Below are 288,358 nucleotides of genomic sequence, written 5' to 3'. Positions count from 1 at the left end.
GGCGCCGGGGGCTCCCTCGTGCGGCGGCCTCAGGCGGAAAACTCGCCCGACGCCATCCTTGCCGCACGAGGCCGGGCTTGCCTGTGCTCCTGCGGGACCGCAGACCCGAGAGGCCCGAGTTCTGTGCTCGGGAAACGCTTTCTCTCCCGACATGCAGCAGGAGTTTAAACCAAACGTCCGCACAGTGGTAATACTTGCTCCTGGCGGGGGACGTTTCGGTGAGTTTTGGTAAATGCTTGGCGGTGACCCACCACGAGGTGCAACTCTGAAACTTTGGACCCATACCCTTAAGTCACAGACGTGTTCTAGGCGCTGTGGATTGGCAGTGTAATCTTTCGTATTCTCCATTTTTAGAAGTCAACGGAGGACATTTATATACAGTGTATATTACTACCTATAAAGGTTAAAATAAACGTCTGCAATTATATGTATTATCCTGTATATAAAAATCTGCAATTATACGTATTATTATTTGTTATGTCGTTATCTAATCACTGAGTTACTCTTCAAAAAGTACAGTATTTTTTTCCTCTCCATTTTTAGAGAAAAGGGGGAATGCTAATAGCGTTTTTCCCCCTGATTATAACAGTAGCATATTAACTCATTTGAAAGTAATCAGTGTAAGAAAACCGGTCTGTCCCAAACCCTTTAACAAAGTTTTGCTATATGTATGCCCTTCCAGATTGTTTTATGCATGTATTGCACGTAGATAGGTTAAGTTTTATTTTATAGAAGTTGTACCATGCTACATAATACTTTTTTATATCTTGCATCCTTCACTTAATATAATGGATATTATTTTTCAGAGATAAATTTAAAGGGATTTCAAGTGGGGTGCCTGGGTGGCTCTGTCGGTTAAGCGTCCGACTTCGGCTCAGGTCATGATCTCGTGGTTTCTGAGTTCGAGCCCCGCTTCAGGCTCTCTGCTGAAACTCAGAGCCTGGAGCCTGCTTCGGATTCTGTGTCTCTCCCTCTCTCTCTGCCCCTCCCCCGCTCATGCTCTGTCTCTCTCTATCAAAAATAAATGTAAAAAAATTTTTTTTAATGATTTCAAGTATGTAATGTTAAGATGTAAGATTATACCATTACTTGTTTTACCAAATTTAAATAATGAATAATAATGAATAATGAATTATAATGAATAATTTTTCTGTATTAAAACAGTACTATAGTAAGTATTTTTGTGCGAACGGTTTGGAATACTTATTTTATTAATTCCTTGAAATTAATTGCCAGGAATGGAAACAACTGAGTGAAAGGGTTATGCCCATTTTATAACAATTTTAAATTACAGTACATCTTTCTGAGTTATTCTTGATGGAGCATGTACCAGTACGTGTTCTGTGTGCAGAATGATCTCCACACTCTTTCCAGTGAGAGGTATTAACACTTTTTAAAGTTGCCAATAATAGGTGGAAAATACATTCTGATGTGCTTTTTTTTTTACTCATTAATGAAGTTGAAGTTTGTCATTAGCTTTCAAAATTTCTTTTTTATAAATTCTTAATCCATCTTTCTATTTGGATGTTTATCTTTTTTAAGGATTTATAAGAACTCCATTAAAATTCTTTGTCATTTATAGTGGTAAGGAGTTGCCTTTATTTTCTAATTTCAGTGGAAATTGCTGTTTCTTTTTAAGCCTGATGTTAGCTTAGAGCTACATCAACAGAGAGTAAGATTTCTGTTTTACTTGGGTTTTAAAAAATTCAGTGATGGATGTATTTTATAAAATGCTTTCCTTTGGTGAATGACAGTAACAGATTTCCTAAGAATGAACCATCTTTGAGTTTTCAATATAAATTGTTCTTAATTGTATGTTTTTTATATACTGCTGGAATTTTGCATCTTTGTGTTGGGGCAGAGGTGGACCATTTTGATTAGGTTTTGTTATTTAGGTGTTAGTTTTGTAAAATGAATTGAGAAATACCCTTTTTTCTTCTTTTTTCTCTGGAATGTTTTTCAATTAAAGTATCTGAATCTTTCTCATACACACTGTCTTCTGTGTACAATTGTTTCTGTCTTGGTGCCCTCTACACACCCACCTACACACACACAAATTATCTGTTTCTTCACAATTTGAAAAAAACTCACAGTGAAACCGAGCTAGGAATCAAGTATTTTTTCTTAAGATTGACATTTTTCTAGAAAGTTGGCCATTTCATCAAGATTCTGTTATAATCTGTGGTTATACCACCTTTTTTCAACACAAATGTATATTTTTGCTTTCTTGCCTTTTTCTCTCTTGGTTTTCTCAGGATTGTTTGTCTATTATTTGGATTGTTTCTTTCTAAGAGTCCAGTCTTGGATTTACTTACAAGGTTTTATTCTGATTTTCATTTCCTATTTCCTATTATGCTTTTTTTTTTTTTATTAGTGTCTTCTGTGGATATAACTCTAGTGACTACAAATTATAGATTGTTTTTGTGGTCAATTACAGATTGCAGTTGCCTTGCATGTAGCTATAAAAGTTGAATGAAATAATGTTAACGAGCTGATATCCCAGGAGCTTTAGTAATGATAAGGTTTTTTTCAGCTTTTAGGTATTTTTGTCATTTCATTATCCAAGTACACCAGGGAATGTATTACTGTAAATACCAGTGATGAGAATTCTGTATATGAAGGCCTCCCAAGTTTCCTGCTACTTAATATCCTAGCATTACTTTTCTCAAAACCCGCCAACTCACCTGAAGATATAATTAAGAAAAATAATTACTCCCTATATTTAATTTATATGAAATTTATTTCTGTATGCTATTGATGGTTAATATTAATACTTTAATAATACCAAACTTTTTGCTTTAGCCTAAGCATTTATTTGTGGAGTATTTTTAGCAGTAGTTTAAAAGTATTAAAGGTTGTTTATTGGTTTTGGATGTTGTGTATATAAATTACAATGGTATACAAGTACACACACAGAAGTTTAAAAAAAATCCCTGCTGATGTCTTATTAAAATGGAGTACTTTGCTTACTTTGTTAGCTTTGAGCACCACCTGCTGGTTAAAGATTAAGACATGGTAGTGTCTTAATTTAAGATGTAAAGAAAATGATTTGCTGAATATAATGTTTAATATCTCAACTAACGAGACCGTGAATTTGAATAACTCAATCCCAAACCAAATTTCCTATAACATACAATGGCCTTTTTTCCCAAATTGTTGCCTAATGTCTCAAGTATCCATTTTACTTTTGTTAAATAGAATATGAGAATTAGAAATTTCACCTTCAGTTCTGGAGATGCTATCATCGGTTTCTCAACTGCGACCCTGTTCACATTTTGGAACAGATAGTTTTTTGTTGTAGGAAGCTGTTTTTTGCATTATAGGATATGTACTGTATCCTTGGCCTCTGCTACCAGATACAAGGAGTACCCTTCAGTTGTGACAACCAGAAATGCCCCTGCATCACAAAATCTCCCCTGGTTGAGAATCAGTACATTCTCATAACCCCTTATAATGTGGTACAGTTTTCTGGCCTGACCTTACACCTTCAAATTAAAACATAAATCCGTGGTCATTCACAGCAGATAATACTAGTTTGTCAAATAGAAAGGTATCCAAAGTTCATCCACAAATGAAGGGGAAATTGAGAAGGAGAAAAGAAAGTCTGTTAGAATTTCAGAGCCACTTTTGGATTTGTCTTGAACTTATGAAATAACTAACTGAAAGGGATTGGTAAGTTATTTATAGTGAAGAGAAATCTAGTCAAGTTTTAATAGTTAAAGATACGTGGAGTATGTAGTATAGTCAGTCCCATGTAGGAAAAAAAACTAACATTAGAAAACAAAAAAATGGGAAAACTTCAGAAGGTTTTTACTCTATTTCATTATTATGAAATATTAGTATACTATAGTTAAGAGGAAAGAATTAGGAAGCACCCAAATAGAAACACGAAATAGCAAGTACAGTTGACTCTTGAACAATGCAGGAGTTAGGGACACCAACCCACCGTTCCTCCACGTATTTACAGTACTATACTGTATTTCTTTGAAAAATATTTGTGAATGAGTGGACCTGGACAGTTCAAATCCATGTTCAAGAATCAGTTGTATATGTACAAATTAATAGAAACTAAAACACGTTTGGTGATTTGAGTTTTGATTTCATCTCTAATCAGTATAGAAGTTTATAGAATCTTAAATTTACTAGTAACTTCTAGCATCTAAAAAAATAGGAATTATACCTACTTTATTATTGTCACTGATTTCTATAGAAATTACTGTGCTTGCTTTTTAAAAATATATGTATCAGTTGGTTTATTTTGTCCCTGTTTTTCTCCATAAGCAGAGATGTAATGGGTTTATTTCTCTTGCAGCCTTTTGTACTTCCCTCTTAATCAATAGCTACTTCTTTTTTTTTTAATTTTTTTAATGTTTATTCATTTTGGGGAGGGGGAAGGGCAGAGAGAGAGGGAGACATAGAATTCAAGCAGGCTCCAGGCTCCACGCTGTCAGCACAGAGCCTGAAGTGGGGCTCAGGCTCATGAACTTTGAGATCATGACCTGAGCCAGAGTCAGACACTTAACGAACAGAGCCACCCAGACACCCCTCAATAGGTACTTCATAAATGCATTTCAAATATATGGATGTGCCAATAATTGGTTCTTTGAAGTTCCAATTAAAATTGGTTGTTAATTAATAAAGTATGTACAAAATAAATAAGTAAATGGTAAAACCAAGAAAGAAGCTTTTTAAACTATTGAAAATAACTGCAGATAATAGAACACTAACTTATATTGGTGTACCACATTATACTTTACAAAATGAATTTGCAGATGTTATCTCACTTTATTCTCAAAGCAATTTTCCAGATATAAATAGCTACCAAATAAGGGGTTATAACCTAGTAAAGGACATGAACCCAGATCTCCTGACTAAATCACTTTTGTTTCACTATGTTAGACTGCTTTTCCGACATATATATTACCAGTAAATTTTGCTTCAGAAAAATTTACATTAATCTTATGTGGAAAAACTAAAGATAGAGTTCTGACCAGAATCCAGAAAAATGAGTTTCATGTGTGGGTCTCTTAATTTGAAAATAAAGATAGTATCATTTATATCTATCAGCCCACTGTGAAAATTAGAATTATCAGTGGGGACTGATTTGGTGTTAGTGAAGAGGAAAAATGTTATTTCAAAAGATGCTTTGAACACCCTAACACTAAGGGAAAGGATTGTAAGCCCTTTTTTTAGCAGGAGGTATTATGATATGTGAACAAATAATCTTTTCATGATCCATTTCCAAAGTAAATGCATACTAACACAAAGAGTATTTAATTACAAAATGCATGTTAATTTTGGTGACTAGAAAGAGGAGGCAAAAGAAATTTGTTTACAGCTTTGTGGTAGGGGTGTCTGGGTGGCTCAGTGGGTTGAGTGTCTGGCTCTTGATCTTGGCTCAGGTCATGATCTCAGGGTTGTGGGATCAAGCCCCATGTCAGGTTCTGTGCTGAGCATGGAACCAACTTAAGGTTCTCTCTCCCTCCCTCTACCCCTGTCCTCTGCTTGTGCCATGGGTATGTGCTCATTGTCTCTTGCACTCTCTTTAAAATAAAAAATAAGTGAAAACAAAGCTTTGATGTATGTTTTTGATGCAGATTTTTAAAAATTACCTTTTTTTAAAGATTTACCATGCTTTTTAATAAGGTACTCAGTAAAGTGAAAATTTGCTTACCTGGCATACAATAGAATGAGTTTAATAACTGTTTTTACAAATCTCAACTTTCCAGTTCACAAACTCAGTATAAAGTCAGTATTCTACTTTAGTGTAAAAGATGATGATAAGCAACACTGGGTTTAAGAATGTACTGTACCCTTTTGTTAAAATTTCATACTGATCTACTCTGATTACCTTAAATCTTAAACCTGAACTAAGCTGTATTACTGGTCAATTTACTATGAAAGTAATTCATATGAAAATACTCTGTATTTTAAATACAAAGATTGTGTTTCACATCCTGGTTTAGTGATGATATCTGCTTTCCAAATTACAGTCTGCTGCAAATCCTGAGACTCCAAACTCTACCATCTCCAGAGAGGCCAGCACTCAGTCCTCATCAGCTACAACCAGCCAAGGCTATGTTTTACCAGAAGGCAAAATCATGCCAAACACCGTTTTTGTTGGTGGAATTGATGTTAGGGTATTGTATTCCTATTTCATTTATTTAAGAAAATATTTAGTGAATACTGGGGTTTGGGTCGTGATGCAAACATAAGGTTTTTTTGTACTTCATGCAGGTTTGGAATTGGGTTCATGTTTAACCTATAGAGACTAAAAGTATCTTTGACAAAGAGCTACAGGTGGTTTGGGGATCCTTAGGAGAGATACCTCCACATTTTCAAATCTTTTTTATAGTATAATTGAAATTTTTGAATGCTGAATTTTTACTCTTGAAGTCAAATTCTTCTCCATAGATGGATGAAACCGAAATTAGAAGTTTCTTTGCTAGATACGGTTCAGTAAAAGAAGTGAAGATAATCACGGATCGAACTGGTGTGTCCAAAGGGTGAGTAAAACATAATGTTCAGTATAAAGTATAAAAAATATGTGAGCTATAGTCTCTATATAGAGTAGCATAGAAGAATTCAAAACGCGTGTTCTTATACTTGTATAAATTTTTTGCTTTGTTTCTTACATATAAAAGATAAGTTTGCTGCCAACTCTTCTATGTAGTCATTTTGATAGCGTTTGTATGTAAATATTTCCTACCTTCATTTATTTTACGTAAGTGGATTAATCAGTTCTATCAGAGCTGTTTTTTTCATGTATCTTATGGTATCTTAAGTTTTAACCATCTTGCAATAGGTAGTAAGTTAAATTCACGTTCATAGATGTGAATTTTCTGTTAATGAATGATGACCCACACTATGTTAACCTTCACGCATTTCTTCCCCCTAGATCAGGGGAAAAAGACAAAAGGTCGTATTTATAGATGACTGATCATGTACATCTAAAACTTTATTTCAGTATATTCTTTATCCTTCATCAGTATAATTTCAGTCAGTTACTTCATAGACTACTAGAAGTTTTAGACCATATACTGTTCTGGTGGTGATTTTTACACTTCATTTATCTTTCTTTGTAGCTATGGATTTGTTTCATTTTATAATGATGTGGATGTGCAGAAGATAGTAGAAGTAAGTAATCTTATGGAAAAATCTCAGTTTATGGATGCAGTGTTTAGTGTTGAGTCCTGAATATATAGCCTTGTATGAAATATAGAAATAAACTTCCTGTCTGAAATCTAAACCTAGAGTAATCTTACATAACTAGTCAGAACCTGTTCATTTGTAACTGGACATCTAGCTTCATGAGCTAGACACAGGAAAGGTTAGAGACAGAGTATAAAGGTTTTTGATCAAATTCCAAGACTTCTCTCAACACTTGGGTAGTGAGGGTAAGGTCGCTTCGTGCTGATAAATTTTGATTTGGTATGTTCTTACCAGTGATGATCTCTGATGGTAGAAATCTTAGAAGATTTGGGGTATTTACCGAAGCCTTAGAAGTCTTTGAAATTGATTTTAGCTTTATTATGGTTTTATTTTCAGTCACAGATAAATTTCCATGGTAAAAAGCTGAAACTGGGACCTGCAATCAGGAAACAAAATTTATGTGAGTAAGGAGAAGAATTGTTCTTATTAACATATGTAGCTTTTCAGGAAACTAAAAGTAGTCTTTGTTTTCGTGTTATTCTTTAAAAAGGTGCTTATCATGTGCAGCCGCGTCCTTTGGTTTTTAATCCTCCTCCTCCACCGCAGTTTCAGAGTGTCTGGAGTAATCCAAACACTGAAACTTACATGCAGCCTCCAACCATGATGAATCCTATAACTCAGTATGTTCAGGTAAAAATTACTTAACATTCCTTTTTCTTTTTTTTAAATAGTATTGCAGATCTTATAGATGGGGGCACCTTAAAAGTAAGCCAGTCTCACTTTTTACCCTCAAATCAGATGCATATTTTCCATAATAAGTGGTAATACTGTCTCTGAGTGATGAGAAGAAAATCTATTACTTTTGTTAGAAATCTGTTGTTCTTAGTATTGTTTCTAACACCAAGCTAAAATATGCTTTTATATAGTTTGTAAGTCTTTAAGAACTGACCTCTGTAGCCATGAAGAATATATATATCTCATTCATTTCCCCTCCCCCCATAGGATAACTCCTAAAATATTTGAAGGCAGCTTTCCTCATGTGTTTGCCTGATTTATCCTTCTTTAAGTTTGGCAGTTCTATTTATTCATTATTTTCAGTGATTTTCAGATGTCTTCTATAGATTACTGACTTCTGGATGTATTCTGGTTCTAGGATGGATAGGTTTCTGATGAGTTAACTGTATTTGTAAATTCTGTGAGTTTTCTGACATACAATTTGTTTGGATACTTGAATATTTGAAATGGGATTTGAAATATTTACTATCTCCTATTGATGATGAATAACATTGATTTTCTTCATTTTATTTACTTCAGTTTAAAAGACATTTTATTTTCAAGAAAAGAAAAATGGTAGAGAAGTGTTTCTGTAGTGTCTTTCATTTGTTTACATTTTCCATCTACCCTAAACACAGGGTGTACCTTTTGTTATTTTTCTTGCTCTAAACATGGTTAGAAGAAAAGCCCTACTTGTTCCTAACATTTGCTGTGAGCTATTTACTTAACTTGGGTGTATTCATATATGATATTACATAGATGCTTTTAATAAATATTTATTGAAAGATGAAAGGCATTCTACTGTTCATTTCAGTTTTGGGGTTATATACTGCCCTTAACTTGTAGAAATGAAATACAGAAAGAGCCATAAAGTGTGTAGGAGGACTACACATTACTCTATGATATTGTCAAGGAATACACAACTGGTTAAAAATATTTTTACAAAGAAATAACAGATGTATTAATATAAGTTTAATATGGAAATCTATCTTAATTAGAGCCTTATCACCAGTATAAGGAAGAACTTCTCAGTAGGGATAAATACACAAATAAGATGAACGAAAATGGGCAAAATCAGTCTCTTCCCTCATTCATTCCTTCTCCTCTCCCAAAAGACTAACATTTGACAGAGAATTTTTCTTAATGTAGCCAATCACTCCAATAGAATTCTGAATAGAATAGAAATATGATTTATATTCATATTTTTGTTGTATTGGAAGTTTTACTTCATTATTTTCAAGAATTTTCCATGTTAATCCATTCTTTCTGTAAACTTTATTTGCAGGCGTATCCTCCTTATCCTAGTTCACCAGTTCAGGTTATCACTGGATATCAGCTGCCTGTATATAATTATCAGGTAATTTAAAAGGGAACAAAATGATTTACTTTGAAATATTATTCAGGCATTTATATGAATTTCTCCAATAGTTTGTCATTTAAACTAGTGGAACATGCTTAAGATAAGAAAGTTAGAATTTGTCTAGAATTAGGACCTTTAATTATTTAGAAATAAGGGAAAAAGATTTGACAGGAATATACTTAGCATAAAGATTTCTTACACTGTTTTATAAGATTTTGTGTCCTCTTCTGTATTTCAGCATGTTTTCTTCCATTTTTGCTAGCAAATAGCTGAACCATCCAAACTAACTTTTATAAGCTTTTTTAGGGGGATAGATGAAATAAAATAACTCAGGTTTTAGAGCATTGAATTCCAATTATATTTGGTAGTGTTTATTTTAGCTGACTACTACAAAGTAGTAGTTCTCTGAATTTCTGAGCATAGATATGACCATATCTATGGACCATGACCATTAGCTATGGGAATAAATCCAGAGAACTACTATCTTTGAGTTTTTCTGAAAGCTAACACCAGAAAATTGAGAAAAATTAGGGTTTATGTATAAAGTAACAGTAATTCTCTCAGGTATTAGAAACCTAAAGTATTTCATTCTTCCATTCTGTTTCTTTTACTGCAAGTTCAAGGAACCAGCATGACAAATACCTCAACATTGTCTATCTTTCATGTTTGTGAAAATGTGTAAGAATGGTTAACTAATTGTTACTTCCTTTTGTTTTGTTTGTTTTTTTAAGATGCCACCACAGTGGCCTGCTGGGGAACAAAGGAGTTATGTTATACCCCCGGTAAGGAGAATTACTCTCTTTTCTTTATTTAAAACGTATACTCCCTTTTCTTTATTTAAAATATTTTCTTGTTTTAACTTTTAACTATCATATTTTTCTTGACTTTCTGTCATTTCATATATGCCTAAAAATATTTTTAAATTTCCTTTCACATTATGTGCTATGTTTTATTAATGTCAGCCCCAATATATTCTTCCATGGGAGAAACCGCTTTTCATTTCTCATGTGGTTTTTGTGTGCTTTCAGGCAATGGCTGCTCTGCATACAATAGGTGCTAAATTATATATAATCCAAGGAAGGTAGTGTTAATACCTGTGTTAATTCTAATCCAGTGAATTTAGAATTTGTATTGAATCTATCTAGTTTTCTCTCCATAAAAAAAATCTGCTGAAGAGAAGCAAATGTTTTGCTGTTAATACTGTTAGATGTTATATATAAGAACACAGAAGAGGGTGTTAGCTTTAAAACACTTTAGTGTTTGTTACTTTGTATCCTTCATCAAGTTTGGATCTTTGAATGATATGACATTAATTCAAATTCTCAGGCACTGGGAAATTCTCATTCTGTAACTAGATGTTGGAGGTTTTTGTTTTTTGTTTTTTTTTTTTAATTTTTTAACATGTTTGTTTATTTTTGAAAGAGCATGAGAAGGGGAGGGGTAGAGAGAGGGAGACACAGAATCCAAAGCAGGCTATAGGCTCTGAGCTGTCAGCACGGAGCCTGTCGTGGGGCTTGAACCCACAGACCACGAGATCATAACCTGAGCCAAAGTCAACACTTTACCAGCTGAGCCACTCAGGCATCCTTGGAGCTTCTTTTTCTTAGAGCTCTTCTAATCTGATTATGTTGAAGTTTAGAAGACTTTTCAAAATAAAAGACTGCCTTATTGCAATTCAGCTATTCAGTTCAAAATAAAGTTTCTGAAATAACATAATTCAGCTTCAACACAACCCACATTTAAATGCTCAATATCCGCTAATTTTGAAGAATGGATTGTTCAGAAATGTATCTAATGTACATCTCTTTAATTATACTTTTATAATGTAGACTTATACCGCTGTTAACTACCACTGTAATGAAGTTGATCCAGGAGCTGAAGTTTTGCAAAGTGAATGTTCAGTTCATGAAGCTACTCCATCCTCTGGAAATGGCCCACAAAAGGCAAACATCTAATTTTATATTTTGTTTATATTTTCATAATTATTTTTTGAAGTTTTTATAATGGCCCTTAGAGATGCAAGTATCTTTTTTCAAATTTAAATATGGAAGCCAAAAATAACAGCTTAAATAATTGACTAATAATTTGGCATTTTATGTGAAAGTTCATGAAACTTGAGGCACCCCCAAACTTTCAGAGTTTACATATAGTTTCTGATTCAGTAGTCCTTTTCTCTCTTGTATTTTCATTGTTTTTTAAGACATACTTTAACACGTACAAACATACTTTGGTGGAATGTAGTAGACAGCTTCCTCAAGAATCCTCTCTTCAAAAGAGATTAATATGAATTTTACCTCTTTTTTTTAACCAGTGTAAACATTTACTTAGCTGAATAGTAATATACAAATATTTATGGCATTCTTTTCATAACATTATATATGGCAGCAGCTCTCAAGAGTGGTAGAGTCACTAGTAATAATCGAAATGCCAAAATAGGTACAGTTTCTTCTTTTTTTATCGTTGGAACGAATTCATATAACAGTGCTCTCACTCTTGAATTGTCCTGTTTTTGTTGAATGGGTGGGAATGTGGAAGTAGTTGATGTGATGGGAATGTGCATAATAACATTGAAGGATTCCCGTTGGAGTCTGTGTGCACATTCCTATCACATCAGCTACTTTGTCCATGTGTTTCTTAGTGGAAATTAAAAATAATTGAGAACTACTGAACTGCAGAGTAAAAAAATTCCTTGATTTGATTCATGATTAGAATTTGAAAAAATATTAAAATAGTTATAATTATCAGGTTTTATCCTAGATATATTTTCTTCAAATGCTGAAGTTTACTGTTTCTTATCTTAACAGGGAAAATTAAAGAACCTTAAGGAAATATTTGAGGGTTTTACTAAATTGAGCTTTATAACCAGTACTCTTATCACTAAGATTCTAAAATATTTTTAAAATTTGATAGAAAAGTTACATATTAAGTGATATGTAATGAATTACATGAAAATGTAATGTGTAACACATTTAATATGTAGTATGGATTACATAAGAATTCTTTAGAAGTACATGTATTCAACTTTCTTTGAAATACCTGTTAAAGTAAGTAAAAGGAATAGTCCTTAGATTGTTGGAAAAACTTCTTTTTTTATTTCAGAAATCTGTGGACAGAAGCATACAGACTGTGGTATCTTGTCTGTTTAATCCAGAGAACAGACTGAGAAACTCTCTTGTTACTCAAGATGACTACTTCAAGGTATAAAAGGAATAGTATTATACAGGATAAAAAGCATATTTGTCAGATATGAAGTATCTTTGTTTCTGTAGAATATATATTTTGAGATTGCATAGAGCGTTTATTTAATTGAACTCTTGGAATTTGATGTTAGTAACTCAGAAAACCTCTCTGAGTGAATTTTACCTGGCCATTACGCTGCTCAAACCTTGATATAGTGTAGTTTGTCCTTACAGAAGAAATCTTTAGCAGAAGCTTGTAATTGAAAAGGTTTGTGAAAGAAGGGAGTTGAAAGAGAATATTGGCTTGACCAAATGGAAAAAGAGGAAATGTTAGGTACACAAAGCAGAATATAACTCAGATATCATGCGGGTTCAGTTTCATACTGCTGCAATAGGGCGAATATGCAATAAAGTGAGTCAAATTAATGTTTTTTTCTAGTACATATAAAAGTTTTCTTTATACTATACTGTAGTCTATTAAGTGTCCAATAGTATTATATCTAAAAAAAAATGGTATACGTATCTAAATTAAAACATGCTTTATTGCTGGGGCGCCTGGGTGCTCAGTCCATTAAGTGTCTGCCTCCTCACAATACATGAGATCGAGCCCCACATTGGGTGCTGGGCTCAGTGGACCCTGCTTGAGATTCTCTCTCGTCTCTCCCTCTGCCCTTCCCCTGCTCACACTGTCTCTCAAAATAAACATTTTAAAAATACATCTATACTCTATTGCTAAAAAATGTTCATCATCATCTAAGCTTTCAGCAGCTCAGAATCACTGATCACAGATTACCATAACAAATATAATAGTAGTAATTGTGCAGTACTAGAATTATCAAAACGTAACACAGGGACACAAAGCGAGCAATTGCTGTGGGAAAAATGGTGCCAATAGACTCTTTCAATGCAGGGTTGCCACAAACCTTTAATTTGCAAAAAATGACACATGAGATTGGAGTAAAATGAGGTGTGGCTGTGTGTGGATATTAGACAAAAGAGAAGAAAAGTGGGGCATCTGGGTGGCTTAGCTGAGCATCCAACTCTTGATTTTGGCTCAGGTCATGATCTCACATTTCCTGAGTTCAAGCCCCACATCAGGTGGTGTGAGGCTTGCTTAGGATTCTGTCTCCCTCTCTCTGTCCATCTCCATCTTGTATGTTGTATGAGCACGCATGTGTGTGTTCTCTCTCTCTCTCTCTCTCAAAATAAATAAACTTTAAAAAATATTTTTTGAAAGAGAAGAAGTTGATCGTTCAAATTACATACCTGAACAATGTGGGGGGAGAAGAGATAAAGTGAAGCAGTGAAAAGAGCTGAGTAGAAAGAAATGGAAGTTGATTAAGAGTTGATGACATGGAAGAGAATGTGAGTGTTTGAATTTAAGAAAGTTCTGGTTTCTAATCCTGGTTATGTCACATTAGATAGATCACTTGATAATCTTTAACTAAGGTTCCAGATTTTACAAGTTTAAAATGAGAAGACACAGGACTAAAGGTCTTTTAAGATCCCTTAGGTCTGAGTCTGTGAATATGGAAAGGAACCAACTACTCACTCTAATGAGGGAGGAATATTGTGCTTATTAAAAGGGAAGGTTTTTTGTGTTTTTTTTAACAACAGATTTATTGAGATATAATCCACATACTATACAGTAAACCCTTATAAAACACACAATTCCATTTTTTAGTGTATTTGCAGAGTTGTGCCATCATGACCACAATCATTTTTAGGATATTTTAACCAGCCCAAAAATAAACCCTTTCACCATTTGCAGTTACTCTTTATCCCCCCCCAACTCCTCTATCCCTAGGGAACCACTAGCCTACTTTTTTTTTTCAAAGTATTTTCCTGTTCTGGACATTTCATATAAATAGAATAGTACAATATGTGGCCTTTTATGACTGACTTTTTTCACGTAGCATAATGGTTTTAAGGTTCATCAATGTTACAGTGTGTATGAGTGGTTCATTTCTTTTTATTTATGGATATACCACTCTGTTTATTCATCACTTGATAGACATTTGGGTTGTTTCCGCTTTCTGGCTGTGATGAGTAATGCTATGAACATTCATGGACAAGTTACTGTGTGGACATAGACTTTTATCTTTCTTGGGTATACACCTGGGAATATAATTGCTATGTTGTGTAACTATGTTTAACCTTTCAAGGAATTGTGAGAATTTTTCCAAAATGACTACACCATTTTACATTCAAAGGGAAAATTTTAACCATTGCTTTGTGTCTTAAAACAGGGAAAGGAGAATAGCTTTTTTTTTTTTTTTTTTTTTTAATCTATGAATGGATGTAGGATGAAGCTTCCAACCTTTTTAATGGGGATATACTAAGGACTTTGTATAATGCACAAGAGTAGAGCCATAGTAGGATTAAGTTCTTAACATATCTTCTCAACAGGAAGTAAACATGTTCATTTAAAGTTGACATTCGTTTTCTTATTATTTCATTCTACATAGTATAATTTAAAAGGAAAGAACTAGGATTGTTTTAACAGCCTACCTTGCCCAAAGTTCTGAAAGTTAAATAGGTAGTACTTATAAATGATTTGTTTACAAGGCAGAAAGTAGTCTTTAAACTTGGCGTTAACTAAAAACCCTACTTTGAACTTTCCGGTTTTCTGTTCCTCTGGGCTAGGAGTCAGAAGTTGGTAGTCTGAAGTCTGGTATCTAGACCTATTTTGATTAGCTAAATATTGCTGTTTTAGTTGAATTTGAATGCATTGAGGCAGGGTATATACTGTTTCTATCTTGTCTTTATAATCTTTCATGTCCTACCTGACCTCTGAAGATACTTGAATTTATGACCACTTTTCTGGGCTTAAAACTAAACAGGATATTAGCCTGTCATATAAAAGAGTATATTAAAGGTTACATAATTTCCAGAAGTTACTCTTCTTTATATGCCAACTGATTTTTAATCTCTAGGAAAAGGGCACACAGTTAAGCTCTTATAGAAAAGAAAATAGCTCCATTCCTTTTTGTAAGGCTTTACTCCACCCCACCCCCCCCCCCCCCCCCACCAAGAGAGGGCACTGAGTGAGAGGCAGAGAGAGAAATGGGTCTCACCTAAAGTGGGGCTTGAATTCACAAACTGTAAGATCATGACCTGAGCCAAAGTCCAATGCTTAACTAAGCCAACCAAGCACCCCAGCCTCACTTCCTTCTGTCTGCACATCTGCAGGCAACATAAAGTGAGAGGAAAATTTTGCATGTATTTTTCTTTGTCTCTTCATTTCCTAAAGAGTGATATATCTTCATCACAGTTTAAGGATATACCTTTAAATATGCCAAAACTTTTAGCTTTTAACCTAAAAGTATAAAATTTTAGTTTGAATTGTAGTATTCTCAAGCTGTGATTTCTACCAGATGCACTTCTTTTAGTAAAAACAGTACTTCTAAAAATTAAATATGCTTTATGCCAGCTGTCTTTGGGGCATCACTGCCAAATCATTAATTAATAATCTTTGTAAAATGGTATTGACTCCAAGTCTTCTGTTTCTGTTTCCTGAGATTTCTTTTTAAATTAGTGAATAAAACCACTCACTGGTACATTTGTTACACTTGTTACATTTGTTCAGGAATGCTTCCCCAAATGGACTACTTTTCTCTTAACAGTTTTTAAACCCAAAATGAATGCTTAACTATTTTGCAACTATCTTAGGTCATAGCGATAATACGAAAGTTTTCAGTGAAGTAATAAAAAGGACTTACTTCTGTCTTTTCTAGGATAAAAGAGTACATCACTTTAGAAGAAGTCGGGCAGTGCTTAAATCTGTTTGATCCCTTCTGCTAACTTTCTAGTCTCATGGGAAGTTGCTGATTTTGAATATTAAGAAGAGACTGAAAGTTTTTCACTATTCTAGAAATTTAATTCTGAATTTTGATAAATCACACTGAGACTTTCTTATACAAGTTGTGTTAGATTGCCTAGCTTTATTTGACATTCAGATTGTTCTTCATTAGATGTTTAGAAACTGGTTCTGTGTTCAATATATAGTTGAAGTAAAAAATAATTGAGACTGAAAGGAATAACTTTAAGATTTATCTGTAAGGATATTTTTTATTGAAATTGATATTTTAAGAGCTTAAAGCAGTTGCTGATTTTCAGGAAATTGTTTTATAAAACCTATTCTGAAAGGTCAGAATTTTGATAGTTTGAATACAAGCATTTCACTTCTCCAACAACTACCTGCAAACAGTACAACATTTACAATATTGTTCTTTACGCTTATGATTTCTCTCAAAATTTACCACAAAAGCAGAGTGTTTAAAACTGCATTTTTAATCAGTGGAACTCAATATATAGTTAGCTTTATTGAAGTCTTCTTTGTCCAAACCCAGTAAAAAAGATTCTAAACAAACAGTCCAATCAGTGGGTCTTGTGTTTATTAGTTCAAAATATTTTACCTGTATCTAGAATCCACACATAGATACCCTATTTGATTGGGATGGTAATTAGGATAACTAAAATTCTGGGCCAGATTTTTTTAAAGAATCCAAGACAAACTAAACTTTACTAGGTATATAAACTTCTCAGTGAGTTACCATTCTCCTTTTTTCTTTTCTTTTTTTTTTCCCATTGAAATGCTACACTCAGTAGCTGTATTTTAAATTGTGCAAAATACTGATGTTAAAGAATGCTGAAACTTTTTTTTATGTCACTTAAAGGTTAATCAGAGTATCTGAAAGGAATTGTTTTTATAAAAACATTAAAATATTAGTTATTTGTTGAAGAGCAAATACATTTTTATTTTTGCTTGTTAGCCTAGTATATTTCCTTTTTTAAAAGTAAAATATGCTTAGAAGAGTCCAAGTAATTTTGATGTTTAAATACCACTAAAGTTGTAAGCATATCTCGAGAATATACTAGAGTCAGAGTTAACAGTCCATTTCTAGATTAGCTAGTCTCCTTGTTAGATGCTGTGTATTTTGGCCCCTAGAGCCCCTTTCGTGTCCCCACAGTCTTGATTTTCCAGTTTGTAGCACCATTCTTCCAGGAGTTTTGCTCCTAGAACAGGTGGTGTAAAGAAGAGAAGTAGCAACAAGAACAGTTTGAGGGCTAAGCCTTAGAAAGGTGGCAGTGGGATAAAATCTTTCTAAAGGAAACATGTATCCGCATCATTTGACCTGCCATGGAAATGAGTTTAAGGTGGCTTCCTGGACTTTCTTTTGTTGGTCCCTTCACTAAAACATAGAGATTCCATTTATCCCTAACTTAAGGCAGCTGCCATGGGCCCTATTATCAGTCCCACGGTTGCTTTATAATTCCTAATAATTTTCACTCTGTATCAAAGGGAAGAATCTTTTAACTTAAGGATCCCAAAGAGGGCTTTCTTATGCCTCAGAATTTGAAAGTGCCCTGAAATTTGTCCTTTAAAAAATTGTTTTGTTTTGTTTTGTTGGTTGTGCTTTAACATTCTTACATGTATCATTCTGTGAATAAATTTCCAGGTTACTCTAAATGATAGCTAAATTCAAAAGAGCCGATTCTAATTATCCCAATCTGACCTTAAGAAAAGTAAGAGAATAAACTTTTTATTTTTCTGCTTTTTTGTTGGACTGAAGTATTTAAAGGAGTAAGATAGAAAAAAGAGACAAAGTCCTGAACCTTTCAAAATAGAAAATTAATTTTAAAACTTAAAAGTATGTTCCTATTACCTATTGTTAATACTGTCTTTGTGTAAATGAATAAATAGAAATAAAGAAACTTTTTTTTCCCAAGTGCATTTTTGACCTACTTATTCCTGTCATATCATCCAAAGAAATGCTGGAGAGTTGGGTGGGTAGTATGTGACAAGGTGTAGATCCTTGAAATTCAGAAGCATAAATACTGTTTAGTTTATTAATCTGGTAGAGTTAGTTTATACAAACAAATTTTGGTACATTGTATTGTACTGCGTTCTCTTAATGAAATTAAGAGATAGGTTTTCATGAGAAAATAATCCCTCTTAGATTGAATGGGAAATGGTTAACAGTTGGTTCCAATGCCATGCATCAACAGAACAGTGCCTAGTGAGAATGCTTGGTAAGTCCTATGTGATTATAGTTTCAGAGCCAAGGTCCCTATCATTTTGGACTCTGTAAATATTTTACTACGTACTTTGCACTTATCCTCAGTGATCCTTTTATTTGGGGATATCGCAGTTGTCAATGATAGAGCTTAAATTTTCATACTGTATTTATTGCATGAGGATGTGTCCAAAAGGTCATTACTCACCACCTCTTCCAGCTCAAACTCCGGTACTCCTAGTTCTATCAGCTGAGGCCAGAAGAGAGGAAATTCTCCCTTTGGAGGTTCCTATGTTGTATTTCTTAATGGACTCATTACCAGAATACTGGGTATTATCAAGGCTGTGTAAGATAAAACAGTGCCTTCTGAATCACTAGAGATGAAGTTTTGATGTTTAAGGTAATCATTTGCTAAAGATTAGTAATTCTTAAATGTACATGTGTGTGTATGTATGGACACATAAATATATATTGGCCATTTTCCAGAATATTTCATTAGCCTTGACTAAACTAAATAACAGTTTGTAACATTTTTGAGACCCTAAAACTAGATTACATATATCTTAAACAATTGTTTTTAACCTGCGTGATATTTTAGGCATATTTGCAAGTTGAGGGTTACTACAAAATTCTCAACACAAAACCAAGTCTTTGAGTTTAAAGAAGAAATTTCATACACTTTTTTTTGTAACATGTTGCAAGTTATGACAAAATCAGGTGATGCCAAAAGCATTGGACACCCTTGTAAGAAGGGTATTCTGTGTGCTTTTTTCCCCTTAAGAACATGTAACCTTTGTATTGTTGAAAATAAGTAATATCAATTAGCACACTTAGACTTCAAGGAAGTTGTTGACTTCCAAAAATACATATTCCACAGCAGTTCCCTGTAGCTGTAAAGCCTTCTATCCACTTCTCTAAAATTCTCTGGTTGTCTTTAAAGGTAAACTCATAAAAATGAGCTGCCACATTGCTTAATCGTCTTGCCTGCTTTCATTGCTGTGCTTTGAGAGTAATAAGGAGCAGCCGCGATAAGGCAGTGTGCCACTCTGCTTTCGCAAAGATGGCAATAGAGAGTGTGGGGACCATAAGGGGGAGAAAAGTGGCAGTGTTTTCCATTGACCAAGTCTTGCAAATAGGCCCAGCTGTTGAGTATGATCATTTGGAATCCCTGAAACACTTCTTCTAGATGAGGATTGCTCTTGTACATATTTTGATAATTGTATAATCTAGCTCTTCCCAACATTACGTGTAATACGTCTCTCGGTGTGTAACTGAATCTTTTTGAGCAATTCCTCACCACCCATCATCAAAGACTCTGAGTTTTCCATCTGTAGAAAGTACATTTGGTAGTAGAAAACAATAAACATAAGAAGTTCAAACTATAAACATGCGTTTTTGAATGCTCATGCAAAATATTCAATCTGCATAACGAAATGAGAGGTAATTCTGCATTGCATTTAGAGTTAAAAACATCTGTCCAATATGGCTGTAGCTGTGGGCCAATCCCACGAAAATGCAAAAAATTGTCTCTTGATACAGAAATTGAAAGTAGCACTGTACAATTAAGCTCTATGGTAGCTATATTTTATGTTTTTAACTGGTCTGAAACAAAGTTTTCCAGTTGAGTCTCTAGTTCATTTTCCCAAGGCACATGGAGGCTTTGTATCTTATGTGCACCTCCATTAAGGCTGTGTGCCAGGAATATGCCTTTTCCCACATAAAAAATTCCCAGATACCAGTTCAGTAGGTCTTTAACAATAGAACAAATGCTTGCATAACTGGGATATTGAGGTCATGAAAGCTCTTTATAAATTTGAAGCAATAGTAACATTTCAAGCAGTTCAGAAAGTTGGAGGTTTTATAATCCTTTATCAGTTTTTTTTTTACAGAAAACAAGTCTAGCAAAAAAAAAAGTACATTAAGGTTCTAATCGCATCTATTGTCTTTCCCCCAAAATAGAATGAATAGAAACATACTCTGTTCTGGTTCAATCTTGGGCAAAACTATTTACTGTAGAAGAAAGGTAGGGTTGAGAAGTCAACTGATGTGCACTGGTATAGCCAGATCACCTGCTTACAGTGGGCTGGTACCTCTGCCCTCACATACTTGTTAAAAGCCTAGTATTACCAACCCACCACCACCTCCCCAGAATAAATGGCTGGACTAATGATAATGGAGAGAATTTAAAATGCTGAGACCATTTTCTCTTTAGTTTTTGTCTAAGCTGATCCCCTACCTAGTGTTTTGAGTTCTTTACATTGTAGGTAAAATCTGAATGGTGTTTAAATCTGCTAAATGAGAAAAGTTTAACTGCACTTTTTTTCCTGAACGTAGCTTGGTTCTGGTTGGTTGGTTGTCAGTCTTTGACAAAATGAAAACACATACATTCATCTAACAAGGTTATATCCATGATTATTAGATCAGCCCTATATATGATGGGGTAAGTTTTCTCAGTGTCAATCAGGAAAGTCAAAAGAACATCAGAGTCATCATCTGGGGTGCTTTTCAGAGATTGTGACACCTGGACCTTAATCTCAGATGCTCTTATTCTGAAGGCCTGGGCTGGTGGACTCCGTAATCTGTATTTTTAACATGTCCCTTATGGGAATCCAATCTCTGCAGTACTCACTTTGAGGAATGCTACCCCAGAGGAAGATCTCTCAGTATATCATCTCTGGCTACCCCTAGTTTGGGGATAGTTGGATTTGGAGAACAATTCTGTGGTCCATTTATACTTCATAAAGGATTCTGTTGGCATGATTCATCTTTTCCTGCCAAGCTTGTACTCAGGAATGTTAGTTGTCGAAGGCAAGGGAGACTCATGAACAGGCTGAAAAGTGGATTGAACAAGATCTGAAAGCCAAGACGTGGCCAAAAATGAATGGGAAGAAGGAAGAGGGAGTGACTGCAGAAGAAAAGGTGGATTCTGAGGCCAAGTGCAGGCAAGCCAAGGGTAATAATGAACTAGGCTCAGCGGGGAAGGTGCTGAGTGGACATTATGGAGGCAGAGATACCATACTTGCCTCTTGGAGGGAGGAACTCTACCTTTAGCCCTCTTGGAAAAATTTAGTATACTACTCACGTACTTCAGAGAAGTATGGCCTGTCATTGCTTCTTTTCCCACCTTGGAATTAATATGTCTCCTCCTTAACAAGAATGTTAATGGCATATGAATACTATTACTGATACGTTTTAAAAACTCAAGTTCCAGAGACAATCTTGGGCATATTGAGATTCATATTGTGTGTGTATTTAAAATTTTTACATATAACTCATATAAGTATAAAAATAAGTATACCTTTATTTTTTTTAAATTTTTAAGTAAGTATACCTTTAGAGAATGATAATAAATACCCAAATTAGCTTAAGAAAGAGAACATGGCATTAATTTAGACCAGGTCTTCTCTGACCACACCCTCCTTCTCCTCAACAAGAGGTAACCACTAAATTGAATTTTGGTTTAAACCACTAAATAATTTGTTTCTTTTCTTTTCGTATGTGTGTATGGTTTTACTTTTAAAAAAAAAACTTAAAGATTTATTATTTTTTTTAAGAACAGTTGTAGGTTCACAGCAAAACTGAGAGAAAGATGCAGAGGTTTCCCATATACCCTCTGCCCCCATCTACACATAGCCTCTGCCATTATTGATATCCCCCAACAGAGCAGTTTGTTAAAATAGATGCACCTACGTTGCATAATTACCTAAGATCCATAGTTTTCTTTAGGATTCACTTTTGGTGTACATTCAATGGGTTTGGATGAATGTATAATGACATGAATCCATCATTATAATATGCAGAGTATTTTCAATGCTCTATAAATCCTCTGTGTTCTACCTATTTGTGTCTCGAACCCCACCCTCACCTTCAACCCCTGGCAACCACTGATCTTCTGGGTGTTTCCATAGTTATACCTTTTCCAGAATGTCATATGATTGGAATAATCAGTATGTAGCCTTTTCATATTGACTTCTTGCACCAGTAATACACACTTAAGTTTTTTCTGTGTCTTTTTGTGACTTGATAGCTCGTTTCTTTTTTGTGGTGAATGGTATTCCATTGTCTGAATGTACCACAGTTTATCCACTCACCTACTGAAGGATGTTTGGTTGCTTCCAAGTTTTGATAATTATAAATAAAGCTGCTAGAAATATCTATGTGCAGGTTTTGATATGGACAGAAGTTTTTTATTCATTTGCATAAATATCAGAGTACAGTTGCCGGATTGTATAGTAAGTTAGTTACTGTTAGTTTTGTAAAAAAAAAAAAAAAAAACGCCAAACTGTCTTTCAAAGTGGCTGTACTACTTTGCATTCCCAGCAGCAATGAATGAGAGCTCCTGCTGCTCCACATCTTTGTCAGCATTTGGTGTTGTCAGTGTTCCAGATTTTGGCCATTCTAATACATGTGTGGTGATATCTTGTTCTAGTTTGCATTTCTCTGATGACATAGGGTTTGGTGGAACATCTTTTTTATATGCTTATTTGCCATCTGTATATCTTCTTTGGAGAGGTGTCTGTTAGGCCTTTGACCCATTTCTTTCTTTCTTTCTTTTTTTTAAAATTTAAATTCAAGTTAGTTAACATACAGTGTAGTATTGGTTTCAGGAATAGAACCCAGTGATTTCATCATTTCATTTAACACCCAGTGCTCATCCAAACAGGTGTCTTCCTTAATGCCCATCACCCATTTATCCCATTCCTCCACCCACCTCCCCTCCAGCAACCCTGTTTGTTCTTTGTATGTAAGAGTGTCTTATGATCTGCCTCCTCTGTTTTTATCTTATTTTTCTTCCTCTTCCCCTATGTTCATCTGTTGTGTTTCTTAAATTCCACATACGAGTGAAATCATATATTTGTCTTTCTCTGTTTAATTTCACTTAGCATAATATACACTAGTTCCATCCACATTGTTGCAAATGGCAAGATTTTATTCTTTTTCATAGCTGAGTAATAATAGTCCAGTGTGTGTGTGTGTGTGTGTGTGTGTGTGTGTGTGTGTGTGTACACACACCATATCTTCTTTATCCATTCATTAGTCAGTGGACATTTAGGCTCTTTCCATAATTTGGCTATTGTTGATAGTGCTGCTATAAACATTGGGGTGTATGTGCCTCTTTGAATCGGCATTTTTGTATCCTTTGGATAACTTTGGATAAATATCTAGTAGTGTAATTGCTAGGTCATAGGTAGCTCTGTTTTTATTTTTTTTGAGGAACCTCCATACTGTTCTCCAGAGTGGCTACACCAGTTTGCACTCCCACCAACAATGCAAAAGTGTTCCCCTTTCTCCACAACTTCACCGATACCTGTTGTTTCCTGGGTTGTTCATTTTAGCCATTCTGAGGTGTGAGGGTCTCTCATTGTGGTTGTGATTTGTATTTGTCTGATGATGAGTGATGTTGAGCATCTTTCATGTGTCTATTAGCCATCTGGATGTCTTCTCTGGAAAAGTGCTTTGACCATTTCTTAACGGATTTTTTTTCTTGTTGAGTTTTAAGAGTTCTTTATATATTTTGGATAATAGTTTATCAGATGTGTAATGATACTGAGTATCTTTTCATGTGCTTGTTGGCCATTTTCATTTATTTGTAGGACTATCTATTCAGTCCTTTGCCCCATTTTTGAATTCGGCTATTTGTACTTTTACTGTTGAGTTGTTAAAAATTTCTCTTTTGGGGCACTTAGGTGGTTCAGTTGGTTGAGTATCCGACTCTTGATTTTGGCTCAGGTCATGATCCCAGGGTTGTGGGATCAAGCCCACATCGGGCTCTGTGCTGAGCGTGGAGCCTGCTTGGGATTCTCTCTCTATCTGCCACTCTCCCCAGTTCATGCTCTCTCTCAAATAAAAAAGAAATTTTTTTAAATCTCTCTCTGTCTCTCTGTCTCTCAATATATAGATAGATATAGGTATAGATATATTAATACATAAGTACACATAACATGTTTTTCTGGATAGTCTCTTACCAGAGATGATTTGCAAGAGGTGATATTTTTTCCCATTCTGTAGGTTGGATTTTGGATTTTTCACTTTCTTGATAATGTCCTTTGATACACGAAAATTTTAATTTTGATGAAATTAATTTATCAATGTTGTTGCTTTTTGTGCTTATATCTAAGCTTATATCTAAGAATCCATTGCTAATCAAGCTTTCTTGAAGTATGATTGACAAATAAAAATTGTATCTCTTTCGGTTATACAATGTGATTTTTTAAGGTGTACAACTGATGATTTAATTAATATACATATACGTGTAAAAGGACTACCACAATCCAGTTCGTTAATATGTCTATCTCCTCTCATACTTTTATTGTGTGTGGTCAGGACACTTAAGATCTACTGTCTTAGCGAATTTCAAATATACAATCCAGTATTATTAATGATGGTCATCATATTATACATTAGAACTCTAGAATTTACTCCTCCTGTGATAGAAAGTTTGTACCCTTTGACCAGCATTTTCCCATTTCTTCCACCTTATAACCCCTGGCAACCACCAGTCTTTCTGGTTCTGAGTCTGAGTTTGTTAGATTCCATATATAAGTGAGATCATATAGTATTGGTCTTTCTGTGTCTGGCTCATTTCACTTAGCATAACATCCTCCAGGTTTATCCATGTCACAAATGGTAAGATTGCCTTCTTATTTAAGGTCAAATAATATATATATATCATATATATATATATATATATCATATATATATATATGATATATATCGATCATATATATATCATATATATATATGATATATATATATCATATATATATATATCATATATATATATATATGATATATATATATCCCACAGTTTTTCATCTGTTCATTCATTGATGGGACACTTTGACTATTTCTGTAACTTGGCTGTTGAGAATAATGCTGCAGTGAACATGGGAGTGTGGATGATCTCTTTAAGATACTGATTTCATTTTCTTTGGATATATACCCAGAAGTGGGATTGCTGGACATAAGGTAGTTCTATTTTAATTTTTTGAGGAACCTCAAAATTACAAAACAGTGTTTTGTAATTTCCTTTTTTTTCTCTCTCTGTTTTTTACTGGCCTGTAGAATCCTGAAGGTTAAAGGATGGTTTGTTGTTTCCTCTGTTCCTAGCACACTTTTGTGAGAAGGAATAGCTAGCCGAAGGCACTGAGGCTTTTTGACTGAATGAAAAAAGGTAGGTAGAATAAACACCACTCTTGTTTTACAGAAGAGAAAAGTTAAAGCTTATTGGAGTTTTAAATGATGGCCCAGGGTCAAAAGTGGGTCAGCACAAGAACCAAGACCTTTCAATTCCAAGATCAGAGTTCCTTCCACCCTGGAACAAAAGACAGATATTACCTACACGGTAAGTTGGAGGTGCAGGCTTTTATGACAGGCCAAGGCATTTTGACTTCAAGTAGTGAATGATTATAGCTAACATCATATTAAAAAAAAGATGTACACAAACATGTCAGGAGATCTACTACACATTGCTGCTTAGAAGAGCCATACTGAAAAATAGCATTTGTGGAGTATGATTCCCATGTATTGAATGCATGAATGTGTAAGTGGAAGGGTGTTTTACCAGTGTCATTGATGTTTATTTCTTGATGCTAGGATTTTAGGGAGTTTTAAATTTTCTTCTTTTCTGAATTGTTTGAATTTTCTACAATAAGAATGTAAAAACAGAAGAAATAAAGTAAAAAAGTGTTTGACATTAAAAAGATCACATTAAGCTATATAAGCTAGCATTTATATGCACTTTGCAGTTTCACACCACCTGTAGTACTCCTATTTCTTTGTAAATTCTTCTAGGGCAGCAACTGTGTGTTACTCGTGGTTATAAGCCCAGCATGCAAAGCCTGGCACAAGTAGATGTTTGGGAAGGCTTGTGGAATGAATGCAAATTGCCTCTGTGAACTGTAGTTTTTATCATCTTCAATGGACACCTAGGGGGCCCCAGGAATGACATGAACAAAGGTTCGAGCTGAGGGGAGTTTTATCTCCTTCCTGATTGGTGTTGCCATGGCACTCAGGAGACCAGGAGTCCTAGTGCAAAAGTTTTAAAAAGCCTAAAGTGGTAAATTTACAGATTTGTCTCAAGTCCTACCTTAGCACTCTACAAAAATTGGGCTTTTCAATGGAAGAGGCTTAATAAAAATCAGTGGTGGTGCCAACCTTTTTGCTCTGAATAATATTTTAATCTAGCCTTTTGGTTTTAATGGCAGTTGTCATTACTGTTGGGTTTCATCATTCCCAGGAAAGCCTTCCTTTAAAATCAATACCTAGGGATTCATTTGTGGATGCAATCAATTCCCTGATTATCTGAACTCCTCAAAAAGTGTTGGTTTTGCTCCCTAAACCATCTGTTTGGTTTTTAATCATTGTAGAAAGATAATTAGGAATAAACGGCCTTAGGCCATTGATTTAAAATTAATAGCTTTAAAAATACTTCACTCCCGTTTTTTACTAGTTCTATTACTTATTGTTTACATAGATTTAATAAGAAGAAAGTCGTCACCCATAGTCCCATCACCTCAACACAAACTCTTTATTTTTCCATGTATTTTTCCAGTTCTTGACTAAAATGCACACATAGGCAAAGGGTTAGGCACAATTTTCAATCTTCTCAATTTATTTAGGATTAAACAAATGTTTTCACGATGATTTTTTAAATACCTGCATGGTACTTTAACTTGTAGATTCACACTGTACAAAACCATTGCACAAATGGCAATTTCCAGTTTTTCACTGACATTTAATTGGGTTGAACAGCAAATTTTTACCCATTTGGCTCTATTTATTTTCCAACTACAAGCAAAATCTTAATTGATTTTTCCTTCTGTCAGACTCTTAATTATTGAATTAATCTGAGCTTATTTTTTTTTAGCAACATTTGGAGGTATAATTGACATAAAATAAACACGTTTAGGGTACAGTTTGGTAAGTTTTGATATATGCATTTACCTGTGAAGCTATCACCATAATCAACATAGTGAACATATCCATCACCCCGAAGAGTTTCCTTGTGCACTTTGGTAATCTTTCCCTCCCTGTACCCTCCCTCCTCAGGCAGCTGTTGATCTGCTTTCTGTCCTATAGATTAGTTTGCATTTTCTGGAGGTTTATATTAATGGAATAATACAGGACATACTCTTTTATTTCCTGGTTTCTTGCATTCCACATAAATACTTTGACATGCATCCATGTTTTTGATTGTTCCTTTTTATTGTTGAATAAAAGGTATTTTTTAAATACCTTTGTCAATACTTGATGTTGATACCACACTGTTTTGATTACTTTAGCTTTGTGATAAGTCTTGAAATGAGGTAGTATTAACCCTCTAACTTAGTTCTTTTCCCAAATAATTTTGTCTAGTATAGATCTTTTGCATTTCCATATTAATCTTAGAATCAGCTTGTCAATTTCTAGAAAATTTCTGCTGGGGTTTTGATTGAGATTATCTTGAATATATAATTATTTTGGAGATAATTAACATCTTACCAATGTTGAGTCTTTTAATCTATAAATAAGGTATATTTCTCCACTTATTTAGGTCTTTAATGTCTTTCAGCAATATGTACAAATTTTTCACGTATTTTGTCAGATTTAGCCCTAAGTATTTCATATTTTTTATGCTATTTTAAATGCTGTTTTTAAAATTAAAATTTTAATGAATTGTTTACTGATTATTTGCTTACTGAAATACACTTGATATTTATATTGATCTTTTATCCTGCAACCTTAACTAACTTAGCTTAGTTATTCTTCTAACTTTTTTGTGGATTCCATTGGGTTTTCTACATAGGTGATGATGTCTGCTATATATAAAGGTAGTTTTTACTTCTTTGCCACATTGAATACCTTTTTATTTCTTTTTCTTTGTCTGATTGCATGCTCCAGGACCTCCAATGTAATGTTAAATGCAAGTGTCTTTATCTTATTCCTGATCATAGGGGGAAAGCATTCAGTATTGACCATTAAGTATGATGTGTCCAGTATAGGTTTTGTATAGATGTCCTTTATCAATTTGAGGAAATTCCCTCCTATACTTAGTTTTCTAGGAGTTTTTATTAGTAATGGGTATTAGATTTTTGCCAAATGCTTTTTCTATGTCTGTTGGGATGATCATATGGTTTTGCTACACCACCACCCCCTTTTTAATACAAATGCTCTCCCCACCACACTTGGGCTCTGACATCCTGTACCAGGACACTAGGACACCCTTCTGGGAGATAAATTCTTACCTTGCTTGAGCTCTGAATCCACATTCTGGACCACATTCCCTCCAACATAGAGGCCTGCCTTACCCCACTTGGGCTTTAAAACCCATGCCATACTGCTTCTCTGAATGGGCACCTCTTTACCCAGCTCAAAGTCTGTCACTTTGTTGCAGACCACACCCACGCATCAACATCATGCTTACCCTGCTCGGGCACTTCTCTGTGGATATCCTCCTTTCCCTGTTTGGACCCTGTCACCTGCCCTGAGTACCATGCCATCTAGACTTTCCCTCCTTGTACTCTTAGCTGCTGGTGCAGATGCCTGTCTTGCTCTGTTCTAGCTAATCATTTTAGCAGAATTGTTTGTTAAGGGAAAGAAAGAAGAGAGGAAAGAATATTTGTAATTTTAGAAAGTTCCCCAAATGATTTTTATGATTATGTTACAGTTGACCAATAGACTTCACTTTGATAAAAACTGGATGACAGCGGGGCACCTGGGTGGCTCAGTCAGTTAAGTGTCCAACTTCGGCTCAGGTCGTGATCTCACGGTTTGTGAGTTTAAGCCCCGCGTCGGGCTCTGTGCTGACAGCTTGGAGCCTGGAGCCTGCTTCGGATTCTGTGTCTCCTCCTCTCTCTGCCCCTCCCATGCTCATGCTCTGTCTCTGTCTCTTAATAATAAACATTTTAAAAAAATAATAAATTATTAAAAAAAAACTGGATGACAGCAATGGAACCCAAATACTTTGATATTAAAAATAATTTTTAATTAACCAACAGGGTTTTGTCAGTTTAATATCCAACTCTTGATTTCAGCTCAGGTCATGATCTCAGGGTTGTGAGATCGAGCCCTGCATCAGGCTCCACAGTGGGTGAGGAACCTGCTTAAGATTCTCTCTCTCTCTCTCTCTCTCTCTCTCTCTCCTTCTACAGCTCGTGTGCACACACACACACACACACACACTCTCTCTTTCTCAAATAAATAAATAAAAGTTAAAAAACCAATAAATAAATATAAAAATAATTTGGAAATGTGATTTAGAATGTGCATTGACACATAGGTGGGAAATAGCTCATTGTTTTCTTCCAAAAAAATTTTATAATGTTTATTTTTTTGAGAGAGAGAGAGACAGAATGTGAGCAGGGGAGGGGCAGAGAGGGAGTCACAGAATCCAAAACAGACTTCAGGCTCTGAGCTGTCAGCACAGAGCCTGATGCGGCACTCAAACCCATGAACTGAGATTATGACCTGAGCCAAAGTTGGATGCTTAACCAACTGAGCCACCCAGGCTCCCCAGTTTTCTTTAAAAGTTTTACCAGAGAAAGAAAAATAGGCTGTGAGACTAATAGAATATCCCAGATGTCAGTAAAGCAAATGATGATGTAAAAGCACTTTAATTACTGTCAGTCTCCTGAAAACTCCATAGATGAGTTTTGCATGGATAACGATAAGGAAGGATTATGGTGAAATATATTCTGTGCTTTTATTAGGAGTATCTATCTACAAAGTCACATGTCCAAGGTAGTCCATACAGGAAGGGTGGAAAGATAGAATCTACCTTCAGCCCTAAAGAAACTCATCATCTGTCTCCTTCAAGGCTCTCCTCTTTAGTACACCTGCTGTCTTCCAAATCTTTCTCTTTCCCAAGCTGTCTATCAGATAGTTTATTCATACCAGCAGTCTTGTCTTTTTTGGCCCTCTTGCCATACTCCTGACTTGTTCTCTCAGATTTCCCATTCTCACTTTCATCTCTACCACTTCTCTCATTATGCCAGCAGCTCACAGGAGTGATAAATGCAAAGCTCAGGAGGGTAGGGGAGGCAGCTGGTGAATGCTCACATGTTACTGATTTCTCCTTGCTACAGCCCATCTCTGTCTTTCTCCCCCAGCCAATCCATTAACAAATGCTGTGCACCCTGCTCCAGTACCTATCTGAATCCATTCACACTTTGCTGCTCTACCATTGGCCTGATCTGAGCCCCTCCATCGCCGGCCTAGATTACTGCCATGACCTTCAAGGCCGGTCCTGCTGCCACTGTGTCCGGTTACAGTTTATTCTCCACATGGTGGAAGACTGATCTTTGACAAATGTATAGCGAATCATCTTTCTGCTGTGCTCAGAATCCCTCTGTGGCTCCTCACTGTTGAGATCTAGCCCTCTGGTTCAGTGGTTGATGGTAAATGTTTAATAGTCAGCCTTGGAAAGGACCCTGATGTGTAGTCTGTCAATGTTAGTGGTGTAAATAATTTTATCATGGCCTGTTTCAAGCTTCTTTCTTTCTTTTCTTCCTCCTTTTTTTCCTCCTCCCTCATTCCCTTTTTTCCTTTCCCTTCTTCCTTCATCTCTTTTCTTGTTCCCTGCCTCCTCCTCCTTCAGAATGTACATTCTGGGACAGGAAGATCCGTGTTTGTCTTAGTCACTGCTCAGTAAGTATTTGTTGAATGAATGATTAACCAAATAAATGGATGATCCATTCTTAATGCTGTATTTCCAGCATTTAAGAATTGTTCAAGGGTAGATGGCCTAGTTTTCAAATAACCAAATAATGTTCAGCACTTTAAAGTTCAAAAGCACTGCCTCACACATAATCTCATTCGACCCAGACCCAGGCACCATCCTGAGAAGAAGCCAGGGAAGGTGTTTGTCTCCCCACTTTGCAAATGAGGAAGCAAAGACTCAGAGGTGTAGAGGTGTCCGGCCCCAGGTCACACCCCAAGTGACAGTATCTGCAGGGTCTGACTCCCAGTCTGGCACTCTTCCCTTTGGCCAGTGATTGTCTGGCTCTTGGGAGGGGCTCAGCAGGGGGGCCTGGCGCTTCAGGGAGACAGGTCCCAAGAAACAGGAGAGAAAGGGAGGGAGAGCAGGAAGAGGCAACTGATAACAGAGGAGAGGCTTCCTTAGCTGTGTCTTTCACCTCAGGGCCGGCACTGAACGGTGATTTCAGACCAGCTCCCATTCCTGTCACTAGATTCACGCCCCCAGAAATGGAGGGTTGTGCTCCCCTCCCCCAGACCCAGCAGCCCTCAGGGAGCAGGCTCATTTCCAGGGGCCCTGTCTTCTTACACTTCTGTAGAACAGCAGTAGAGCTTGGAGACCTACAGGCTGAATTCATTTCCCACGTATGGCTTATTTAGGTCCTGTAGAGTTTCAAAAATTGAACTGATTTACAAAGCAGGAGATTCTACCTGGGTAAGTGGGGTTGTTTTTGGCAAACAGGAAACCGACCATTATCGACTGGGCTGACGGTGGCCATCCCCTGAAACCAGACGAGTGTTGTCCAGTTGATTACAGTCCCCACACTTTCCTGTCACCTCTCCAACCTTGAGGACTGCTGTACTGCCATTTATTTTCATGCTTGCGCTGTTGTTTTCCTTATTGTTGGGAAACATACTTCTGAACCTGCATCTCTACCAAAAGGAGGAAGACAAAATACGCAGGGCCTCATGATGTTATGACATCATGACCTGCAGTATCTGAGTCCCTGAGCCTTGGATTATATCCCGCTTTCAAATACACCCTCTCTGAGTCCTCTGGGCAATTCCACAAAGAAGGCTTCAAGAACCTCCATTTAGGTGAGGACCCTGGAGCTCAGGGAGATTGAGAGGCTTGCACAGGGTTTCATAATTAATTAGAAGCAGACCTAGAATTTGAAGACAAAATCTCACTGGGCATGGGAATCCGCATAAATTGCATTTACAGCTACACACATTGCCTTTGTGCCCACAGCACGAGTGACTTGAAACAGCCCTTGTGTAATTCGCCACAGGACCCAGTAGGTGGCGCCCTAGGCCAACAAAGCTTTCCAGAACAATGCCTTTGTGGAAATTGGTTTTCTTCCATTATCACAGCATTTTAAGTCCAAATGGTTTATCTTTTCTTTTTCTCTCTCTTTTAAAATAATGGTTTTTCAACACACACTATAGCATGGCTTTCGTGCCAGGCCTAAAATGAAATTTGCTTTAATCCATCACCTAGGGAGAAAGTGTGTGTCACAACTGACATCTGTTAAATTTTAAATGAAGTAAGCAAGCAGTAAGAAGGCCTGAAATACGTTCATTGTTCAAGAAGTCATGCAGACACTGATCAGCTGCTCTGTACAATTAGGAATAAAACAACCACCTTTTCTTCCCCTTGTTGGGGGGAGACTTTTCAGGCACTGCTGAAAGCCTCAGTGAGGAAAAAGGCAGAGGATGGATGGACTTGCACTCCATAAAGTTAACACTTCCCTTTCAAGTTCAGGCAAATTGGCTGGGCACAGCGGGGATGACTACTCTGACAGCTCCATTGTCCCGGCTTCTGCCCAAAGTGCTGAATGGAAAGAAGCCCAGGACTTCCCCTCCTTACCTGCTTTTTTTTTTTTTTTTTTTTTTTTTCAAAGTGTTAAGAAAGTGAGAGAAGCTTCATCCAGATTGGCCCACTCAGTTTTAAATATCCGCATATTATTATGGTGAATCTATACATTTGTTCTTTTGTATTTCACACTATCAAGGAATTTGGAGCCAGTCTCTCCAATGCTAGCGCTTGCCATCTATTCTTCAAGCTTCATTATTAAAAAGAAATGATAGCAGATGTAATTCTGATATGCAGCTTAAGTATGAGTTAATTTGTTCCTTACAAAGATGTACTAAGATTATCAAATGAGAAAGTGAAGACTTGCCTATAAAATAAAATATTGTAATTGTGGGTTGGGGTATTTTGGATGTTCGAATTTTTTGCTAAATGTGAGAAAGGCAGAAAGGCTTTCAACTTCAACCCTTTGTTTCATCTTCCCCCACCCCCCACCCCTGTAATTAGGTTAGTGTCTATGGCAGTAACAAGTAGTGCTTCCCAAATAGCCACACACATTTCCCAACCCCCCCTACAGTCCTGTGGATGAGTTCTGGCCAATGGGAATGTGATTGGAAGGGATGGGTGTGAGGGTGTGAGGCACCTAGGAACCAGTTTCGCTCTTTCATATTCTCTTCCCCGTCTTGAAATCATGGAGGCCGTATGCTCCAAAAGGTGTTCCTCCAAGATGGTAGATAGACTGTGGGAAGTAAAAAACCCTTTGCTGACCTGCACTGGACTTGTAACCCAAATGAGAAATACTATTTTGTTGTGTTAAGCCATTGAGATTTGGCCTTAACTTGTATAGCAGCAGAACCTATCCTATCCAAGAAGGCAGGGCTGCTGCCTTATTTCATTGAAGCCTGACCACCACTCATGCTGACAGTCTTTCCTTTGATTATATAAAATATTTAAGTAAAGTTTCAGTGAAGTTAAGATTTGAACCTAGGAAGTCTCAGTCTGTGGTCTCATCTCTAAATGACTCCATAAATAAGAAAAAAACCTATTTTCTTACATGATAATAAGTCCGTAGGGAGGCAGTATCAGCATTGATTGCTTCAGCAGCAAAACATAGTGCAGGATTCAAGATTTTTCCATCTTCCTAACATGAAAAAGATTCTCATAAGCATGTTGCCTTTGTCTCAGGTTTGTCCCCTCATGGTCATTAGATGGCTACAAGAGCTCTAAGCATCACAATCTTTCCCAGCGATATCCGAATGCCAGAATCAGAAAGTCTGATTTGGTTTCACCTTTTTAAGAGTGAGGAAAACTTTCCTAGAAGTCCTTCTTGCAGACCTCTCATTAGCCAGAATTGTGTCAAATGCCTCATCTTAAAACAATCACTGACAATGGAAACAATTATAATTTTGGACCTAGACTAATCAAGATTTACACCTTGAGACTTCAGTGGGGCCTAGCTTCCAGAACTATCTGCTGCATTTCTGAACAGATTTAGTTTTCCATTAACAAAGAAGGAGGAGATAATCACTACTGAGTTGATGACTAATATTTTCAGCCAAAATTGTCCTTTACTTTGTGAGGCTCAAGGTCAATGACATCCCTCTGGGCTGATGATTCCTCACTCTTGAATCTCTATGATTCCTTTTAGATCACTGATGCAATACATGCGTGTGAACTTGAACCTCTGTGGCACAACTTTTCGCAAAACCCTGTCTGCCAACTTCTGTCCTTACGTTTCCATCTACAGATCACAGGTGCGTGCGTCTCCGTAGGCTGACCTTTGCATGTTCATACTAATTGCAGATTTAAACTATAAGCCCTAACACTCCTAAAATCCTAGCTCCCCTCTGTAAAAATTCCCCAAAGTAGTACTTAATTTCACATGCTTGCCAAATCTTAAATCCAAAAGCAAAACCAGTTTTCCTTTGTGCTGCAACTAAAGCTAAAGAAAGTTCTAGGCTTTGGAAGGCACATACTGGTGTCCTCAATAGCATCTCACAGCAGAGATTTAAGTTAGGAATCTCTCTGATATGTTTGTTTCATTGAACTCTTTGGGCTAAAAAGAAATGGACAAAGCTTTCTTCCCCATTTCTACCAGTCGCAGGAGTCCTCTCTAAATAGCCAAAGTGGGGGTGCCTGGGTGGCTCAGTTGGTTGAGAGTCCAACTTCGGCTCAGATCACGATCTCATGGTTCATGAGTTTGAGACCTCTGTTGGGCTCTGTGCTGACAGGTCAGAGCCTGGAGCCTGCTTCTGATTCTGTGTCTCCCTCTCTCTCTCTCCCCTCCCCCACTCACACTCTGTCTCTCTCTCTCTCTCTCTCTCTCTCTCTCTGTTTCTCTCAAAACTAAATAAATATTTAAAAAAAGATTAAATAGCCAAAGTGAAGTAGTCCTAGGGCCACTTTTTACTCCTTGTTCATACAGCGGATACACTGCCTTGAACATCTGTGAATTTACCTTTCCTTTCATTTTTCTGAACATTGTCCCTAAGCTGGTTTTAATGTGTTTCTGATAATGAAAACAAAACAAACGCACTTAACCTTCAAAAAAGGGAGATGAATATAATCACTTCAGAATTGGAAAAAAATGTCTGTAAACATCTGGTCAACTGAATCTACATGATGATCCTTCTGCAATTACTAGAGGAGTAAAACCCACTCTTCCCGTTTACTCTGGAGCTTATGCGAGGTGGCTGTGATTTAAAAGAAGCAAACTGAAGTCATAAAGTTTTGTGGTAGTTGTAATTTCTCATCAAAGAAGGGTAGCAAGTTTCCCATCATTAGAAAGGATTCAAGCAGAGGGTAGGTGACCTTTTGTCCAGGATTCCTGAATTAGTAGAGGTTGAGGGTAAAGGATTTATTTAAGCTCTCTTCCAAAAGATTCTAAGTCAGGAAAAACTATCTTTATATTCATATGGTGCTTTATAAAACCCTTAGACACATATTTTTTTCTGATTAAGCTTCAAAACAACCCTGTCAGGTAGGTGGGTTTACTACTTTCATTTATATATGAAGAAATTGAGCTTCAGACAGAAGTTAAGCGATTTATCCGGGGTCCTACATTTAGAAAGCGGAAGGTCCTAACAACTTCTGAGTCAAAGATATCTCCACACTCAGGACAAGGGCAGGCGCAAGGCCAGGCCCATCACCGTGTGGCTGAGGTGGTGGCAAGGGCGACCATACTGTTCAGCACAGAAAAATAGGTGCCCTGGACGTTGCCCTTTCTCCTATGCCTGAAAGCTGGTCCTTGGCGAAGCTGTGTGTCTTCAGGGCCCCCCTTTTGTACTTTTGGTTAATGTAGATCCGGGCTGTCCTGTCTCCTCAAAAGTGAAATTTGTGAAGCCTGTGCTTCAAACTTGCCTGGTGTTTCAGCCCATTCCTGGAGTATTTCTTCTTTAAAAGGACCATAGGCAGAGGCACCCCAAACAACGGTGTGCCCTCGGGCCCTTGGCTTCAGCATTGGAGAAAGGGGCATTTCTGTCGTGGGGTCTTTCCAGTCGTGCCACACTGGCTACTCCACCTCGTCTGAATTGTGTGACAGCACAAAAGGCAATACTGCTGCTTGGTGAGGGAAAGAATGCTGATGGAGGGGACAGGATGTCCCATTTCAGTTTCCCCACGGCCCCCAGGCTGGATGGGAGGACGAATCCCCTGGTGGAAGGGCCTGGGAACAGGGCTTTCTTCCACACACTTCTTCCTATCAGATTCTGCCCTATTCTGGTAATTCAATGGGAAATGAATCCACCCAGGAGTCTGGGCTGGCCCCCGAAAGGAAGGTAAATCTAACAAAGAGAAAGTCATTGCCAATTTTAGAGACCATGTGTTAACAGGAATAAACAGGAATACAGCTGAGTGGGAAAATGGGTGTTTCACCATGGGTTGTATCTAAACAGGCAATAGTCAAGCCAGAAATGTGCTTTGTACCTTTTTTCATTTGGGTTGGCCAGTGGGGGTAGATGAGATGGAATAAAGTATACACAGATTGCTTCAAATATACTATCTCTAGGTGTTTTTTGTTTTTTTTAAAGCATTTGGTCTTGCTGCTCCTAATGCAACTGGAGGCAGTTACACTTTGATTGAATCTGGAAGATGTTTTTCTCCCTTGCCTAAATATCTTTGACCGCACAGCATGAGCTTTGCGCCTATTGGTGATACATTTTCTGACTCTGAGGGCCTGAGGAAATTGATGTGCAGAGAGAGGGTAAGTGACTTGTCCATGGTTGTACAGCTTGGAAATGTGAAGTCAGGACTCTTACACAGTCTCCTGACTCCCTGCCCAATGTCTTTCTGGACACCTGGATAAGACATAGGCACGAGGAAGGGTCAGGCACCCCACTACACAGCAGGATGTTATGTTGATACTAATTTTTGTAATCATTTTTACCCCAAAGGCTTTCTCCCTCAAGCTACACCGGAGGCATCTGCTATGTCAGAGGAGGGACATTAAGGCATAAAAGTAAAAGCACATGTTTTTTGTTTCCTGCAACAAGGCTTTAAAGATATGCAGGAGCTTGGGGGCACCTGGGTGGCTCAGTCAGTTAAGCGTTGAACTTCAGTTCAGGTCATGATCTCACCGTTTGTGGGTTCATGCCCCGCATCGGGCTCTGTGCTGACAGCTCAGAGCCCGGGAGCCTGCTTCAGATTCTGTGTCTCCCTCTCGCTCCGCCTCTTTCGCACTAGCACTCTGTCTCTCTCTCTCAAAAATGAATGAACATTAAAAAAAAAAAAAAAATTTTAGAGATGCGGGAGCTTAAAAATCTGAGCCCTAATGAATTAAGGCCCAAAGTTTATGCCAGAAACAATAGATTTGGAAGAATAAATGAGATTGCAAGAGAGTGGGGAAGAGACGTGAGGAGTAGGGAACAGAACTTGGATATTAGTAAATCTTACTGAGAAAGGAGACTATGCCTTGCTCCCACCACACACATCTCACATGCACCCAAAGGGGCTGTGGGAATCACTGAGAGGGATGCAGCCTCATGGAGGCCTTGAAAATGGAGCAAGGACAGAGAAGAGATCTTCATGGACCAGTCCCAGGGGCGTTACAGAGCGGGCAGTGATTGAGGGGGCCCAGTGGCCCCGACCGCATCACCACATAAGCCCCATAGAATGTAGACACAAACCTGGGAGCAATGGAGCTGAATTATACTTTGAATGCTATACATTTGCCATTTTTGTTGTTTAGAAATTATCAAACAGCAGCAATTTCCCATTGTTCAGCGTAATGTCATAGGAAACCCAGAACTGCCTGCAATTTCGTTTCTATCACCAAGCAGAACAGAGGTTTGAAACAGAAATCAAATTCAGTCCAAACAAAGACACTTGAACTTCTTACCCACCCCTGCCCCCCACCCCCACCTCCGCCTGAAGTCTGTGTGTTGTGCTGTCTACATAGAATTGCCTCAACAGCAATCAATTCTTGAGACGCTCAGTGGTTCAGATCAGAGCCGGTGGGCTCCAAGACAGTTGGCTCCCATTACAGTGCATTGTCCTGCACGCCCTGCCCTTTCAGACTCACACAGTTCCCAGTGTTTGGATGGAGCATTCGTGGAAGCAGGGACATCTCATTCTTCACAATTCAACCCAGTGTAGAGTCTGGTCTATGTCAAACAGAGGAATGTAGGAGCCTACAAATCATCACCTTTACTTTTTAAGTGAGTCGAGTTTTGTTTTGGGCTTCTCACTGGGGTAAAGCAAGCAGGGGTGGGGAAGCTTGGTTCCCACCCGGCTGAGGCATGGTAGCAAGGAAATTGCTGGTAAACTCACTAGCTTTCATTCTTCCTGCATAACCCATGGGTACTACGTAATGATAGTAGTCTGGGGAGAGCTTAGGAAGTGATTACCCCAGAGGCCAAAAGGTATAGCTTCCGCAGAAGAAGCCACATCCAACTTTAGCACAATGACTGCACAGCCAGGGAGACAAGGATAACACTATGGTAGAGTGGTTCTCCTAGATGTGTGCGAAGACACCCTGGGGAACCTCAGTGAACACACAGGAATGCTACAAGATAGTTTAGATTTTTGAGGGAAACTCATTAACCTCTGCCAGATACTAAATAAAATGACTAGTTCAAGATAGTTCACAGTTTCAACATTAGATCACGACATCATGTCTCGTAAAGCTGGGGTTCAGGTGGTTGTTATGATAAAAAGCATGCTGTACTCATAAATCAGTGTGGGATAAGAAATGACGATGATGATATCCGATCTGAGTCTAAGGTTTGAGAAGTTGTGCAGTGCCCAAAAGGCACACTCATCCCATTATTAACACATTGTGGTTATTTATATTTATTTGTATTTATATATAAAAACAAAACAAAACACCATCTCTCATTTCAATCTATATGTATTATTTTTTCAAGTAGTTGCTAGGTTCTTCAGGATTAGTGTACATTCTCAAAATCAAGTATAATTAACATACAGTGTTACATTAGTTTCACAAGTATGATATAATGGTTTGACAGTTCTATACATTACCCAGTGTTCATCGAGATAAATGTACTCTTAATCCCCTTCACCTATTTCACCCACCCACCTGCCTACCTCCCCTCTGGTAACCACCAGTATGTTCTCTATAGTTAAGAGTCTGTTTTTTAGTTTGTCTCTCCCTTTCTTTCTTCCTTTCTGTGAGAAGTGAGATGATTCATTTTCAGAAGTGCCAAATAAAAGCTGTGCTGTCTTGTTAACAATAGGTTTACAACCTACTGGAAATATGTAGGATCCCCCTGCCCCACAGTGGAGCCCCAAACCCTTAGACACTTCACTTCCTAGTTCTTCTTTCCCTCTCTATTTTGCAGGCTTATTTTTTGTGGGCTTTGCAGTGAGCATGCACCAAAGAACTGAAGTCTCTGAGTCACCTCAAGGAATGTACATTTATTCCAATCAGACTACTCTTTGGTCTTACATGAGCATAGGCAAAGTCGGGTAAGGCTGTAACCTCTGTAGTATTCAGCCAATGAGGATTCAGGGGAGGGACTTCCTGCTAGGAGATAAATTGCCTGCTGTAACTTCCCTGAGTGTGCCTGTCCATCAGACACCTGCTCTTGCAAGAACGTTGATTAAAGTCTCACTTCCACTGTGCTCTGAGTCTCCACATCCCTCCTTTGATTGGAGTGGTGGTCTTATTTCTCACACTTTATTTTTTTTTTTAATATTTTTTAATGTTTATTTATTTTTGAGAGAGACCAAGCATGAGTGGGGGAGGGCAGAGAGAGAGGGAGACACAGAATCCGAAGCAGGTTCCAGGCTGTGAGCTGTCAACGCAGAGCCTGATGCAGGGCTTGAACCCATGAACTGTTAGATCATGACCCGAGCCGAAGTTGGACGCTTAACTGACTGAGCCACCCAGGTGCTCCTCTCACACTTTATTTCTTCCTTCCTTCTTTCCTTCCTTCCTTCCTTTGTTCCTTCCTTCCTCCCTCCTTCTCTTTCTTTCTTTCTTTCTTTCTTTCTTGATCCATCTATGTTGTTGCAAAGGGGTAGATCTCATATATATATACATATATATATATACATATATATATACACACACACATATATATATACATATATATATACACACACATATATATACATATATATATGTATATCTCACATCTTTATATTTTTATCCATTCATCTGTATACACATGTATATGTATACATGTATATATATGTATATCTCACATCTTTATATTTTTATCCATTCATCTGTAGATGGGTACTTGGGCTGCTTCCATATCTTGGCTATTCATTATAAATAATGCTGCAATAAACATAGGGATGCATGTCTTCTCAAATTACTGTTTTCACTTCCTTTGGGTAAATACCCAATAGTGGAATTACTGGATTGTAGGGTAGTTCTATTTTTAATTTTTTGAGGAAGGCCCACACTGTTTTCCACAGTGGCTGCACCAGTATGCATTCTCACCAGCAGTGCATCAGGTTTCCTTTTTCTCTGCATCCTTGCCTGAGTAATGTATAGAATTGTTGAATCATTATGCTGTACACCTGAAACCAATATAACACTGTATTTGACTATACTTCGATTAAAACATTTTTAATAAAAAATAGTCATAGGTTGTTAAGATACAATTATTAAATTATTTGGACCTGACTAATTAATACACATTTTCTGAGCATTTCTTTTGATCTATGGGTGCTGTGAAAAAACGACTGAGATGCTGAGGGGGCTTTGAACCAAGAAAATTTGGGAACCTCTGCCCTAGAGGATGGGCAGGCTAAAATAAACTTGGGTCCTTGGATGAACCACCCTGAAATGCCACTGCCCTAGAAGGTTGTGTGAGAGAGAAACAAACTTCTATTCTTTTTGAGCTACTGCTCTTGTGTACTTGGGGTCTCTTTGTTACAGCAGCTCGGCCCGTTTGCTTGCCAGTACTAGCCCTCAGTAAACATTTGTTGTTAAATAGGCTTGGCATTGATTTCCTCCATTATTTCATATTTGGAGTTTGCCTTTGGAACAATAATAAAGAGGTGAGTTATGATGAAAAAGTAAAACCATAATAACAAGGGGCCATGTAATAGAAGAGTAATCACTGGACACTTCCTAGTTATTTGACCTGGGATGAGCTATGTGAGTATCATTGAGTGTCAAGTTCCTCATCTGGAAAATGAAAATAATTTATCTACCTCATATACATTATGGTTGTGGAGATGAGATAAGGTAATAATCATGAAAATATTTTGGGAAGTTTTTATAATATATAATATTATATTATATTATATTATTATATATTATATATAGTCTTCATTACTGAAACATTTATTAAAATATTAGTGATGTCAGGAACCATCTTAAAAGGGCCTTGTTGGTAGGAAGGAAAGCCTGAATTAGTGCAGAGTCTGAATAATCAAGTTTCTCCTTTAAAAAAAAAAAAATTCAAACTTTACTTGTTCAAAAGCAGTTCAGAAACACATTTAAGCATTACAATTTAAAGACTAAGTTTTACCAAGTAAAGACTTGCCTTGAAAATAAAATTCCAGCCCCAGGAGCTTACCTACTTTAAGTGGTTTGACTACCAATAAATTCATCAGGGTTCCAAAGCATTTAATTCTCTCTTAAGTAGTTAAACAACCTTCCTTTCATTTATTAGAAACCTTTTTTTTTGGTCTTTGTCAATGCCACTGTTAAACTCTTTTCCACCCCCTGAATGAGTTTTTATCATATCGAATTTGTAGGCTCTGAATTGATAACTGTTTTGTATAAGTTAGCCAAATCCAAGGAACCCAGTGAAAGACAATTGCAGAGGTGGTCCTGGAGTAGAGAGGAGTGCCTGGAGTGGACATTAGTCATTCGAAAGCTGTCTCGCATCCCCACCGCTCTTGGATTTTTCCATCATGTGAGGCTTTGGGAGGAACACAGTCAGGGAAAAAGGCTCTGGCACTTGGGTTCACCTTCCCCTCCAGGCTCTGAAATCTGGAAACCATGGTGAATCTCAGGACAAGGAGGTGTTCGCACCAGGTACTTCCTGGGACATGGTCCTTTTCAGAACCCCCTTGGTTCTGGGACCACAGCCTACCATCAAGTCAGCAAGCCCCAGATATCCTTCCAGTTACTCCCCTCTTTTTCTAAGAGAGCAGGAATCAGTTTTGGTTATTTGTAGGCAGATAGTTTAACTAATACAATGCCTTCTTCTGAACAGTTTTTCATCCACAAATACTTTTCTTGAGCTAATCTATAGTGTTAGTGGTGCAAAATGTTTAACAAGAAGGAGATCAGAGTGCTTTTAGAAGCAAGAAAATTCATTCCTGTCTCCATCTAGAATTCCTGTGTTGAAGATTTAAGATATATTTGGAAAAAAATCTGAGTTATTTTAAAATGTAGCTGTTTCCATAATTGATATATTATGCCTTTTTCATATTTTTCATCTGTGTGTGGCTAGAGAAAATATAAAGAAAAGTGTCTGTTCCCAAAGGAGAACTCCTCTATGGAAATTTTTTTTTTTTTTTAACCCACAGTCATGCTTCTGAGAATGTTTATCTCACTTTACCAAAACATCAGACAGTCCAACCTCCTGGACATTCTTATAGCTCTGAATAAGAATACCATCCATCTTGGGAGGAAAAACATAAAGAGATTGTTTCTTTCCTAAATAAGTATGCTTACTGTTCAATTTAAAGGGTGTCTGTTGTGGAGAAGGGGAAGAATGGGTTTTTCCTGAAACGTTCAAGAGGTTAGTTTTTCAACATGTCTAGTTTTTTAAAGTTAATTTATTTGAGAGAGAGAGAGAGAGAGAGAGAGAGCAGGGGAGGGGCAGAGAGAGAGGGAGAGAGAATCCCAAGTAGGCTCCGTACTGTGAGCGCAGAGACCAACTCAGGGCTCGATTTCATGAACCTTGAGATCATGACCTGAGCCGAAATTAAGAGTTGGATGTTTAACCGACTGAGCTGCCCAGGTGCCCCTCAATATGTATGTTTTAAATGAACTTTATCATTTAAAATCATTAAGAATTTAGGTCTATGGATGTTGACTTTCTTGACTCTGGAAGTAAATCCAAAGGAAATGGATGGAACACCAATGGCTATATCTTAGCTATAATATTTGCTCTGAGGAAGAACTGTAATTCGGAATGCAATTCTGTCTGTGTGTGGAATTATTTAGTTTAGCTCCTTAATTTTTGATTCATCTTTGTCTGTGCTGATCACCGAATTCAGACAGCTCCCTTGAGTTATCTTTTTCCTTCTAACTCTCCTGCCGCCCTGTTGATCCAGGTCACCATCATCTCCTGCCCATATTAACACAAACTTTATCTATTTTGTTGCCTTCATTCTCAATCCTGAGCCCTATCCTCCAATCCATTTTCAATAGCTAGAGAAATTTGCTAAAAACACAAATCTGGTCACTTTATTCTCTGTGAAATATCATTCAATATTCAGTGTCTTTTCATCGTTCTTAGGATGAAAACCAAAATCCTTAACAGGATGAGAAGTCCAGCATTATCACTTTATTTTTAACATAAAAAAAAAAAAAACCTGAAAGGGGAAAGGGTCTAATAGTTCATTATTTCAAACAAATTCACCAGAGCTAGATTTTGAAACTCATAATTTGAAATGGCCTCATCTTTCAATAGCTCATTATCAGTAAATGATCTGTCAAATTTCATACTTTTGACAAAGGAAAAAACACTAAAATAGTGAAGCAACAGAAATGTCTGGCTTAATGGAAAGAAGATGTTGAAACTAAGCAAAAATGTTCAAACTGGCAAAAAATAGAGCCAAAAAGAATGGAGAAAAAACCAAGGCCATCCATCAGGCAGTGCCTGGGACATGCCTACACCCAGATGGGGACAAACAATCCTCAAATTTGAAAAATGTGAGGTTAAAATGTAATGGACCTATGGTCACTTTTATTTTTTTTTTAAGGGAAAGAGATGAGTGTGTGTGTGTGTGTGTGTGTGTGTGTGTGTGTGTGTGTGTCTCAGTGGGGAATAAAAACAAAATGATATGATTTTAGAATAAAATTGTTCAGGCTGTAGTAGCTTCCACAATGGGCAGTTGGCCATGCATCATAAAGAACACCGTATGCCAGAGGGAGATCTTTAATATCAAAAACAAGTAATAGCTCTATTATAGCCTCTGACTTCAGATGAATTGGCCTTTGGGTTGACTGCCTCCAGAGCCCCGGCCTGCCTATAAGAAAGGACTCATGCAAAAATCAGTTTATTTTTTATTCCCCTAGCAGGAAGTGATGGATCAAACATGCAGAGATCTACTGTTTGCCCTAGGGTGAGGTTCAGGAGACCTGTAAAATGGCGTGGCTGGACACGCAGGTTCTTCAGTCTATGTCGAGGATGCATTCTTTACAGAGCCTACAACAGCATTTTCACTCTCTGAAGGAAAGTTTGGAGACTTACATATTAGGCACTTCTCATGTGCCACACTGTGTTCTGTGTTATCTTTTATCACAACGTAGCTTATATGTATTCCCCTTTTACAGAGGGAGAGATGGAGTTCTAGAAAGAGAAGAGACATCTGTTGTTTCCTCCATGCTCAACATCTTTCCCCCTCTCTCTAGTGCCAGCACCCTGGTTTTCTTCGAGGGGCGTGCCTTCTTCACTCTTGGTGGGGGTAGAGAGGAGGCTCACTCGTGGTTTTCTCACTCATGGTCTTCTACCTAATCCTATGCTTTTTTCCAAAGAATCCCAATCTTGGTGAAGTACCACATGGATGGAAAATGGTTGGAGCTCTCCTAAAGCGTCTGTTGCCATCAGCCCTCGTCTGTCCTTCCTAAGGTCTTGTTCTTCAGCTTTAATTCTAGTACGTACTTTCTGGCCCGAGTTGTCCAGAGTCCATTTCTGTTGCTCATAATCAGATAGTCCTGGCTGAAACAAGAGAGCTTGCCTGCAGACGTTACCGCTGCTCGTTCCTTCACTACTTCTGCTTCCTGTCCTTTCTACCCTGGTTATGATTGCCACGTGCCTGCTTCTTGATGCACATGGGACCTGGCCCTCGTTTCCACGTGAGAAGAGGGAAGGGGGCATGCATGCTGTGCTCCCTGGGCACAGCAGCTCCAGTTCAAGGCTCTAGGTTTGTGTTTCTCAGTACAGCCTCACTACACAGCAGGTGAGCTCTAGCTCAGTGTGATTTGAAGGGGACCAAATGGTCTGGAGGCCTCCACATATCCATTCTCTGGACTGTTTCTGTGTCTGAAACTCTACCATAAGAATCACTACCTGTGGGACTGTTTCTCAAAGTTTTTGCTGAGTAGCATTAACCCAAGGTTTAATTCCTGCATGATAGTGGTTATATGTTTCGTATCTATTGATTATCTAATGCTGTGAGAGAGACAGAGCACTAGTAGGGGAGGGGCAGAGAGGGGGAGAGATAGAATCCCAAGCAGGCTCCGCACTGTCAGCGCAGAGCCCAAGCAGGGCTCAAACCCAGAAACCATGAGACCATGGTCTGAGCCAAGATCAAGAGCCAGATGTTTAACCAACTGAGCCACCCAAGTGCCTGCTTATATAATGCTTTTAATGAAATATTATTCATCACAACAGCACATACATACATTTGAAAATCAGTGGTATAACCCTGTGGAAGAGACATAAGAAAGTGAGTCCGTGGACAGTAAGACATTTGAGGATCTCCTTGCAAAAACTGTGTGCCCTCCCTGTACCCAAATGCCTCATAGCCTACAGGTGGGGAACCACTGCCTTAATCCATGTGGTATTCGTTATCAAATTGGAATGTTTCATTCATTCATTCATTCATTCATTCATTCCATGGGGAGTAGCACCCAGAGAAGTTGTGCTGGAATCTCCTCTGCTACACAGAACCATAGAGGATGTGGGTTCTGCAGGAATATCCCCTATTTGACTTAGAGGGTGGCTTTAAAGACAAATTTTGCTTCCTTACAGTTTTCTTGAAGGTTTTTTTTTTTTTTTTTTTTTTTTGAGCCAATTCATTTTAAGAATGAGCGGTGGAAATGTAAGTAAGTCCTGATTTTAGGAATATCAAACTTCTTGTTAAAACATCCTTGTGTTTGAAATTTAGGCCCATGGCTGGGGGTTGACAGCCATATACTGCATGTCTGGTTTTCCCGCTGAGTCCAAGGGGCGATCAGTTGTGTGAGGGGTTATGTGGGCAGAGGTGAGGGGAGGGGAGGGAGCCCAGTCTGCAAGGAGAAAGGGGGTGTTGGTTTAATCTTGTTTGGGGAGGAAGGCTCACAATGTAAGAGGGGATAGGCCTCACAATGGAAGAAAGGAAGATAGGGAAAAAGAGATCATTAGAGCCTGACTCCATCCCAGCTTCAGGAGCTAATAATCAGAACGCCCAGTTATTGATTATTTAGTCAGTGCCAGGCACTGTGCATACTCTTCCTTAATCCTGCTGGCAACTTTGTCATAGATACCATCGCCATCCTCCCATCTTAGAGAAGAAGAAACTGAGGTTTGGAGTGTTAAGGAACTTTCTCAGAGTCAGATACCCAGATCTGTGGCTCTTGGAAACCTGGCCTCACTCCCAGGGATCTGAAGCCTCTCCAGGGCTAGGCTTTAAGGAAGTCATGACATGATGTCCCTTTCTGTGGACACGCAGCGTGGCTCCAGGGAGCAAAACCCGAAGGGGATATTTTTTTTTGGCACTTCACCACTATCAGCTTACGGAGTCGGGGAATCAACCAACTCCAGAGGTGGGGCATAGTTCTCAAGCTGTGCAAACTTGAGGTTCAGTCTCTGCATCTACAAAACAGAGATGACAGTACCTCCTGTACCAGGTTTAGATTCAACTAGAATGACAGAAAGCACAGACTAATGGTAGCTTAAACAAGAAAAGTGTATTTTTCTCTCACATAAACAGACTCTGGCGACATATAGTCCAGAACCTGTTTAGGGGCTCCATGGGTGTCAAATACCCAGGCTTTCTACATTTTCATTCTGCCGTTCACACCACATTTCTTCCACTTCATTGTCCTAAATAGCTGCTCTAGCTCCAGCCGTTGCATCTGCTTCTGTTTGTCTGGAAGGAGTAAGGGGCAAAGAAGGGCACACCTCCCTTTAAGGTCACCCTCTTTCTGGAAGTTGCACATGCCCCTTCTGTTTACATCCCAGTGGCCACAACTCAGTCACATGCCAAACCTAGCTGCAAAGGAAGCTGAGAAATGTCTTTGTTCTGTGAATCCAAATACCCAGTTAAACATTAGCAGCTCCATTACTAAGGAAGAAGGGGATAATACGTATTGCAGTTGCTGGAAGATGAAATGAGTTAAATGCATGTTAAGTGATCCAGCAGGACTTCCTGGCACTTAGTGTAGACTAGATAAACAGTAGTGGTGAATCTGTCCTTCCTTTACAAGTTTCCTGGCAAACATTCCAATTTGGTCAGATCTGTTTTTATATGTGGATGAAAAGCTGGCTGAGCATGTATCTTTTGGAGCTCTTACTCTTTAGTATTTTGTAATAGGAAAGGGTTTTGTTTAAGTTCCTTGCTGTTCCTGAAGATTTCTTAGTAAAGAAATGGCCTTTCTTTCTGATGTTGTCATCCTTGGCTTTTTGCTTTCCCTTATTGTAATTAAGGCCCATCACAGAAGGCAAATAAAAACGATGTCAGCATTATAATAAAGTGTGATCACTGAAAAAACAAAACATCATAGTCATCTTTTCTTGGCTTTGAGATTACTACTGATGTTCACGCCACTTTCCAAAAGGCACAATAGGGTCTGCCACGTGCAAGCTGTAAGAGCTGGGACAAGTCAGTTCCCTGCTCTAAGCCTCGATTTGCTAATCTGGAAAATGGGGCCGTGAAGATGAAATGGAATGATTGATCGGAGGAACACTCTCTGCAGATGGCCTGGCATAATAGAAGTCTACCACAAAGGATAGCTTTTATTTGTTTATTTTTCCATCCAAAGGACTGTCAGGCATAGCTGGAGATTTTTATTGAGGTTTCCAGTTCATGGCATTTTAGTTTTTATTATAATAAAAAGTAAGTATTTAACAAGATTGCTCATAGCAGATTTATTCATAATAGTCCCGAACTGAAAACAGCACAGCCCATCAACAGAAGAGTGAATAAACGAAACAGACTGTGGCCTATTCATACAAAAGCATACTGCTCAGCAATCGAAAGGAATAAGCAACTAATATACACCTGCGACAAGGACAAATCTCAAAACCATTCTGCTGAGTGAAAAGAGGCCAGACACAAAGGAGTACATAATGTATGACTCCACCTATTTGTGGCAAAATTAATCTAAGGTACAAAAGAAAAACAGAATAGCGGTTGTGTCTGGAGGGTCAGGGCAGGGTATGAATGAGAAAAGATTAGAGGAAACTTTCTGGTGTAATGATAATGTTCAGTATCTTGATAGAGACTTGGGATGCATTTGGAAGAACTCATTGAATGGCACATTTAAATTTTGTGCATTTCACTGAATGTAAATCTCACCTCAGACGTGAAAAAGGGATGCAAACAATAATGTGATGGGCTCTAGTTATTAATATGCCTGCTGAAATGTTTGGGGTGAGGTATACTTGTGTCGGCAGCTTGGCAAGGACTGATGGATAGATATGTGATACAGCAAGTATAGTAAAGTGTTAAATATAGAACTTAGGTGGATGGTATATAGGTGATCACTGTCTAATTCTTTCAACTTTTCAGTTGAAATTTTTCAAAATGAAATGTTGGAAAACAAATCAGTACTTAAACAGGACAAGTAACTTCTGACCCTGTGTAATGTTTTCCTTCACTCACTGATTCAAAAAACTTTTACTGCAGGGATGCCTGGGTGGCTCATTCCGTTGAGCGTCCGACTCTTAGTTTTGGCTCAGGTCATGATCTGGTTCCTGAGACCGAGCCCCACATCGGGCTCTGTGCTGACAGCATGGAGCCTGTTTGGGATTCTCTGTCTCTGCTCTCTCTGCCGCTCTCCTACACTCTCTCTCTCTCTCTCTCTCTCTCTCTCTCTCTCTCTCTCTCAAAAATAAATAAACATTAAAAAAAGCCACTTTTACTGCACGCCTATTATATGCTAGACAGTCCACCCTTTGCCGTCATACCTGAGACTGCCTGATCAGTGACCCCCAAACACACTGTGCTGAGCCCCATTGCATTGACCAAGTGCATCTTTCAAGCCTCTGTTCTATTTTGCTGCCTCCAAACAGTCCTCTGAGCCTGCTTCTGCTCAGGAAGCTCCATCTTTCTTCTCAAGGTCTGCTCATGGCTCTTGACCAAGTTGGGAAGGGCCAGGCCAGGGCATGGGATGGAAGTCCAAGACCTGGACAGATGTGGGCCTGAACAGCTGGTTCTGGCATTGGAGGCCCCCTGCCGACTGCTGAGGCCTCAGGAAAGCAGAAACCCCAAGTGACAAGTCGATCTGAATTCACATTATGTGTATTCTAGGTAGCTAGGAAGTCTCACTTTATATACAAGATACAAAATAATTCAAACCTTTTACATTTAAAAGCTGGTCAAGAATCAGGTAGTATTTCTGAGCTGTAAACTGAGCGGGTTAAAAGGTAGGCTTGTGCTGCTGGCAGGTAGCGGAGTCACAGCCACGAAGCAGAATTACCCCTCACGCTTCTGGAAGGATTGCTCTTGGATTATATAAATCTTGAATTACGTGAGGTCTTTGGGGAGGCCTGACTCCTGCAACGTGCAGACTCCCTGTGGGCTGAATCGAGTGCACTGGACTCTGCAGCATAGGGCAGGGGACACCAAGAGAGGGGAGCGGAGATCTCCGGGCTGGCAGAAAGCAAGAGGGAGTGTTGTACAGGGTGCATGGGCAAGAGAGTATGTGGGGCCACCGGGGACAGGGCCGAGCAGTGGCTCTGTTCCACAGCTCACTGCCGACACTGGTTCTTACAGGAGGCTTTGTGCCCATGTGAGCTGGAGACGAGGGAGTCGTTTCTGCCACCTCGGCTCTCTCCACGCAGCCTCGGAAGTCTTCCCCACATTGCCATCTTCTCCCTTTTCCACAGCACCTCCCGTTCAACCCCTCATCACTCTCCTTGGGACACCTGCCTCGTCAACTATCTGGATGACCAGTGCCCTGGCCTCCACACGTTCCCTTGACCCCTCCTTCACACTGCTGGCAGAACAGGCTTCTCAAAATGTGAATCTGATCCTGTCCACCCTACTGAAACCTCCAGGGGATGAAAGGAAACCTTCCTGGGTTCTGTGTGTCCCACCCACTGCTTTACCCTCTCAGCCAGGCTGAATGCTTGTGTGACCCCCACCCTGGTCCATATATTGAAATCCTAACGCCGGAGGTGATTTTAGGAGGTGGAGCCTTTGGGAGGTGCTTAAGTCATGGATGGGGATGGAACCTTCGTGAATAAGATTAATGGTCTCATGAAAGAGGCCTGACAGAGCTTCCTGACCCCTTCCGCTGTGTGAGGACACAGCCAGGAGGTGCCATTTCTGAACTGGGAAGAGGGTCCTAACTAGACATCACATGGAGTCTGCTGGGGCCATGACCTTGGACATCCAGCCTCCAGAACTGTGAGAAATAAATTTCCATTGTTTGTAAGTCACTCAGTCTGTGGTATTGTGTGATTTCAGCCAGAACTAGGTCACCCCCGTGGGCACTCCACCAGCCTGGCTTCCTTTAACCTGCCCTGGCTGCGTTTCAGCCTCGTTCCTGCCATCTCCCACCGGCTGCGTGGCTGTGGCACATTCTATTGTTCCCTCTTCACTCACTTAATGTCTCTTCTTCTTTCAGTTCGCAGATCGACATCACCGGCTCAGGGACACCTTCTCTGGTTAGGTCCCAGCCCCCTTATTTTCAGCTGCCGCTGTTCCAAGGGGCTCTACTTGGGAGCATTTCTTCCAGTAAGTTTTTCTACATCATCTGGTGGAATTGGGTCCAACAGAATTTAAACCCAGTTCTGTTCCTGTGTAGTTTCCACCTATCTTTTCCAGATCAGGAAAGCAGCACCCACAACACCTTACACACAGAGGAAGCAAAGTCCCAGGCACTCAACAAATAGCCATGGGAAGTATGAGAAGCCATGTTTTCCAAACGGTGGTTTGTGATTCATTACTGGATCGATTGAGTGGGTCTCAACCACCACCTTTTTTTTTTAAAGGAAACTGAACCAAACAGACTAGAACAGAACAAGGTGTAGCTATCAGGATATGTCACAGAAAGAAGGGGTCAGTTTTGTGTCCTGAATGTTTTGTTTCAGTTGTTTGTTTGTTTGTTTGTTTTTCATATAAATGAGCTTGTACCAGGCCATGGGATGAAATATATTTCCCCGTATCCCATAGGTCAGGGTCAAAAATGTTTGGAAAACTCTGGTCTGCTGGGATCATCTAGTTAAGTATTTCTCCAGGACACTTTCATCAGCCAAAAATTCCTTTCAAAAGGGATTTCCTAGTCAATTACAGTAGAGTAACTCAGAGCAAACCACTGACTCTCAGGGAGAGAAAAATCTCCATAGATCTCAGCTGGCTGGGAGATGCACAAGAGTCAAAGATGTTAAAGACTGTGTCTGTCTGCATCATCAAATCTGTTGAGTATAGAACTTTCCAAACATGTTTGAGCACTGAATATCTCCCCCCTCTTTTATTTTTCATCACCCTGAAATACCTCTGACTCTCTCCCTAGATCCTACTTCGGAGACACACTGACCCCTGCCTCAAGGACCTCACTGCACAGTCTTTGTTGGTATGATAGTGGGTCTGGGGAGGTGGCTGACCCCTCACCTTGGCATCTGACCTCCCACTCGGGTGATGATTTTGAATGCATCTTCCTCATACACTCAGAGACCCACTCCTTCAGACATAGACATAGGTGCCTTTTTCCATTATCCCCCAATAGGCCTCCCGGTTGCATTTGCCTAATCTTTCCTGGTCCTTCTCTGCCAAGTGCACACATTTGCAAGACAACACCCTGTCCCTGGGGTAACTCCTGGGCCATGAAGAGAAGGAAGTTAAGTGGCCCACATAGGGACTGAGCTTATGAGCTGGCCTCATTCTTTATGCTTGGTCACGTGGAGTAAAATGATCAGGTGCTCTGCAATGAATAAAAGTAACTCCTATCAGCCCAACAGAATGCAGCCATTCTCCTATAACTGACAAGGAGGTTAGTCTGACTTCAAGGACAGTCTGGGAGTTGGGATGTCTCTGTTCTAGACTGTGTCTTCGCAGTAAGACTTGGGCATACTCCTGGGCCTTATGGGTAAAGTCAGGTGTTAGTCCTAATGATCGCATTGACACAGAACAGAAGTGAAAAGGGCCTCAGAGCCTTTAGTTTATGACTTTGAGTGAACAGATGAAACTGAAGCCCAGAGAGGCCAAGTAACTTATACTAGTCCACACAGCACTTCAGTAGCATAAGCACAGATAGGAACTCAGATGTCTAGCTCCTATTGTAGCCCATTCCCATCTGGCCAGGCTGTCATCCTAAGGTCCCTTCTATAGCAGTGTTTTCCAGTACGTAAAGTAATCATTGTAGAGGAGCAGATGGCAAACACTTCTCATCATAGAGGCCTTTAAATGGGCTCTAAAAAAAAGGACAGGAAACAACTATAGAAATTGTAATTGTCTAACAGCAACATTTGCATATTATGGTATTTCTAAGTGCTTTAAAAAATCTTATTAGCTCAGTATAAGTACATGAAGCATTTCCTCATTTCCCCTTGGCAGACCTTTTTCTTAATTCCAAATAAATGGCATCGGCATTAGTGGGTGTTTGTGCAACCTCTTAATTAATCAAGACTCTCAGGTGCAGTGGATAGAAATGCAGCAAAACCAATCTGAACAAAATGGGAACTTTGGCTCATGTGAGTGTTAGGTCATCCACAATTAGATTCAGAGACTTAAACAAGATTGTAAGTAGTTCTTTCTCCTTTGCTCTCACATGCTATCTGGACTCTATATCTCTGTGTGGTTGTGGCCTCATTTTCTCCTCAAGATAGACTTTCTCCACATGGGGAAGATGTTTGTCAGCAGCCCATTTCCAACTCTCCCACCAAACTTAAGGATTCTTTTTTCCTCTAACTCGAAATAAAAAATCCTAGGGAATGACTGACTGGCCCTGCTAGGGACTCATGACCACCCATAGACCAATCTCTGGGAACAGGTGATTGGGTTACTATCAATGGCTTGGCCCAGATCATGTGCCCACACACCTATGTCAGAACTTCCTTCTGGATCAACAGTCTCACTAGGCTCTGATGATTAAGCCTGGGGAGAAGCACTTCCCACACCAAAATAAAGAGCCAAACATGAATGGTTATCTGACTTGGAAAGCTGAGATTGTCCAGGAGAGACAAGAGGTCTGCCTAAATTCCAGAAATGAAGTCATTGCTTGGGACAAATATTTACTGGTTCATATCATGTTTACAGCTATATATTTGCAAAAATAATGCAACGTCGTGGATCTAACTCCATGGCTGATCTAACTCCTGTTCTCAATCCCTTACCCTACCTTTTAACTGGAGGTTCCAAGTTACATAATTCTGACTAATAAGACCTAAGTTCCTGTTGTCTCTGTGGTTCTTGGGAAAGCGTATACTTTCCAGATATAGTTGTTGTCCCTTCCCTCTTCTTTCTGATGGAAGATGGACGTGATACCTGGAGTTGCAGTAGCCATCCTGCAACCACGAGGGAAGGACCAAAAGAAGTCTGTAAGCTGCAAACCAGAGCCAGCAAGCTGTTGCCTTGAGACTTTTTGTTATGTAAGAAAAACAATTACTATTTGTTTAAATCATGAAAGTTAGCTTAGTTGCAGCCAAAATATTCCTGATACAATGGATAAATCAGATTCATATGTAGCCATAAATAAAATCTTAAAAGTTAGAGTCTGGTATAGGTCTCTGTCTTTCAGAGTTTTCAGTTCTCCGTCTTTTCAAACTTTGGGGAACATAAAGAAGACACAGTTTTTTTTTTTTTTTTTTTTTTTTTACCCAGAGGAAGCTTACAATTAAATAGAGCTTAAAATTTAGGCCAGTGTTGAACAAAGAATTCCTTCTTATGTTTAATTCCCCAATGCTGCAATTAAGCCCATTTGCTTTTTATTTCATCCTCAGTAGAGCTCAAGAATGGCTAGTTACCATCTTTTTAAATAAGGAAGATGACTTAATTAAAAATACTCTTCCATCTCTGTGGTGTGTGTGTGTGTGTGTGTGTGTGTGTGTGTGTGTTTCTGTTTATTTTCCCTGGTTAATTAATACCAATTTCTTTGACTTTCTTCATAGATTTTATTTTTCAAACCTCTAATCATGTGATATTCGATCAAACAAAATTTACAGTTAGAGTTTTTAAAAACTTGCATGGTCACTAAGAATCTCTTATCTAACTGGAGGATAAGATTGTAATGACTTTTTGGCCTCCTGTTTTTGAGGCCCCCTCCCCAAAGCTGGAGAATCATAACATCTCCTGGTGGTTAAATCTTCACATGTGGGACTCTGGCCCCAAATTCTGGAATCAAGATTGCCCCTCAGCAGAGGAGTCAGATGCAACTTAGGCTCAGAGGCACCTGACTCTGAATGGGGTCTGCCATGATCATTGTAGGCACGCTATCCTCGTTCACCAGTGACTAGATTCCTCACACATTCTTTAATTTCCTCTGCTAGGGGTATTTTCCCTGTCTTGTCTTAACCTTCTTCTTCTGGTAACTGTTCCCTACTTTTCCCTATGAAATTGTCCCTCCTTTACTTCCAATTTTTGTGGTTCTAGTGGAACTGACTCCTTCAGCCCCAAGGATGAGCATATGACTCAGTCCTGGCCAGAGGATCACATCATCTTGGCCACAGTGATTGGTTGAGAGATGACCATGTGACCAAGTCAGGCTACTCAAAGCTGGTGATGCTCAATGATGGGACTTTCGTAAGAATGTTTGGGAAAGGAAAGCTCTTTCCTCACAGGGCTGCTGAGCCTGGGGAATATGACCCTAGCATTTCTGGCAGCCATCTTTTCCCCAAAAGGTACAAGCTCCTAATAGAGCTCATAAAAAGGGAGGGAGAGGGAGAGAGAGAGAGAGAGAGAGAGAGAGAGAGAGAGAGAGAGAGAGAGAGATGGAAGAGAGAGGTGGAGCGGGAAGAAGAGGAAGCCAAATCTTGAAGATACTGTTTGAGCCCTGGATCCAGCCTGGATTGGCACTTTTTATTGACTTTCTTATTTCATGATCCAATACATTCTCCTTTTGCTTAAGCCAATTTAAATTGATTTCCTGCCCTGAATCTGACAAGTCTTCTGACTGGGTCTCCAAATCCTGTTTAGATTAGATACTTTGGATGTGCCATGAACACACCTCCCACTCAACACTTCAACATCTTCCATCCTGGGGACTAACCTCCTGGGCCTACCTGAGACTCAGGTCCTAACCTGCTATTCCCTATAGACTTTACCCCCTGAATATGTCCTCACATGTCTATTGTAGCACAAACCCTTGTACCCACCCAGGTTCACAGCGGTTCTTTTACTGGGTGCTGCTGAAGGCTCACAAGGCAGTCCTTGCCTGTGCAATACCCTTGGGTGCCTGGAGTTGACTCTCTCTGAGGTACCTGGGAGTTACAGCGCCCTACCCCGGGGCCTCTCTGAGCTAATGGCTGACTGATGTGGGTGTATACGTGCCCTATTTCTTTGCCTCAAGGAAAGACAGACGTTGCAAAACACTGTATGCTCCACAGCTCTTTGCAAGATTGGGCTGAGAGTAGATTTCACTTGAAACTGCATCCTTATTGAGCTTCTTCTCCTTCCCTATTCCTTAATAAATGACTGGCACAAGAATCCCTATTTCAAGTTCCGCTTCTAGAGAACCTGACTTGTGGCAAATTGTAATTTCCAAAGGTGGCAACCACAGGGTCTCTCATCCCACATGCTCTTCTTACAATGTGACTTGTCTCACTGGGTGGGTGTCTGTGTCCATCCCCTTGAATTGGGGAGGATGTGTATGGTGAAAGTGTCATTATGTGGCCATAAGGTTAGCTGCATTTTGGAATGATTTGTTGTTCAACAATGGAATCTGGAACACGACCTAGGACATCAGTCCTTAGCCTTTATCCAAATGGGTTATGTGGCCTGATCCTCACTTGTCCTGTTTGGCAGCCCAAACAAGCCAAGTTCTGGTATCCTCTGTTGTTAGTCTTGATGGCAAACACATTTGGAAAAAGCTTTCCAGGTTTCCATCATCTGGAAATGGGACAGCATTGGCATTTGTCAGTGATCATGGTCATTCCCCCAACACCCAGGGGGCTTATGTATCAGGAATAGATGACACACTACTTGTTGTGTGGTCAGGCAGATGAGTCAGGGGCTATATTTCACCTCCAGAACACATTTTACTTGTAAAATTAAAAACACTTTCTGGGAAATTCCCGAATGTCAGGACTTGAAAATCCCGAAGCGGTTGTTAATTGTATCTTGGTTTTGTTTAAGTAAAAATGTTAATGAAAGTTTCTTTTGAGTATCATAATGGGAACCAAAAATAGGAACTCAAAGGTGAGGTAAGCTGCTGGTTCTCAAAAAGTAACAAGAGTACTTTTTGTCATCATCTCCCTTGTGGGCCAAAGGGTTCTCCCTTCAAATCATCTGAGGATGCATGAGTCTCACTGTGCAAGCCCCACAGAGAGTGCATGTGTATGTGTAGATTTTTAAGAGCTCAGAGGTGTTTCTCTTACATATTTCAGCCCACATTTTTAAAACCTGAACATGAACATCTGAAAAATATAGACCCATTTTTAGAAAGATGTACTCACAAAATGCATGCCTACCTAGACAAAACACCACCTGATATTTTTGGCTTAGTTTTATTTTGTACTAGGGACAAATAGGAAAGGCAGGAGGGAGGCCAGAAGACTGTTTTGGGGGAGTTTTGCTTCAGGTTGTTAACTTTATACTTAAAACAATCTGTATGCCACTGAAATTTCAAGACTTATGTTCATTGCTAATTTTCTTATCTATATCTATAAAACCAGGAACTCAGCAGTGGGAAATCTAAGGGGATGGAGGAAATCTAGCTGGTGAGAAGATCCCATTTGAACAAACTGTTTCTAATCCTTTTCTTACATTCCTTTATTTCTGACTGTTCTGGTTAGCTATTGCTGCATAACAAGTAACTCCAAAACCTAGTGGCTTCAAACAATAAGCCATTTTGTTATTTCTCATGATTTTTATGGATCAGGATTAGGGGGAGGCTAGACAGGGTGGTTCCGGTCGGGTCTCTCATCAGTTTAAGTCAGTGAGAGTGCTGGCCTAGGGCTGGCTGGGCATCTGTTTCTCTCTCCTGTGGTCTCCATGTGGGCTGGCTTGGGCTTCCTCAAAACATGGTAGCCTCAGAGCAGTTGGACCACTTGCTTGGTAGCTGAATGTTTCATGAGTGAACACCAGCTAAGTGGAAAATGCTTTATCTTCTATCTACAGAGGTCACATAGCTTTGCTTATGCTTATACCTCATTCCATTGTTTATGAGTATGCAGCAAACTGCTCAGATTAAGGAGAGGGAAATTATACTCCACTTTTTGATGGGGGATTGGCTCTGGAAGAGCATGCGGGACGGGAGATATCATTGCAGGCCATCTTTGGAAAACACAATTAGCCACACTGCCCAAGCCTCATTCCTCAGTGTTCCTGTTGATTTTATCAACTACCTAAAAGCTTTTTCCTAATTTTCTTTACACCTTAAGGTAACCAGAGCCCATCTCTCTAGAACCCTGATGTGCACACTCTCTATTATTTAAAATAAAGTTTACTTACAGACTCTTCATTAGAGCCTCTTACTGGGATAAAAGAAAAGACAAGAGTGGAGATGGCTTTTGGAATCAGAGTTTCCCTCCTTAAAATATTCAATCAGTATAATGACCCTGAGAGGAAAGGACAGTTAAGAATAAGACCTGCCTTATTATATCTTGACCATCCAGGTCCTGCCCTACATGACTTAACTAGCTGTTTGTTTTTTTTTCCAAAAGTGATTAACAGTTGTAAAATATTGATAATTCCTTAATAATAGCATTAGCAAAGATGCTTGCTACTAACGCCTGCAGAAGAAGGCAGATGTTGGAGTCTGGCCTCTTGCCATCCAGCTGTTGCTTAGCTGAGGCCACATGCCAAAAGCAAGATTTAGGCCTGCTAAAAAGCCTCTCAGGCTCTTTCCCCAGACTGCCAGGCCTGTCAGCCCGACTCTTGATACTTGGGTCTGGAGTCAGTAGGGCTGAGAGAAAAGGCCTCAGTGGTGATTGACAGAGAGCTCTATTCCAAAGCTCCCATTTCAGCCGAGTAGAGAGACGACAGACAACAGGAGGGAGGAAAGTGGGCCTGCAGCCACTGACATTTAAACCCTTGAAATGTGTTTCAAAAGGGATGAGAACAGAGTGAGTTAGGAGGAGGGAAGAACGGTCTTTGCAAGAAACATTATTAATCCAACATATAGGCATTAGCTCCTGGTATGAATGGTGCTATGGTCTGAGTGTTTATGTCCCCTCAAAATTTATCTGTTGAAATCCTAACCCCTAGAGTGATGGTATTAGGAGGTGAGGCCTTTGGGAGCTGATTAAGTCATGCAGACAGAGCCCTCATGAATGGGATTACTGCCCTTATAAAAGAGGCCCCAGAGAGCTCTCTTGTCCTTTCCACCATGTGAGGTTATATTGAAAAGATGTCATCTAGGAAGTGGGCTCTCATCAGACGCTGAATCTGCGTGGGCAGCGGTGGGGGGAGGGGGGGGGGGCGGGGAGGGCGGGGCGGGGTTGCTGATCTTGGACTTATCATCCTCCAGAACTGTAAGAAATAACTGTTTGCTGTTTATAAGCCACCCTGTCTATGGTATTTAGTTATAGCAACCTGAACAGACTAAGACAAATGGTATTCACCTGTTTATTCATTCCTTTGTTTGTGTATGTATTCATTCATATTATTTTATAAGCCAGGGAATCCTAGGAAATGGAGACATGACTAGATCAGAACCCTCATGTATTTGGGAAAATAGGAAAGGAGTAAATGGCTGCATATCAGGCAATACAGTTAAATCTCAGTTAACAAAATCTCTTGGAAGGAAGCCCCTTTATACAAAATCATATTTGGAAGGGAACAAAAACCAGAAACCTTGAGAAGCTATGCTCATACTGTAGAGCATGAACCATATGCTAGCAGCTAGGGGGGAAATGACTCTTAACTGTTCAGAGTTCCTTCTATACAGTACAGGAAGAGTGGGTGGAGGCCCCTATGTTTGTTTGCTAATCGTGATGTCAACCTTCAACTGTCTAATCTCATATCACACACATTATCTCATATTAGCATAGTAGGTACTCAGGTGTGCTAAAAATAAAACATTTCAGAGGGGGTGCAGAGGTGGTAGAAACTTATTCCCAATTTCAGGATTGGCCCCCACTATGCATAAGTTTTGGTGGTGGGGGGGGGGGTGTCACATTGTGCCAAAGCATGAGCAGGATTTAGCAACCTGATCTGTGTCATCAACATCCAGGATGCCATCCACAGAGACATCTTTGCAGTGTCTGGTTTTCTATTGTTGTTTCATACTGCTCTCTGCTGTATTAGCCGTAAGATCTGGTACAAACTCCTGTTGGTCCAGGTCTCTCAGCTAACTCTCCGGCTGCTTTAAATACATGAGAGGGGCGCCTGGGTGGCTCAGTCAGTTAAGCGTCCGACTTCAGCTCAGGTCATGATCTCACAGTTAATGGGTTCGAGCCCTGCGTCAAGATCTGTGCTGACAGCTCGGAGCCTAGAGCCTGCTTCGGATTCTGTGTCTCCCTCTCTCTGCCCCTCCCCTGCTCGTCTGCTGTCTGCTCAAAAATGATTAAACATTAAAAAAAATATTAAACATTAAAAAAATATTAAACACATGAGAGTATTTTGTGGCTCCTGTGCCTTTACTGACTACTGAAAACTTTGAGGGATTTACAGCCCTTTACCACTTTTGTGCTTCCCTCAGGTGCTCAGGAGTTGTTCTGTTTCTTCCATAGTGTGGTACGGTCCAGTGGATCTGGAGGCTTCCTCAGACCCAGCTGCCCAGACAAACCATGCTGAGTACCAGCCGGAGCTCTACCTGGGACAGGAACCATGAGTCCCTTCTGGACTCCCATCAGTATTCCTTCTGGAATTGGGCTCTCCCAAACACATCTCAGGTTTTTATTACACCACCCACCATTATTATTATTCACTTTTATATCAGATATTCAGTTTTAGAATTTCCATTTGGTTCTTTTCTTTCTATAGGTTTTATCTCTGTGCTGAGATTGCCTATTTGTTCACTCATCAGAGATATTTTCTTTATATTCTTGAGAATAGCTATAATAGCTGCTTAAACATCTTAATCTTATTCCAACACCTGGCTCATCTTGAGGGTGGTCTCCGTTGACTAATCTTTGTCTTGGATGTGGGTTACGTTTTCCTTTTTCTTTTGAACATATAGTAATTTTGGATGGTACTGTGGACCTTTGTGAGTGATACATTGTCAAGACTCTGGATTCTGCTATGTTACTCTCAAGAATATTGATTTTTAAAACATCTTAGCAGGAAATTATGCTGAGCTACAACTCCAAACTTGGTCTCCTTTGCGGGAGACCTTTAATACAGACCTTTAATACAGTTTGGTGCTTCCCGTCTATGGCTCTCTCCTTTCTGGGCTTCTGTCCCCTCACTTTCCAGCTGCTGTGATCACTCTGAAATCTGTCGTCTGATTCCTTGGCTGGTGCGACTGTAGATTTCTGGTTCAAGTTTGGGCTGCCCTGCAGGGTGCTAACTGGGGCCTTGATGAAAAGCCATTTAAAAAAAGGGAAACCCACCCACGGATGTTTCCATTTTTCAAATGTCACCTCCCTTCCAGTTTCTACCTATTTTCAGTTGCTTTTCATTGCCTTCAGAGAGTTGTTTCTTAGATATCGTCTAGAGTTTCTCTGCAGAGAATTGGTTCAATACAAGCTACTTTACCGTGCTGAAGTGGGATTTGCTGTGCTTCCTTTTGCATATACTGTAAGGGCAGGATATTGGGTCTCTTTCTGAGGGACTTAAAATGTCCATTCACTCCTGTATCTCCTCACATTTTTCTCCCTCCCTGCAGTATGGGATGATATTATGCCCTCGGGGGAGGTTGGAGAGACCTTTATCTGCCTCTTTAAGAATGGTTTTTTAATGTTGAATCTCCCTGGACAATTGAACTCACAAGCTTTTGAGACCCCCAAGACTTTTCTTTGTCTTTCTGCTGAAATAACCATTCCCTGAGCTATGGATGCCACACAGTTTAGCTGGTTCCCCAATAAAGATAAGGGGTGAGATGACAGGATGTGTTGGGATTGGAAAGAGCATCAGTATTTCAAAAAACCTGTTTGTCCATCTTAGGCATAACACCTGTGTTGAGTGATAACTTAGTTGTGGTCTAGTATGAGCGAAATTCAGTATATCTGATATTTAAGTCAGTAGTTTTAAGTAGTTAAGCCTTCTTATTTCATTCATCCATTCATTCAAGTATGTTTTACTCATTAAAAAAAAAAACCATTTAGGGAATGCCTATTATTTATCAGGCCCTGTGCTAAGTACTAATTATGGAATGAAAAGTGTGCTTATTACAGAAATTTCAGGTGTCAGCAAATATTAGGAGGGAAGCGTAAGGCAAGCCTAGGATTAAATTTTACCTACTCTTTTGAGCAGCCTTGAAGCAATACCGATTTTGTGGTTTTAAAGTGACTTGGGACAGTGAAGAAAGCTCAAGAATTTTGAGGCAAAAAGTTCAAGTTTAAGCCCATTTCACCATTTATTAACTGCATCGCCTTGGGCAAGTCTGTCAATTTCTCTAGGCCCTTATTTCCTTTTCAGTCATTAGATAACTGCCCCATGTTGCTAGACAGAAAGCTTTCTGAGAATAGGAATAGCGCCTGTTCCTTCCCTGCCGATCTCTGTTCCTAGTGTAGTGTTGGCACATAGTATGTTCTCAATAAATAGGTTAACATTAAATGTGTAATAATAGCTCTTATTGTGTTTTGATCATCTTGAGAATTACTAGGATTCCAAGAGGGAAATATTCCTAATTGGATCCCTCCTTTATTCTAACAGCTCCCAGATATGCTTGTGATGCCTTTCAGAACATCTAGTGGCTTCTAATAGGTAATATCAGTCAGCATAGGCTAGCTTATGCTGCAGAAACAACTTACAGTTTCAGTGGCGTAAAGCAAGTCATTTCCTCTTCATGTTACATAATCATTGCAGGTTAGATGGAGGGCTCAGCATGGACCGAATGTTGCCAGCGGCCTTGCTAGAGGGAAGAGAGAAATCTGGAAGGTCTCGTCCTGACAATTAAGTCATTTTCATGAAAGTGGTACACATCACTTCTGCTCACAATTCACCAGCCAGAACTAGTCATATAACCTCTCCCAATCACAAGGAGCTATGAAGACCAGTTCTACCAAAGGACCAGGAAAGGACCAGAAATATTTGGGGAACAGCACTGATGATCACCACAGGATTTTGAGCTGGTCCACTTGGGCCCATCTAAGTACAGGTTTAACAGAAATAGATAGGAACATCTTTTACACTCGGATCTTTTCACTGTCCCTGAGGTTTTGAACGGCCACACTCTCAAGGGCTAAATGGCTTCTTAGGCAGTTTAATGAGGGTTGAACTTGAGGAATAGGAGTTAGTCCTTCTGGATGACCTACAGGTCATGCTCTGGCTGCTCCATATGGGAGATCATTGCCAAATATCAGTGGGAAGGATGAACAGCACTTTTCCTTCCTCTGCTGAAGATTCTAAGAACTGTTGTCTAGTTGTCTACAGGGTTTCCAAGTGTTATGTGGATGATTCTCACTTGAATAGAGGGAAGCGGGCTTCTGGACTCTGACTGTCGTCAGTCCCTGAGTCCTACCAAATGTTCCCTATTGGCATAGCCCTCTGTTTCTCTCAGCTTCCCTTGCTCCTGTTTGGCAACTTTGATCTATTCTTGGAAGGGGTGTGTGTGTGTGTGTGGATGTGTGTGTGTGTGTGTGTGTGTGTGTGTGTGTGTGTGTGTGATAATGGGTGGGTAGGGAAGGAAAGGAGATGTGATAGGGGACAATGCTTCTACTTGATTTCATATTTTTCCATATCTTTTAAATTTTATATTTTAACCTTGACTTTCAAAACCCCAAAGCCAAGAATTTTACTTTTTTTTCCCTTGTATTGCCACGATAAGTCTCTCTTGTGGCACACTGGCTCTTCTCTAGTCTCAACTGAAGAAAAGAGGCTTGGTACAGCATGACAAGAAATACAGTGGGAGAGGGAAAGGAGTGGTGGTAGAAGGAAAAGCGTATCAATTAATGTATCAAAATCTTATTCCACCATTTACTTAATGATTTATTTCCACAACCTTCTTTTCTATTCCTGTAGCATATATAGGCTTCTATATATTCATCAATAAATATATGAATATATACATAATCTCTGATAATAAAGTTTGTCCACAAATGCAAGTCAGTAGAGCATTCCATTTTGTCCCATAAATGGAATAACCAGTGAAAGCCTATGGATGTGGGTAGCTTTTGGTAAAGCCAGAAGGTTCATCAAGCTGCATGAGGGAAACAAGGCTGCAAACAGCCACATGCTTCACACAATATTCCTGAAATTCAGTCTCACGGCTTTTTGCTCTAGAGAGCAAATTCTGTCTCAGCCACAGGAGGGCCCCTGCTCCCCTGAACTGCCTGTTTGACAGCCTGGGAATTCAGAGGAAAAATGAGGAGTAGATTCAGGAGCCAAATAACAATACATCCATGGGTTTTGTGATGGTGTGAATGGAACATTTGGCAATCATACGTTTCCTCAAACTGGCGATGTCTATGGGGGCATTTGCAGAGCGCTACTCTAACTACACTTTGGACAAAAGCCCCTGGCCTTGGCCAATCAGTGCATACATATAAAACATCCTAACAAGCCCCCTGTCCCCACCCCAATTCACACTTTCACACAGCTGAGGGTTACAGGGCATGTCTGGACGCTGGCACGAGTGTGCCCCGCTCCACTGTGACCAGGGGCACCACAGACTGGCAGGGGGTATGTCTGGGAAGGCTGTGCCTCTCACAATAAACAAAGGGCAGCGGGTTCCTCCAAAGCCACTGGCTCTGGGGCACAGAACTCTGGCCTCTGCCACCATGCTTCCTCATAGAAACCAGTGTCACTCTACATGGGGCCGGCTTCCTGCAGCCATTTAGTGTGGAGCAGCTGGCCAAACTGTGATCTCACTGTGACTGCAAACCCACTTAAAATATTAACCGTGCTGATAAAGATGCATAATTCTTGTGCCTCCAGGGCACATAGGAGTTTACTTCTCTTTCCTGTCAGTCCTGAAATGCTGCTGTTCAGCTGCCCTGTACAAGAGCTGGGTTTCATGGCCATGTGAAAAAATAGAATAACAGCACTTCAGGTTCCCAAGTTTTTGATGGGTCTGCTTTCTGCATAAGTTGTTACTGCTCTTTACAGAATAACGGGGGACTGAGTTACTTTGAGCTAAGTTGGGGGTGCTGAGTTTGGTGACACTGTGGGGAGAAGGAGGGCACAATAGAGGATTAGCTGGGATTCTCCTTCCCTCCAAGCTTCAGTGTAGCTGGGGTGCAGCAAAATTGTTCCGGATGCTGGTACCCATGGCCTTCATCTTCTCCGGAGTGGGGTGATGCTGCAGAGGCCAAGAGAGAGAATTGCTCTAGTGGGGGGTTCCTTTAACTGAGCTTTTGCAAGAATTGTACAGTCTGGCCACGGCTGCTGCTTATGCTTGCCTAGGCTGGCTTAACTCCCCTCCTTTCCATGAGGGGTGCTGAGAGAACCAGCTTCCCCATTAACTTGGGGCCTGCATTTTATTGACTGCGAACACTCAGGATCCCAGTTCTGGGGCCATCTGTGACCTGTCGTGCTATAACAGCTCGGTTTTCCCCGTGTTCAGCTCCCTCCCTGAGTACTTAGTGTTAAATCATAGGGGGAGGAAGTGTGAGCAGAGGAAAAACAGCACTATTACATGACCCCCGATGAGACCGCTGTGATAGAATTAAAAGCTGCCGCCCTAGGACATTCTAACAGATGACATTGTGAGGTTGCCAAGGTAACCCACCAGGATATAGATCCAGCATCTTTGGGGTTGACGCTGGGTAGGCGAGGTCAGTCAGAGGTGAGGCCCAGCTGCCCAGGGTCTATCCCCTGGCTGGCCAGTGCATGGCAGCCAATTGGAAAATCGAGGTTGACCTCTACACAGCACAAGTGAACCCAACACTGACTCTTCATTGGGTATTCCAGGTGAAAGAGAATTAGAATATTTCAGATAGCTTTTCAGTGTAGGTTACATGGAGCCTTGAAAGATCTGGATGCTAATGACTCATCCATTCATTCCATAAATGTTTATTGAACACCTACTAGGTACCAGATTGGAAGTATCAGAATATCTAGGGGGGAAAGTTGAGAATTCTAGAAAACCCTAAAAAAAGGCAGATTCAAGCAGGGAAAAAAGACATTTAAGACATTTACAAACAGTACTTAGGAAGATGCTGAGTAGAAGAAAATGGAAACCATCAGAATAACTTATTAACCCCAATGATCTGGTGTTAAAAAAAAAACACACTTATATGCACAAATTTATAGAATGAAAATGATTTGCTTAAAAGAGATCAACTTCTTCCCCCCCCCCAACCACAACCAGGTTATGCTTCATTTCCCCCCTTTACTCTTTATCTTCATTTAAATACTCCATGGTTACTTTTCAACTTCTGGTTAACACCCATAATGTTATTTTTTTTTTCCCTCTGAGGTAAGGATTAGAAAAGATCAGAAAGATTTCAGATGGGCCCTGACTTGCGAAACTCAAGGCCTTGGCAGATAAATGACATAAAGATCCCTCCTTTTGGCCTCATAGATGGGTGTTCAAAACCAGGGTGGTGCCAGTGAACATTTGTCCCCACACACTACTGTTTGAACCTGGACTTGGGCTGACACCTGGTCTTGTTGTATTCTCCCAGTGGGCAAGCCAAGCTGGGGAGAGAGCGGGGAATATTGGAGTTGGTGGTGGTGAGTGATGCCCATAAGTGGTGAGCTAGAAAGAGAAAGGAGCAAAACAGAAAACACAAACAGAAATGGTGGGCAGTGGAGTGGGGGCAGGCAGGAGGGAGGGACACAACTGGGATGGCGATGGAAAGAGAAAACAAGGAAGAAAATATCTAAGAAGCTGTGCTGAACAGGCATTCCTGAAAAGAAAATAGCACTTCTCTACCCCTTGGGGGGGTGTTATCAGTACCAGAAAGACCTCATTAAAACACTGTTGGGGCCTGCAACCTGCCCACCACTCTGTGGGCTCCAATGCCTAAGGCCCCCTCTTTGCCCAATCAGAAAATGTAGATAGTTAATTAGATTATGTCAGCTGTCTTGTTGCAGTCCTCTTCATAGTATTAATAATAACAATGACAATAGCTAAGTTATAGAGTGCTTCCTAAACACTTTACACATAAAACTCATGAGGAAGTGCTATTTAACAAATGAGGAAACAGGCCCAGAGCAGTTAAGTCACTTACCCAAGTCACACAGGGAGTAAGGATGGAGGCTAGGCCAACCCTAACTGGTGCTATGATTCCTGCTTTTAACCCCTACACTGTAATTCTGCTTTGTTTAAAAAGTTCCAAGGGAAAAAAAAATGCTTTTTAATGAGTGTTCTGCCCACATCTTCACTTTACTAAGTCAGCCCTGACCTGGTGCTTTATTTATATAACTGTCTCCTTGGGCAACCTAAAGTTGCAGGCCAAGATGGTCCCCCAGATCTTCTGAAACCTTAAGGACACCTGAAGTAGGCAGAATACAGCGGGCGTGGCAAGGGGTGGGCGGCATTATCCCTCTCATTAATCACTAACTCTCAAATACCTTAGACGCCTGAGATGGCCCACCTGTGGAATGGGGACGAGGAAGAGTCCACTCTCAATGGTCCTGCCACACCCTCAGCCATCAGCACCTTGGTGGCTGTCACCATCCAGCACTCCAGCTCAAATATTTAGGGAACCCAGTCCCCTAGGCGCACTCTAGCCTCTTACAACCTTGGTTAGAAGGGGTCGAGGGAGTGGTCTTGGCGCCTGGACCTCTGCGCGGAGGGGCATTAGGGTCGCCAGTGGGGTACGGGGCGTGTGCCGCGCGCAGGTGGCCCGCCGCGTGGAGGCAGCGGCGCGGGGCGTCAAGGGGGTGCAGGGCGCCGAGGGGCGCGGGGCGGGCCCGCTGCTCCCGCGGCGGCTGTCAGGGGCCGGCGGCTCCCCCGAAGATGCAGCGCAGCATATTTTGCACATGAGTTCAGAGGAAGAGGAAGTGTAGCCGGCGGACGCGCGGCGGCGGCGGCGGCGGCGGCGGCGGGGGCGCGTCGGGGCTGGAGCCGGAGCGCGCCGGGCTCAGGGCGCAGCGAGCGGGAGCGCGGCGGCCGCGGGCTCCGCGGAGGGACGGACGCACAGATCGCGGGAGGGACATATACCGGCGCACGCTGCGCAGCCGCTTCCCGCCCCCACCCACTGGTGCCCACGCCTTCCCCTTGCCGCTTGCTCTGTATGGCACAAACTTTCCTCCCGGGACGGAACACGCTGTCTCAGGGAGCCCGCGCCGGCGCCTTCTCCTCAGCCGGTCCCTAACGGTAGGTGGGCGCGCGGCAAGATTTGGGGTGTAGGCGGGCACAGGCCCTGCCATCTGGCCCCGCGGACCGGGACCTGGGCGGGCAGGAGGAGCTCCGCGTGGCGCCTCCCTGCAGGTTGCCGGGGCTGCCAGAGGGCCACCGCCCCCACCACCACATCCCCTACCGGGGTTGGATGGGTCAGCGGCGATCCACGACTCGCAACGCTCTTGGCCAACTTTTTTTGAAAAAAAATAAAAAAATAAAAAAATCAGCCGTGGCACGCAATGGGGAGAGGCACCCTAGAGCAGTTTGTTAGGGGTCGTGGACTCTGCAGGCTCGGGGGTGCCTAAGAAGGAAGCAGAGGGGAAGCTTCGAGGCTACAGGTGGGTCTGGGACACTGCTGCAGGGGGTCCTTGGCAAAGATCTGGCTGGAGCCGGCTACGCAGTCCAGGTTCAGCAAGGCACGAGGCTGCGGTGGGGTGGGGGTAGGGGGTGGAGGCGCCTCTAGCCGCCCTTTTGCGTGCGCCCTGGGAGGTGGGTTTGTTCCTGGCGCAGGGGTTCTGGATAGATGGGAGCAGACCTGCCGTGTGTCCAGGGGAAGCGCCGCAGCCACTGGAGGCACAGAGACTCGGGGCACGGGAAGTCCCCAGCGCTGAAAACGGCATCTCCCCTTCTGTAAGGGGACTTCTTTCCTCGTCCTAACCCGCTTTCCTAGGCTCAAGGGACTCCCGGGTAGGTCGGGTCTTGGCGGGGTGATAGTGACGTACATTTCAGAAAACCGATTGTCAGGCATGCAACACTCCCCCTTCCCCCTGACCAGAGCCCGTGCCCTTGACCTAGGATATCGCTGTCTTTGGCAGCGAGAACCGCGTGGAGGCCAAAGTGCTAAACCCAGGCACGCTCCCTGTTGCCTCCAGTTGCTTATGCTTAGTTAGCTGCCCTATGTGGTTGTGGGTGGTCCCCAGGGACACTGAGAAGTGGCAGAGAGTTTGTTGGGAGACTTAAACAAAAAGTGTGTGTGTGTGTGTGTGTGTGTGTGTGTGTGTGTATATATATATATTTTTTTTTTTTTTTTTTTTTTTTTAAATCCGACCCAAATCTCTATATTTGAGTGGCTGCCCTGGGTTTCCAGCAACAGTCCCTTCTTGTAATTGGCACAGCTGTTTTCAGATGCTGGGCGCGCAGTCAGACTAGGCGTCTTCAGCCCCTGCCATCGTGTGTCATCTCAGGATAACCGAGGCCATGCCAGGAAGGAAGGCGGGAGTAATGTGGGTGACCTCTGGGCCTGTGGGTAGGGCACGCTGTGCACCCCACGTGTCCCTGGCTGCCGGGATTCCTAATTTGTATCTGAACAGCTGAATTCCCTACCAAGTTCAAGTGACCCCAGATGTCACCAAATCCCACGGAGGGGTTAAGCAACAAGCTGTTTAGGTCTCTTTGGTGCGTGTGTGCTAACCTCAGTTGAAATCACTTGAACCTCAGACTGACTCTGCATCCTCTTTCGCCTTCAGTGGGGTTTCTGGCCCTGAGAGCTGGGGCATTATCCTCTGTATATCATGTGGCTGGGTTGGTTTTTCTTTGTTAGTCTTTGACTTAATGGACTTGGGGCGAATGGAAGTGGAGTGTTGTGCAGTTCGCTAATAGATTGGTGCAGGAATTGAAAGAGAACAAATTGGGAATGAGTTCTTTTTCTCCCTCTTGAGCAGGAATTTTTGGCTTCCATTCAAATAATTGCTTTGTCTGTAGGGAAACAGGCAGAAAATCTTTGGCATGAGTGATGTGAGTTCCTGTAAAGCTACTTGTATTCTTCCAATCTTCACTCTGCAGCAGAATTGAATTGAAACTATGTGGGCCCATGGCTTGGTGGGCATGGGTATCTTGTCAAGTTTCTATCTTGGTGGGCTAAGGAGAGGGCACTGTGAGTTTTTCTTTCCCTGACCTATCTCATTTTTAAAAAATATAAACAACTTGCAAGAACAGTAACTACCCAAATACACATATCTAGGGTGTAATTTTGCAGTATTGGCTTTATTACACATCTGGCGATTTATTCATCCCTCCATCAGTCCCAGCTTATTGTTTTATGCCCTTTAAAGTAAATTACAGACATTGGCATAGGTCACTTCTAAACAGTTCAGTGCACATTTTATTATTCAGAGTTCATTATATGTTCATGATTTTTTTAGGGTAAAATTAAAAATTTTTAATGTTTATTCATTTTTGAGAGACAGAGAGACGGAACGTGAGTGGGTGGGGGTTGAGAGAGAGGGAGTCACAGATTCCCAAGCGGACTCCAGGCCCTGAGCTGTCAGCACAGAGACCGACACAGGGCTTGAACTAACGGATGGCGAGACGGATGGTAGGACGTCCAACTGACTGAGCTACCCAGGCACCCCTAAGGTAAAATTTATATACATATAATGAAATGCACAAATGTTGAGAGTCATGCTTGCATAATGTTTTGATAGATGTGTACACCTGTATAATCCTAGTCTCTGTCAAGATAGAAAATATTACCATCACCTCAGAAAGTTTCCTCATCCCCATTCCCCCTTTCAGTGGCAACCACTGCTGATTGTTTCCCACTGTTAGTTTAGTCTGTTCTTGAATTCCTATAAATGGAATTATGCAGTATTGTGTAAAGCTTCTTCCACTCAGCATATTTCTGAGATTCATCCATGTTGTATATGTCAGTATTTTGGTCTTTTTTTATTGCTTAGTTATATTCCAGGATATGTCCATATCACAGTTTGCTAACATATTCCCCCAGTTGATGGACACGTGAGTCAGTCCCAGGTTATTGGGGTATTGTGAATGAAGCTGCTATGAATATTTGTGGACAAGTCTTCCTAGGGACATATGTTCTCATTTCTCGTGGGTAAATGCCTAAGAGTGGAATCGTTAGGTCATAGAAGAGGTGGATGTGAACCTTGTAAGAAGCTGCGGGATCTTTTTCCAACACGGTTGTACCATTTTACAGTCCTACCAGCAAAGAATACAAGTATGGGAGTCCAGATACGACAACCCTATTTTCCTATCCCAAAGTCAAGAGCATGGTTTGACCAATGTTTGGGGGTTAGAGGGTACAGAAATTGGACGCTCGAGACAGTGCGAAACACGTTGTTTTCATAGGTGGAGCAGCTGTAAGAAATCCCTGACTCTGCCAGTGAATGAGTTTACACTTAAATTATTGCAGATGATCAGACAAATATTTTATTTGTAGAGATCTTCAGAGAAGGGAATTCCACAGGGGAATGTACCCTTGGTTGTGAAAGAAGATTGATTGAGTGCTTTCTATATAAAGAAAAATAACCCCCACACCCCACAGAATTCCAGTACACTTCTGCTTAGAAACTCCTGGGGGATTTCTGACGTATTGGTCTAGTTGATGTGAACTTGGTGGAGGAGATTCCCGTTGGATTTCACCGGCTCGCGCAGCTGGCTGCTGAACGCGGTTGTGTTTGCTTTGTGAGGCAGATCAGATTTGGCTTTTTGAAGGCTCAGAAAACAGCTTTCCTGTTAAAGTGATTTGGACTGTCAGTGAGAAACATGACCTATCGACACCCTCTTGTCGTCCTGGCTGAGAAAATGGGTCGGTTCCCCTCAGGTCCTCTTACCCATTAGTCCCATTCTGTGGACCAGCAGCCGAACCCAGTGTGGACTGATTTAGGAACAGGAATTGAGCCTCCCTGACTGCTTGCCACCCCAGAATGAAATATTTGCATCTGGCCAAGGTGTCTCAATGGGCTCAGATGACAGTATAGAGTCTCAAGACATTGCCCCGTTTGGGGACTGTTCTGATCTGACAGCCTAGGACAGTGCCTGCCACAGAATGGGGGCACAGTAAACATTGGCTAAACGATGACTGGTGACTCATGATGGTACCCGTCTGGGTGATTGCCCATCTGGAGGTTGACAGTGAGTGCCAAAATGTCAGGGCCCCAAGATGTACTTCACTAGAGGTTACTTTACCATAGCCTAGGAAACAGGTTCAAAGTGTTCCCACCTCGGAAGACTTGCCAACCATAAACTTCCATTCTAGTAGCACTGTTCTTATTTCATTATAGATTTTACAGTATTATTAACAAAATAATAATTAACCCCCCGATGCTTACTCTTTGCCAACACTGTTAGGCACTTTACGTGCGTTCTTTGGATTTAATCCACATGGGAGGCAAATACTATTCTTATCTGCACGTTAGCCTTGAGGAAACTGAAGCTTAGTGAGGTTAAGTAACTTGCCCTAAGTTGGCTTTTTCGTGTTTCCTAGATGTAGGGAAGAGACTGGGATGTTCTGGTTTTGCAAAGGAGATTACGTCCACAAGCAAAGATTTCCAAAAACGTGAGGCCATGGTATAGTAGAAACATAAACTGAGTAGGGCACAACAGCATTGCAAGAAATGACACACTGGAATCATTTCTTTTTCTTTTCTGCTTTCTGGGTTTGGGGCAGCCAGGCCTGTATAGAGATACTAATTATTTTGGTGACAATTTACGAGGTTGTCCGTTGAGTACGATTTTAGTTTTATTGGAAGAAAAGAAAGATGTTGCCAGCTGTTGAGTTTGAGGGTCTGTAGCTGAGCTGTCCTGTTCAGTGGCCACCAGCTACATGTGGCTATTTGCATTTAAATGTAAAGTGAATTAAAATGAAATAAAATTGCGGTTCAGCTCCTCAGTCTCACTAGCCACATTTCCAGTACTGAAGAGCCACACGTGGTTATTGGCATTGGAGTTGGATAGTGCACAGGTGGAGTATTTTCACCATGGCTGAAAGTCCTATTTGATAGTGCCGCTCTACAGTAAGCATTTCTCCCTTTTCCTTTAGTTGAAGAGTTGGCAACACCCTTGGCTAAGGCTTAGGCTATTTTTCACTGACAAAGAGATAAATTTAGCCAGACATTTCTTTTATGTTTACCTTTTAAAGGTTTTGCATGTGTGTGATCTTTTTTCCCATTCACATTCAGTTTTCAACATAAATTTGAGTTTCCCTTTTTTCCTGGCCCCCCAAAGGGGCTTTTATTATTATCATTGCATATTTTACTAGGATGCTTTCTGTGAAAAGATCGGTACAGCAAGCAAGTGATGGCCACTGCTTGAGCCTTGTTAATTCCTTGCTCTCCAAATAAGAATTCGGTTGAGCTTTTAAATATGCATTTGTGTGACTTACTCCCCACCTGGGCTGAATTCAGGAAGAAGAATCGGCTCTCAGCGGGGCCAGAACCAAAGAGCTAGAAAATCAGGTCACATTCTACGCAAGATGGCTACCTGCCAAGACTGAGATGGAGGAGACACTATTTGGGGGTATTGAGGGCTTTGCTTTGGAGTTTTCCTGGGTCTGACTGCCTTTGTGGCATAGGGAGTGCTGGAGAGGGCCTGGCAGCTTCCGTGTCCTGGTTGCACCAGACGATGACGATGACGGGGATAGTGCCCTGGCTTGCCCTTCTTCTGTGGTTCAAAGGAGAGGGGACTCTAGCCCTCAGGTGTCATGGGGCACCAAGGCGAGCCAGTGGTGGAAAGTCCACATCAGCTGTGTGTTGCCTCGCTCGTCTGATACTGACCAACTCTTAAGTTACTTTGTGTAACCGTATTGGATGTTTTCACACTTTTTCAACCAGGAAACCATCTGGCTTTTATAACTAAAATGTCCCCTTTTGTTGTTCTGTAGGCAGACCCCCTTGATGGTGAGCATTTATTTTTCGCAGAGGATTTTCAGCTTCCATCCGTGTGTGTGTGTGTGTGTGTGTGTGTGTGTGTGTGTGTGTGTGTTGAAATTTCCTACTTTGTATTTCATCTTGAGGAATTGCGGATTCCTGAGGAATCCTTCAAGTTTTATGGAATGGCTGCCGAATTGCTAAGTTTGAAGAAATTATTATAGTAGACCTTATCCATAAAGATGGATAAGAAAAGAGTTGGTTAGGGGTGCCTGGGTGGCTCTGTCTGTTAAGCGCGTGACTTCAGCTCAGGTCATGATCTCACGGTTAGTGGGTTCGAGCCCCACATCGGGCTCTGTGCTGACAGCTCAGAGCTCGGAGCCTGCTTCGGATTCTGTCTCTCTCTCTCTGCCCCTCCCCTGTTTGCACTCTGTCTCTGTCTCTCAAGAATGAATAAACATTTAAAAAAATTTTAAAAAAGGAAAAGAGTTGGCTAATCACAGAGGGCGGTTAATGGAATGTGACTGAATCATGTATTACCAAATTTCAGAAATACCAAGTACAAGAAATCAGATTGTTCATTTAAACACTTCTGTAATTTAGAGAGGGCTTTTGGAATTTTTCCACTTTGTCGGAACACTGTATAAGCACCCTTTGCAGTGAGGTGTAATTTTGGCCATAGGTAGGTCAAAAGGAATCTTTACAAAGGATAACAACTGATACCAGTAATAATATTAATAATGGTTAACATTTATACTGCCTTTTCTATGTGTCTGAGCTCTTCTAAGTCCTGTTCAACATTAACTTATTTAATTCTCACCCTGCCAGTGGATTGTGTGTATATCCCCATATTATAATTGGGAAACCTGAAGTTGAGTGGCTTCCTCAAGGTTACCCAGTTAGCAAGTAAAGACTGGGATTTGAACCCAGGCGGTCTGGCTCCAGACCGTGTGCACCCAACCCCTGTACTATGTTTTGAAGAAGGTGAACTTGATGGGAGTGCAAGCTGGTGAAACCACTCTGGAAAACAGTATGGAGGTTCCTCAAAAAACCAAAAACAGAACTACCCTTCTGACCCAGCAATTGCACTACTAGGCATTTATCCATGAGATACAGGCGTGCTGTTTCGAAGGGACACATGCACCCCCATGTTTATAGCAGCACTATCAACAATAGCCAAAGTATGGAAAGAGTCCAAATGTCCCTAGATGGATGAATAGATAAAGAAGATGTATATATATATATATATATATATATATATATATATATATACACACACACACAGATGTATATATATATATATACATACACATATATGTATGTATATATATACCTGTATATGTATATGTATATATATATATACATATACATATACAGGTATATATACACACACACACACACACACACACACACACACACACACACAATGGAGTATTACTCAGCAATCAAAAAGAATGAAATCTTGCCATTTGCAACTACGTGGATGGAACTGGAGGGTATTATGCTAAGCAAAATAAGTCAGAGAAAGACAAATATCATATGACTTCACTCATATGAGGACTTTAAGAGAGAAAACAAATGAACATAAGGGAAGGGAAACAAAAATAATATAAAAGCAGGGAGGGGGACAAAGTATAAGAGACTCATAAATATGGAGAACAAACAGAGTTACTGGAGGGGGTGTGGGTGGGGGGGATGGGCTAAATGGGTAAGGGGCATTAAGGAATCTACTTCTGAAATCATTGTTTCACCATACACTAATTTGAATGTAAATTAAAAAAATAAAACTAAAAAAAAAAAAAGGTGAACTTGAGAGAGACATGCAGATATTCCAAATATTCCATCCTTTACCAGATGATAAGTGTCTGTCCTAGTCTTAAAGGATGTTGGCTTAGTAGATATTTATTGTGCATCTGTTGGAGCAGGGCCTTGGGATAGCTGCTGTTGGGGATGAAGAAGAGATGATTGCTCCCTTTGGGAAGTTGGATGTCACAAGGACAGATGAGGCATTACCGAAGGCTCCAGAGCTCTCCCTTGAGCTCGGGACTGGTCCCTGCAGCTGCCTACCCGACACCTCTACCCAGTGGAGTTAACACATCTAAAACAAGCCCGTGTCTTCCTCCTGTAGCCATCCCCAGATCAGAAGGGGCCCCTGCAGCCTTCCAGTTGCTCGGGTCATACATAGGCCCTAGAGGTGGCTTGGATGCCTTCTTTTTCTTATGCCCTATTTCTAAACTACCAATAAGTCCCATTTTCTACATTCAAAATATATCCAGAATTTGATTGTTGCTCATACCCCATCATCATCTGGTCTCTCCATTTCCACCATCAGTCATGGCCAGAGTGATCGTGTCTCCCCTTGGCTTGAAACCCTCAAGGGGATCCCATCTCAGGGAGTCCTTACCCCCACCTGCATAGCCCACACAACCTGCCTTCCCAGGCCTCTCTGATTTCATGTGCCACCAGCAGCCACCCCCTCCCACCTTCCCCAGGCAGGTCCTGGAACCTTGCACTTGCCACCCCCCTTGCCTGGTACACCATCCCCTTTATCCCATGGTCTCTTTAGGACTTCGCTTAACATCACTTTTTGGGTAAGGCCTTCCCTGATCATCCTGTTTTTAAAAATTGCATCTTCGCCGTGCTTGCTATCCCTCCTCCCTGCCTTATTTTTCTTTATTTGATGTAGTTTTTAAAAATTTTTTCTTCCTTTTTTTTAATAATTTTTTTAATATTTATTTATTTTTGAGAGAGAGAGAGAGAGAGAGAGAGAATAGGGGAGGGGCAGAGAGCAAGGGAGACACAGAATCTGAAGCAGGCTCCAGGCTCCGAGCTGTCAGCACAGAGCCTGATGTGAGGCTCAAACTCGGGAACTGTGAGATTGTGACCTGAGCCGAAGTCAGATGCTTAACCAACTGAGCCACCCAGGCACCCCTAAAATTTTTTTCTTAGAGAGAGAGAGACTACATGAGCAGGGGTGGGCAGAGAGAGAGAGGAGGAGAGAGAATCCCAAGCAGGCTTTGTGCCATCAGTACAGAACCTACGTGGGGCTTGATCTCATGAACCGTGAAATCATGACCTGCACCAAAACCATGAGTCAGATTCTTAACCACCCAGGCACACCTAACATACTTTTAAAATTGAATTTCATGTATTATTTTTATTTGTATATTGTCTGTTTCTCTGCTCCTGAAGGTAAGGTTCTTCATGAGGGCAGCGTTGTCCCTTTTTTTTTTTAATGTCTTTTGTATCGCTTTAGTATCCTCAGCATTTGGAATAGTGCTTTGCGTGTAGTCAGTGCTTTAATAAAGGAGGATGTGATGGGTAATTTTATGTGTCATCTTGGCTAGGCTATGGTACCCAGTTTTTGGTCAAACATGTGTAGGTGCTGCTGTGGGCCATTTTTCTTTCTTAATGTGATTAACATTTAAAGAAATAGACTTTGGGTAAAGTAGATTATTCTCCATAATGTGGGTGGGCCTCACCCAGTCAGTTGAAGGACTTAAGAGAAAAGTCTAAAATCTCCGAGAAGGAAGGAATCCTGCTTCTAGACTGCTTGACTCAAGACTGTAACATCAACTGTTCTCTAGGTCTCTGGCCTGCTGGCCTGCCCTGCAGATTTCAGACTTGCCAATTCCCACAATCACTTGAGGGTCAGTTTCTTAAAACATATCTGCCCTGCCTTCTCTCTCTCTCTCTCTCTCTCTCTCTCTCTCTCTCTCTCTCTCTGTCTCTCTCTCCCCCTCCCTCCCTCCACACACACACACACACACACACACACACACACACACACACACACTATCCTGTTGGTTCTGTTTCTATGGAGAGCCCTAAGACAGAGGGTCGAGATGGAAGGGAAAAGAGTGTCAGGGGGAGGTTCCACTGGAGGTAAAGGAATGGTATCTGGAGAATGTTCAGTGTGTACAAAAGGTAGCACTGGCCCCGTATAACCTGACTCCATGGTACTTGAAGAGGAACAACCAGGAACTGGGGGGGAAGGAGGTTAGGGGTGAGGTTGAGGCTAAGGACTCCAGGCTGGGCAGAATATGTTTCTTATGCTCTGTGAGCCACTTGTAGGGCACAGAATGGTTGCTCTAGCATTAGCCCAGGATAGGAATTAGTGGATGAGAGACCAAGGAAGTCCTCCGACCATCCTCAGGGTGGGCGGGTCGGCGCAGAGAATGAGGTGGTGGAGTGAAAGGCTTCCGCCAGCACTCAGCTCCAGGCCGGCTGTGGCAGTGAGGACAGTGGCAGGAGCAGGCTGCTGCCTGGTGTTTTGAGCCTGGATGTTATGAGGACAGGGGAACTCCCCACAGATGCAAGAAACATAGGAGAGAGAACAGGCCTTGATGGGCAAGGCGTCGAGTTCCCTGTGGAGCATATTCATTGAGAGTGTTGGCAAAGTTCTAGGTTAAGGTACCGAAACAGGTCCTTGGGCATGTTCACCTGGAGTTCATCAGGCTGGGAGGGAGACTGGAAGGTTTTTGCCCAGAGCAGGTAAAGCAAGGCCCATGAGAGGGGTGTGCGGGCTAAGGCAGAGACGACAGCATTTATGTGCCTTTTTTGAGCATATACAACACTACCACATATTAGAGGTTCCCAAACTCTGTCCTGAAGCACCCCAAGGCACCACAGCAAACTAGCGAGGGCGGGGCAAAAGGGCTTTTTACTTTTAATGAGGGGAACAGAGTGGCACTCGACATGTTAGATAGCACACTAACTACTGTCTGTGGGTAGTTTACAGTATGAGGTTAGACAGCACCGCATTCCTTTTGATGACGTCCTATCTCTACGAAGCTGCGTGTTGGTGGTTGCTAAGAAACCGCTTTGTGGAACAGGCAAATGAAGATGGTGGTGTCCAGTGTGATTACAGGGTTTGAGAGGTCGTGTGGTGCCCAAGAGATGCACACATCCCATGAGTAAGTCATTGTGATAACTTAGGAATGAAAGAAAAAGGTTTATTCTTACAGTTTTTGTGTGCTGCTTTTTTTTTTTTTCCCAAAAGGCTAATAAGTTGTTTGGACATGAATAATTATTATGTTGTTTGCACCTAACTACCTCGTAAGTGGAACTGTAAGTATTACTTTTAGCTGGGGGGGTGCCGTGGAAAACATACGGAGACGCTAAAGGTGTCTTGAAACGGGAAAGTCTCAGAACCTCTGCCATGTATTGTTGTGGGTGTTACAGGAAAAGCAGAGTTAGAAGAGGGGAGAAAGGAAGGGCATGGGGACCGCATTTCAAAAGTCCCATTTCTGGGGCACTCGGGTGGCTCAGTCAGTTAAGTGTCTGACTTCAGCTCAGGTCATGATCTTACAGTTGGGTTCCTGAGTTCCAGCCCTGCATTGCCCAGAGCCGGCTTTGGATCCTCTGTCCTCCTCTCTCTCTGCCCCTCCCACACTCACGCACGTGCTTTCTCTCTCTCTCTTTCTCAAAAAAGGTCTCATTTCTTTAAAAATAAAAGATGTGAAGTAAATAAAGTAAAATGTAAGCATTTGTCAAATCTTGGTGCTGGGTACAGAGATGTCTCATTTTGTTATCTTCATCTATATGTCCGAAGTGGTTTATACTGAAAATGATTTTAAGAGAGTGAGACAGAATGAGGGCTGGGGATAGAAATTTAGGGGTGTGCCTGTGTTTGGGAGGACAGCAGTGAGGCTGGGAAGAGGGCATCGGAGGTACAAAGAGGTTCAAGAGATGGAGATGTGGAATCAAGGGGGTCAGCAGGGCCATGTTTTCGACTGGGGTTCTCAGCCCTGGCCAAGAGGCTTAAGAAGGATTCTGGGCCTGGCTGAGGCTGGGGTGAAGGAGACTGGAGAGGGTTCAGAGTGAGGAAAACCGGACTTGTTCCTAGCTTGTTGATTCTCACCTCTGGCTGCCGGTTAGAATCCCTTAGAGTTTTCAGCCGGGGAAACCCATTGCCCAGGGCTTCTCAAACTTTACTGCCGCTCAGAAGTTAATGAATCACCTGTCATGGAAATGTAGATTCTGGTTCTGCAGGCCTGGGATTCTGGATTTCTCATAGGTTCCGGGAAATCCTGGTGCTGCTGGCTCAAGTGCTCCACACTTGGAGCAGCAGGTTCTTCTGGGAGGGAGCTGTGCGTAGTGAAGAAGGGTGTTTGTGATGGGGACTGCGGAGGGCAGAAAGGTGGTCTGGATCAGACCCAGACTGAGATGTGTGGGTGGGGGATGGTAAGCAAGTGTTTTCCTTTGACGATGTAAATACTCTTTGTATTCCTTATCTTTTGCCATATAACAAATTACTCCCAGACTTGGCAGCCAAAAACATCAATAAACATTTATTATCTCACAGAGTTTCTGTGGGTTAGAAATCCAGAAGCAGCTGAGCTGGGTGGTTCTGACTTGGGGTGTCTCATGGGGTTATGGTCAAGATGTGGGCTGGGCTGGAGGCCATTCTGGGACTGAAGGATCTGCTTCCACTTGGGTGTTGAGTTAGTGCTGGCTCTTGGGTGGAGGCCTCAGTTCCCTGTCCTGGGACTTCTCCATAGGGTTATTAGAGTGTCTTCATACTGTGGCAGCTGGCTGTCCCCAGAGTGAGGGATCCAAGAAAGGGTAAGGTAGAACCCACAACACTGTAACCCAGCCTTGGAAACCACACTCATCATTTCTGCAGTGCCCTCCTGGCTACACGGGTCAGCCCTAGTCACTGTGGGTGGGGACCACTCGTGAATGCCGGGAGGATTATTCAGGGTCATCTTGGAACCTCCTATTGTTTTCAATGAGGAAAATAATGTGTATGCAGCACAGAAAACTTGAAAAATATACAGAACCATAAAGAATGTCACCCATAGTCCCACGACCCCGAGGACATTTCTGGGAACATTGTGGTCTGTGTCTTACCAGTTAGAAAAAGAAGGTGGAGGGGCGCCTGGGTGGCTCGGTCGGTTAAGCGTCCGACTTCAGCTCAGGTCATAATCTTGCGGTCCATGAGTTTGAGCCCCACATGGAGCTCTGTGCTGACAGCTTGGAAGCCTGGATCCTTCTTCGGATTCTGTGTCTCCCTCTGTCTCTGCCTCTCCCCCCCCCCCCCCCCCACACACACACTCGGTCTCTCTCTCAAAAATAAATAAATATTTAAAAAAATTTTTTTAAGGTGGAGACATATACATGTACATATCTATATATTAATATATATTATAATATAGATAACATATATTTATACACACCCACACCTAGAAAAAGTGGTACCATGGAAATAATACTGTTTCATATAGATTATTCTTTATATTTGGCATCCAATCAGGAACACTTTGAACAGGTACATTTTTCTATTGAAGTATAGTTGGCATACAGTGTTGTATTATTTTCTGGTGTGCAACATACTGATTGTACAACTCCAGACATTACTCAGTGCTCATCACAATACGTGTAGTCCCCATACAGTGTTATCACAGTGTTATTGACTGTATTCTGTACTGTACGTTTCATCCTGCCTTTTTTGCTCTATAACTGGGAGTTCGTACCTCTTAACCTCCTTCACCTATTTCGCCCGTCCCTCAACGAGTAAATTATAGTTATCCTTGGGTTTCTGTCGTAGACTGTGTTTCTAGGGTATCAAGATTTGACACCCTCTGAATTTTCAAGTTTCCATTTACATTTCTGGGGCGAGAGAGATGTTCCTGTCATGTAAAAATGTCTTAATTTGGATCATCAGTTCTTACTCTGGGTGACTGAGTGATGTAATAAACATGCTTGAGGCTTCAAATACGGAATTTGAGTGTGGAAATAAAAAATGAGTTTGCCAGCTGACCCAGCATCATTGCATGTAATTGCCCCATCTCTGGTTGCTTGTCATGAGCTGTTGGCAATTGTAAAAATTAGCTTTACAGTCCTGCCACAGATTAGCAGCAAGTGTGGTAAGTGAGGGCTCACTCTTAATGAAACTAATTTGTATTTGAAAATATAACTACATTTATTGCCCCATTATTTAAATGCATGTACACCAGTTGATAGTAAAAATGAACCTTTAAACTGAGGTTTTAGAAACCCTCACTGAAAAATAATCTTTTAAGGTGGTGATTCTTTTTTTTTTTAATTTTTGTTTTAGAGTTTATTTAAAAAAAATTTTTTTTTTACATTTACTTACTTTTTGAGAGACAGAGACAGAGCACAAGTTGGGGAGGGGCAGAGAGAGAAGGAGACACAGAATCCCAAGCAGGCTCCAGGCTCTAAGCTGTCAACACAGAGCCTGACATGGGGCTTGAACTCACAAACTGTGAGATCATGGCCTGAGCCGAAGTTGGACGCTTAACCAACTGAGCCACCCAGGTGCCCCTTTAGAGTTTATTTTTGAGAGAGAGAGAGAGAGAGAGAGAGAGACAGGGTGTAAATGGGAGAGGGGTGGAGAGAGAGATGGAGACACAGAATCTGAAGCAGGCCCCAGGCTCTGAGCTGTGAGCACAGAGCCTGACGTGGGGCCTGAGCTCAGGAACAGCAAGATCATAACCTAGGCTGAACTCGGACGCTTAACCAACTGAGCCACCCAGGTACCCCAAGGTGGTGATTTTTCTTGAAGTGGTTTTCTAGTTGTCTTCTGGGCATGTTGGGAAGCATTTCAGAAACAAATTAGAAATACTTTAAAATAAAACTCTTAAGATTTTAACATTTAAAATGACACAGGGTATCATGCCCCATTGCTGATCAGCTTTTTCTGGAACCAAGTCTGTGGCGATGTACTCTCTGTTTTAAAATTTTTTTTTTTTAACGTTTATTTATTTTTGAGACAGAGAGAGACAGAGCATGAACAGGGGAGGGGCAGAGAGAGAGGGAGACACAGAATCCGAAACAGGCTCCAGGCTCCGAGCTGTCAGCACAGAGCCCGATGTGGGGCTCAAACGCACGGGCCGTGAGATCATGACCTGAGCCGAAGTCGGACGCTTAACTGACTGAGCCACCCAGGCGCCCCTGTACTCTCTGTTTTATGTCACAGAGATTTTCGGTGAATGTCCCGCACTCTGCCCAGACTTCCAGAACAGCCAGCCTGCTGCACCATGTGCTCTGTTCATTGTCTTTCTACTCATTTTACCTCTGATCTCCTTGAGAGCAGGGCCTGGTCTTCCCATTTTTATATTTCCTAATTGAGGGCCAGATTCAAAGCAGACCTTAATAAACGCGTGATGAATGAATGCATGCACATACTCATGAATTTGGAAAAGTTCCCTCCGTCATGGAGCTGACAGTTTCTGCATGAAGCTGGCCTCCCATGTGTCAAAGGCACACCTTGTGCTGGGTTTGATCCGGAAAGCGTTGGTTTTCCAGAGTGTCACCATTTGAGGGATCTCTGCTTTCTGGTCTAATGTCCTCTCCTTGCAGCCTAGGATCTCAACCTCCCAGTGATTACCTTACTTTCCTCCATAATCAGCAGCCAGTTCTTAATTACTTTTAGTCAATTTCTGCTTGAGAACTGTATGTTTATTTTGGCTCTTTCCCCACTGTCTCACCACAGGAATGGGGAAAGACTTCTCTTTGCTTTACCTTTGAAGAGCTTTTGGAAGGTTTTTCTTGGTACTTTCTTTGATGCTTGAGAGACCCATACTTATAGGTGCAGGGATGTCTCCTGGGAAGACAAAGGTGGAAACAAAAAAAAAAAATCTGTATGACTGTCATATAATCAAAGCTGGTCAGTGATCCACTCACACATGAAATGACTAACTTGATTCACGTGACCGTAGGAATATGGAAGGGTGGAGCTGTGGGGGCTGAATGGACCACAGACAGATAAAGTACCGGGAGAATCTCATCACACATAAGTGATTTTTAGCATGTGTCCTTTACAGAAATAGACAACAACAAAAGGAGAAAGAGCCAGGAATAGCACCGCTCTCACGATTCCACCCAGTGAGCTGATGCTGCAGAGTGAGCAGGAGGTAGAGGGGCTAATCTGTCAGTCTCTCAGAGGGTCTCACTTCCGCTCTCCTGGGGTCAGCATCTGGCCGCCCTGAGTGTGGAAAGAGAAGCATCATTCATTAACAGGACCCCTGCACTTACCGCACAGCCCAGAAATCTCACTCCTAGGTATTACCCTAGAGAGATGAAACCTTTGGTCCTCTTAAAAACCTCTGCATGAATGTTTATAGCCATTTTATTCATAATCACCTGGAAACAACCGAAATGCCCTTCCAAGGGTGAGTAGCTAAAGCAGAACCTCTAAATGCAGGCCATCTCGACTGGTAGTCTACTGAGGAGGCAGCAGGCCATGGTCTTTTTGAACAAACTTGGTGAATGAGTTATATACTGCATGATGAATCATCCCCAGACTTAGAGGCTTGAAACAGAAACAATGGTGTATTTTGCTTAGGGATCTGCAGTTTGGGCAGAGTTTGGTGGAAACAGCTTGTCTCTGCCTCACACAGTGTCGGCGTCTTGACCGAGACAGAGGCTCAACTTCCAAGATGGCTCACCAGCAAGATGGCTGGCAAGTTGGTGCTGGCTGTCGGTTCCTCTCCAAATGGGCCTCCCTGTGGGGCTGCTTGGGCTCCCTCATGGCATGGTGGCTGGGATCCAAGAGTCGGCATCCCAAGAATCAAGAAGTATGTGCTCCTAGTTTCTGAAGGTCCGGGTCCAGAAGCTGGCACAGTGCCGTTCTGCCATATTGTATTGATCAGGCATCTATGGAGCCCAGATTCAGGGGAGGTGACATAGACCCCACCTTTCAATGGCAGGAGTGTCAAAGGATTTGGGGGCCGTATTTCGAAACCATTACACTTACCATTTACCTTCTGCCCTATTACCCTTGAGGCCGATGTGCTTCCACTGAGATGCTCCCTGAACGTTGGAGGGAATGCGCAGCCACACCAAGCACCAGATGCCTGCATCTGGCAGAGCTGTTCCCTCCGCTCTTCCCTCTGCCTCCAACGTCTCCCTGCCCTTAAAGGCCCATACCCATCCCTGCCCCAGGCCCCTTGTGGGATTCTAATACGAGCTTTGAAACCTCACATAGTAAACAGTACCATCAGGCACTGTTCTATCTTATTTTTCCTCCATTGTGTAAGCTAGATTTTTCTGGTTTGAGCCATAGTAGGGACTGTAATAGATAGTTTTATTTTATTTATTTACTTTATTTTAGAGAGAGCACTCAAGCAGGGGAGAGGAGCAGAGGGAGAGGGGGAGAGAAAGAGAGAGAGAGAGAGAGGGAGAATCCCAAGCAGGCTCCACACTCAGGACAGAGCCCGATGTGGGGCTTGTTCTCACGACCCTGGGATCATGACTTGAACTGAAATCAAGAGTTAGATGCTCAACCTACTGAGCCATCCAGGCGCCCCACTGTAATAGAGAGTTTTAGAATGATGTGAAAATCTTTACCATTTTGACAGGGGTTGGGGGTTGGCAGAGCACAGGTGTGCTGGGTGTGAATAAGGTAGGGTCCTCAACACAAGAGAGTAAGAAAAACAAATTGACACTAAGGTTTTATTGGCTCACAACTGCTTCATATGTCTTCCTTCCCAAAGAGAGTCATGCTATAAAAGCAGTTGCTTAACTGGCATTGTGCGTATTCCAAAGAAATTAATCTCTAAAGTTTGAGACATTGAGGATTCACCGATATTATAGTTTTGCTGCTGGCTGGTACTGTTTATCTTTTCTGTGTCAGACCACATAGATGATTTACCCATAGCCTTGTCACATCCTATGAGATAAGCACTGTGCCCTTTGGAGTGAATTGGGGCAGAGACCTCAAGTTGAGACAGTCTTACTGAAACCTTTAAGTTGTAAATTGGGAGAATTTTTCTGATGCTTCTTGGCATGCCATCCCCCACCTCCTTAACTTTTTCTGAGTCTTGTTACTCGTCCTGGTAATTCTCTACTCTTTTTTCTCTATTGTCAGGAAACCTGTCCTTTATTAAAAGATGTTAAATCATACTAAAGTGTTAGGCTACCACAAGCTTAATTTGTTGCCCTTCCCATGGAGGTATTTGTGGTTTCAAAGGAGATCCTGAGGGAGAGTGATTCTAATTTCAAAGGAATGAATCTCTAATGCTAGAATTTACCTTATTAGGATAACAAGAATGGGAGGATTTTTGAGGAAGAGTTTTCTTTCTTTCTTTCTTTCTTTCTTTCTTTCTTTCTTTCTTTTGGAAGAGTTTTTTCTTTCTTTCTTTCTTTCTTTCTTTCTTTCTTTCTTTCTTTCGGCCCCAAACACACATTCTTTCCTAGGGAGGTAGGTGTGTGAGTGACTTACTTGGTGAGTTTCTGGGTTATTTCCATGTCTGTTCTGGTGGTAACAGTGCTCATCTTGCCAGGTTTACCTGTTCCCCAGTACACGGGAGCCTTCCTGTCCACTTCTCTTCTGCTTTGCCTCAGCAGATGCCCCTTGGCTTGCTTTTTAGTAGTTAAATATGCAGCCTCTGTACATATCAGCTATTATATCTGCAGAACTACAGAGTATTTTACAAGTAATCAGTTCATGCAGATTGCACATAAATCATGTCTGCTCTGGCCCTTTGGACACTAATGTTCCCTTATTAAGGCGTAAGTAAGCCTTCCTGTTCTCATCCATCCTTCCAGACTTTTTTTAATTACTAAAAAGTATAGCCTGGTTGTCACGACACCACCCTCTCCCACTCTTCCCTTCCCCCACACACTTACTGCTTTTTTGAGGTTCATTGTGTTTTTCTGGAGCTTGCCAGTTTGCCTTAGGAAGCTGGGTACCTTGTGAATGGATTAAGCTAAAGGACATTCTTATCTCTAAAAGGAAGCAGTCACCACGTTTCTGTTTGTGATATTCTTGGCCAGTTAATATTTTTGTGAAATATGTTCTAATGGCAGCTCCACTACGCCAGAGAAGGGGGAAGAATTATTGGTCATGCTCAGCGCACAAAAGGAAAATATCTTCTGTGAAGTCTGGGCAGTGGATAAAAAGTCATTTCGTGAATGTCATTCTGCCTAAATAAACAGAGAACTTCGTTGTTTTTAAGCCCTCGAAAGGCTGGGAGCTCAGCCCACCCTAATATGCACATTATTCTAGCATTTCTCCATTTTCCCTTCCAACGATAGCCACAGATCTTCACTCTAACACACGTGCATTTCTGCTTGCAGTGTCTCTTGGCCTGCTATTAGTGTTCAGCCAGTCTTCATTTTGGTCTAAAACGACTCTCTAAGAGAGTGGAAGCGTCCTGTTATTTCATGTGGTTTGGTCTAAAAAAGAATGGAAGGGGGACTTTTAGATGAAGCGGATAAAAATACCACCGTCTACTTTAAGAGATGTTTTATGAATATAAATTCCTGTCTAAATAATTGCTGGTGAGGGCAGAAAGGACTTCGGAGTTTAGCAATTGTACCAACAGCTTCTTATTCTCTCTTAGCAACCACAGCGAAAGCGACACGTCTCTTGTTTTGTCTTTTCTTTTCAGATGGGCCGACACCATAATGTACCACATTGCTTTTAAGATCTCATTTTTTAATCCTGTGTACAGATTATAGTGGAACTGAGGCACTCTGAGGTATTATTTAACTCAGATAGGGGAAAAAGATAGAAGACAAGTAGGCTTTTGGTGTCATCACAAAAGTGCGGGATGCCTGGTAATGGTGTCCTCACAGAAAGAGAAGCCAGCCTGGGTACTGAGCACAGTTCCTCAGGTGTTGAGGTCATCCACTGAATTATACTCTAGGCGTCCTAAAGGCTGAGGTCCTTTATGTAGTCTTCAGGGAAGTACGGGGTCTTTTACACTATGGTGCTTGAAAACAAAATCTCAGAAAAAAAAAAATCACCCCCCCCCTTGTCCTTTTTTTGGCTTCTGCTGCAGCTGCTGAAATGGGTTGCGGATTGAACAAGTTAGAGAAACGTGATGACAAACGGCCTGGAAATATCTATTCAACTTTAAAGAGGCCTCAGGTGGAAACCAAGATAGATGTGTCCTACGAATACCGCTTCCTGGAGTTCACTACCCTGAGTGCGGGTGAGTACAGGCGGCCTTGCCACCCCTGGAGGCGGGTGAGCTCAGCTCAGCCCTGCACCCGAGGTGTGTGTCCCCCCCCACCCCCCACACCCAGGGCAGGGCTGGTGGGGCCTGACAGGACACGCCTGGGAGGTGAGCAGGGTGAGGGGCGTGGGCAACTTGTAAAAGTGGGCCTTTGAAAACATACTGCCTTTAGAAGTCCAGATTTGTATGTGCAGCTTTTCACTTTTGAAAAGATAGCAACTAAATTAAATTGTAACACGTTAAAACCACGTGCAAGACAAAAAGCACACACATGCTGGTGGGCCGCGTTTGGCCCCTGGGCCAGCTAGTTTGCAGACTGTTTCGTAGGGAGCCATGTGGAGAAGGGAAATTTTGCCTCATCTCCTATTGTGTCTGTCCTTCCAAAGTTACCTGCCTGCTGTCTGGCATCTTTCAAGAGTGCTTGTCCGTCTGGGCTTGGCTTTGCCTCATCCAAGCTGCAGGGCGTCCAGGTCACCTCACTAACAATGTCCCGGTGGCTCTGGGGTGACAGGCAAGAGGTAGCATTTTCATCCAGAGGAGTTGCTGAGCCCCGACCGTGCAGTGTTGGGCTGGAGCTGTGGGGCAGTTGGGCAGCGTGTCCTGATTTCCTGCAGCTTCTTACCCAGTGGGAGAGAAGACTCATACACATGAAAAACAAAACAAAACAAAACCCTCAACAGGCTATAATTGTAAGCAAGAAAATACGTAAGATATGTTTTCGGAAGAGGAGAGATCATTCTTTTGGTGTGGAGGGCAGTCCCTAGAAGTTGTGACCAAACACAGGCACTAACTAAGGCATCTTGCCGCTTTCTCCCTGGGCTGCTGGGTACATTTTAGGCTTCTGTTAACAGAAAAGAGAATTAGTGGGGAAAGCCCTCATATTTGGGGGCTCATGTCTGGCTCTGCTGTGGAGTTGGCCTGCAGTGTGCTCTTCTGTCTCATGAGCACGTGAATACCCGCCCCTCAGGGCAACTGTGTAGACTGGAAGAGGGAAGATGCGAGAAGCTCTTAGCACAATTCTCAGCACCTAGTAGGGCAGCTGGTGTTGCCTCCACCTCTGTTCCTGCTGAGACCACCTCTGCACCGAGGCTCCCGCTGCTTCTTGAGCCCCGAGAGAGATGGGCAGCTGGGCCTCTCTGCAGGGACGTTCTGTGGGTCCCTTAGGTCCCCCAAACTGAACCCAGCATCTTCCTCATCAGATTGGCTTCCTGCTGGTACCCTTGATGAATAATGTCACCACCATCCTCTTAAACAGTCATATTTGACACCTTAGGCATCTGTGACCATACTTTCTCCTTGCCCACCATTTCCATTGCATCACCCAAGCCTATTAAAGCTATTTCTGAAAATGCTTGTAATATAGCTAATTTAACACGAGCAAATCTGAACACAAAAGTGTTTGGAGTATTTGGTCATCTATTATTTGTTCAGTGAATATTTGAGCGCATACAATGGTTTAGGCATTGTCGAATGATTAAGGAGAAAACCAAAGCATGTATAGGAAAAGAGATTGCAAGGAAATACACCAACATGTTAAAAATTGTTAGGAAGCTGAGAATATGGGGTAATTCTTTTTCTCTTTTATAGACATATATATATATATATATATATATACACACATATATATATATACACATATATATACACGTATATATATATACGTATATATACATATATATATACACGTATATACACATATATATACGTGTATATATATATATATATATATATATATATATACGTATATATATATATTTTGCATCATGGTTGTATTTCTTTTATTATTAAGAAGAGTAATTTTTGCTCACAGAAACTTCCACAGACATGTGCCCTCCTCTGTGTACCTACTGCTCCATGACTTATCATCTAAGTTATCCCCCTAACCTCCTGATTAGTTTCTCTGCTACCTTGTACTCTGCTCAGAGCACCCACACTGCTTGCTGCATTGTGCTTTCTTTGACTGAATGACCTTTCGTTTTGTGATTATGAAATGAACATAACTCCATTATTAAAAAGTTACGAAAACACTGGACAAGTCCCAACTGATCTCCCTACGTCCACCCATGTCCCCTGCAGATCATGCCACTCTTCTGCTCAAAGCCCTGCCATGGCTCCCCCTCACCCTGAGTGGTACCATCTACTTTCCACCCTCATTCTCCAGATGTTTGTCCTGCATGTTATGCCATTTTGGTCTTGCTCTTTCTTGAACTCTCCAGGACTCTTTAGGGCCTTTGCACTACCTGTTTCCTCTGCCTGGAAATCCTCCCAGATATACCCTTGGCACAAACCCTTAACCTCCTTCTCTGTAAAACCTTCCCTGACCACCTATATAATATTTCTACCTAATCCCCGACTCCCCATCCCTTTGCCCTCTTGATTTTCTCCATAACACTTCTTACCATCTAAAGTGCTACATATTGGGGCGCCTGGGTGGCTCAGCCGGTTAAGTGTCTGATTTCGGCTCAGGTCATGATCTCACAGTTCGTGAGTTCAAGCCCCGTGTCGGGCTCTGTGCTGACAGCCTGGAGCCTGCTTTAGATCCTCTGTCTTTCTCTCTCTCTGCCCCTCCCCTACTCATGCTTTGTCTCTCTCTCTCTTTCAAAAATAAATAAACATTAAAAAAATTTTTAATTGCTATGTATTTTGTTTATTGTTATTTGTTTCCTTGTGGTCTGCCTTCTTTCGTTAGAAGATAGAATTCCTCTAATGAGTTCAGGATTGTGTCTGTTTTAGCCTCTGTGGTACCCTCAATACTTAGAGAACAGTGCCTGGCACATAGTAGATAATCAATAAATATTTGTTGAATGAATACTTAATGTATATTTTTGTGTCCTGCTTTTTTTTCAGCTTAACAGTGGATAGTGAGGCAGCGCCCTGTCATTCCATATGTTCTCAGAATATGATTTAAAGGCTATATATGATTTAATCACTCAGCATACCATAATTTATTTAACAGTCTTCTTTTATTGGACATTTAAGTTATTTCGGGCTTTGGGCTATTATAAATAATGCTGGCATAAGCAGTGCTATACATAAATCTTTGTGTGCATTTTTGATTATTTCCTCAGGAATTACTGAGTTGAAAGATATGAATGTCAGGACTCTTGATAAATTGCCAGATTGCCCTCTAGATAGGACCTATTTGTGTAAAACACAAATCTGATTATGCTGAGCCCTTTGGCGGGTTCCCTTGGAAAAATGCAGCGGAGATTCCGCCCGGCGCCCAGGACCTTCCTCAGCTCATCCTTGCCCTTTGTGGACCCTCCCCTACTTGGTGGACACCGGGCCTGGCCCCGCCCCCTCCCACCCCAGCTTCCGCTCCTCCAGCCTCACAGAGCCTGCCCCGCCCCTCAGCCCTTGCCAAAGTCCCACCCACCTGAAACTGTTCCTCCCGACATGCGTCCATCACAATTACTCCTCTCTGCACGCCTGCCGTTCGTCAGTAGCATCCTTATGACACTTTTATTACATCATATATTAAACGTATTTGTGTTTCCTTGAGGGCAGAGATCAAGCCTTGCTTATCTTTCTCTTCGTCTTTCTTGTTCACACTTTTTAGCTGAGAATAGCGTGTCCTACATAACTGGGTTCTAGTAAACCAGAGTACATGTTAACGTATGCCGACTCGTTTCCCTGGCAGCCCTTCAAGTTCTTTTCCAGAAGTTCTAATGGGATCCTTTGTTACTGCTCCAGAATGGAGCCAGCGTTTGCTGAGAGCCTACTATGTGCCAAGTCCTGTGATGGGACATCTTCCCAACTTTTTCAGCTTTATTGAAATATAATTTAAGCACGTCACACTGCATGTATTTAAAGTGTTCAGACCCATGAAACCATTACCTCTTCAAGAGGCAAGACATTTCCATCTCCCACAAAGTTTCTTCCTGCTCCTTTGTAACCCCTCGTTTTTTCCAGCCCTCTGTCCCCAGACGACCAATGGTATGCTTTCTGTCACTGATTTTATTTTCTACTAATGGAGCCATGTGGTATGTACCCTTTTTGGTCTGGCCTTTTCCACTCAGCTTGCTTATTTTGAGAGTCATTTATGTTGTTTTACGTGTAGTAGTTCATTCTTAGTTTATGGCTGAGTAGTATTCTATCATCTGGGTGTGTCTCAGTTTGTTTTTCCATCGTGTGTTGATGGACCTTTGGGTCGCTTCTGGTTTGGGCTGTTACCAATTGGGCTATTACCAATTAGCATTCATCTTTGCGTGGCATCTTATGTCATTTTATTCTCCCAGAAACACAGCGAGGTGTATGGGTACACACATCCCTTTTCTGCAGATGGGTAACCAACACTCAAGAGGTTAAGTAACTTTTCTAAAGATGCAGTGCTAGGGGCGCCTGGGTGGCTCAGTCAGTTAAGCGTCCGACTTTGGCCCAGGTCATGATCTCACCTCCGTGAGTTCAAGCCCCGCGTCGGGCTCTGTGCTGACAGTGCAGAGCCTGGAGCCTGTTTCAGATTCTGTGTCTCCCTCTCTCTCTCTGACCCTCCCGCATTCATGCTCTGTCTCTCTCTGTCTCAAAAGTAGATAAATGTTAAAAAAATTTTTTTTAAAAAAAGATGCAGTGCTAGGAAGTGATTGGGGTGCAATTTGAACTCAGATCTCTTGGGCCTCAGAGCTCTTATGCCTCGAATACTGCAAGGTGCTAGACAAGTAGGCATTAACACCAAATAGAACATTCTTGTTAGAAAACTGGTGTTATCGGGAAGGAGGGTGTAAGGCTATTCCTCTCCCATATTGTTTTGGCCATCGAAGATTTTTAAGTAGCGCTTGATAGGCTTATTTATCATTGAGAAGATGCTCATCTGACTCTAACAAATTGCAAGTTGGAGGGAGGGTGTGGGCCCACTTCCACCTGGTGGCTTAAGCAGGAAGGAGTCGTGCACTTTTACGAAAGTCAGAATCAGAGTGAACGCTGTTTTGTTTGTCCCCTGCTCAGAGCTCAGTGCTACTGTAGATGATATTGGAACATGAAACCCCACTTGTTGGGCTGACAGAGGTGAAAAGCAGCAGGATCCTCAAAGTGAAGCACATAAGCTGCCAAAAATCTCAATTCTGAGTGACTTGATTGGGTCTTAAATTTTCAATTAACTCTGGTCACCAAGGGATGAACCTGCCCTTTGGAGAGTTTCATCACAGATAGAGGCCCATAAAGTGCCACAATTTCTGCAAAATGGTGCCTCATTATCCCTTTTGTACATATGTTTTGCCAGCTTCTCTGTGCCAGGCCACTCTAATACCACTTGAGAGCTACCTATGTCAGCTCCATGAGAATCAGTTGTGTTTTGTACATGTTCGGTGCCAGGGAGGTTGGCACCTGCCTAATGAGGCTAGTGTCCAGGGCTTTATTCTTGCTTCAACCATCTTGTACAGGAGCCACCAGCCAGGTGGCTATTTAAATGTAGTAATTAAAATTAAGTAAAATTAAAACTTCTACTCCTCTGTCACACTAGCCACAATTTCAAGTGCTCACCAGTCACATGTGGACAGTAAAGGTACAAAACACATCCATCGTCATGGTGAGTTCTGTGGGGGCCATGCTGCTCTAGTCTGTTTTCAAGGGAGGATAACTTGGTTCCACGTCTGAATCTGTATCTCTAATTCAAACTAATGTGACATTTTCATTATGAAAGTTTGCCCGTGGGTCTGCTAGGGACCATAAGATGATAATGCATTGATTCCATAGATACTTACTGAATGTTGACCTGGGGCCAGATTTGCGTCCTGAGGACATATGGGTGAACCAGACAGGAGGTTTTCCGAGTTGGTTAGTTAGCTCAGCTGCCGTAACAAAATACTCCAGACCGGGCAACTTAAACCACAGACATTTATTTTCTCACAGTTATGGAGACTGAAAGTCTGAGATCAGAGGGCTGGCATGGTTGGGTCCCGGTAAGAGCCTTCTTCCTGGCTTGCAGAGGACTGCTTTCTTGCTGTGTCCTCACGTGACTGAGAGAGGGACAGTGAGTAAGCTCTGTTATGTCTCTTTTTATAAGGACATTAATCCTATCGGATTAGATCCCCACTCTTATGACCTCATTTAACCTTAATTCCTTACTCCAAATAGTCACACTGGTTGACACACACAGAATGTTGACTGAAAAGTCAACATCTGACTTTTGAAGGGGGACACATTCAGTCCATAGCATCAGTCTAGTCCGCTAGTCTAGATCGGTTCAAAATCTCTTACAGACGAAGAGCCAGGCAATTGTAGGACTTGATGCTAGCATGATGATGATAAAGGGGACGTGGTAGCCCCTAGTCATGTTGAAAGGGTGTGTGTGTTGAGGAAGACTTGAGATCCACAGGTGGATTTAGAGTTATCCAGACAGAAGATTGAGGGTGGAAGGAGATGATCTTTTCAGACAAAGGGGACAACCTACGGGAGGGTCAGAACCTGACGACAACATTGCATAAATGGTAAGCTGTAGGCAGTTCCATTTGGTTGGAGTGTGACCTTTGGGAAAAGTAAGTAGAAGCCAAATGAGTAAAGATCTTGGGTCTTGGACTGAGGAGTCTAAGCTTTCTCAAGAGTGCTGAAAGGTTTTTAAGGTGGGAAAAGGGTGGGTGACATGTCAAATTCACATTCTGGAAAGTCTGGTCTGGGTTTACAATGAAGGAGAATGGAAGGAGTAAAACTGGGGAAGGAGAAACCATTTGGAAGCCATTGCAGTCATCAGGCAAGGGGCGAAAGTGGCCTCTGTTGAGGGAGTGGCAGTGGGGACAAGAGGAGTGGGTGGGGTCAAGAGAGATTAGGAGGTGGTCCCAGGGACTGAATGGCAGGTGAGGAGGAGTGAGGGACTGGCAGAGTGGATGGCATGCTGGGTGCGTGCCCAGCTGGATACTCAGATTCTGCTTTAAAGTATTTTCAAATAACACATTCACTCTATCATCCAAGTAGCCCTGGGAATCTAGGTTTTCTCTCTCTCTCTCCCTCTCTTTTTTCAGTTGAGGAAATGGTCTTGACAGGTAGTAAGTAGTAAGTGGGACCAGAACCCAGTGTTTTAACTCTCTTCACATAGGATTTTTCAACTGCACATGAAAGAGTTCAGCGCCAACCTGTCTGGCCTGCTGAATGGTGTCTGTGTATTTGTTTAAATAGCTCTATTAAAGGTATAACTTATGAGCAATGAAATACACCCATATTAAGCGTGTGGTTTGATGAGTTTTGATAAATGTAAGCACCCATGGAACTGCCACCACACTCAAAATACAGAATTTTCCCATCACCCCAGGAAATCCTCTCATGCCCCGCCCCCCCAAGCCCGTGCTCCAGATTACTGCTGATCTGCATTCTGTCACCATTAGTTTTGCTTCTTATAGAATAATGTAGGGGTGGGATCGTCTTTTGTGTCTGACTTCTTTAACTCAGCGTGCTGCTTTTGTGATTCATCGGTGCCGTTGTATGTATCAAGAGCTCATTCCCTTTTGTTTGTGAATGATACTCCATTGTCTGGTTGTGCCACAATTGGTTTCATCATTCTTCTGTTGAACATTAGGGCTGTTTCCAATTTGGAGCCGTTATCAAAAAAGCTGCTATGAACATTTGTGAACAAGTCTTGTGTGGACATACGTTTTCATCTCAGCTGGGTAAATAAGGAGGAGTGGAATTGCTGGATTATTTGGTAAATGTATGTTTACCTTTATATGGAACTGCCAACTGTTTTCCAAAATAGTTGCACCATTCAACATTTCCAACAACAATGCATGGGAGGTAAGAGTTAGTAGCTTCATTTTTTATATGTGATAATGGGGGCCACTACGTATTCGGTATCTCATGTCGTCTTAGTCCATTTTAAAAGCTAACAACAATCTCAGGAGGTAGGTGGTTAACTTTGTGGTATAGAGGAGTAAATTGAGATCTTGAGTTTCAAGGGGTTGTAAAAGCTACTTGCTCTAGGCCAGCAAGGTGTTGGGTGTTTGTAGCATATCCCGCCATCTTACGGCACAGTGGAGCCATCACTTTGGGCTCTCTTAGTTCCTGAATCTCCTGCACACTGGCTGGGTTAAAGCGAAATTGAAGTGCTTCAACCTGAAAAAGTTGAAAAATATCTCCTGCTCCATTGCATATCTTCTTCAATTCATCTTATTTCTCCTCTTAAATTCTTGCTAATAAAGCATGTCCCATGACATGCATTACAATTTCTAAGATTAGTTCACATTGCCACATTTAAAAAATTCCCATCTTTGTGGTTTTCCTGTCTGACAGGTCTTTAAGAACTGACCTTTGGGATTTTTCTTTGACGTTGTGCTGACTAGGATTTTGGCTGCCAGCATTTTAGCCTTAAGCTCTGTATCTAAATTTTGGGTGGTCATGATAATAACACAGGATGACATTCATTATTCAAAACATGCAGATTGTGCATTGAATCATTTCAGGGTCCAGTTTTTATTTAACTTCCGGTCTGGGTCACCTTAGCCCTCACTGCAACTGCAGAAGCAGCTGATAATCATTGTCTATTTAAGTTGTCCTTTTAATCTGTCTCTACAACCAAGAAAAAAAGCTAATCTAAAAAAGATGGATCATAATTTATATTGAGGCCTAAAAATTACAGATCAAAGTGTTTGGGGGCTATTGGGTGCCTAATAGCTGGTTATATGTCCCAGCACTGTTAGCCTGTCCGATTTCATGGATCATGAAGGGAGGTGATAAGCAGGGTCTAAGATATCAATCAAAATAATGTTAACCTCCAGAGAAAGCTTTTAGAACGTATCCTTTTCTTAAAATAGTAGTTCTCCAACTTGAGGGTGAATCAGAATCACCAGGAGGGCTCGTTAGAAGAAGCCCAGGCCCCGGCCCCAGAGTTTCTGATTCTTTAGGTCTGGGGCAAGGCTGGAGAACCTGCATTTGTAACAAGTTTCCAGCTGATTGTCTTTTATCTGAGTGGAGATGGCAGAAAGGAAAAGGTATTTTTTTTAGAGCAGAAAATAAAGTCAATAAATCCTTACATACCTAACTATCTATTGTCACTTACTCATAATTTATTTCCAAGTAGCTTGTAATATATTTGGAAGGAGAGGCCGTACTCCTAAAACAAAAATTAGTACCAGTGGATACATTGCTTCTCAAACTTTGCTTAAAAAATTCCCATGCCCACCCTACACCCCAGACCACTTCAGTCAGTCTTGGGGAAGGGACCCAGACGTCAGTATGTTTTGCAACTACAGGTGAGGCCAGTATGCAGCTATGGCTGAGAATGAGTGAGCGGGTATAAAGTGCTAGATCGTTGGTGTAAGTGTGGGTACTCCCACTGGTTACCCTCAGGTGGGTCACGTGTGCTGAGATTTTGTTTCCCTTCAGCCTTTGGACTGATGGATTCTTCTGCAGGTTGCCTCCAGTTCCCTGATGACTGGTTTCTTTCCCCAGAGTGCTGAGCGATTGTGTGACATGGTGTAGACTGGGAGGCCCTGGAATAAACAGTTGTCCTCAAACTTTAGCAATGCGAGAATCACAGGATGTAGATTGCTGCACCCCTACCCCTGGAATTTGTCATTCTGAAGTTCTGGGGTGGGGCCCAAGATTTTGCATTTCTAGCAAGTTCCCAGGCGATGCTTCTTCTTGGGTGTTGCTGCTACAGGGACCACATTGAAAACCACTGGGTTAGGCCATGGGCAGTGAATCCCACCCCCCCAGCAGCCAGAAACATCCGTCTTACCTGAGTTCTCCACGTTTCAATTGTAACTGAAAACTAGCTGTCCCCAGTGGACACCCCACCTCCCCAGGGCACCCTAAAACCTTAAATGGTTATCCATCAGAAAAGCCAACGCTTCTCAGACTGGCTTCCTTTTATCTTACCTTCATCTCCTGACAGTCGTTCCATGAACCTACTCGGTGTTCCTGAGATGGAACCACACATTCCTGCCCCTCTGCCCCTGCATGTACCGTTGGCCATGTGGAGTGCTGCCGGCTCTCCACCATACTCCAAGGCTGGGTCCTCTCTCCTGCAAGGTCCAGAGAAAGCTTCCCCTCCTCCAGGCTCTCTTCCCTGAAAGCCCAGCCCTTGGGGTTGACCAACCACTGTGGAGGGGTACAGAGGAGGACACAGGAGGGAAGGATGGATTTGAGGATGGGAAGCTGCATTGATGGGTTATGAGGGTTTACAAGGCAGTTGCTGGGTGCAGGTGAAAGGAAGAGAAGTGAGAGATGGGTTTAGGGGCCAGTTTCTTGCTGCCTAGTGGGTTTGTAGCCAGTGGCCTGGGGTCTGCAGACAGCCCCTCCTTGGCTCAGAGGCCTTGGCCCACTCATTGAGGGCAGGAGATCATAGCCAGGCTCTCGGGACAGTCAGAACTGTGGCTCTGGCCACAGGTGTAATGCTCTGGCCAGGTGTATTGGGGGCCCAGTTACAACCCCAACATCTCGATTGACCTTTATTTTCAGTTGCATGGCTCATCACATTTAGCTCTAACTATGCCACCTTAGAAGATCTGTAGGCTGTGGTTGTGCCCCACCAGTCATGTGTCCCAGCCTCTTCCTTGGCTCTTTTCTGGAAGCCTTTGCCTTAATTAAGTCTCCACCACCTCTGTTCCCTGCGCCCCTTTTCTGTTCCTTTGCTTTGCCCTTCCCAGCCTGACCAGGCCCCATACAAATGAGCTCAAGTTGAAAACCTAGAACAAGTGTGAATGGATGAGCTTGAGTCTGTGATAGATCAGGGAGTTGGCCAGGCGTGACACTTGGCTGCAGGGGCCTGCAGGTGTGGGTCCCCCTTTACAGGGAAGCCCAACATGGTAAAGTATGGAAAGTAAGGAAAAGAACTGGGGGATGGGGTGGTTATTTGCATTACAGGAGGATTCTTGGTTTAAAGTGAGTTTCATCATGGGGTTCCTTTAGATGGAGCCTCAAGTGCTCTGAAGTGTTTGTTTTTCCATCCTTAATGAGGTATTTATTACCTCTCTCTAAATATGATACCTGCAGCTTTAGAACATAACAGATTCATCTATAATATTTGCAGCTCTTCAGCTGAATTGAACATAAAGTCACTGATGTCAGGTTTTTTGTTTTTTTGTTTTTGTTTTTTTCTGGGTAAAACAAATAGACCAACCAACCTTGAAGTAAAATGTCAGAAGCCATGAAGGAGGCGGGGGGTGGGGATAGAAGGCAGGCCCAAAGCAGCCCTTGATGTTACAGCATAAGGCAGGAAGTCCCCTGGTCTGAGTTGGGGGTAATGGCTTTTTACATTCCCTAAACCTTACGCTCATCCCTGAGGGAGGGTCCTCCTGCTGCAGCCCTTAATCTTAATATCAGAAAGACTGTTCTACTCCTGTGCCATCTCTTGACTCTCTGAGGATCCCTGCAGATGATGAGATTGTGACAGGAGCAATGGACCTGACTGATGATGTTATCATTATTGTAACAATAACAACAGTACTAATAGGTAATCAGCCATGTACCATGCTCAGTGCAAATTAATCCTCACAGGATCTTGATTTTGCAGACGAGTAAACAGAGCTCAGAGAGGTTACCCAAGATGCCTGTGGTCACACAGCAAATATGTGATAAGGCTAGAATCAGAACTCAGACTTGCCTTCTTCAAATCCTTTGCTCATAAGTAGCGTTGGCTGTACCATAGGTTTCTCTGGTACAGTTTGAGGCTTGGTAGACTGTGGCCTGTCATTGAAAGACCCCATTGTGACAGCCCTCCCTTCAATTGAGCCCTGTTCTAGGAAGAACTGAATGTTTTGGTGAATGATGTAGTGGGGATGAAAATGGCAACTGATTGTTATGCTGTGTGGGGTAACGTGCAGGTTCATATGCTTGAACTCAAGTAATCCTTACAACTCTATAGGTGATTTTTCAGTCTTGTGGTATATATAGATGTAGAGGCTCATTCACAGGGTTGTTGTGCAGGGGACAGCTTGAACTTCAGTCTTCTGACTCCATGTGACCTGTGATCTTGCTGCTGCCCAGGACTTTCAAAGTCTGGGGCTTGGAAGCCGTGTGAAGATCACACTGTCCATCGCCTATTGAGAACCACTTTCTTCTTTGTCAAAATCACGAATGTGGTTAATAACCCACTAGAGTATAGTGTTGGCTTCCTTTCGCTGCTGGTTTTAAAATAGGGCTGTTTGACCTCTAGCTCAGATTTGGAAGGCCAAGTCTGAACTCGGGTACGTGTGGATGGCTGCCTCTTAGTCCCAGTTTTGTCACTATGCCAAGCTCAGAGGTTATCCTGTGCTGAATATAGACTCCTCCTTTGCTGAAAATAGTATGTGCAATAGGGTAGGGAAACATTTTTCTTTCCTAGAAAATCGCTCCTTGCTGCTCTAGGTAGCATCGACTTCTGTGAAACCATCTGTTCCTTCCAGTATAATTTCCAGACTATTAGATTAAACAGTTTCTCCTGACCCACTTTCGGCTTCTGTTTCCTTTCACTGTTCATTAATAAATTGTGTAGCAGAGTGTTCGTGGAGAGCGTGTGTGTATATTTATTTAATTTCAGTTTGGGCAACAGCAGTTGTTGGGTGCTGTGAATTTATTTAATTTCCTACCTGTGTTTCATTTTTGTTTCAGTTTCTGTAATTGCTCTGAGTCGGTTGCTTTTTTTTTGTTTTGTTTTTAAGACTCATGAAAGGAAGTCAGCAGCATGAGTTATGAGTTGAGGTTCTGGTTGGGAGGTGTGCTAAAAACAGACCCTGTTTTTATACTGAAGACGCAGAGTGGTAAGGAAATCGGTTCCCATAAAACATGTCTTACTGCAGATAAATATGCTTTTACAGAGTTTGTGGGGATTTTTAAAGATAAATGAGATAATATGCATGACATGGCTTTAAGCTTTTCTGAGCAAAGCTACCATGTGCGTCTTCTGTATTATTGCTGCTTTTGATAATGCAAGCAAGTCTATTAGTATTAATGTTATTGTTAAATATTCACTAATGGAGGTAATAAGATTAGATTTAAGAGGAAGGAAGGCATTCTTTGCATTCCTTTCTTAATGTAAAAGTCCTTCCTGCTCTTTTCCCAGCTAGTCTGAAGCCAGACCAAGAAACAACACTCAGTGTTGTGTGAGGAAAAGCTCAGGTTTGTATGTGTGTGTCTGCATGCAAGCAGTAAATTTCAGCGACTTAAGTCTGCCTTCAGTGAAATGAAATTTCTTGGTGATGACTGTTATCTGTCAGAGCAAAACCAAATTATTTTTCTGCAGAATTCATAAAAGCAGCGCTGTAGTAGTGGGAATAATTTTTATCAAATTTGGTTAAAATGAAACAGAAAACAAGTTAATGTTCTATGTGTTCTACTAATGTTACTAGCAATATTGCTTCAAAGGCTTTTTATAAAGAAGCTTTCTCCAGCACTTTGACCAGACTTCACTGATGCTTCAAAGAAAGGAGGCTTGTTGAATGTTGTCTATGAAATATTTTTGAAAACAACTCTGGTGTGAAAAGGTAGAGGATTCTGGCTTCAAGTTGGATGTCACTGTCATCATGTCTAGAAAGTCATTTGCTCAGTTCTGTGTTTTAGACATATTTCAAGCTGTTCTTTATTTACAGGCCAGATCTTTTGATAAATAAAGATTACATAGGTGATGGGTACCTGCTACACTTACCAGCAGCTGAGATGTTTTCCCATTTTATTGCATAAACATACTTTTCAGGTACATACATAGGATTTATTAGGAGGAGGATACATTAGTTTGATAGTCTTCTTCTCCAGAGAGGAAGGGGATTATTTCAGTTGGGTATCCCAGGTGTAAATTCAGAATTGTGTAGTAAGCATGAACACAGTATGGCACAGTTGGGAGTGAATGTTGTTTTTGATCCAAGACTGGTAACATATTCTTACGGGAGCTGGCATACTTAGTGGGGTGGACTTTCCTTAATGGAGAAATCAGTCTTTTCTGATAAGCTTATTCAGTAAAGTTAATTCATTGGATATTTATTGATTACTTGCTCTTTGTCAGGGCGGGGTCCCTCAGTGTAGGAACCAATGTCTAAAACATTCCATCCAGTTCTACATTATTAATGTCCTACCCCAGGGTCTGGTTTCTCTGGAAACCAGTTCATTGCAGGCACAGCCTTTATAAAGTCTGTGTTTTATCTTGGAAAAGCATCTGCTTTGACTTACCATGATCTATCTTTGACTTGGTGGGTGCTGCATGGCTGGAGATTTGTCTACTGTGTGGTGGGCACAGGAAGGCCCTGGAAATCTCAGACCAGGTCTGATCCCTGGGCCCACCAGCTGCAGTGTGGGAAAACCCCTGGGTTAGTGCCTCAACCAAACCGGCTTCCTGGAAGTGAGGGACTTGCCTGGGCTGCTCATGCCCACATCCGAGCTTCTGGGGACTTAGTAGATGCATCCAGGATGCCCTGGGTTTTAGTCTGTCATGCCTTTCTTTGTAAGCAATGGTCTGCTTGGCCAGGCTGAGATAAGCTTATGAAAAAAAAGTTACTGCTGGTTCTTCCAATAGCCTGGGCTGAGTTAATTCCAGGACCAGGACTAGGGACAGGGGGAAGGGCACTGAGGGTTTTGAGGATTGCCTTGTTTTATCCCCCAAATTGATGGCCCATCTGCTCCTTTTCTTACCAGTGTTTCTTATGAATCTGGAAACTGTAAATTAATTCTTATTTCTACTTGGCAGTACTTACTGTGGACTTTACATAAATGGATTAGACCAAAATAACTAAAATCTAAGAAAAAAAAAACAACTGTCTTTTCTCCTAATAGCCTTTACTGTCTTTGCTATAAAGTGAGAATTCAGATGTGGCTTAAGGCAAGCGATGGGGCTAGTGCCCCAGACAGGTGAAGGAACCAAGGTTTTGTTGTTCAAACTGGGAGTAATAGGAGTTGAGAGCAAGGTTAACGGAGGTAAAAACAAAAACAAAAACTTTAAACTCAAATTTTATGCTTACTAGTTGCATGATATTAAACAGCATGGTGCACACCCTCCAAGATGGCCTCCAACAACCCTCCTGATGTTTAAGCCTTTGTGTAATCCCCTTCCCTTGAGTGTGGAAGGACCTAATGACTTATTTCTAGTGAATATGATACCATAAAAGTAATGGGATGTCACTTCCGAGATCAGGTTCCAAAAAGACAGTGGACTCTCTCTTGCTCTCTTCCTCACTTCCTCTGATTGAAGCCAGCTGCCATTTTGTTAGTTAGCCCAGTGGAGAGACCCACATGGCTAAGAACTTAGAGAGGCCAGCTACTAATAGCCAGTGAGAAACTGGGCCCTTGTCCAGCAGCCCCGGAGGACTTGAGCCCTACAGACGCACAAATGCATGAGCTTGGAAGTAGGTTCTCCCTTAGTGGAACCTTGAGATCCCTTCAGCCCTGGATGATGCCCTGAAGCCACCTCATGATAAGCCTTGAGCCAGAGACACCCAGCAAAACTTCACCTGGATTCCTGACTCACAGAAACTGTGAGGTAATAAATGTTTGTGTTTTAAGCCGCTAAATTTAGGGGTAATCTATTATTACATAACTAATATAGGCAGTTCATGTGAAAAGCTTTGTTCTGCTAGGATAGGTAGCATTGTAGAGTGGTGGAGAGCACAGACTCTCTTTCTTTCTTTCTTTCTTCCTTCCTTTCTTTCTTTCTTTCTTTCTTTCTTTCTTTCTTTCTTTCTTTTTTTAACTTTAAGTCCCAAGTTAACATATAGTATAGTAACGCTTTTAAGAATAGAATTTAGTGATTCATCACTTACATATAACACCTAGTGCTCATCCCAACAAGTGCCCTCCTTAATGCCCGTTGCCCATTTAGCCCATCTCCACACCCAATGCCCCTCCAGTAACCCTCAGTTTGTTCTCTGTATTTAAGAGTCTTTTATGGCTTGTCTCCCTCTCTGTTTTTATATTATTTTTGCTTCCCCTATGTTCATCTGTTTTGTATCTTTTTTTAAAAAAACTTCTTTTAATGTTTACTTATTTTTGAAAGAAGGAGAGAGGGTGGCAGAGTATGAGTGGGGGAGAGGCAGAGAGAAAGAGAGAGAGAGAGAGAGACAGACAGACAGACAGACAGAATCCAAAGCAGGCTCCAGGCTCTGAGTTGTCAGCACAGAGCCTGACATGGGTCCCAAATGTACGAGCTGTGAGATCATGACCTGAACCAAAGTTGGACACTTAACCAACTGAGCCACCCAGGCACCCCCATCTGTTTGTATCTTAAATTCCACATAGGAGTAAAATTATATGATACTTGTCTTTCTCTATTATTTCATTTAGTATAATGCACTCTAGTTCCATCCACATTGTTGCAAATGGCAAGATTTCATTCTTTTTCATCGCTGAGTAATACTCCATTGTGTGTGTGTGTGTGTGTGTGTGTGTGTGTGTGTGTGTGTGTGTACACATCACATCTTCTTTATCCGTTCATCAGTTGATGGACAGACATTTGGGTTCTTTCCATACTTTGGCTATTGTTGATAGAGCACAGACTTCAAATTCCGCTTCTGCCACTTACTAAGCTATGTGACTTTGGGAAAGTCACTTAACCTCTCTGTGCCTCAGTTTCCTCATCTGTAAACAGGAAATGTAATAGTTTTGGATTTCAGACCCTATATTCCAGGAAGACTAGCTTGAAAGAGGTGGAAATGGGTATTAATTGACAGAATCCACAGTTTCTGCCCCAGTGAGCAGAAAGAAGGGGCCATATTGGTGGCTTTTGTGATCTTGTACCTCTTAGACTCCCAGATCAGGTGGCTGCCATTTAGCTGAGGCCATTTTTCCAGAGGATGGGGCAGCCAGCACACAGCACCTGAGGGATAGGTGCACGGGTCTGTTAGTGTGGAAGCAAATGATTAGTGTTCATTTTTCTATCCTTGCCCTTTCTTTGATACCATGAGCCATGTCTGTAGCATCTCTCCCATTTCATGCCATAGGCCCTGTTAAGCAGAGAATATCTATTCTCAAAACTAAATTATATGTTTAAGAAAAGCCTTCTGCTTTGACCACAGTTATTCATTAGCTTGGATGTAAATTGCTAAGCCTACCTTCGAATTGTGAAAGTCAAGATTTATGGCATTTAAACATATTGATGAAATGTAAAGGCCCTGTGGATACCCTTCCACAAAGCCCTAGCACTTAGATAAGTAAATGACATAGAAGGAGCTGGAAGAGATGGGCATCCAAAGCCCTCTCTTAAATTTGCAAATTGTTCTTTACAGGATTCTAGTATCTGGTCACCCCCATCAGTAGTAATAATGTTTGACTCCTCCCAAATGTCCCCAGTTCACTGTGGGCTGGTTACTTGTAGATGCAACCAGATTTTTTTTCTCCTTTTTTCTTTTCTCTCTTTCTCTTCCTTTCTTCCTTTTTCTTTTCTCTCTCCCTCCCTCTTCTTCCTTCCTTCCTTCCTTCCTTCCTTCCTTCCTTCCTTCCTTCCACTAGATCCCTGTAATTCAGATACATATTCTAAAAATTAGTATCAAATTTTTTGTCTGAATAAATAAAAAAACACATGTAAATGATACTAGCTGTCCTCAATTCTTGAGAGTTTCTTGTGTCTTCTTGCTGTTTTCATTTTATCTGCTCTCTAGCAGGAAAATAAAATTGCATTCGATTGACATACTCTCCTGCTGGGAACCCAAGATATATTACACCCTTTCTGTGTGTTCCTAGTTGTGATGAAATGGTGGAAAATCCCTGGCAACCTTAAATAAGATAGACACCAGCGATTTATCCAGAATCGGGAAGGAATATAATAATTTACTCATTTTTTCCCCATTAAAGAAACACCATAAAAGTTGAGGCAGCTGATGCCATGTGAACACCAGTGTGCTTTAATAGAGACCCATTAATAATTTACCTTAATAGTGTAATAGTTGCTGTTTTTGTGACCAAAAATTTGTTTCAACCCCTGCTTTATGGATGAAAAGTAGGATCAATTAATATTGAGTGATGATAGCCTCCCTGCGGAGAGAAAATGGGAAATCTTGGTGTCGTCATCCGCCTTGCGACTAAGAAATAGCTTTTCTTAATTGTATGGAACAGAGAAACCCAGGGGGATGTAATTCATTTCTCTCCAGCTTGCAATGTAAATTGAAAGTAAAGAAAAATAACCACATACCAGAGTGGGGATGTGAACTCAACTACTAAGTTATGTCTGACTTATAGGATTTGCTGGAAATGAGTGGACAGTTTTTTTCCTCAAGATGGAGCATCTCCTTCCACAATGGCATTGCTCAAGTATCTCTGATATCTCGTGACCAGAGGGTTTCTCTCTGATGGCAGTATGAAGTCTCTTACTGGAAGTCTCTGCTCCCACATCTTCTCCCGGCTTATCCCTTCTTCTCATCTTGTCTCTGCTTAAATTCCATCTTCTCAGAGAGGTCTTTTCTTAGGACTCTGGCTAAAATAGCCACTTCTCTTGCCCCATTCACTTTTATCCTTCACTCCCTGCTTTACGTTCTTCATGGAACGTGCCATCATCTGAATCTGTTTTAGTGTTTTGATATTTTTTATGGTATCCCCCAACCATAATGGTAATTTTTTATGGTATACCATAATTTCCACCATAATTTTTTATAGTATCCCTTACACCATAGTGTGAGCTCCAGGAGGACCTGACTTCCCTTGTGTATTGCTAAGCCCTCAGAGCCTTGATGCTCAGGGTGCTTGTTAAATGACTGAGTGAGTGAATGAATGATGAGTGTAAAAATTCCATAATGCAAAATAATTTTAAAATTCTTGGACGTGAAAAAAAAAATTCTTGGATATGCACACCAGCCTTCTTTTAAGGTATATTCACTTCAGGTAGATGACACAATCTGAGTTGATCCCCTGAATGTGGATTGGTGCCATTACCCTTATATATTTGTGCCAATAGCCAGAAGTCCCACAATGCAGTCATTCCATGGGTATCATTTTTCTGTAATATGCTCTTATAGAAATGTATATCCTTACAGCAGTGGTCACAATTCCTTATTTGTTCTGTGCCTTTTCCCTTGCTGAATTTTAAATACCTTGAGGATAGAAGCTGTTTCTATCTCATTAACTCTCTATCCTCTGCATCTACCACTGAACTACATGAAGCTGCTTCTGGGAGTAATGAAAGATGCTGGAGGCTGGAACCAGCTGCTGCCACCAGGAGGAAGTGCCACAAAGAGAAGGAGGCCCCTTCTCCCCTCTCCTGCCAGCTAATCTCCATCTGGAGCCCCCACTGGTAGAACCTAATAGGAACCTAAAAGGCAAGAAGGAATGCCATTTTCAGAGTGCTGGCTCTCAACACATCAGGGTCTAGAAGGGTGGATGGACCTGAGTGACAGTGACCGAATGACCAGCACAGTCTACCCCTTCAGATTCTCGGCATCCAGATGTCTTTTCTGCGCATTTTTAACTCGACAGGACAACACAACGACTTCGTTTCTGCCTAACAAGACGTAACTGCTCTTCGTACAGTGCTCTTGCTCTTTCCCCAAGAAGGAGAGACACAGTGTCCTTCTCTGGGTGACATGAGTGAATTTTCTACTTGAGTCTGTAAGATACAGAGTGCTCAGATGGGACTGGAGCAGCTAGAAGAGGCTTCGGTGTTGCTCAGACATGGATGCCTTGACTGTTAGGACTTGGCCTCTGCCCTCAGCCAACACTTCACCTGACTGGGGTTTATCACCTGGTAGAATAATCTAGGAATCTAAATCTTTAGTGGCCTTGAATCCCTGTTGCCTTAGTTTTCCAATATTTATTCTTGGACATGAAGTAACAAGAGGCACTCCAGAGACTGCCTTGGGTTCCATTTTTTGGCAATAATCTAGTTTCCCTTTGGAAATCAGGATCACTTGCCCCAGCCAGTACATTTTGGTTCTGTGGCATTCATAATCCAAAATGGCCAAGGGGCAGAGTCACCTGCCAGTTCATTGAAACCATTGCTAAATTGTCTGGTAGAAGTATTCCTTCCTTGAGAACCAAGACCTTCACACCAGCAGCACCAAGAGTTGTATGGCCAGGAAGCAAAAAAATCTATTAGGAAGAGGAGCCATTCCTTCTTCCACCCCTTGGTTGTTACAATGAAATAGAACTGATTTTGCTTACATTCCTTGTCCTGAGAGAGTGAACTCCCAACTTGTCAGGACGTTGTCTCCCCATCTGGTTCCACAGGGAATGTTGGGCCAATAATTGGTGCTTTTTTTTTTTTTTTTTTTTATTTCAAATCATGTAAAGATTTTTCCAAACACAGTGGTGTCTTAGGCTCTTTCAACTTCAACTGTGCATTTCATGGTGAATCAGTGGTTTAAAAATTGCATTGGATAGAAGCCTATTTTTTTGGCCACGTCTCCTTGAGTGCTTTAAAGAGGCCATCAGATGCCCAAAGATGTCCAGTCCATTGTTCCCAGTATCACTCATCACCATGGGACTGGCTGTCTTTCTGGGGGTGTGCTGGCATCTTTCTCATGGCCCCAGGGCCATGTTTATCTTGGAGGGAGGAGGGAGAATAGCAGCAGCATTAACTAACTAATCAACAGCTATTTATCAGCCCATACCCCCTGCACATCAGGGAATAGTGCTGGTTGGGTGATTAAAAGCAGGGACTTTGGTGGGCACAAATCTGGGGTGAGGCTAGAAGACCTGGTGGGAGACCTGTCTCATTTACTCTTTGACCTTGAGTAAGTTACTCAGCACCTCTGGGTCTCAGTTTCTTATCTGTAAAATGGCAATGTATTTCTCCTAAGTTGTTGGAATTGAATGAAGTCATCAGAAATGGCATTAGGTAGGCCCATAGATAAGACTCAGTAAATGGTATTATACCAGATGCAAGGAAGAGTCAAGGAAGAATCATGTCCCTGAGGCCCTGACAGGATTTACTGCCCAAGACATGAATGATTTAAATGATTCTTTGGACCTTCATTCCCTCATCTGAAAAATGAAGTTGTTTGTCCTAATTGATCCTTCTCCAAGGTCCCATCCACTGCTGGGATGCTGACAGACAGTGGTTCACTGCACTGAGTGAGTAACTATGAGATACAACAGTGTGGAATGCGGCACAGCCCAGGGCGTGAGGATCATAGGCATCAGTTGAGGAGAGGGTGGGGTTCACAAGGGTGAGGGCAGCCCTGAGGCCCAGGGTGATGTCCCCTGAGGCAGGGCAAGATGGAGAAAAGTGGGGTGACTTTGAGGAAAAGCTCCCCCTCAGAGGTTGAAGGCAACTGGGTTGGGGGAAATAGTAGTGCTTCATATTAACAGAGGGATTACAGAAGAATGCAAAGTGCTTTTGTGGCTCTTACCCTATTTAATCATTTGATAATACGGAACTCTGGGTCTTACAAGGTTTATCTGTAGGTGAGATAAGAAGAAAATCAGTTTGTTGAAATTTGGTACCTTGCAGCACCTCCAGTGACCTGGTGTCACGGCATCTGGCCCAACTTTGGAGCCGAGGTAGGTTGCTCTGGCCAACAGTGTTGTAGTGGGTTGTGCTAAAGGAATAGACAAGGTAATTGCATTCTGAAAATCTTATGTGTGTGCACTCACACACAGTAGGAACTAGGTGTTAGCAATGAGGACATTTATCACCAACACTGATTTTCTAACAGCATTTAAAGGGGAAAGGAGGCTCTCAGATCACCCCACCCAAGTGTGACCCTGGGCAGATGAAGGAACTGAGACCAACCTGGTGGCATGCCAGCCCCTGGAAGAATCCAGATTTCTTGGTGACTCCCAGTCTCACCATGGCCCCAGATTGGCCACATACCTCACCTTTTCATCATTTAACATTGTGTTAATCAGTTAGGGTTCAGATGTCCCCTCCTGTGTTGTTAGGGAACCAACTAAAATCCTGTGAAGGTCATTACGGGTTGAGACAAAGTCTGCCTCTTTCAAATAGGAAATCACGTTCTCCTGGATTTGGAAACATAACAGAATGGCTGCCTTGCTGAGGTTCTACGCCTCGGTCAGGCCAGGGGTTCCTTGTAATTCCAGAACATTCGAGCTGTTCTCTCACGGATGCCTTCTGGCCAGTCTTCCCACATACATCTGTCAGAAGCTATAACCGCTGGGCTTCTCCATGTTCTCCCTTCTGTCTCTTGCCTCAGTTGTTTGACTGGGGTCTTGTTCTGAGACATTTTTTAAGATTCTAGTTTCTTCTCCTCACCAGATGAGGCCCAGGACGTTGGCTCATAGCTCAGATTTGTATCTACCTGTGTAGATGATCTTTGTTGCTCTTATATATCCAGTGTTTAATGAATTCCTGTATCTCATTTCTCAAACTCTGTCCTCTGTCACAGGAAGGAGAGCTCTGTGGGGAGAGACACATCATCTCTCTCAGTGGCTCCGCACCCTAACACTTGTTTTTTTAAAGGCAAAATCCCAAATTTCATAAGGTTATAACACTTCTTATGTCATTCAGGCAAAGAAATGTGACTTTCCCTCCTAAACTAGGCAGTTGTTTTTTTTATGGCTTAATGCTTTGTCAGCTGTTGGGGAAGTGAAAAGGGACAGAAAAGAAAAACAGCAAATACAAGAAACATAAGCAAGAGGTGCTTGGTTCTCCCACACCCACGCCATCTTCCACAGCTGCACAGAGACCCTGTATAAAGATGCTGTTGGTGGGTATGTGTCCGGTGAATTCTGAGGCTCTGTGTGGGTGCTGGTGAAAATGGTTGGAAAAAAAAAAAATAATAAGGCACTCGCGTAAATCTCCCAGGGTCACCTTTTAAAAAGAATGGCGCCTTTCTAAACCACATCTTAAGACATTTCAAATTTAAAGGAATAAAAGAAAATTTGAAATTAAAATACTCTAATTTTTAGACAGTGTGAGATGGCAGACTTGTACTTTTTATGTATTTTGCTCATTTTGTAAAACTTTAGGAACTTGGAATAACCAATTTACAGTACATTTGTACCTAACAAAAAAAGACCTTTGATAAAGAAGTGACTTTAAAAAGAGGGACGGCTCTGGGCTCTACTCCCAGGTCTGTAACTGATCAGCTGGGCAGTGCTGGTCCAGCCACCTCCCCTCTCTCACCTCCTGTTTATTCTACACTTGACTGTGTACCATGTCACTGCATAGGCCTTGAATGTGAATTTGACCTGCAAGGCAGGTACTATTGTAATTGACATTTTCCAATAGGAAACTCAGGTGCAAAGCACCTGGGTAAATCATTGAAGGAGACATGGATTTTGTGTCGTGAGGCTGGGATTTGAGCCCAGGCTGTCTGACATCCAAGTAAGTAACCTCTATACATACTGCCCCCTCCGTCTGCATAAAATCAGCTATGACATGTGGCCCAATCTTGCTTTTTAAAATGATTTAAGTTGTTATATGGGCATCATAGGGCTTGATTTATAATAACACATTATTATTTGACTTGTTATATATTTATAAAGAGGGTTTTCACCAGAAATTTAGTTCTTGAATATCACTTGTTCCTAGAGGAAAGTTAAAGCATATTTTAAAAACTTGCTTTATTGTGTGGTTTGAGGGAATAGATGAGAAAAGTGGGAAGTACCTGTATTTTTATTTTGTAGGTGTAGCATATGTGAAGCTTTTCAAAGCACTGTTTGCTCACCTCACCTTATTTTAGCTTTAAATAGCTCTGTGAGGTAGGTTGGACAGATATTGAGTGTAGTTATAAAAGTCGCTTTTAAAATCCTTGTCTGGGGTCGCCTGGGTGGCTCAGTTGGTTGAGCATCTGACTTCGGCTCAGGTCATGATCTCACAGCTCTGTGAGTTCAAGCCCCACGTCGGGCTCTGTGCTGATGTCTCAGAGCCTGGAGCCTGCTTCGGATTCTGTGTCTCCCTCTCTCTCTGCCCCTAACCCACTCACATTCTGTCTCTGTCTCTCTCAAAAATAAACAAACATTAAAAAAGATTTTTTTAATAAAAAAAATAAAAAATAAATAAAATCCTTGTCTGTAAATTCTTACTTCCATGTCAACTTGGGATTGGTATTCACTGATCATCATTTTTCTTGAGAATGAGTCACATTTTAGATCACATTTTGGAATGATTTTTAGATGATATCCTGGACATTATGACTGTCATGTTGTGGAGACTCTGGGTTCTGTTACATTCCTTTGGTGAGAGTTGATTGTTTGTTTGTTGTTTGTTTGCTTGTTTTAGCAGGCCATTTCCTTGATTTGACTCTAATTGCAAACTACCTCCCTTGCGTGGCTCAATCTCAGCCTGGCTAGTTGGAGAGTACTTTATGCATGCATGGTTCAGGGGTCAGCCAGAGATTTGGACAGAGCTTACACACATTATTTGAGGCACCTCACCTCTGGTTTGTCTCTTTTCCCGGACCCACCGCCCCCCTTGCATTTTCCAGCAGCTGAAGTTGCCTGGATTCTGTTGGTTCCTGTCTGAGCTTTAGCCTCCTCTGTGGTGCAGACCAGGACTTGCTCTTAGGCAGAGAGCCATACGTAAACTTACTAACTTTAGTACCTTTCTTCTAAGTGTTGACTCTGCTTCAGTGTGGCTACTTGCCTTGGCACACTCTCCAGTGCCCTCAGATGGTTTTGTTTTGGTTTTTGTGCAGAGCCTATAGTTGTCATCTGCAGGAGAATCAATCTTATAGGAGCTTCCTCAGCCACAGAAGTAGGGCTGGAAGGAAAAATATTAACATTCCTATCTTATAGACGGACAAGTGAAAGTACCAAGGGACCACATCTCTGAGTCTGTTAACAGAGACCGAATATGTCCCTGGGTCTGTAGCCTGGTCCTCTTTTCTCCTGTCTCTTCCCCTCCACCTCTCCGCTCACGTGGATTGGCTTAGTAGTTGAACAAGGGAAGTTTCTTTTCCACTTCAATGCCATTGACGATACACTTGAGGTTCTCCTGCTGACACTGATAAACTGATCACTACTGGAGGGCAGGCACTTTGGGATGCAGTGAAGAGGGCATGTTTTAGAGTCTCTGATAGATCAGGGTTCAAACTTCACCCTGCTTCTTGTTAACCCCGTGCTCTTGAGCAAGTTTCTTAACCTTTCTGTGCCCACAGCAACACGGGGTCATTGTCAGGGTAAAATGTGATAACGTATCTGGAGTGCTTGGGACAGAGCAGACCTTCAGGAAATGTCTTTGTGTCAACAGAAAGAGTCCTTGGGGGGTGTTTTTTCTGTGACTCATTGTCCTATCTTCCTATGGGGCCGGCCTTGGCTCTGTGTCCAGTTACTGTTGATGGGTGAGGAGGGAAAAGAATAAGCTTCATGTTCAAGGTGAGCGAGCATCTGCCAGGCCCAAGGCCATCTTCCCTGGAAGTCTGAGGGGTCTCAGAGCAACTGGTCTTCTCCCTGTTTCCCTCTGGGACCCTGCCCTGCCACTCTCCTGGAACTTCACATCTCTAGTTCCCTTGCTGCCTGTGCCAGGCTTTTGTTGAAGGCTGTGGCTCTGCTGTTGCAATGCCTCTCAGCATTGGCTTGTGCTCTCTATTCCCAAGACTGGTGCCCTGGGGTTGTCCTGCCTGGATAAGTGTAGCAGCCTTGCAGCTGGCTTCCGATGGCAACTCTTGCTCTTGTGGACTGCTTCATAGTGATGATACCACTGTGGAATACTTAATAGTAACAACAACCAGGGCACTACAACCACAGCCAGCTTACATAGCGTTTGCTGGACGCCAGGCACCGTTCAAAACCCTTCACGTATACGAACTCATTTGCTCCTTCCAACGCTCAGTGAGGTTTGTACTAGGATTATCCCTATTTTACAGATAAGCACACTGCTAGGGGGTAGCACAGCTAGGATTTGAACCTAGGTGCCTAGCTCCAGAAGCTCGAACACTTTGATGAACAGCCAGATTTTTTTTTTTTTTTTTAATATGTAACCAGGTGGATACCTGTGGGGTTAGAGACACTGTTGTTCTTCTGTTTATTTGGACCTGGAGTAGGCAGGGGACCCAAAGATTGTTAGTGGCCTGCTGCGAAAGGAAACTCCACCTTACTGGCCTGCTGTCAGATGTGGCTCGGGCAGGCTGAGTGATGGGAGAGTGGACCGGCCTTTTGCCAGTGTGGAGATGGCTGCATGCCTGCCTTCATGGGTCAGTCACAGGAAGGAGAAGCGAACATACCCTTTTCTGGCTGTGTCTAATTATGTGGCATTTTCTGTTTTGGTTATAAAGATTTAATCGCTCCGTTGTACTGGGGCACTGGGGCCTCATATAAGTCATCTTTTATGATTGGTGATAATTGGCCCAGCTTGAATTGGCTTCAGCTAGTTTCAGTTCCTTACCGGTTTTATTCTGAGATCTGGTTTTAGCCTTATCTTTTTTCCTGAGTAAAGTTTGTTTTGTTTTAGTGTTGTTTTTTTTTTTTAAACTCCAAATGCTGGGTTGTCTGTTCAGCCTTTTTCTTTACCCTGTCACTCTACTTGGGCTGACTTATGCATTAAGCATCTAGTCTAAAGATGGTAAAGACACGAAAAAACATCGGGGAGGGTTTTAGTGGCTTGGAAGAGAAAACACCATGAAAGAGGGAACCCTGCCCCTCATTCCATCAGTGCTGTTAGGATCTGAGGCTGGATCTCAGGGTGGGGCACATTCAACGGCCATGAGGTGTAGACAGACAGCATCTAAAGGAGCCCTGCGTATCTACAAGAAACTCTAGACAGAACACACTACATCAAAAATTAACAACAGCGAGGATTTGGAAAATCCTAAAGATAAGTTTCCAAATGAAAAAGATAAAAAGCTTGTCGCCTGAAAGGGAATGAGGTATGAGCCACATAAATTAAGCTGACAGGATTTCTGGAAAGCGAAAAGTGTGCTGAGGCATTGCCAACCGTGGAATATAAATATATCTCACCCTGTTATCGTTCCGGGGTCTGTAGTCTCCGTATTGATGTTTCTGTGCTTTGAGTAAGCACTTCCTGAATGCTCCAGTCTTTGAGTCTAGAGGGCTTGATTTATGAAGAAAAGACGATAATGAATGGAAGAGGTTTCCGAGGAATTCATTTCGGGTTAGTGGGTGTGAGCCAGCTTCTCCCAGCTCCCTGACACGTGGGTGTGGTGGGGTGTGTGCGTGGTGGGGCTTCACGACTGCCTTCCCATGTGGGTTCACTCCCCGCTCAGACTGCCAAGGCTGCTTGCCCTGAACAGCTCTCATCCATTTCTTCCTTCCTTCCTTCCACCGAACTTTGTTTCCTCTCGCTTTCATCTCCTGAAGCTTTTGATGTTATGAACTGCAGTTAAATTTTTGAATCCCTAGGTTCCCTTCCATCTCTTTGGGCAAGTCGACTTTGTGCTTTCCTCTGCCTCACCCTTAGGTCTGGGGTAGGCGTGTGCCTGGCATGTTGAGGAACAGGACGCAGTCTGTGTCGGGGTCCAAGTAGAGAAGGGGGGAGTGGTAGGCAGTGCGATGGCGGGTCGCAGGGCCCGGCCTGGGGGTAGGGCCCGTGGCAGTGTGGCCACGTGGCAGTAGGCTGCGTGGCCGCTGTGTAAGTGAGGTGTTACTGACCTTTTACTGTTTGTCCCCCGCCAAATTCAAAGATCAAGGTGCTGTAATTTCTTCTTGTCTCCCTTCCTGCCATTTCCGATCATATCCACTTGATTCTTCTTTCCAACATCTTGCTATTCATCCCTCAGTCACATTCCTCCCGTGGCCCCCTGGCCCAGGCCTGTATTGCAGGAGTAGACTGCAGTAGTGACTCCCTTCTACTGACATTCTCACCCCCATCTTGTCTTGTGCCTCTTACCAGAAAACTCATTCTTCTCTATACCAACAAGGATTGGCCTTGAGGTCTGCCATTTTGTTTCCCCTCCTTTCTTGCTCTCCCCCCTTTAATCAGAGTGGCCTCCCTTTGTCCTCCCTGCCTTTCTCTGTAGCATAATTACTGTGTCTTGACCTGTGTTAGGTAGCTCACTGTCTAGAAAGAATTAGATACATGTTGTTTCAGTTATCTTTTGCTGTGTCAGACAATCCCCTGAAGTTGGTGGCTTAATGCCTTATTTCTCATGAGTCTGTCAGTTGGCCAGACTCAGCAGAACAGTTCTTCAGTTCATGTGGTATCACCTAAGTCACTCATGTGGCTGCACCAGCTGGGAGCTTGGCTGGAAGACCCAAGATGGCTCCATTCACTTCTCAGGCACATGGAGGTGGTTGTTGGCTGGGGCATCTTGATGCATCTTTCCCTGGTCTTGCTCTCCCCCTCTGTCTCATCTGAGCTGGATCCTAAGAGGGTGAAAGTGGAAGCTGCCATGCTTCCAGGCCCAGGCCTGGAAATGGCACAGCGTCACTTCAGCCACATGCTGTTGATCAAGGCAAGTCACAAGGCCAGCCTAGATTCAGTGGGAGGGGAAGTAGACCCTGCCTCTTGATGGGAAGAGTCGCATGCACATACAGAGATGTGAGGAGCGGGGGCAGGCAGTTTTGTAAACGAATATGCCAGTAAGTGGGCCCACAGTGCCCGTGGTTGTAGGAGGAACAGAGGTATGCTTTCATTCATTCACTGTGGGCTTGCTGAATACTTACTGGATCCTGGGAGGATTTATTTTGCAAAGCTGTCCTCCAGAAGAGAAATGTGCTAGAGATGAATCTACCTGCAGGAGGCCACAAAAATCCTTGTTGCCCTGAACCCTTCCCTCCCCTGGGTGACATTTCTCTGCTGAGTAACTGGGCTGAACTTTTTAAAAATCTGGTGATGAATCATTTGGATTTTTAAAAAGAAGTTTTTTTGTCTTCAGCTTGTTTTCTATTGGGATGCATGTGTTTTCCTTACCAGTTTTTAAAGCTTTTTTTTTATATGTTGAGGATTTTTAACTTTACTCTCATAACCTTTAATATTTAAAATACCATTTAAAATAATATATGTTACAGTGGTTAGATTTCATGTATGTCTGTCTTGTTAATTCTTCAACTATATCATACATTCCTTGGGCTCAGAAACTCATTTTTATATTTGATAGTCTCGTGTTTTATAGGTGCTCACAGTAAGCCCTGAACTGCCTTCCTTGTTTGTAGCTGTAAGAAGGGAGTGTGTGTATACACGTATTTACTTCAGCGTAACCGTTGCTTTGTGGGGCTGCAAACCTTGTGTGGCAATCAGGGGATATGCTTCTGAAATTCTCAGCTAACAAGATGGAAGAGACTCCTGCTGTAAAAAGTGTTGATTTCTGAGGATGCTTGGTGTTTTACTTAAAAATCAAGTATGAGCTTGAGGTCAGGCTCAGAAGGAAATGAGAGAATGACTGGTTTCCTGGAAATGCCCCCTTTGTGGTTTTATCAATGAGCAGAAAGAATCCTCTGAATTCTTTCACGGGCTCCGTGAAATGACCAATTGGAAAATTTGGAGTAGACAATGCAGGAGATCTCTTCAAGCTTTATGATTCAGTAATTTTTGCAATATCCCTATGTGATATCATCAGTAAATGACTATAGAGATTTTATAGATATTACAACTTTAAAGCAAAGTGAAATACTCTGACTTTTTTCATGTGAAATTCTGAAGGAGAAATGTGGTCCTCAAGCAAAAGTTTATTCCCTTGCAGTTGAGGTGGTGGGGTGATGCATTTTGAAGGCGCTCTTTTTATTTTTTAATATGTATTTATTTGGGTGGGGGGAAAGCACAAGCCAGGGAGGGGCAGAGAGAAGGGGACAGAGGATCCGAAGCAGGCCCTGTGCTGACAGTCTGACAGCAACAAGTGCAATGTGGGGCTCAAGTTCTCGAACCATGAGATCATGACCTGAGCTGAAGTCAGATGCTCAACCGACTGAGCCACCCAGATGTCCCTTGAAGGCATTCTTCACTGCAGCAGCAGAACAGAGAAGGCAGAGTGTGGCTGGAAAATGAGTTTGAGGGGAGACCAGAGGTTGTGGGGGCACCTATGCTGTGTCCAGGGCCTTGAGCTCTAAAAGTGGGTGATGGGGACCATTGAAGAATTCAGAGCATCAGTGACATGGAATGATGGACATTTAAATTGTTCACTCATGGAAATGTGAGCTAAATTCTGCTTTTGCCTTTCTGTGTCTGAAAAAATCTTAGCCCTGGGGGAACCAACTGTGGGATCCTCTCAGGGAGGCCAGGGGAGCCTTTCCTTCCTCCTGAGTTTGCTTTCCTCTCCTCAGGGGAATTCGTGTTTCTTTTTTAAAGGCATGATTCCCTTACTTTTATACGTTAGTCTTTCTCCTCTCTCTTACACCTTGCTTTGCCCTCTTCAGCCATAAATCCATTTTCTGTGGAAAAATGGGGCTCCGGAGTTGGCAAGATGGGGATGTGTCCCTGCACAGCCTTCCGCATAAGATGTAATGAAAGGCTGGCTGCCCCAACAGGTCGTGTGTGTGTGTGTGTGTGTGTGTGTGTGTGTGTGTGTGTTGGTGACCTCATGATTGTGAAACTTCTAGCATCCATAATTGACATCGGTGGTAAATTGCAACCCTCATCAGATTGTACAATTTTGTGAAAAAGAAGCAAATTGCCATGCATTGTGTTAAGCAGAAGAGGGGAAAAAGAAAGATGGCATTTCAAGTCATTGTTAAGTTTGGAACTGAATTTCTTTTTTTATTGTCTTGTTTAATATAGAGCATGTATGTGTGTGTCTGTCTGTCTGAGTTGCCATCCTTTGTTGGGGACATTTTCCCTCCAGCTCAGGGACTGCCATGATGAAAATGTCTAGCAATCAAATGGATAAAAGTTGAGCATATTCTCCAGGATTCTTTTCATTATTTGGCCTTACATGTTCATTTTCTGAGCAATGACAGATACCCTCTATGAAATATTATGGCCTCTTACCTCACAGTGGCATCCTTGAATACTTGCCTTCTAGTATTTATTTGTTTCAGCAGATCTCCAAGGTGACTGCTGAAATCCCCCAAATATTCCAGAGATAAAAGGGCCCTTACTTATATATGGTAGGACTCCTCCTTTTGCCATGCTGGGACTGTCTGGTTCAGACTCCTCTCCCTCTGCTTGTTGTGTTCATCTTAAAAAATGATTATAATAAATCTTGTGATGGGGAGCAAATTAGCAGAAGAGTAGCAAGGTGGCTAGGGTAAACATCAGGGAAACTTTGATGCAGTCTTCTGTCTCAAGTTAACTTGCAGGTCACTGAAAGTGTGCAAGCCTCAGCTTCCTCTATATAAAACAGGGGCTGGCAAATTTTTTCTGTAAAGGGAAAGATAGTAGATGTTTTGGGGTTTGGGGGCACTGTGGTCTCACAGCTACTCAACTCTGCCATTGTCATGCAAAAGCAGTTCCAGACAATATGTAAGTGAATGGGTGTGGCTGTGATCCAATAAAAATTCACCAGAACAGGCAAGGGACTGGACTTGGCTCGCAGGCCATAGTTGGCCAACCCTAGTCTAAAAAATTGGAGTAATAAATACTTCCCTGTTTTTCTTCCCCATGGGTTTATAAGGGGGAAATTAAATACTGTAGTGAAAGCACTTTGAAAAATACAAAGGAGAGATTTCTGCTTCTAGGTAAGATTGAGTAGTTTGAAGCATACTGGTGATCCCAAGAAGAACAAGAAAAGCAAAGCCATGTAAAAAATGCGTGCGCGTGTGCACGCACACACACACGACATACACACAACGTTCTGTTTAAAAGCACCTGAGAGGCGTTGAAACAATGAGGACTGGGTGGGGAGTGCTGAGAAGTCAGGAAGGGGAGATGAGGAGGAGATGAGCAGACAGACCTATAGCTACTGTATCCCTGGGGGCATTTCTGGTGCCAAGTGCTGGCAAGGGACTGGAAATCCAGGCTTTGCCTGGCTGGAGCATTGCTGCTCTGGGAAAGGAAAACTGGCAGAGCTTTTGCTGGTCTCCTCGGATGGGACTGGAGAGACAAAATTGGGAAGTCAGCTAAGTTTTCCCCTCAAGATGGTTGCTGAATTCTGAAGCTGCGTGAACTAGGAGGTTGGAAGGCTAATCTGAAAGTCTCTAGGGGCACCTGGATGGCTCAGTCAGTTGAGCCTCTGACTCTTGATTTTGGCTCAAGTCATGATCTCAGGGTCATATGATTGAGCCCTATGTTGGGCTCTGCATTGAGTGTGGAGCCTGCCTGACATTCTTTCTCTCCCTCTCTGCCCCTCCCCTGCTCGTGTGTGTGCTCTCGCTCTCTCTCAAAATAGGGGCATCTGGGTGGTTCAGTCGGTTAAGTGTCCCACTCTTGATTTCCTCTCTCTCTCCTCTCTCCTCCCTGCCCCTCCCCCATGCTCTCTCTCTCTCTCTTTTTCTCAAAATAAAGTTTAAAAAAAGTATTTAAATAACATAAAATAAAATAGTATGAAAAGAAAGCCTCTGAATGGCAGAAGGGACGTTGAGCAGTCATGGTGCTAAGAAGATAAAGAAAAGCATTCAAAACCTCCTTTGGGAAGTTGGGAGAGTGAACATACCAGGCTCTCAGTTGAAAGCCTTGGTGGGCCGCATCCTGGGAACAGGAGCAAACCGGGGAAAGTTTGGTCCCGTACCCGTCCCTCATTGGCTCAGGTGTTCAACCTCATCCTCCACCCCAGTTCCATCTGCCAACAGAAGAGAGAGCCATCTCCTGAGGAGGGCAACTTCACCAGAAGTCTCTTCAGTTGTTTTATAGTTTTAGTGGTGTCTAGTATCATTAAAAAATTATTGGGAATGCCAATTTTTTGGGAATGCCACCCAGAAAAACAAGAGAGAAACAGAAAATGTAAACAGACTCACAGGCGATCCAGAATTTACCAGTTAGATTTAGCAAAAACAATTTTAATAACTGTGATTCATATGTTCAAGAAAATTTTTGAATGGGGAAAATAGGTGAAAAGATGGAAAATTTCAACAGAGAATTGGAATCTACAAAGACTCAAGTGGGCATTCTACTAGTGGGAAAATACCTGAAATAAGAACTCAGTGGAAAGAGCCTACATAGAAGAGGACAAAGAAGAGTGAATGGAAGGAAAGTTAATGGGAATTTTCCAAACTGAAGCACAGAGAAGGAAAAGTGGAACATACAAAATAGAACATAAGGGAAGTAGGATACCATGAAAGGTCTACTATACGTATAATTGGATTCTCAGAAGGCAACAGGGAGAGGATGGGACAGAAGCAATATTTGAAGAGAAGATGGCTAAGAATTTTCCCCAAACTTACCAGAGCTGGCTACCCACAGATTCAAGAAGATGTGAAAATACAAAGAAAAAAACATAAGGTGCTGAATGGCTAAGGATGTCGTTTAAAAACAGATGATTTAGGGATGCCCGGGTGGCTCAGTCGGTTAAGTGTCTGACTCTTGATCTCGGTTCAGGTCATGATCTCACGGTTCAAGAGTTGAGTCGAGCCCCGTGTCGGGCTGTGCTGATGCTGCCGAGCCTGCTTGGGATCCTGTCTCCCTCTCTCTGCTCCTCCCCTGGTCGCTCGCTGTCTCTCTCTCAAAATAAATAAATAAATAAATAAATAAATAAATAAATAAATAAATAAATAAATAATAAATAAATAAGTAAATAAATAAATACCAAAAACTAAGGATTCACTGACATTTTATTTTTTATAAGAAAATTTTCTTTAACGTTTATTTATTTTTGAGAAGAGAGAGAGCATGAGTGGGGGAAGAGAAGGAAAGGGAGACACAGAATCTGAAACAGGCTCCAGGCTCTGAGCTGTCAGCACAGAGCCCGATGTGGGGCTCAAACTCACAGACCACAAGATCATGACCTGAGCCGAAGTCGGACGCTTAACCGACTGAGTCACACAGGCGCCCCTCAATCCACTGACATTTTAGATTACTATTACTGGTGGATGAGACCCATTTACAGGATGAACCTCCAGCCTCAGGCTTAATGCGTTTGTTTTCCTAAACCCTGTCCTCCAACCAAACCTGTTTATTTTTTATCTCCCGCGTTTTCCTGCTTCTCTGTTTTTGTCAAGCACAACCCCTAACACCAGCCCTTGGCCATTTCCCACTTCTGGGCACCCTTACCTAGTCATGGTCATTGTTAACATTATCCAGACACAGTTTTAAGGTCAGACAAGAGCCATATCCGTTTGGGTGGGATATTAGTTACTAGGGCTGCTGTAACAAACGCCCCTGAACATGGTAACTTAAAGCAGCAGAAATGTATTCTCTCACAGTTCCAGAGGCCAGAAGTCTGAAATCAAGGGGACGGGGCCACACTCCCTCTGGAGTCTCCCTCTGGAGATCTGTGTCTTCCCTCTTCAGTTTCTGGCAGTTATCAGCATTTCTTGGTTTGGAACTGCAGCTCCCTGTGCTCTGTCTTCACATTGCTTCTGCTCTGTGTGTCTGTGCTATGTTCTGTGTGTCTGTCTCCAAACTCCCTCTGCGTCTCTCTCGTAAAGACATATATGATTGCATTTAGGGTCCACTTAGATAAACTCCTTTTCTCAGGATCTTAACTTAATCACATCTCACCGTATAAGGTACTATACGCAGGTCCTGGGGATTAGAAGGGGGACATAATCTTTTTGAGCTCATTAAACACAGTGATGTTCTAGCAATAATAGTATTAAGTGTTTAAAAATGATAGTGTATGCCAAGAACTTGCAAAGTACATTTCATGCATTATCTCATTTAGTTTTATACCAAGTATATAAGGTAGGAGCCATCATTACTACCTTTGTACGGATGAAAACTCTCAGGCTCAGAGAAATGAATACTTACCAAGGTCACCTGGCAGCTATGAATTGGGAGAGCCAAAATTTGAACCCAACCATTTGGGCTTTGGAGCTCCTTCACGTAACTGCTCTGAGTCAGTTGCTGGGTTTTCGGTTAGACTGCTTCCAGTAAATGGCTTTTAGACTGGGTACTTTCTAGCTCTAAAATCGTATGGTCCTCTGAGATTTTGTCAGAAAAAAACAAAAACACTTCAAACCTGTGTTATTTAGAGTATAACAAATTTTAATGTGGCAGACAATGGAGAGAATTTGCTTATTATGCTCACAGAAGAAGAAGCCGATGTGAATTTGCTGTTGTGCATTTTGATATTTGCTGATGGTGGAGGTGTTCTGGAAGGAAAAATTATTCTGGACTCCCAGGCCAAGTCTATACCATCAGAGTGAATTGAGGTAATTGCTCAGATTATTTAGAGCCTGCCTGCCAGATAATTGAGGTAAATGGGGTTATTAATTTGAAGTAGCTAGGTAATTGGGTCTGCCTCCCTTCTATAATGTAAACATGGTCACATTGTGTAATTCTATAATTGGTTGAAAGCGTTCTCTCTATTCTTTCTCTTGAAGCACCTGCTATTGTCTGCAGCCTGGCCATTGGGTTACAGTGTATTAGATTATTACAGACAAACCCCAGCACGTAGCTTGGGTTGCCTGGTGAAAAATGCATACATATATGTGTGTGTATTTATTTCTGTGTGTGTATGGTGTATATATTTTTAATTAAAAATGGGAATATAGGGAGTATTTTAAGGTTTATTTGTGATAATTCATGCGGTTTTACAGAAATGTGTGTGTCAAAGGTATCACCTTAGAGTCTATTTGAGGAGATGGTCTCTCCTTATTATAAGAGGTTTTTTTTCATTGAACCTTACTGTAATGTCTATATTGGAATCACCCAAGTAAGTTATCATGGCAGAGCCTAATCCTCATCAAAAATGGTCAAAGGAAAACTTGGTTCAGTTCATCAGCTTCTGCCTAAACGTTGCCTAATGGGATCTATGTTGTGGTTTTGCCATTGGATCAGAGACATTTGACTCGATCCAACGTATTGCTTGCCCTGGCCTGTGTTGTCGCTGTACCGGGCTGCCTGAAAGGCCTCCATGGGCCTTTTCAGTTCCCTTTCCAAATGACTGACTAGTGTGTTCTTAGACTTCTCCAATTTATACTGCGGCCAAGCCTGCTTTGTCTGGCATTTTGTCTGAGAAGTCTGGCTATTCTAGAGTAGGGGCTGCCTTACAAAGGATAAGAAATTCTGGGGTGAGTGGGTGGGAGGGAGTGGACCAGGGTCACAGCTGCAGAGGCCACATGTCTCAGATGTTCTGAAACCTCCTGATTTTAAATATTCTTTCTGGCTTTAGACTGTACCTCCTGCATTTTGGCTTGGAAAAGGAGGCTTAAGAGATGGTCTGCTCATACGTCTTTCACATTTGTTATTTGTGTAACAGGCCTTTGATATGATACTTTCACTGAAGCCAAAAAAGGAGAAAACTGGGAAGAAAATTTCAGTTAAAAAAAATGTAATCCCCACCCAACCTCTGATTGAAATGTGAGGTTTTGATCTTGGCCAGTGGTGTTGGTGGTTGACATCACTGATCCGATTATTCTATTTCCTGCCTCACGTCGCTTGCCCAGATGTGGTCCAGAGAGGATGAGGGCTGTTCAGACAAAAGTGGGCTCAGCAAATTCAGATGAAGTGTCCACCTGTGCCTCCTGAAGTCTTCCCTCTGGGCTGTGAGTTGATTTATAAACTTAATGGGCCTTGGGGGAAGAAAAAATGAAGAGAAGAGGAATTTGTTCCTCAAATGAAAACCAAATATGGTTAAAAAAAAAAAAAGCTGCATGCAACTTATCCTCCCAGCCTCCAGTAAATGTACGGATATCAAAACAACACTCATTAGATAAAAATCACATTGGAAAAAGAGAAATCGAGACAATTTTGGTGTTTTGCAGGGCCAGAAGAATCCACATAATTTACTTTCTCCGCAACGTATGTATTACATACTGCATTATCTGGTTGTGTATAATATTTCATGTGTGATACCCGGATCATCTCTAAAACTAATAAACATTCAGACCAGAGCCATGTCCACATACAGTATTGAAATGAACCAATCATTTGGAAAGTTCACATTCTCAAAAATATCTTGGCTTTGGTTATCTGAGAAGAAAAGAATCACATTGAATTTGTTTCTTTGTTTGACAAACAACTAAAAGTTGCAGTAACAAAAAAAAAAAGTTAAACCTCTTTCAAAACCTATTAGCTATAAATCTTAGAGCTTACTTTTCTCCAGCATTTAAACAAACAATGGCCAACATTCCTATAGTAATGTCCTTTGTCTAACAAAGTCATTATAGACATAATGGATAGCTACTCAGACAAGGGAATTCTGGGCATGGACTAGAGTTTTTAAGAAAATTTTTAGGAGAATTCTGAGTATAGATTTAAGTTTGATTTTTAATTTTCACTCTTTTGACATATGGGAAAATGAAATCAGTCTTTCATAAGAATAAGTCTCTTCCTCTAAGAGTTTAGATGTCTGAAATACTTTGTGGACATTTCTTAGACTTTTCTGGTTCGTGAAGACTTACTTCATTTGGTAGAAGTCCTGGTTGGTAACTTTAGAGATTTTATGAAACTGAGCATTATATTTTCAGTGTTTCATCAGATTTTTGTATTTCCAATGTGCTTTAAAAAAAAGTGAACAAACTCACTATACCTTTGTATAAAATAAGGGTAACTCTGGCCTTAGACACTCTCCAAAGGAAACTAAAGTTTATGGAAATTAGCTGTGGTTTTGAGAATTATTTTGGTGTCTTTGTGCTTTTAGTTTGTTTTGTATGCATCTGAGTTTTTAGTTACTGGAATCTGACATCTAAATAAGAGGCTGTTACTATGATATGTAAATAGAATGTATGGGTCGAAATGCTTGTCATTATGGATGTTGAAAGGACAATTTACGATTTACAAAGATGGAAAAGCTCAATAAAGATCTGTATTGAAGAGCTGGTGCAATAGGAAAGCTGATAGATGGGCTTCCTGTGGATGAACAGAATCAATGACAAGCGAAAGGAAAAATTCACTTCACTGGTAGGGAAAATGATTTCCAAATGTCAGCAAGGACAGTACTTTCTTCCTTCCCTGTGCCCTAGCCTGGGCTAAGGACCTGAGGCCCCGGCACCCTAACATGACTGGACTTTAATAATTCAGCAGGATGCTGTATTAATTAATACAGTAGAATGCATGCTGTATCGATCTATTTCCATGCCTCCTGCCTCCACTAGACCGTGTAAGCCCCTATTAGCCAGGCACCTTGTCAGGCTGCTTTTTTTCCCTTCCTGGCACCTAGTACAAGCCTGGTACATGGTAGGCGCTCAAAAAATGTCCAATGAATTAAGTTTTAATGATAAAAAACTTCTTTTTGTAAGAATTATTTATGTGTTCATCTTATTCTGCACATTTCATCCCACCATGAAATTAGTAGTTTAATTTTTGTTTCAGGCAGCGTTTACCATTTTCAATCAGAAGGACTGAAACAAAAAAGTAAAATCTTATTTTAAATTCACAGAATTAAATAATGGGTGACATTTTTATTTTTCTGGGCTTTTTTTTTTTTTTTGTAAGTTTATGAAGCTTCTACTTCTGAACTTTGAGCTTAAAACTGCCCTGAGACTTCTGAGGCACCTTGTGTATTATAAAAGAAGGTATAATAATAACTGATATTTATTGGGCATTTACTCTGTCTTAGGCATCTAACTCTTTCGGTTTCTATAAAGATTCTACCAGGCAAATACAGTTATTGTCCCCCCCTTTTTTAAAAAAAATTATTTATTTATTTTTAAGTTTATTTTGTTTTGAGAGAGAGAGGGAGGAGGGAGAGAACAGGTGGAGAGGGGCAGAGAGACGGGGGAGACAGAGAATCCAAAGCAGGCTTCAGGCTCTGAGCTGTCAGCACAGAGCCCAGCCTGGGGCTTGAACCCACGAACTCTGAGATCATGACCTGACTGATTGAGCCACCCAGGCGCCCCTATTGTCCTTTTTTGTACTTGGGGAAACAGAGACACGAAGAGATTTAAATGACTCACCCGATGTCTTTCAGCAAGTGGCCAAAGCCAGGGTTTGAGCCCAGGGAGTCTCCCTCCACATCTGCTTTCCTAACCACTAAGCTACACTGCCCCTGGGAGGGAGTGGCTGACCTGCACGCAGTGTTTGTTGAACGGACTGAGTTGAACCAGACAGGCCCGTCCCTTGGTGGAGACATGGCATAACCCTGGGTAGAAGCAGTAAGTCATGTGTACTAGTGGAGACCGTAAAACAAATGTGGTGAACTGTAAAAGATTAAAGAGCTAGTTTTCCTGTCATTCTCCCAGAAAGTTTCACACGTACTTGTCGAAGTTCTTATAGAGCTGGCATCTGCCAATTTGTAAACTTTTTATTGACTCATAATACACATAGAGTGTTTTGTTTTTATGAGGGAAGTGGTGCTTGAAACAGTCGACATCTCTGTGTCAGCCAGACATGACTCTGGCAGTTCTCAGAGTGTGGTCTGCGGACCCCGGGGAGCTCCTAAGGGCAAAACTCTTTTCAAAGTAATATTAAGATTTTTTTTTTTTTTTTGCTTTTTTTCAGTCTTATTCTCTCACAAGCGCGCAATGGAGTTTTCCAAAGGCTACGTGATGTATGATGTATCACTAATTATGTGTGCTTGGATATACTGGCTTTAAAAATGTCTTAGTTTGGGGGCGCCTGGGGTAGCTCATTCGGTTAAGCCTCCAACTTCGGCTCAGGCCATGATCTCGCAGTTCCTGAGTTTGAGCCCCGTGTTGGGCTCTGTGCTGATAGCTCAGAGCCTGGAGCCTGCTTCAGATTCTGTGTTTCCCTCTCTCTCTGCCCCTTCTCTGCTCATTCATTCTCTCTCTCAAAAAATAAATAAACATTAAGAAAATAATAAAATAAAAATGTCTTAGTTTTAAGTTTTCCAATAAAATAAATATCAATAGATATAACCCACGTAAACAAACCTTTTAGGGAGTCCTCAAGAATTTCTTCCGTGAAAAGCCATTCTGAGACCCTTTTTCTGAGTTTGTTCAATAAATGGTGTTTACTGGTTTTTTTTTTTTAAATAATAACTGTATTCCAAATACACCTGAGTTTGTAATCCCTTTCCAATGTGCAAGAAGTTGGGTAAGATGAAATTTGCCTTGGAAAGATAAACCATTCTTCTCTTTGAGCTACCTTGCATCTTTTAGGGTACTCCCAAAGCCCTGAGCAACTTATTTCCTGAAAGAAAAGGTATTATTTCTATCTTGGTTCTCCAAAGATTGGGTCTTCATTCTAACTTGCTGAGCACTATTTGAGAAAGAACAGCCCCAGCTACTGTACTTGTTAATAAGGCAGCCCGCTGAGTGCCAGAATCCATTTTTTCTGTGTGATCAAAACTAAGCTGCATTTCTCCTTCCTGTCATTTCACCCACTCTGCTCCGAGGTTTTAAGAATTAGCTGTTCAAAGATTAAGTGCCCTTAATCAGTTCATCTTCCATTACAATGTAAAGTTTCTCTTGTGTTCAGCAGAGAACTTGATTTTCATTTGATATCTGCGATCACAGAATAGTAAGTGGATTCCCAGGAAATTTCATGAAGAGCAATGATAATGCAGAGATGGGGTGGAGGTAGTGGGGGATGTTGAGCTAATTGATTAGTTTAGAATCTTCTAATTTCCATGAGGAATGGAGGAGCCCAATTTGTATTTCTCCTCCTTGGCATGTTATTCTCACAGATTGTCTGATGTTTCATTATCATCTTGACAGAACAGCTGATGTATAATTCTGTTGAGTAGTATATCCGTTGTGTTTTTGCCATGTGCATTTATTACTTCATGATTAGATTATTTTGTCTCTATTAGTTGATTATCTGAGAGCTGGAGGAGTGAACTCAGAGTGTACATCTCTGGGTCCTGAATTTTCAGTGCCTCTGGCCCTTTGAACACAGCAGATACCTCCTTCCCTGATGATAATATACTGGGCTTTGGGGACCATAAATGACTGGTGTTAATGTCTTCTGCTAATAAAACTTTTGTTGCAGAATGTTCTCTTATTCAGAATTTCCCTAATCCTTACATACGGCCAGCTTCATTGCTTTCTGTCTGTCAACACTGGTTCTTCGTCTGGTTCCACGGTTAATTTGCACGCTTGTCATCCTGGGGTTTTTGTTCCCCTGCTCCCAACCTGTTTATGGAGCCTCTTCTCAGTGGATTTGAGAACTGCAGGCTAGGAGTGTGATGTGAGGATTTTAACATACACACGCAAAGCTCAGGCGGACAAATTGCGTTCATTCGCCAAATAAGCCTCTTTGGTGTCCCCCAGCCCCTAAAAATAACATCCGTCCTCCGAGTGGTAGTTAAAGAGAATCACCACAGAGCAAGCTTTTCTCACAAACGCACACCACCTAAGCAAACTGGGATGGTTCTGTGCGGCTGTTTCTGCAGCTGTTCGCTAATCCCCGGTGCCCAAGTACGTGCGCAGGAAGGCTTGATGGCCTGGAGGCTCCCGTCACGGCGCGCAAAGTCTGGGGCTAGAGTGGGAGGCTTTGCTGGCTGCCAGTCTTCTTCGTCTTCAGAGGAGCCAGGGATCCTGATGGGAACTACAAGCTGTAGAGGAAGAGACGGTTTTGCGGTCTTGTCCTTCCCAGTAACTGTGTAGTTACTCTGTCCTTTTTTTTCTTTAATCATTTATTCATTTGCGAAGTAGTTATTGAATTCTGATAATTAGCCAGGCAAAGAGGAGGCCAGTTGTGAGGAGAACAAAACGAGCAAGACGAAGTCCCTGCCTGCCCAGGAGAGACGCACCAGTAAACTGTTATATTAACGAGAGTGCTAGATGGTGCCTTCAGATATGGAGGGAGGCCTTCGGCAGGCCTCTTCTAGGAAGCGTTGTGGAGGATGGGTAGGGACTTTCTTTTCTTTTCTTTTTTTTTTTTTAATGTTTATTTATTTATTTTTGAGAGAGAGAAAGCGAGAGAGAGACAAAGAATCCCAAGCAGGCTCCACAATGAGCCCAATGTGGGATTCAGTCTCACAACCCTGAGATCATGACCTGAACCAAAATCGAGAGTCAGATGCTTAACTGACTGAGCCACCAGGCTCCCCATGAGTAGAGATTTTCTAAGCAGACAGGGAGGGAGCAGGAGGGGAAGAAGGAGAGGTCAGGACCCAGTATTTCTCCCTTCCTGCCACCATGCAGGCATTACTAATCAGTTGGGAACTATTTCATGGTGAGCTCACCCTCAGCCTAACAGTCTTTTTCAGAACATGGCTCCCAACAGCCTCTCTCACAATCCACCTCAAACTTGAATGAGCAAAAGAAGTAAATGGCCCTGGTTGTTCCCCTGCAGATCTGATTTTGTAGATCTGGGACATAGCCTGGGGATATCCATTTTAAGCAGACCTGCTCTACCCTACCCCCAGGCGGCCCTGATACAGAGGTGCTCAGCAATAGTATTGAGAAATCGTTTTCTGGCATTGATCTCTTGATTACATGAGTACATTCCAGCAATATTATTTTCATTCATATCAGAAGCAAATTGAAATTCTAGGCTCAGATAATTATAGACAGTCTTTCCACCTACAAAGCATGTCATGTTGGATTTTCAAAAATTGTGTAGGAATCAAGACAATTCTTTGCGGGGCTGCTCTGTGCCTTGTAGGTGTCTTGCTTGCCCGGCCTTCACCGGCGGTAGTGACCTCCCAATCACAGTAGTAACTAATAGTGCCCCCTTCGAATTTCCAAAATGTTTCCTGAGGCAATACCATCCCCTGTGAGAACCACGGAGCCAGATGATGGGCCCTGGGTTTTTGGAAGGGGGAAGGTGTGCGAGCCTTGTGTTTTAGCCAGACCACTGGGCTGTTGGTGTAGACAGTGTGTAGCCGGGAGGCAGGCATGGTAATCAGGAAGCCATAGGAGGCTGAGAGGGTGGCCATGGAAAGGAAGGAGGCTTAGAAAGGAGAGTCCCAAGGAAGAGACTTGACAAGATGCAGCAGCCAGTTGGATGTAGAGAAGAATGAGGGAGAGGGAGGTATCTGTTGTTGCCCAAGGTTTGAGTTTGGCCGCTCTTGGATGTGATGCTATGGGCCATGACGAAATGCAGGAGGCAGGGCAAGTGTTGGAAAGATGGCAGGCTTTTGTTCCAAACATGTTGAGTTCCAATTGCCTGTGGGATTTGCAGATGGAGATTTTTCTGAACCAGCTGCAGATGTGGGTCTGGAGCTCAGGAGATAGAGACTTAGGAGAGTTGGGCACATGGAATTATCTGGAAGGAAATGGTGGTGGGGTCATGGAATGGATGAGATGTTGTTCAGGCTTGTAATTCCTCCTGGGCTAGTTAGGAGAGGGGGTCACAGAGGTTACACAGTGCTGGCCCTGCTGATGTTGGAGACTGTGTGCCTCTGTATTGTGATTCTCCCCAGCAGTACCCAAATAGTGTGGGTCCAGCAGGAGAGACGCTTCAGTTCCCCATCTCATAAAATGAGTGTCCCTTCTAGCTCTAAATTCCCAACAGTATGGTTTCTGAATTGTCAAGAAACAATATATTAGGTATGCCTGGGTGGCTCAGTCAGTTGGGCGTCCAACTTCGACTCAGATCATGATCTCACAGTTCATGAATTTGAGCCCCACATCGGGCTCTGTGCTCACAGGTTGGAGCCTGGAGCCTGCTTCGGATTCTGTGTCTCCCTCTCTCTCTCTCAAAAATAAATAAGCATTAAAAAAAAAAAAAAAAGAAGCAATATATTAGGCATGAACATAACCTAAATTTGATCTAAATTTGAATAGAATGGGGGGAAAAGTAAGATATCTCAGTAGCCTCAGAGGAAGGGGGTCCTGGATATTTAGTTCATTCTCTTATGGGGCTCTTGGCCCTGCTCAGACAAATATTGTTTTCCTGGACCTCAGCACACATGTACAACCAGCTCACCAGGACTGTTCTAGAGGCCTGCCATCATAGTTGGAAACCTAGTTCAGAGCATCTGCTTATCTTAGGAGTCACTGATACCATTTTTAATTATCGAAGTTTTCTCTTTTTTTCTTTTAAAAAAATTTTTTTGAAGGGGTTTTCAATGTAAAGACCAATGTAAATGTAAAGTGCACTCCTTTCTAAATATGCCATGGAACCCAAAGGCCTTAAAAATTTGGGAAGTGTTGACATACAGCTTTACAACTTTAATGGACAGTAGTCCTCCTTATCCATGGTTTGCTCAAAGTCACCTGCAATCCAGAAGCAGATGATCCTTCTTCTGATGTATCGTTAGAAGGTCAGTAGCAGCCTAACATTACATCGCAGTGCCTGTGCCATGCATCTCACCCCATCTCATCATGAAGCCACTTTATCATCTCCCATCATCACAGGAAGGAGAAGGGCAGATACAGTATGATAAGATATTTTGAGAGAGAGACCACATGCATATAACTTTTACTATAGTAGATTGTTATAATTGTTCTATTTTATTATTAGGTGTTGTTGTGACTCTCTTATTGTGCTGAATTTATAAACTAAACTTCATCATAGGTATGTATGTACAGGAAAAACAGTATAGCTAGGGTTTGGTACTCTCCATGGTTTCACACATCCACTGGGGGTTTTGGAAAGTATCCCCCGCAGATAAGGGGCCACTACTGCAGTGAAAGAAAAACAAAATCGCAATGCATGTAACAGACTAAGGACTCATACCCATCTAATAGAAAATTGTATACAGATCAGTAAGAAAAAAGATAAGCTGCGTTATGGAAAAATGGGCAAATGGGATCTCGGCTGAAGAGTAAGAAATAAAGAATTACATTTGTATGTATCATGTATAAAAATATTCTCACCTTATTACTAATTATAGAAACTTAGAATAAAGCAACAGTGTCATTTTTCACCAACCAGATTGGTACTGTGGGGAAATAGGCATGGTCTCGCTCCATGGATTGGTAAGACAGTTGTAGGGCAGTCAGGCAATTCCTATCAAATCTTGTGCCTGTGAGATGTGCGAACATGGGATTCTAGAAAAGCATTAAAAATGACTACCATTAGGAGAACAGAGGTGAATGAGGAAGCTTTGTTATGGCGGCACCCCACGCCCCCCCCCCCCCCACCCAACTAGGGGAAATGCACACCAGGTATTGTAGAGGTCTGACACAACACCGTTTTAATCTGGCTTTGACTTTTGTCCTCTGTCCCCACCTCTGCACTGTGGGCAGGAAGTCCAGTGATGTGGAGAAGGTTGATAACAAGTTATTTGCATTTGTCCAACTGAAATACATTGGCCCCCACTTTATCAGTGTCTTTGAATATCACTATTAACATTTAAATTTGAAAATTGGATTTGCTTTTAAACATTTGCTTTGTTTATTTTCTCGTGTCATACCCTGAAATTAAGCGAGTCTGATTTACGATGGTTATTTATAATCACTGCGTAGCTATCTTTATTTCTCTGGTTTTCCCATTATAGACTTCTGTGGCAGTAAACATGCTGTACACACTCATGGCTGTATTTTTTTTTTTTTCCAATCAAGAAAATACACTATGAAATTTATGGAAGAAATAAACATTACATTTTGAAGAAAGGCTTCGTTTACCTACGTGTAATCAGCCTTTCAAGGAAAACACTGATCCAAGGAGTTGACTGATCTTAGGAAGGACTGCCAGGGAGGCACACAGTTGTACAGAAACAGAGAGCGTGTTTTGGTTTTGAGGAGTTATTTTGTTCTGATCCTCCCGCACTCATTATAGTTTTGTGGTATGGTAAAAGAGCACTGGATTGAGAGTCCAGGGGTCTTTTATAGTCCTGATTCTGCTGCTAACTATATGCCTGTAGACAATTGTTTAATTCCTGTGGACATCACTTTACAATCGATGAAAATGAATGGACTAGTTTAGGTCATTAGGAAGACTTCATAGTTAAGGGCATAGGTTCTGAATGATTGGATTTGTGTCTTGGGTTCACCACTTACTGGCTGTGCAACCTCGGGAAAGTACTCAACCTCTCTGATCGAGAGTTTTCCTCATCCTTGAAAAGGAGCTTATAGAGAGGTGGTTCGAGGATTAAATGAGGAAGTGTGTAACACACATAAAACAATGTCTTATGTAGAGCTTATGTTCAGGGGAAGTGAGCTGTCGCTATCATCATTAGTACTTCTGTAATACTTCTCTTATCTCGTCTTTAAGGGCTCTTTCAGTTGTAAAACCCTCTGAAACCATGATTCTCAGAAAAGCAATTCAAAGGCAGTATTTGAAGTCTAGAACACTAAATGGGAAGAGGATGACAGTGGGGGAAGAACAGGCAGAGAAACTGTCAGGTGGCCGCTGACCCCCCACAGCCTGCTTCCAGTTACATTTCTCACTTTCCATTTCCAGCTCTCACCCAACCCTCCCTGAGGCCGCCACCCGCGTGTGATCGGGGGTGGACAGACACTATGTGTGCAGCCTCCCCTTTCTCTGTGGTAGCTGAGGACAACTTCTGGGCTTTAAAATAAAATGTTTTTTTTTTTTTTTTTTTTTTTTTTTTTTTTCACTTTAAATGTTACGCCTGAAATGCTTCCAAGTGGAGCTGCTGGCAGAGCAGGCCTGAAGTGGGAGGAGAATTTAGGGTAGGAGTCCTTGCCGGTGGCGGATAGTAGAGGAATTTAGGACGTGTGGGTGAGGAAGGGAAGTACAGGACTAGAATTACCCCTGGCTTTATGCCTCCTTCAAGAAATATTTTCTCTTTGCACATTTAACTTCACAAATTTGGGATGGATTCAAGACAGACACGGAGAGCGGTCAGGGCAGTGGTGACATATTCCTGTCCCATCTCCTGCTGGATGCCTTCCTCTTGGCCATCCCCTCGTCTGTCATCCGCCTTTTCCTGGTGCGCTGTGTGTTAAAGGCTCTAAATGTGTTCTCACCGTGGCTCCACCTCTTTTCTCGATCCTCTCTTTTATTCTCTTGCTCTTTTTGGAGTGTGGTTTATGTATCTCACTGGGACCTTCTGCTGTCCTTCCTCTGGTTCCTCGTTACTTTTACGGATGGTGCCGTTTTCTAGAACTGGCTCCCTAGACGTTCCAGTCCCATCGCAGCTGTGGGCCCTTCCCCCTTCCTCATTCTGCGATACCACGGAAGTCTGTGGTAGCGTCTGGTGCAAATCACAGAGGTAGGAACCCCTCAACATGCTTTTCGCCTCACTTTCTTTTCTGGGTCCTGATGTTCTAGACCCATCTGGGGTTCACATTAAGAAATCAGTAGAAGTTAAGGGTGCCTGGGTGGCTCAGTTGGTTGAGCATCTGACTTCGGCTCAGGTCATGATCTCACAGCTTGTGGGTTCAAGCCCCGTGTCGGGCTCTGTGCTGACAGCTCAGAGCATGGAGCCTGCTTCGGATTCTGTGTCTCCCTCTCTCTCTCTGCCCCACCCCTGCTTGCATGCTATCTCTCTCTCTCTCTCTCTCTCTCTCTCTCTCTCTCTCTCTCAGGAAATGAATAAACATTAAAAAACAAAAATTAAAAAAAAAAAGAAAGAAATAGAAGTTTAAACCAGCATTTAAAAGAGGGTTGCAGGGGAAAAAAAAATGTGGGTCTGTGGCTTAGGCTGAGAAATTAAAGTCATATGTGAAAACTAAAGAATATTGATGTACAGCTGGAATGGTTTCAGACATAAGGATCCACTTGCGGACATGAAGACCTGTCATGCTCGGTGACAAGTTGGGAGATGATTAGGGTTATTATAATATTGACAATAATGATTTTAGTGGTTCCCATATACAAAAGAGTTAAAGGTTCCAGGTCCAGTTCTACTGCGCTGTCTGCATTATCTCACTTAATCCTCATGCCGGCCGACGTGGTTAACATCACTTTTGTATGATATAGCCCAGACTGAGGCCCATCAGGGCTTAGGGCTCACCTAAAGTCATAAAGCTATTCAGGGGTGGCACTGAGAGTTTCAACTGAGAGTTTAAATAAAGGTGGGGCGATGGGCAAAATGGGTAAAGGGGAGAGGGAGACACAGGCTTCCCGTTATGGAATGAGTAAGTCATGGGGATAAAAGGCACAGCACAGGGAATGCAGTCGATACTATTGTGATAGCAGTATGGTGACGGATGATGGCTGCATTTTGTGGTGAGCACAGCATAATGCATAGAGTTGTCAAATCACTGGGTTGTACACCTGAAACTGATATAACATGGTGTGTCAACTATACTTCAATTTAAAAAATAATAATCGAATAGAAAATAAACCCAAGTAATTTGGCTCCAGAGAGTGAACCTTGGCCCCCACACCATCCATCTTTCTGCCTTAGCCAGATTTGATACATCACCAGCTTTCTACCCTATAATTCAATTCTGGATTTCTGTTTTCTATTTGCCTAATAGGATCTGCATCGTTTAGAAGTAAGACAAACTACACTGCAGTTATAACAAATAATAATACTTCTTGGGATACGTGAGAATTCTGAATATCACGAAGCCGCCCATCCTACCCCCAGTGAAACCAGGCAAGGAAGCACAGGAAGGGAGACAGCTCTGTTAAGTCCAAACACTAAGACCACACAAATGAGTTTATTAGGGGTATGAGGGAGAATTTGCATCTCCGGAATGTAACATAAATCATCCAGAAAGTCCAGTACAAAGCACTGCCAGGGACTCAGCAAAACAGACCGGAGGGTCCACTGTCTATTGAGATTTCTGATCCGAATCATCTTAGCCGGGATGCCGGCTGGCTGGGGGCCTCTGGCACTTATTTCCAGTTTGGCCAGAGCAGTGATTCCCTGCTTGAGAGTTCCTGCATGGGGTAAAAGGTGTGACTCAGGAGGGCGTGCGATCTGCTGACGGAGTAAGAACAGAAAAATGTTGAGAACCCACTTGCTCCAGAGAGGTAAACACTTTGGAAGTGTGACTGTGTTACTAGAGATTCTCGAAGAGCAGGGATTTAAGGGTCTCAGGGACCAAAACATCAAACAGGAAGGCAGTACCAAGTTTTGCTTTCTTCCTCCAACTTGGAATAGTGACAACTAGTGAAAAAAAATTTAGTATACGTGAAGGAAGATTACCCATTTGATCCCACACTATACATACTGTTGCAGTTTTCCCCCCACTCCTTGGTGTTACAGGCTTATTTTGGGAAAAGAAGTGACCTTACTCATAATTGGAGCTAAAGGATGCTTAGTAATGAATTAAACTGACACCTTAATAAAGGTGGAGAAGGGAGCATGCTTTTTGGACTGAAAAAAAATGAGTCTAATGTAAAACAAAAGATTCTAGAACAGACCTGCCCCATAGAAATATAATGTGGGCCCCGGATGTAATTTAAAGTTTTCCAGTAAAAATTTCAAATTAAAAAATTAAAATAGGTAAATTCATTAGTAATTAGTAGGTAAATTAATTTCAGTATGTCTTATTTAACTCAGTATATTCAAAATATTATCATCTCAACATGTAATCAATACCAGATTTGTATCGAGATATTTTATATTCTTTTTTTCATGTGAAGTCTTTGAAATTGTGTGTGTTTTACACTTAAAGCACATCTCTGTTCACACTAACCACATTTCAGGTGCTCAGCAGTGATGTGTGAAGGGAAGAAAGACAGGAGGGAGAGGGGGGTGGGAGAAATGTTAGTGAAAACCTGAAGATGCCTTCTAAGCAAATAGATGCCTATCGCACCCTCTTTGGCAATCCCAAAGGCCACACTTCCTGGTGGTCCATTTCCATAAATTCTCACCGGCAAGTCAGGAAAATCTTTTCTCCTTCCTGGTTAAAATCCATCTTTCCCTTCTTGTGCCAACTGTTGTTGGTAGACATGTTTCTGGATGTAAATAAACCCCCCCGCCTTACATTTCTTTTCTGTTTTATTATTCTGGAGAACCTTCCTTGGCCATTTACTCTCATGTAACTATTCTGCTTGATCTCACCCTCCAGCTTTTCTCTTCCTCCACTGGAATCTGTGAGAAGGCAGCTGGAGGGACTCACATGCGTGCATAGACCTCAGATACTATTTGGGACTCCATTTTTATAGTGGGAACCAAAATGCCTCTTAAAATTGGCCTCCTGAGGCATCATAGACCCCCATCTCTTCCATAGGCAAAAAATAAACCAGAGAGTGCTGATGACAATTTTGCATGCAAATTGGTTAGCGGAGCCCGGGGCTGCTCAACTTGTGTGTACAATTTTCTATTTCCATGCACCAATTTGGGAGTTTGCGCATGAACGCAGTAATTGTTCATGCAAAGCTGAAAATGCAGGTGTGGAAGCCTTTTTTAGAGTAAGAGAACTGTCTGACCCCATTCTCATTTGAGTTTTGTTGAATCTTTCTTGATGTCATATGCATAAGTATTATTTATTAAAATACATTTCCAATATATGGAGCTTTTTGTAAGTCTTACGAATGTTTTTGTGACTGTGCCCCCGAACATATGGTATGTCTCCACTACAGCGAGGACAAGGAGAGTCTACTGAGTTGAATTTGCTGGTGTGTCTGGGGGTAGTGCCTTTGAACCAACAAGTTGATTTCCTTTGTGGGTAGGAGTTGTACAAAGCCCACAGAGGATAGAATTTATTCTTGCCATAAGATCTTGAAACTATTCCTGCACATGGGGCATTTTTGTGCTTTCCAACAGTTTCCATAGTGCATTGTTTTATATATTGTTTATATTACTATATTCGGAAATTTTAAAAAATTCTCCTAAGTAAAGAGTTTATTGATATACCAGTGTGAAACTCTATTACAGAGTTGAGATCCTTGTGATAATAACTCAAGGTAAACAGAAATAGTAGTATTCCCTTGTGCTCTGCATAAATGCCAAACTGAAGTGTGCACGTACCCTCGGGGCACCATACTTTTTGGGAAATTTCTTTTTTTTCCATTTTGTTCTGCCTGGGGTTAAGATTCCCCGTCACTCCTTGTGTATAACCACAGACTTTGTCCTGTCATTATTTGGCCATCTCCGCAAAGTGGAATTTTTATATACTTCCTTTGCTTTCATTGTCATATCAACCCTTGATTTTTCCTCCAGGTCAGAGGTATGGATCCAACTCATTTTTAAAATTGCTACTTAATAGTCTATAGTATTGGATGAGCCATAGTGTATTCGTTCAGCCATTCTGCTGTTGATGGATTTCATCATGTGCACGTAGGGAAGGAATTAAAATGGCCCTCGGCTGTTTCAGACTTGAAAAAAGCACCATGTCCCTTCTTGTTCCGAAAGAGCTGACTGACTGCCTGGCTCTAATGGGACTGCCCCACGAGCTGGATGGGTGAGACCGTGTGTGGGGTGACGAGCCAGAGTCAGAATGTGTTTGCTGGCTCGGTGTGCCACCCATTTAAGGTGCCCCTTTGCTTTAGCCTCTTGGCTTTCAGCACACCTGAATGAGAAAGTACGAGAGCAATCACGCTTCTTAGTTGAAACTGAGATTCCCCACAGCTCCTTGCAAAGATGCATTATTTTTCTGCTGTGCCTACTCTGAGAACTTGGCCACAGTGGCGTTATATTTTCAGTACTGATTACTTTTATACAGAGTCTTCAGACTTTATCATAGAAATCCATATAGGGTCCCATTTACATTCTAAACAGTTTCATTTCCATATTGTTTGTACATATTCATTAGTGGCTGGTCTTGGATGCAATCAGTTTATTGTACTCTCAGAATCAAAGAGAACTACCCGGAGCGTCAGCTCTCAGGATATCGTGCTCAATTAGGAAAATGGCATAAAATATTGACAAGTAGCTTCCCTTCCGCCTCATGCTAAGCTCTCCTTGGATTTGGCATGGACCAGTTTGAATAGAAATTCCGAAGACTCGGTGATCCTTTGCTTCTCCCCTTCACCATAAAAAGTATTTTTAAGCGTGTGATATATTTTATTAATACTCCAACTTCAGTTTCTAGCCGGTTGCTTTTAATATTTGAATACCCCACTGTGAAGTCCAAGCAGCTTGAGGCCTGGTGTTTCTGGAAAAGCTTTCTTGATGAATCTTAGCCTGTGTCTTCTCTGACAAAATGGACCAGTGAGATGAGCGGGAACGCCATCTTTTGGGTTTGATTAATGGGCACGGTCAATGGGAATTATTCAGCACTCTCCTTACAAAGTCCTAGACACTGAATTTTTTACAGTGTGATGTAGCATGTGTGTGATCCAGTGACTGCGTGTGATCCTTTGAAATGACAAGCAAGCCAATAACAACTTGATCTCCCCCTCTCCCTCCACCCTTCCCTTCACACACACCCCCACACATACACACAGACACACATGCACACACCCCTGTGGTCACAGCAGTCTGACAGTCTGATGCTTCACAGTCACTTGTGGTCTGGTGGCATGCACTTAAGAACTCATTTGATGAGGCCTTTGTTGCTTGGCCAACTCCTCCATGATTGGCCTGTAGAACCCTAGGTTTAAATAAGCTTTAAAAAGTGCTTTTAGTCGTACTGAGATTTTCCCCTTGACTTTATCCATGATTCAGATAAGGTGTTAAGAGCTGTGTTTTATGAAAGCTGATTGGTGGTTGCCAGAGAGGGGAATAGGGAACTGCTTACCGGGTATGGGGTTTCCTTTTGGGGTAAGGAGAATGTTTTAGAAACAGAGGTGATGGTTGTACAACATGGCGAACGTACTAAACCTCACTGAATTATTCACTTTAGAATGGTTGATTTTATGTTATGTGAATTTCACCTCAATTAAAAAAAAAAAAAAAGACTACACAGTGTTTTAGTAGTGTGGTCTCCTGAGCCTGGCCATGTTTTATTCTTTTTCTTAAGTTTCAGAAACATGAATTTATGTGATAAGACAATGACAGAAATCTGAATTTGGAAAGCCTGAAAACGATAGTTGTAACTTATTCTTCAGATTTAGAAATGACACAGATAGAAGCCTTCGGGCTGCACACATTATTTTAAAAAACTGAATTCCTATTCTTTACCTATACAATAAAAAAAATACCCCACATTTGAAAAATGATTGATTTTAGTGTTTCGCTAAATTGGATCTACTGCAAAGCCCAGGCAGACTGATGTTATAGAAATAACGGCCTTCAAGAAACTTTAAAAAAAAAAAAAAAAAGAGGGAGAGATTTGGTTGAACAGTGTCATTATCAGCTTTACCTGTGAGGGAAATTACCCGGGGGAGATGGTGTCGGTCCTCTTGTGTTTCGCTCTCTGGTATTGACAGATCCATTAGCAGATGTAATTAGAAAAGCAGAGTTGGACTTTGAATAATTAGGTTAAAGTCACAGATGATTGCTGAGCAAAATAATAGAAGCTGTTGCAATTCAGCGTGCCGTTGCCTGCCGTACAGAGGAGAGAAATGAGTGGCTGCTTGCTGTATGCCAGTGGTTTTGTTCCTGCCTTGGAACCTGGCACTTTCCCAGCAATAAAGTTTGAAGGAGCAAAGCCGTCCCTTTGGCTCTTCTGCAGATGTCTGCAGGGCTTCGTGTCCGGGGAATAAGTGGGGCTGCGGAATGTTTTTGCTAAACAAAACATAGTCATAGCAAAAACAAAATCTCCTTCATCCCAGGAGTGTTAAGAAATGTGTGGTTTTGTGGATTAGGTCCCCCCCTCCCCCGTTTTCATTCCCTTTTTTTTTTTAAGTCCTGGAATAATGGTTTATTTATTTATATGGAGTTATTTTCTGAAAGGAAAACAGAACACTTATTCTAGAAGACCTTGGGACTCTCATGCCACCCAAAATACCTTTCCGGCAGTACTTTCTATATTTTGATTTTTTTTTTAATCAAAAGCCTGTTATTGGTAATTGAGTGAGGAAAAAAATATTTCCAAGGAATTCAAAATGTAATTGTATAGTTCCCAAAAAATTATATAGTTCTAAACATTTTGTTCATCTTTACATCAGTGTAGAGGAGAGGAGAATTGGGAAATAGAGGGCTGTGTCAAATACCTGCAGGTGTATCCTTGAAAACTGATATAAATAGTGATGATGTGGGAATGAACGGAATCACAAGCTCTTCAGTATGTGACCGAGGCTTACAGCGTGCCTTGACAATGCTATGATCAGGGATAGGAAGGAGTAGGGGGCATCTATCCCCCTACATTTATCAAATGCCCCATCCAGTCTGCAACCTACCATGCCTTGGCTTTGGGCCATATGGACTTGGAAATAAAATGAGAATTACTTGCCAAATCTAAAGATTAGGAGAGTTTCTATGAAGACCAAGATTTCTGAGTTCTTGAAGGTAAGAATGAGAAGTTTTGGCACCATTGGGCCCACATTCCCATTGGCAATAAGCAGGCTGAAAGGCATGATACTGCCCTCTGGGTGAGAGGGGGCTTCGGTATCCATTGTTCCTCCCATGGCTGTGTCTCTTGTTTGTTTGCCCATCTGGGCCCTGGCCTTGCGATCTGCCCCAGGCCCTCTACCAGGTCATGAGATAAGAGCCAGCCCCCACCCAGGCTAGTGGGAGAAGCCAGCTGGAGAACTGGGCTTTGTACAGCAGTGGCATCCAAGTCCTTGTGTAGGATGAAGACGCGGCTCCCTGAGTGGGAGCACCGGGGCGTCCAGCCTGGTCCTCAGGTTTGCAGACTGACCACAGTAGATAAAAAAGACTTTGGAACTTGACAGATTGGAAAGTGGAGAGAGAGGAAAGTATGATCTTCAGATGGACATTGGGCTCTAACAGTGGCATTTCCTCAGACTGGAGTAACATTGGCCAAGAAAGCATCATCAGTGCCCCTCATCTTCAGAATATGAAGGATTATAATTAGAAATTTCAATTTATGATGAGGTGGCTTATGGGTTCAGTCCTGGAGTGGCCTCATAAAAGCCCAGGAAGTCAGAGTAACTTCAGGTAATGGATACTGTTTTCTTTATAGCTCTCCACTAGGAAAGAGGGAACCCATTGTCCCCAGATATACTTCTTAGAATACCCCTTTTCTCTCCTATGACTGTGCAGGCATCTCTTCCCTGGAATGCCCCTGAATGTCTCCCAGGGACAGTCAGAACAGGCAGAATCCTTTCTAATCCCTGGGATAGGCAGAAGACTGGGACCCTCAAAGACAGCAGTGATTTTTATTCGGTCATAGTGGCAACATTATTTTCTTGCCTCTCTATCCATCTCTCCACCCACTCGCACGTGTGGGTATTCCGTATTCCCATTTTGGCTCTAGGTTAGGGGAACTCTTTCGGTTTGCACTGCAGACATTTATTATATTATTCAGTATCACCTTTTAATTAGGAACTGGTACGTTACTCTTCAAACTGAAATAATGAAATCATTGCATTTAGTGCTGGAAGTTCCTTTCAGAATTGCCTCTCCAGGGTCTTCATTTTATAAACAACAGACCCAAGAGATGGGGTGGGAGTTAGATGACTCGTCCAAGGTTACATAATTTGTAAACGAAGTCAGGCAAATCTCACAAAACAAAAATAATGGAGAGGTTATCCGGGTGGGTGGGGTGAGAAAGAGACCAAGAGACTACAATTGGTATGTCCATCCACACAGAGAAGTCATTCCTTTCTTTATTTTTCTAGTAATAATAGTGGGGGATTGGTCAGTTTATAAGAACTAGGGTTTTTCTGAAGGTTAAGGTTCAAACAGAAACAAATTAAGGCCTTTAATCATATTTACAATAAGAGCCTGGTTTTATTTTATTGCGATGAGATTGTTGAGATTAATTTTTATTTGTTTTTTAACCATGAAGCTAAACTTACTTTGACAGCTTGCATACCAAAAATTAAAGCCATAAAATTGCTGAGTTTTGACAAGAGATACATCTTTAGATTTTAAGATAAAAATTTTAAAGATACTATGTTTTATTCAGGAAGCATTTAACTATAAAGTGGTTGATCGCCTAACGTTTTGAGTGCACTGATTTGAAAGCCTGGAGGGTAAGGGGTGTGGGTGGAAATGGGAAACAATTTAGTGGCCCAGCACTGTACTGTCATCACCAGCCTCAGTTGACCTATATCCCTGACCAACTCCCCACCCACCACTGCCAGCACCACTGAGAACGATACTTTGGAGCTTTATCCGTTACACACACATCATCCCGTTTGATTCTTACAGCCGCTGTACGATGTCATTATCTCCATTTTTTAAACAAGGAAACCGTGTGTTCACATGCCCAGGATTATCGCCAGGGAGGAATGTAGCTAGAATCCCAAATTTTCCAAACGTACGGACTGCTTTTATTTCTTTTTATTAGAGCGTGATGCGTAAGGGGGAACAAATACATAAATTATCAGAATCTTAGTAAAGGCTTATTTTATTACAGCAGTAAGAGCTTGAAATGCTTGGCGCGTTCACAAAACACCACACTGTGGAGACTGGCTGAGTGGGAGGGTCTCATACTGGTTGACTCACAGATGCTCTTCCTACACATTCTTATCAGAGAGGAGGGGAGCTTAGTGCTGCCTAGCATTTTGGGGTTTGATCGCTGTCGTGAAGTTACCCACCCCAAAAGGCCTGCCCTCCTACCAAAAGTCCATTACGTTTTGCAGACGAAACCACAGGCATCTGTGCCACACACGGTTATGCTCGTTCAGTTCGGTTGCTTTGTAATCTCTTGATAGCAGAAGAAACCTGCCCCTGTTCCCTTGACACCCTGCATAACAGACCTGCTCCTGTCATTTGCAGGGCCCAAGAGAAAAAGTGCAAGACACGTTGGGCCTGAGCCAGCGCTAGGGTGAGGCGAGGGAGGCAACATTTTTATTTAAAAAAATTTGTTTAATGTTTATTTATTTTTGAGGGAGAGAGAGAGACAGAGTGCGAGTGGGGGAGGAGCAGGGAGAGAGGGAGACACAGAATCTGAAGCAGGCGCCAGGCTCTGACCGTCAGCACAGAGCCTGATGTGAGGCTCAAACTCACGAACTGCGAGTTCATGACCTGAGCTGAGGTCAGACGCTTAACGGACTGAGCCACCCAGGTGCCCCGAGAGGCAACATTTTTTAAAAAGACAAGTAACAGTGTGGTGCTAAGCCATATTGGAGCTTGAGGCAAAAGGAAAAATCAATAATACTGATCCTGTATTTATTAAAATTTTGGATATTTTGTTTGTTGTAGACTTCTTGCATGAATTTTCACTTTGTAACATATTGCATTAAATTTTTATTGATCTTTCTTACTGAGTTTTTGGTGCCCCCTAAATTTTGCGGCTGTGGGGGTGTCTCCCTGCCCTCCCTTGGGCTTGCGGATGCACACATTGGGGCACCATCCACCCTTGCTGCAGATTGGAGAAGCCTGTCCAATCCCCCAAAGTGGGCCCTGGGCTCTAAGGGCAGAGAATTCCAGGGTCTTGGCTGTGGGAAGTTGGGCTATGGATGACAGGTGGGTAGGTGTCCCTAGGTCCACTGTTTCCTTGCCCTCAGAGAGGAGAGGAGAGTGGTTGGAGGAGGGCCAAAGGAACCCTCTGGACAGTAGCTCTCGGCCTCAGAGTCTCTTGGAGGGCTTGGGAAGGTACAGATCACTCAGACTCTGATTCAGCAGGTTTGAGGTGGGGCCCCAAGGTCTCCATTTCTAATGTGCTCCTCCGTGCTGCTGCTGGTGGGTCAAGGAGCACACTTTAGAGCAGGGATCCACGGTGGGGGTCTCCTTGCCTGGGTCTAAGAAGTTGCTTGACAGATTTCTGTGTGTGGAATTCAGGTTTCTGTGCGAGGAGTTCGGAGGGGCTCAGTGTTCTTTACCAAACTTGTCTTCAGATCTTTGGTGGAGCAGCATGTCCAGAATGTACCCTTCAAGGGAAAAGATGTCATATTTTTCTGCTTTCCTGGCCAACCTTCGCTTTGTCACTGTTATTAATGAAGGTTTCTCCAGGATGCTGGGCACTGCTTTAGAGTGAATCATTGCTATAGATTTTTTTTTTCCTGTAAATTTCTTGCATGATGTATGGAAATGAGAGCTACAGTGGCTGATGTTAAGTAGTGTTCTTAAGTACCCCTAGATTTGTTTTTAAGATTGTGTTTTAAAATAACACATTATTTTTAAAAATACATAAAGAACTTTCAGATAATGTTTTTACATATAAATCAGAAAATTTTAAATGTCTTATCAACCCTCCACCCAATGACCCTGATGGATGGTAACAGTACCTACTCCAAGTACAAAAGAAAGTAAAAGCCACCTTTCCATCCTTCCCTCTATTCTTCAACCCTTTTCTCCAATATTCATATTTTTGTGATTTCTTTCAGAAAAAAAATTTTATTCTAAAAAAGATTATCTCTCTATTTTTATACAAGACTAGCATAGGATAAACACTTGACACCTTGCCTCTTAATAATTTATCTCGGACACGTTGCCATCAGCACATAACAGATTTACCTTAATCTTGTTAAATAGCCCGTAGGATTCATCACTGGGTGTCCCAGTGTTTATTTAGCCAGCTCTCCAATGAAGAACTACTTGGTTCCACGTTTTTGCTATGTGAACATATCTGTAGTGTCTTTGTCCATAAAGCCTGAAAAACATCTAGGAGTCCAGCCATAGATGCAGTATCCGGTAGTGGGGTTGTTGGACAAAGGGTGTGTGTACTTTTAGGTTGGAAGGCAAGCATCATATTCCCCTTCAAAAAAGTTTACCCGAGGGGCGCCTGGGTGGCTCAGTCGGTTAAACGTCCGACTTCAGCTCAGGTCACGATCTCGCGGTCCGTGAGTTCGAGCCCCGTGTCGGGCTCTGTGCTGACAGCTCGGAGCCTGGAGCCTGCTTCGGATTCTGTGTCTCCCTCTCTCTCTGCCCCTCCCCCATTCATGCTCTGTCTCTCTCTGTCTCAAAAATAAATAAAAACGTTAAAAAAAAAATTAAAAAAAAAAAAGTTTACCCGATCAACCATGATGAGCATGCCTGTTTCCCCAACATTCTTGCCCACAATGGATAGCATAGAAGTAAAAAGAAAAAAATTCTATTATTCCAATAGCAATATTAGTAGAAATAAACTTGTTAAGTGTACAATATCTATGTGAAGAAAACTTTAATAAGTGCCTGAGGGACCCCAAAGAAGTCTTGAATAAACAAAAATTATGCCTTGTTCTTGGATGGGAACTTGTAATATGATGAAAATATCCATTCTCCCTCAGTTAAGCTATAATTTGAACATGATCCAAAAATAATATCACTAGGAGTTGGGTTTTTTTTTTTTTTTTTGGGAGGAAGGTTTGATGAGCTGATTTAAAAGATGATTTAGAAAAAAAAAAAACAGACAAGAAGATTCAGAAACTAAACAGGAGGATAAGAAGTTTCAGGAAATAGCCTGACCAGATATTAAAATGTAACGTTAAAATTGTTAAAATAGACAAGTAGAGGACAATCATAAACTTGAATATATTCAGGAATATAATATATGATAAAGGTAGCATCTCAAACTAATGGGGAAAAATGGATAAACATGGGGGGGGGGGTAGAATATTGAATTCATGTTGAATAAATTCCAAACTGGATCAAAGATTCATATCCAAAAAATGAAATATGTAGTAGCAGGAGAATCGTTTTATAATACCAGATGTCTCTGCTCTGATACAAAACTCAGAAGTCATTGAAGACAAGATTGAGAAATTCCACTTCATAAAAAAAAAATTCCTCATGACAAGACCCACTTTATGCAAAGTCAAAAAACGAACAATAAATTGGGAACAATATTTGCAAGTGATATCACAAATAAGAACTAAATCTCCTAATGTATAAGAGTTTCTACAAACCTATAGAAAAAAGGACCAATAGCCCAACAGAAAACTAGGGCAAAGATTATAGTTAACAGAAAGGTGACACAGACAGTATTTAAAACATGACATGTTCAATAAAAAAAAAAAAAATACAAGTTACATAATGAGAGAAATACAGATTACCACCACAGGGATCATTTTTTCACTATGAGATTTGCCAGGGCATGGAAAAATAAATACCTTTGTACATCACTGGGTGGGGGGAGGTGGTAAATCCATGTTACCCTGTGGAAGAAATGTGGCAATATCTGAGAAAATTACAATGCATTTATCTTTGGTCTAGCAAATTCCTAGGTATGGAATTCCTAGGTATGATGTATTATACATGAGCACATGTGAAATTACGTAGGAGCGTAATTTTCGTCAGCATTACTTATAAAAGCAAAAGTTTGATTAATCTGTGGTACATCATACAAAGGAACACTGTTCATCTGTAAGAGGAATGAAGAATAATTCTGTGTGCTACTACTGAATGCTTTCTAAGCGAAGTATACTGTCAATTGATAAAAATTAATAAAAAATGAAATGTGTAACACTATGCTACCATTTGTATAAAAAGAGAGGGAGACATATAGACTTTACTTGTGTATGAATTCAGCAATTGTTAATGTGTATACAAAAAAAATGGATAATACTGATTGCCTTTAGGGAGAAAGCCTGAAGGGGGACCGGGCTGGGATGTATACTTTTAATTGTGTATATGCTTACAGCTTTTGATTTTTGAATCTTGTCTGTCCTTCTCAAAGAATTGTTTTAAATCCAAATCTTAAAATAATTCCCTAGGTGAAAAATACTTGTTTTGATATTCATAATTCTAATGTTGAGTTAATGTGAGTGTTTTTTCAAATATTGACTAGCTTTTTGTGTCTAATTTTAGGCAATTGCCTATTCGTATTTTTCCTCCTCCCTCCCTCCCTTCCTAACTTCCTTCCTCCCTTCCCCCTTTTCCTCTTTCTTTTTTTCTTTCTTTCTTTCTTTCTTTCTTTCTTTCTTTCTTTCTTTCTTTCTTTCTTCCTGTAGTTTCTTTGCAAATTAAGGAAATTACCTCTTTGTCTTAAGTGTCACAGAAATTTGTTCCAGTTTGTCTTCTGACTTTGTTAATACTGCTTTTTGCCACCTGGAAATTTTATATTTGCGTGCAATTTCATTTTTTCCTCCTCCTCTTTTTCTTTTCTTTTCTTTTCTCTTCTTTTCTTTTCTTTTCTTTTCTTTTCTTTTCTTTTCTTTTCTTTTGTTTTTTAATTTTTGGAGGGGATGGAAATGACTCTTCCAATGTGACCTCCGAGAAGACTGACTTCTAGGTTTAAGACATCCAGTCAGCAATGCCTTGAGAGGAGTTGGGAAATAGCCTGCTGCTTTAAGTTCTCTTTGAAGGCAGTAGTTAAGACAGGAATAAACTCGCTGTTAGCAAGAGGTGACCTGGAGGTCTCTGCAAGGGCAAGGGGAGAGGGACTTGGGTGGGGGAGAGCGGGCAGTTTTGTTGGGTCCCTGATGAGCCTCTCCTCTCTCCATCTACAGCAGAGCTCCCTCGGTCCTCAGCAGTGAGGCTGGCCTCGCTGCACGACCTGCCCGCCCAGCTCCTGGAACTGTATCAGCAAGGCTTCTCACTAGTGGCCCTGCACCCCTTCGTGCAGCCAACCCACGAGCGGGAGAAAACACCCCTAGAGCACATCTTCAGGGCCATCCTGACCAAGAAAACTGATAGGTAAGTCTTCTGAGGGTCAATGGTTAGGCATTACAAGGCTATTGTGTGTTGAATGGAGGAAGGAAAGTGAGAAGACTTGGGGTGGAGAATATACTTGAAATTTGCATGACGTTCTCAGGGCCTCTGCTGTCTAACAGGTAAGGCAAAGTGTTAGACAACCAGAGAGGAGTTTCATAGTGTCCTGTGACTGTCCACGCCTGACTCCGTATCACATCCTGTCCCCCCTTTAATTTATTGGATTACACTCCACTAGAAAAATGTCTCCTCTGAAGAGGTGTACTCCCAGAATGATGTAGCTGGTAAAAGCATCATACTATTAATCTCAAATGCATGGCTGCAAAACACAGTATTTTTTTTTTAAGCTTATTTATTTGTGGGGGCGCCTGGGTGGCTCTGTTGGTTCAGTGTCTGTTGTTTTTGGCTCAGGTAATGATCTTGCAGTTTGTGAATTCCAGCCCTACATCAGGCTCTGTGCTAACAGTGTGGAGCCTGCTTCAGATTCTCTCTCTCCCTCTCTGTCTCTGCTCCTCCCAGGCTTACTCTCTCTGTCTCTCTCTCTCAAAAATAAATAAATTTTTTAAAAGTTTATTTGTTTGTTTATTTACTTATTTATTTATTTTGAGAGAGAGACAGCAAGAGTTGGGGGGGGGGTGCGGAGGGGGCAGAGAGAGAGAGAAAATCTCAAGCAGGACTCAAACCACGAAGCCATGAGATCATGACCTGAGCTGAAACCAAGTGCCAGATGCTTAACCAACTGAGCCACCCAGGCTCCCCAAAATTATTTTTTTAGAGGCTATATACAAACTTAATATCTTCCTCAAAACTGTAGAGATATTGGATATTTTAAACTTACCATAAGTTCTGTCAGTCACTAGGGAGGAGAAACAAAAGCCACTTGAATCAAGTGGTGTGATTGATTTGGTCTTCATTTTGATTTTCAAGACTGAGGATATTTTCCAGTATGGCTTGCCCAGCTGAATGCTTATTCTTATGCTCTTATTGAGTCTCATTAGGCAAAGAGCGGTTGAGGTTGGTTTCTCAAAAGGAGCAGTATTAATTTTAAGTGATTTTTTGTTTTTAACAACAAAGGTGGGATAGTAAACACGTTACGTTTTTGTGCTTCATTGTGAAATAAAGTCTGGCGAGACGAATCAGATCTGTCCTTTGGCCAACTATCATGGGAGGAATGACGACATGAGGTATGGTTTAAAAAGCGAGAGGGCAGAGTGACTGCTTCTCTTTCTCTCTGCCTGGAAGATAGACACCTGGCTAGTGAGCTCACCAAGGCCAGCTGTGAGGCAGAAGGCTGAGTGACTAAGATGGGCTCCTGCTTCCTGGCCAGTAGAGTTCATTTCTTCATGGCTGATCAAGCTCTGGGCTCTTAGTCGGAGTCAACGTGCATTAGAATTTGAAGTGAGAGATGGCAGGCACCTTTGCTAATGTCCAGAATTACCATGGTTTGTGTAGAGTAAAACTTTTCTCAAGTCTGTCTTTTCTGAGTATTGGTTTCTTTATGTCAATTTGCTGTATATCTGGGTCAGTCACAAGAGAGCGTTGTTCTGGGAGCCATAGTGGTTTTAGGTTCCACCGACACATAGGATATGCCTGATTATTTATAGGTCCCTTGTACCAAGTGTTCACTGTGTGCCGGGCTTTATAGGTGTCATTTCATTCCCGTAAGCAGCCTTTGAAACAGGTACTTTTTTTCTTTCCATTTTAAAGGTAAGGAAGCTGAGGCCCAGGCGTTGACTTCTTTGTCAAGGTCACACAAATGGCAGCAAGCAGAGCTCTGACTGGTCCCAGGCAGGCTGACTCCCAGACCTGCATCTGAACCCTGATGTGAGGTACCTGAGGTGTTTCTGCACCCAGGATTCTTGTGGACAACTCCTTCCCAACAAAAGTGGGGAAGATACCTTTGATTTTTAGATGAAGTAATTTCATCATTCCACCTTCCTCCATTTTTACCACTCAATAATCTCAAAGAAGTCAGAATTTCAGAAAGGAAACAAAGTAAAACCAACCTACCATGTACCTCCCAGGTTACACAAGGCATACACTGGGCATCAGTGTTTCTGTTCCTTACCTCATGCCACTGGCCTTGATGTTTAGAGGGAAAAGTCCACTTTGGTCAGGTCACAAGAGCATCCCTCTTGTGTAATTCCACTGTCAGGGATTTGCCATGAAGTCAGCACATCATAAATGAATTTGACTCTAAATGTGAAGATACATTTTTGTTTTTTTTTTCCTGCTGTGGAGTACCGCCTCTCAAACTTTGATGTGCCTCCTGTGAATCTCCAGGGATATTGTTCAAGTGCAGGTCTGGAGGTGGGCCTGGGACTCTGCATTTCTTTCTCTTTTTTTTTAATGTTTATTTATTTTTGAGAGGGAGAGAGAGACAGAGCATGAGCCGGGGAGGGGCAGAGAGACAGGGAGACACAGAATCTGAAGCAGGCTCCAGGCCCTGAGCCGTCAGCACAGAATCTGACGCGGGGCTCAAACTCACAAACCACGAGATCATGACCTGAGCTGAAGTCGGACGCTTAACTGCTTAAGCCGACCGAGCTACCCAGGCGCCCGGAGACTGCATTTCTAACACATTCCTAGATGGTATCGATGCTGCTGGTCCATAGATCACACTTAGAGCAGCAAGGGTTAGAGGACCTGACTAATTCTTGTCCCACTCCGTGCCTGACAGTCACCTGCATTCCTGGGGATTGCCCCTTCACTGCCAGGGAGAGTTTTGAGAACTGGAAAAGATGAGAAGGAACATGCTTGTGGTTGGAGGGCCTGTGCTCTATGCTGACCTGGCTGTCGGTGAATGCTGTAGTGTCAGGGGCACATTTGTAGATTTTTCTGGTACTAAATGATTTGCAAGGCCCGAACTTACTCTCAATTATCTGATCAGATGAAGTGGGTGAGAAAGCTCCTCTTAAGGATGAAGAACCCTCACTTTTGGGAATAGTCCATTATCAGCCAGTGGTGGAGCTGAAGTGTTCAAGAGGGGTTTTTTTACTTCCACTGAGGACAGTCCCTGAGCTAATGAACTTACTTTCCAGAAAAGGAAAATGGGTCAAGCTTTTAAGAAGAATGAGACACGGGTGTGCTTGAGGGTTTTTAAGTAAGAGAAGATGGCATTCTCCTTGGATTCAAGTTCACTCTGGTCTACAGTGCCTGGACCACCTGCCTGGATGACTTTAAGGAACATTCCAGGTTCTTAACAAGCAGAATCAGAGCAAGAAATTCCTTGGATAACTTTGTGCTGCATCTTTGAAGCTGCTCCCACCCCCACCCTGTCGTGTTTGTTTTTTTGAAGGAAATTGCTAAAGCCATGGTAATGACAGTGGTAATTTGCCATTCTCTTGGCAAAAATGACAGAATTTCCCCACATCCATTCCCCATTAGTATTGGGTGGGAGGAGTGGGGGTGAGAAGCAGGATCATTATAGGATATCATTTTAAAGGACAGGCATTTTCTCATAACAAACACAATAACCATGTGTGTTTGCAACTGAGAAAAGACACCACACTATTAAAAACAAACAGGGGCGCCTGGGTAGTTCCATCGGCTAAGTGTCCCCTAGACTCTTGATTTCAGCTCAGGTCACGATCTCAGGGTTCATGAGACTGAACTCTGCTCAGGCTCTGTGCTGGCAGCCCAGAGCCTGCTTAGGATTCCCTCTCTCTCTCTCTCTCTCTCTCTCTCTCTGCCCCTCCCCCACTTGTGCTATAAACAAACAAACAAACCAACAAAAACCAATGGAGCTTTTCCTGTACCAGTAGGGAGTTTATGTAGTAGAAATGAAACAAAGGAAGTACATGATTAATCTTTAATAAAGACAGTTAAAATGATATTTTTCATAAAGTCTGCCAAAGTTCTGACAGCTGTAGATGCTGTTAAATGAAATAATTTAGGTCTCAAAGATGAAGTAAATGCCTGGTTAATATTTTTTCTAAGTGGACCATCTTGATAGAGCTGTAGGTAAACTTTTTAGAGTACCATCAGTCCAAATTAAGTTCATTTGCAAGAATTACCATGGGATGACTACTTGAAACTTGGATATGAATCTTAATACGTTTGAAAGGTGAACATAATGTTTTTAACAAATAACTGGCCTTTGGGATCTGCAGCCAGACTGGGAAAAAGAATAGAGCCATGCAAGCTTGCACTCATTTCACTCCCTCACTCCCTCATTCATTTGCAAACACTCACTGAACACGTATTCTTTGTAAGGTTTTTTCCTAGGAGCTCCACTTGGTGGGGAGGTAGAAGGTGCGAGGTTCAACTGGACACGGAGCTTGCCTTCCAGATACCTGCGATTTAACTGAGAAAATAGGGGGCACCTGGGTGGCTCAGTCAGTTAAGTGTCCCAACTCTTGGTTTCAGTTCAGGTCATGATCTCATAGTCTGTGAGTTCAAGCCCCACATCAGGCTCCAGGCTGACAGCACAGGGCCTGCTTGGGATTCTCTCTCTTCCCCCTTCTTTCTCTCTTTCTCTCTCTCTCTCTCTCTCTCTCTCAAAATAAATAAATACACTTAAAAAGCAACTGAGAAAATAAGGCATGCCATGGGAGTTTGGAAAAAGAAGTCACCTCCTGCTGGAAAGGAAACCAAGGAAGTGTTTCTGGAAGAAAGAGCTTTTAACGTGGTCCTGATTTCTTTGGGGCAAAAATAGGAGTAATGTGCAAGAGGTAGAGGAGTGTATTTAAATCTTATAATGAAATGTTTTCTCGTGGAGTTTGGATAATTTGTGAGCATCATTGACAGTCTAACTGGATCATTAATGAGTTTTTCCAAAGGCTCAGCACAGTAGTATTTCTCTGAGCCCTATACCATTTTGACAAACCTTACTTAAATCCACGAAAGATTGCCTGATCTTTTTTCTTGAAAATTCTGATAACCACCCTTTCATTTTAAGATGTCAGGCCAACCCATACGCCTAAGTACAAATTGTTCTTGATCCTAGGTGTGTTGAATTTACTTTGAAAACTGACTCAAGAATGAATAGCTGAATACAGAATATTTAATGAATAAGTAGAAAGAGAATTTGTACTCTTTCTCAAAGCTCTTTCTTTGGAACACTTAGTGATTTTTAATGGACGGTATAGTTAGTATAGTTTCATTCACTGAATTCTAAATACAGTTAAGTTGTCCTTCAATTTTTGGGGGCAGCTTTCCTTAGAATGAGTTGCCAAAGATCTCAAAACTTGCTGGCTAAGAGAAGTCACTTATTACAATGTCACTTCTGGTATTTCGTGAGTATGGGTTTAATTCTAGGTCATTTTATGGTTGTAGACATGAGTACAAAAACACATTGTGCTGCCCCATTTTTCAGCTGCTGAATTGTCATTGTTCACACGTAGAGCCATGATTGAAGCCATTTGGGTCCAGGTCCCCTGGGATCTTGCCTTATATGGTACAGAGGACCACAAACATTGGTGAATTCTGTCCACATTCATCAGGTGCCCTTTGGTCTAGGGTGAGGGGCTGGGGCACACAGCCAGACGCCGTTAATGCAAAGGGTGGGATTCGGAAACCCTTGTGGAGGGTGGAAAATGCATATAATGAACACTGCCCTTAGGAAAAAAAAGAAAAGGAAACTACCTTTGAGAATCTCTATCAGCCCATGAAGTAATACTGGAGCACTTCTCTACCTGATCTGTGCATGTTTTCCTGCAGGACTAGACTAGATCGGTGTCTCCTACAGTGAACCCCGTGGGGAAGTAAGTTGGTTCCGTGTAGAAGGAGCCTTCGTTAGAATCACACCTGGGGACAGGGGGGTGAGGTGCTTGCACCTGCAGAGGCAGAGGCGTTTGTGGGAACCCGGGTGGAGGGAAAGGTCTCCGCGCCTTGCCTCCCGGCTCACATCCATTCTGGGACACATCTGCCTGTTGAGAACAATTGGGCCGTTTTAAGTGGTAAACAGGCCTGTCCTTCAGTCAGATTTCTCTGAGATAAACGTGTGAGATGATAGCTTCACTATGCAAAGATGGCTCTAAAGAGCTCTCAAAAAACTTCTCTGCTGGGCTGGGAGTTGTCAGATATATATGCAAATTATGTGAATGCCCAGCTAAATCAATAGGTCTTGGTTTTCACCTCTCACCCGGAATTTATTAATGGAGGTGCTTTAGAAAAGGAGGCTCTGTGGTTCCCATTTGCTCTGGGTCTGGAATGATGGGTGGATTTAAATTTTTTTTTTTAATTTATTTTTAAGAGAGAGACAGAGTGTGAGCAGGGGAGGAGCAGAGAAAGAGGGAGACACAGAATCTGAAGCAAGCTCCAGGCTCTGAGCTGTCAGCACAGAGACCGACGCAGGGCTCAAACTCACAAACTGTGAGATCATGACCTGAGCCAAAGTCGGATGCTTAACCACTGAGCCACCCAGGCGCCCTGATGGGTGGATTTGAACAGGGAAACAAGTGGTGAGATGGGTCTCCCAGGCAGGCGGACTGGTTCTGGAAGAGCCAGAACCCAGAAAAGCAAACCAGGGATGGTGTGGGGTGACCAGAGCACGAGGTCAGAGGGAAGCAGGGAGAAGAGGCATGAGAAGCACAAGGGCCTGGATCAGGAGGCTTCCAACAGCCAGGCTAAGAACTTCGAATTTACCCTGAGGTCGGTGGGGAACCGTTGCAATAGTTTTGTTTTATTTTGTTTTGTTTTGTTTTGGAGGAGCAACCCTTAGAGTCGTGCTGAGTTTTCAAAGTGTAAGAGGCGAAGGAAAAGAAAACTAAGAAAAAAGAAAAAAAAAAAAAAAACCTAAGAGGGAGAAAAAATGGAGGCTGTCAGTTATGGAGGGAGCCGGATGGTAACTGAAGTAGGCTGAGATGGATGGGAGATGTGTCTGATGGGAGGAAATAGTGGATTTTAACATTTAGCTGAAAAGGGAGAGCATGAGGGTAGAGGAAGAATCGAGATACGAGTGCAGTTTTGACTCTGAGTGACCCGGAGGGGTAACTGGAGGAGGGGGGGAGTGGGGACGAGGAAGGGCTGTGTCTTCGTGGGGTTTCCCAGAAACAGATCCTGAGAGGATCAAGGAAGTGTTCCCAGGAAGCCTTGGTTAGAAGTGGGGACGCGGGACGGGGAAGGGAAGGAAGCCTGCAAGAGTACGATGTCAACCTTGGCCTGATTGGGCAGGAAGCAGCGAGTGTACCTTGAGGCTGGGGAAGCGGCTTCCGTACTCCTGCACCGAGGAGCCCTTTGCCACGAGCCACCCTAGACACTTCCAGATCCAGGGCACATCCCAGAGAGGCAGTCACGATAGCCGAGGAAGACCTGGAACGTGCAGATCCTGGGGGGATGCACAGAACCAAGAGGGGCTTTGGGGGGTGTCCGGGTGCGTATGGGCAGCGTCCACCGCAGATGGATGCCATGTGAATGGCATCAGTTAGGTCGCGTCGTGCTTGCGGGCAGTTGCCGGTGGCAGGATGTCCACTGGCAGGTGTGTGCCGGGCGGTCAGGAGCCAGGAGAGAAGTCTGAGCTGAGTGAGGTCATGGGAGGCTGTGTGAGGCCGCGGGAAGCCCATGAGGACGGGCCCACTGCTGCGTCGCTGACTGAGCCCAGCCCGTCGTGGTCCCCATTCCCTACACCAGATGCCTCCGGTAATTCTTAGAAAAGACGCAGCGGCTTGCCGAAAGCCGCGCTAAGTGAGCTGCTCTGTTCCAAATTGACCATATGCTTGGAGTCTGAGAAGTTTTTCCTCTCAGACCGCATCAGCAAGCTGTACTCCCAAGTACTTACGAGCAGCCCAGATTGCTGGATGAGTCAGCTCTGGCCGCCCAGTGTCATGTGATGCAGTGAGAGATGATACTTTTGGCTTTTTGCTGTTTTATTTCCAGGAAAGCAAATATCAGAAAGTGCCCAGCCTTTACCCCTTACTCCTTTTTGGGGGCTGGGAATCTGAAATCCTGAAGACTGACTTTTTTTTTTTTTTCCCCCTAAGATAGGGCTAGCAAACTGAGATGCCTCCAGGGGCCAGGATCTTGGGTTGGGGCTCCTGGGTATCAGAGAACCACTGCCTCACTCTGCCCTGTTGTTGCCAGGTGTCACCAGATCTTGTCCGTTTTCTTGAGAAAAGCCAGAAGTCTGGATTTTTACATGAAAACTTCCCTTTTTTCAAGATTGCCTCACTTTTCCAAAATATAGGCATACCTTGCTTTATTGCACTTCTCAGATACTACATGTTTTACAGATTGAAGGTTTGTGGCACTCCTGTGTCACGCAAGTCTGTCGGTGCCATTTTCCCCAACAGCTGCTCGCGTCATGGCTCTGTGTCACAGTTCGGTATTTCTTGCAATATTTCACACTTTTTCATTATCACTATATTTGTTATCATAGACTATGGTCAGTGATCTTCGATGTTACTGTTGTGATTGTTTCGGGACACCACAAAACACATTCATGTAATAAGACAGTGAACTTAATAGATCAAGGTGTGAACTGGCTGCCCCACCAACCAGCCATTCCCCCATCTCTGTCCCTCTCTTGGAGCCCCCCTATTCCTGGAGACACAGCACTATTGAAATCAGGCCAGTTAATAACTCTGCAATGGCCTCTAAGTGTTCATGTGAAAGGAAGGGTCACACATCTCTCACTTTTAATCAAAAACTAGAAATGAGGAAGCCGAGGAAGCCATGTTGAAAGCCAACATAGACTGAAAACTAGACCTAACTAACACACAGTGAGCCAAGCTGTGAATGCGAAGGAAAGTTCTTGAAGGAAATTAGAAGTGCTGCTCCAGGGACCACATGAATGATAAGAAAGAGAAACAGCTTCATTGCTGCTAAGGAGAAAGTTTCAGTGGTTTGGAGAGAAGAGCAAACCACCCACAACATTCCCCCGAGGCAAAGTCTAATCCAGAGCAAGGTCCTAACTCTCTTCCATTCTATGAGGGATGAGAGGTGAGGAAGCTGCAGGGGAAAAGTTTGAAGCCAGCAGAGATTGGTTCATGAGGTTTAAGGAAAGAAGCCTCCTCCTTAGCAGAAGGCGGCAAGATGAAGCAGCAGGTGCTGATGGAGAAACCGCAGCAAATGACCCAGAAGATGTGGCTGAGACAGTGAATGAAGGTGACTACAATAAACAGATTTTCAGTGGAGACAAAGCAACCTTCTATTAGAAGAAGATGCCAACTGGGACTTTCATAGCTGGAAAGAAGTCATTGCCAGGCATCCAAGCTCCAAAGGACAGACTGACTCTCTTGTTAGGAGCTAATATAGCCAGTGACCTTAGGTTGAGGCCAATGCTCATGGAAAATTCTGAATATCCTAGGTCCCTTAAGAACTATGCTAAATCTACTCTGCCTGTGCTCTGTACATGGAACACCAAAGCCTGGATGGTAGCTCATCTGTTTTCAACATGGTTTACCAAATATTTTAAGTCCACTACTGAGACCCATTGCTGAGAATAAAAGATTCCTTTCAAAATATTACTGCTCATTGACAATGCACCTGGTCATTCAAGACCTCCGATGGAGACGTACAATGAGATTAATGTTGTGTCTGTGCCTGCTAACAACATCCATTCTGCAGCCCGTGGATCAAGAAGGAATTTCGACTTTCGTGTCTTATTATGTAACAAATACATTTTGTAAGGCTCTAGCTGCCATAGATAGTGATTCCCCTGATGGATCTGGGCAAAACCAATGGAAAACATTCTGGAAAGGATTCACCATTCTAGATGCCTTTAAGAGCATTCGTGATTCATGGAAACAGATCAGAATATCAATTAACAGGAATTTGGAAGAAGTTGATTCTAGTACTCATGGATGACTTTGAGAGGTTCAAGACTTCAGTGGGGGAAGTCACTGCAGATGTGATGGAAACAGCAAGAGAACTAGAATTAGAAGTGGAGTTTAAAACGGTGACTGAAGGCTGCAATCTCATGATAAAACTAACGGATGGGAACTTGCTTCTTATGGATGAGCAAAGAACGTGGTTTTTTGAGATGGAAACTTCTCCTGGTGTAGATGCTGGGAAGAGTGTTGAAATAACAACAAAGGACTTGGAATACCACATAAACTTAGTTGATAAAGCAGCAGCAGGGTTTGAGGGGATTGACTCTGATTTGAAAGAAGTTCTGTGGGTAAGATACTATCAAACAGCATCAGCACATGCTACAGAGAAATCATTTGTGAAAGAACAAGTCAATGGATGTGATAAATGTCATTGTTATCTTATTTTAAGAAATTGCCACTGTCACCGTAACTTTCAGCAACCCCCCCCCCCCCACCCTGGTCAGTCAGCAACCATCAACATGGAGGCAAGACCTTCCACCAGCAAAAAGATTAGGACTAACTGAAAGATTAGGACCATCAGATGAGGGTCAGCATTGTCTAGCAATAAGTATTTTTAATTAAGGTATTTTGTGTTTTTAGACGTACTGAACTACAGTATAGTGTCAGCATAACTTTGCTATGCAAAAAATTCATTTGACTTGCTTTATTGCACGAGTTACTTTATTGCAGTGGTCTGAAACCAAATCTGCAGTATCTCCAAGGTATGCCTATAACGTTGTGCAGCCCTCACCCACCCCACTGGCTGCCATCTTACAATCTTTCAGATTTCTGTATGATGCTTCTTTCAGTGGAGTTAATCATTCACCCTTTGAGCTGCCTCGTCTCCCTTTCACACCCAGCAATCATCAGACTTCTCAGACCCTCTTGTTACCATTTCTGTATGTCTGCCCACCTCCTCTCCCCCTTGTTAAATCTTCTTTCATCTTTGGATTCCCATTACTTAGAGTGCCAGGTGGTGAGTAGGTGTTGCTCAATAGAATTTTCCTGAATTGAGTAGAATAAAACTATGCCCTGGAATTTTGCTACCATCATTCACTAAAAGACCATAAATTCACTGCAAAATGGATCTGTCTTCGGTTTACATATTTACCATACCAAAAGTGCATCTTGATAATGTAGCCACACAACATGGACCCCAAGTAATGGATCTCTCTCTCTCTCTCTCTCTCTCTCTCTCTCTCTCACACACACACACACACACACACACACACACACACACACACACATCCTTTCATTGCCCAAATAAAAGTGATTTGCCACAAGGGTATATGTATGTTATTTTTTGTTCTTCTTTTTTCTTTTTAAAAATATCCAAAGGATGGCCTTCAAAGGAAAGGAAATCTTTGTGGACCTTAAGTGGAGTACAAATGTATTACATTGCCTTTTTTTTTTATAGCCCACAAGATAACATGAGCATTTTCTTTGGCATTTGCAAAGGGCAAAATTGAGAAAGTACAAAATTATACTGGAACTAAAAAGAAAGTTCTTTTACAAATTATAATCGAAAGTGTCCTCTTTAAGTGGCCTTATGTCTCTTCATGTCTAATTTCTACCAATTACTTTGACTCTTGGGAGAATTATAGGGTTTCTAGAAAGAGGTTTCATAATTAAACGAAATACACAGGGGGTGGTAGCCTACAGGGGTGTGCCCTAGAAAATGCTCCCACACGAGGCTGAGGTTCAGCCCTGAAGCGTGCTGATTGTTAGAATCACACGTGGGGAAGAAAAGTAACGCTGGGCTTAGCAGTGATTGACATGTGTTACTGTGGTGGGGAAACCACAGCAGCTGGTTTATTCCCTGACAGCAGAAATTGAGGAAGGTGAATTCAAAGTTCTTTTCTTAAATCAGAGCAGGGAATACGAAGGTGTTTGTTTAGCATGGAGGTCGTTATTTTAGATTCAGATATAGAAAGGGCCCCCACTCTGTGCTCGCAGCTGCCCCTCATTGTTGGCGTGGTATCAGCCTTCATCAGTTTTCTCAAGCTTCCTGAGGTATTTGGAGGACTTGATTAGCTCTCCTGGGCTGCCACTGTACCCCCCAAGGAGCTGTCCGGCATCACCGAAGACTGCCTTAATTTATTCCTCCTATTTCCCATCTCACTCTGGAGTGACACCCTTCTCTGGTGTGTTGAAATATCAGGATTCACTGTTAATTATTGTGTTTGCACTTTCCAATCTAATATGCTGGTGTAAAGCCACATTCTCTTGGGGAAAGAGAGTTTTCTTCAATCCACACCCCTAATGGCTTGCCTAGTTACTCTTATTCTCCACCTCCAAAGTGTCGGCCTTTGTCCCAGTGGAGAGAACAAGGGAGACAGACATGCACTGTTCAGTGAGAACTCATTCCTCCCGCCCGCTCCCCGTTTTATAGCTGTCCTTGATTGCCTGTGTTATTCCCCGTGTTTTATTTATTTATTTATTTATTTATTTTTGTCTCCTCTGAGAGAGAGAATTAGCATACTAGTGATTTCCAGTTGTTCCCCAGTAGTTTAGAATGGCGGAGAATAGCAAACCGGTACCCAAAGCACAGAAACACAAGCACTAAATTTCTTTAAAATATCCTGTTGATCTTAAAGCTTATGCAAATACTAAAGTACCATGAAATGTCTGTATTTGTTTTAAAATCAAATAAATAAGGCCCCCTTTCCCCACGGAACACACAATCTTTCAACAACAATGGAAGATTTATTCTGTGGCATTACAGGTGGGCTGTACAGATAGTTACACACTATTTTGAAGGCCTTGTGCACACAATGTAGGTAATTGAGTTGCAGATACTTTTACTGAAGTGTTAGATTTTTATATGCCTATTGCATATTAAATTTGGGAACTCAGATTGTCTTACTTTAAATATTCCTGGCAGTCTTTTTTGTCTTTTCTCTTTGTCAATCAGACTTAAATTAGTTTGTGTGTGTTTTTCAAGCTGAGAAAGACATGGGCATTACCAGTGTTGCGTCCTGGAAAAAGGACTTAATTTTACATATTTAGCTATGAATGCAGCAGCAGGTGAGAAGTAACTGTCAGGTCCATATAAATATATTATTAGTGATTTCTGTGTTCTTAGGATTTTGATATAATGACTATCTTTATATCTATATAACTGTCTCATATAATTTTTTAAGTGTTTGAACGATGGAGCCATTTTACAAAGAGATAAAAGCTATAAATATGATTTAGTGGAGTACATCATTTCATTTGCCTTCCATTCATCAACCATGAGTTGGAACTGAAAGTGGCTCCAAAGTCTTTAAAAACCAAATTAGTAACTTGTATTCATACAACACCTGTTTTTGAGAGTCTGAGAGCACTTTTGCTTCACTCCTATATGTGTTAAGTCTTATAATCTATTCTCACTATGTCCTCATGACGGCTGTTTTTGTTGTTAGTATTTGTTGAAAACATTATCGTGTGTTCAGTGGAGGTTTTAGACTTAATTCTGTTTTGTAGCTGAAAGGTACCATTTTCTTCCCTTATTCCCCACCTCCCATTTCATAGCCTAGGAAAATTAGCCTAAAGAAGGTATAAATGACTCCTTGGTATTGAAGTGTGGGGTGGGTGAGTGGGACTGTGGGGTGGGTGTGGGGCTTAATTCTATCTTGAGGCTCATGGCTCAGAAATATACCATCTTTCAGCTCAGGGGTCCTGGAGCTTACAGAAAAGTCCTCAGAGCATTCCCAGAATCCTCTGGGCTTTGCAACATTGTCAGTCCCATAGCTGGGCTCTGGGACCAGAGGCCTGGTTATCCCCAGACTAGTTTCAGGACACAGGGCTGACACTGCAAGCCATTTGGACCACCCTAGATGGCTCCATTCAGCAGACTGGCTGGGTCTTATCAGTTTCTGCACTAAAAAGTTCTGTGCAAATGGTTCTGAGGCCCTTAGTGAATTATTTTTCCTCTGTTTCCGAAAAATATAAAATAAAATAAAATAAAATAAAATAAAATAAAATAAAATAAATGTATTTATTAGGTGTCTTGTATCTTCTAAGGTAGTAGCCTTTGTTAGAATGAGATGAGCACAATCCCTGCTCTGTGTGGGGGGGGGGGTGGCATTTATAACAATACCCAACTTGTTGAAATTTTTATTTTCAAACTTTTATAGTTAAAATCCCCAAAATGGCTCTGTCAAGCAACCTGGATCTTATTAGGAACAAAAAGCCCACTTTCCTTGTGAAGAACATGTATACGTTTACAAGTAATCGTTAATACGATCCATCATTTACGGTACCAGCCATAAGAGCCACCATCTGTTAATTGCTGTGTCTGGTCAGAGCTCTTGTTCATTGATTCAGGATATACATTATCTTTACTCCTGAAAGCCAAGACAAAGAAGCCAAGGCTCAGAGTGGTGACTTGTCCAGAGTCATACTTTTGAGAGAGTCCTGGTAGATAGTCCTGCCAGAGTCCTGGCAGAGGAGCCAGGATTCACATCAGAATCGGTCTACTACTAGCGCTGCTCCTCCTCGGGTTTTTAACCGTTAGGGTTAGGGGTAAGGTAAGATTTCTCAGCCTTCATAGTGTCTCAACTATTGACAGTTTGGGCTGCAACCATCCTGTGCATTCTAGGCTATTTAGCAGTATCCGTGGCCTCTACCCACTAGATGCCAGGAGCAATCACCCAGCACCTCTACCCCCAGCCCTGCAGTTAATGACAGAATGTCTCCAGACATTACCGATGTCCTCAGGCAAAACTACCCCCGGTTGAGAACCACCGGGTTAGTGTTAGAGCGTGAGGCAGGAAGTAGGAAGTCCACCTCTATTGTCTTCCGGACAGCTACCTTTTTCAACAGCATTTATTGCATTTACCTATATTTACATTGGAATGAAGCGGCACCTTTATTGTAGTTTGGACTTCTGTACATACCCTGGTTTGTTCCCGATTCTTTAGTTTCCGTGATCTCTTTATTGGTTTTTGTGCCATGCCATGCCATTTTGATTACAATCTGTCTGTAATGTATATTAATATTTATTAAGCCACTCTTCTTCTTTTCCAGAATCTTAGTAGCTTTTGCATGTTGATTTTTCCATATCAAGTCTAAAGTTATTTTCTCCAGCTCCCAGAGAATCCTTTTGAAATTGTAATTACATTTACATAATAATTTGAGGAGAGTTTCCACCATGTGTTTTGAAGAACGTAGAGTTCACTGTTACTGTTGGAAGTAAATTTTTATTTTAGAGCTTTGTGATAATTCTGAAACTTCTATGCACTATATAAACCAGTATGACCAAAGTGGGGAACGTGCCCATGTTGAAGGAGTACTGAGGCTTCTGTGTATATTTATTTATGTTGAAAAATTAGGAGAGAAATGATGTGTTACTAATATTGAACATTCGGGTTGGAGGTGGTACCCTGACGGGGTACTGATGTCAGAGACCACCTGTCTGCATGAAGCAGGAGGGGTCCTGAGGAAGGCCGGGTTAAGAAGACGACTTCATTTGAAAACTCAGTGAAGTGGTTTTGTGGATTATTTTTTGTGGATTATTTTAACTAATTAGCCCTCATGAAATGTACACATGGCTTAAAAAATTCCTATAACACGATCGCAGATTGAGGAAAATACCAGGAACGTAAATGTAAAATACTTCTCTCTCTCCTTCTCTCTGTCTTTGTCTCTCCTTTGTCCCTATCTGTCTCTCTCTCTTTCTGACATACACACACTCACACCCACACACAGAGAAATGGCCACACTGACCCATCTCTCACTGTTTGTAAGAGCTTTCTTAGTGAGATTAAAAAAAAAAATCAATGCCCACCTATTCAGATCTGAGAGAAGATAGCCAAAGAAATTTGGAATCATCAAGAAGGCATTTTGAAATATAGGTTTACTTCCACTATTGTTAACAGTGAATCTCATTTCAAGTGTATATTAAGTCTTGAAATATCAGCTATTCATAATATGAACTTACTGTGATTATAATTTTAAAATATTGTTCATTTCATTTGCTTCTCATCTCTTAAAACTTGTTTTGTAGGTATTGGTTTATAACATATGTAAGATGCTGGTATGGTAGTAGGCAGGAGTTTTGACTGACCTAGTTACGTGATCCAAAAATTTGGAGACCACTGGCTCATGGAACTTCTGGGCCACTCGGATGGTTCCCAAAGCAGTTAGAGTTTTGCTACTCAAAGTGTAGTCCCAGTACCAGCAGTATTGATATCACCTGGGAGCTCCTTGGAAATGCAGGTTCCCAGGCCCCATCCAGACCTGCTAAATGGGAATCTTCATTTTTTTAAATGTTTTAATTTATTTTTGAGAGAGAGAGAGAGATTGGGGGAGCTGCAGAGAGAGATGGAGACACAGAATCCGAATTGGGCTCCAAGCTCTGAGCTGTCAGCACAGAACCCAACGCGGGGTTCCAACTCACAAGATCGTGACCTGAACCGAAGTCGGACGCTCAACCCATTGAGTCACCCAGGTGCCCCTGGAAGTCTTCATTTTAACAGGATCCCAGGGGGAGCTGTTTTCACATTAAAGTTTGAGAACAGAGTTAAGCTGTGCTTTCCTATTAGGTAGCTACTAGCCACATGTAGTGATGTAAATGTAAATTCATTAAAGTTAAATAAAATTAAAAACTCAGTTCCTTGGGTGCACTAGCCACATTTTAGGGGCTTGGTTGTGATATGTGGCTAGTGGCTACTATATTGGACAGTGCAGATATAGGACATTTCCATCATCTAATTCAGTTTGAGGGTGTAGATGGGAAGAAAAGAAGGAAACAATAAACAGACTTTAACATGGAAAATGTGCATTACATGTAGACAAGAAGAGACTTCTTGTCACTCAACTGGACATGGCCCATGAGAGGGTCATGGAGAGCATTCAGATATTACTGTTAGTTTGATTTGCAGCTAATGTGACTTTTCTGAACTAGTAATATCAGGCAGACTTGTTTTTATTCAGTGTTACATTTGTGATAAAATATTATTTGTGCATTAATACTGATATTAGTCCTTTCCACAACTTTCAGTGTAAATGAGGAGCCTTACTAAGGACCCCAGAGAAAGCAGGACGCTGCCCCAAATCCCATTCCTTGTGGTTCTTTTCTTTTCTGTAGCCCAGCCTGGCGGGGATTGAAATTCTTTCACAGCTACATTATACAGGGACCAATGGGGTAAAGGCTGTTTGTTTTCCTGTTGCTTTCAAGATTAATGGTGAACTCCTTGGGTTGCGCAGTCACCGATGGTTTATCTACCAGAGAGCTGGCTCTGACTGTAAACAGTGAGACGGGATGTGGCAAGATTTCTTAGAATAAACAGCAGTACTGAATAGTGAGATGCCCACAGTGACTTGCACGCACTTGGCAGTGCACAGCTCCCTTGGAGAGCTTGTGGTTAGGGTATCATTTGCACGCCCCCCCCATCATTTCCGGAATGTTCCTGGTGATACCAAACCCTTATCGACAGAAGTGGTGAATGTCTGTTGGTGAAAGAGGAAGATGAAATTAGAAGAAAAAGCAGTGACCCATCTATGAGTTCATTCTTCTCTTTCTTTCTACTTCCTGTTTCAGAACTCCCCTGATAGATTACATAGGTAGGTACTTTATTTAAAGATTTGCTAGGATTTGTTTACTTCCCCCGCCCCAAGCATTTCTTAAGCTTCACTATTAGGGGAAATTTTGACTCCAATAGCTTTGTATTTTATTTTGGTAGATTTGATTTATTTTGCAAGGGGGAGGAGTCATAAAATAATCAGATATCTTTTCCCCCATTGTTCTGTGAGCATCTCTGGGAAGCAGCATCTGTTCCCCTCCTCTTCACCCCAACTACCACCGGTTGCAGAGATCAGGGAATACCTAAAATCTCTCTCCCACCCATCCACTCTCTCTGCAAAATCTTAGCTCAGTTCATTACTGCTCTTCTAAAATATTCTTCCCTTCTTTGTCCATCACACACAATGCCACCTGCTTAATCTTCTTAAAGTCTGTATTTTACTATCTTCTCTTATCTAAGACCATCCATGACTTGCCTTTCCCTCGAAATGAAGTCTAGCCCCCTCCTGCAGCAACACACCCCATCCTTTCTTTCCAACCACGGTTCTCACTTTTCTGCTGCCTACTGCAGACATGGCTCGAGTCCTTCCTAACAGCAGATTCATTCACCTGTTTGCTGGGGTCCTGTTTACTGGGCCCGCTGATTCCAATAGGCAGCCCTCACCTTCAAGCACCTTTTACCAAACTGACCTATTTATTATTTCTAGCATGTAACTCATGCTTTTTTCCATCAATATCGTTACTAATTTCTGTTCTCAGTGCCTGGAATATCCTTTCACCCATTGTTCCACGACTAATTTCATACAGCTTCAGACTCCCCTGACAGAGTTATTATTTACTTATTTATTTAACGTTTATTTATTTATTTTGAGAGAGATAGAGAGCGTAAGCAGGGGAGAGGCAAAGAGAGAGGGGGAGACAGAGTCTGAAGCAGGCTCTGTGCCGTCAGCAAAGAACCTGATGCAGGGCTTGAACTCACTAACTGTGAGATCATGACCTGAGCTGAAATCAAGAGTTGGATGCTCAGCTGGCTGAGGTACCCAGGTATCCCATGACTTCTTGCTTTTTAAAAAATTTCTTATTTCCTGATCCCTGACTCTGAAAGTAACTGAACTCCCATAGCACTTATGTTGTTATGTGGTTTGCATATAGTAAACAGCAGTATTGGGTAGTTAGATGCCCATAGACTGTAGGTTTCTTGAAGCAGGATCTAATTTAGTGCCTTACATGGGGTCTGTGGTCAAGAAGGTGATGAACAGATAAATGAATAATACATAGATCTTTTAATTGTCTTTAGTTTTACATTAGCTAATGAAACTAGAAAAAGCCTTTTTTTTTTCTTTCCTTGACAAATCTTCAGATCTGTAGTTCATTTCCCTCTCTACCACTACTTAAAAAAAAAAAAAAAAAGTCATTCTGATTATTCTACTTGAACTTGGTATTGCCTTGGGGGAAATATCTTAAAAATCCTTCCTGTTTCCCAGACATAGAGAATTTGTTTCTGTCAACTGACATTTAGTAATTTTTTTCTAGTTGGAGAAGTGCCTAGTAGTCTAAATTTGAGTTTATCACCATTTCGTTCTGATTATTCCTAAATGAAGCAAAAATAGTTCTAGTGATGAACTGCACATTCTCTCTCCTTTCTTTCCATAACTCAAGTTCAGTCTGTGCTTAATGTCCTGGGAAAAGGAGATATTGTTTAAACGCATGGTCTTTGAAGTTATCTAAGGGATTTAAGAGTTGAAGTGAGATATGTTACGTGTTTATTATTGAAAAGTAGTGTGTATGGGGGTTCCTGGGTGGCTTGGTAGTTGAGCATCCAACTCTTGATCTTAGCTCAGGTCTTGATCTCAGGGTCATAAGTTCAAGCCCCATGTTGGACTCTGTGCTGGGGTTGAAGCCTACTTAAAAAAACAATAATAAAAAGGTAAAAGTAGTGTGTATGGTAGTTTTTATTCACATGTTTATTTTTATAACAGCTTTTTGACTGTTTCAGATCTGCTCATGAAACCAAATGGGTATTTAATTAACTGCTTGGCACTTTGTCAATATAATTTGAAGACTAGCCCTTTTGCCTACATTAATTTTGAGTATTTAAAGTACTCATAGACATGGTCTTTTTCTTTACTTGCAAACATGTTTATTTAATGGCTTAGCAAAAGGTTATGTCCCAGCCACTGTGGAGCTAACAGGGGCTGTGTGAATACACTGACCAAGATCATGATGGTTTAGCCAGCATGATGGAAGGGAAGAATCTGTTAAGTCATTACAAGGAATGAAGTATCTGAATTGAGTATATGGGTTGGTTATTCTGATTATGATATAGCTAGATAATCTGCTCACTCTTATCTCTTCCGTGGCATCCAGCTTTCTGTGACTCAAATGGGAAGTTTGTCTATGTAACTGAGAGGCCAGAGGCTGGTGGCCAAGAGGTCAAATTCAATCCCAAGATGTTGGCCAGCATAACATTAAAAAATATTGACAGTTATGGCTGATATAAAAACACGATTTAATGACTTCTTTAAAAAAAAACAAAACTAGAAGTTTTGGCAGCCCTGGTCTGGAATCTCTAGTGATGGCTGGGATGTAAACTGCCCAGGTTACCATGGTTTCCACTATTCCCACTGTCTCCCCAATACCGTAGTGACACAGCACTTGCCTATTTAATGTCACTCCAGCACTGTGACTTCTCTCATGGGAGAGACAAGTTTTCTGCAATCACATTGCCCTCAGAAATGGCATTGTGAGAGGCGCCTGGGTTGGCTCAGTCAGTTAAGTGTCTGACTCTTGATTTCGGCTCAGATCAGGATCTCCTGATTTGTGAGTTCAAAGTCCTGCATCGGGCTCTGCACTGACAGTGAGGATCCTGCTTGGAATCCTCTCTCTCCCTCTCTCTCTGCCCCTGCCCCGCCCACTCTCTCTGTCTCTCAAAAATAAATAAATGAACTTAAGAAAAATTTATTTTTAAAGAAGAAAAAGAAAAAAAAAAGAAATGTCATTGTGAGAGGACATCCAGTAGAATTCTGTGTCTGAATGAAAAGCAGAGAGAGCCTTGGTGGACATAAAGACCATTCCTATATCTTTATATGAGAACAAAGTGTCTAGATTATGTGTTTTTGGTCAAAAATATCCTCTTCCACTCATTACCTGTGGGCCTTTAAGTTTGTATCCCTGATTTGACCTTCTGATCCCCTGGCTGCCTGGGGAGTGACTGCACAACCCTGGGCAGATGTGATCATTGTAACAAGCACAGCTCTGATCTGCGCAGTTTTTATTATAGTTGATGTTTGCATGTCATGAGGTCAACACGACTCAGAGTAGGTGGTCTTTTCTTACGGTCCTAAACAACTCTGACATCTGTGGCCAGTTGTGCTGACGTCTGAGGTACTTCAGCAGAGGGGCTCTTTGCTCCCCTGCCCTACAATTAGGAAAGGTTTGCGCACAAGTGCTCAGCATCTAAGTCTGCTTTTATGTGTTTGTTGTGCAAGCGTTTATTTAAAATTTTCTACTCACTTTTGGCCCACATCCCATTTATAAGGTGTCAAACAAGTGAGGGCTGTTTGGGATGATGAGAAAGTTCTGGAAATGGATAGTGGTGATGGTTGCCTGACATTGTGAATGTACTTGATGACACTGAAAGTACACATAGAAATAGTTACAGTGGTAAATGTTATGTATACATTAGCCACAATTAAAAAAAGAAGTGAGGGGGGCAAGAAGCTGGATATACTTTTTGAGTTTTTCTGACCAAAAGAGGCATAGAGAAAAGTCCTCATTCTTATTTTACATTTCCTTAATCTCTGGTCTTTTTTTTTTTTTTTTTGGAAGGTTTGTTTTTCTCCGGAGTCTACATTATTGGTCTCTGCAAGTCATTCATTCTGTGTTTTCTCTTTCCACGGGCTTGTTCAGTTATTGCCCAGGGAAGATCTCTACGAGAGTGGCAGATACAACATACCCAGCCTGGGTGGTGGTTCTTCACTCTGACTATACATTAGAATCACCTGGGAGTTTCCAGAGTCTCCTTGCCCAAGTCATACCCAAAACCAGTTAATCCGAATTTGTGAGAGCTCCCCAAGTGCTTCCAGTGTTGAATGCAGCCAGGGCTGAAGTTGCCTGCGCTGTAGGAAACCCTGTCTGATTAAAAGAGCCCATTCCAGTGCCTGAAGTCAGGGCACGTCAAAGGCCATTTTCCTTTTCTTCTCCATACCCAGTTGTTTCAGACATTGCCTTCATATGATTTGAAGGACCTCCGATATGAGAAGTAGGGTCAGGCAGCGGTGTAGGTTTAGTTTAGAGATGCTGACCCAGAGAATCAATATTAAAGAGTCAAAACAGGAAACACAAATACCCAAAAGTATAGAATGGCTTTTTTTCTCTTTATAAAAATAAATTTTATTTTAGAATCATTTTATATTTAACAGAAAAATTGTAAAGAAATCACAAATAATTCCCTTATACCCTTCATCAAGTTTCCCTAAGTGTTACTATCTTACGTTACCATGGTGCATGTGTCAAAGCTAAGAAATTGACGCTGGTACATTACTGTTAACTAAAATGTGGATTTTATTTGGATTTCATCAGTTTTTCTGTTCATGTTCTCTTTTAGTTATGGGACCCAGCCAGGGTACCACAATACATTTAGTTGTCATGTTATGATGGCTTTTTAAAACTTTGCTGGGCTGTGAAGTCTTAGCTACTTCTCCAGTGTCCTGAGCAGTCAAGGACCACCATGTGTATGTGCCTTGTTACCACTACGTTGCTACACTAAGAATTTGAATGCATTTTTTCTTATGTATTCTTGGCTTTTAGGGCATCACATCTCTGCCCAGTAGTATCCCTTTTATCCCTCTTCCTTTCAGAAAATCCCTTTGGAATGGAAATAACCCCCCCCCCACCAACTCTCCAATGCTGCATACAAGTGGGGGCCTCAAGATGTGACAGGGTTAGAGGTTTTTTCAGTTAATTTTTCCCCAGGAAGTTTTTGAGAAATGACCTAACAGCATGAAGATGTTTTTATTTTTTCAAGGGACCAAACTGTTCAGGACCCAAGTCAATGGATTAATTTGATAATCAATGCATTTTAATCACATATCAAATGTAAACAGATTTCTTTGCACTTTTTCCGTAGGATGGATTAAATCCTATTTCCCTTTGGGGACTTCAAGACTACTGGTAAATTGAAGAGAAGATTGTGAGTTTGTTAATTGAAGCAGATGACAGGGTGGTCCATACCTTGCTCCTTGACATGCTTCCCTGGTTTGACTTTCAGGACAGACAGCATAGTCTCTTGGTTTTCTTCCTTCCTCCCTGGTTTCTCCTTCTTCTCCTTTGGGCTTTCTTCTCTTTTCTCCCAATGTCTTCAACGATGGAGGGTCCCAAGATTTAGTCTTTGACTATTCTTTCTCTATGTTAATTGAAATCTCAGCTGGTCTTATGCTTTAAATACCATCTGAAAGCTGATGACTCTCATATTTATATCTCCAGCCCCTCTCCTGAAATCCAGACTGGAATATGTATTAAACTGTCGACCAGACATCTCTACTTAGATGTCTGCTGCATAAGGCAAATTCAGAACATCTGAAACTGAATTATTGACCTTCCCCCAAACCTGTGCCACCCACAACCTTCCCCATGACAGCTGTAGCAATTTCTCCCGTCTCCCAGTTACTGGGACAAAAATTCTCAGTCATCCTCATCTGCTTTCTTCCCTCTACACTCCACAAGAAAGTCCTGAAAGTTCCACCTTAGAAAATATATTCAGAATCCAGCCTTTGTGACTGTTGCTATACTGCTAACAGCCCACGTTGAGCCACCATCATCTCCCCACTGGGCCACTGAGTTAGTCTCTCTTAGCTGCCTCCTATCAATTGGATCATGTTACTTCTCTGTTCAACACTCTCCAAGGGCTTCCCCTCTTTCTGTGTAAAAACTACTGTCTTCACTGTGGCCTCTACGGTCTACGTTACCTCACTCCCCATTGGCTCTCTGGCTTGTCTTCTTTCTCTTCCTCCTCTGCCCTTCATTCACTGGCCTCCAGCCACAGGGCCTCTGTGTTATCTCACCTCAGGGCCTTTACACTGGCTATTCCCTCTACCTGGAGGCTCTTACCCTAGATATCAGCATGGCCAACTCCCTCACTTCCATAGATCTTTATTCTAAATGTCACTTCTCAGTGAGGTCACCTAGACCACCCTCATTAAAATTGCAGCTTTCCCACATACTCCTGATTCTCTTCATCTTGCTGTTTCTTTTTTCTTCTAAACTACTGCTGAACATACTCTTTTATGTGCTCATGTATGCTTATTGTTTTTGGCCTGTCCCTCTCCACTAGACTGTAAGCTCCACGAGGGCAGAGATTTTTGTCTCTTCTGTCTATTGATATATGCTTAAGAATAATGTCTGGCACATAGTAGTTACAGTCAGTTTTTATTGAATGAATAATTCTTAACTGTGAAGGGTGTTTGGAAAGTTAACGCAATTACAGATGATAGTCACTAAATCAGCAATGGCTAATGTTTGCTGAGCCCAGACCTCCTGCCATGGCCTATAGTAAGGGCTTTATAGGCTTTTGTCTTATTTAATCCTTACAATGATGTTAAGAGACAGTTATTCATAATATTTCCACTTAACAGTGAAAGAAACTGAGACACAGAAAGTTTAAATAAATTGTCCATAATTGTAAATGGCCCATCTCTAGTTTGCTTTAGCACCTGTAGCCTATAACCAGTAAGTCTGGAGGAAATTATGGAATGGATAATGGAGGGAGAGGGGGAAGCATATTTCGTTGTTAACAGTGCTCTTGTCAGAGTGCTCACATTTAATTTCAGAGTATGCGGTGTTAATTTCCAGATGAGGGAGGCTTTACTTTGTAGTTAATCCCACATCTCCAAAAATGCAGTCTGTGTTCTTCCTTTTTCTTATTGTTTAAACCCAGGTCTCTGTCCTTTCCAGAACTGGAAGCCATTTAAGCCTCAGTCCGGGGGAAGTTTGGTTCCAGGTTTCTTGTTTCCTTTTCCAGAATGGCCTTTGGGGAAAGATAAATGGTGTTCCCCCTCCTGTGAGGGCAAATATCTCCTCAGCTGAGAGTTTCATGTTAATGCTTCTTCCTTAGGAACTTTACTGACTGCAGAATACTATTCCCTCCTGATGTGATCCCTTGGAAGGCCACGCCCAGGCCCCTGCAGCCACTTCTGGCAGGTGTCTGCTTCTCTCTCCCAGGGTAGTCCTTGTCCTCAGAGATGTGGAACACTCATCACCTGTCAGTGGCCACTCTCAGGGTGCTGTCAGCTGTCTGACTAGATCTTGTGGGCCTGGGCCTGGACCTGGACCTACTCACCAGTGGGAGGCCTGTTCTGAGCATGAAGTTATAATATCTTCCTACTCAGCATCTGTATTATTTTTCTATGCTCTGTAATGAATTGCCACAAATTTGATGGCTCAGAACAACATGCATTCATTATCTCACAGATTCTGTAGCGTATTTAGGTTCTTTGCATCAGGTCTCATCCAGCTGCAATATAGGTGCTGTCAGGGGCTGTGATCTCAACAGAGGTTCAACTGGGGAAAGATCTGTTTCCACTGCTTCCCTTAGGTTCTTGGCAGAATTCATCTCCTTGCAGTCATAGAACTGACATCCCTGTTTCTTGCCAAATGTTACCCAGGGGCTGCCCACAGTTCCTTGCTATATGGCTCTTTCATAACATGGCAGCTTACTTTTTCAAAGCCAGCAAGAGGAGCATATAGCTCCAGTCTGCTGAAATGGAATCTTATAGCATAGTGTAATCACAGGAGTGATACCCCATCCTCTTTGCCATATTGTGATGGTTAGAAGCAAGGTTCAGTACCTGTCCTCACTCAAAGGGAGGGTTTTACAAAGGCATGAACACCAGCAGGTGGAGGTGATTGGGAGGAAGGGGTCACCTTAGCGTGTGTTCACCAGAGCAACCATATTTGATGTGGTTAAATTGTGGAGGTAATCCCTGAAGCCAGGGAAGACCTATTAGTTGCTCATCTATTCCCTCAGCAGATGTTGGATTCGCTTTGCCAAGACTGTAGGTCAGGATGTGATTTTTCATGTGGCATCTAGAAAATTTGTAATAATGCCTATTTTTGTTGATCTTTTGTGCTCCTTTCAGTTCAGATGTAACTGAGTCAATTATCTGATGAAATGAACCAGAGATGCCTCCCTTCTTATAGCACTTCTTGTTATAGAACCAAAGATGGTAGCTATGAGGTCCTCTATTAAAGGTTATTCCTTATGAACCTGGGCTGTTGAGCTGCTGAGAGACAGACTCATCTTCCCTCTGTTCATCTTATGAGTGTTTTACTGAGTGGATACAGTGTCGACTTATTTTAAATGATTCCTGTTTTTCAGCCTACTCATTTAAAATCTCAGTGTGTGTGTGTGTGTGTGTTTATGTTTTTTTTTTTTTTAATTTTATTTTTGACAGAGAGACAGAGTGTGAGCGGGGAAGGGGCAGAGAGAGAGGGAGACACAGAATCTGAAGCAGGCTCCAGGCTCTGAGCTGTCAGCACAGAGCCCAACACGGGGCTCGAACCCACAAACCATGAGATCATGACCTGAGCCAAAGTCGGCCGCTTAACCAACTGAGTCACCCAGGCGCCCCCTCCAGTGGGTGTTTATAAATAACCTCACACAGTCTGACCTTTGTCTTCATATGACAGAGCAGCTGGGATTTCAAATGTTAGAACACTGTCTTCCCACGCCTGTCTTTGTTGTTGGAGACCCCACGATACGCATGACAGGATGTCATGACCACGTCTTCTCTTTCAAAAGTCTGAAATATTCTGCCTTAGTTCCTCTCAATAGGTCTTTTGTTTGGAGGGGGGGGATAGAGGATGAGAATGTGGGGGGAAAATGAGAACATGATTCCAGTCTCTGATGAAGTTATAAATCAGGAAGACTGGAGCGCAGAATCGGTTTCTTTTTTGGAGTTAGTTTATTCCAGTTTGACCAGTATGGAATCAGTTTATTCTTTCACATTTCAGAAGTATGTGCCTCAGTCCCTATGCCTGAAAGGATATGTTAGAAGGAAAAATAAAATCAAGATATGCTATTGACCTTTGGTTACCCAATGATAATTGCACACCTGGGAAAAACCAAATCCTCTTTAAAAATTTTTCACTTTTGAATTCCATGTAAATCATACCCAGATGGTTAATGGTAGCATAAATTGCTTTTCATGATATATAAGAATCTTAGAAATCATTTTTTAAAATATAGCAAATATGCATTCAGAAACCATTGATTTGGTAGGATATATGTGTATTCAAGAGTTCTGTATGAAAGTGCCCACTTGAAGAATTTTCTGGCCACCCCTGCTCTCACAGAGGCTGGCATGGGCCCCTCTTAGGTAGAGCTCCTCATAAGTGGGCCGGGAGAGCCCTGCTCACCCCTCGGCCAGTGGGGAGTGACTGTGCATGTGCTGTAAGCCCTTGGACAGAGTCCAGCGCCCAGGTCCCTAAGTCCTGATCCCCATGACCAGCCACCCGGAGAGAGCAGACACGCCCTCCTGACACTTAACTGCAGTCCATTTCTTCTTGCCTTATCCCTGGCTGGGTGGGCCAAGGAATCACCTTCAATTTCTGATGATCACGTGGCTTTCAGGAGTTCCTCAGGCCCCCCCATACAAGAGCTCCCTATAAGAGCTCTTCAAAGGCATGGTGTGGAGTGGTAGAATTCTGGCATCACTTGCTGCTGGTTCTCCTGAGTATTGCATGATGTACATGATGTGCACAGTTACATGTGGGAAGGACAGAAGCAGCCACACCACCTGGGTGGGGAAATGACAGGGCCATGCTGGATGCCTCTGCACCGACCAGAAGACCAAAATTGTTTGCCACAAACAACCCTTTATATCCACTCTTTCCCCAGGACTTTAGTTGCCATATATCTCGATAGATAGATAGATAGATAGATAGATAGATATAATTTTTTTAATGTTTATTTTTGAGACAGAGACAGAACGTGAGCGGGGGAGGGGAAGAGAGAGAGGGAGACACAGAATCCGAAGCAGGCTCCAAACTCTGAGCTGTCAGCACAGAGCCCAATGCAGGGCTCGAACCATGATATCATGACCTGAGCCGAAGTTGGGTGTTTAACCGACTGAGCCACCCAGGCGCCCTGCTTTATATTCTTTCTTTAATGCATCTTTAAATTTGGTAGATTTTGCCAGATTGCCTTCTGTAGGGATTGAACCTTTTAAAACTTCTTTTAAATTAATTTTAATTTTCCAAGTGCTATAAGAATATACTATCTTCAGAAAAAGTGGAAAAAATTAAAGATACAGCTAAAGTCAATTTCAGTTACCGCCACCAGCCCTAGACCCAGTTCCCCTACAGACAGATCCTCTCCTTCCCCCAGAATTAAATGCTGTTGTTGGTTTGGTGTGCCTTTTTGTCTATGCCTTGGCAGATATAAACCCATGGGAAATAAATATTATGGGAGCGTGTGTGTGTGTGTGTGTGTGTGTGTGTTGTTTAACACATAAACCATATTGTACTAAAATTCTATAATGTTGTGTTTTACTTAATGCTATGTCTTGGAGGTCTTTCCATGATGTGTATAATTATACATCTATGCATAATTTGAGTTTTTACCATAAATTATTTTTCAGCAGTGCCTTTTTGGTATTTACTTTCAGGAAAGAATTTGGGGTTTTATTAAATACCCAATGATTCATACATAAGTATATTAGAAAATCTTAACCTTTGGTTGTTTTTTCCCCCTCTCTTCAGATCTCAGAAAAATGATCTCCACAACGAACGCTACATCTTGGAATTAGATTGTTGTTCCTCCTTAGACCACCTGACGGGCCAAAAGCTCATCCCGGAGTTCATTAAGAAGGTGAGCCCTGTGGTCAGGAGACAGTTGAACAGTTGTGCAGCGCGAGCCGGCCGGGGGCTGGCCGAGGGCAGTTCAGCCACACCGCACAGGCCAGGGTAGCAGCCAGTGCCTCCTCACACCTGGGCCTTTGGGCGGCCCCACAGGGGTGCAGCACCCCCTACCCCCCCCCCCCCCACACACACACACACATAGCTGGGCTGACGATGACTGTGAAACAAGATGGCTTCCCCCCTTCCCAGGCTCCGAGACCTTGGACCTTGTCTTTTAAGGCTGGAGCGGCATTCACAGCGAACAGGCCTGTGGGCCCACTGCTGAGACTCCTCCCAAACCCTCAGGGTGGTGGGCCACTCCCCACCGCCAGCCTGGATCCCACCTTCCACTTGTCCTGTGGGGCCTCATTGCTACGAGCCGCCTTTCTTTCCTAGTGTGGGAGCAGCCCAGAGCCCCGTGACCACTGGCATATACAGTTACACAAGGGAAAATTGCCTACTTGCAGGGGAGTCCTTCTCTGCCCAGAAATGTGTCTGGTTTTGAATTTCTCATCATGCCATACGAGGTTTCCTGCCTAATTGCAGGGTTCACTTGAGTTTCTGTAGGACATTCACTGCAGAAGGAATGTCCTTGCCCGGACTGGGGCTAAGTTCACTCCTTAGTGCTTACCTTGTTCTCTCTCGCCCAGTCTCCCACAACAACTGACAATTCCCCATCCTGGAGAGGTGATTATGGCTTGTTTGGGACCTCATCTGTCAGCTAATGAATTCATTAATAAATAGTGTTGGCCGTCAACTTTGGGCCAGAAATACCGCCTGCCTGCTTGGTGCTGGGACACAGAGGACAGCCGTGGTCCCCGCTCTCAGGCCCTCAGGTCCTCACACCTGGAAGGCGGACCCCGGAGGAGAGTGATGAGCGTTACCAGCAGGGAAGCAGCAGACACCGTGTGGGGTGGATATCAGTGGGGGGGTATCTCACGCTAAGACAGAGAGGATGAGGAGTTACCTGGTGATGGGGCTACACGGGGAAGGTCGGGGACTCCTCCAAACAGAGCGAGCAGCGTGTGTGAGGGCCCGGTGCAGGAGCAAGTGAGGGGAGTGAAGAGATCAGAGGAGCTTTGGGGAAGAAAAAGAGTGCCAGGGGTGAGAGCAGGGCCAGGACTCTGCTGTAAACGCAATGGAGGCTGCTCAGAGGATTTTTGCAAAAGAGTGAAATAATCAGATTGTCCCTTTAAACACCCAGTGACCCTTTTGCTGTTGTTTCCTTCCTGCCTCCCTCCCTTCAACATTGATTGAGTGTTCAGGCTCAACGAGACCTTAGGAATAACCCCTCATGTGTGGTGGCCAAGACCTGGAGACTGGGAGTCAGATGACCTCGTAGGTCAAAATTTCTGATAATTTTACTAGAACGATGCAGACTCTTCTCTGATGGAATTCAGGTCATTACTTAAGAAATGGAGGGATGAGGTGCCTGGTGACACTGTCGGTTAAGCCACCAACTCTTGATTACAGCTCAGGTCATGATCTTACAGTTTGTGGGATTGAGCCCCACATAGGGCTCAGCACAGAGCACAGAGCCTGCTTGGGATTGTCACTCCCCCTTCTCTCTCTGCCCCTCCCCTGTTTGCACTCTCTCTCTCTCTCTCTCTGTCTCTCTCTCAGGAAAAAAAAAAGAAATAGGGAGAAAGGCAATTTTTGTTTGCATGTGCATAAGCCTGACAACATGAGTTTTTGTATAACTTATGTAGATGTCTGTACACATAGGGCCCTCTTTCCTGGATCGATGCAGACAAAATGTTCTAATAAGCTTGAGTAGGGACATGCTAGAGGTGGAACTTACCCCATGATCTGAGTACTGGGGAAAAACTGTTTTAGAAATAGGCTTGTAATCAAGACTCGGATACTTGGAATGTTTGTAGGTAATTGGGTAAGATGAGGGCGTGAGGCTCTGTCCATACTTTCACATATGCTCTTTTAAAAACATATGATTTGGTGGGGGGGGTGCCTGAGTGGCTCAGTCAGTTAAACATCCGACTTCTGCCAAGGTCATGATCTCATGATCCGTGAGTTCAAGCCCTGCATCGGGCTGTGTGCTGACAGCTCAGAGCCTGGAGCCTGCTTTGGATTCTGTCTCCCTCTCTCTCTGTCCTTCCCCTACTTGCTCTCTCTCTCTCTCTCTCTCTCTCTCTCAAAAATAAACATTAAAAATTTTTAAAAAATAATGAAAAAACATATGATTTGGTACTTTTGTCTTAACCAAACCGGATCTTTGCATGACTGTTACATTGTGCCAATATCAGGTCTTAAGGAGACAGCAGCCTAATTAGTGGGCTCTCAGATACTGGTGTGTGTAGTGTTTGGAGTGTAGGTAGACATCTTTCTACGTGTGTGTGTGTGTGTGTGTGTACATGAATGCATGCATATCAGTATATGATGGTTCGTTTCATAGTAAATCATTGACACCTGCTTATTCTATGTTAATATAAGAATTATGTTTTTAACATTTTGAATATTATATGCTTTAAAAAGCCCACCATGCCATCCTGCTCCTGTCATACCCCTGGTTTTCAAACAAAAAGCATTGGGTCCAGACAGACTAGATAACTTGCACACAAGGGTAGTACTAAGATTCCTCATGTGTATCCCAGAATCTCTCACCTCTGCTCGTCTCTAGAGAGGTGGTTTATGGTCATGGTCAGCAGGTGGAGGTACAGTTTCTGCCAACAACCCAGGGGTGTTGAGATCCTGCCATTTGTCCCTCGCCGTCCAGTGTAGCCGAGAGCTGGACCTGGAAGGATCCAGCATTTCTGGTCATTGGTGCTGGCTGTGGCTGTAGTTTCTAGGCCAATGGCTGTGACACCCGGGAGAAGAGGGACAAAACAATGGGTCTGGGCCTCCTTCCCTCTGTTCCTTTTTTCTGTTGTTGGACAAGATGTCTGGAGAAAACACCACTTCTGTGTGTGAAGAGCAGAGGGGAACTGAGTACCCCTCTGTAGGATCAACAGCTTTTCCAGCTGATGGCAGAATTTTACACATGTGTAAATTTTTCTGTCATCGTGCAGGTAGAAGACCATGGGAGCTTCCTGGGAAGAAATACACTAAAAACCATTTGTGTCTTTTCAGTAAATATTTAATGAATAGCCTGGTCCCTATTTGTATATATAGAGAGTGGTGACACTTGTTAATTGCCATTCACTTAGGCCAAGATGAAGCTGTGTCACTGGCGGCTACAGCTTACAGTCATTACTTTTTATCTGGGTCATTATTTTGTGTGAAATAATGGCTCCTGTTCCTGTGACAAGCAGATCCGTCTTACGATGAGATGGTAATTAACTCATTTTGTCATTGTACCATCATACAGGATAAGCTCATATTCTCTGCCTATTAGAATTAAATTCAAAGTGATTAAATTTTTTTTTCTTAAGAACAATGGCCCAGTATTATTTTTCCACTGAATGTTTTAAATTAGCAGAACTTTTGGATAGAGAACATGGATGGAAGGAGGGAAAGGAGATTTCATTATTTCTCACAAATGGGAAAAATAAAATCATCTGTATCTGTGTCATGTAAAATTAAGCTGAAGGTGCCATAATTCACAGCCCCTCTCCATCATGATTGTCGGCAGAGGGTGAGGGGGAATTCTGTAAAGACGACTCTGTTCCTTTCAGTGTGGTCTAATGATTTCTCTGAGCACTTTGGCTGTTCAAATTAAATCTGGGCTACTGCATTTTGTTTTTCCCCTCTTGTATCCTGCTGTGCTCCATCCAACCGGCCCTTTATGTAAATTATTTATTATGGACCACAGAACATTTAAAAGGCAGATTTATGATCAGACTTGGAGAGACTGTGTGTTCCAAGTCCTAGAACCGAATGCTTCAGGGACAAAGAGTCTCAAGGCTGTCTGAGAACAGAGATGCTGCCTTGAAACAAAGGTCCCGCCGCCAGGTACCTCCAGAGCCTGTCTTGTGTGGCTGGTTTGTGGGGCCCCTTGGAATTTCCTGTTCTTCAGAGTTCCCAGAGGATTGTAAAGGAGACAGAATGATGTCAAACAAAGGGCTTACATGTTCATCTTCACATTCCTTTACATTCTTTGGAGCTTCTTGGGAAAGAGCTCCTACGTTTGGAAAATGCTTTGAAGTTTTCAGAGTCATTCTGGGTTGTGCTTCACGGTTAATTTTGGGCAAGAGGCCACACCGGCAGCGGTGTCTCTCTTCTAGACACGAGGAAACGGCTCCGAGAAGATGAGGACTTTGCCCAGGGGCTGGGACTGTTCACGGATGCAGCCTGGGCAGGTCTTTCTACAGGAGCGGCCCCAGCGGGAGGCAGTGGGATTTGGGTGGAGCAGGAAGTTTCTGCGGCCAAGTGGGGAAGGTTTTGGAGAGGTGTGGTATAGAATGAGGGCCCCAGAAAGTGAGGGCTAGATGGAGGGGTGAGGCGGATGGCGCTGTTTTTGGTAAAGAGAGGAGCATGGAAAGAAAGTTCAAGGCTGAGAGTCAAGTTCTGTTTAGCTGGGATTTGGGATGAACAAAAGAAAGAGGAAGGCTGTTCTGGGCAGGATTCTTTGACTTGTGTGAAAACAGAGCCTTCCTCAAGCCAGCTCAGGTGCGGTTAATCAGGGGGGTTTACTACAAAGATTCAGGAATGGCCTGGAGCCCCTGTGACAGAATACAGAAAAGCCCTCCCCCATCCCCCACCCCCCAAAAAAAGCAGCAGAAGAAGAAGAAGAAGAAGAAGAAGAAGAAGAAGAAGAAGAAAAGGAAAGGAAAAGGTTGGGCTCTCTGGCTATATTATATGCTGCTGGCCCATATTTATGTACCTGTAGGTTTATTTGAATTTTAAATGGGATTTCACTCCACAGAGGGAATCCCTGTGTGTGCCAGGCAGACCCTGTGCTAATAGGCTTTACACACACTATACTCTTAACCCTTATCTCACCCCCTCTGGAGGCTCATCCCTGTTTTATAGGTGGAGAAACTGAGGCACAGAGATGCTGTGCAGTTTGCCCAGAGTTAAAACTGTGAAAGGCGGGACTGAGATTTGAACCCAACCCATCTGACCCAAAGGGTGCATTCCTAACCATTTGGCCATGCTGTCTATTCTGTGTCATCCTCAGGAACGGAGAGGGGGCTGTCCCAGCTGGAGGAGAGATGGCATGGGAGGCAGACAGGTGAAGCTTTGTCTGGTACATAGAGATAGATTTTAGAACCTCTTGAATGCCTCCCGTCTGTGGAGGTTGGGTCTCTAGGCCTCACTGCCCATCTGAGAAAGCCACACTCCCTGCCACTCTCCGGGTAAGAGACTTCAGGGCCTTTGTCCTCAGGTACTCAACTCTGGGCTCTGCCCCATAGTTTCACTCCCTTTTATGATGGAAGGGTGAGCACTAACCTGCACGAGCTACTCAGACCTAGGTTTGTCTTCCACTGGACCACAGAGACCTTAGAATGTAGCAGTGGAGGGGAGGCGAGGCAGACCCCTGCCTTGTCCTGTGGGGAACAGCTCATGGTCAGAAACTCAGTGGCTTAGATTAAGCTAGATGTGTTGCCCTTTCAAAAACCAAATGGTGCGGGGCACCTGGGTAACTCAGTCAGTTAAGCATCTGACTTTGGCTCAGGTCATGACCTCAAGGTTTGTGAGTTTGAGCCCCGCATCAGGCTCTGTACTGACAGCTCAGAGTCTAGAGTCTGCTTCAGATTCTGTCTTCCTTTCTCTCTGCCCCTCCCCTGCTCACGCTCTGTCTCTCTCTCTCTCTCAAAAATAAAATAAACATTAAAAAAAATTAAAAACCAAATGGTGCTTCTTAACATCGTGACCTAAAGAGAAGAATCCAACAGATCTTTAAAATAGAAATGTCTCCTTTTAATGAAACAGAATATCCCAAATTCCCAGGATTATGAAACTTGGCCATAGTATATAAATGACTCATCATTTGCTTTCTGTCTGATTGCTGAGTATTAGGGCCTCATTTCTACAAGTGCGGTGCAGAGAGTTTAATTTTAATTAGTGCAAGATGCTGATTCAGAATGAAAGAAGAAATGTTAAAAGGCTTCCCTTACCTCGCTACACCCCCACCTACCCCCAAGCCAAGTGAATTGTGACATTTCAAAAAGGTGGATCTGGTGGGCGCTGGGGAGGAGTGGAGGCAAAATGGTGTGTGAATGAGCATATGCCCTCAGAGTGGAAGACAGATTGCTGGGGGTGGGCAGGGAAGAGGCTGGTGGTGGAAGCAAGGCCTTGCTGGAGAATGAGGGCATCCCGTTTGCTATTGTCTCCAGAACTTAATAAACATTTGTCACGGGAATGAACAAATTAAAAGACGAATGCAGAGGAAAAATCGTTAAGATTGTGTCGTAGAAGGGGAGAGAGAAGTCTGAAATGACACTCCAGTGACTGAAGTGTGAGGTAGGGTCCCTTGTGAGGACGGAGAACACATGGCATGAGGAACTATTTGGGGCCAGAGAGGTAATGAGATTGGGGATGGGCATGTTGGGACTTGGTGGGACACTCAAGGGAACATTCCAGAAGACAGTTGTGATTTTTGAGCTGGAACGCAGGAGGAAGCTAGGAATGGAGCTGTAGTTATCTGAGGGGTAGACTCAGAGGCCCAGAGGGGCCAGGCAGGTAATGACAGTCAGAAAGAAGTTCAGGTGGTCATCTGGATGGCACATGCCCATCTCAAGGGGGCAGCCACCACTTAGCATCCACTCATTGTTGCCTGGTGGAAATACGAACCCAGTACCACAAGATCTTCTGTTGTATTTTGGTTGGCTAGTTGGTTTTGTTTCATTTAGAGAAGCCGACAATGTTTTTGTTTTCTTATTGTGACGTCTCTTGGTTTTTCAATGTAAGCCAATCGATCAGTTTAAAACTGTAAGATCTAGATCAGTGTTTCTCAAATTTTCTGTGCTGAAGGACCAGTTTTTTGTTGTTTGGTTTTAGTTTTTTTCCAGTCCATTAAGAAGTGATACTTATGTAAAATACAATAAAAACATGGCGGCAATGTCAAATGGCTAGAAAAGTGTCTACATGCCTGCCCTTGTTTTATGTACCTATCTTGTCATGGACTGTTAACAAAAAGTTGGTGGACCAGCAGTGTGCTGAGGACCAACCACACTTTGAGTAGCCACTGTTTGAGGTGGCAACGCCATGGGACAGGATAGAATCATGACCTGAGAACTCACTTGTGCTTGTGGAGGGAAGAGACGAGAATACCATGGCTGGAGCTCTGGAAAGGACCCAGAGAAGGAAAACAAAAGAAAGAAGTTCCATGAAGCAAGAGGAGAAAAGGAAGAACATGATATTACAGAATCTGAGGGAAGAGAATATTATAAGAGCAGAAAAGAGGTTGAGTTAGAACCCACTGAGTGGGTGGCCCACTGGGTTTGGCCACTGGAGGCTACTGGTAAATCCTGTAAGAGCAGTTTTCAAGAGTGGAGCAGGCAGAGGCCTCCTTCCATGGGTTTAAGAGTAAATAAGTTTGGAAGGAGAGCGAGAGTGGTGGCTAAGGTACAGGTGGAGGAAATTTTGGTTGCTCTCAGTAGGAGTTAAAAGCTACCAGTGGAGAGGAGAAAGCTAAAGAAAGTCAGAGGTGAGTTAAAGGTAGAGGCAGGTCCAGGTGGGGTGAGTCCACAGAGTGGACATCGGCTGCATACAGGGGACTGGATGCCCATTCCTCAGGCTTGGAGAGGAGGTAGGAAGCCACTTATAGGCTTTGATGCTCAGAGTGGAGAGAAAAATGTAGGCCCTCCTGCCTGCAGGCCTCTGTTTTCTTATAAAGTTCCTCTCCTACCCCAGCCTCTCTTGATCTTCTGTCCCCCTGCTATTTTCATTGGCCTGCGACCTTCCTGTTCTGTCCAGGGGACACAGTTGAAGTTAATCTTAGCCTGAGGGGAGGGAAGGGATCATATGTTTGTCTTGATCACTCCCCAAGAAACAAGACAGATTGTTGTGGTTCATTGTCTCTCTGCATGAATCCAAGATCTAGTAGTGTGGGCCAAGATCCATTCATGTTTCTTTGAACAGATCTTTGAGGACCCCTATGTGGTAGTGTCCCGGGATACCTTAGTGAGCCAGTACAGGTAATGCCCCTGGTCGTATGAAGCTTACAGTGTAGCTGAGGACACAGACATGGAGCAGATAGTCACATGATGGAAGTATAGTGACAAAATGGGTATGCGTTCCAGAGCAGAACACTGTGAGCGGCCCTGACCCAGGCTGGCAGTGGAAGGAGGGAATGGTCCATTAAGAAGTGAGGTTTACACTTCGATCTAATGGGTAATCAGGTGAGGGAGAGTCGGGGCTAGTGGTTATTGGAATAGCTTGGACACAGGCTATGAGGTGGGAGGGAGCATGTTTGGTGCAAGGAACAAGAAGGAGACCATTGTGATTTGGCGGCAGAGAATGGAGGATGAGTTCTGGGGGTGGCTAGGACTCACACGTAGGCTCAGGATTTGGATCTTATCCCAAATGCAATGGAAAACTATTGGAGGGTTTTAAGGAGGAGCTAAAGAATGATACCAAATGTGCACTTTGGGAAGAGATGTAGAGATTGGAATGGGGGAAGGAGCCAGTGCAGTTAGGACACTGTTGGAATATCTCTTTATAGACAGTTAGAGATTGTAGCTAAGCTTACAGTCAGAGTATCATCATAGTGGAGATGTAGAAAAGTGATTTGAATTAAGAGCTATGGAGCTGGGGGGCCTGGGTGGATCAGGTGGTTAAGCATCCAACTTTTGATTTTGGTTCAGGTCATGATCTCATGGTTCGGTTAGTGAGATTGAGCCTTGTTTCAGGCTCTGTGCTGATAGTGTGCAGCATGCTTGGGATTCTCTCCCTCTCTCTGCCCCTCCCCCCTTGCCTGTGTGTGTGCGCTCGCTCTCTCTCAAAATAAATAAACATTTAAAAGGAAAAAAGAAGAACTATGGAGCCTAAGAGCTCACCAGAGTGAGTAACAGGGTGTGGCAGAGACGGAGAGGATCAAGCTGGTTTGGCTATGCAACTGGATGAATGGGGTCCTTTGCTGAGATAAGGGAGACAGTGGGCCAGGACATTGTTTCCATGGTACAAGAGCTCAAGGCAGCCATCTGGGCTGGAGACACCAGCTGGAAAATGATAATTGAAACTGTGGTCATGGATGAAATCACTGATGAAGAAAGGGAGCTGAGCCCCGGGGAATTCCAGCACTGATTGCCATGCAAAGAAAAGAGGCAGAAAGGAAGTGGCTAAGAGGGCCTGGGAAACTCAAACATTGGGCGATGGAGGTCGAGGGTATCTAAGCAAGGAGGGGTTGTCAACTCTGTCAGCGACCCTAAGACTAAAAATCAGAAATAACCACTGATAATGTCATTGGTGATGTAGTCATGAGGCCATTGGTACCTCTGCGGAAGCTCTTTTGGTGGCCTCACCCCTTCCAGCACATAATTTACGAAGCCTGTTCCAAAATGTCTTTGGCTTATAATTAAAAACCACTGCCATTTATTCCATAGAACTCATGTTGTTCCTGTATTATTCCTAGGATGGTTCTGAGATTTCTGGTCTTGTGGGCTTTTGTTTTTCCACTTTTAAATTTAAGATGTTCTTTCTTTCCTTGGGCTTGCTGAATCATCTTCATTGTTCTCCTTAATGTAATTTTTATTAAGCAACCGGATTTTAATACCTGACTAGGGGATTAGAACTTGCAATTCTATGTCATTTTTAGCTTTTGCAGCACATATCACATGAAATAATAACAATAAGCAAACTTGTAGTTAAATCAGAAACAAAATTAACTTGGGGTTCCTAAAAATGGCATTTAGATGTGCATAGAACAGAGAGTCGTCTGTTGTGGGCTCTGTGGGCAGCCTGTGGCCCTCAGACTTGCATTCCTTTGTGGTCTCTGCAGAGAAATTGCCCAAATCCAAGGAATCGGAAAATATTCTAGGTGCTAGTGGAGCAGACAAGACTGGAGGGAAAACAGAAGTTATACCGAGAGAGGTGGCAGATATATGCCTGGCAGATATACCAGATATCTCCCCGTTTTGTTCTAGGGAGACATTCAGCCTGGGTGTTAACACTTTTCACGATACCTTTCTACCCTCCTGGCTCCCATTTGTCACCTCGGGAGGCTAATATCTCTTCCATCCCCACTTGTTGGTAGGAGGTTGATGATGCCAGGGCACACATAACTTTGCCTGAGGCCAAATGTTTGGTTGGCTGCAGGCAAGCCTGGGAGCTCCTGAAGGTGAGGAAGATGTGCGCCTCTCTAGGACATAGTAGTGGCCATGGAACACCTGAGATGTACTTTGCTCTCACAGTATTGAAGTAGGCCTCACAAGGAGCCTGGTGACGGGTGATCCGAATGATCACCAGGTTCTAGCTCCCATGGCCTGCGAACCATGCTTATAGCAGACAGTAATGTTCCTTTGGGGCTGAAGGTGAAGCCAAAAAGCGCCGAAGATCTGGAGTTTCTTTCTTCTAAGCCAGCGTTTCTTGATATGTGCTCTTCCTGCGATACTCCTCAGCAGAAGAGGTTCTGTAGCCCAATGTGTTTAAGAAACATGCATGTTGTAATCCTGTTGGTGGGTCATTGATGCTCCTTAAAGGAGTCAAGGTTCTGAAAATGTCTGTGGTAAGAAACTTCTTCACTTACTTTACCTCGGCATTTCTCGGCTATAATTTAAGAACTTTCCCCTTGCTTCTTGTCTTTCCCAAATTCCTATTTCTATACCACCGTTGACAATCACAGATTGTTAGCAACAGCGGGGTGAGTCTCCTCTCTTTATACAGTGGGTTCCTAACACTGATTGTCTCCTAACTTTGCACACAATGGCCCTTGCTCGCAGGAGTGAAGGACTTTATTGCACTTTTTTGGTTCTCCTAAAATAAGTGTGTAAGCCCAGACACTTGGTGTAGCAACTGTGTCTCCTAATCCTCACCAGACCTCTAAAGAAGGGGAAATCTGGACCAGGGCAATTTAAAACTCCCTCCTCTCTTTTGTCACTCCAGAAAGATGTGCTCAGCGCCTCTGTCATTCCTCTTACTTTTTTAGTAACAGACATAACAATCTTCTAACACGTAGTCAGCAAAAACTAGGTCATTGGATTTGTTGACAGCTGTGGAATTCATAGATAGTGTTTGCTCTGTCTGGGTCAGTCCCAGCTTATCTGACCACGGTCCTTTAAAAGGACTGGTTTCCTGGGCATGTTTCTCCTTTTCTGCTTTCTTCCCCCACCCCCACCCTGCACTCTGCCATAGTTGTTAATCAGATCTTCAAATATATTGGTTTTTCCAGCTTTGATTTCTCATTCTTTTATCTCTCCCCTTATAGTCACTAATCAAAACTGGCATTTTATCCCTTAGCAGTGCTATGGAAATACAGTGTCAGCCACCCATATAATTTAAAGTTTTCTGGTAGCCATGTTAAAAAAAGTAAAAACAAAGGTGAAATTAATTTTAATAATATGTTTTATTTAGCCTAATATATCCAGAATACTCTGTTTTCAATTTGTAATGAGATATTATATATGTACATATATATATATATTTATATATTATATTTTTTACAAATGAAATATTTGAAATGTGTGTATTTTACACTTGTATCACATGTCAGTTTGGGTGCTACATTTACTAACAGTTAAAGAGAAATGTCCTACAAAATAAAGTTCTGTAGGGGCACCTGGGTGGCTCAGTTAAGTGTCCGACTTCAGCCCAGGTCATGATCTCACAGCTTGTGCGTTCAAGCCCCATGCCGGGCTCTGTACTGACACCTCAGAGCCTGGAGCCTACTTTGGATGCTGTGTTTCCCTCTCTCTCTGCCCTTCCCCCACTCACACTGTGTCTCTCTCTTATAAATAAACGTTAGAAAATTTTTTAACAAAATAAAGTTCTGTGTAACAGAAAAAAATATTTTCTACTGCTTCAATTTTTAAATTTAAATTGAAGCTGGGGTGCCTGGGTAGCTCAGTCGGTTAAGCGTCCGACTTCGGCTCAGGTCATGATCTTGCGGCTTGTGAGTTCGAGCCCCGTGTTGGGCTTTGTGCTGACAGCTCGGAGCCTGGAGCCTGTTTCAGATTCTGTGTCTCCCTCTCTCTCTACCCCTCCCCTGTCCACATTCTATCTCTCTCTCTCTCAAAACTAAGTAAACATTAAAAATAAAATTAATAAAAAAAATTTGAAGTTAATTGGGGCACCTGGGTGGCTCAGTTAGTTAGGTGTCTGACTCTTGATTTTGGCTCAGGTCATGATCTCACTGTTTGGTTGGTGAGTTCGAGCTCTGCATCCAGATCGCCACTGACAGTGCAGAGCCTGCTCTCTCCCTCTCTCTCTGCCCCTCCCCTGCTCGTGCTGTTTCTCTCAAAATAAATAAAAGTTAAAAAAAATAATAAATTGAAGCTCATTAAAATTCAATAAAATTAAAAAATTAGCTACTTAGTTCACTAACCACGTTATAAGTGCTTGATAGTCACAGTGGCTAGTGGCTACTGTCGTGAACAGCATGGTTCTGTAGGGTTCATTTATACTTAAACAGTTTTGGCTCTCCGTGTTTTCTAGTTGATTAATGTGTTTTTAGCATGGATTAATGTGTTTTTAGTTGACCCAAAAAAATGTGGTTATGAGTCTTGTCAGCCACAAGGAGCAAGGAGCAGTATCAGTTGATAGCATATATTGTATAACTGAAGAAAATTTTCCTTGTGGAAAGATCTAGAACATAGTTTGGAGCCAAGTTTACAGCCTTTTAGGAATATATTTGAAAAATGAAATTTCTATTTATAAAATGAAGTATTAATTTAGTTGTACCTGCATTTTTAAAAATAGATAAAATATATAAGCTTGGGAATAAGACTTTTTTCCCCGTGTTTACACTTCATGAAACAATTTTATTCCTACGCTTTTCATGCATCTTTGCCTTCAGTGTCTTTATCATCACCAGAGTGACTTTTTGGGCATCTAAACTAAGGTTTCAGCTCATCGTATGTACTTTCATCCAAATTGTTTGGAATTCAGCACTTTAAAAATTCATGAACGATGCTATCACTAGAAACTCTATCCTAAGTCAAAAATACTCATTCATCTAACACAAGGATAGTTGTGTTTTCTCATCCTGCTCAGATGTGTGGGAGAAATCTTGGTAGCAACCCCTTACTCTGCATTGCCCTTTTTAAAAAGTCTCTTTTTATTAAAGATAGCATAAATACAGGAGAGAACATAAATCATAAGGGTCGGTGAGTATGCACAAAATGAATGCACCTGGGTAACCAGCACCCAAAGTCGAGAAATAGAACAGCCCAAAGCCCTCCTTGTGGCCGTTCCCCTCACCTCCCCCCACTTCCTCCCCAGAGATAGCCTCTAATTTCTAACACCAAAAGTTAGCTTCACCTGGTTTTGAACTTTATACAAGTAGAATCTCTCATAAATGGCATTTTTTGCTCAACACTCAACACCTCATGAGCTCCATCAGTGTCCCGGCAGTTTGTTTATTTTCATTTGTGTATAGAATATTTATATTGCTTTTTTAAATGCACTCTTTAAGAAGCATGCTTACTGCAGCACCCAAAATTTTATTTCACTCCATAGGAATTATTTTACATTTTTGTTAAATGTCTTTCCCTCCTCTTAAAAAATGAAGTCCATCAGATGACTTTAATAAAGGTCCCAAGCCAGCTTAGATTAATGTGTTTTAATTAATAAACCCTAATAAGCACTTTGTTGTTCAAAACAAAGTGGCAGAGAGTCCTTGGATTGTGAGAGACTCTGTAAAATTATGTCAGTGTGTGAAGTAATTCCCTCTTTCCTGAGAAATAACATTTGCGGGCATAAAACCCCGGATATGTCCAGGAGATACGGCATGTGATTATGTGTGGGGCTGTGTATTTCCCCTTCCAGCCTCCTTTGGAGGGGGATCGTCATGTTATTGCATACGGGTTTAACTCTCAGCAGGGGAGATCATTTGTATGGCCCTTCCTCCCCCTAGATATCCGCTTGGCTAACTTCTTCACTTCCTTCAGATCTCTGCTCAAGTTCACCTTCTCAGTGAGCCCAACCACCCTGCCCACCATTTGTAAAAGAGTGATTTTTTACACTCTTTTTAAAAGTGATTCCCCTCACTCTTCTCTATTTCTCTCATTTGTAGCTCTTTTTGCTTCCTAGAGATATTTTACTTATTGTTACTTAGTTATTCTGTTCATTGTTTCTTGTCTCTTGTTTCCATGCCAAGAAGAGTGTAGGTCAGATAGCAGATGCTCAGTGAATATTTACGGAATGAAAAAGCGAAAGCCCATGGATTTCTGAGGCTTGAACGGTATCAGAGTTGTGTAGACAGATACTTTCAGAGGTAACGTGATGAAGATAAAGTAGACAGACGTTCATACATTTTCTTTTTCCTGTAACTTGCAGTAGCTTTTTCCAGAGTTCAGGGTGTTTGAAACCTGTTGAGTAAACTCTTTCTGGAAGTGATTTGTGAAGGTTATATGTCACCCATTTCTACCTCATACTTCTCAGCAGACACGTTTACAAATATGGAAATTGCTGTTATCACCAGGAAAGTTTCCAAAGTGGCATGCATGCATATATATGTGCATATATATATATCTTTCTTTATGAGATGGAACATGTTTTGAGTGCTAATTATGCACTGTCAGTGAACACATGTGGTTAGCTGACAGGTTCACAGCACAGGTTGAACTTCCCCGTCTGTGTTGTTCAGAGGTGCTGAATGTCCCCGCTCAGTGAGACCTCCTGTCTGCCAGATTTGTGTGGGATCCAGCACAGACAATGAACGTGGGAATTTGGACTAACCTCACGGCATGTGGAGGGTGGGATGTCTCATCTGAGAAGTGGGGTTTATCCTGGCAAGCAGTTAAGCTGATTGCTGTATCTTCCCCCGAAACTGGAAGGTTTCGCTTTTATTGCTTGAGATTATGTGGAATCTTTTCTGAGGGTCTTTGAGAGCCAGTACGATAGGGTCACAACCCATGTAAGGTTTTCTCCTTTCTGCCTTTGGGGAGAATTTCCACTCAGAGAGCCAGTCCCATGAGGATTAGTCAGCAGTGGAACATGGTGTGGGGAGGGACGGGTGGTGGTGGTGGTGGGAAGCACTTGGACACAAAAATTCCAGAATTTTCTCCTGATTCCAGTAAAGGAAACCTGCTGCTTAACTGACAGTCATTTAGGCAAGGCACATCACTTTCTTGAATTCTTTGTTCTCTTCTCTGTCAGATGAGGCTTTTGCACATGGATAATCGCTAATATTCTGTGATTCTATGGTAAAGCCATAGAATTATTTGAATTATTTCTCCCTCATCAAAGAGGCTTGTTTGACTAATTCAGGTTTATGATGGTGGCATGCTGGATTTTAGCACCACACATCCTCATTTTGTAAATTCTGCTGGGCTCGTTTTAGTATTCCCTGTGCTCTTCATCCAGTAAATCGATGTTTGTTGAGTGATAACTATTTTCGCCTTGCCCCCTTCACTAATAACTGTGATTGGAATTTAAATCAGGGCTATTATTTTTGTACGTTCTTTTTTCTTTTTATGAGGCTAGAAATAAAAGTTGCCTTCTAAGATTCCAGTGAAGAAAATATGTCGTGAGGAAAATCCAAACTTCAAGTGATTCACTTGTTGGATCACTTCTGACTTAAGTGTTTACAGGACTAAAGAACAAGAGAGATTATCACTCTGTGGGTGGTGCTGTAATCTATAAAAGTAACACAAGATATGTATATTTGGACAAAAGGCCAAAGTACTTTCATAACCAGTTATTACACATCTAGTCTACGCAATAAGTGAAAATAGATAGAACCAAAGTTTCCCATCTAATTAGTTACTTCCCAATCTGTATTTTCATTCTGTTAGCCTTACAGTAGTATTCTTAGGTATTGAAAAAGTAGTTGGTGGGGGGGTCTGGGTGGCTTGGTCGGTTGAGGTCTCACTCTTGATTTCAGCTCAGGTCATGATCTCCCAGATTGTGGGATCCAGCCCCATATCAGGCTCTGCACTGATGGCACGGAGGCTGCTTGGGATTGATTCTCTATCTGTCCTTCTTGCTGACCCTCATGTGTGTGCTTTCTCTCACTCTCTCAAAATAAATAAATAAGCTTAAAAAAAAGAAAAGGCAGCTGGGGATGATGGGTAGGTAATTTGATGGGGTATTAGGGATGTTATTGTTTAGCCCTCTTATTGGTGGGAGTGACAGAGATGGTGTATTGGTGGGGGTGGTGGGGTAGTAGGGATATTATTATTTTTCCAGTTTTATTGAGATATAAGTGACAATACTTTGTTAATTTCAGGTGTACAACATGATGATTTGAAATACCTACATATTGTGAAATGGTTACCACATTAAGATTATTTAACACATCACTTCATGAGATCTGAAACTCTTTTTTGTGATGAGAATATTAACATCTTTTCCCTCAGCAAATTTCAATTATACAATATGTACAGTTTTGTTAACTGTAGTCACCGTGGTGTGATTACATTTCCAGAATGGGTTGAACTTATAACTGTACATTTGTACCCTTTGGCCACCACCTCCCCATTTCCCTTACTCCCCCTGAACCCCTGGTAACCATCATTCTACTGTTGCTGTGTGTTTGACTTTTTTAGATTTCACATGTAAGTTATATCATACAGTATTTGTCTTCTTTTATCTGACTTATTTCACTCAGCGCAATGCCCTCAAGGTCCATCCATGTTATTGCAAAAGGTAGGATTTCCTTCTTTTCAATGGTCGAGTAATGTTTCATTGTATACATATACCACAGTTTCTTTCTTTGTTTAAAGTTTTTATTTATTTTGAGAGAGAGAGAGAGAAAGAGAAGGAGTGTGTGAGCAGGGGAGGGGCAGAGAGGAAGAATCCCAAGCAAGCTCTGAGCTGTCAGCACAGAGCCCAATGCAGGGCTGGAACCCACAAACCATGAGATCATGACCTGAGCAGAAACCAAGAGTCAGACACCCAACCAACTGAGACAGTTTCTTTAAGTAGGGTTATTGGTGGAGGCAGTAAGGATGTTACTGGTGGAGTGATAAGGATATTATTGAGCAGAAGGCAGTCAAAGAAGCTTTTGTAAAGAAAGCTTCTTCACAGAGGAGAAGGTTGGGATATGGAGAATACAAGGAGTAGAAATCACAAGAAAATACCTGAAAACATGGAAGAAACTTTAAAAGAAAATGTTTAAATATATTCCTGGTAGAAGTAAAGTTAGTTTTTGTTGGAACTCTTTATCATTCAGTTGGTGTAGAAACTTTGATTTCAATGACTTCACGTTTTGAATGAGAGATGTAGCTGCTACTCTGACTCCCTTCTGAGACACTCCCCAGAGGGCAATGGAGGATTCTCTTTATGGCGCCTTAAGAATAACACAGATGGATTTTTTTCCTACGCCTCAAGCACAGAGGTCTCTACAACCCCTTCCGACTCTGATGGTGCCCGGGAATGTGGGCATTAGTCTGTGTCGCTCTTGAATGGTAGAACATCATCATTAATTCACATTCTGCACATTTGTAACTTGTGATAAACAAGAACGGAGCTTGTGTCTGTAGGTTTGCTCAGCCGATTAATAATGTAAGGCACGCTGCAGGGGCGATGCTTACCTCAGAGTACCTGCTAGTGGTAGCAGTTCCGAGGCATCATCGTCACAAACTGAGAAGCTAATTACAAACTGTTCTTACCTCTCGACTAAAGCATATCCCTCGAGGCCCACTCCTTGGAAGTGTTCGTGTTATCCTTGTTTACATTTCTGCGTATTGAGAATGCTGCCAACTGCATCCTTCATGAAGGATGGAGATTTTACTTTAAGACATTACTATGGTCTGGTGTCTTCCCATGGGTATGAGTTGGTGAGGATTGCTGTATTTTAAGAGGTTGTAAATTGCTGTGTAATGAACTACCCCCAAGCATAGAGATATAAAACAAGTCTTTTATTTTGCTCATAAATCTACAACTTGGGCAGGATTTGGCAGGGGTGGCTAATCTTTGTTCCATGCGATGTCAACCGGGTGGCTTGGCAGTGGCTGGGGGTCCACTTTCGAGAAAGCCACTCACATGGCTGACCAGTTGTTGCTGGCTACAGGCCTCTCCACAGACTCTTGGACTCTTGGACTTGGACTCCTCAAAACAGGATGGCTGGGTCCTAAGGACCAAACATCCCAAGAGAACAAGGTGGACATTCATGGAATTTTTACGACCGGGCCTCAAAAGTCACATAGCACCCTTTTCACTTCACTCATTGGTCAAAACCATGTGGGTTCAAGTAGAGGGGCATAGACTCTACTTCTTGATGGGGGAGGGGCAAGGTTCCAGCAGATAGTTCGGAATGAGAAATACTGTTGTGGCATAGAACGCACAATCTGCCACATACCTGAATTCAGACATGCTGTTTTCATTCTACTGGGAGAGAACTTTGAGACCATGCTAGGGCAAATATGGAATACATAAAAAATAAAAAGGAAGGCAAGAAGTGGAGTTGAGTATTGAATATAAGGGTCATTGGACATTGAAAATAATCTTGAAGTGTAATTCTCAACTGTTGTAAATGCAAAGCTCCCTTCCTCCCCCTTCAAAATAAATCCTAGTTGTTACTCACAGAGATCACATGTCTTCGTGAGATCTGAAACTCTCTTAAATCATTTCCATCTTCCAGAAGAACCGTCCCAAAGTTCTCCAGGGTATTTACAAAGGAACAATAAAACATTCATTTCTTTAGCACATTGTAATGAAAACCATCCCCAAGTACTTAGTTTAACTGCTCTGTTTACCATGGGGGTTTCAAATGCCATTAGGACCATGTTATATTTTTGTTGGTCTGAAGTCATGGGAATAGAAAAGGATTTTTTTTTTTTTTTAACCAAGAGGTAAAACTAGGATAGCACTTGTCCAACCACACCATCTCAACATTTTGTTAAAGTGCCTTTCATTAATGTTTTGAAGGCCTATGTAAATCAGGGAATGGTTGGGGGAAAAAAAATCACAAATACTGGATGTTAAAGCAGTGTGGTGTGAAAGGAAACATCTGTTCTTGGTTAAAGTTCTTTAAACTTATGTTCTTTTGCCTCAGTCATTTAACTGCGGTGCTGAGATTTGAGTTCCATGAAGACTCTAAAACTGGTTTTCCAGAACATTCTCAGGAGTCTTAATAAGCCTTTGAAGTTCTTTGCCCCTAGCCTAAAATGCCAGGATCACTGGCATTACCGAAGCATAAAACTGGGATTGTCAACCTCAGCGGCTCCAGGATTCTGAATTCTAGCTGTTTTGTTTCATTTTGTTTTTTTAAAGAAATGCACGATCTTGTGTTAGGTAGTTCCTTTAAGAAAGAAGGCTCCAAGGAATGCCCAGTTATGAGGCATTTTTTACCTTGATAAGAAGCACTGATATGAACAAATTGTTTGTTACTATATATTTTCTTTTGCCTGAGGGGAAGATTGACCTGGTTTGTTAAGAGATGGGACTGGAAACCCAAGGGTTGCAAGTAATTTTATTTTAACAGTTGCTTTCTTAAGATGTACTCCTGGACTTGTAACCCCTTAATTTCTCTAGGCTTCAGGTTTTTTTCACTGTTAAAATGAGATGAGTAACAAATGATGTGCAGATTTTCAAAATCTCAAATGAGTGTTATTTGTAAAACAATATTAGTCCCAGATGGATAGTTCCTGAAATTGTAGAGTCAAAGACGCTCCACTTAGAAGTAACCTGAGATGCTGTAAATTTCACCTCTTTCCTATTCTTCCCTTTAATGGCATTTGGTGAGGATTTACAAGGTACCAGAAACTGTTTCAGATGCTGGGGACATAGTAGGGAACAAAATAGAGTTCTCACAGAGAACTCATTCCTGCCCTCACAGAGTTCTCATTCAACTGGGAAAAACACTAAGTTAGTAAGAAAACATATAGAAATAAGGGATATGATAAAAATTAAGGACAGAGATAATGCTGAAATATGTCCAGGTGACCGTTTTTAGACTGGGATTTCAGGGAGGGCCATAAATGGGAAGAGGGGATCCTGGTAGCAAGGAGAATCCTGTCGTGGGGAGAGTGGGTGGAACAGCATTTCAAACAGAAGGTTCTGCTTAGACCGAAAGGGAAGGAACTTTGAATGGTAAAAGAACAAAGGCTAGGGAAAGTAGAGAGGTCTGAACAAGGTGCGGGGGTGGTCACCCAGGGGGAGGACAGGAGCGCTGGCTAGAGGTGGAAGGAGGGATTACAGGTCAGCACAGTGTCCACTTGTGGTCTAGATGGAAGACCTTAAGCCTTCCTTGTTGTGACCCTGCACTGATGGGATGGATTTGACATTGTGGGAGGAGCCAGGCAGAGGAAGCCAAGGATGTAATACCAGGAGTGTGATGGAAGAAGCAGACCACATGTTGGGCAGGGAAGGATGAGAAAGAGGTCATTCGAGTCTTCTTTAAAGCAGCTTTCTGGGTCTTCACTGCTGGTCGTGTTTAGGTGACCATGTGCCTCGTTTCCCTTGGACAGTTCCAACTCATCCCTGTTATCACAGCATTATTATTCATAATTTCACCTTTTGTTTTCAAAGTGTTCTTGTTTGGGTGATTGCCAGTTGTTTAACACATCAGAGTCCTGTGGTACAAGGCCTTTTAGTGACAGACTGCTGTCTCTACTTTCGGTCTCCCATCCACCTTTCACTCACATCCTTTCCCAGGCAAGAGTAGCTCTTAATGACCTTTCCCACAACCTCTGTGGTGACTCCCAGGCCCTCAACCACTCTTTTTGCCTCCTGTCTGCTCATTTCTGTTACCACCAACCCCTGCCTCGATTCGTACTACATCCTGTGGACAGATTAATTTTCCTTGGGAGAAACATGATTATGTCACTGCTGCTCTGACACCGTGATGGTACCTCGTTGCCTACAGAATAAAAAGTCCAGACTCTAAAGATTCAACACTCTTCATGACCTAGCCCTGGTATTTCAAAATGTGGATTCGAGTATAGGATATAGTATAGACAACATAATGCTGAACGGTATAATAGGTAGGAGTCTGGAACCAAACTGCCTGCATTTGAATGCTACCTGCCATTTACTAGCTGTGTGACCGAGGGCAACCTGTGCAACCTCTCTGTGCCTCAGTTTTCTAATCTGTAACATGGGGCTAAAAAGGAAAATCTACTATTATTGTTACTATAAGGATTACATGAGTTAACTCCTGTAAGGCCCTTAAAATAGTCTGTGGCACACCAGTGGTCACTCAATAAATGTAAACTTTTGTAATTATGGATTTTCTGTGCAGGCATAATGAGCATTTACTCTTCTCTACATGATCTATGACACTTTCTTACCTCTTCCTGTTGCTAACCTTTGTTCCAACAATCCAGCTGTATTACTTCCATGGGAGCTACCCTGCCCCTGGCCAGAGCTGATTGGCCCAGAAGTGGATACCTGACCTAAGCTGGACCAATCAGAGCCCTTCTCTGGGATCTTTCGCAGTGTGTAACTAGGAAGTTTGGACATTTCATCTCTAGTTGCTAGACTGTAAGCAGAAAACTCAGAATCTGACAATGATCATATTTCCTGCCACATGGAGAAAATCTGTCCTAAATAAGAAAGAAGAGTGATGCTAACAAATAAAGACAAGTAGGGAGAAAACTTGGAGAAAGTTTCCTGACTGTGCTGAAGACACTGGCTCCAGGTCTTCCTAAGGTCCATCTCTGGCCCTATTTGAGGCCACTTGGCTGCTATTTGAGATACCACCGAGTCATTCCCCGTATATAGGCCTTTCCTTGTGGACCTCCCTTTTGCATCTTTGACTTAGACTTTTGACAAGTTGGAGTCTTCTAGTGGGTTGGTTTTCAGGAGGCACCAATAGCTAATTGAAGATCTTTGAGGAATAGGCATTAAACAGCACATCTCTCTGTTCTACTGATTTCTAACTCCCATGCACTATAATTTTAATGAATTGTGAATTTATAGGCACCCTCTAAATGAAAGGAGTCAATTAACACAGATAATGAAGGCCAATAAAAGTCCTTTTGTCAGAAATGCCTGCCCTGAAAGGAGCCACCAAAGAGGATGGATCCATTCTCTACTACCACCAGCACACTGGGCTCCACCTCTTCCTTTTGTTTTAGGGAGTTTGTAGTTTTCTGGGTTCTTTCAGAATTTTCCAAGCCTCCCACCAACTCACCCCTAATAGCAGAGGAAGAATAAAGACACCTCTTCCCCCCCAACCCCAGCCCTGCCAGGGCAAGGGGTGGTCCCTCAAACTGAGCATAGATAGTCTGAGAAGGATTGAACACATTAACTCTTCCAGAGTCTCTAAGTTACCCTTTGAGTTGGACACATACTAAATTCAAGAGGGCAGGGATATGGGAATGCAAGCTGGTGCGGCCACTCTGGAAAACAGTATGGAGGTTCCTCAAAAAACTAAAAATAGAACTACCCTACGACCCAGTAACTGCACTACTAGGCATTTATCCACGGGATACAGATGTGCTGTTTCGAAGGGACACATGCACCCCCATGTTTATAGCAGCACTATCCACAATAGCCAAAATATGGAAAGAGCCTAAATGTCCATCGATGGATGAATGGATAAAGAAGATGTGTTGTATATATACAATGGAGTATTACTCGGCAATCAAAAAGAAATCTTGCCATTTGCAACTACGTGGTTGGAACTGGAGGGTATTATGCTAAGTGAAATGAGTCAGTCAGAGAAAGACAAATATCATATATGACTTCATTATATGAGGACTTTAATAGACAAAACACATGAACATAAGGGAAGGGAAACAAAAATAATATAAAAGGAGGGAGGGGGACAAAGCATAAGAGACTCATAAATATGGAGAACAAACAGAGGGTTACTGGAGGGGGAGTGTGGGAGGAGGGATGGGCTAAATGGGCAAGGGGCATTAAGGAATCTACTCCCGAAATCATCGTTGCACTATATGCTAACTAATTTGGATTAAATTTTTTTTTTTAATTAAAAAAAAAAAAGAGGGTAGGGATAGTGCCTGTTTGACTCGCTATTGTTTCCCAAGCTCCTAGTGCCTAGCACATACTAAGGTATCACATTATGGCATGAATGAATGGGTATTATTAACCCCATTTTATAAATGAGGAAACTGAGGTCCAGATAGATAAGCTGGGTTGACCAGTAACTAAACTAGTGAGTTGCAGAGTTGGGTCTGAAGCTGTATGTCTCAGACTTCTTGTTCAGGGCTCATTCTAAGACCTCCTGGTCATTAAAGGAGAAAACCACAACACCAGCAGGTTTATAGGATAATGGAGCTAAACTCCCAGCAGTGCTTAGTAAAGGTTTCAATTTCTAAAGCTAAACGTTAACACATCCGAACTCAGGGCATCTTCAGACTTGAACTTAAATCCGTGCTATTTTTGAACCTTTCTTTTCAGAAAGCTGTACAAGAGTTTAGGTGACAAAAGATGAGAAGCGTTGTGTGTGTATGATAAAATATTCACCGTAAAGACTCATGTGTAACTGTGCAACTCAGAACAGCATTTTTGTGCCTGGTCTTGACATAAGTGCATGCCTCTGTAGGTTGCCTTTCTATTTCATAAATCCCCAAAGACTTTAAAATGTCAGCTGTTGCAGAACGGTGGCCCATGAATTATGGGGGAGGGGTCAGAGTGGGCAGTGGTCTGGTCTAGGGTAAATTTGGGGCGTGTGTGTGTGTGTGTGTGTGAGTGTGAGTGTGGATCTTGGTCTTTTCCCTATTGTTACATGCCCCTGAAGTCATTGTTGAAAACTGTTTCTATTATTCAGTATTTTTTTTTTATTTTTTAAATATTTATTTATTTTTGAGAGAGACAGACAGTGTGAGCGGGGGAGGGGCAGAGAGAGGGAAACAGAATCCGTAGCAGGCTCCAGGATCTGAGCTGTCAGCACAAAGCCTGATGCGGGGCTTGAACCCACTAACCATGAGATCGTGACCTGAAAAGTTAGACACTTAACCAACTGAACCACCCCAGCACCCCTCTATTATTCAGCATTTTATATGGTTTATTATGCTCATAATAATACTTCTTATGTGATGATGGAAATGTTCTGTATCTTCATTGTCTTATATATACTATAGTCACTAGCCATGAATGGCTATTGAACACTTGAGATGTGGCCTGAGGAACTGAACTTTTAATTTCATTTTGTTTGAATTAACTTAAATTTAAATAGTCACTCTTGGCTTGCTTTATTTATTTATTTATTTATTTATTTATTACATTTATTTATTTTTGAGAGACAGAGAGAGACAGAGCACGAGCTGGGGAGTGTCAGAGAGAGAGGGAGACACAGAAAGTAGGCTCCAGCCTCTGAGCTGTCAGCTCAGAGCCCAACATGGGGCTCAAACTCATTAACTGAGAGATCATGACCTGAGCTGAAGTCGGACGCTTAACCGACTGAGCCACCCACGTGCCCCTCTACATTTTTAAAAATTCAGTGAGTTTCTGATTTCCAGCATAAATTAGCTAATGAATTATAGCCATTCCATTAAGTTCATCATAAAGTTAGAAACTGCCTATAACTTGTAGAAGTTAAATCTATCAGTTAAGGATTTACTTTCCCTCATTTCAAAATGTGGTGGGGAAATTTCCTTTACCTGATGACAGTGACCACTGGTAACCTTCTTGCCATACCTCACTCTCTCCCCTGGGACCTTGATTCAATGCCAGATTAAGTCCTAGTGGTGGTGTTTCTGTTTGGGGCACATGCTCTCTCACTGCCTTTTGGGAGCTCTTAGCCATCTCTTCATTTCACACCAAGTCAGATTTAGATTTAAAGACCTTTATCAGCCTGTCCTGTGCTGTCTTATACACCTCACTCCCTTTCCCTGTTTTCCTCCTGAATTCGAATTCTCTGGAGAAACAGACCTAATAGGATTATCTGTCTATTGATTGATCTGTCTGTAGAGAGAGATACTGGGATTGAAATTGATTGAGTTTAAGGGTCTTGGGAACTGACAAGTCCGAAACCTGGAGGGCTGTCCTGCCAACTGGAGGCTCAGGTAAGAGTGATGTTGCAGTCTGGAATCTGAAGGTTGAAAACTGAGGCAGATTTTCTATGCTGTTGTCTAAAGGCAGAATTCCTGACAAAAAGTCAGTCTTTGCATTTAAGGCCTTCCACTGATTGAGTGAGGCCCATCCACATTATGGAGGGTAACCTGCTTTAGTTCTAGTCAATTAATTATAGATGTCAGTCAACATGTTTAAAATCTCTCTACAGCAACGTCTAGACTAGTTTGACTAAGCAACTGGTCATCATAGTTTAGCCATTTGACCCATGGCAACTCTTTCACTAGATTCAGACAGAATGGTCTTTGTCTCTCACCCTTCACCCATGCCATCTGGTATGGTCTGTGGGCACTCCAGTTCCTACTGACCTGTCAGCAGAAGCCCATTCTGCTCCTTTCTCCGTGTGACATATAGCTTTCATTTTTACAAAATCCGATCCACGTTCCGCTTCTCTGTAACTGGTTTCACCCTGACCGATCCTTGTTCTCTAAAACACAAACACATGTACTAGATAGAGTGCAGGTATCCCCTGCTTTTCAAGAGTTCATGTTATGCAGCTTCCCTTGTACAAAAACCTACCTTAGTACCCGTTTTCACCAAGTGGAAGAAATCCAATGAGGATTTTTGCTTTTATGAAAAAAGGCAAAAAGCAAAAATAGCATTCAGCGTTTGTTTTGCACCAAGCCATTACAGAGGCAGCACGTACCCCAGGCAGCAACAGTGGCCCCACCAAGCTCCTTCCCTGGGGAACGACGCTCAGCATCTCAGCATCCAGCCTCCATAGCTTTGAACTATGCCTATGAGCATCTGTGCTTTATCTAGATTTATTTTGTGCATCTGTCAGCAAAATGTTTCCTAAGGTATCAGAAAGGCTTAAGAGAGGTTATTTTTTGGATCTGGGAATGCTCAAAATTTTTTCCATAGAAATTAATTATAATTCCTTCTTCACTTTATGCCATTCAGGCTTATAAAAGTTTTTGTACGAACGCTCTACTTTCACATGGTAGGGCTAAGACCTGCATATACTTGAACTTATCTTTAGCAGCATGGTATTCATTTTGAAAGTAGAGTAACAGATTCTGTGTCTCAGTTTTCTGAGATTATTCCAATGTCATGTTGTTATTTTTCATGAAAGCTATTCTTTAAATAGAAGCTCTAATTTTTTACAATGAGTTGAGATTTTTTATAGAAATAAGTCTTTAAAAAGGAAGGAAAGATCTTTTTCACATCATAATCTCTGATTTTAGATTGGGAAAATAGAGTTAACTATCAAATTTGTGCTTACTCATTACAGAGCAGCTGAATGAAGTCTTGGACCAGTTGAAAATGGTGTTACTTAATTTTTGCTGCCTAACCCAGCAAGGGTTACTCCTTTAAGTATCGGGGGGTGTGGTGGTTCTTAAATGCAGCAGAAATAAGAAGGTGGGTGAAGCTGTGTTTCAGTTTAAACTGGTATCTTGGACACAGGCTGGATGACATGAAGTAGAAAGAGTGGTCTCATTAAAGGAGCATCACGTTGGTTTTAGGATACTGAGTTGAATCCAGACTTTGCCAGTGATTATCCCTGGGTGGTTTGACCAGTCACATAACTGTCTCGGAACCAGTTTCCTTTTCTGTAGAGTATTCTTTTGGGGCCTAAGATCATGCACGTTAAAGTTCTTTGTGGAAGAGTTGTACAATGTTAACAATTATTGTTTTAATAATCACAGTTGTTAGAGAAGTTTTATAGGCACACGTGGTAATTTGCAGGGAATTCTCTAACAAGGTGACCCGGGTGGTCGTGATTTGATCTTCCATATTGACTTGACCCCATGCTCATGAAGACTTGGTATAGCTTGGAGGAACAGTGGTGTCCAGCAGCAGATGATGAGTACCTGAAGTAAGTCCATCTTAGATGTGTGGAGAGTGGGAGCGGAAGTTCAGAAACACTGGGAGAGAAATCTGGCAGGATGTGGTGAGCAGATACACAAGGTTAGAGAAAGGCAAGAGCTAAGGAAAATGCCTGTGGCTCCAATTGGAGAGATGAGGGCAGTCGTGGGCCCAGCAGCCATGATCATCGGCCGTGTAGGTTTGAACTCCAGAGGAAAGTCATGGCTGGAGAGTCTGAATTTGGGAATAATTAACACATAACTAGTGGCTAAACCCAAGTGAGTGGAGAAGGTTACTGCAGAGAGTGTAGCGCGAGGAGACCAGGTGGCTGAGGGTGAACCCCGATGAGCAGTAACTAGGGCCTGCCATTAGTATGCTCATGAGATCTGCTCAAGAAAGGCTGTGAATGAACAAATGAATACATGAGTAAATGCGAAACAAACAGGGATCTGTTTGGCAAACACAGTCAAATGACTTTAAGAGAGAAAAAGAGAAAAGAGAGTGCTGTCCTAGAGTTAAGAAGAGTCAAGACCCTCAGGGTCTAGCCAAATATTGATCTTTATAAAATCTAAATGTGGTTCCTCTGGTTAAAAAGGACTACTCCCCCTTTCTGGTAAACAATTTGGCAGCCTGTACCCAGCCTTTGAAAAGTTAATATCCCTTGACTCATTAATTCCTCTTCCAGGAATCCACCTGAAGGAAGGAAGCAGAGCTGCAAAGATTTATGCACAAAGATGTTTCATATGCCTGAGATGCGAACTTCTCTGGAAGGGCTGGGGACAGGGGGAGGGAGGCATTTACCTTTGCCATCTTTTTAGACGTTCTGGTACTCTACAGTACTATGGTGCAGGATATAAAATTTTCATTAATGTTTAAGCTAAAAGATGAGCATTCAAAGAAATCTTGTGCTTTGCCCTCAGACCCCTATTCTCTGCCCTCGGAGTTACTATAGTGTGAAATGTGGGGGATATGCTGGCTTGCAGGGTGCAGTCAGAGCCTTTGTTGGCGTGGTATTCAGTGACATCCACCATATGGCCCTTGTGATTTCCAGTTCACCCTCATTCCTGGCTTCTCCTGTCGTGATCCAGAAATATTTATAGAAGTCACTTCAATACATCAGGCTGTTGCATACTATCAAGTTTTTGCCCATGATGATTCTTCTTTCTCTTTACCTGCATTACCATTCTCCCTTTATTTCACCTGTCTGGTGAACTCCTATTCATCCTTCAAAGCCTCCTGCAGATTTGGTCCCCAAATAGAGTTTGTCTAGCATAGTATTTTGGAGAAAAAAATTGAATTTGAAAGTGTAAAGTGAGAGGTACACACTCTTGATTCTGTCACACTCCTCACCTCTTCCTACTGTATTACATTATTTCATTTGTTATAGCCCTGACCTGTCAGAAACTTTTCTGCTTCCCCTTAAGGCAGAAATAATCACTGTCATTTCTATACCTTTATATCCATTCCTACATTTAACATGCTCTATGAGAAATTTTTCCAGTATTTACTTTACTGCATAAAAGTAATATGCAGGGACACGTGGGTGGCTCAGTCAGTTAAGCCTCCGACTTCACCTCACGACATGATCTCGCGGTTCGTGAGTTTGAGCCCCACTTTGGGCTCTATGCTAACAGCTTGGAGTCTGGAGCCTGCTTCAGATTTTGTGTCTCCCTCTCTGCCCCTCCCCCACTCTCTCTCTCTTTCTCGCATGCTCTCTCTCTCAAAAATAAACATTAAAAAAATTTTTAGAGTAATATGCATACTCATCAGATAAATTTTGAAAAATTACACACTTCAGAAATATGACATAGCTGTCATGATACTGTGTCTATAAAATTTAGAATCTTGTTTTATTTTTTATTTTTGTTATTTGAGAGAGAGAGTCTGTGAGTGGAGGAGAGGAACAGAGGAAAAGAGAGAGAGAGAGAGAGAGAGAGAGAGTCTTAAGCAGGCTCCATGCTCAGTGGCTTAGCTCAGAGCCTGACGCAGGGCTTGATCCCACAACCCTAGGATCATGATCTGAGCCAAAATCAAGAGTCAGAAACTCAACTGACTTGAGCCACCCAGGTACCCCAGAATCTTGATTTTTTAATATAACATTATAAAATAAGCATTTTTGTGCCACATTACTGTAATTGTTTTTCAAAGCTGTTTATAGTAGTTAGCTGAATCTTCTTGAGAGTAAGGATTTCTATTTTTGTTTTTGTTTTTGTTGGGGCAGAGAGAGAGGGAGACACAGAATCCGAAGCAGACACCAGGCTCTGAACCGTCAGCACAGAACCCGACACAAGGCTTGAACTCATGAACCATGAGATTATGACCTGGCCTGAAGTCAGATGCTTAACTGACTAAGCCACCCAGGTGCCCCATTTTGTATCCCCAGCACCTAAGTGCGATGTTGGTCTAGGCCAGTGTTGGGACTTAATACAGTTGAATTCGGGAGCTGAAAAATTAATCAGTCTCCATCTCTACCTTCAAGGAGCTCATTCTGGGAGAGGAGACATACATATTCACTCATTATTTAATGTATTCATTCATTCCACAGATACTTAAAGAGCACCTCCTGTATGTCAGACATCATTCTAGCACCAGGGACAAAGCAGCGCACACAACTCCAGACTTCATGAAATGCGTATTCTAGAATAGTGATTCTCAAACTTTGGGGTGTATTGGAATCACCCGGAAGGCTTTGGGCCCTATCCCCAGGGGCTCTGATTCAGAGTTTCTGAAGTCAGCGAGGCCTTGGAATTTGCATTTCTGACAGGTTCCCTGGTGATGCTGATGCTGTTCTCACTTTGAGAACCCCTGGCGTAGAGGATAAGTTTGAGGTACAGGAGGGCAAAGGAGTATGGTTGTCCAGTTAGTTGGGAGAGAAGGGACATGTCTGATTAATGCAAAGCCTCTCACAATTTCAAGTCCCAGTAAGGAAAGAGAGGATTGGGATAATACCCTGTGTCCAGAGTCTTCACCTCCTTCTTCTGGATGACTGTCAGCAGTCAGCAGGGTCACAGAAGCCTGGGACCGATGAGGAGAGAGGGTAGAGCAATAGTGATGGTCAGGAGTGCCTTCTCTGTGCCTGTCCCTCGGCACACCTGCCGTATGTAACGTCTAACCTTCATAGCAACCGCAAGAGAAGTAGGATCTCCCTCCTTTTGTGGATGAGAAAACTGAGGCATAGAAAGTGATATAACATACTCTGGTTCCAGAGTCGTACATCTGGAGCTCCAAGCCAAGCCTTTCTGCCTCCAAACCCCATGACTCAAGTCGAGACTGGCCTGTGGTTGAGCCCCCGGTGGGACCAGCTTTTAATACTTCTACAGTCATAGCTGTTTTGTGTGTGGTGAGACACCCGCAGCAGGGGCTGTGTGCAAGGGGCGGGCGTGTGCAAGGCGGTGCCAACAGTGCACCTGTTCCTGCAGCACGGTTGCAAATGGAGAGGCTCAGACTCGCGGTTCATGAAAGGGAACGCCACCTGGCTGAAACAGAGGTGTGCAGCTTTGAGGGGAGCTGGCTCACTGTCCTTCCTGTAGGAGCAACCCCTGGAAGTTATTAGTGGTGTTTTCCCACGTATGAAAATTGTGGCAGTTAGGTTTTCGTTTACTTCTACTATAAATTCAGTGCCCTGAGAATGTGCATAACACGTTCAAAACTTTAAAAAGCCACTTTCCCAACCATTGGGAAGAAGCATAGGCAAATGATTTCTGAAATTATTTCACAAACTTTTAAGACGAGAACAAGCCACCTCACTCCAGTACGGTGGGAATTGGGGAAGTTAGTGCTGAAGTGGCCCCGTCCCCGAGCATGACACATCTCAGCGGGCTGCCATCGGCCACAGCTGCCTTCAGTTATCTGGCTTCTATCACGTTAGTGCCACACGGAAGGACTGTCGAAGATCTGTGCTTTAGCACAATGTCCTCACCTTCTATCAAGGGTTAAGAATATGTAAATGATGTAAGAAAAATGTCTCTTCGTTTTCTATAAAACTAAGGAAGACCCATTTGACTCCATAGCTCTGCAAGAGTCATACGACAAATTTCTCTGTTCCTTACCAGCAAATTATGCTTCTCTCTTATTGACCTGGCATGTTTCCTCATTTCATTTAAGGATTATAAAAATCCATGGCTCTCCCTATGTTGCCAGGAGGCTCAGAGCAAGCCTTCATATGCAGTAGCTTCCCTTAACCTAAGGTTCTTTGGTAATAATGATCTCCCACTCTTTTCTCTTAAAACTTTGGTACCTGTGTCTTCCTTTAGAAGCTTTCCAAAACAGTTTCTAAAAGCAGGCAGCTATCACAGATTAATGGGTCAAAAATGAATTTTCAGAATGGGATGGAGTGACTTTAAGTTTTTTTGTTTAACTTTTGAAGAGTGAATTGATGGCACAAAAACAGACACATAGACCAATGGAATAGAATAGAAACCCCAGAACTAGACCCACAAACATATGGCCAACTCATCTTTGACAAAGCAGGAAAGAACATCCAATGGAAAAAAGACAGTCTCTTTAACAATTGGTGCTGGGAGAACTGGACAGCAACATGCAGAAGGTTGAAACTAGACCACTTTCTCACACCATTCACAAAAATAAACTCAAAATGGATAAAGGACCTGAATGTGAGACAGGAAACCATCAAAACCTTAGAGGAGAAAGCAGGAAAAGACCTCTCTGACCTCAGCCGTAGCAATCTCTTACTCGACACATCCCCAAAGGCAAGGGAATTAAAAGCAAAAGTGAATTACTGGGACCTTATGAAGATAAAAAGCTTCTGCACAGCAAAGGAAACAACCAACAAAACTAAAAGCAACCAACGGAATGGGAAAAGATATTTGCAAATGACATATCGGACAAAGGGCTAGTATCCAAAATCTATAGAGCTCACCAAACTCCACACCCGAAAAACAAATAACCCAGTGAAGAAATGGGCAGAAAACATGAATAGACACTTCTCTAAAGAAGACATCCGGATGGCAAACAGGCACATGAAAAGATGTTCAACGTCTCTCCTTATCAGGGAAATACAAATCAAAACCACACTCAGATATCACCTCACGCCAGTCAGAGTGGCCAAAATGAAGAAATCAGGAGACTATAGATGCTGGAGAGGATGTGGAGAAACAGGAACCCTCTTGCACTGTTGGTGGGAATGCAAATTGGTGCAGCCGCTCTGGAAAGCAGTGTGGAGTTTCCTCAGAAAATTAAAAATAGACCTACCCTATGACCCAGCAATAGCACTGCTAGGAATTTACCCAAGGGATACAGGAGTACTGATGCATAGGGGCACTTGTACCCCAATGTTTATAGCAGCACTCTCAACAATAGCCAGATTATGGAAAGAGCCTAAATGTCCATCAACTGATGAATGGATAAAGAAATTGTGGTTTATATACACAATGGAATACTACGTGGCAATGAGAAAGAATGAAATATGGCCTTTTGTAGCAACGTGGATGGAACTGGAGAGTGTGATGCTAAGTGAAATAAGCCATACAGAGAAAGACAGATACCATATGGTTTCACTCTTATGTGGATCCTGAGAAACGTAACAGAAACCCATGGGGGAGGGGAAGGGACAAAAAAAAAAAAAAAGAGGTTAGAGTGGGAGAGAGCCAAAGCATAAGAGACTGTTAAAAACTGAGAACAAACTGAGGGTTGATGGGGGGTGGGAGGGAGGGGAGGGTGGGTGATGGGTATTGAGGAGGGCACCTTTTGGGATGAGCACTGGGGGTTGTATGGAAACCAATTTGACAATAAATTTCATGAAAAAAAAAAAAAGTGAATTGAGCCAGCCACGGGCATATGTGTGGACACATACATGTCCGAGAACACATATGTACTTGATGATGCCTTGAGAGGCATCCACTTGGTCTAGTGATTGAGAATGAACTTGGGTCTGAGTCAGACCTGGCTTTGAACCTCAGCTACTCACTGCTTACTTTATGACTGTAATGTCTCTGGGCCTCAGTATCCTCATCTGAAATGGAGATAATGATACCATGTGGTGTCTTTGAAGGATTAAACAGACGATTTATGTAAAATGCCTAGTACAGTGTCTGGGACTTAGTAGGTCTACAGTAGATGGTAATCCCTACTGTTGTTGTCATTATTTCTAGAAAAAGCTAGACTTTATAGAAAGACTGGATGGTATATTTGTAACTGCTGTAGATTACCTTCTAGAGTGTGCACTGTTGAACTAAAATGACCTTCGGCTTAAAGTTAGGGCGTTTCATCCAAGGAGGGTGGTCACGGCTTACTTCTCCCTTAGAAAGAGTAGCTCCATGCTGGTGTTTCTTACTAATTCTCAAATGACAGTGGATGATCGCTACAGAGGCCTCAAGATTTTCTGAGGTCATCCACTCAGAGGCTGGTGACTAAGACTTACACAACTCTGAGGTCTTCACTTCCTGATTTATCTATAAAATGACCTGAGCATCCTTGCCCAGAATGTCTCTTAAAGCCGATTTTCCAGTTTGGGTCGGCTCTTGCTTGATTTTATTAGGCTGTTACTTTCAATTTTTCTTTCACATACAACTATTACATTCAGTTGCCCAGGGGTATCTGTCAGGGAGGGTAGAGTTAAAGTGCCTTAGTACTTTGTGTGGTCATTAGCCTCCCCAACCCCCCCCCCCCCCCATCTTGCAGGCTCAGGAAGTGAGAAGCAAGTTACCTGTTACCTAGACTGGATGGTGTATCCCGTAGCCTGCAGAGTCACGAGACAGCCGTAGCAACACCTGCGGGCCCAGCATGGCTTTCAGGTGCCTTTGGCTTAGGCGGAGCACCAAGGAACAGGTGTCTGTCCGTCAGATTTCCCTGCTGTGGGGAATGTGCACACCAGCCTCCACGCAGTGATGATTTCCCCCACCTCCGCCCTTCTTTGCCAAAACAATTGTTTAAAAGAGGAAGCTCTTTGGGTCATAAAATGTCATCTGGTAGTTAGTATATGGCTATATAGACATACTGGATTATACAGTAGCCTGACTGGCAGGAAGTAGGCGATTCACCAGAAAAAAAAAAAAAAATAACGAAAAAATAAACTCTTACCAAAATGAACTTCCTCTTTCAAACTCTTTGTTTCAACTCATCCTTTGGAACCTTCTTTCAGCCTCTTAGATAAAAAATAACCAGTAGGGACTAATGCAGTATTGCGAAGAGAGGTAACCCCAGCCCTATTTAGCCACGTGCTTCATAATTTTTTTCATGTTTTATTTTTGAGAAAGAAAGAGAGAGCACAAGCAGGGCAGAGTCAGAGAGAGAGACACACACACAGAATCTAAAGCAGGCTCCAGGTTCTGAGCTGTCAGCACAGAGCCCAATGTGGGGCTCAAACCCACAAAACTGTAAGATCATGACCTGAGCTGAAGTGGGAGGCTTAACCGACTGAGCCACCCAGGCGCCCCCAATATGCTTCATAATTAAAAAGAGCAAGCCCCATGCTGTCTGTCCCCAGGCAGGCCAGGGTTAGGGTGAGGCCACTGCCTAGAGGGACATGGGACACCTGCCACCTTGAGAGACTTCGTGTTCAAACTGAATCATCCTCAGAATCCTCCGGTGAGACGTTTTGGATGTTGCCCATGTCCCCCTTTGATAGAATAAAGTTCCCTTCACTCAGTCCCCTTCATTTTGTTTGCCTTACAGATCCAGGAGGCTGCAAGTCAGGGCCTGCAATTTGTCGGCGTCATACCTCAGTACCATTGCCCTGCGAGGTCGGCAGGCAGCAGCCCCCCAGTGGACGCCAGAGATGCGGAAAAGGAGCCGGGCAGGTGTGAGAATAACGAGAACCCGGGCGCTCCCGTGGGGATGGACGGCAGCCGGGAGCCAGGCCAGGGCCCAGGAGGGGAGACGCCCATCGCTGAGCAACCCAGCTTGCCCTCAGGAGAGGGGGACGGAGCAGAATTTTCTCCACACGGGGTGAGCAAGACTCTGGATGGGCCGGAGGGTGACCTGCTGGAAGTGAGTGAGGAGCCACTCTCGGGAAGTAAGTATGTCAGCAACCACTTAAAAGACAAGCTAACAGCTTTTCAGTAGTCCCCATGGCATTTTAGGAAAAAGAAATGGAATTAGAGTGTAGAGACAGCAGTCCATCGCACAGGCATTCTTCATCGGCCATTTTTCCGGGCCCTCTGACTGATTGCGTACTGAAGTTGTGACTTCCAGGAGAGCAGAACCACACGGAATTGCCTTCTGGTCGCTCCGACATGTCACGTTCAAAGTAGATTCTAGAACTTAAGGGATTTTCGCCCCATGCTCTTGTGCTACCCTTGAATTGCCCTGCTCTTAGCACAAGAAAAGTGTTAAGATGCTGGGCACCAATGCTGAACGTGTGCTCCCTTTTGGTCCCCTCATTTTGAATATCTGCCTAAAGAAAGAAATCAAGAAACCAGTTAAGGACAAATTGTGCAGGAAACTGGTGATTCAACTCACTAGGTACTGTAAACAGCCCGATTTCAGGCAGGGCGTATAGTTGACAAATCAGCAGTGTGGAGAAAACACTGCCAAAGAGAGGCCACCAATATGTGAATCCTCCTAATCACATTGTAACGGCCATTAGAGCAGGCATTTTAGGTTGGCAAATTCAAAGAACAACACTTATTAATAGCAGCCAACATTTCTTAATTGTGGTGATGTGTGTGATGTGGGTGAGCTGTAGTATCATTGCCCATTTTACAGCTGAGTAAACTGAAATTTAGAGAGTAAATCTTCTCCCAGGCTAGGAAATTGGCAGATCTGGTCTGTGAACTTATCTTGTTATACCTCTCTACTCTAATAGACTAATAAGATTTACTGAGGCCCTCACTTTATGGTGAGTGAAGTTTCTCTCCCTTTCCCTGTAATTCCCTTTCCTTTTCTTTCTCCAAGAAATCTAGCATCCAGCCATTTCCCAAGAGCCAGGCACCTGTCTGAGCTGCGTGGCCTCTTCCAGCCTTCAGAAGGTGCACTGGTAACAAGACTTCCAGGAGACCCCCAGGCTTTAGGGGGCCTTCTGGGTCATCTTCCTAGTTCATGTTATTATTCATTTACTGATTCTTGAAATTAGCCTCTTCTTAATGATGAGGAACAGTTTATGCGCTGAGAATCTAGAAGAAGGTGGAACAGTTTCTTTTGTTATATTAGGTCAGTACTTCCTGGAAAGAAAATTGCGGGGTGGGTCGTCATTCTGGACTTAACTTGCAACGTTGATTTAGAGCGAGAGATTGGCACTGCCTCCATTCTGGGATATATTATGGCTGTTGTTTAATATTATGGCTGGATCCTTCTTAAATATGTTCTAAAGTAGGGCTTTTCAGCTATGGAACTTTTCACACTGTTTGAGGTAGACTTCTCCCTCCAGAGTAGCCGAGAGCACATTTAGACCCTGTGTGTGCCTCCTGATGAATGTCCAGGTGTTATTCCAGAAACCTCCCATCTTCCCATTGCTGTTAGGCTGCATGTGTTGTTCTGAATCCCCAGAAGGAAGACCGACCTCCTTGGAGGAGCATGCGAGGGTGAGAGTTCAGGGCAGGCACAGCCAGCACCCCCGAAGAAGGGGCCAGGAGTCATGGAGACAGGCAGCACTGTGGTTAAGAAACCAGACCCCACTCACATTCCATTTGCCACCTTCTACCTAGGCAGTCTTGGACAAGATACCCTCCTGTGCCTCAGTTTCTTACCCTGGAAAATAGAGATGGAACAATAGGTTCATGTTGAAAGGTTAGATGTACATTTTTAAAAACGTTTTATTTATTTTGAGAGAGAGAAGCAGAGGAGAGGCAGAGAGAGAGATAATACCAAGCAGACTCCACACTGTCAGCGCAGAACCTGACCTGCGGCTCCATCTGACGAACCGTGAGATCATGACCTGAGCTGAGATCAAGAGTTGCACGCTTAACTGACTGAGCCACCCAGGCACCCCGAGATGTACATCTGAAGCACTCAGCACTGCGTGACTCTTAAGTGTGAGCTGTTATTATTGGCACACAGGCTCAGTAGCCCTGACCACTGGCCTCCACCTTTGCATGGAGCCCTGGCTTTGAGAAAGGAGGCATTCAATACTGAAATTCCCCTCAGGACTTTTCTGAGATTTCCTGCTCTAGAATCCACCTTTCTCCAAGACTCCTTCCAGACTTCCTGCCCTCTTTGGTTGACTCCAGGGAGACTTAAACTGGGGAGACTTGTCCTAGGACCATTTCCCCCACGTGCCTCCCGCTGGCCTATGGCTGTTTGTCTCCCTCACCCAAAGAGCCCCCTCCATTGCTGAACCCATAAAGACCCCTCAGCACCCAAGGTGTCCTGGCCTGTGCCTCATTTCTTCAAGTCCCTTCTCTTTACTAGCAAACCAGATCCTGCTAAAGAATAATGGGTTAGTATGTGTCTGGAAGTGGTCAGGCCAACAGTGGAGGGGAATTTCAGCCATGGGGGAGGGGCGTGTTACAGTACCCCACTTTAATCTCACTCAGTGGGCAGCTGGCTGGCTGTTGTTTACACACAAAGCTGGGCTCTTATCTCTCTGCTCATGAGGCCATGGGTCTCTCTGAAACTTAGGCAGCTTATTGTTCTCCTTTGTTCTTCGTCGTGTGGAACAAATGAGCCTTTGGATTTTTTTCATCAGTTAATGAACACGCAGGGGTTATTGGCCACATATATGGCCTTGCTGGGGATGGACAGTCATGATGGTGGTAACTCTCTGGGTGAACTGTTCTACGTTCCGATGAGCCATCTTGATGGTGCCTCACAACAACAGTTTTATGATGGCAGATGCTATTATTAGCCCATTTCACAGATGAGGAAAGTCACCTTCCATGCTCTCAAGTAGTGACATTTTATCTCCTAGCTTGAGCATTCAGCCTCCTGAAGGCCGGACATGTAGGGACCCTGCCCACATTGGTCATGGCCTTCACCTGACCCAAGCCTCTCTCCTAAATCTTTTTCCTGAGAAGTCTTACCAGTTCCTTGCACCATCACCCTTCCTCCCAAATCCCCCCAGCTTCCCCTCCCTGCTGCTTGCTTGCTCAGCTTTCAGCTTGCCTTTCTCGCAGGGCCCCCTAAGGAGGGTGAAGTGTTTTTACTCCTCTTTCTGCCAGGTGGGCTTAAATAGGCAATCACAGCAAGACAATTAAAAAAAATCCAGAGGGAGTCACCCTCTTTCCCCCTCCTTCTCCTCGTTTAATTTATTTCCTTTATAGGAGGCCTAGGGGAGCCGGGTCTAGGCTGCGACTGCTCATATGGGGCTTGCCAGTGAATTCACCATCCAGACACGGGGCAGGCTGCCCCTCCCCCTCCCCGTGGACTCTTGAATGGCCTCTCTGATCCAGAGGTTATGCTCCCCTTCGCCCATACAGGTCTCTCTGGGGACCCATCATGTGGTTCTCTTCCTGATCATTGACTTTTATTTCCTGGTCGGGGAGAATTTCCCTGATGGTTTGGTGTCGTTGCTGTGCAGAGACAGCCTGAGCTGGTGCAGGGACAGCCCCATGCCTCACTCCTGGACGCTGCCCTTCCCACTCCTGCCCCTGCCTTATGGTGAACACAGAGCACCCCAGTAGCTCTGCTCCGAATGGCCCCTCGTGATGCATTTCTGCAGATGGGGAGCATGGACGGACAGGCCAGGTGGGGAAGGCCGGTGCTGGGAAAGGTTAGGAAGGTATACCCAGACATCCACCTGTCCCTTGTCTCCTGGCTTCCAATATTCCTTTCTGTCCTTCCCTGGGCGTCTCTGTTGCCAGGAAGGTTCACACAAATTCAAATTGTTCTGCCACTGAATAATACTGAAACATCTTCCAAACGCTGCCCTTCCTATCCTGTGCCTTGTCACTTAAAATGCTCAGAAATGCCAGCCAGAAACCCAAGCCAGTGACCTCAACTGTACTTCTTGGCCGAGGGGGTTTTATTCAGAAGTCCTCCTTGGCAGCCAGCTCCTTGTGTGGGGAGAGAGAGGAGGTGTCCTCCTGAGTCTGGCCTTTCTGATGTGTGGCCCCGCCTTCCCGCGCCCCCAGAATGGCGCTACCCTGTGGCTCTCCTCCTCCCAAATCTGCCACCTGCCGCCATCTTTTGGCCTTTCCCTCAGTCCATTAACAAACAGCTATTGAGCTCCCACCCGTGGTCCACAGCTCCTGCTTTCTGTGTACTGATGAAATTAGCCTCTTGTTAGATTTGGAAACAGCCCAGGGCTGGGGGTTTGAAAGACTCTTGGCTTTGCCACTTTCCAGCTTGTGATGTTTGGGGGATCCACTTAAGGCTTCTGGGCTTAGAACTGAGGCAGCCCTTCGTGTGGGGGTTGGGAGAGTCCCATCAGATGGTGGAGGTGAAAGTGCCCGTAGCTGCTGCTGTCCTGACCAGGGGATTCCCGTGGAAGGCTGTATATGCCTGGTTTCCCCACTTTGCCTCCACAAACAAGCCCCACCCGGGCCCAGAGGTGTCCTGCTGCTAGTACCCGAGCCTGACGGAAGTCTGAAGCAGTTTCTCTCAGATTCAAGAATCCAAACGGGACTGAGGCCCTTCTGGCTTCTCATCCCATCACGGGGTCCACAGCCCTGCTTCCCAGTGCAAACCTTCCATCTTAACCCGCTGCCTGTCACCTCAGCAGAACTTAGCCCCGACTCAGTGCAGCTACCGGGTCAAGTCTGACTCCCACATGTTTCTTCCCCAGCCAACTCACCAGTCTCCTCCTCCTCCCAGTGTAGCCCTGGGAGTCATGCTTTACGCCAGATGCTGCACGCTCCCTTCCCTCCAGGCTGGAGGTCTCTTGGAACATCAGGACCCAACCAGCCTGCCTGCTACCTGCCAGTCACAGACTCTCTGGAGCCTGTCTCTCTGCAGACAGACCACAGACTTCCATCCTGTGCCTGAATCCCAACTGCCTGGCCTGGGCCTCAGAACTGGGCATCTATTTCCTTCTTCCCTGCTCCTGAGGAGCTTAGCAAGGCCTTCGTGGGTCTGGCTATCAGGCTGGCAGCACCCAGTAAGCCCAGCGCCCCCTTCTCCTCCCCTAGCTTACTGCACTTTCTGGCTTAGGTCAATCCAGCAACATACCTGCATCCCCTATCATATTACAGGGACTTTTCTGGACAGAGGGGATCCAAATGGCACAAGGCAAAGCCCCCCGTGTCAGGGAGAAAGAGAAAGACCAGAAGATTAAAAAATACAAGCGAGACAGTCTTGATTCTCCTTGGGTGCTCTGTCAGTCCAATTCTTCGGCTGTTCTCAGAACATTCTCAGAAACAATGCCTTCCCCCTCCTTTGGGACTTTCTGTCCCATGTCTGGAAAAATCTTCCAGCTGGGGTCATGGCAGAGTCACAGAGCAGCTGAAAAAATTTAAACAAACTTGGGACTTCTTTTTGGAACTCTCGGTGCTTGCTCATGTGATGATGTGTGTTGGAGAATCAGAATATTAAAACATCAAAAGGCATCATTTGGGGACAGTTTCTCTTGGCCGGTTTCCATGTAAGTAATGAGAAAGAGGAGCATGGCCAAGGATACAGCAGGACAGGGGAGTTAACTAAAGGGTTACACATCTGAAATCAGGTTTCTCCCAATATTTCACCACTACTAATCTTTTGGAGGCTCTTGATTCCAGCAGCGTTTCCTTCCTGAAAAATTTATTTCTGTCTCTGGCTTCGGCCCTTCTCCCTGGGGAGGATCCTGATGTGAGAGCTGGGGCTCTGTCAGCACCGCACTGTCTACCTCGTCCGTCCGGCAGTCTGTCTTCCCTTCACCTCACGCCCAGCACCCTCCCTTCCCCTTTTGGCCTTCCCCTTTTTCTGTTTCTTTACGCATTTGGGAAAGTTGTGTTTCTGTCTTACCATGCAAGTGGGGAATTCTTCTGGTTGATCAAGTGTTGTCATGTATTTTTGGACTTCGGCCACTGTCAAATTCTCTACTCACCTCTTCCATATAGAGGTTGTGGTTTCTTTTTCTTTTTGATCTATATATATTCATGCTTGACTATAGCAGATTATGGTGACTGGTGCTCTGGTCCACCTTGGGTCACCTGAGGACAGCTTTCTTAGCCTCTGCCTGGAGGCGTTGTCTGGAATGGGAACAGGCCCCGGCAGGCCACTGCCCCAGGGAATTCATACCTCAGGAGTAGCCTCAATCCCTGAAGAGAAATGCCCAGGCTTCCTTGCCCCGTGGCAAGGCAATCGGAGGTATGTTCTGTGCAGTTAAGTGAGCCCCAATGGCCGTAGCAGTAACCTGCTCGGTAATGCACCCTTCCCTGGCTTTCCTCTCTTCCCTATTTCCTACCCCTACTCCCTCTCTGGGAGGGATTTCCAGGGATCACTTCCCAAATAAACTGCTGGCACTCAAAAACTTACAGGGTCTGCTTTGGAAGAAATCCAGGTGAAGTCAGGGATTCACGAAAGCATTGCTTATCCTCTTGTCCTCAGTAGGTGTGGCTTTTATTTGGACACCTAGCACCTTGGACTGGAAAATGCCTGATCGTGTAGTTCACATCCTGTCCCCTCCAGCTCCAGTCCAATGCTTGATTTCCCTCCATGGCAAACCTTTCTTTGCATGACTCCATTCCTCAAGTGTGTATTTCAAAGTCATGAAATAGTCTGATTGCCACCTCTGTACACCAAGCCCTAATTTCTTGTGGGAAAGCATTTATTGGCGGGAGTCAGGCAAATGGACTGAGAAAGGTAACTTGGGGTGGAAATAATAAATAGGCCAGATTTGGTTGTTTAAAATCCAGGTGGCCATCTTTGAAGATGGGCACCTTTCTTTCTTTCTTTCTTTCTTTCTTTCTTTCTTTCTTTCTCTTTCTTTCTTTCTTTCTTTCTCTTTCTTTCTTTCTTTCTTTCTTTCTTTCTTTCTTTCTTTCTTTCTTTCTTTCTTTCTTTCTTTCTTTCTTTCTTTCTTTCTATTTGGTTCTATCCGATGGATAGAAATGGCCCCCCTGGTAGCTTAACTCTTGTTGATGACAAAGTGTCGTGGCCTGGCACTGCTCCCCAGAGATCCCTGCTGGTGTTTGCTCAGATGGAGCTGTAAAAGACTTCCTTTGCCCGGAATACAGTACCTGTGTGGGATAATTTTAGATGTTGTGTGGATGGACATATTTGGTGTTAATGTGCCTCATCATTCCCTTCTGTTTATAGCAAGTGGTAGTTGTTTCCCTTATGGTCATGAAACAAAGTTTCCTTTTTAAATTCATTTATTTAAATAAAGGAAAGCAATTCTGTTTAAAAGAAGAATAATTCAGCAAGTGTTTGGACACTGCAAAATTGTGAAGTACTGAAGTAGGGGATACAGGGTCCCGGAACGTGGGTCTAGGCCAGGTCTCTCCTGAGGGGAGCATGAGCATACTTTGTCCTTGTTGCTAATGTCAGCCATTGTTTACGACCTTTAAAATATTTCTCTGAAAGAAGGGTGGGGATTTTCTTATTATTCCAATAGATATTTTTGGAAACCAAAGCCTATTCCTGACTAGCCTGTGTTAGCAAAGCTTTTTAAGCTGGGTAAACTCTGATTGCTTGACTAAATGAGTAACACAAAAATAGACCTTCAGGACTTAGATTGAAATTCCAGGTATTTGCTCCTCGAGGCTGATACTGTTCACTCATGGCCCAGCAGCACGTACAGCTGGCGCGGGTCAGCTTCTGGGTGCTAGTGAGTATTGATTTTTGAAGAACTGAGCTATAAATGAAGGAAAGGGAAAGCTCAGAGCCCCACTCCCAGTGCCACCTACCTACCACTCCAGGCAGGAACCCTCATTTACGGGAACATATTTATTTTTACATATCAGTGGTGTATTTTCGATGTACTTGATTAAGTATTATGGGTTCGGCCCCAGGAAACACCCCTGCAGTTTATAAATAGTGAGTTCAAGGGTATACAAGGTTCCTGGAATTAGAGTAGTATTTTTATTTTTATGTGCCTCTGTATATTCACCTTTTTTTTTTTATAAAAAAGACCAGCTCTTACCCAAATACGTCCACTTTTTTCTTCCAAAACACCTTTGTATGAATTTCTAGAAATGTCTACCATGTCCTTACAAACACCTGACTATACAAATTGATCCCAGATAACAGCTATTCATTACATGCCAGATTCAAAACCCATGTGCCAACCGCCCGCCATTGGAAGCTCAACCTTTGACGTCCATGTCACTTTCAAGGCTCCCTAACTTACTACCTGAAATCAGGTTTTATTTGGCAATAGTGCCACCCAACAGAAAGTTTACCTTTGTTATCATTTCTTCAGGCTCCTAAGAGATTCACTACACTCGATGAGGCAAGTTTTTATCACTCTTTGACCTCTTCTCTCCCACCTTCTTTACAAATCCCAACAGAAATGGAGATCCTCGCCCTTTTCAACAAGCCGAAGAGCCATCAGAAGTGCCGGCAATACTATCCGGTCACTATTCCTCTCCGGGTCTCCAAGAATGGCCAGACGGTGAGCGGTTTGGATGCCAACTGGTTGGAGCACATGAGTGACCACTTCCGGAAAGGAGGCATGCTGGTGAATGCAGTCTTCTACCTTGGCATGGTCAATGGTATGGAAGTTACAAACCTTGGGCAGCCCTCATGAACTCTGCTTCTCTTTTCATCTTAGACCATCTTTAGAGCCTGCCCCATTCAGAAAGCCCCACAGCTGATGAACATGCTGCGTTTGATTTCTCATTAACACCTTGAGGAATTTTCCACAAAAACCACCACCTGTGCTCCCTAAACCTCTCTAGGAGTCAGTCGGCCAAGTATCTTCTAGCACGACAGAGAAAACAAAGGGATTCTGTTTTTGATGGTGGCCTCAATCTATGTTGCTTTTAAAGACTTTTAAAAAGATTATTCCCCGTTCATTAATTACCCCCTGGGATCCTGCCGCTCCAAAAGTGCAAATTGTTTGTAGACACTATTACCGTTTGAAGTAGCAGTAGCAGCACCTTGGAATTAACCACTGAGAAATGAATTGAACTGCCTAGTTTCTGTAAGCTCTGTAGAGATACACACTGTTTCTGGGTCTCACAGCACCGGTACCCCCCTCCCCAGTAAGGCGTTGTCTCTGAGGGAGATAACATGGGGTACAGCACTGCTGATGGCTGCCCTTCTAAGGCAGAAGGTCTGCCCACAACGGGGAAACTCGTCAAGCGGAGAAAGGGTTTGGGGTTAACACGACGGCAGGTTGAGTGACTAGGGTGCGTCAAAGCCGGGAGGCGGTTTGGGGAGTGGGGCTAACATGCCAGCACGTAAAGATCCTGAAGGCTGCCAGTCAGCAGGATTTCTAAGTGCAACACAACACCAAATTTGCTGATCCCAGCAAAACCTGGCAGGGGGCTTTGACACCGCCGTCTTGGCTGTTGAGCAGTTCTGTCTCCAAGAATTAGCAGAGTCAGGAACGGAGTTTGGATTCAATCCTTGAAATGCCAGCAAACATCTTTAGAACTGGAGACATCAGTATTAGTTCTGAATGTACATACTTTAAATCATCTGGAAGTCATAGAACTTTGTACAGAACAGCCGGGTCTTAATTTGGATGTGAGTCCCTTGTTCCTGTCTAAATATCAATATTTAATGCTAATGTGTTAATACAGTAGCAGCAGGCATTGTATAGTGTAAGGGGTCGCAACCATTCGTAGAATGGATGAATGACCTAAGAAAGGTGGTTGGCTCATTAAGAATACATGTCCCGCAGCACCATCCAGCAGAACTTTCTGTGATGATGGGAATGTTCTCTATCCGTGCTGTCCAGTATGGTAGCCACGACTCACACCTGGCTATTGACCACTTGAAATGTGGCTAGGATGACTGAGGACCTGAATTTAAAAATTTATTTGATTTTTATTTAAATTTAAATCACTATATATGCTTAGGGGCTAGTAGTGTATTATGCAGTTCTAGAGTATACATTTCATGAATACAACCAATGAAGAGTCCATTTAGTTCTCTGGCGGCAAGGTTGGAAACCTCCCTCTACCTGAGGAGGCCCTGCATACTTGCAGAGGTCCCGGAAGCCAGAGAACATCACGGTCTGTTTTGAGATTCAGCATAAAACACGAGTTGCATTTACTTGGGGCAGATGTTTACAGCCCTGATTGATTCATTGGTATTAGAGGAGTCCAGAGAGGAGCCCTTCGCTTCCTGCTTCCTGTAAGGACACCCCATCACCCATCTTGGGTTGTGGCAGCCACACTTTTTATCTTCTCTTAGGGTCTCTGTGGCCATACATCCTTAACCCTGGGAAACCTATAGTTAGTTACACTAACATCTTTTTTTTTTATGTTTATTTATTTTTGAGAGAGAGAGAGCAAGTCGGGGAGGGGCAGAGAGAGAGGGGGACAGAGGATCCAAAGCAGGCTCTATGCTGACAGCAGACAGCCCAATGTTGGGGCTCGAACTCACGAACTGTGAGATCATGAGCTGAGCTGAAATCAACAGTCAGACGATTACCCGACTGAGCCACCCAGGTGCCCCAGTTATACTAACATCTTTAAAATGTTCAGGAAAGCACTGAAGGTAACAGCTACACAGGCGGCCCCACTTTAGAGAATTAGGATATCAAAAGGGAAGTTTTCTCTGGTCCTACTGCCCAGCATGTCTGGGGCAAGCTGAGCCTCAAGAGAGGACACCTTGAAAGTTCACAATGCCATGTGAACTTTTGGGCCATTATGGCTTTGGCAATCAAGATAATTTCCTATTCCTTCTTCCTACACCATTCTCTGACCTTGAGTCCAAAGGCACAGAGAATTCATACAGTTTTTTCTTCAGATTTGACTTGAGTGTTGGAAATGCTGTTATATCCTCCCTTGGCTTTAGCTGCAGTAGATCCTGCCTTCCTGCCTTGAAGACAGAACATGAAATTTCCCCTGGCAAGTGCAACTGTGGAAGCCGAGCCCCAAGCCTATGACATGTCTACGGCTCGGCCACAGCTGCACGTCTCAGTCTCGGGGATGGCTGCAAAATTTCTCAGAACAAAATTTATTTAAACCCACTCAAACTTCAAACGCAATTTCGCCCTGTCTGGTTCGATGTGGGGGGAATGTGACTTGGGAGTAATGCTCAGTGGCCAGGGTGTTTCTGCTCTGGAAAAGCCCAAGGTTTCCGTTGGGCAGGGATGAAATATACATATGCTCTTTTCCCAGAATTAAAAAAAAAAAAAAGGCAAGCTAATCATAATTATAAAAAGGAACCTGTTTCTAATAAGATAATTAGTGTCCTTACAAGTAAACCTGGCAGAGCTAGAAGCACATCTTTAAGCTGTTTGCCACCTGGAAAAACACCAGTCCTGCTTCTTAAATGGATATTTATACTCTGAAATATTTTCCACAGAGTCATAAAACTCGTGAGAACTTTGTCCCATAAACAGGGTGATGTTTTAGCTTGAATCGTTCAGTTAAGACTCCAGCTCCTGTTTTCAAGCCTTTACCCCTCGGGGACATGGAAAGACTTTAACGGTCCTCAAGTTTGGGCTTCTGCTGAGTCTCCAGAGCTCCTCCTCTGGAACCTTTTATTAAGCCTTAGAAGGACCAGGTGTCTTCAGCTGGGGTGGCTGTGCCCTTGGGCCCTGGCAAGCAGCGGCACAGATAAAAGAGAAGCATAATGATGCTGATGGTCTCGTGGCAGTTACTATGGGTTGGTGCTGGTCTGAGCAGTTCAAACACAGCAACTCATCTAATCCCCACAACTCAGTAAGGTAGATACCATCGTTATCCCTGTGATACGGCTGTGGAAACTGAAGCACAGAGTGCTTAAGTCATTGCCAAGGTTGCCAGCTAGTAAGTGGCAAGAAAGCAGTAGGAAGAAAGAAGGGTCAGGCTAGGGAAAATGGATGTGAGGAGGGGGTAAAAGAGGTGGCCGTGTTGGCAAGAGGTTTAGGCTCCCAGTGAGGCCTTGGGTGACCCTTGAGAAGGGAGGGGAGCTTCCGAGTCACCCTTAGGAAAGTAGCAGGGCCTGGACTGCCAGCCACCTGTGTGGCTGCGTCCAGGGGTGGGTCAGACAGCAGGGAAGACAGGCACACAGAAACGCCACCCGATGAGGCAAAAGCTAGAGTCTGTGTTGTCAGCAGATGGGAGAGGCCGGGAGGGGAATCTTTCTGCCGTTGGTGAGGAGTTGGGTAGGTACAGGAGTCCAAGGTAAGGGCAAGGTGGAGCTGGGTGCCCAGCCTCTAAAGACCCAGCAGGAGCCTGATTTCTCACCAAGGGCCTCCAGGCCCGTAGAGTACCTGCTGCTATCACTGGCCATCGATGCTACGGCTGCCACCATCAACTCTCCTTGCCTGCCCTGGTCTTCCCTGTGTCCCCTGGCTGGCCTTGTCGTTTGTTCTGCCCTTGCCCTATCCTTGTTCCCACCTCCCTTTTCCCTCCTTTGGCCCTGTGCTGGCTTTCCTTCTCCTGCTCCCCTGGCCCTCCCCTCACCCTCTCCTAGCCCCACAGTCCTTACACCCCTGGCAGTATCGTCTTTATCCATCCCACTTTCAAATGTTTTCAGTTGGGGGTGCGTGGGTGGCTCGTTCGGTTAAGCGTCTGACTCTTGATTTTGGCTCATCGTTTGTGAGCTCGAGCCCCACGTTGGGCTCCTCACTGACAGCATGGAGCCTCCTTGGGATCCTCTTTCTCCTTCTCTCTCTGCCCCTCCCCTGCGCTCGCTGTCTCTCTCTCTCTCTCTCTCAAAAGAAATTTAAAAAAAACGAAACATGTTTTCATTTGTTTCAAAAATGTCCTTGGCAGCAAGTGGTCTGATGGTCTGAACCAGAATCCAGTCCAGCATTATGCACTGCATATGGTGACCATATCCTCACTTCTCAAGTTTTACCTAAAAGAGTCCTTTTTTATAAGCCTCGCTGTTTGAAATAAACCCAGCCTCATACACTGCTGAATGTCCTGCATTATTTGTCTGTGGTCGGTGCCTTGTGATGTCATTTACCTAATTTCTCTAGCCTCTGTATCCTGTACACTGGAATTTAGTTCTAAGGCCTTGATAAATTAAGCAGTGCGACCACAGTACATTCTAGAAGCTGTTGGGTTTTAAAGTTGCATCTCCTCAGGAGACACATTATACTTACATGTTCCTCCATTCCTATCCTTTTGATAGATTGTCTTCCTTGAGACTGTCCCTGATACCCCAGCCACATGTAAATCCAAATAACATTCAGTATTTATATCATCATTTTTGATGCCCAGCATAACCTAAATTACTTTATATTTGCAAAATACACAAGTTCAAAGTGTACCTGTTTCAAGTAGAATACACATAGAGCTACATTCACGTGAAGACTACAAACCCTCGGGCAGATTCTGCATCTGTACTTCTTAGCACCCCAGTGTTTGTACACCGTGTGCTGTATACAGAAGGTGACTAATGAAGGTTTCTGGACGACGCTTGGTAGTGCCGATGGCAATGAGGGGAAAAGCCGGTATTCGGGCGTGTATCACAGGAACCCGGGGAATTGAAGAGCTAGGTGTAGGCAGAATGGAAAGGAAGAGAGATGAGGCAATCCCAGGTGCTTCCAGCAGCCACTGCCTGGGAATGTTTGGCCTACTGATTACAGATATGGCCTCTGTTTCAGAGGAGCCACTTACTAATGTGGGGGTAGAGTTCCCTTATGCCATAGATGCATTTTCCCTTCTATTCATAGCACATCTTCAAATGACCCTTTTATTGGAGTATAGCACATATTGAGAAAACTATGCACGTTATGAGGATATAGCCCAGAAGATTTTCACAAGGTGAGCACGTCTCTGAAACCAGCACCAGATCAAGAAACAGAATGTACCAGCCCCCTCAAAGCCCCCTCATGCCCCTCATAGTCCCTGGTTCCCAGGGGATGACCATAGTCCCAACTTGAAACACCATAGATTAGTTGTAAACTTCATATGAATGGAGTATGTGAATGAACGCCCTTCTTGTGTTGGGCTTCTTTCACTCGTTGTATTTGTGAGATCCATCCACAGTTTTCCATGTAGTTGCAGATCATTTCTTCTCATTGCTATATACTCTCCTTTAGGTCGATAGATACCACTACTCCGCTTCCAAGTGTGTTTTTTGTCCCATCTAGGAAAGCATGGCGTCTGCATAGATTTGGCCCCAAACTGAAGCCCTAAGGCCAGTCTCACTGTGACATCCCTGGGATGGCACCCAAAACACCAGACATGGAGGATGGTGTAGTGGTCAGGCTGGGAACCTGAGATGTTCATCGCCACCACTAGCTGGAGCCCCAGCGCCCAGCACACAGAGTGCTAGCTCAGTAAATACCTGTTAGTTACTGAAAGGGCACAGGCTTTGGAATCGAACAAATCATACTTTTGATCTCTTTTGCCCCTTGCATTCCCTTTGAACATGGACACGTGATTTAACTTCTGAGACCTCCATTTTCTCACCTACTAAGAGGGATGATTAGCCTTGCAGATGTGGGGGAGGGATTCAGGGAGAAACTATGAACTGTGCCTGGGCGTGTGCCTCACATCCAGCAAACACCCAATCAGAGCGTTTCTTCCCCGTCTGGTTGGTTAAATGGCTCTGAACTTGCGGGTTCACCTTGCTGCAACTGAAGATGGGTTGTACCTCCTCTAGGTCACTCACCACTTCAAAGTTAGAATGCAGGAGTGAAGGCAGGCCAACAGCAGCTGTGAGTGCTCAGGAAGGAGAAGGCAGTAGACCTGCTCACTCTTCTGATAATATCAGTCAATTAGGCACGGTATGGTCGGGGAGCAACATGGCACCATTAGCCAGGATTGGTTAAACGGCGATTACATTTATGGTGGCGTCATAGGTCATCGTGACAGCAGTCACATGTGCAGTTATGGTTATACAATCAGGACGTGCCATTCCTGGCACATACGGGGTGCCGTGAGCACCATGTAGCCTCTGATGGGGAGAAGGGGCTCTCAGAGACTCAAGGAAATCTGTTAGGCCAGCTACCTCAGTGGGGACGGTTTAGTCCAATCTAGCTTGTTAAAAGGAGAATGGTGACTTTTTCTTTTTTCATCTCGCGTAATTAGACCACATACGTTGACCATTTGTCATGGTGTGCACATTTCCAGCTGGACTTTGGGGAACAGCACCGAGGATAAGCCTGAAGCTTAGTTTGCTAGGTCTCAGAGGCTGCAGGGAAAGAACAGTTGCCCTCCCAGAATTTACCTCTTGGAATAATGGGGCAAATCTCCTTTTCACACCTCCTTTTTATAAAATCATAAGCTTGGAATGTTAAGGTGGCCTTTTGCCAAAAGACTGGCATCAAATATTTATACAGTACTGGGGCAAATACCTCTCTGTGCACAGTAGGGAAGCATCTTTACTTTAATAAAAAATGCAGTGATAATGGAGTGTTTTCCATAGATGTAGGGTGATTTAACCTTTTACATTGGGAGCCTTCACTGTAAGAAAGACCTATTTATACCCAGCTCGGTGCGCATCACAGCAAGGCTGAGCCAGGAAGGTAATCAGAAGACGCGGAGTGGACGAGGCCGTCAAAACAAGGGGCTCTTTAAAAGCCCAGCTGTCTGCTCTCCGTGGTTCATTGGCTTTTTTGCTGTTACAGATGATCAAATTTTGACAGCCATTCCGAACTTGCTTTGTAGTTAAGTGGGTGAATCAGCACTCCGGATTCAGAATAGCAGAGCAGTGGGCTGAGGGGCTGGAAGGCAGACGGTGGCTGAGGCAGCTGGTAAATAAGGACCTGGTTTATTCCTATTGCACACCCCAAGTCTGGCCATACGTCTCCCCACTGACCACACAGCCCTCCTCCCAGGCCTGTGACCAGGGAGGAAGCAGAGAAAGCCAGGCAGCGGCTGGGAAAGGAAGTCTGGATGGACTATGGTGTCTCATTCCCTCTTCTGGACCTCAGCTCCACTGCACGGTACTGTCGGCAGGCTAAATACCATCGTAATATTTATGCCAAATTGGGTACTCTATTACTTAAAGCGATGATAGGCACAATTTAAGGTCTTGGAGGTTTTCCATTGAGATTTGTACGTAAAGACTTTGGAGATTGGAGATAACATATTTTGGTAGGAGTCTTGTGGGGATTTGTGCTGTGTTGGTCTAATCCTGAGGGAATCATTGAATGTATTCTGGTCTCAAGCATCCCCAGGTCAGGACTTGGGAAAGCTTTATTCAAAGTGGTTCTATAGGGTATTCCTACTGTGGCAGGAGGTCCAGCTGGATCTTTATTCTTCAGAACTTTAAAAGTGAACTTTACTATGGTTCATCTTGTCCTGAGGCCCCAAATACCTATAATGTGGTTTAAAGAGAAGCCCTGTTCTTCGCTGGTTATCTCTGTAAAACGTTTCTTAGGAGGGCAGCGAACAAACACTTGGGGAAAACTTTTTAGCAGAGCAGATGAGAGAGGCAACCTTAGTACTTTTGCTAAGGCTGTTTGATAACTCACTCTCAGTTTAGGAAATAAATAAGAAACTGGAGCATGGTGCTGATGAACTTAGATTGATCTCACTTAAAATGGAGTATTATCTCATCATATTGGACAAGGCTGCTGTGCTCCAGGAATTAGTCTCATGGCTGTGAGTCGTTGAGCTGGTCAGGCCTCTCTATCATTCTGGAATAATCAAGAATATCCCCAAGCCAACCAAAGTACACCAGTCTCATATTTCTTAGGTTTAGGTTGGGCATTGTATTAGTCAGCTATTGCCACAGTACTGCTGTGTAACAAGCCACCCCAGAGTCATTGGCTAAAAACAGTACTATTCTCACACATTGGTGGGTTGGCTGGAGCAACTCCATGAGGCAGTTCTGCTGATCTCAGCTGGGCTCACTCTCAGGTCTGTGGGTTAGCTGATCTAAGCTGAGCTGCTCTTGGGCAGCTGGGGCATGTCCTCTCAAAGTGGTGGCAGAGATAGAAGAGGTTAAGTTCAACCACAAGGGCTTGCCAAGCCCTTGTTGCATCATACCTGCTAATATCCCATTGGCCAAACAAGTCACATGGATAAGTGCCTAGTTAGCTGGTCGTCCCACCCATCATCTTAGTCTTGACTTTCTTCTCTCCTGATTCCACTGCTCTTGTGGTCCTTGGCTACCCCTCATTAACTGTGCATCCCTACTCCAGCTGTATCCTCTACCTAACTCTTAAACCCTGAAGATCCAAAAGCCTTCCTTGCATGGTTAAGTACATATCTCTACTCAAAATGAGGAGACCCGTTTTGAAAAATACCCAACCACTGCCTCCACCTGCACTCTCTCCCCTTAGCCCATTTGATATTTTTATAGCATTTATCACCTCTAACATTATGTCACTGTCTCCCTCCCCACACTGCAAGGTAAGCTTCATGGGGCAGAGACTTCATATGTCTTGCTGCCTGCAAGATGTCCGGTGACCACAGGAGTACCTGGCACAAAATAGATGCTAGGTAGGCATTGGAATGAATGAGCAGCTAAAAGTGTTTTCAGTATAAGCTTAAATGCTTCCAGGAACACAGTGCTCACTCTTCTGAGGTTTTACCTTCCATTTTTTAGACTACTCTAAGGAAGGTACTTTCTGTTTATATTGTACTCACATTTTCTCCCCATAGTTCCTAAAACTTTTTGATTCTAGTTCTGCCTTCAAGAGCCGTGTAAAGGAGAGAAAAAGAAAATTCATTTTCATCTGTGTTGTCTGTTTGTATGATGCTTGTGTTAACTCTTGCATTAATCTTGTAGAAAAGGATAAGAAGAAATTCAAATTATACCTAATCCCACCAATCATAAGTGCTGCTAGATTTTATGTATTTCCTTAAAGTTTGTCTAACCCTTCTTAACATAAAAAAAAATTCACATACAGCTCATACCGCAGGCTTGTATCCTGTTTTTTTCTTCTTCTTTATAACATTGTCTCTAAGGAATTTTTCTGAATCATTACATTCCCATGATTTTTTTGTAGCCACATAGTATTTAATTATATGGAAGTCTCCTAACTTATTCGACTACTTTTCCATGGTTGAATATTTGAATTGTTGAGCATTTAGATTGTTTATGTTTTTCAGGAATTTATAAGTCATGCTGGTAGATAAATATTTGATGGCTTTAGTGGTTATTTCCTTAGAATAGACTGAACGAGGTAGAATTTCTGGGTCAAAGAAGATGGACTTTTTTGTTTCAGGCTCTTTAGACCTTGTGAAATTGCTCTCCTAAAAGATTGTACAGTTAAAATTCCCTTAACCACCATAAGCTTTTTATACACGTATAAAGAATGTTAAGCTTAGCCATTTATTTATTTATTTTTGTTGTTGCAAACAATTTTCTCATTTAATGGCCTTTCAATTGTCTTTATGAGGTCTAGTGGAAGACAGAAGCTAAATATTTGTTAAGTATTTACATCTGTCTGTCTTTTTCTTTGTGGCTTCTGGAAAATGCTGGCAGTTCCTGAACTCCAATGTAATACAAAGGACTTTCTGAATTTATCTCCCTTTCTTTTAAAAAAAAAATCATATTATTATGTGAATTATCCTTCTAAAATAAAAATAGTATATCACTAAAGATATTTTTAATGTGAATTGCCATAACAAAATACCACAGGCTGGATAGCTTAAATAATAGACATTTATTTTCTCAGAGTTGAGGAGGCTAGATGTCGTCCATGGTTAAGGTGCTGGCAAATTCAGTTTCTGCTTGAGGCCTCTTTTCCTAACCTGCAGACAGCCACCTTCTCTCTTCTTCATCTGGCATTGCCTCTGTGCAGGGAGAGGGGAGGGGGGTCCCTCTGGTGTTTTCCTGGTAAGGACATCAGTCTTACCAGATTAGGACCCACCCTTATGACCTCATTTAACCTTAGTTAATTCCCTAAAGGCCCTACCTCCAAATACTGTCACTTTGGAAGTTAATGCTTCACGTATGAATTGGATGGGGGGAGGACACAATTCAGTACCTAATGGTGTGATTGATTTGTAGATTAGAATCTAGGGACCAGGAGTGATTCTGTGTACACATTCCCATGTCACAGATGAGAGACCCAGTCCCTGAAAGGGGTCACGTCACTTTTCATGATAGAGCATGGATCCAAACCACCTGCTTCTCTGTCTAGTCCTCTTTCCCACAATCTCTTATCTAAATGAATTTAGGGCATTTAAAAGCCATATTAAAAAAAGGAGGAGCGGCAGAAAACACCTCCCTTAATGTCTTCGGCTGTGGCGGGGACTCTGTTGTAATTTTCTTTATACTCTCACTGCCTAAGACAATGAGTCCTTCTTGAATCCTGTTATATGTTTAACCTACATTTATTGAATCATATAGAACTCAGAACCTGGCACACTGACCAGAGCAATGCCCAAGGAAACATTTTCAGTGGTAAATCATTTGGGAAAATTCCCCTTTCCCTCAAATTCTGCCTCTTGACAAGAGCTAAAGCGTCATCTGTACAGCTGTCCACATGATGAGAACTTCCAAAAATCAGCGCATCTAGAGTGCATCCGACAAACTCAGATCTGCTGTGTTATATCTATCCCCCCTTTAAAAAAACCTTCCACCTAAATATAGTTTTCTTCTAAAAACTGTCTCTAAATGACTGTGTTTTACCCTGAATAAGTTCTCCCCAGTGCATCCTGACGTTGGAGCGTGAAAAAGAAGGTAAACGCGTGAAATCAAATGGTGATTGCTAACAATGAAATTTGGGCTCATAAAATCAAGGATATTATTCAGAACTGCGAGGTAAATTAGTCTCATTCATTCTGATGGGGCTAGACTCTATGGCTGTGTGTGCCTTCTTTAATTAACATGCTGAAAAGATGTTCTGATTGGGATTATTAATGAATGCAGTGAAAATTTTTGCTGCTTGTAAGGCTTCTGCCACAGACGGTTTACAGAACTCCCCCCGCCTCTTTTCTTTTTCCACAGATTCCTTGCACAGCCTGACAGATGGAGTATTCATCTTTGAAGCTGTTTCCACAGAAGATAGCAAAACCATGCAGGGCTATGATGCTATTGTTGTCGAACAATGGACAGTCCTGGAAGTAAGTGTGAGATTGGCAGTGGTGCTTCCTTTGTTTGGACAATGATTGTTTTATCCGCTTGCTGGGTCTGACCGTGTCTGCTGTGGCTTTCCTCTGAAAGGCAGTTTGACCTGGGTAGACCTACAAGGCCCCTTTCAAATGCTTCTGTGCCCTCCAGTTGGGGCATGGGCCCCACTTTCCCTTTCTGTAGGAAAAATAGTGTGCGTGCTGGACCATTGGGTGGAAAGAGGTTCTTCTTTCATTCATTTGCATATCACTGGAAACTCCAAGTGACATACGTGAGGCCAACATAGAGTCTGTGTCCACCGGAATGAGAGCAACATGATTGTTGGTGTTAGACCTTATGCCTCCCTCTGCCAAGTGTCCTTGGAAGAAATTGGTACATACACACTCAATCTTTGACAAAAAGCCCATGAGGCAAGTATATGACTGCCCCTATTTCACAGATGAGGAAACTGAGGTTAGGTCCCTGGCCCAAGGTTACACAATAAATGCTGAAGGATGTCCTTGAGAGATGTTGACCCTTGAAGCCACCAAACTGCTGTGGGCAGAGTAATTCCTTGAGCCACGTCCCACTGGGACATTCAAAGACCTGATTTCTTTCTGAGATTCGCCGGTGTGTACTTTGAGGGCGCTGTAGAAGGGTGGGCTTCTCAGACTCATCTCTTGTCCATCCAGCATCTTGGGTGTAAACGGGCAAGCTGTTTAAACATGCGGGACTGATTTCTGAAAGGATTTCTTGAGGAGGCCCTGGAAAAACACAGGGTTAGCATCGCTCGGAGGGGCCTTGCCAAACCGGGCTCTCTGTGCCAGAGTAAGACAGGTGTGGGTTCAGCTCTTTGTGAGGGGCATGGGGTGCCGGGACCCACCAGACAGTGGGTGCTTGCCACATCTTTGTGCCCTCTGGCTGTGCCCTCTGCAGCCTGATGGCAGGCGACACCCTCACCTAGTTGCTGGAGGGCGGTGGGCACCCCAGCGGTCTGTCCCCTGTCCTCTACGCTGGCAGCAGTTCTGAGCAGGCATGCCTGCATCTGGGCAGTGATGTGCAGTAACTGCTTGCCAGGAAGGGGACAGAGTACAATGGAAAACTGTACTAATCAATCAGAAATTGGAATTCCAAAAACACAGCATCCAGGGCCCAGTTAGATGAGGGGCCAGGAGCCCTAAAGGAAAGTAAGGAATCGGGTCATGACCTGGTTTGCCATTAGGCTCTACCAGCTCCCCCTGCCTGACCTTGGTCTCATGTCCCCCCACCCCAACACACACACACATACACACCCCACCTCGGGTCCCTAAACATCCTGAATTTAAGATGGGGCCATGCTGTTCATCCAGCCCACCTCATGTGGTCAGATGAAAGATGAAATAACAAGGGTGCCAATTGAGGATCTTAAGGACCCTATTAAAACAGCCCACAGGCTTTAACACTTAGTAACTCTGTTTGCTCTGTCACACTTAGCCTTCACAGCAAGCCACATGTGGCTGCACCAAAAACAGGTGCATGTGTGGAAGTGATTGACGGGTCACGGGACGTGTGCAACATCTCTTGCCATCAGCACATTAAAATGGCTGTTAAGGGAGGGCACCGCGGTTTCCTCAAGAAAGGTGATTTGATGGCTTTGATCCAAAGTCTCAAAGTGTGGTCCTAGGACCAGCAGCATTGGCGTCACCTGGGAAGTTGCTATAAATGCAGATTGTTGGACCCCACCCCGGATGGACTGAATTAGAAACTCTGGGGATGGGCCTCAGCAATCCTTTTTCACAAGGGAGATCCTGATTCACGGTTTCAAGAGCCAGTGTCTAAAAGAACAGGATAGATGCCACTCTCACCAGATGTCTGTGGTTGTGTGTTAGTTGATGAAAGTTGTGATAGGAAAAGTACCCCAGTGGCTTGTCTTTCTTCAGCCTTTGAAATTAACTGTAACCTTGATGGGTAACTGGAGTGAATGCATCCTATCTAAAATGTTTGTGGGAGGAAGTTAAAGTTACAAACTAAAATAAGGACACGATTGTCTTTTTAATTAGAAGAGGTCAATTTTATGGGTTAAGAGGCTAGGTCAGGAAAGATGAACATTTATTCAGAAAGTTTTCCTGGCTGTGCAGATTGGTTTCCGTTAGGTTGATTTGTTAATTTTATTTCTTTCTCAGATGTTTGAACTTTTTTCCCTTGACCTCCTATTTTTGTGCATTAATCTATTTGGTGTTATTAGTGTTGGGTCATGTCGTCATTGTCCCTCGTCCCCTTCTCTCCCTCACGGACACACGCACACGCGCACACGCACACACACACGCACACACACACACTTCAGGAATGCTGTGGCTTTTCTCCAGAGATCCTGGGAAGTGGCATAGGGTTTTAAGACCCACAATGGGCCCAGTGGTGTGCACCAGCTTGTGAAGCTGGTTCTGTGCCTCTCTTTCCAACTCCGTATTCAGTGACGGATTCAGTCATTAGTAGCTTGAAATTGTGTTTGTGGAAGTACCGCACCATGAAAACTGGCAAAGCCTAGAAATTAGGATTCCACCCTCCCACCCCCACCACGGCTCAGAGAGCCAGTTGTAAGCATTTACCAGCACATCACTAGATAGGCCTTTATTCCATCACATGTTGACATTATGATAGGCAGGTGTGGCTGGCATCCAGTTGGGCAGAAACACATTTTCTTAATTTTCCTGATAGTGACAAGTGAATTAATGGTTTTGATGTAGGTGTTCAGCCAGTTCTCCCCCCGCACAAGTCTTCAGTCTCGCTCTTTTCTCTGGTGCCTTTGGAGCATTCCCAAATTGCCCACAGTGGAAACAGACCCCCGTCCATTTTAGCAGCGTCAGCTTCTGAGTGCCATCTCTTGAGGACTAAAGGAGGGGAGATCTCTTCTGGACAGACTGTACCCCTGGGCATATGGGTTTCTCTTCCTCTTTGCGGCTGTATTGGCAGACTTTAGGTCAGCTCATAGGTGGCCTCCTTCAGGAAGCCCTTCAGACTCCTTCAGAGTGAAAGACTCTTCCTTTGTGTTTCCGTAACTCTCTGTGCATAAGTCTGTCAGCTCCTATTATGATCACTATGATTTCTTTATCCACTTTCCTTCCTTACTGCGAGTTTCTCAGCGTGGGCGCGTTCATCTTTGTTCTCTAAGGCTTCCAGTAAATGCTTCCTGAATTGGGTTGCAGGCCTTTTGGTTCAGCGTTAGGTACACATACACTTCTCAGAATGAAGCGTGAATCCCTCAAGAGCTTTTAAACACACAGGTATCCAGGCCCTCCTCACAGAGGTTCCTTTTCAAGCCCACTTTGGGAATCGCTGCCTTAGCAGAACCACATGGATACACTGTGTCCCAGCATGGCCCAGCGGTGTCCAGTCCAGGGCAGAACCCACAGCTCAGCTCTTTGAAGAGGCTGTGTCAGAAGTCCCCCCTCCCCCCACTGACGGCCCCCCTTCTGCTGGCCCCTCCAGGTGTGTGGGCCTTTGTCCAGCAGCCTCACCTTTCACCCTTGAGACCCACCTGCTTCCTCTCTTCACCCTTTTGGCCTCTGGGAAGGGTCTTTCCTGTTCAAGCCCTGGGCAGATCCCTCTTGGCTTGTGGTTGACCCTGCCTTTCTGGCAACCTCTCTCCTTCCAGGCCAGCCCATAAACTCCTGGGCTCTGGCCACAAAACACTGCTGACCAGCTTGTTCTCTTTGCTCACAGTTGGGACTGCCCTGTTCCTTTTCTGCCTCCTGCGCACATTAGTATCCTCAGCTCGCAGTACACACGTGCCATTCCAGTTGAGCCACATCTTCCCGGCTTCCCTGTCCCCATGTGCACGTGCACACGTGGACGCTTTCATGAGAAAACCTACCTAACTCTTCACAGCTCTGCAAACACCGCAGCGTGTTGGAAAGAGAAGGTAGATTCTGGAGTCTGGTCTGGGAATGCATCCTGGCTGTCTTATTCCCAGCCAAGTGACTGAGTGTACCCCCTCTTTGTTTTTCCATCTTTCAGCTGTATGAGTGGGAACACTGTCAGCTTCTCAAAGTTGAGAATTTAAAAAATGATATATTCAAAAGTTGTGAGTGTAGCTCTTGGCATATCGTAGGGAAATAGTACTTTCTTTTATTGGTCCCCTGGTGTCATCGGCTAGAAAGATCCTCTCCGGGTTGCCTTGCTCTTGCTCTGAAAGCACACCAGAGGTTGGGCAAGGGAAAAGTGTGGAGCCAAATGCATTGCGTGTTTCTCAGTTGGAAACCTGTGGCAGTTTTGAGTAGTATGAAAGCCCGTCCGCACAGCATCTGTAATGGGTATTTTGTTTACTTTCTTTGAGTTTACAATTTAGAGTGTGAGCAGAAAGGGTCCTTCTTGGAAAGAAAGGGGGAAACTACAGAGATGAATAGGTCATATGGATGAGAGACGGAAAGACAGAGAGACAGGGACCCTCTTTTTCATTCTGAGGTTGCATGTCCTTCAGCCTGGGAGCCCATCACTGCTTATGGACACCATCAGGTGCCCTTGAGGCCTTAGAGCCTTCTCTGTCTTCACCCCCCTCCTTGGAATGAGCCTTCCGCTCCCCTTGTGAAATTTGCTGCCAGAACTGACCATGCGATAACAGTAAAAACTCTTTTAGCTGATGCAGTTGGTATGGTGGTTAGAGAGTTAATTGAAAAGCCAATTAAAAAGAACCAAAGAAAATCATATTCATACCCCCACACATTTTATTTTAATGTAAAATATATAAATACGCATCCATTTGCCCATCTTTTAGAGTTTGAGGTCTGCTGATTGGAATTTCACTTCACCTTTCTTGTGTAAACCACACCCAAGGTGTTGCGATCACCAGTGTCCTGGGGCAGTGTCTTGAAAGTCTAGGAAAGGGATCTCACTGCCGAATCCTCGATTTCATGATTTTTTTCGTACTCTTTTCCAGCCCCACCACTTCTAAGTCAGCCACAGTTGTTATTTTTAGGCAACTGCACTTTGTCAAATCTCTTCAAAGCATTCTACTTAGTTTTCCCAGAAACAACTTCTTTTGTCTTTACCATCAGTTTAAATAATGTAAATGAAGACACATAGTGATGACAGTGGGTCTAACTGACCTACGCGGGTCTGGGAGCCTGTGGGACTCAGCCTGATGTGCTCGGTGGCTGGGATCAGGGGGCCGTGAGCAAGCTGGAGAGGAGCCTGCCACCTGTGAGCGCTTGGTCCTCTGACAGCTGGACTTGGGCTTCTGCTCGTCCAGCAGGTGGTTGGATCAACTTTGGGGCAGCCATGACAGATTGCATCATGTAGGGTGGCACATACTCAGCTCTCCCCATCCGCTCCCTGTGTATTCAATCTGTTATTGAACCGACTCCCAGTTCATCTCATCCTATTAATTTCTGCCCATTCTTCCAGCCTATGGAGACATTTTTGATCATGGTTATATCGTCCTGCATTTTTGGAGGATCATCTCAGCTTTGGCTTCTCTGAAGGTTTCATTTGTAGGATGGCTCCTTTCCAGTCCAATGTCAAACACACTAGATGGAGGACATGGTCCTTTGGCATGTTTGGGGGGTTTTTCCTCTAGTCTCTAACCTGACGCCAAACCCTTTTGCCAGAAGTTTCAGATGGCCCTATTGTTCCACCTAACATGTCACCATTTTATCCCTGAAAGAATCATGAGAGGCTCGCTGAGATGCATTTCTGTAACTGACATCCACTCTGGGGCACGCCTCCACCCCTCCAGTCCCCTAACCCTGGGGACACACAGGCCCCACTCGTTCTGCACTAACTTCTGTATTCTGTAGACTTCTGGGGATCCATCTTTTGTTTCTAGGGGCTCCCAGCCATCTCTTGAACAATCCACACAGGATTTGTAAGGGAGTAACATCAATTTCTGTGGTATCTACAATCCACCACCTTCTGCTGTGACAAGGGAGCCAATATTTATTCTTATTAAACCATCTGACATTTCTTTCATTGCCACGGTTTCTCTAGGATAATTATTTTGGTTCTGAGATCATAGCCTTGAGTGCCAAAGATAGTAGTTCTCTGTCTTTTTCCTGTGATTCAAAAGATTTTCCCATAAGTGACCACTGCCTTGAATGACCTTGACTGCAGACACATCCCCTTCCCCTACCAGGCTGTAACTCCACCCCTTTTCCAACCCAGAGCAAATCACGGCACAGAGGAGGCCCACAAGGTGTTCAGAGCAACGCTGAGTCTGTTCTAGCAGCTCTGGGTGCTCTCACTTGGTCAGATTCCTCACGTCCCACTCGGTTTTGATAGTGACACATCAGTGCACTAAGTGGTATGACTGAGCATCTTTTCCCTAAAATGTAATGTATGTATACTTGATGAATTTTAAATTCATCGTTTAATGAGGAAAAATTGAGAGCTTTCCCCCTAAGGTCAGGAACAAGACAGGGATGTCCACTCTCATGCCACTGTTATTCAACATAGTATTGGAAGTCTTAGCCTCTGTAGTCAGACAACACAAAGAAATAAAAGGCATCCAAATCGGCCAGGAGGAGGTCAAACTTCCACTCCTCGCAGATGACATGATACTCTGTATGGAAAACCCTAAAGATTCCACAAAAAAACTGCTAGAACTGATTCGTGAATTCAGCAAAGTTGCAGGATATAAAACCAATGCACAGAAATCAGTTGCATTCCTACACACCAACAATGAAGCAACAGAAAGAGAAATCAAGGAATCAATCCCATTTACACTTGCACCAAAAACCATAAAATACCTAAGAATAAATCTAACCAAAGAGGTGAAAAATCTATACACTGAAAACTATAGAAAGCTTATGAAAGAAATTGAAGAAGACACAAAAAATGGAAAAAGATTCCATGCTCCTGGATAGGAAGAACAAATACTGTTAAAATGTCGATACCACCCAAAGCAATCTACATATTCAGTGCAATCCCTATCAAAATAACACCAGCATTCTTCACAGAGCTAGAACAATAATCCTAAAGTTTGTATGGAACCAGAAAAGACCCCGAATAGCCAAAGCAATCTTGAAAAAGAAAACCAGAGCAGGAGGCATCACAATCCCAGACTTCAAGCTATACTACAAGGCTGTAGTCATCAAGACAGTACGGTACTGGCACAAGAACAGACACTCAGATCAATGGAACAGAATAGAGAACCCAGAAATGGACCCACAAACGTATGGCCAACTAACCTTTGACAAAGCAGGAGAGAACATCCAGTGGAATAAAGACAGTCTCGTCAGCAAGTGGTGCTGGGAAAACTGGACAGCAACATGCAGAAGAAGGAACCTGGACCACTTTCTTACACCATACACAAAAATAAACTCAAAATGCATGAAAGACCTAAATGTAATTCAGGAAGCTATCACAATCCTCGAGGAGAAAGGAGGCAAAAACCTCTTTGATCTTAGCCACAGCAACTTCTTACTCCACACGTCTCCAGAGGCAAGGGAAACAAAAGCAAAAATGAACTGTTGGGACCTCATCAAAATAAATTCATCATTTAAAAACTTGAGGGTTTGCTTTAGAAAGCAGGTTGCTAATCTCTATTTAAAAGGTTAGAGGCTCCTGGGTGCCTCAGTCAGTTGATCGTCCAACTCTTGGTTTGGGCTCAGGTCATGATCCAACCCCAAGTTGGGCTCAGCACTGAGCGTGAAGCCTGCTTAAGATTCTCTCTCTCTCTCTCTCTCTCTCTCTCTCTCTCTCTCTCTCTCTCTCTCCCCTCCCTCTGCCCCTCCCCCGCTCATGCTCGCTCTCTCTCTCTAAAGTAAAAACAGTAATAATAAATAATTTAAAATAATAAATGAATAAATAATAAAAGATGTTAAAAATGGGGGCACCTGGGTGGCTCAATCAGTTGAGCAGCCAACTTTGGTTCAGGTCATGATCTCACAGTTTGTGGGTTCGAGCCTCACATCAGGCTCTGTGCTGACAGCTCAGAGCCTGGAGCTTGCTTCAGATTCTGTGTCTCCCTCTTTCTCTGTCCCTGCCCTGCTCATGCTCTGTCTCTCTCTCTCTCTCTCTCTCTCTCTCTCTCTCTCTCTCAAAAATAAATAAACATTAAAAAAATTTTTTTTAATGTTAAAACTGTTAAATACCCACTCCTACCCATGACTAAGCAAGCCCGTACCTCACATCCACCTCTTGCAGAGAAACACATGCATTTGTTCACAAGAAGGCACACACAAGAACATTATTTCAGCATGATTAGTACTAGAAAAAAGGAAACTGCATACATGCCCATCAGTAGGAGAATGATTAAATAAACGATGGTACATCCTTATTATGGATGCAGTCATTCTGTATAAACTGCCAGGCAGGGAAGGAACTCCAGGAAATGTTAAGTGAAAAAACAAGCTGCAGAATGATGCTGTAATGGGTAATTTTATGTGGCACCCTGGCTAGGCTATGGTGCCCAGTTGTTTGGTCAAGCACCAGTTTGATGTTGTAGTGGAGGGAGTTTTTAGATATGATTAACATTCAAATTTGCAAACTTCAAGTAAAGCAGATTGCTAATCCTTCATAATGTGGGTGGGCCTTGTCCAATCAGTTGAGGGCCTTAAAAATACGCCTTTCCTGCAGACTTCGGAAAAGAAAGTAAAATGGAAAATAGGCAGGAAGTAAAATAGAAATAGGAAGTAAAATGAGGGTTGAATAATTCCACTTTCTTGGAAAGTGTACAACTTCTTGCTTTGAACATAGCTTAAAAAGCTATAGCTTAAAACGGTGTCTGTGTATATGTGTACATAGTCATATACACCCAATCTCATTCTGGGCTTAACTTTCGTTCTTTTTTGGAGTTTGCCTCACTTTAGTCACCATCCCTGGAGGGTCAGGTACCTCCGTTCTGTCCTTGTAAATCCACACTCATCAACCTGTGCAAGACATTAATTTCCTTAGGTGCCTGCAACTTTTTTTCTAGAGCGACACTTCCACCAGGAGTCAACTTCTCTTCGGGTGTTTCTTGCCACGGGGCTGGACTGAACTTTCCCCTGAACTTTTAACATTCCTTTTCTTCTTGTGCCTGGAGAGGGTCTCTAGTGCTCCTTGGCTATTAGGAATTTGGCAGAGGACAGCTTAGTTTGTATGGTCTGTGTTCTGCCAGATAAGTCACTCCTCTTCCCCAAATGATGGAGATCATATTTAAAAACAGTGACCCCAAGAGGCGCCTGGGTGGCTCAGTCTGTTAAGCGTCTTGACTTCGGCTCAGGTCATGATCTCACGGTTTGTGAGTTCAAGCCCCGCGTCAGGCTCTGTGCTGACAGCTCAGAGCCTGGAGCCTGCTTTGGATTCTGTGACTCCCTCTCTTTCTGGTTCTCCCCTGCTGGCTCTCTCTCTCTCTCTCAAAAATAATAAATTAACATTAAAATTTTTTTTTAAAAAAACAGTGACCCCAAAAAGCCTTTATCAGGTCACTGAGTCCTGACTTCTGATCTGAGTCTTTGGCCCTGTGCTCGGTTAGTGGGGCCCTGGGTGGCTGGCTGTCCCTGTTTCGTCTTTTTCGGGCAGAATTTTCCCTCTGTCTCCTTCTGGACAGCAGCTTCTTGACTTGGGGGTCATGAAATGTCACGTGGATTGTGGCATTGCCAAGAAGAGATAGATGATGGGCTTTTGGGTGGAAATCGGCCCTCCAGCTTTCCCATGGGATGGCTGGCAGTTGGTGGAAGAGGATTAGTGGATACGAGACAGAGAACTCCCAGGGAATTGGGAAGCCCCAGAGGATCAGAGAAAGGGACTGGGACAAGAGTGCCACCCTGGGACGAAAACGTAAAGGGGTGTTCGCTGAGGCCCCTACCTGCAAGGAGCATCCAGGAGGGAAGAAGACTTCCTGCAGGATAAGTAGCAAGGCACTCAGTGCTGGATGGCATCCTGCTGACCGGAAGTGCTCTGGGGGAAAGTAGAGACAGACCAAGGCCCACTGGGCACCGTGGGCTCCCAACGGGCTCCGACAGGGTGTGGATGAGCCAAGGGGGTTGGGAAAGGGGCTTCCTGCCGGTGGGAAGTGCCAAGAGCCGAGGCAGGCCAGAAGGGAAAGCACATCTGTACATTTTAGTTTCACAATTAGAACATTAGTGGCTAATGTCAGAGTTTTTCTAGATCCTCGGATCCCCCATTTTTTAAAAAAAATAGTTTTGGGAGAGCGTGAGTGGGGGAGGGGCAGAGAGAGTGGAACAGAGGATCCAAAGCAGGTCTGCTCTGACTGGCTGACGGCAGTGAGCCCGCCGTGGGGCTCAAATTCACGACCCTCTAGATCATGACCTGAGGTGAAGTCGGATGCTCGACCGACTGAGCCACCCAGGTGCCCCTCCTTGGATCCCTTTTGATCAATGTGCTTTCACTTCCAGAGGCCAGCACCTGTGTCTTTGCTGACACCTGCACCTGGGCCTCCGGAGCCTGCTTTGTTGCTCTTGGCAAAAGCTGAGCAGGGAAATACCTGGATGTTTAGGTGCCCCTGGGGTAGCTCTTACCTGTGACTGAGGAGGGTGGGTGTATGAAAGGCAAGAGTGAGGCAAACTCCAAAAATGAACGAAGGTTAAGCCCAGAATGAGATTGGGTGTACGTGACTACACACACACACACACACACACACACACACACCTTTTTAAACTATGTTTAAAGAAGAGGTTGTACATTTTCCAAGAAAGTGGAATTATTCAACCCTCATTTTGCTTCCTTTTCTACAAGGAGAAAACAAGTATATCTAAAGCGGAACAGAAGAAAGGACATGGTGATACATAACTAGTTATCTTTTTTTTTTTAAGTTTATTTATTTATTGTGAGGGAGAGAGCACGTGCATGTGGGTGGGGGAGGGGCAAAGAGAGCAGGAGAGAGCGAGCATGTGCAAGCAGGGGAGGAGCTGAGAGAGAGGGAGAGAGAGAATCCTAAACAGACTCTGTGCTGTCAGTGCAGAGCCCGACATGGGGCTCAATCCCACGAACCACGAGATTATGACCTGAACCGAAACCAAGAGTTGGACACTTAACTGACTGAGCCACCCAAGTGCCCCTAGTTATCTTTTAAATGTAAGTTTTTAATTACCCAAGTAAAATGAAGACTTCTCTCTATTAAAATGGAGACGTTACAGATAAAGCTACCTCCCACTCTTCCATTCCAAGGCACTCGTAACCATTGTCAGAGGTGTGGACCTCTGAGTACAGCTTACCCCCCCAGAGCCTCCCTCGGGCTGAGGCTAAGCCTCAGGGGATGTTGCATAAACCTGTGTCCTCACTCGGGTTCAGCCTGTTGTTCGCCTCCCCCCACCCCCTCACCGCCTTATAATAAGCTACTTGCGCGTAAATCCTCCTCTCAGGGACTGTTTCTGGGGAAACTGGCCTAAGATAGAATATGTCTTTTACAAAAATTTCATGTGATAATGTGAATTATGTTGCAAATTGAGACAAAAAATTGTTGTGGGTTTTATAATAATTTTAAAGAAAACTCTTATGGTCCAAAAGTGTATATATTTAAAAACCGAATCTTCCTCCCACCCACCGGCCCTCCATGATCTCTCCAAGAGGGAGCTCTTCCCAGAGATAAACAGAGTTGGGTGACACACGCAGACACATGTGCGAGTAGGCTGAACAGGTGCTCTCCAAAAGTAAGCCCTGGAACTTGTAAATGTTACCTTATTTGGAGAAAGGATTTTTGCAGATATAATTAAAGATAAGCATCTTGGGGCGCCTGGGTGGCTCAGTCGGTTGAGCGTCCATCTTCGGCTCAGGTCACGATCTCACAGCTGGTGAGTTTGAGCCCCGTGTCGGGCAGCTCAGAGCCTGGAGCCTGCTTCGGATTCTGCATCTCCCTCTCTCTCTGCCCCTTCCCCGCTCATGCTCTGTCTCTCTCTGTCTCTCAAAAATGAATAAACATTTAAAAAAATTTATAAAGATAAGCATCTCGAGATGGGGAGATCATCCTGGATTATATGGATGGGTCCTAAAAACATTCACGTATATCCTTCTGAGAAGGAGGCAGAGGGAGATTTTGCACACAAGGAGAAAGACGTGAAGGCAGAGTTGAGAGAGGTTTGGAAATGCTGACCTTGAAGACTGGAGACATGCAGCTACCAGCCAAGGGACGCTGGCAGCCACAGCTGCTGAAGAAATGGGTTTTCCCCTAGAGCCTCCAGAGGGAGCATGGCCCTGCTTTCACCTTGAGTTTGGCACAGTTGTACTGACTTTGGACTTCTGACCTCCAGAACTGCGAGAGAATGAATAGCTACTATTGTAAGCCACCAAATTTGCAGTCCCTTTTACAGCAGCCCTGGAAACAGGTACAACATACATAGACCTAACTGCAAGGGAGGCCTGTGGCATGTTCTTGACAGCATGTCTGCTTGGGAAGAGCGTCTGCGGAGAACTCTGCCATCCAGGCAAGAGCCCGGGTTTGCAGTAGGTTGAAGGAGGCTACAGTAGGGATCTCATCAGAGAGCCAGGAGTCCAGAGTTGGCCATGAAACAGTGTGTTGTTGGGAGAGATGGACTAGAATGGGGGAAAGGTAGACAGATGTTTGGAGGAGAGGTTCCAACGTGAGAGAATACGGGTGGTGGCCATGGTGTCGGTTAGGATGTTTCCATGTCAACAGCAGGACATATGAATAGAAATGACTTACAGTAGGTATGTTGCTTCTCATGTCACCAAGCAGGAAGTCTGGAGGAAAATCGGGGGTTGCAGAGTCAGCTTTTTCAATGGCTTAAGGACATCACAGAGGACCCAGGTGCTGTCACCTTTATGCATTCTGGTCCTCACCCTGCCTGCCAGGTCTCTCTTTGGAATGCTAGGCCCAAAGTGGCTGCAGCAGCTCCACGCATCTCATGTGAACGTCATAAGAGCTGGGAAGAACTGGGCATTTCCTGCTACATGCCCTTTTTTTTTATTAGAAAGTAAAACTGTTCCCAGAAACTCTCCAGTAGAGTTTTCTTGGGTCCCCTTAGCTGGGACGTGGGTCACAGACCCACATCATTGCCAAGAATCATGGTTAGCTGGAGCTGGAGAGTGTGTTACCTAGGAAAGGGAACCTGGGCTAACAAGTAACTGTTTTGGCACCAACAGTGTCTGCCACTGAGTGGTAATAGAAAGGCAAGGGATGCTCCTAGAAACATTTTAAAGAAAACTAGACTTGGTGACAGCTTGGATAGCAGGAAGGTGAAAAGGAAGAATTTGATGTTTTTCTTCCAAAAACTCAATGGTCTTATTCTCTCAGACACCCATATTTCATTTCTTGTACAAAATTTAGCTCTACAAGTTAAGGTAGACCTTTTAAAACATTTATTCAACAAATAAATATTGAGTTCCTACTGTGTGTCAGCCATTGTGAAAACATGACGAATGGAGGGAATTTGGGCAGGAAGGATTGATGTCTTTAACTAGAAGGAAGGAGCGCAGTCATTAAAAATGAATTCCCACCCCCTGGCCTTTGCATGCCCATAAATAATTTCTCTTCACTGTCACACGTCCTGAGAGTAGTGAAATGTGCTAAATCACCAGGACCCTTTTAGAGCTGGAGACAGGGGAGAGGCAAGCGTGCGTTCTGGCAAAGACCACAGGATGGGGTGAATTTAGAACTTTGCTGCAGAGAAAGAGAAAGGTGAAAGAGGTCAGCACGTTTTCAGAATCTTGTAACAAATGCATTTTTTAAAAAAACAGTATGCTTAAGGGGCGCCTGGGTGGCTCAGTCGGTTAAGCGTCTGACTTTGGCTCAGGTCATGATCTCACGGTATGTGAGTTGGAGCCCTGCGTCGGGCTCTGTGCTGATAGCTCAGAGCCCGGAGCCTGCTTCGGATTCTGTGTCTCCCTCTCTCTGTGACCCTACCCCGCTCATGCTCTGTCTCTCTCCCCCTCTGTCAAAAATACATAAACATTAAAAAAAATTAAAAAAACAAAAACAAAAACAATATGCTTAAAACCTCCAGTGTATGCCACAGAATGACAAGAAAGAGGCAACCCTCAATGTGATAAAATAGGCTTGATCTTTAGGTTTCTTGGATGTTTGAGATTAGAAGGGTGGAAGATAATTCTATGAGAATGTTAAGCACATGCACAGACAATTACCATGGGTCAGACAATTCTGTGGGTCAGAATCCAGGTGGGCTAAACTGCTAGGGTCACAGGAGGCTGAAACCAGATGTTAGCAGGGCCATGTTACTTATTGGGGCCTCTAAGGCAGGAATCTGCCCACCCCCCCCCCCCCCCCCCCAAGCTCATCCAGGTTGTTGGCCAAATTCAGTTCCTTGCAGTTGTAGGACTAAGGTCTTTGCTTCCTTGCTGGCTGCCAGCCAAGGGCTGGTCTTTGCTCCTGGGGACTGTCACATTCCTTCTCATGCTTTCCATGTGGCCCCCCAATAAGAACTTTTTAGATGCATAGACAGTCTGCAGGCTACAGATGAGGACAGGGCAAATGGTTCTCCAAGAAGAATTTAGTATATTAAATCAGTGAGTATAGAGGGCTGGGGGGTGTTCTTGTAGTTAAGTGGTCATTCATTGCCACTTCTTGGAATTTGTCCTTTTGAAATTCACTTGGCCAAGTATTTTAATACAACTAAATAAAAAGGAAGGGTCTATGGGTGGAGTGTGACTGGTTGAGAAGCTATACTCAACAAAGGTGTGCTTTAATTCAAGGAAGATCTTTCCTTGTGTGCCCTGTGACGCCATCCTGTGCTGTGTCCTCTTTTGCAGCTTTTTCAATGGTTTGTGTAGAGATTTACAAGGTGGTGGGCCTATGGAGAGAGACCCAAAGCTGGGAAGTCCCAGGGTATACCAAGTGGCCATGAGTAGCTAAAGAATAAAGAACATGGATGCTCTTGGGTTCTCCAAAAACATTCCGGCTAGGCATGGGAGAAAGAGGATAAAGGGGGTGTCTGAGAGTGGGGCGTGGGGAAGATTCTGGACAACCCACCCACACCAGTGTCAACAAGGGCTGCTTTTTCTGACTGTTTTTACACGTTGAGTGTCTAAATTAGATTACAGTTGGTGTTTGTGGAAAGTGCCCCATTACTTTAAAAAAAAGGAAAAAAAAAAAACAAAAAACAAGAAACCTTGAAAATTACTTACCTAATCCTGCTTCTTTTTGGAGTAGGTCTCCCTGACTCCTTAATTCCCTTCTAATCTCATTATCTCTTAATTTATCACTGTTGGATCAGACCATCCCAATAAAATGTAAAAGAGACACATTTAAGTATAAAAAACATCAGTTGCATTTAAGTTCAAAAAAATAATATAGAAGGGAGAATACCTGATTTGACAGCAATTCTAATGAAAAGGAATTTAATACAGCTCAACAGTATACCTCCTACTCCCCTCCAAATTCTATGACAAATGCTATAAGCTATGACAAAGTGGTATTTACCAGATCATAACTGTGATCTTTGTCCCCTCATTTTGTTCTCTCCTTTCCTCTGCTGAATCCCTTCCCCATCCCAAGTCTTCACCCTGGGGATCCTCACCTTTCCTGACCCAGCTCTTTGTAGAATCATCTTCCCTTCCTTTTGGCACTTAATATGTTCCATCTTACTTTAGAGTTATTTAATTTTTTTAAACTTTATTTATTTATTTTGAGAGAGAGAGAAAGCACGCACATGTGAGCAAGCATGAGCAGGGGAGGGCCAGAAAGAGAGGGAGAAAGAATCCCAATCAAGCTCCATGTCAACAGCATGAGGCTCAAACCCACAAACCATGATACCATGACCTGAGCCAAAATCAAGAGTCAGATGCTTAACCGATTGAGCCACCCAGGTACCCCTAGAGTTATTTAATTTTTAAAATTTTAAAATTTTTAAAATTGCACACACTCCATGACTCAAGGACTAGCTGTTCTTGATATCCATGTTCCCTGGTCCCAAATTAATTTCTCTCGTTTTACAAATTTTCCACAAACATTGGTTGAATGAACACAGAACATCCGGTTGCTGCTATTTAACAAGAGGTGACTGGCCATATTTACGAACATGCCCACAGGAAGTACCTGTCTTTCTGCTCTTCTGATGCTGGCTGATGCTGGCTGACTTAGAGCTCTGTGTCCCACCACACCCACCGTATTTGATGAGAAACACAGACAGACTGTAGGGGGCACAGAAGAAAGGGCTAGGGATGGAGACATATGCATATCTATCTTGAAAGAGGAAAAAAAAAAACGGGCAATCAGGTAGCCGACTCCCTATCTTTGAAAGGCTGACCTGTCATAAAGGAGGTAGACTCTGTTTTCCTTGATTGCAAGGGAGTAACTCCATCCCTTTGAAGAACCCCTGTGGAGCTATTCTGCAGTGGAGGTGGCTGGGCCCTCGGGCTGTCAACAAGCAAGTGCCAGTGTGATTCAGATGTTCAGCCAGTAAGTGAGCCTCCTCCCTTCAGCAGGAAGCACTACAGCAGTGGTTCCAGATCACATTGACCCTCCTGATCACCTGGGGACTTAAAAATACACATTCCCAGGCATCACCCCTGGAGATTCAGTGCCAGTAGGTCTGGAGGTGGAAATGAGGGATCCACATGTGAAACATTCCACCGGCCCAAGAGCCACAGGACTGGGGGACTCCCCTGATCCCTTCCAGATTCAATGAGCTGGGATGCTTGGTTGGCCCATTGCTTTTAAGTTAGTGGCCTCTTTGAGGCAGAATTTTTTTTTTTTTTTCCAATGGGTATTTATTTTTGAGAGAGACAGAGACAGAGCTTGAGTGGGGGAGGGACAGAGAGAGAGGGAGACACAGAATCCAAAGCAGGCTCCAGGCTCTGAGCTGTCAGCACAGAGCCCGACACGGGGCTCGAACCCACGGACCGTGAGATCATGACCTGAGCCGAAGTGGGACGCACAACCGACTGAGCCACCCAGGCGCCCCGAGGCAGAATTCTTAACATCCTCTTCAGCTAAGGTAGAAGGGGATTCTCTTTGCTTACATCACTTGACAAATTAGATTAAGAAGGCTCAGGAGATAGTCTAATGAGGCCAAGAGGCCTGTTCGTTTTACAAAAGTGATGCATGGACAGTTCCTCAAAATGTCAATAGTTAACAGTTGCCATGTGACCTGCAGTACGGCTCCTAGACACGTATCCAAGAGAAATGTAAACACATATCTACATAAAAACCTATACACGGGGCACCTAGGTGGCTCATTGGTTGCACGTCTGACTCCTGTTCTCAGCTAGGGTTTTGATCTCAGGGTCACGAGTTCAAGCCCCACATTGTTCTCCATGCTGGGTGTGAAACCTACTTAAAACAAAATGAAACCTATGTATATGGCTCTTCGCAGCAGCATTATTCATAATATCCAAAAGGTGGAGACAATCCAGATTTCCAGCAAGTGATGAAAAAATAAGCAAAACGTGACATATCCGTATAATGGAATATTGTTTGGCAATAAAAAGGAATGAAGTACTGATCCATGCTGTGGCATGGATGAACCTTGAAAACATTATGCTGAGTGAAAGAAGCCAGACACAGAAGGCCACATGTTTTACGATTCCATTTACGTGAAATGTCCAGATTAGGTAAATCCGTAGAAACAGAAATTAGATCGGAGGCTTCCTTGAGGTGAGAGGAAGGAGAGTGGTTGCTCATGGGTACAAGAATTTTGGGGGAGTGATGAAGATGTTCTAAATTCAGACTGTGGTGGTGGTTGCACATCTCTGAATATGTTAAATACCATTGAGTCAAAGACTTTAAATGGGTGAATATTTAGATATTTCAATTACATCTCAGTAAAGATGTTTTCAAAAAGTGGTGCTTGTAATTGAAGACAGGTTAGAAAATACAAATAAGGAAAAAGCAAAAACCCTCCTCTCCTCATCACTGAGGAAAGAGCCACATCACAACATAACATCTTGGTATATTTTCTTCTCATAGATATTCTGTCTATATTTTCATATTTGGGATCATACTCTTCATACTGTTTCTACTTCATCAATTTAAATGGCTGAAAAGTATTTCAGTATATGAACAATCATATTTTAATGTACTTCATTAGTTATCCATTGGTCGATTTTAGATGGTTTCCATTTTCTCTTGTGCTTGTAAACCAGGAATATTCTTCAGCTTTATCATTATACTTCATATCACTTTTTGATTTAAAGGCCCATACTTTTTAAGCTAGCTAATTTTTATTTTTATCACACTGGAATAAATTTTACCTTTTTCAAAGTTTATTTATTTTGAGAGAGAGAGAGAGAGAGAGAGAGAGAGAGAGAGAGAGAGAACATGTGCATGTGAGCAGGCAAGGGGCAGAGAGAGAGAGAGTGAGAGAGAGAATCCCAAGCAGGCTCTGTGCTGTCAGCACAAAGCCCGATGTGGGGCTCAAACTCCCAAACCATGACATCATGGGCCGAGCTGAAATCAAGAGTTGCTTAACCCACTGAGCCACCCAGGCACCCGGAAACAAATTTTACGTTTGATTTTACCTTGAAAGTTCTTGATAGTGTTCAGAAGGGGGCATTGGGCAAGAAGGTGAAGTTCACGGTTCATCACAGAAGTATTGCTGTACTTAAAACTTAATTTGGGCCATGAGATTCTGTAGAGTCCCCTTCCCATATGAGGACAAAATCACTTTGAAAGAAGCAGGTAGCTTTGTCTCTATTAAATGGTAGTCGGCTGTTTTGTTTTCTAATCTAGATCAGTTTTTGCTGTGTAGCAATTCCAATCTCTGTAGCTTCAGACAGCCATTTGCTTAGCTCATGATTCTTTGGGTCAGCTGAGTTCTACTCTGGAGCAGCTTAGCTGATCTCTCCTGGGCTCTCTCATGCCTCAGCTGATGCCTGGGTGATCCAGGGTAGCCTCATTCACATGGCTGATGGTTGGCTGGCTGTTGGCTGGGGCAGCAGGGTCTTGCGTATTCTAATGCCCGGAAGCTTAGCTGAGCTTCTTCACTGCCAGTCACAGGGCTCCAGGAGTCCCAGTGTGCTACCTTATTTCATGCCTTGGTCTGCATCACATTTGTTAATATCCCCTTGGCCAAAGAAAGTCACAAAACCAGGCTGAGATTCAAAAGGTGGGGAAATAGACACCATCTCCTGATAGGACGATCTGCACTGTAGCGGCACGGATACAGGAAGTGGACAAATTTGTGTGTGGCCAGTTTTAGTAATTTACCAGATAGTGTTTGCTAAAACATCCAGTGACCTTAATGACTCCAGTGGCCAGCATATGACTCTGTGTGTTTCATTTTCATACATGAATATACTTCCAGCTTCCACATACGGAATGCCCAGAAGAAGGGTGTAACACCCTCCTGGCAAATTAACTTGTATTTTTTCATGGTAAACTCAGATCTCATCAATGTTAAATGTTTTGCTAAGACTTTGAGAACATAATAAGACAGCGGCAGCAGGATCTACCCCCAAAAGGCAACGGCGGATGCATTCGTTCATTTACTCAACAACTATTTGTTGAGCACTCGTTTGTGCCAGACATTTGCCTAGATGCTTGGGATTCATCGTAATGAGATAAATAAAATCCTTGCCTTTGTGGAGATTGTGTTCCACTGAAAGGGCAATAAATGGATAAACAAATCTGTGCCAAGTAGTGATAAGTAAGATGAAGTGATGGGGCAGGGGACAGCGGGTGATAAGGGGATTTTTTAGAGGACGCCGAATAGAGTTGGCCAGTTTCTCTGAGATCACTTTAATTTTTTTTTATTTTGGTTTGCTCTTCATCAGCTCATCCTTTGGTGAGTCACAGCCCAGATGCTGGTGGAAACCCAAGAGTGCTGTTACAGCCTCTGGTAGATTTACCTCTAGGCTGTAGTAGAGCAGGGAGCTAGAGAGAATGGAAGGACTCCTGGGATGGGGGTAGTGGACAGTCAAGGGATCTGACGTGTCCTGAAGGTTGTATATTCTTGTTGGAAGCTCTATTAGAAGTCCCCTTAGCAGGAACAGGGTCCTCAGAGGACATGCTGTGGGATTAGTGCAACATAATTTGGCCCGAGGGAGAGGGGAGCATGGGGAGAGATGGCTGAGTTAGAATCATGGTAACCATAGCAACAAGATGGTGACAACTGGGTCACTGTGAAGAGAAAATTGACTGAAGAGAATATTGACCGGATGCTGAAGTGGGAATGTGGCATCTTGAATTTACCAGGTGGAGATAGTCAGGGAGAGAAAATCTGTTGTGTTGTGCGTTCCGCAGCATCGTCTTTTCAGAGTGAGCCCAAGGCCAGCATAGCCCAACACGCCAAGACACGGAGCTTTGTGTAGCTCTGTCTGTTGCTAGTTTGCACAGTGACAGTGGAATAATCCTTTCCTTCCGTTTCCTCCTCTGTTAAGATTTTGAACCAACCTTTGTTCAGGGCCATTTTCTGGGTTAGCATTTAACGATTATTGGTCAGGTGTCGGGACTCTACCGTGGAGGAAGGTGGTAAATGATGTAGTCTTAAAAGTTCTTGAGTTTTTGCTGACAAACTTTGGGGCTCCCAACTCCAAAGTAAATACCTTTAATGATATACTGTGGGAAAGCTCTTTTTAAATCCTCTCTTTTCGAGGTAGTAGATAAGGTGCAAAAACAAGAAAGAAAGAGGATTAGAAAATGACCCTCCATCCACCTCATATTGTCTAAAGAGGGAGGAATAAAGTGGCAAATCCCATTTACCTCCTGAAAGCCTAATTTCCTCACTCATCAACGCAAGTGGGAGGCACTTGGCAAGTCCCTGGATGGAGAAAATGTTTCTCGTTTAATTGTTATCAAACAAAGCTGCTTCCAGGTCTGCCGGAGAGGACATGCTCACCCCTGATGCATTCTGTATGTGTGTGAAATGTCAGCTTCTGGAGGCCGTAAGCCCCGTGCTGCGACAGTATGAGGTCCCGCTGAGCAGCCAACAGGATGTAGATGCTTAACTGTTTGCACTCAGAACTGTGGCAGCGGCTGTCCCCACTAACGGCCAGGGTTTGCCCAGCCGTCACCCCCTTAACCTCAAAACCTCCGGCCTCATCCCCTCCGGCATAATCCCCGAGTCCTACGTTGTAACACGCGTCTTGTTCTCATTCTGCCCAGGCAGGCGCATGTTGGCACACAGCTCTGAGAGTAGGTACGGCGTGCCGTCTCCTGCCACCCCACAACCCCTTCCTGCCTTCTGTGTTTGTGACTTCAGAGAAAACCACACATACCAGGACCAAATCACCCTGCTGGTCTGAGAATCCAGGGGAGTGTTATCTTGTACATGCAGGTTTGGTTTTCCTGCCAGCTTGGCGTGTGTTGTTCTTTAGGAGAAGCCAGAGCAGTGTCTGAAGCTGGGATGTTCTTCCCCAGTGGGGGTTTTTATCTCTCCCTCCCAGGATATGCCGGTGGCAGTGCCGGGCCTCATCGTAGGTTATCATAAGTTAGACTTCAGGGCTCCAGGTGTAATGCAAGGTCACAATGTGTCTGGCATGGAGAAAATGAGGGCTGGGTGTGCCAGCTTTGAGCGTGGCGAAAAATTAAGAGCACTGAATTCCATTCAGTAGCAGCTATTACATTTTATTTCTCTCAAATTAGACCAGGAGACTTTCACCACGGTCTTCCTTCTAGAGATTTGTCTGGGCATTCGGCCCTTCCTAGAATAATACTAGTGGATCAGTTAGCTTCTACTGTGGAATAAAACACCCAAAGCTTAGTGAATTAAGGTAACGATTGTTGCGGGTGAGTCCACAGATCAGCCAGATGATTCCGGTGATCTGGCCGAGGCCTGACTAACCCCACCTGGGCTCACTCGTGCTTCACCAGCTGTTGGCAGGTCCAACATGGCGTCTCTCAAATGTCTGCCAGCTGGTTGGGTCACCTGTCTCACATCATCCAGCAGGCTAGCCCGGGCATGTCCCCATAGCATAGGCAGGGTTCCACAAGAGCACGTGGAAGCAGCAAGGCCTCTCGAGGCGCAGGTTCAGAACTCCCGTAATGTCACGTCTACCGTATTCTGTTGGTCAGAGAAAATCACAAGACCAGCCTGGATTCAAGGGGTGGAGAAATGGACTCTACCTCTTTATGCAGAGTTATGTTGTAAAGAGGCCTGGAGGCAGGGAGGTAATAATTGAGGCCATTTTTGCAAACAGTGCATCTCAAACAACAATAACGACTATTATTATTTTGTCGGGCTCTCCAAGGGCTCCAGAGTTTGTTGCCTTTCTTGCATGGTGGAGAAAATCGGGCAAAGATGTGAATTAAGCAGCAGGCGTGGGTAAAGAGTCTTGGAATGGGAAGACTAGACTCTGCACTGCGTGGATTTCATCTGCCCCCTTTTCTACATCTGAGAACTAAGCTTTTTTTTTTTTTTTTTAACGTATTCTCTTTGAACGTTATGAAAGCCAAAGTTGTCTAAAATGAGACCGACTGCTTTCTTAGACTCTATTATGTTGGCCTAATTACATATCAGGAAAATGTTTTTCTGGGGCATTGTGTGTAAAACAAAGAGGAAAACAACATCTCCAGCCGGCCCTGGCGTCCTTGCCCCTCCCTCTCGCTGGCAGGGGCTGTGGTCCTGCAGGAGGCCCCGGGGGGAGGATGGGGGCCTGGAAGGCAGGGCTGCTGCAGCTGGCCTCAGAGGGATTTACACTTTCTCCAGAGCGAACGGAGGGGCAAGTCATTCCCGCCTCTGTCCTTCCAGCACAGCTCATGGTGGCTTCCATCTGGTGGGGGAACTTGTTACTCTCCCCACGCCCCCTAGCCCAGGATCTCCTGCCACAGGAGAAGAGGCTCACATAGCTTCCCAGGTGCTGAGCACAGAACCAGGTTGACTGAGTGTGGAGATTCGTAAATGAAGAGCGGTATGAGAATAGCCTTGCCCTTGGAAATGCTGAAGAACTCGCTGAGTTTCCTGCAAGACTGCCCCCAATGTTAATAGCGCCCACTTGCCATTGGATAAACAGAGATGACCCGTCCCTTGGCATTTCCCTCTGGCCCTGCCTTCGGGTCGCTGCTTTCCATCACTTGAGGGATGACTCTTCCCCACACGCCCTTGTGGCCGGGGTCCCTGCGGCATCCAGGCACAGTCAAGGTAAACCCACATTTCCTGAGACCATGGTTACACCCTGTCTCATCTTCACTACCAACCACATGCTCGACCTCTCTCCATCTGCCACTTCTCTCCTGAAATGTCCTCGGCTGTGGTCTCCTAGGACCTCGCTGTCCACTCCAGAGATAGTCTCTCAGGCTTTGTGTTGCTTGCCCTCTTAATGACGTTTGATGGTGTGAAGTTTTCTCCTTAAACCCGTCTCCCACCCTGGGTGCTCAAGAGCTGATTTCTCCCCATCTGGTCTGTGTTTTATTTATTTTCTGCTCACCTCCTCACCAGGAGAGCTTGTCCTCAGCCAACCTCAAGGCTCCTTGAGTTTGCAACCATCCGAGCATTAGCTGTGTCCCTTCCTGTTCTTTGTTTTCATCCTACCTCTCCCTGCCTTTAACGATGTATTAGTAGTTTCCTGTGGCTGCTGTAGTGGCTTAAAACAACATAGATGTATTCTCTTACACTTCTGGAGGTCAGAAATCCAAAATGGGTTTTAAGAAATTGCAATCGAGGTGTTGGGAGAGCTGCGTGGTTTCTGGAAACTGTAGGAGGGAATCTGTTCCTTGACTTTTCAACTTAGAGAATCCATCCTGCTCAAGGCCAGTCACTCTGGCCTCTGCTTCCAACTCCCCACCTCCTTCCCTTACCCCCACCTCCTTCCCTTACCCTCACCTGCTTCTCTCTTCATAGGACGCTTTTGATGACATTGAACCCACCTGGATAATCTTCCCATCTCAAGATCCTTAACTTCATCACATCTGCCAGATCTCTTTTATCATGGAAGGTGACATATTCCCAGGCCCCACAGGTTAGGACGTAGACGTATTTGGGGGAGTGAGTAGGCATATTCTTTTCTACCACAGGCCCCATCTCATCTAGCTCCCTCCTGAACCTACCTTTCATTCTCCCTTGAACTCAGCATGTCTAAAGTGGAATTCACTCCTTCTCATTGTCCTCCTTGTCCTGCGTGCCTTAGTTCAACACGTGATCAGCCCGTACCCAGACCCCCAAACCATCATGTGCATCAAACACAATTTAATTTACCAAGTCTAATATTGATGGACACTTGAGTAATCTTCAGGGTTTTGCTATTGCAGACAGTTCTCCAGTGAATAACTTTGTACATTTGTCATGTCTTATACATACAGGATCGATTCCCAGAAGTGAGATTGTTGTGTCAAAGGGTAAACGTATTTGCAGTTTTGAGAGATACTGTCAAATTGTTCTTCATGAGGTTGAATCAATTTGCCTTCCTGCCAGCGATGTATGAGAATGCCTGCTTCCCCACAGTCTTGTCAACGAAGTGGTTGTCAAACTTCTGGGTTTTTATCAATATGATAGGTGAAAATATCTATCTTGGTAGTTTTAGTTTGCATTTCTCTTATTGTGAGATTTGGTGGGTTTTTTGTGTGCTTAATGGCCATGTGAATTTCCTTTTCTGTGACTCTCTTCCTATCTGTATGCATTTTAAAGCTTGGATTACCAGATTTTTTTTTTCTTGTCACATTTAAGGAACTCTTTCTTTTTTGTCTGTAATATGAGCTACAAATGTTTTCCCATCTTGTCTTTTGTCTTTTGACTTTACCTAGTTTGTCTTTTGCCATGCAGAAGAGTTTTTATGTCACCAAATTTATTATTTTTACTTTATGGCTTCCAGATTCTAAGCTACCTAGAAAGACTTCCAGTAGGGCCATTAAAATTAAAATAATAAAATTGTGTTAAATGTGAGGAGTTGGCTACAGGCACCAATTTTGCTTTCTTCTGAAAAATCCCAGTGAAATGACACAAAAGAAATGATCAATGATAGGTAGATAGGTAGGTAGACAGATGATAGAGTCAGTCCTCATTATTCATGGATTCTATATTTGCAAATCCTACTTGCTTAAATTTATTTATAATCCCCAAATCAATACTCCTGGTGCTTTCACTATCATTTGCAGGCATAGAGAGTGCCAAAAAACCTTGCGTTGCCAAAATTCATGTTCCCAGCTAAGGTGATCTCTGCCTTCTTGTTTCAGCTCTCTTACTATAAACAAGTGTCCTTTTTGGAGTCTGCTTAATGCCACATTTTTCACATTTTTGTGCTTTTCGTGGGTACTTTTGCTGTTTAAAGTGGCCCCAAGCCTAATGTTGAAGTGCTATCTGGTGTTCCTAGGCACAAGAAGGCTATGATGTGGCTTACAGAACAAACACATGTGTTAGGTAAGTTTTGTTCAGGCTTGAGTTCTAGCACTGTTGTCCATGAGTTCAAAGGTGATCAACAAGATATAGTAAACAAGGTGTCTTTAAACAGAAATACACATAAAACAAGGTTCTGCACTGATCAGGTGATGAGATATTGTCATCAATATCTCACAGGAACCCAACTCTGTATTTCCCCCAGAGCATTGGTTCAGAGTATTCAGTAATTCTTGTGGCAGCATTTCAGAACAAAGCTCCCATGGATAATGAAAACTGACTGTAGATGATAGATGATAGATAGATAGATAGATAGATAGATAGATAGAGATATCCATAAGAACAAAAAGATTGGAAGAAGAGAAGTAGAAGAGGAATGATTTCAACACATTTTTAGAAAATAGAAGGTGGGTAGAGGGATGCTAATTTGTTTAACAAAGCACAGGAAACCACAACCTGAATGTACAAGGAGCCATTTTCTCTTGCAGAACATGAGAAAGGCTCTGGTTTCCAAAGCATAAATGACCATGGAATGGTGCAGAGTGAACTGCAGAGCTGACAATTTGGGGCATTGGTTTAAAGTCCTTACATGTGGTAGTAAGGTCCCTAGCTCCCATCTCTGCAGCTTTGGGGTCTTAAAAAGTAGGGCTGCAGGAAATTTAAAAAGGTAATAAAAAGGCTGAAAAATAAAGTAAAGGAAATCTTTCAGGAGGTAAAATAAAAAGAGTAAGAAGATGGGGAGGGATAATAAAATGAAAATATCAATCCTCCATTTTGACTTCTAGAAGATCCAAAAAGAAGGGAGAAAATGGAGAAAGGGAAAATTATCAAGGGAAAATAAAAGAACACTTTTCAGAACTGAAGGACAAGAATCCTCAGATGGCAAGGCCATCAAGTGTATACAGCCCTTTGTGTATAAACAACGCACACTAAGGCACATTGTGAAAAGCTGAAACTTCATGGGGAAAAATATCCTAAAATCTTACAAAGCACAACAGGTTACAAAGTATTAGCAATCAAAAGAGATTTCGCAATAGCAGGGCTGATCTCTAGAAGCTAGTAGAGCAGTCCTTGAAAAATCGGAACAGAAAAATAGATTTCAACCCAGACTTCTGTATTTGAACTGTTAGTTAAGGATGATGACAAAGACATGTTTATGAACTCATGGATTCAAATGACTTCCAGGACATTGTTTCCTAGCCACTGGAGGATGAACTCCAACAAAATGTGAAGGAAACCAAGAAGGAGCCTTAGATAGCAGTAGGAGAAGAACCCAGCATGGAAAGCAGCCAGACCAGGATTAGAGCAAAGGTTCAGAAAGCTCCAGGAGTGATGTCTCTGATGGAGAAAAAAATAGAACTAATGTATTTAGTTAGACACATGGGATATTTGTTGATGGGCATAAAATAGAGGCGTTGAGCATATGGAATAAATTTGTGATGGGTTCATGTACAACCAGACACACGAAGAAAAAAAGTGAGGACATGATTAACTCCAGGAAAAATGAAGGCTCGTGTGAAAAAGAAGGCATAGTCACAGCGCATTACCTGACCCGGCATTGAGCAATATTTGCCAAGTTGTAATAACACAAACACTGACTTTTGATTTGATTAAAATTACACTATGACCATTTGGGGCACTAACAGGAAGAGAAGTGTATGGGAATGCTAAGCCTTTATTTCCCATGGTAGGAAATCAAAAGATATCTAAAACTGATAAGAAACAGTAGTATAAACGTACCATGCCAATAAGCGTTGGGCATCAGTGTTTTGGCAGCAATTTTACAAAAGACACACACGTGTTTTTGCAGGGCTCTGCCTTCACGTGCCCTCTCCATGAAAGGTGAGGGCCCAGCCCAAAGGCTTTGGGGAACAAAGGCAAACATTCCTTAGTCACTGTTTTCGGGTACAGACAGCATCCTAGAGCTGGCCCTGCACACTTTTCAGTTATGGGAAATTAAATTCCGCTCTTCATTTTCAGTCATGTAGAAGGGGCCAAGTCTTTTCTTTGCAACTGCGTTTCTCCCAGATTGCTTCCACAGATTGAAACGGGAGAAAAGAGAAGAGCAGGCTGACATTCAGGATACAAACTTTCTCACTGGACCAGTGTGTTACCTCCTGATTACTTGCCTGCACAGAAGGTCTTTAAAAATGATTAAAAGACAGAGGCATTTCTTAGTAAACTCCGCATTCTGTTGTCACGAGTTTTGGAGGGTAAGGGAAGGTTGTGTTCAATGTCTGTTTCCTTAGTTGATTTGCGACCACTGGAGAAATTATAGGGAACAAAGGAAAAAAGAGCCATAAATACAAATGAATTCCTTTTATACACGTTGAAAAACCACAGGACATGCTCCATTTTTTTTTTAGCACTCCAGGTGTGATCAGAGATTACGGATCCACACAGGAGAGTGGAGAGTTAATTAAAATTTGTGCTCCGACTTCCAGAAAGAAATGCCTTTCCATTTGATAAGCAGGCTGTCTTTGGAGTGCTGTTTGTGCTTTTCTGTCCTCACTGGAGTGTCACAGAAAAGCAGATCAAAGGGAGCCTCCATTCGGATAGGTTTTCTACCACCTTTCTGAGCTAATGGACTTGAAAGCCTCTTGCACTGACTGCATGGGGCTCATGTTATATTCTAGAAACGCCGTCTTGGTACAGTATTGATAATATGCAAACAGGCTTTGATAGATGCTTACAGAAAATCACATTTAACATTAATTAAATCAAGACCATCCCCAATAGAGTGGGAGAGTCTGGCAGAGTGGGACACCTCACCCCCTACCATTTGTATTTTACTTTTCAACTCACCACGTGACGCCCAGACATTAACACTTGAGATTGAACCGTCAGCTCTGTCAAGCAGGGTTATGTTTTGTTGTGTTTTCTCTTTTCCTTTCAGTCTTTCTGCTTCTGCACCCTCTGGCTGACATCCCCTACCCTGAGGGGAAAAACTGTTGGGGAGAAATCCTGCTGTCTTTCTCTTTAAGATAGTGACAGAATGAAATAAAACAGAGCAAAATAGAGGCCGCCGTGCGAGGCCTGTCTGAGCAGGTCAGGCAGGCTTCAGCAGGGGTTTTGTCCATTGTCTTGCTGTGCTGGGTGCCCGCTGGAGAGAACCCGGCCGGCCAGGGCACAGTCACTAATAAAAGGACTCCATTCTGCCACTCAGGGCTTTGTGAGGCGCCAAAGCTTGTCCTGGTTGCCATGGCTACTGTCTGATTGTGGCGGGTTTGTCACAGTGCTTGATAAAGTGGGAAGGTTATTCTTGATAGGCCCAAGTAATCATAACCTCGCAAAGCTCGAGAGTGTGGATTTAACACTTTTTCCCTCCCCTCTCGAAATCGGGAATGCAGAGATGGGGGCAGGGTTGTCAGGATAAAGCAGCCACAGCAGGTGGTGAGGGCCATGCCTGGCAGGAGGGATGCAGCTAGCTGTGCCCAGGGGGCTGGGTGGAAAGGGGTGTCACTGGGTCATCTGCCGTCCCTTGGCTGGGTGGGGGCTTCAGAGAAGGGGTCAGAACGGGGTTCTCTCCTGACCGCCTCCCCCCATCAAGTGATTATACCTGTGCTCCTCTCTCCTTTCCTCCCTTCCATCCTTCCCTTCCTGCTCCCCCTCCTTTAAGGCCCTTCCTTTCTTCCCCTTCCTTAGCCTCCCATCCTTCCACTCCCCTTCTCCCCTGCTCTCTCCCCTTCCTCGCCCCAAATCCCTTACAGGTCTGGTCCTTTCAGAACCCTCTACTTACCCTTCTCAAGAGGAGAAGGATGGGGAACGTTAGCTCGGAGGTAACAACTGATGGAATTCAGCCATAGAATTGCAGTCTCTTCACTGTCATCAGAAGAGAACTAATTGATTCTCTGGGCAGTACCTCTCTGACTTGCCACATCAGAACTACTGAGAAGGTTCCTTCAAACAGATTCCAGGGCGCACCCCCAGGTTTCTGATCTGGTGGGTCTCCGGGGAGGGGGCGGTCTGCAAGACTCTAAATTTCTAACAAGTTCCCAGGTGATCCCAATGTTGCTGGCTCAGAGACCGCACTTTGAGAACCACTGTCAGAGGCCAAGACTTATTTTTTACAGTTGAGGAAACAGGCTCCCAAAGGATAAATTCGTTGCCAGGAGTTCAGGTGGCTTGGTAGCCATGGTGGGATGGGTGCCCAGTGACAGGAGTTTTAAAAGACATTTGAGGGGCGCCTGAGTGTCTCAGTCGGTTAAGCGAACCCCAACTTCGGTTCAGGTCATGATCTTGCGGTTTGTGACTTCAAGCCCCACGTCGGGCTCTGTGCTGACAGCTCGGAGCCTGGATCCTGCTTGGGATTCTGCGTCTCCCTCTCTCTCTGCCCCTCCCCCACTTGCACCTGCACGCTCACGCACGCTCTCTCTCTCTCAAAAATAAATCAACATTAAAAAAAAATTAAAAGCCATTTGAAGAGGTAGGGCTCATCTGTCTTCCAGCCCCCTAGCCCAGAGCAGCCAGATGAGTGGTTCTATTTCCAAAAGGCCTCCAGCAGGACAGCCACTCCCACCAATGGTTCCCTTCTGAGCAGTGCCTCCCTCAAGAGAAGCCCACCTTCCTCGGTGCTCTAGGCCCGGTGTGGCCTTCTGTAGTATATGCTGGAGTTTTCTCCCCGCGAATGCCCCTTCCCCCACTCCATCTGTCAACTCTCTGCCCGGCCCTTGGGCCCCAGGAAGCCCACCTTGACCATGGCTGGTATCCTTCCTCTCTGCTGACCTTCGAAGCCTCGTGGCCCTGCCAGTAGGCCATTCTGTATTTCCATTACTTGCATGTGGGTGCTGTTGCCTCTGTGAACTGTGACCTCTAGCAGCGGGACCGTGCCTTCATTTACCTCTGTACCCACCACTCTGAAATACTAGCCGGATGCATCCACACGGCTGCCTCAGTTGGAAAGAGTCTGGACACAGGTTTGAGATGTTCTGAGGCCAACTACAAGAAGCCAGTCTAACAGGGATTGGGAATCCATTTTACACACAGGGCAGGGTGGGGGCTGACCTTCCAGTGTCAGCGAGGAGCCAGGAGTAAGGCATCAGGCCTGCTGCCTTGAGAGAGCATGAGGAACCCAAGGCAGTGGCCTCTAGTTAGGGCACCCCCCACCCTGTGGTGGCAGGACTGAGTTTTTAAATTGAAAGGCAAGTTAGCCCCCTCAGACACACGCAGAAAACACCGGCAGCACTCATTTATCCCTTTATGGCAGGATGTATAACAGGTGAAGCTCCCTGTGTGCAGGTGTGTGCGTGAGCACACGTGTGTGTGTGTGTGTGTGTGTGTGTGTGTGTGTGTGTTGTTGCTGCCATGACTGGATGATGCTAACGACATGATCACTTATGAAATGCCGTCTAATGCCCCATGACACACTCCGAAATCACCAGTGTGTGGTGTCATGAATATGGCTTTGAGGCAAGGTGATTGCACTTCTCCAGTGAAACTCACAGGAGGCTAGTTGTCCAGACAAGAATAAACCCAAATGAATGCATTAATCCTTTGGCTCCAATTCCTTGCCGACTGCACAGACTGAGTTGCGGCCCAGCAAGAAATCCCATGCTGGCAGTTTGGCTCTGAAATCTTTAAGCGTCGTTGGAGCCGGGCCTCCAGGCTGCAGGACGCCCCCCGCCTCTTTACTGAACAGCACCCCCTCAGTCACTCAGGTGTTGACATGGTGCAACCGCAGCCCTCACAGTGGCCTTTCTCCCCCAGGGTGTCGAGGTGCAGACAGACTACGTGCCCCTGCTGAACTCCCTGGCGGCCTATGGCTGGCAGCTCACCTGTGTGCTACCTACTCCCGTTGTCAAGACAACCAGGTAACAATAATAGTCATCGTTGTTCTTCTTCTTATCATTATTCAACACTTCCTCTGTGCTGCACACTGTTCCCAGTAAGTGCTTCATGCACATAACTTATCTAATCCTGTGACAAGTCTGTGAGGCTAGTGGAGTCACTCCGATTCTCTGGCTAGGAAGTGACAGAACCAGGATTTCAGATTCTTAACCACCACCCCCACAGAGCACTCCCCTGCACCCCTCTTCCTACACGGGGAGCCTTGGCCAGTGAATCATTACTGCCAGGCATGTCAAAGATGAGCCCCCAGGTTGAGGGGCCCCAGGGCTTTGAGGTGCAAAAGAAATTGAGCCCCTACTGTGTGCCCTGTGCTGGCCTGGATAGGTGCCTTGCATGTAAAATTTCATTTAGTCCTCAGAAAACTCCTAGAAGGTGGAATCCTTTTATTAAGCTGAGGCAACATGGCCAGGGAAGTTGAAGGGACTCAGCCAAGATCACAGCCCTGGGCCCTGGTCAGTAGTCCCACAAAGAGGAGGTAAAGACCTGCAGTCTTGCCCCTTGCTTGAGGCACTTCTTACAGTTTCACATTTAGGGACACTTGTCCACCTGAGCTCAGCCCACCGTCCCCTCAGCTCACGGGCTGGTCCTGGTGTTACTAACCCTGAAAGGCCTTCCATCTGTATTTTGGGTGTATCTAAACTAATCCTCCTAACTATCCTGTGGGATTATAAGCATAGATAGGATTCCCATTTTGCAGATGAAGAAACTGAGGCTCAGGGAGGCTCTGTCACATACCTGAGGTCACACAGACAGTAAGTGGCAGAACCTGGGACTAACTAGCACCTCAGTCTGCATAGTCAGGCACTTCTCCTAGGCCAGGCAGCCCCTTTGCTGACCTGTAGGGATGCCCCCTCCCGTGACCCTCATTGTCCCACCTTCCCCGAGTCCTGCTACGTGTTCACAGGGTGATGGCCAGCGTGAGGCAAGGCTGGCGATCTGGGGGGACAGCAGGGCGGTGCAGCCGCAGAGCCTAGACTGAGGGTGAGAATGATGGTGATGATCAGTGCCTTCCAGGGTCCCTCCCTGAACGCATCTGGGCTCTCATCATGTCCCCCTCCTGACACTGGGCTACAGTGGGGCACTGCACGCTGCGGGGGGCTAGTCTGCAGCATCTTTGGGCCCTGGGCCTTTGGGAGCCTCCATGCTGCCTCATGGCCAAGACTCCTGTGGGTATGGGGAGATGCAGAGGGGTGGAAAGAACCCTGCATTTGTGGCCTGAAAACTTGAACCCAAGTCCTGAGCCTGCCACTTGGTAACTGTCCGTCTTGGTCAAGTCCCAGAGCTGCTCTGAATCAGTTTCCTTGTCTGTAAGGGGGAAGAATGCCTACCCCACCACCCATTCCAGAGGACAAGAGTCGTGATGAGGATGGACTTGCACGCAAAGCCCCAGCTCTCTAAACCCAGAGGGTGCTGACAGGTGTCTCTGTCTCCATCTCAGATCTCACACCTGCTCAGTCACCACCCCAACCCCAGTCCTCTACTTCCCTGTGCCCTACATGCCACCTCGCGGTGGAGTGGGGGGCACATGGAACCAGGCAAGTTTGAGCTTGAAGCCTCGCTGTGTGATCCCAAGCCCGCTCCTTAAATGAGCTTCTGTGTCCTGACTGTGAAGGCGGTGGGCTTCCACTCCTTGGAGCTCTGTGGTGAGGCTTAAACGAGCTATGGTGTGTGAAACCACCCAGCCCAGCCCCAGCACAAAATACGTTCGTTTCCTCCCACCTTCCCCTCTGACATTCCACGCAGTGACGCTTGCCTCAGCAGAGAAGACACTTGCAAAGAGAGATTTAAGAAAGTGATCAGAAGAAGGAGGCAGGGCTGAGAACAGTGACCTTCACAAACACGTCTGCCATCTTTGAAGGCAGCTCTGTGGGGTCCGAGAGGAAGGCGCACTCACTGCGCCTTAAACAAGAGCAGCCCTCCTGAGCGCCCCTCACCTGCGCCTGCAGGAGCCGGGCTGCCTTGGCGAGGGCTGCCTTGGCGAGGGCTGCCAGCGAGGGTGAATCGGGCGCACGGCCCTCCCCTCTGCTCAGCCAGGCTCTGTGCCTGCTGTTCGGTAAAGGCTGGCCGGCGGGCAGAGCTCACCACCCATCCCGGGCCAATCTGACCTCTCCATGGCTCATTACCAAAGACAGATTTGGAAGAGGCTTCCCACCTCTTGAGATTCACTAAAGACGCCAGTGTATCATCATTTGGCCAAGATGCCAGCTGTTATTCCACATCGAGGGAAGGAAGGGGAGTTTCCAGCAACGAAGCTGGTATGGCAGGGACACCCACAAAGCTTTTGTTGAGCCTCCAGCATAACCCTCTGGAAGCAAGACGGGGATGGCCTGGGAGGGGGCTGCTGCTTGATTCCTGACCTCTCACTGTCTGGTGGCAGCTTTCCTTTCTGCGGGTGGCCAGCCTTGACAAAGTTAGGGACAGAAACATCTGTGAGGCTTGGGGTCCCCCCCCCACCGCCACCAGGTGTAACAACTCATTCTCCACTCTGCATGTGTTACAGGGAGGGGAATGTATCCACCAAGCAGATTGTCTTTCTTCAGAGACCGTGTCTACCTCAGAAAATCAAGAAGAAGGAATCAAAGGTAAGTGACCTTGATTGCCTTCCCCAGTTTTCCTTAGCAGGGCTCCATCCTCAAGTGAATTTTCTATAGCAGTTGAGCAGGCAGTCAGCTCCAACTTCCAGGGGCTCTCAGAGGAACGCCTGAGCCCTGCGGCAAACTGAATCACACCCGAGGCTGCCAAAGCCAGACAGATGGGGACACTGGAGGGTCGTGTCCTGCGGTCGGGCTGGAGAGTGGGGTGGAACAGTTCTGCTGGACACTCATGTAGGCCAGATATTCCCAGTAAACTAAAAATAGGGGCATGAAGTCAGCTGCCATCTGACCAGGGGGCAGGATGGCTTGAGTTCATGCCCAGCTTCTCTGAATCTTAATCTCATTACAAGCTCTGGTCGCAGCCCATTGGATCCGTCAGGACATCAGAAGTTTGGTGATTTTGGCGGAGGGACCCTGCCAGGGCTCCTTCTTGGCGTGCCCCGACCCGAGGGCCTCTTAGTGGCAGCGGCTGGTGTGGACAGAGACCAGCCGCAGTCTGTGGCAGTGGACCCTCGGGCTAGGCTGTCCAGGGGATGGCCAGGGGCCTTTCTCCCTCACTGGATGTCGCGTGAACCGGCCTGGAAACAGCCGTGCTGAGAGCCTGTGGCTGCTCTCAGAAATTCTCCCACATTTCCAGAAGTCAAACCCAAGTCTTTCCCCTGTGTCAGACACTTCTGATGCTTCCCAGCCCCAGCCGGTGGGTGATTCTCCCATGGGCGTTTCACCATTTACTCAGGAAGAGATGAGCGAGTCAGTGTGTCAAAGCCCAAGTCAGGTGTCACCCGAAGCCAGCTTGAGCCACCTTTGCTGGCCAAGGCAGCGCTGCCTGGCAGAGCCTGGTGGACCCGCCCCGCTCCTCATGCTTGGCACCGTCCCGTGCTCCCCTGTTAGTTCCTCGCGTCCTTTGGACACGGAGCCTGGACAGGAGCAACAAGCAACGGACAGATTGTAGCAGCCCCTCACCAGCCAGCAAACCCGGGGGGCGGGAGGGAGGGTCCTGGGAGGAACGCCAAGGAAACGGCGACCTGAAGCCAGATGGTGTAGAATGCAGAGGAAGGTCTCTGTCTCCGCTCCAAGATGCTAATGTGACAGGTGACGGCAGCCGAGGACCAGAAGGCAACCGCTGAAGCCACCATTAACCACCAGGAGCAGTCAGCCGCCGGCTGGAAGATGGATCTTCCCGGGACCACTGTCAGCTGCAGCTTTGCCCCAGGCTCCTGGGGACCGCGTGCATTCACAGTGACATCCAACAAAAGCACAGGCGAGGCCTCCATCAAACACCAAAACACGCCAGCTCTGCCCTTAAGAGAGGGAGGTGGTGCTGCATTTTCTGGATCCCAGAGGAGAGACGTGTGGTTTGATTTTGGTACAAAGGCTGTTGGGCTCACAGAGGGCGACAAGCAGGAGATTTTAGAGGTAGAGTTTTAAAGCTGCTGTAACAAGTGGAGCGGCTTCCGTCAGGAAAGTCCTGAGGATGGAGTCATCTAGTTCGTGATCAGGAGAAACTTGCGCCCCAATCAGCCGCAATCATCTGGGCAGCTGCTCTCTCTTTTGAAGGACTTATTTATCTCCTGCCCATTCATAGGGTTGGGTCACGTCCAGCGCTTGTTTTCTGTGTGACCTGGAGAGGTCGCCTCACGGGCAGAGCCCCAGAGAGGGGACTTTACGGCCTGATGGCTTGTCCCCCTTTCATCGTCCTGGCCAGTCTTCCCGCGGATGACTCAGGTCGGCATGCTACTCCCACTGAGGTCTGGGTGCCCCCACGTTCATGGCAGTAACTCCATCGAGCCCTCGCAGGACTGATGCTGTTGGCTGCCTTCTGCCTCTTGAAGCACCTTTTCTCTTGGCGCTGACCCCACACCATCCTGGTTTTCCACTAGGTGGTTTAAACCCAGCCCCATTTCTCTCTCACTCCCTAATCTCTTCCTTAGAAAATCTCACTCATCCCCAGAGTGAAAAATCTGACTCCCCACCTCCGAGGTGATGACTCCTACACCTGCATTTTCAGGACTCGCTTCTGCCCGAAACCCAGCTCCACGTGCCCCGTCACTACTCAGCATCTCAGAGCGACTTGTGATCTGGCTATCCCCCTCCCCCTGTCTAGAACAAGGGCACCTCCACTGTCCAGAGGCACCCACCCACCCAGGGCTCATCCTTGACTCCTCCTCTCCTTGTTGCCGTGGTCACTCCATCCTCAAGACAGAAACTTGAATCCCTCCCCTTCTCTCTGCCATCACAAACCTCAACAACTCTAATCCTCGGTAACCGGTCTCCCCTTCAACTGTATTCTCCATCAGGAGCCAAAGTGATCCTTAAGAAAGAATATTGCAGGGCGCCTGGGTGGCTCAGTCACTTGAGTGTCTGACTCTTGATTTTGGCTTAGGTCACGTTCTCACAGTCCTGAGCTCAAGCTTCTGCATCAGGCTCCACATTGACAGCACAGAGCCTGCTTGAGATTCTCTCTCTCCCTCTCTCTCTGCCCACCCCCTGCTTGCTCTCGCGCTTAATCAATCAATCAATCAATCAATCAATGAAAAGAAAAAAGCATACTGAATCATGTCACCCCACTGCTTAAAGCTTTGTGTGAGTCTTAACATAAAGGTGGAAATCTACAGTGCGATAGCCACAGGACTGTGTGTGATCTGGCCCTTGTTAGTTCTTGTGCCATCACCCCCATTTTCTGCATTCCACCTACTGTGGCCTTCATGCTCTTCTGTGTCCCTTCCTGCCACAGGGCCTTTGCTTTGACGGTTACCTCTGCTTCAGATGCTCTCTTCCTTTGTAATACGTTGGGAATAACCACATTCCTGTCTTGCAGAACTCTTCTTTTGGTCTAGAATTATTTGTGATCATTAGTTTATCCTCTGCTGATAGAGTCAGACATTAACTCCATGGGAGCAAAGCCCTGTTTTCCTGACTTTTACATGCCCAGTACTTGGCTTTTAGTTGGTACTCTACAGATATCTGTTGAACCAATAAATGAGTAATGAAACGTCTGAGCCCAGGACATTCTTATTACGTATGGGTTGAAATCGAAGAAGAGGGACCATAAGGTTGGCACAGCAAGGACACAGCATATTGAGTCCTCTTTTAATCAGCAAAGTGGAGGAAATTCTCCAATCAGGACTTTTTCGGCATTTGGAAGAAGCCTCTTTGTGTGTGTGTGAGTGTGGCTCTCAAAGCAAACAATTAAACTCCTTCCAAGGTAATAGGTGATTTCCGCCACACCAGAAGTCTTCCTTCCAGCTAACGCTCCTTGAAGTGGAGGCAGATAACGGACAGTTTTTAAAATGTGCGAATTAAATCCATTAGCCCTTGCCGCTCGGAGCTCTGGACACACACTGCTATAAAGTGAGGGATTTTTTTCTCTTCTGCAGTTATCGCTGACACGGACGGCTCATTGGATCCTTCTTGGTATGGGCACCAGCGGGCGGCACGCGAGAGTGCCACAGACACGCTGGCTTGGGAAGCCTGCTTAACTTGTTCAGAGGCTCTCCCACTACTGCTCGAGATAAGGAATCCGTCCTCCCGGCTGGGCCGCCTGCCTTTAAGCATCTGAATGTTACACACCTCCCCTCAGATCCGCAACCCATAAAGCTGTCGCTGTCCCACGGGTGGCCTTTTTGAGCCTTGGGATCTGGAACAACAGTTGTTTGTTAAAGCCCGAGATTATCCTCAGCTTAAAGGAGGAGGAGAAGCCCAGGTTAGGAAGGGAGCCCGGTGAAGATGGGAGGGAGACAAGAAACCCCTCCATGGGGGACAGAGCTGGGGGCTGTGTTTCTCTTTAGCTCAGTGCTTCTCACACTGTGGCCCGTGGACTAGCAGTATCAGCCTTACCTGGGAGTTTGTTAAAAATGCAAAATTTCCTGGGAATGCAAGCTGGTGCGGCCACTCTGGAAAACAGCATGGAGGTTCCTCAAAAAACTAAAAACAGAACTACCCTACGACCCAGCAATTGCACTACTAGGCATCGATCCACGGGATACAGGTGTGCTGTTTCGAAGGGACACATGCACCCCCATGTTTATAGCAGCACAATCAACAATAGCCAAAGTATGGAAAGAGCCTAAATGTCCATCGAGGGATGAATGGATAAAGAAGATGTGGTATATATACACAATGGAGTGTTACTCAGCAATCAAAAAGAATGAAATCTTGCCATTTGCAACAATGCAGATGGAAATGGAGGGTATGATGCTAAGCGAAATTAGTCAAAGACAAATATCATATGACTTCACTCATATGAAGACTTTAAGAGACAAAACAGATGAACATAAGGGAAGGGAAACAAAAATAATATAAAAACAGGGAGGGGGACAAAACAGAAGAGACTCATAAATATGGGAACAAACTGAGGGTTATGGCAGGGATTGTGGGAGGGGGGATGGGCTAAATGGGTAAGGGGCATTAAGGAATCGACTCCTGAAATCATTGCTTCACTATATGCTAACTAATTTGGATGTAAATTTTAAAAAATAAAACAAGTTAGAAAAAAATGCAAAATTTCCCTCCTCTCTCCAGGTTGCACATGCTGGATGGGGTGAGTGATGGGTTTCAGGAGCCCTCCAGATGATTCTGACTTCTGCTCAAGTCTGAGGGCCGATGTCTTAGGGGAGTAGTTTAGGGTCCTTTCTTGGCTCACCTGTGGACTGCCATTCAATTTTTATCATTATTGATTTTTTTAAAAATAGGCCTGTCAGGGAGGCTTCAGTGTAGATCTTTTTTTAAGTAAGTCAAAACAAAGTGTCTTTAATGGCAGTTAAATCTGACTTCCATTAGCTAACCACTCGGCCTAATGAGTCAAGTGCCTGACCCAGCAGGTGCATCTTAACATTGTACTGTCTGAAAGCTGAGGCCCTTACGTGTCGGGCTAACCATTCCAAAGGTGCATATCCTCTCCCTTTGTTTCTTCTCCTCCCTGACCTCTACAGCAAGAGCCTAAAGCCTCTCGTCTGCCAAGAATGAGAAGCTGGAAGGGTAGTGTGGATGGAGCCAGAGACACCTGCGTTTGAATTCCAGCTCTGCTCTTTTCTAGCTGTGTGACTTTGGGCAAGTTGCTCAACCTCTCTGAACCTCTGTGTGCTCATCTATACAACAGTGCTAACAGTGATTAGTGAGAGGAGTGCTTCGGAAATTCAGGGAAATGGGAACCTTGCCACCGCGTGAGATACGCGGTAGGCACCTCGGTGTGTGCTTGTACTTTCCTCCGCAGGTACCCTGCAGCAGTCTGCCTTCACAGCTTGGTACGTTTCGCTTTCAGATGATATAGACCCTGAGTTTTGGCCCCTGCTACTTCCCCGCTTCATGAGAATGCCCCCACAAAGGACAGAAGGACAAGGGAAAAGTTGAGTCAGGACCTCCTCGGGACTTGTCTGCAGCACCCGTGACAGATGTAGAGGGGTGCCCCCCCCAGGAGCTTGGGGAACAAGTGACATCACCACAGCCCATCTGGGGACACAGAAAACAGTGTAGTCCTAGAAGGCATTTGGCTTGACAGATTTCCCTGTGATGACCAAGAAGGACAGAAAACGGCTGGGAGAGTTCTCGCCAGCTCAATGCCAGCAGCCCCAGCTGGTTCCCGGCGAAAGCGGCCGGTGTTCTCCTGGCGGATTATAGCGAATCAACAAAATGTGATCTTCTACAGGAAACTAGATGTGGCTGGACTTCCAGAAGAGGCATGGAAGTTCTGTTTAGTTACCAAGAGCAGCGCTGAGAGAATAGCTGGGTTTGCGTTAGAAGACAAGAGTCGAGGCTAGAATGTGGCACAGGTAGAATCATCCAGGGTTGTGCACTGCTCAGCTGCAGAGGGGGCTCTTGGCATCCACTATAGTGTGGATGGAAGCTTCCTCCGACTTGCCTGATAGCTGGCTTCCTCTCCAAGTACTGTATACAGGCAGGCTTACCTGGCCTGTTTCTAAAAACATGCAAAATGCAGGGGCGCCTGGGTGGCTCAGTCGGTTGAGTGGCCGACTTCGGCTCAGGTCATGATCTCATGGTCCGTGAGTTTGAGCCCCGCGTCGGGCTCTGTGCTGACAGCTCAGAGCCTGGAGCCTGTTTCGGATTCTGTGTCTCCCTCTCTCTGACCCTCCCCCGTTCATGCTCTGTCTCTCTCTGTCTCAAAAAAATAAAGTAAATGTTAAAAAAAAAATTTTAAAAAAACATGCAAAATGCAGATAATAATTTGGGGACATTGATTTTTTAAAAAGGCTCTTCTGTTTTGATTGGAAATAAAACGTAGCAGCAGCAGCCTGTGACAAGGCAGCAGTTATGAACCACGATCGTGCCGTGCCCACGAGCCTCGGAGGTTGCCGTTGGGGGCGGCATCAGTGGTCCTCAGGTCCAGAGTCAGCATCCTGCCCTGGTGGGTATGAGGTTTGAGATGTCTGCGTGGCAGTCTCTGCCCAAGTGGGCACCACTGGGGCAGGGGTCCGAGGCGTCACCCCACGTGCAAAAGGACTCCGTTGTGGGAGCTCATGGCTTGGGTGCAGGAAGCTCAAACCATCCCAGAGGGAAGTCTGTCAGTCTGTCAGGTGTAATATGAGAGAACCCCCAAACAGGAGTGTCCGGGGAAACGCATCCAACACCATAGGTGAACTCATCTGAGGACTTGGGGGGCGGGCAGGGCCGAGGAGGACAGGATGGATGTTAAAGCCTAACCTCAACAGGTACTTCTTTCTGTTGTCTCTACTTTGATGAAATACATTTACCAGTGTTGTCCAAACTCTTAAATCCAAGAACCCCCATGATGTGTTCAATCTCAGAACCCCGCGAGTAGGCGGATATTTTGAGGAAATAGGGCTCCACCACAGAAAACTACACAAAGGTGGCAGATTAAAAACAAAAAAAAAGAAAAAAAATTCCTGTAGCACATGTTTGGTTTCTCCTAGCAAAGCACTAGGTTGTTTACAACGTGGCGAAGCCTTAAGAAATCGTTTTCCACTGATGGTGCAGCTGCATTCCTGGGCTCCCCCTCCAGCCTAGCAAGGAGTCAGCAGTGAAACTCCTTTACTTTTCTCTCAGTCACAGAGTGCCTAACCCTCAACTCCCTATTAGGTGACACTATGTGGTGCCACTGAAATAGAAGGCAGTGACCATCGTGGGAACTTAAACTAAAACTCACCCTATGGTACCGTTGTCACAGAGCTGTGCCTGCTCCAGATTAGTCCCATGATGCCCTTCTTCCTGGCGAGACCACTCTGTCCCTGGGGGTCCTGACTCTGGCCTCACCTGCCCAGCTCTCGCTCCTTTGGGGGCTTCTCTCGCGTCCTTTGTGTCTTTCACAACCGGGCTTGGTACCTGCTCAAGATTTTGTGACTGTCACCCTCCTAAGTGTTTACCACGCACAGGTCTCTGGCATCTGACTCTGTGAGCACTGGGGACCCAGGCCCCACTGAGTGGACTGCCCCTCCCTGAGGTGGGGGCCATGCTGGGCATAGGTACCCCTCAGGATGGCAGAGGTCACAGGGATCTTTACTCAGGAAGACTGAGAGCACCCCGTATGTTTGGGGTGTGGAAGAAGGCCACAGTCTCTGCTGGGCTGTTCGCGCACAGAACACATCCCTCTTTTGTAACCACAGTGACCCAAGTATTCTCTTCCATACCCTTCGTATTTTCCTGTCTGCTCAAGCTCATTTGCCCAGATTTATTCCCAGCACACAGTCTCTCAAACTGGCTTCCTCTGGGGCAGTTCGTGTAGTCAGCAGGCTCAGCGGGACTTTGAAAATTTTCCCTCTTTCCTTCCTTAAATTAGTTTCTCTCTCTGGAAAGCGACCAGAAATAATGTCTAGATGCACCAGTGCCTCCTCACTACACCCAAGCGAGGTTTTGACTCTGGAATTATAGGAGTAGCTCGGCTTGTGGGCTCTGTCGTCCTTCCATCCATTCACCCCACAAGTAGGTTTTGAGTGCCTACTCTATGCTGTATTCCAGGGATACAGGTATAAATAAGACCGCTGGCAGCCTTGACCTGATGGAATTGACTTCTAGCGTCAGTCATGGCAGCAGCGTATCTGGTATATTATATCCCAGGTGTGTGCTAAGATTTACATGGATTGTCGTGGTGCTAAGACGCATCACACAGATTGAATCCACATCAATACCCTTTAAGACAGGGCTTGACAAATGGGGGCTTGTCTCCCGGGCCAAATGTGGCCCACCGCCTGTTTTTGTAGATAAAGTTTTATTGGAATACAGTCGCGCACATTCGTGACATATTAGCTATGACTGCTTTTACGATACAGCAGTGGAGCCAAATGGTTACAACAGAGACCATATGGCCTGCGGAGCCTAGAATATTTATTATCTGACTTTCCCAGAAAAAGTCGCCAACGTTGTTTTTACAGAAAACCCAGTTGCCTGACGTTGACTTAGGTTAGAGTTACTGTCCCATTGTATAGATGAGAACGCTGGGCCACTGAGTGAGAAATCGGGCTGCTGAATGGCGAAGAGACTCTTCAGGAAGTCTCACGCCACATCTTCCACATGACCCGTTCTTGTCCAGCTCTATTACTGACTGTGCGACCTTGTCCTCTCTAAGCCTCTGTTGACTTCCCTGCCACATGGGGAAATGCTTTGCTGCAGGTCAGGCTCCCCAGGAAGCAGCCTTTGATAGATTTGGGTGGAGGAATTTTTAGGGGGGGGTGCCCCGGGGAACACCTGTGGGGAAAGGAGGGCACAGGAGTGGGCAGGGGGAAAGACGGGCTACGATGCAGTCACAGCAGTGGCTTTATTAGCCAGCCCCCGGGGGAGCCCTGGAACTGGGATGGCCTTTTGGAGTTCTGAGTTGGGACAGGAGGGTGGGGCACACGGCACAGGGCTGGCCCCATATTCTGTGCCCTTCTAATCCGGGAGATCTGGTGAGAGTGTGGGCCCAGTGCTTGGTAGCCCACAGCCTGCTCAGAAGGGAAGCAAGTAGCCAGCACCGTGGCTCATAGGAGGGGCAGGCCCCTGTGTCTTCTCCCATTCTGCTTCTCCAAATAATAGGATTTCAGGACCTCCTCTCCCAGAGCCAACTGAAAGACATACCCCCTCATCCCCAGAGTCCCCTGAAATCCACAACTAACATACAGTGCATGGGGGCGCCTGGGTGGCTCAGTCGGTTAAGGGTCTGACTCTTGATCTTGGCTCAGGTCATGCTCTCACAGTTCATGGGTTCAAGCCCCTCATCAGGCTCTGTGCTGACAGCACACAGAGCCTGCTTGGACTCTCTGTGCCTCCCTCTTTTGGCCCCTCCCTGTGTACATGCTTGCTCTCTCTGACTCTCTCTGTCAAAAATAAGCAAATAAATAAACATTTGAAAATAAGTAAATGAAATACACTGCATGGAGGGCATCAAACAGGCTCTTATGGTGGGTGTGATGTGTGTGGACCATGATTCAAGTTTGCTGCTGGTAACACTCTGCTCCAGGAGTGCTGGGAATCGTGTCTTGCTCAGACAAGAGCTTGCGCACGCAAGCAGATGGTCGGGTGAAGCGCTGGGTTCACAGAGACAACATTGATTTATCCCCATCCTCTCTGCTTTCTAGTTCCAATGGCGATTCTCCCGAGAAGACATGCACAACAGGCAGATGAGGAAGTCCAAAGGCAAACTCAGCGCCAGAGACAAGCGACAAGCAGAAGAAAATGAGAAGAATTTAGAAGACCAGTTTTCCAAAGCCGGAGACGTGGGAAACTGTGTGCCGGGCCTGCATCAGGAGGACGAGGCGTCCGAGGAGCTGAAGGTCCCCGCCCAGGAGATCACAGAAGGAAAGCTCTGTGTGGAGGGTGGGGCTGTGCAAAACGGTCCTGCGGGTCATTACGGGGCCCCGGAAGGGGGCTGCGCTGAGCAGTCCCATCCCAGAGAGGATGCCAGGGAGGGAGGCACCCAGGAAGTGGCCGCAGAGCCCGAGACAGTGGGGGACAACTGAGTCCTGAGCGGTTGGTGTTGCACGCCTGATGCGCTGGCAAAGCGGAGGCACCGTGCCGCCATCTGGGTGGGGGGCTGGTTTGCCCCAGTGTCACGTGTTACCCTTTGGCTTGGCTTGACCTCTTCTCGTGAGCTCACCGGGCCCTCTGAGGGCCGGGTCCCTGACAGTTTTGGTCTCTGCACATCCATTAGAAATGTGTCGTAATGCCCCAGTGTTAGAATGCAAGAGGTCAGGTTATTTCTTCATCTGTTTCCCAGTCCCATGGGAAGGAGTGGCCCATCCAGTGCCTGTGTCCACCCCCCCCCCCCCACCACTGCCAGGTTCCCCAGGGAGCATTCGAGTCAGGTCCATCCATGGACCTCCCTGGCTACAAACCAAGACTGTTCATTCCCACACCCTGCCGGGGGTGCATTTTACATCCGCTGCTGCTCTCTGCGGCTCTTTGGTGATGTAACAACCCCCGGAGCCCATCAGGTGCCCTCCTCCATCTAAGCCCCACACGCCCTGCTGCTTTGACAAGGAAAATGACAGTAGGGAGGGGAGGTGCCCCACCTCCTGGCTTTTCTCGAAGTATTCCCATAGATACTGGTAATTTGAAAATGAAGAGGTAATTCTGTGTGTACACCTGCTCTTGCAGAGTTTCCAAGAAGGTATTCTGTATTAGTATCAATGCCAAAAAATTTTTTAAAGAATTTGTACTCAGCACATTATCTGAACACACGTTCCTTCTTTCATTTCAGGGCAACCCGACTGGTTGGGAGCTCTTGTTATGTGCTATTTTAATCAGTGTATCATTGGCCAAGTTGTTTCCATGTATGCTATCACGTGTTTATATTGTCCAGAAAGTATTGTTAAGGCTTTAAGTAGTTGCAACTGGTGAACCGTGGAGAGAGAATGCCGATTGTCTTGACCCAAACAACAGCCTTTCTCTTCTCTTTCTTGTTTAGTTACTTAAAGCAATAAATCATCTATGAGTTTAGTGCATTGTGAGCATTGAATATTGTGTCACAGTGAAAAGCCTGTCTAGCCTCATGTCCAAAGGACTCGACTCCACAGTCCCCATTCATTCTTTATGTAAGTTTCTGACTCCTGGCAGCATGATGATTTTGGAGAAGAAAATGAAGCTCCTGTAGAAAACAGCAGAGCCAGCTAAACACGCTGTGCTTTCCTGTCATTTGTAGAAAGAAGATGGAAAGTGGGATTCAGGTGTCACCAGGTGAGGCAGGGCACAGCCACTCCCTATTGCCCGGGGTGGTGGAAACAACTTTTAAAACAAACAAAAAGCCCTACCTCGGCTTCTATGCATGTTTCCAGACTTTTAAGTAAATTATTTCATGAAGCAAGTCTCTTCTCTGTTTGCAAGTTTGCTGAAATACACGTTTACACTATATTTTGTAGGGCAGAATTGAAAACCCTGTACAGCCACATTGTACAGTTGTTTTCCTCTTTTTTTATAAAGTTTATTTATTTTCACAGAGACAGAGACAGCGTGAGTTGGGGAGGGGCAGAGAGAGAGAGGGAGAGAGAGGGAATCCCAAGCAGGCTCCGCACCACCAGCTCAGAGCCCGACACAGGACTCGAACCCACGAAACTGTGAGGTTGTGACCTGAGCTGAAACCAAGAGTCGGACGCTTAACCAGCTGAGCCACCCAGGTGCCCCAGTTGTTTTCCTCTTGGTTTTTGAACAAACTTCCACCACCAAGGCCCAGAGCTTCCCTAAAAAGGTTGAAGGCTCTGTTCAAAGAGAAGGCAACAGTTTAAAAATGACATTTTCCGCAGTTATACCCAAGAACATCTATACAGCATTGATATTAAAAATAATCTCTTGGCTTATATCTTCGAGGGTCACGGCTTTTTAAAAATGCAGTAGTTCGCAGAGCCTGGGACAAAAACAATGCCCATCTCTCACAACTTTGGAAGGCGTTTGGTCCCAGCATGCACCCCTTCAGGTGGATGCCTGTATCACTCAGCAGTAGGTACGTTTTTCAATAATTAAATGACATGTATGTTGGCTGCATGTGTTATGGGAAAACAATTGAAAGTGACTGTAGCTAATTTGAATTCCTCAGGGGGTTTGACCCTAGCGCCAGGCTAACAAGTAATTCCTGAATGTCTTGTCTTTTCCGGCTTTTCCATGCTCGTGCTGACATCCGGCAAAATATTAGTCTACCTGAGGCAGTTCTCATACTGACTGGGGGAGCTTTAAAAATTCCTGATACCTGGGTCCCACTCGAGACTGGAGTGGCTGCTCCAGGGAGTGGCCTGGGTACCGGGTTTGCAACCCCACTGTGGATTCCATGGTGCAACCAAGGGTGAGAGTCGCTGGCCACAGGATTGCTGTGAGCTGAATCACAGCTTGTTCCTTGTGAAATGAAATGCTTTTTACGAAAAGTAAGTAACCAACACCCTGACACTCCACCCCGACATCCTCCATGTGTCTTTCAAGCAGCGGGATTCCCAAAGGAAACGTTACTCTCCTATGATTGCCAATAGGGTGAAAGTCCATTGTTGGCCCAGATGAGGCCTCGTGACCAGGAAAAGCTGCAGAGGCTTGTAGGAGGCTTGTGCACATGGCAGTCAGTCTTTGCATCTGTCACAGCAGGTCTGGAAGGAACGGGGAGTTCTGGGGGTGATCAGGTGACTTAAGTGGGGGCCTAAGTGACTTTGATGGCCCTGCTGCCACTGCCATCCAGCTCAATGGGACATTCCAGAGAGTCAGAGGCACCACGAGAAGGGAGGCCAAGTCTGGCCTCATGGGAAGGACTGGGACTCTGCCGTGGAGGGTTCTGTTCATTCTTCGGCCCAGTTGGTTTGCCTGTGGAAAGAGGTTTTTGGAAGGGGGAAAAAAAATCTCTCCCAGGAACAAATGAGAAGTTCTTCTGAAGCTGTGGCTTAAATTCTGAGTCTTAGGCCAGGAAGGTATTTTTTTCTTTTTTTTTTTTTAATTTTTTTTAATGTTTATTTGTGCAAGAGAGAGAGAAAGAGAGAGAGAGGAAGGAAGAGAGAAACAGGGAGACACAGAATCCGAAGCAGGCCCCAGGCTCTGAGATGTCAACACAGAGCCCAATGCGGGGCTCGAACTCACAAACTGTGAGATCATGACCTGAGCCGAAGTCCAGGAGGGTATTTTTCAAGACCTTTTCTTCACCTCCAGAGGTTCAGGGGAGGGTCGTGGGTGGGGAGGAGTGCCATTCAGGTGTGGTGCTCTCAAGCGCACATGGCCACAAGGTCAAAGAATTGACACACGGAGAGCCTAAGGACACCCATGTTAATGAAGTAGTGAGCCTGTTCGACATCGGGCTCCCCTTGGTGGAAAAGCCCAGCTGGGCTTTGGATCGGCTGGTTAGGATGCTAACCTACACATGTAATCTCCAGGTAATTTCTCCACATCTCCAAGCACCAGTGTCCCCACGTGTGAAATGGGGCCGACCCCCACCTCATTAGATTTTTGTATGCAGACGACGTGTGCAAAGTGCTTGGTGTGGTTGTCAGTGAATCCTAATGCCGTCCGGTAACAAGGTGGCAGAAGCTGTCAATGCCCAGCCGGTGCCCACAGACTTCCGTACTTCCAGCCTCTCTGCACTCCGGGCCATGTGACTGGGTTCTGGCCAACAGGAGATGAGCAGATGTGGTGCAGGCCACTTCTGGGCCTGACCTTTACAAAGCCCCTCACGCCACCTCTGCCCTCCCAACACCCTTGGCGTAGTTCAAGATGGACCATGACGTGAGAGTACATCAAAATGAGCTATGCTAGGGGTGCCTGGGTGGCTCAGTTGAGCGTTCCACTTTGGCTCAGGTCGTGATCTCACAGCCCGTAAGTTCGAGACCCACAACGGGCTCTGTGCTGACCGTAAGAGCCTGCAGCCTGCTTCAGACTCTGTGTCTCCCTTTCTCTCTGCCCCTCCCCTACTCCTGCTCTGTCCCTCTCCTTCAAAAATAAACATTTTAAAAAAATGAGCTATGCTAAACCACTGACAATGTAAGTTTTATCTGTTACAGAAGCATAGCATAGCCCAACCTGACAGAAATACGCTAATAACGTTTTTCAAAGTCTTCACGTATTTGTTAGTGGTTTGTAAGTAACAATACGGCCAGCACGGTCCAGTCCTTGTCTGAATGTTTTCAAATCTCCAAGCTGATCATACTTCACTTGAGCTGTGCTTGATGGGACCAGCTTCAAGAAAACACTAGGACGAGACGTTCTAATTCACTTCTTATGAAGCACATTTTATCAGTTCTCCAAACATATTAATCATGGCCGGTTTTAAGCCACAAGACATGTTTCAGGAAGAGCTCTCGGGTGGCGCAATGCTTATCAGGAGGTTCACGTTCACCCAAAACTCCTCACTCAGGCAACACGCTGCGGGCGGGCGGGGCCTGGCTGACCCCGGGAGACCCCGCGGGGCAGCACAGTCTGGGCTCCGGGCCCCCACCCCGAGTGGGCCCAGAGCGGCAGCTGGGAATGAAGGCTCAGGAAAGGGTTGGTGGGAGGCGGCAGGAGAAAAGACGGGGGCCGTAGGCGGCAGCCTTGAGGTGACTTGGCGCCGACTCCCCAGCCGTGCCAGCGGGTCGGGTCTCCCAAGGGTCCCGCCGAAAGTGCTGGAGCTGACTGCGTGGACGGGGCCGGCTGTACCTCGGGTGATGAGCGCTCTGCCGGCTCCGCGACCTGCCCAAATGAGCTCGGGAGAGTCTGGTTTTCCTGTACCTGGTCCCCAGGGTCTGGAACAGGGAATCACGTGGACGTGAGATCTAAAGACAGGACCCAACAAGTCTTTGGCTGGGATTTCTGAGGTGACGGTTGCCAGGGAAGGAAGCAAAGCCAATGTTTACCACAGGTTCCTGTTGATAGAGATCATTTCTGTGGCCAGACTAAGAAAGCTCACTCCGGGTTGTCGAGAGCTGCTCTCTGAACCTGCCAGGTGCTCGCTTCCCTAGCCGCTGCGACACAGTAGGGTGTGGCATCTCCCTGCCGAGGCGGCAGGGCCGTGGCAGACCTGTGGGTGCATTTTTCTTTTCTTTCTTTTTCTTTTTTTTTTTTTTAGGGTTTATTCATTTTTTAGAAGACAGAGCATGAGTGGCGGAGGGGTAGAGAGAGAGGGAGACACAGAATCCGAAGCAGGCTCCAGGCTCTGAGCTGTCAGCAGAGAGCCTGGTGTGGGGCTCGAACCCACGAACTGTGAGATCATGACCTGAGCTAAAGTCGGACGCTCAGCCGACTGAGCCACCCAGGCGCCCCCCTGTGGGTGCATTTCTACTGCACGAGGGATCATTCTCCGCACACACAGGTAGTTGTTGTTTTTCATGTTTACTTATTTTTGAGAGAGAGAGAGAGAGACAATGAGCGAGCGGGTAGGAGCAGAGGGAGAGGGGGACAGAGGATCCCAAGTGGGCTCTGCGCCGACAGCAGGGAGCGGGAGGCGGGGCCCAAGCTTGATAACCGAGAGATCGTGACCGGAGCTGACGTCAGACATTTAACCGACCACGCCCCCAAGGCGCCCCACGTATGCGGTTTTAAGGCCCACACCACAGTGCTAGGTGCTGGGAAGAGAGCAGTGAACGAGACCGAGACCGACCCCCATCCCGGCTCCCTCGGGGCTTACGACACACGCTAGGTTCCGGCACCGGCAGCCGTAGCTGTGGGGAGTGGCGTGGACAAGGGCGGGATGCCGCGAAGGCACCGACAGGGAGAGGTCACCCACTTACGGAAGGCTTCGCCGAAGGATAAGCAGTCAGGTGAGCAGTCCACAGGGTGGCAGTGTGCCTCGCAGCTCAGGGCGCAGACTGGAGCCCCGCTGCCCCGCTAGAACCCGGACTCTGCGGCCTACCAGCTGGGTGGCCTTGGGCAAGTCACTTAACCCGCCTGTGCCTCGGCTGCCTCATCTGTAAAAGGGAGGTAGAGGCCGTAGCGAGAATGAAGTGAGTGTATGCAAAGTGCTTAGAGAGCCTCTGGCACAAGGGAAGTGCTATATACAAACGTTAGCAACGAGGAAGCAAGACTGAACAGGAAGAATGTGAGAGCAGGCTCTGAAGGAAGCAGCTTATGTCCACGTAACTGAAAGAAATCGAAGCAGGTTCGCAGAGAGTGTGTGTGTGTAGGGGTGGGGAGTAGCAACGATGAGATTCGAGACAGAGATGGATGGGCAGGGCCTGAGGCAGCTGAGCCTCGTGAACCCTGGTAAGGATTCTCGTCCTCGCAGTAGGAGTCATGGGAGGGCCGTTGATCAGTTTTAAACAGGGAGATGATGTCAAATTTGCATGTTTAAAAGATCTCTCTGGCCGCTGAAGGAGAAAGGTGTGCAGGGGGCCCAGAGAGGATGCAGAGGGGGGCTGGTGCATTAGTGCAGGTGGGAGTGTGGGTGGTTTGCACCTCAGTGGAGAGCGAGAGGAAGGGTCAGCTTTGAGAGTGATTTAGGAGCAAAAATCCACTGGATTCTGCACTGACCGGTGAGGGAGGTATGGAAGCTACCAGCCCTACCAGAAACCGATGAGGACTGTCCTTATTAAAAGTATTTCCTCGGAATAGGGGTGTCTGGGGTGGCTCAGTTAAGCCACTGACTCCTGAGTTTGGCTCAGATCATGATCTCACAGCTGGTGTGTTCAAGCCCCGCATCAGGCTCCACGGTGACATGGCGGAACCTGCTTGGGATTCTCTTTCTCCCTCACTCTCTGCCCCTCCTCTGCCCATTCTTGCTCAAAATAAATATTTAAAAAAAATAAAATGAAATAAAAGTATTTCCTCGGAATAACAAATACTGCAGTGATACTGCCATCGTTCAAAACTTTTCTAGAAACCCTCTTGTGGATTGGTTTTCAGGATTTGAATGACTAACTCAACATGATTCTACAAAGTCACTAAAACATGAGTCTGGATACTTCCCTTAAGACCCAAAGAATAGGTCTTTAATTTCTGGAGGGAGGAAGCTGTTGACAAACAGAAGCAGCTGGTGGGGAGGTACCATGGGTAAGTCATAGGTTGTAGAACGGGACCTATTTGTCTTGGGTCAGAAGGACAGAGCCTAAAACAATTTGTAATGGCAATGCTACAATTATAGCCAAGGCTGTCCACTGTGGGAACTGTGTCTTAGAAATGGAGTAAAAGGACTCATTCAATCCAGAGACGTTTTGAAAACATGGATCCCACGTTGGTTGACGGGTAAGAGGAAGCAAGCTTTCCTCGCTGTAACTAACACAATCTTTAGTAATCAATACTTCTGTATTTAAATGTGTTGCTCACTAGACATAAAGTTCAGTATGGCTTTGGATTTTCTGCTGCCTCTAAATAATATGAAGGTTTAATGAAGGTAAGAAATAGATTTCACTTATCAGGGTGAGCATTAAAATGCTTCCTGTAATGAACCTCTGTTTGTGAATCCTGGGTACCTCTTCTCTTGTTGATTCTTCAGCAAAGAGAACAAGAAAATCATCTGAGAAGGAAGGACAACCGGCAAGCCTGTCAGGGCCTGGATCCCGAAATGCCTAAGTTGCTAACTGTTGAGAAAACTCTTCTTTTCACGAAGCCAGGGAGCTATCAATTCAGCCGCTGTCTCAGTCCAGCCCACCTTAAGCCCCAACAGGAAAATGTTGTCAGTTTTCTTTCTTATTAATGGTGAATCCACCATTTCTCCTGAGCCCCAACTCCAGAATTTAATCAGTACCACAGTGCAGAAGTCCTCTATATCAAACCAGACTTTTCCCTTGCTTCGGCCCAAGGCAGTTTCTTCTTATTCTGTCGACACTGGAGATGCAAACAACAGTAATTGCAACAATGAATCAAGTATTTGAAGACAGTTAAGACCCTCCTTCGTCATCTCTCATCAGAATGGCCAACCTCCGCTCCACTCCATCTCTAAGGCCCGTTTTTTCCATCAGGAAAATTGCAGAATGATCATGCTAAAAGGGATTCTAGGTTGTGTAGTCCTACCCACTTGACAGATCAGGAGAGCAGGTCACGGACATAGTAAGTCGTGCAGGAAGCTGTACAACAGGGATGACTTAGGTCTCTCGATGCCTGGCACCCTGTTCTCTCCACCCTACTACACAGCCAACTAAACTTGTTCCATTCTTTCTTTCTTCTCTCTAGGTGCCTATAGTCCCTAAGGACAGACAGGCTTGGTTGGATTTTTTTTTTTAAATCTCACTAAAATGGAATGGAGTGTTCTGGTTAAATGAGTCTCTCTTAAAAAAAAAAAAAAAAAAAAAAAATGGGAGGCAAGTCTACCCCGTTAATGAGTGGGGAGGATTTTGGAACAAGGTCAGGGCCGAGTCTGTGGAGAGGACTCATAAGTCACACATTGTCACTGTCAGCCATGTGAGCTTGGGCAAGCCATCCAACCACTCAGTCTCATTTCCCTTACTGGTAAAATGGAACAGCATCTTCACCCTGAGCATCCTGCCTACTTCACACAGACACTGTGGCTAATTCAATGAGCTGAAACAAATGTCTTGTCAAATGCCAAGTGCTCCTGTAGTATTCATTTGATAATAGAACTAGCCAAAATCTAGACCACCAGTGAATTCAGGTGAACTCCAGAGTTACTATTTCCCATCCCTTTTCCTTTATTACTTTATCTGTGAAAATGAACCTCTATGGCTACATCTAAGACCTTTGTGTTTAAATAATCTAGAGGTTGGGAAAAAAAAAAAAGGAGGTAAAGAAAACACAGAATATACTAAGAAGCTATAATAATTAGAACAGTGTTGCATCAGAGCAGGAACAAATAAATAGACCTATGGAACGGAGAGTCTAGGGGAAAAAAAATCCATCTGTAGGTGGGAGTTTCATATGTGATAAAGAAGGCATTTCAAACCACTGGGGGAAAGTGTGGAACATTTGATAAATGGTGATGGGCAACTGGAGAGCCATATGAAAAAGTCAGATCCTTATCCCCCATCAAGCACAAAAATTAATCTCCAATAGATTAAAGACCTGCCAAAGTATCAGAAGAAAGTATATCCATAAAAGCCAAGGGAAAATATGTGATTATATATAAATTTAAAACTCTGGTGTAAGTTATAACAAACAATTCAGGGACAAATAATACATTGGGGAAAATATTTGCAATGCATATACAGACAAAAGATTAGCATGCATTCTATTTTATAAAGAGTTACAAATCCATAAGATATCAAAGTGGACATAAAATGTGAACACACCATTCTAAAAAAAAATGGCTAAAACGTTTTTGGAAAAAATGCTAGGGAGCAATCAGGAAATAAATTTTTTAATTAATGTGACTAGGAAACACACTTTAAAGACTTAAACAACCTAGCGTCAGAGAAATGGGTACTTTCATACTCCATTAGAATATAAATCGACTGTGCATTTTACAGGGCCATTTGGCAATACCAGCCAATTTTTGATCCAGAAATGATCCAGAAATGACAGGATACATGCACAAGAATTGCACAAACAAGTCTGTTTCCTGCAGTACTGTTTGTAATAGGCCCAAACTGGGAACAGTGTAGATGTCCATCATAGAGATGTAATTACGTACATGATGGCATGCATCTACAGCTGGGAGTAGGCAAGAAGAGTAAATTCGTAAGTGCACGTACCTGTCTGTGTGTCCAAGGTTAATACACTGCAAAAGGTCTAATACCTAGCAAGCTCTTTATATAGAAGTTCATGCTAGCTAGGCCAGGGAGTGGGATGGGAGAGAAGAAAACTTTGGCATTTTGATGCACATGCTTTCATATTATTTGATTTTTTATAATCATATTCATCAGGTAATTAAGAAAGAACAAAGTAATAGACAAAATCTTGGGACATGGAGATGACATGGAGGTCAGGTTTATGGGCTCCTGCAGGGGCAGGGGCAGGGGTAGGGGCAGGGGTAGGGGCAGGGGCAGGGGCAGGGGCAGGGATGGGGGATGGTGGGGACGGGACGGGGGGGGTAGTTAAGAACCCAGAACAGACAGGATGGAGACGGCTGCTTAGTAATGAGGAAGTCAGGACTCCTGAACACAAATAATTTTCAATGCACGCCTTGAGTGGATGGTGGGTCAGAAGGTATCTTCGTATGTCATCACCATGCCTGCTGCCGAGGCACGTATTAGGAAAGAAGAATATTAAAGACAAGACATCCCACTACTTCTCGAAGATGAGAATGGTATAATTCTTGGAGTTTCATTTAAAATAAAATGAAATAACAGCGCTCAGATTAAATTATCAGCATACGATCATCCGCAGTACCCAGGAATGAAGGAAATTGCTGTTTTCCAATCAGAAAGAAAGAAAAAAAAAAAAAAACCTCTCCGACAGAGGTGCGTGACGCTGGGCAATCACCGGGCTTGTGCATACATATTGCTGCTCACACAAGCGTATGTGAACACACCTACAGCAGCTCTGCGTCCTGTGTAACAGCTCTCCCAAGCACAGTGTGGGCACAACCCTTCCCATAGCTCTACCCACGCCTCCAGTGACCTGTCCAGCCAGCCACCTTCTATAGCTTCCCTTTTGATTGGCAACACTTGCAAATAAACCATTTTGCCCTCTAAAGCATTTCTACTTTGTTTTCCAAATACTTAACTTGCTCAGGATAACCTTATATTTTCCTATCTACAATCTCTAGCACAGTGACTGCGCATACTAGGTGCTCAATAAATCACACTTAGTTAACTTCTCACCCTCCAGAAAACGCCGTCACCTCAGCATCCCAAGTGGTATCCCACTGAATGATTCTTTCATAGTTTTTCAGGCTGTTATTTCTCTCACCTTAAAAAAAACTAACTATGGCTTGGTTTATAGCACTGTACCAACTTAACTATACTGTTGTTGACTTCTTAGCTTTGACAAATACACCATGGTTCTATAAGACGGTATTTGGGGAAGCTGGGTAAAAGGTATACGGGAACCCTTTGCAGCTCTTCTGTAAATCTAAAGTTATTTCAAAAGAAAAAGTTTTAAAACAAAACAAAATTTTTAAAAGGAGTAAAAAGAAAGGTGGTGGTGGGTGAGTTCTATGGACTCTACTTGCCTTTCCTATCTTTTTTTGCCCCTTCATAGTAAAACTCTTCGAAACTATTATCTATCCTCATTCATTACAATTTCTTTCCTCCCAGTTGTGGAAAGGAAACCACTACAATAGGTTTTCCTTCTTCACATGTTTTTTTTTTCTTTTTTATTAAAAAATTTTTTTAGCGTTTATTTATTTTTGAGAGACAGAGAGAGACAGAGCATGAGCGGGGAAGGGGCAGAGAGAGGGAGACACAGAATCCGAAACAGGCTCCAGGCTCTGAGCTGTCAGCCCAGAGCCTGATGCGGAGCTCGAACCCACAAACTGGGGGATCATGACCTGAGCCGAAGTCAGACGCTCAACCGACTGAGCCACCCAGGCACCCCCACGTTTTTTTTCTTAACATCCATCTTGTCGAGATCACCAGGGACCTTCCAGTTGCTAAATCAACGGTCGCTCGTCGGAACTCACCTTTCCCGTCCTACCGGCAACATGACACAGCTGGCCAGTCTGTCCTCCTTGAAACACTTTCTTCATGTAGTGTCCTGACGCCACACTGCACTGATCTCCTTTTCTTCCTTCACGTTTATTAGAGCACTGTTTGCAACTCCGAGAGCCATCAGAGATGCAAATATCAGCAACCCCCACAACTAACACAGCAGGGGCCAACCCAAAACAAGCTGAACAGCAAAAATCTGGCCACAATAGACACAATCAAACGTTCAAAAAGCCATGAGTTCATATTGATACTTTTAAAAATCTCACCGGTGACCAGTTTTGGAGGTTGCTAGGGCACCAACTCCTATTAGACTATCTGATAAATACAGGGCAAGAATCAAGCATCCGTTCTGTCTTTCATAATTTTTACAATACGATTTTCAAAGTGGGGGCTACCGACCAGAACCAGGGCTCCAGGGAACATCTTTATCTCAGAGCTCCATGCCCACCTGCACACACCTGCTGGTGAGGGACAGCAGACCATTTGGGAAAGACCAAGTATTTGATCCATTTTCTGGTAACTGCTGGTGCTCATACCAACACTTCAAATTTGAGAAAGACTCCTACATCAGCTTCACCTCTCTCTGGTATAGACTGTAGAAGGGTCTCATATCACTAAAAGCAACATCTTTTCACAAACTAATTAGGCTCGAATGATCTTTGAGAATCCCTGTAGGGGCGGCCGGGGGCCCAGTCGGTTTCGCATCTGACTCTTGATTTCAGCTCAGGTCATGATCTCACGGTTTGTGGGACTGAGCTCCACATCAGGCTCTGTGCTGACAGCACGGAGCCTGCTTGGGATTCTTTCTCTCTCCTCTCTCTCTCAAAATAAATAAATAAACATTAAAAAAAAAATTCCTTTAACACAGCTCATCAGCTTGGGCACTCCCTTTCACCCATGGAAGAAATATTTACTAAGCACCTGTTATGTGCCAAGCATAGTGCGGAAAGAGACAGGGCCCTACCCGCACGTAGGTTAAAGGTTAGTGGACTAAACCTAAGCCATCCGGCCTCTTGAAATCCTTTCGGAGTAAGACAAGGAGTAGCAAATTACTAACACACTCAAGCAGTGCTCTGCCAAGCACTTTATACGTATTATCACATTTAATCCCCGTGACAGTCCAGGGAGGTACGTAGGATTCTACTTTACATGTAGTAGCAAGTGTGTGCACACGTGTGTGTAATTACAAACTGAGGCGTGACACACTTGAGTGACTCACTCAAGGTCATCCATCTAGCAAGCAGTGGGACTCCAGGGCTCTCTCCAGTCTACACTCTCAGCCTCCACACTATAAATTCAAGCCCCCCTGGCTTAGTTCAGTCTGAGTACCAAAGAGATCTTGACTAGCCTGGCAAACGAGGGCAACAGGCCATTCTTGGCCAGCAGACCAGAAATACTGTCCGGCACTCAGCACCAGAAACGACAGAGCTGGAAGGGACTACGGTCCAGGCAGAGGTCAAGACCTGGCCCGTCTAGAGAGGTTACGGATGGTGACGTCGACTGGCAGGGTGGTGGGCAGGACAGGTGGCCCTTGCTCTGTCACAACAGCAGGCAGACAGGCTGTGGCGGCGGGTGGACAGAGGCGGTGGGAGGCACCACCCTCTGCGCATATCTCGCGCTGTGAAGAGGCTTGCCCTGCGCCTCCACTCCCAACGCAGAAAAGCCTGGGGCAGCCACTTTCTCTATACCTTTGTGTCCCCGTCCCTGCCAGCTGCCTTTGCCAGTCGGCACAAGAGCCCACTGCTGCTCCCACATCCCTGAATCTCAGTGCGCCGCGCTCCTGTGCCTCTTGAGTACTCAGCCCTAAAGTCCAGCCCATGGGCCTGGGCACTTGGGGACCAATTGAGGAGTCAGGGCTCCTTACTGCGGCCAGAGCGTCTCATATTCCCTCCCCTCACCTATGAAATGCGGGGATAATCACTGCCTTGAGCAGACTTTGAAATTCCCATCAAGTCAACAGCCTCCCTTTCTTCCTGCTGAACTTGAATGTGGGATTGAAATAGCTGACAGATGATCTTTGCTTAAAACGTGACAAAATTCAGGGCACTTGGGTGACTCAGTCGGTTAAGCATCTAGCTCTTGATTTCGGCCCAGGTCACGGTCTCGTGGTTCGTGGGTTTGGGCCCCGCATCGGACTCGGCACTGACAGTGTGAGGCCTGCTTGGGATTCTCTCTCTCCTCCTCTCTCCGCCCCTTCCCTGCTCTCGCTCTCAGAAAATAAATAAAAACTAAAAAAAATTTAAAAACTTGACAAAATTCAAAACAGAGAAGAGTCCACAATAACGATGCCAGCCATCATCAGGCCCCATAAATCAATGATGTGTTTAA

At 43.6% G+C, this 288,358-nt stretch overlaps 2 protein-coding genes and 2 long non-coding RNA genes across 7 annotated transcripts in view; 3 read left to right on the top strand and 1 right to left on the bottom strand.

The window, feature by feature from the left end:
• Nucleotides 1–18,197, top strand: part of DAZL (deleted in azoospermia like) — a 19,177-nt gene extending 980 nt beyond the window's left edge. Inside the window, exons 2-11 of the mRNA XM_019435653.2 lie at nucleotides 5,994–6,140; nucleotides 6,415–6,506; nucleotides 7,086–7,137; nucleotides 7,549–7,612; nucleotides 7,703–7,842; nucleotides 9,212–9,283; nucleotides 10,018–10,068; nucleotides 11,116–11,229; nucleotides 12,386–12,484; nucleotides 16,203–18,197. Coding sequence (XP_019291198.1) covers nucleotides 5,994–6,140; nucleotides 6,415–6,506; nucleotides 7,086–7,137; nucleotides 7,549–7,612; nucleotides 7,703–7,842; nucleotides 9,212–9,283; nucleotides 10,018–10,068; nucleotides 11,116–11,229; nucleotides 12,386–12,484; nucleotides 16,203–16,256 — 885 coding nt within the window. The 3' untranslated portion in view covers nucleotides 16,257–18,197. The remainder of the gene's footprint in view (nucleotides 1–5,993; nucleotides 6,141–6,414; nucleotides 6,507–7,085; nucleotides 7,138–7,548; nucleotides 7,613–7,702; nucleotides 7,843–9,211; nucleotides 9,284–10,017; nucleotides 10,069–11,115; nucleotides 11,230–12,385; nucleotides 12,485–16,202) is intronic.
• A 49,487-nt stretch (nucleotides 18,198–67,684) lies between these two features.
• Nucleotides 67,685–275,555, top strand: RFTN1 (raftlin, lipid raft linker 1). Of its 4 annotated transcripts, none has more exons than XM_019435679.2 (10): nucleotides 67,685–67,972; nucleotides 87,357–87,509; nucleotides 148,162–148,348; nucleotides 176,384–176,492; nucleotides 210,944–211,283; nucleotides 219,574–219,777; nucleotides 231,035–231,150; nucleotides 261,937–262,040; nucleotides 264,578–264,659; nucleotides 274,196–275,555. In XM_019435679.2, the coding sequence occupies exons 2-10, from the start codon at nucleotides 87,365–87,367 to the stop codon at nucleotides 274,574–274,576; spliced, it is 1,668 nt and encodes a 555-aa protein (XP_019291224.2). In that variant the 5' UTR covers nucleotides 67,685–67,972; nucleotides 87,357–87,364; the 3' UTR covers nucleotides 274,577–275,555. The 4 variants fall into 4 exon arrangements, with proteins under 4 accessions (XP_019291224.2, XP_053759810.1, XP_019291205.2 ...); XM_053903835.1 differs by lacking the exon at nucleotides 67,685–67,972 and adding an exon at nucleotides 68,206–68,334 and having other exon boundaries at nucleotides 148,165–148,348; XM_019435660.2 differs by lacking the exon at nucleotides 67,685–67,972 and adding an exon at nucleotides 68,206–68,334.
• Nucleotides 98,689–107,569, top strand: LOC109258683 (uncharacterized). The gene is made up of 3 exons (XR_002076377.2): nucleotides 98,689–100,192; nucleotides 100,495–102,897; nucleotides 106,447–107,569. It is a non-coding gene; the product is annotated as an uncharacterized LOC109258683 (long non-coding RNA).
• Nucleotides 258,334–259,580, bottom strand: LOC109258678 (uncharacterized). The gene is made up of 2 exons (XR_002076376.2): nucleotides 259,036–259,580; nucleotides 258,334–258,493 (listed from the first exon to the last, which is right to left on the bottom strand). It is a non-coding gene; the product is annotated as an uncharacterized LOC109258678 (long non-coding RNA).
• Nucleotides 275,556–288,358: the final 12,803 nt, after the last annotated feature.

Source organism: Panthera pardus, unplaced genomic scaffold (genome assembly GCF_024362965.1).
Source record: "Panthera pardus isolate Hobbes unplaced genomic scaffold, ASM2436296v1 HiC_scaffold_16, whole genome shotgun sequence".
NCBI classification, from domain to species: domain Eukaryota; kingdom Metazoa; phylum Chordata; class Mammalia; order Carnivora; family Felidae; genus Panthera; species Panthera pardus.
This window is presented reverse-complemented; position numbering and strand designations above follow the sequence as displayed.

Coding starts and splice junctions, on each gene's coding strand:
- RFTN1 (XM_019435679.2), top strand. CDS start 87,365: ATGGGTTGCGGATTGAACAAGTTAGAGAAACGTGATGACAAACGGCCT. Junction 87,510..148,161: donor GTTCACTACCCTGAGTGCGG/GTGAGTACAGGC, acceptor CTCCATCTACAG/CAGAGCTCCCTCGGTCCTCA. Junction 262,041..264,577: donor CCCGTTGTCAAGACAACCAG/GTAACAATAATA, acceptor CATGTGTTACAG/GGAGGGGAATGTATCCACCA.